The 243,793-nt window shown below is 41.9% G+C and overlaps 1 protein-coding gene across 15 annotated transcripts; it reads right to left on the bottom strand.

Moving 5' to 3' along the window:
• Positions 1-80,445: 80,445 nt before the first annotated feature.
• On the bottom strand, positions 80,446-241,365 carry ATE1 (arginyltransferase 1). Of its 15 annotated transcripts, none has more exons than XM_027960368.2 (12): positions 241,250-241,365; positions 237,960-238,023; positions 235,335-235,397; positions 230,634-230,737; positions 228,544-228,789; positions 225,651-225,880; positions 222,477-222,605; positions 197,502-197,534; positions 170,464-170,645; positions 163,469-163,568; positions 126,548-126,668; positions 80,446-84,569 (listed from the first exon to the last, which is right to left on the bottom strand). In XM_027960368.2, the coding sequence occupies exons 1-12, from the start codon at positions 241,332-241,334 to the stop codon at positions 84,391-84,393; spliced, it is 1,536 nt and encodes a 511-aa protein (XP_027816169.2). In that variant the 5' UTR covers positions 241,335-241,365; the 3' UTR covers positions 80,446-84,390. The 15 variants fall into 15 exon arrangements, 12 of the variants coding, with proteins under 12 accessions (XP_027816169.2, XP_060260509.1, XP_004020290.3 ...); XM_060404526.1 differs by lacking the exon at positions 222,477-222,605 and adding an exon at positions 223,526-223,654; XM_004020241.5 differs by lacking the exon at positions 241,250-241,365 and adding an exon at positions 240,741-240,860.
• Between the last annotated feature and the right edge of the window lie 2,428 nt (positions 241,366-243,793).

Here is a 243,793-nt window from a genome sequence, read left to right on the forward strand (position 1 = left end):
AATCTCATTCTGTTATTGTATATCATCTTACTTTTAAGGTCTTGTCTTACTGCATTTATAGTCTTATTAAGTTCTATTATCCAGAATGTTCGTAAATAGTTCCAGGAATAGGCTTTCACTCAAGACAGGCCCTTCATCTTTTTTTTTTTTTTTTTCCCCAGCTCTGTTCCTTTTCTTTCATTTGCTGTCATTGTTTTCTATAATGAGCTTGCATGATGGCCGCACTGTGTCTTACCTTGTTCAGGTTTAACAAGAGCAACACTATATTTCCTCTGAATAGCAGGGGAATTTTCCTTGACCCCCCTTTTCACATTATCTGAGGCTCGTGATCCTGTAAGCTGTGTTGTGGTTTATTTTACTAAATGCTTCACTCTTCTGTAGTCTGATGACACAAATATGGGGAAGGAGCCGGGTTGTGGGGTAGGGAGCATGGCCAGTAGCCTTCTCTTGGAAACCAGGGCTCTGCTCCCTCTTCTGGGGTGCCACTCCATGTCATAAATCAAGGTCCACTCCAACCAGCCAAGGCTGTATCACACTTCTGTGCTTGTTGGCCTCCTGCATGGCTGCGATCCTTGGCAACTCCTCCTACTCTAAAGGTAACATTTAGGGCCTTCCAAATTCAAAGAATCCTTTCACAGGGCTGCTGCTGCTGCTGCTAAGTCACTTCAGTCGTGACCGACTCTGTGCGACCCCATAGATGGCAGCCCACCAGGCTCCCCCATCCCTGGGATTCTCCAGGCAAGAGTACCGGAGTGGGGTGCCATTGCCTTCTCCATTTCACAGGGTTAGTCAATCCTAAAGGAAATCAACCATGAATATTCATTGAAAGGGATGATGCTGACAAAGTATTGGAGTTTCAGCTTGCTGCAAAGAGCTGACTCATTGGAAAAGACCCTGATGCTGGGAAAGATTGAAGGCAAAAGGAGAAGTGGGTAGCAGAGGATAAGATGGTTTGATAGCATCACCAGCTCAATAGACACGGATTTGAACAAACTCCAGAAGACAGTGGAGGACAGCAGAGCCCCGTGTGCTGAGGTCCACAGGGTCGCAGAGAGTCAGACAGGACTAAGTGACTGAATAACATTCTTGTCTACTCTGCTAGAGATCCCATCTCTCTCCAAATTTAAGAGTATTAGTAAAAAGGCTGAATTTCATCTAATCTCTTTCTTTTCTTGGAGAGACAGTTTGAGAGCCTGGCGACCTACAGTCCATGGGGTTGCAAAGATTTGGACAACTTAGCGACTAAACCACAACCATAAGGGCCAGAAGAACATGCTACATGACACCACCAAGATATAAACAGCAAAATCCAGAATATGCTACCAATAAATGACACGAGAAGGGGAGTGGGCAACGGTTACAGGTTAGAAGGCAAGAAACATCAACCAAATTGCAGTGCTTGGTGGTTGCACCAAGATTCAAACAGACTAACCGCAAAAGGAGGCTTCCCGGGTGGCTCAGTGGTAAAGTATCCACCTGCCAATCCAGGATCCACGGGAGACACAAAGAGTCAGACACGATTGAAGCAACTGAGCACACACACATCTGCAAGGACGTCCTGGGGGGAATCGGGGGAAACTAAAACTGGACTGAGTGTTAGATGGTATCAAGGAGTTATGGGGGCGGGTTATAGTATTATCGTCACATGAAAAATGAGAAGTCCTTACCTGTTACATAAACCCACTAAAGTATTTACAGGTGAAATGAATTTTACCTGTGGGAAGATAAGATGGCAGACAGGGTCTGGAACAGAATCTGATAGTGATGGGGTCCCCAGAGACCTCTACTTTTCTATGTGTTTAAAATCTTCTGAAATAGTTTCAGAAAGCAAACCAACCAATCTGTCTGGGTTCATAAGCTTTGGTCATGCACAAGCAAAATTCAAAGGCTGGCTGTGATGTAGCTATTATGGAGGAAAGAGGACCTTTCCTGCAGCTGGGGCTCTCATGTTATGGCCTCAAATAGTTTCATCTGTCTGGGTTCATAATAGCAAAGTTTCTGAGCCTAATGTCCCTATTCATAAAGTAACGATAAAGACAGTCCCTGCTTTATAGGCTCGTTGTGAGGATTTGGGAGGCAAAACACATAAACCACATTCAAAAAAATCTCTGGCACATAGTAAGCACTCAATGAACAATCCACATTGATCCAATATTTATGTTCTAGCTCAAGTTCTGTACAGCAATACATCCAGATGAGGAATCTCTGAAAGCCTTGAGTCAATAAACTCTTTTGCAGACAACGGTCTTCATGGGAATATTATCCAGTCAGCTTGTCCTGATTCTGCTTGAAAGCAGGGGGACCTTGACACACCAGCCACTGTCAACAAGAAGATAATGGGCACCGTCTCCTCGTGCTAATTCCAAGCAGTTGTAAAACTCTTCCGGTCCCTACTCCGTGCTGAGAAATTGGGCGCCTGCAGAATCCACAGGATGCTTCTAGAAGGTCACCTTGTGCTATTTTTCTCTACCGAACATTCACAGATGCTATGTCACTGCTCTGAAAGCCAATATGGTCCTTTCTAGAGAAAAGGTCACCACCACACAACCCCGGCCACATGGCTCTCACCCAGTGTGCCCCTGAACCAGCTGGATGCCTTGATACACTGTGGCCCACTTACAGATGTATGCCTGGGGAGGCAGGCACGCATCTCCGTCTTCTAGAGGCCCCACCATAGCTTTAAATGTCTGCGTCTGTTAAAGGAGCCTCCGCTTCTGCGTCTGTAACACAAGTATAAAACATCTCCACTGCGTGATCCTTTGAGGACTAACTGAGTCTGCAGGCCTGTGAAGCCCTCACTCCAGAGAGGAGTCTTGGTGACGGCTAGTATCTTCTCAGAGGCGATTCCTCCTACTCCTCACCCTCCTCTCTTGCTCTGAGAAGAAACCCCTCACTTCGTTCCCCATCGGCCTTCCCTTGGGTGCCTCCTTCTCTCTCCCCCAGCAACTAAGGAGGCACCGTGGGGGCCAGCATTTCCCCCAGCATGTCCGCTCGGCCGTGTCCTGGAATCCACACACTGTCCCGACAGCCCGGCAGCCCCTGGCTCTGGCCCGTCTGCCCTGAGTTTGAAGAACAGAAGCTTTGAAAGATGCTTCAAAGCGATTCTCTCCACTGCTGACCACTAGCCACTCCCCCCTCCCACTCACACTTTAAACTTTCCAGTTGTAGCCTGGTCACATCTCGCCCTACGAGGTGTGTCTGAAATCTATGAAACCCACATGGGACACACGTTGATTCCTTTTCCAATAGCATTCCTCTTCCCCTTGAAAGGAAGGGAAAGAACAAAATATATGATTTCTGGCTCTCTACCCCATGTCCTGTAGGAAACTGGTGCCCCATAAATTACGAGACAGCCCTGAGGTCCAAGGCTTGGTGGCTGCCAATGGTGCCGAGGGTGGGGTGACAGGGAACTGAGTGTCACCGCTGCTGGGCCAGGGGCGGTGGGGCGCTCCTGCCCTTCTTCTCTCAGGATTGGGGTGCACATTCTCTTCTGCACTGAGAATATTCCAGATGCCTTAATGCAGCCGTGGTCTCAGCAACACATCTGCCCTCCAGGAGACACTGGAACATCAGCTGGGGAACCAGATGGCATGGGAGCTGGTCCCTGTCCTTGCCCTCTGCAGCACGGTGCAGCCTGTGTGGCTGTCACATGACATCCAAAGTCACACGGACCGCTGACATCTGACTGAGCTGAAACCAAAGGCAGCATAAGAGAGCCCCAAAGTCACACAGTCCTGGTCCACCACTTTGGGGCTCTGGGCTCGACCCCCATGCCAAGGGGCTGAGTACCCCAAGCAGCCTGCCTGTGCCCAGGGTGGGCAAGAGAGGTGGCCTCAGGCTGAGACCAGCAGGCTAAATTGACCACAGAGCATTTTGCGTGCCGAGTCGCTGCCGTTAGCACAGCAAGGCCACGGCCCTTCCTCTTGTCAGCCAGGCTGGTCTCTACTGCCAAGGCGCCCTCTCCTAATGTCATCAAGGAATAAGGCTTTCATACCAAAGGAATGGTGCAGAAACCCTGTTAGGAATTTTCTAGAAGCTCCCGTGAATGCCTAGCCTAGCACACGCACACACACACACACACACACACACACACAGACCAGGCAGGGAATTAAACACATAGGGCCTCACTACCCCAGGGGTGGCCCAACGGCCTGCACCCCAACCTGGGAGATTGTTAGAAACACAGAAGCCCAGGCTCCACCCACATTTACCAAATGGGCCTCTAACAGCTCACAAGGTTGGTTAGCGGGCACATTAAAGTTCAAAAAATGCCAGTTTATGACACTTTTTGGGTTCCAGCCAAACCATCCAAGGTTGCAGTCAGCTCCTGGTGTGATATCGTTTGAGAAGTTGGCTCCATCTTCAAAGCCACTGGGGAACAGGATGTGGGGGGAGGGGTGCAGAGGAAGCGCTGTCTCTGGTATGAATCTTGTTGAATATGGACCCCAAACCGGTGAGCAGAGCCCAACTGCTCTTCGCGTCTGGAGCTGACAAGGAGGTGCAAACGCTGTGATTCGTATCCAAGCAGCTGCATGTCATGATGCTTAACTCCATATAAGACAGGTGCCCAGTTCCCATCTCCAACCCATGCAAGGAAACTGGGACAGTCCACCCAGCAGACAAAACAAGCTGGTCACGTTTCTGTACTGCTTTTTCCAAAGCACTAAATTATAATATAAGTCAGTATCATAGTCTTTATAACTACATCTTCACAGCTATAGTTATTGAAAATTTACCATTAACCAGAAACTTTATGCAATTAACTCACAGAATTGCCCCAGGAACTCTCGTTTGTGAACCCATAACCCCAAGATGGTTCATGCTGAAGTCAGTGCATAGAACATGGGTACTAAGTCACTTCAGTCGTATCCAACTCTTTGTGACCCTATGGACTGTAGTCTGCCAGGCTCCTCTGTCCATGGGATTCTCCAGGCAAGAATACTGGAGTGGATTGCCATTCCCGCCTCCAGGGGATCTTCCCAACCCAGGGATCAAACCCTGGTCTCTTACATCTCCTGCACTGGCAGTTGAGTTCTTTAGCACTAGTTTCACCTGGAAAGCTCATGCATAGAACCTAAGGAAGGTTCTAATGAACACCGAAGAGTTCCCCATGGCAGGTACTGGGAAAAACAACCTGGGACTCAAAGCTGGACACTAACCATGGAGAACAGATTAGAACCTTGAATGAGGGACTTCCAACAAAGGTGGCCCAGCGGCTAAGACTCCACACCTCCAGTGCAGGGAGCTGGGTTCAACCTCTGGTCAGGGAACCAGATCCCACATGCCACAACTAAAAGCTTGCACGCCACAACCAAAGATCCTGCATTTTACAACAAAGATAGACGATCCCAAGTACTATAGCCGAGACTTGGCAGAGCCAAAATAAATAAATAAATATTAACAATAAGAACCTCGGATGTGAAAGGCAGCAGGGACCCAGGCTGCATTTCCTCTGCGAAGGGAGGGGCATGTGAAGCCCTGTGAGAATTCAACCCCCGGTTGAATCTGTACGTGGGCCGAGCAGAAAACTGCCTCTTCCTCCATCCCTGGGGCTGACCCCCCACTGGCCTCTTGGGTCCAGTTTCATTTGGGTTCACTGGGTGTGTGACCAGAGGGGATCTTCACCCACTTCTGACACTCACTTTTTCTCCTCAGGGGCTTCTCAGTGCCCCTGAGGGAAATGACCATTCACTGGGCTCCCTGAGGAGGGAAAGGAGCTTCAACCAGACCAAGGTCAAGAGCCACATCTCAGGGTATCTGCACGGAATGTGATGTCCCAGGAAAGTGAAACTTCTTCACACAACCTTTCCAAAATGCCGCTAGACTGGATAACCGGAATGTGGTGGTCCATACAGAGGAATATTAGTCATAGAAAGGAAGGGAGTCCCAACACCTGCTCTGAGGGTTTGGAAACATTATACTAAGTGAAAGAAGCCAGGCACAAAAGACTGAAAATTAAATGATCCTATTTATACAACAGATCCCCCGCAGAAGGAAATGGCAACCCTCTCCAGTATTCCTGCCTGGGAAATCCCATGGACAGAGGAGCCTAGCGGCTACAGTCCACGGGGTCACAAAAGAGTCAGACACCACTTAGCAACTAAATAATAACAAACAATATACAAACACCCAGATAAATCCATAGAGATGGAACGCCAATTACCAGTTGTCGGGAGCCAGGGGAGGGGAATGGGGACTGACCACTTATGGGGGCAGGGTTTTCTTTTGGGATGATGAAAATATCTTGGAACTTAAATAGCACAACATTGCAAATGTGTTGAATGCTGCTGAAATATACATGGTCAAAAACAGTGATTTTTATGTGACTTTCATCAATAGAAAAAGAAAATGAAATTAAAAAGGGCCAGAGGCCAGCATTGTAATTGAAAAGGGTGTTTGTCTTTCTTGGATGAAAAGGCTTCCTGGCCTTGGCTCCTAAGAGCCTCTCCCTAAGCCCCTTACCAACACCCTCCTTAGTAATTCACGACCTTGTGTTTGGACACCCCTGAGGCAGGGAAGATGGAGGAAAGGCGGCGGGCTTCAGGGTGTACCCTTGAGAAGATATTTTGTGTCCCCAAGCCTCAGTTTCCCCCTCTATAGAGTGAGGGTAATAGCGTTGGTTCCATGTCCTTCACAGGTGTTTATAAGGATCAAATGCAACAGGAACTATGTAAGGCACCCGAACGCTCTGTGTGATGACAATAGTAGGTTTGCCGTAAAGCAGAGAACCAACAGCAATCCTATTTACTGCAGAAGGAAACCTACACAAGTGGACCTCAGCCCTTAGTGGACCCTAAGAAGCCATTTGGTCCACTCCCCCCCCCCAGCCTCCCGTGCCAGGTTCTGGGACTCTGATGCATTCACTAACTCAAAAAGCATCCGGGGTGCCAGTCCTGGGCCACAGACTCTCGCAGAAGACGCAGAACAAAGTGCACAGAAATCTCCCCCCTTGCGGAACTCACCTTCTGATCTCAGGGATGAGCAGCTGATACACACGTGCGAACACGCGGCTTCATCGCTCTGCGCTTCCCCACTCACACCTTCACTGGCGAACAAGCAGGAGAAACCACTCTATGCTAATTAAAGAAGATAGGGCCCTGCTGCGACCAGCCCAGGGTGTTCACACGGAGCCCCTCAACCCACCTGCGCATGCCCCTGAAGTGCCACTCTTTTGAGACTTGCATTGTTCCCTCAGGTGGTGTCACTTAAAATGTAGAGGCTCTGCCAATGGACACTCAGGTTGCTTTCGTGTCCCGGCTGTTGTAAATAGTGCTGCAATGAACCCTGGGGTGTAAGTACACCGCATGTGTACCGAGTCACTTCCGTCAGGTCCTACTCTTTGCAACCCTATTGGCTGTAGCCGGCCAGGCTCCCCTGTCCATGGGATTCTCCAGGGATTGATACTGGAGTGGGTTGCCATGCCCTCCTCCAGCAGATCTTCCTGACCCAGGGATCGAACCCATGTCTCTTATGTCTCCTGCATCAGCAGGCAGGTTCTTTACCACTAGCACCACCCGGGAAGCCCGCATGTGCACTGCTATGTATGAAATTGATAACTAGTGAGAACCTATCGTGTGCCACAGGGGACTCTACTCAGGGCTCTGGGGTGACCTAAACAGGAAGGAAATTAAAAAACGAGAGGGCATGTATATACATCTATGACAAACCTAGACAGTGTATTAAAAAGCAAGGACATCACTTTGCCAATAAAAGTCTGTGTAGGCAAAGCTATGGTTTTTTCAGTAGTCATGTACAGATGTGAGAGTTGAACCATAGGAACCATAAAAAAGGCTGAGTGCCAAAGAACTGATGCTTCTGTATTGTAGTTCTGGAGAAGACTCATGAGAACCCCTTAGACTGCAAGGAGATCAAACCTGTCAATCCTAAAGGAAACCAAACCAGTCAACTCTAAAGGAAATCAACCCTGAGTATTCATTGGAAGGACTGATGCTAAAGCTGAAGCACCAATCCTTTGGCCACCTGATATGAAGAGCTTGCTCTTTGGAAAAGACCCTGAAGCTGGCAAAGATTGAAGGCGGGAGGAGAAGAGAGGGTGGCAGAGGCTGGGATAGTTAGATAGAATCACTGAGTCAATAGACAGGAACTTGAGCAAACTCCAGAATATAGTGGAGGACAGGCAAGCCTTGTGTGCTGCAGTCCATGGGGCTGCAAAGAGCTGGACATGACTTAGCAACTGAACAATGCAATAGGTATCCGTGTGGCTGATTCACTTTGCTGTACAGCAGAAACTGACACAGCAGCGTAAAGCAACTACTCCAATAAAAAGTTTTAAAAAATGAAGAGACTTCGTGAAACAAGGAGCCATAGCCTTGGTGTGAACTTGTTTATCAGACTATTGATTAACCCAGGAAAGTGGAAAGGGGCTGGTAGGTAAGAGACACACACAGGTGTGAGGGAGAGGCAGGGCCCAGAACAAGAGGTCTGGGCCAGAATATAATGTCCATCCCTTCCTGACCAACTGGGCTCAACGATCCAGACTCGCTGGATCTCCACGAAAGCCAGGATGCCCAGCCTAGAGAGGATCAGGGTAGACAGAAACGCACGGGGCATCCTCCTCCAGCAGGAATAAGGGCAAGAAAGACCCCTGATTATGCCAACGTGACATGAGGGAGAAGAAAAGAAGTCACCAGCTCCGGTGGCTGCATCGGCCCAGATGAGCTCAGCTCAGCCAGATAACTGGCTCAGTAAGCAAGTTCTTGGGCCAAGCCCCAAGCCCATCCATCTCCTCAGCAGGATGCTAAGGGTGCTGGGACGCAGAACAGGTACATTTTGATGAGGAGAGGGAGGGAAAGCAGAGGAGGCAGGGATGGATCCGAGGACAAGGAGTGCAGGGTGCTAGGCTATGAGCACCAGCCAGAGAGGAGCTGGTGTGAGGGCTCAGGGCTCTTGAGCCGGGGACACGGGGCAGTAGGCATCTGCTGTACAGGCTGGAAGGTTGCAGATACCAAGAGAAGAAGGCAAGCAGGGGGAGATGGCAGGAGAGAAAGAGAGAAGGGGAAGGGAGGCAGGAAGGACTGGGATGACGACAGGACCAAAGCCCAGAGAAGCAGCCTGTGCCAGCCCGGTGAAGTCCGGCTCTGTCCTAGGCCTCCCCACCCACCCCAAAGCCCATCAATGCCTTGTCTGTTTCAAGAACAAGCTCCGGCCCCTCCTCGGCTGCTACTGGGGCGCTCAGAGGCCTCGCGTCAGCTGGTACCCCACGCGGCGGGATACAGGGCGAGGAGACAGCCTCTCCCACTGGCACCAGTCGCTGCAAAAAAAAAAAAAAAAACCCGACTGGTCACTGCCCCTTTGTGTGGGAACAATAGGGCCCTTCCGGCCAGAGAGAGGAAGTCTCGGGACAATGACCTCCCTTCCCCCACTTCCTAGTCTGCGTGGAAACGTGGGGGTGGAAGTAATCTAGCGTTGTGCATTCTCAGTGGCTTAGTGGCCTGGGCCAGGCCAGGTTCTTGCTGTACATAGTCATCACCTCTGACACCTGCCTGCCCACCCACCTCCTTACCCTGCGTCCACGCCACTCCCCAGCCAGACGTACTCCTTAACAGTCCCCTCATCGCCACGTGAACCATCTCACTGTGCTGGAGGCTGAAGTCCAGGGTCAGGGCATCGACAGGTTTGGTCTCTCCTGGGCTGCAGATGGCACTTTCTCTCTGTGTCCTCTGAGCTCGTCCTTGGTGTCCCTTCCTCTGCTCATAGGGACACCAGTTCCCTCGGATTAGGGCCCCACCCTTACCCATAATTATTATCACCGGTGGCTCAGTGCTAAAGAATCTACCTTCAGTGGGTCAGGAAGATCCCTTGGAGGAGGAAAAGGCAACCCATTCCAGTATTCTCACAGGGAAAATCCTACGGACAGAGGAGCCTGGTGGGCTACAGTCTGTGGGGTCCCGAAGAGTCGGACATGTCTGAGCATGAACACTTAACTGTATTTACATTTTTAAAGGCCCATCTTTAAACACAGTCGCACTGGGAGTAAGGGCCTCAACATAGGGATTTGGGGGAGAAATAGTTCGGTTGTTGCAACATCTGTCTGCAGCACCAGTGTCTCCCATCACCTCCCCAAGCTTCTGAGTGTGGCTTACAGAGTTCCCTACTTACGGGCACCTCAGCCTTACCTCCTGTTCTGTTCTCCTCAGAACTTGGCACTGTTGGACTCTACAGTAAATACTTATTTGTTGTCTGACTCTCTTTAGAATACAACCTCACTGGATATGGAGAATGTATCTCATGGAGCACAGAATTCCTAGTTCCTAGCATAGGCCTTGGGGGCTTAGCAGGTGCTCCATAAATATCTGTGGAAGGAAGAAAGGACTCTCCCCCTTCTTTCTGTATACATTTGGCTCTCGCATGCCCCCCACCTCCTCAGAACTCTGAACTCCACTCATGCTGTTCCCTGGGGCCAGAACACCCTTCCAACCCCTCCTTTGGCTATAGCATGCGGCCCAGGAATTGCTCTCTCCACAGCCCCTGTGTGGACTCAGTACCTTGGTGCAGGATGTTGGATGGGCCATGCGGTATTGAAGCTTTCTGCTTATGCACGATTGTTTGTCCAACTAGACTGGGAACTTCTCACGGGTGGGGCTGTGTCTTCCCTATCTCCATGGATGGAGTTTCCACGCTAGATGTACCCAGTACCTAGCCCAGAGTCTGGCTCCCCAAAGCAATATAAATCTTTTCTGATGTGTATTAAGCGTAGACATCATGCTCACCTGCTCCAAACCTTTATCCTCTTGTCTATTTGTTTCTCCAACAAATTATTCTTTAGTACCTACTACAGAGTGTCTAGTCCTAGGGTCTCTGAATTCAGAAAGTGTGTGAACTTAGATTGGGAAAAACGACATCTTTCATTTCACGAGCCTGGAGGTGATAGCCCTTCCGTCAATGATGAATGACGAAAGCAGAAGTAGTATTAGACATTTGTCACCAGTAGAAATCTGTTTCATAACAGACTATAATTGTTGCAGAAGTTGTAAAATAGCATTTACCCTCATCATTGCCTTGAAATGTATTAATTACAGTAGTTAATACACTCATATTGAATTTCATTATTTAATATATTCATTATTTAATATATAAAGAAGCATGTATGTCATACACAGTTTTACTACTGTGATACGTTTTTGTATACATTTTTACTATCCTATACATTTTTTACTTCCCTCGTGGCTCAGTGGTAAAGAATTTGCCTGCCAATGCAGAAGACGTGGGTTCAGTCCCTGAGTTGGGAAGTTACCCTGCAGAAGGAAATGGCAACCCATTTCAGTAATTTTGCCTGGAGAATCATATGAACGGAGTAGCCTAGCAGGCTATAGTCCATGGGATCACAAAGAGGTACACCCAACTGAGCACTCACACATACATTTTTAACATTGGGATAACTATTTCAATTATATTTTAATATTCTTATTATTGGTTGTGTGTTTGGCCACATAGCTTGTGGGATCTTAGTTCCCTACCAGTGACTGAACCTGAGGTCATGGCAATGAAAGTGCCCAGTCCTAACCACTGGTTTGCCAGGGGACTTCCAATATTCTTGGTTTTCTTTGTAATCTTCTGTGCAGGTTCTTTACGCATTTAAAAACATCATTCTGATAGCCAAAGCAATCTTAAGAAAGAAGAATGGAACTGGAGGAATCAACTTGCCTGACTTCAGGCTCTACTACAAAGCCACAGTCATCAAGACAGTATGGTACTGGCACAACGACAGACATATAGATCAATGGAACAAAATAGAAAGCCCAGAGATAAATCCCCACACATATGGACACCTTATCTTTGACAAAGGAGGCAAGAATATACAATGGAGTAAAGACAATCTCTTTAACAAGTGGTGCTGGGAAAACTGGTCAACCACTTGTAAAAGAATAAACCAGATCACTTTCTAACACCACACACAAAAATAAAATGGATTAAAGATCTAAACGTAAGACCAGAAACTATAAAACTCCTAGAGGAGAACATAGACAAAACACTCTCTGACATAAAATCACAGCAGGATCCTCTATGATCCACCTCTCAGAATTCTGGAAATAAATGCAAAAATAAACAAATGGGATCTAATTAAAATTAAAAGCTTCTGCACAACAAAGGAAAATATAAGCAAGGTGAAAAGACAGCCTTTTGAATGGGAGAAAATAATAGCAAATGAAGCAACTGACAAACAACTAATCTCAAAAATATACAAGCAACTTATGCAGCTCAATTCCAGAAAAATAAACGACCCAATCAAAAAATGGGCCAAAGAACGGATGGCTAACAAACACATGAAAAGATCCTCAATATCACTCATTATTAGAGAAATGCAAATCAAGACCACAATGAGGTACCACTTCACACCAGTCAGAATGGCTGCCATCCAAAAGTCTGCAAGCAATAAATGCTGGAGAGGGTGTGGAGAAAAGGGAACCCTCTTGCACTGTTGATGGGAATGCAAACTAGTACAGCCGTTATGGAGAACAGTGTGGAGATTCCTTAAAAATTGCAAATAGAACTGCCTTATGACCCAGCAATCCCACTGCTGGGCATACACACCGAGGAAACCAGAATAGAAAGAGACACATGTGCCCCAATGTTCATCGCAGCACTGTTTATAATAGCCAGGACATGGAAACAACCTAGATGTCCATCAGCAGATGAATGGATAAGAAAGCTGTGGTACATATACACAATGGAGTATATGTACTCCATTAAAAAGAATACATTTGAATCAGTTCTAAGGAGATGGATGAAACTGGAGCCGATTATACAGAGTGAAGTAAGCCAGAAAGAAAAACACCAATACAGTACACTAACACATATATATGGAATTTAGAAAGATGGTAATGATGACCCTGTATGCGGGACAGCAAAAGAGACACAGATGTGTAGAGCAGACTTTTGGACTCAGAGAGAGAGGGAGAGGGTGGGATGATTTGGGAGAACGGCATTGAAACATGTATACTATCATGTAAGAAATGAATCGCCAGTCTATGTTTGATGCAGGATACAGGATGCTTGGGGCTGGTGCACGGGGATGATCCAGAGGGATGGTGTGGGGTGGGAGGTGGAAGAAGCGTTCACGTTTGGGAACTCATGTACACCCGTGGTGGATTCGTGTCGATGTATGGCAAAACCAATACAGTACTGTAAAGTAAAATAAAGTAAAAATAAAAATTTAAAAAAATAAAAATAAAAACATCATTCTGAGAAGGTCACCAAACAGCCCAAGGAGCCCCTGGGGTTGGCCCACCTCTAGGATGTAGGTGTCCGACAGTGAACAAGACCAAACAAACACCCCACAGAGCTACACTCCTGGGAACAAGACAGAAGAAACGTGTGCACAAATGAATAAATAGTGTGATTTCACATCGTGACAACTACTATGGAGAAAGTGACTGGGGTGGGGGAGGAGGGTTGGTGGTGCGATCAGGAAGGGCTCCTGGAGGTTGGGGGTGGGGCAAGATATTTGAACAGAGACCTCAGTGAAGCTATGGGCAGTACAAAGAGCTGTGGGAAGAATGACCTGGGCAGAGGCCGCTGCCAGTGAAAAGGCCCCGAGGTTAGTCCCGAGCCGGGCCTGTTGAAGTGAGGCTGGAGGAGGCCAGTGTGGGGATAGACGTGGAGAAAGGGGGTTGGCCAGGCCACAGGACTGTGTGAGCTGGGTAAGGAGCTGGGCAGATGGAAGTCAGTGAAGGAGCCATTGTATTCCTGCAGCCAAGAAACAATGGAGGCTGGGAACAGAGGGAGAGCCGGAGAGGGCATGAAAGGTGGTTGGATTTGGAATGGCTTTTGAAAGCAGAGATGACAAGACTTCTGATGGACTGCAGAAGGCAAAGCAGGGCTGGGAAGGCTGAGAGAGAGGAATTCAGGCCACTTCTGGGTTTATAGCAGTACCAAGATGGAAAAAACCAAGGAGAGGAGCAAGTAGGGGCAGGGTGGCCCCTAGAACCCTGCTCCATCTGCACCCTAAACTAAAATCCAAATCCCGTCGCCTGGTTTTAAATCCCCCACAACCGGGACTTGTCTGGTGGTCCAGTGGTTAAAAATCCTGCTGCCAACGCAGAGGGCACAGGTTCAGTCCCTGGTCCAGGAAGGTTCCACGCGCCCCGGGGGCAAGCAAGCCCGCGCGCCATGCGGCTGCTGAGACCACGCTCCACAACTAGAGAGGCCACCGCAATGAGAAGCCCACACACCGCAACCAAAGAGTGACCCTCTCTCGACACAATTAGAGAAAGCCACGCCCACAATTAGAGAAAGCCACGCCCCGCAACGAAGGCCCCGCAACAAAGGCCCAGCCCTGCCAACCTAAAATTAATTAGATACATAAAAATTTTAAAAATCCCGCACTACCTGAGCCCCACTTACACGTCCATCCTCACCCTGATTTGCTCTTCAGGCAAATACGCTGCAGGATCCAAGTCTGTCTGCCCACCGTATGCCTCACAAGGGCCACTGTGATCCCGTCCACTCTCATCCTAGCTCCCCCAGTCCTCTGCCTCCCACGTGAGAGTCCAGATCCCGGCAATCGCTCACTCCTCTGAAACACTGCCCTGCCGAGTTCTCCCCACTGGATACCAGGCAGGCCCTGCCTGCTCTGCTGATCGCGTTTCTTCCGTTCCCCTTCCAAGTGGGGTCAGACCTGAGAGGGGGGCCAGAGCAGCGGACTCCCTGTCCTGGTGCTCCCCACAATGCACTCCAGTCCCAGGGCTAGTCTCCACGTGCCCCCATTTAATCTCTGAGTGTCCTTGGCTCTGCCAACAGCTGGAGCCATTGGTTTTGAAATCTTTGCTTGAGATTGAATAACATGAACAGTTAGTTTAGAACGACTGATTTATTATGAAATGTGACATTTTAAAGTATCTGTGAATTTCTGGAATTCTTTTAAGGACATTCCAGAGCCACTTTCATCAGAAAATTTACCGTTGATGTCTTCTCATAGCACAGGCAGATGCCAAATGAACACAAACTTGGTTAGAGTCTCATAACTAGCTTTCAAGTCAGATTGGTAAGATGGAATAGAGGTGTGTCCTTATAAAGCCACGCTTGCACTTCTACGGCTCCCTTGAGGTAAGGGACAGGATGGATGGTTTCCCGTGTCTCTAAAGCTGGTTTCGTTGGCTCTGCTCCAACCACAGCAAGTCACTCGGCAGTTAGTGCCATGTGCCGTGCTGTGCTAAGTCGCTTCAGTCATGTCTGACTCTTTTCGACCCCATGGACTATAGCCCCCCAGGCTCCTCTCTCTATGGGATTCTCCAGGCAATAATAGCAGTGCATAATCACGAGTGTGTCTCAGTTTCCCATAAACGATGCAACAGGCTTTGCATTCTCTGCGTGGACATTTCCACTTGCCCGCCAGATTAGAAAATGTGCAGATTGGGCTTCCCTGATAGTCCATTGGTTAAGAATCCACCTTGTAAGGCAGGAGGCATGGGTTCAATCCCAGGTCTGGGAAGATCCCAGATGCCAAGGAGCAACTAAGGCCAATCATCACAACTACTGAGCCTGCACGCTGCAAGCACTGAAGCCCATGGGCCTAGGGCCCCAGCCCCACAACTAGAGGAAGCCTTAGTGCAGCAATGAAGACCCAGTACAGGCAAAAGTACATCAATAAATCTCTTTAAAACTGAGAGCAGCTTTACCTGGTGACACGCATTTGTCTTTGATGGGGGTCAGGAGGGGGGGCGCTTCTAATGAGAAACAGTCCCGGGAATATGACAGAGGCCATGTTTCTAACTTAACACAGTGGTTCCGATTGGCTTTCAAACTCTGTAGCCTCTCAGGCTACAGTCCGTGGAATCACAGTCAGACACGAGTTATCGACTAAACACAGCAGCATGAGAAAAGGGGAGAGGAAGAAACGGTTCTGACGTTCAGAGAACCAAGCAGCTGCTTGGTAAATGATGACTATTAACAATGTAAAGCACAGCCCAGACAGTCTTTGGTAGACGGTCAGCACTCCAGGGCCATATCCGAAGAGGTGAAGGCAGGGTCCCCATTAGGGCAGCCATGGGAATAAGAGTGCCAGGAATTTTTCCCACAGAGAGGCACTAGGTCGGTCTTTTTTTGCCACTCACTTCTGGAATATTTCACAGGCCCCTGTGTTTACAGCTGTGACCTGATGTGCCAGCCCCCCAAGGCCTGTCCTGCCTGCCCAGCAGTGCCGGGGTTGGGGGGCGGTGGGGCAGGGGGGGAAAGTGCGTATGTGGAGAGAAGGCGGCACTGATGAGTGTCAAGGAGACCAAGGGAGAGTTTTCAGGCTGGATAGATTCTTGCAGATTATTGATTGTGGAAGCCCGTTTGCAGATTTCATTTGACGGCTGGTCCAGGAGGGCTGTCCACAGCGCGGAGCTTGAAAGAGTGAAGCAGAACACTCGCTAATTCCTTCTGTGGCTCTGGGGCCATCGGGCCGTGCCAGCCCCGGATTCATCGACCACAGGGCTCCTGTGGTTGATTCATCTCCACATCTCTGCTCCCCGAGGCCTCCAGGGGCAGCCGATTCCCTGCCCATGTTACAGGAGTGTGTGAACAGACCACACTGAGGCCAGTTAAGTGTATGATAAGTCTTAATGCTACACGTGTTATCTGCATTTTTCTTGTCTGCATAAAAATGTACTTCTTAGTATCAAGAGGTGGATAGGGCAGTGAGCTGATCACTCTTAGGAACATTTTTGTTGTTGTTCAGTCGCTCAGTCGTGTCCGACTCTTTGCGACCCCATGGACTGCAGCATGCCAGGCTTCCCTGTCCTTCACTCTTTCCCCGTGTTTGCTCAAACTCCTGTCCATTGAGTCGGTGATGCCATCCAACCATGTCATCCTCTGTCATCCCCTTCTCCTCCTGCCTTCAATCTTTCCCAGCATCAGGGTCTTTTCAAATGAGTCAGTTCTTCGCATCAGGTTGGCCAAAGCTTTGGAGTTTCAGCTTTAGTATCAGTCCTTCCAATGAATATTCAGGGTTGATTTCCTTTAGGACTGACTGGTTTGATCTCCTTGCTGTTCACCCCTCCAAAATAGGTGTCAGTCATGGCACGACGCCATCAGCCCCCAGTCAGAAAAATGAACCTCATGGCCAGTCATGCTGTGGTCACTCCAAACCTAGACCGAAATTCCCATGATCTCCTGTGTGTACGAAGCAGATTCAGATGAAAAGCAGCCAGAGTCACTAGATCCATTCCAGGTTTTACCTGTAGACTTCATGTCAGTTATAACATCTGACTTGCCATCATTAAAGAAGTTTTTCTTTTCTTTAGTTAACCAGACCAACCCTGCCACCTACTAGCTGCTTGATCTTGAGCAATGAAACCTCTCCATGGCTTGTTGTCACCATCTGGGAATGTCCCCTACTTCATAGGATTGCTGAAAATCTTATGTAACTGACTCTAAGGTAATGATTACTGAACCATAAGTGAGCTAAGGAAAAATGTCATTCAATGCATGACACAAAGCTTTCTCATTGCTTACAATAGGGGTCGGCAAACTCTCAACCTGCCATCTGTATCTGTACCGTCCATGAACTAAGAATGGCTTTGATGTTTGTAAATAGTTCCCTAAAACACAATAAAACACAATAAAAGTGTCATTTTTCACAACACTGGGAAATTTTTTGAAATTTAGTTTTTAGCATCCACAAATAATAATAGGATATTGACACATATAGGAACACAGTTTGCCCATTGGTTAGCACGTTGTTGGTAATGGCTTTTGTGCTACAACAATTGAATCATTGTAACAGAGACTGGCCCACAAAGCCTGAAATATTTATGATCTTGTCCTTTGTAGAAAAATGTTGCCAATTCCTGGATTAGAATGTTTATTTTATACTTATTGAGAGAATTCTTTTAGACTTACTTGAAAAAACAGTTTTTAAAACCAAATATTGCATTCTTGACAAAATGAGAAATTTAAGTGAGAGAACTGAACAGGCCAAAAACTTCCTAAATCTTCTCATTCAGAGTCTTATTCTTCTCAATTATCTTCTAATCAAGGGTTGTCTGTCTATGTTTTTCCATACCACATTATTCTCTGTGCCTGTTGGAGACACAGTATTTCTCAAAGTCTTCATCCTGGTAAAAGGCAGCTTTTCCTAAAAGACTGCTCCTTGTTATCTCAGGGATTTCTGTCTAAGCCACTGACCCTACAAGGATTGATATTCACGTAGCTTCAGTTGGCTCTGTGATTGATTGACAGGTGAGATCAAATCATGCCAATTTTTTTCATGTTAAACCGTGTTTATGTTGAGGGAATGTGCAGATTTGAATCTACACAATACAAGCTTTGCCACATTTCCGGGCCTGGAGGACTCTTCAGTACACAAAAGCTTTCCTTACCCTATGTCATCCCTTGTCCCTGTCCACGAAGAAAAGTTAATCAGATTCCTTGGTTGCAGGACTTCCCTGGTGATCCAGTGGTTACGAATCTGCCTGCCAATGCAGGGACAAGGGTTCGATCCCTGGCTGGGAAACCAGGAGCCCATATGCTGTGCAGCCACTGAGCCTACGTGCCACAACTGCTGAGCCTGTGTACTCTGGAACACCACATCTGGAGAGAAGCTGGCACACCACCACGAAGACCCAAGGCAGCCAAATAAATAAATTAATTAAATATTTTTAAAAAGGATTCTTTGGCTGCAAGCAACAGAACTCAGCTCCAATTGATTTAAGGGGTTATATGGAAGGATGGAGTTGCTCACAGGACCAAAGCAAAGACTGAAGATTCATATCTTGGGACAGACTAGAAGCAGCTCATATCTAGGGAAGATAGCAAGGTGTTCCTCTGGACTTGGCTTGGAGTTCCTTCCCTGTGAAGCTGGTCCCTGACTCCCAGCTGGGTCAGGGGGTCCTCTGCTCTGAAGGGACTTTGTATTGCCCCTACTTTTCACATTGGGCCATTTCTGCTGATTGACCCAGCTCCTTCATTGTATTAGTCAGGGTTCTCTAGAGAACCAATAAGATGTGTGTGTGTGTGTGTGTGTGTGTGTGTGTGTGTGTGTGTGTAGAAAGAGAGATACCTTAAGAAACTGGCTCACAAAATAATGGAAACTTGCAAGTCTAAAATTTGTATGGTGGGCCCTCAGGCTGGAGACCTAGGATGAGCTAACACTGCAGTTCACATCTGAAAGTTGTCTGCTGGCAGAATCCCTCTTGTACCGGGAGAGTAATCTTTGTTCTCTTTAGGTCTTCAGCTGATTGGATGAGACCCCCCTGCATTGTGGAGGGCAATCTGCTTCACCCAAAAAATGAAGTGAAATCTGTCAGTCGTGTCCAACTCATTGTGACCCCATGGGGATCGACAATCTCCTCTGTCCATGGGATTCTCCAGGCAAGAATACTGGAGTGGGTAGCCAGGCCCTTCCCTAGGGAATCTTCCCGAATCAGAGATCGAACCTGGGTCTCCTGCACTTATGGCAGATTCTTTACCATCTGAGCCACCAGGGAAACCCACTTAACCCATTGTCTACCAATTAAATATAAAGCTCATTAAAAAAAAAAAAACTCTCAGAAACCTCTAGAATAATGTTGGACCACATATCTAGGCACTGTGACCCAACCAAGTTAACACTAAATTAACCATCACTCTATACTCGTGTTGTGGGCACTTCTCTGAAAGCAGGAACCGGGGAAATTTCTCACTTCCTTGCTCTGGTAATTGTGAGCCAACTACGTGTTTGCTAAAAATAATGAATGAGAAGAAGTATGTACTCTATGGCAGATCAAGGGTTCAGACGTCTGTGTCTGGGTGTCAAAACAGGGAACAGTTCCTGGGAGAAGAACTTGGAGAAATCTTCACGTGGGGGGAGGGCTGGATCTGGACTTCGAAGGATCCTTGGGGCTTGGAGGGGCAGGAAGCATCCATCCTAGCTGGAAGGGGCGGATGAATGTACTCAACAGCTACATATCAGCTACATGCCTGCCGTGTGTGTGGGCCGTGCAGGCAGGACCCCTGGGGAGGCTCTTGGGCAGAAGGGAGAGAGATACAGGAACAGTGGAGGTCAGTTTCTGGAAGGCCTTCACGTAGGCTGGGAAAAGTCCCTAGCTTTTATAAACAGAATTCTGTCCAAGGCTCTTGAAGATCTGTTTGGTTACTCTGGCCCCAGCTTTTCACAAACTGGGGGTGGCCAGTTTACAGAGTGGATATCCAGGAGCTGGTGGTCTCAGCCCTCCGGGTGGTTCCCACCCTGGGATGGGACTTCCAGGCCTGGACAAGGAGAGCACGGATGCCCACTCCCACCGCAGCCTCGGAGAAAGCAGAGGCGAAGGAACAGCTCCCGACACGAAGGGCTCCCTGGGCAGGAAGGTGCTGTGCTGGGAGGCCCAGCGGGCAGCCAGCCTGCCTGCTGCTCTGAAGTAGCCGGGAATTTCCATGGGGAGAGCCAAGAGTGGGAGCAGCCCTCCGAGAGTCTCCTCCAATGGTTTGGGCAGCCAGGGCGTGTGGTGCCAGGGCAACACTGATGGCGTGACCCAGAGGAGTCTCGGCATCAACACTTGGCCCAGGTAGGGGTCCTGGCCACAGGTCAGCAACAACATTGGTGGGTGCGATATAGCAGGAAGGCAGAGCTGAGTTCCGGAGCAGAGAGGGGAAACCCACATCCGCTGGGCCCGTGGCTTGTGCGGGCGGAGAGATGGGGGCTCCAGCTCCTTTCTCTGAGAACAGCAACATCTTTGTGCTCCTTCCAGAGTCCTGCTGTTCATCAGGGGGCACAGGGGTCAGGGAGCACAGGTACGGATCCCTAGCTCTCCAGGGAAAAAGTTTATTTTCAAGGGAAATGTGGTTTTATGGTACCAAATGTTACACCTGCTGGTCCAATTCAAACGAGGAGTGACTTTTTTTCAGCAACAGGTAACATTAAAACTCTCCTGCTTAGATGCCCTCACTCTGAAGGCCGCGCTAGCTAAGGTCTTTCTGTGTAAGGTAGAGGCAATCCAAACTCATGGGACACACGGCATCCATGTGTGCAGCATCTTGGCCCTGGGGAGCCCCGCAGAGCCAAGCTCAGCAGAGAAATGGTGGGAGGCTTTATAATCCGCACCAGCTAGGAAGTCACAGAACTCGTCTCTTTGGCCTCGAAATATCACCCCAGCCAACACTGACTAAATCTCTCCTCTGCTCAAGACATCGAGCCATTTTGTTTTCAAAGTTTTGGTTTTGAAATGATTTCAAGCTTGCAGTTGAAAGTTACAAGAATACGGAGGACCTCCACACACCCTTTACCCCTAATTACCCATTTTTAACATTTTGGAAGTCTTTTCTTATCAGCATCTTTTTGTTTTCTCTGAATAACTTGAGAAAGGTCGCAGGCATCCGTTCCTCTATCCTTTATACTTCCCCTTGTATTTTCTAAGAACGAGGCTATTCTCTTAGGCACCACAGCACAGTTCTCAAATTCGGGAATTTAACGTAGATAGAATACTATCATCTAATCTACGGTCCATATTCCAATCTTGACCATTGTTCCAACTGTATCTCTTATAGCGCTTTTTCCTCTAGTTCAGAATCCAGTCCCAAACCATGCACTACCCTTAGTTGTCATGTGTGCTTAGGAACTTACGATTCAACCACAAACAGGGTGCGGGGTCCTGTCCCTAACATTCATAGGACCTAGTCAAGAAACTAGAAAGTGAAAGTGAAAGTCACTCAGTCGTGTCCGACTCTGCGACTCCATGGGCAATATACAGTCCATGGAATTCTCCAGGACAGAATACTGGAGTGGGTAGACTTTCCCTACTCTGGGGGATCTTCCCAATCCAGGGATCAAAAACCAGGTCTCCCACATTGCAGGCAGATTCTTTACCAGCTGAACCACAAGGGTAGACTCACAATCTATAGGCCTAAACATTTAAAGGTTGTTCCTTTTTAAAAGATGTTTTTGATTGAACTTCATGGCATGCGTGATCTTAGTTCCCTGACCAGGGATTGAACTCGTGGCCCGTGCAGTGAAAACATGGAGTCTCAACTGCTGAACCACCAGGGAAGTCCTTAAAGGTTATTCTTGTACAACACTGTTAGTTAAAGTACATTCTCTCCTCCTTCCTTGACTTCTGGAGCAACCTGGAGGTCTGTGTTTCAGTGCAAAATTCTTGGACACCTTAGGGCTCTGTGCTGGAACTGATGACTTGGGAAGAGCAGACTCGTATCTCTACCCTATAGCATGTCTCTGCCCTGTAAGCCTGTCACCTTCTCATACACTCCAACTCTGTCCTACACTATTAGGAGCCTTGTGGGTACATGAGTGTGGTCAGCCCAGCCTGCATGTCCAAGTTCCATCCACACCCCACAAATGCTGCCCTTGGACATGACTTTAGCTCAGGGCAGCACTGACACCACCCCCTCTCGGGAGGGTCCACACAGGGAAGAGGCCTCCTCAGGTCCATCTGGGCCTGGCCACCTGGGGCATGACCCAAAAGGCGGGGGAGGCATAGGCTCCGAATGGGCTTGTCCCCAGACTCCTCGCCCTGTGGAGAGGGGCACAGATAAAGAGCATCAGAGCAGGGCCCTGGAATAGGGACTCCAGGACAGGGCTCCCTCGTCCCTGGGTCTAAGGGTGGTACTGAAAATAATAGAACCTGTGTTCCCGAGCTTTGAGTTGAACAGAAAAGATACACAGACAATTGTAACCCTATGAAGTCAACGCTCGGGCAGAGGTGAGTCTGCACTGTTATCACTCACTCGGGACTCTCTTTTCCCTTTGACCCGGCAGTTTTTACTTACTGCTGTCTTATGGAAGCAACTTTGTCATTTGAGTTTGAATGCTTGTGTATGTATCATTGCCATCTTTGATGGCAAGAATCTTCTTTTTTCCCCTTCGCATTTCTCAGCACTTGGTGACCCAGTGACTGTCACAGAGTAGGTCCTTAGAAACCGAGGAGTGGAGGGATGAATGCATGTACAGCTGATTAACTGGGAGGGCAGACAAATGGATGGTGGATGGGTGGGTGGGTGAATGGATGGACTGATTGGTTTACCCAGAGGTGGAGGACAGCACAAGAGGATGGGTGAGTGGATGGCTAGATGGACAATGAGTGGATGGAGAGGTGCATTATTGGATGCCGTATGTATTTATGGATAGACAGATGTGTGGATAAATGGATGGACAGACAGATGGATGTTTGAATGCGTGGATGATGGATGAAGGGTCAACCTCTGATCTTTCTTGAACGGCAGATCAAGGGAAGGACAGCGACAAGTATTGTCAGTCCTAGGAGGAGTCCTGAGGTGGTTATGGGACTGACCAAAGTCATCAGAGGATGTCTGCAGCAGAGGTGGAAGGAGAACCTAACGGTCCTGACTCAGAATCATCACTTTTGACGTGAGATGGGGCAGCTTCCATCCTGCACGCGTTGTAAAGCCTGACACCCCTCTCTGGACTCGTACGGAACCTCCTGCCAGTTACTGGCTGGTAACTGTAACGAGCCTATTCTTTTTGTTCAGCCCAAGCAGCCTCCTCCTCTGCGATCTTTTCTGATCACCCCCTACTCTCCTGGACACCCACAGTGGCATTGAGGTCTGTTACCTTGCTCTCCTGAACTTCCATTTAACATACACAACCTTGTCATCTTTATTCTCTCTGTTTACCTGTGCCCTGTGTTTTATTTCCTCAATTAAACAGGGGCTGTGATATCTGTCCCTGCAGCGCCTCCCAGGAACCAATCACGTGCCCTGGGCAGAGTGACCCCTCAATAAATCTTTGATGATTGAGCTGTGGAACCAGTCACGCTGAAGCAGTTTATAATGCCATGAAATTGGGTCATCTACAGTTAATCTCTCCAAGTTTTCATGCGAAACCTCTTGCTTACACGCCTAAGAGTTACAGCACTTGAAAAAAAATTTATTTCTCATTAGCCATCCCTGCCGTCTCAGCTTTCAGCAAAAACTTAAGGCGTAAAAGCCAATTTACCACATGCTCCCAAACGATTCACAGATTTGAAAGAGCAACAAAGGCTGGGGCCTGGCCACATGCAAGGGAGGAAAAAAAAAGACGGCAAAGAAGATTAATTGCCTTTGGAAATAAAAGATAATCGCTGAGAGCACAATGATAGTACGTGCCAGTGGGCCAGCATTTGCAGAAATACCATATTAGTGAGAGCTGGGCAGAAGCCGCCACTGTGACATCAAAGGGTTGAGTCATGTGGCTGGTGACTGGGATGGTGGGGGAAGCCTAATAATAGTCCTGTTCTTGCTAGCTCTGCACATTTTGGCATCAAAATGTCCCCACCACAGGTTGCCCCTGGGGAGGGTGGCAAATAGCCAGGTGTCTCTTACCCGGAGATTTGCTCAGTTGATGGGGTTTCTTGAGGGTTGGGGAGGGCCTTTGGGCCTGGCAGGGAGGGGTGGCCAGTGGCTGAGCATTTGACTCTGAAAGAGAGCAAGAGAAATCGAAGGAGAGAGAGGGAGAGAGAACACACTCCACACCCTCCGGATTTCTCCCAGATCTCCGGGCCAGGTGCCCTGGCCCTCCCACGCCTTCCCTCCTGCGGGGACTGGCAGCCAGCTCTCCAAAGAACAACCAGGACAGGAAACGCAGCAGGCCCGCAGCTGGGTGCTGGAAAGCTGGCCCACAGGAGGCTGAGGACTGGAGGAAATTTGTTTTGGATGTGGGACCCAGTTGGGGTAGGGGTGGGAGGGGATGGAGCAGAGAGTGAGGCCAGATAAGAAGATGCTGTGATTTAACTAGAAAGGGAGCGAGGGGCTATTTGGGGCTGAGAGTGTTAGAGATCTCTCGTCGTGGCTGCAGAGGCACCTTTCCTTCTGCCGGGATGGTGTGCACGTGCTCTGCAGACCAGCTCTGCAGGGAACATCAGGATTCCATTGGTCTCTGACTGCCCCATGGCAGTCGCTAGCTGCACGTAGCTATTGAGCCCTTGAAAGGCGGCTCACCCTGACAGAGATGAACCATAAGTAAGTGTAAAATATACATCAGATTTTGAAGAACTAGTATGAAGAAAAGAATGTACAATGTTGGTGGTGTTCAGTCTCCCAGTTGTGTCCGACTCTTTGCAACCCCGCACGGTCTGCAGCATACCAGGCTTCCCTGTCCCTCACCATAGGCCGAAGTTTGCCCAAGTTCATGTCCATTGCATTGGTGATGCCATCCAGCCATCTCATCCTCTGATGCTCTCTTCTCCTTCTGCCCTTAATCTTTCCCAGCATCAGGGTCTTTTCCAATGAGCTGACTGTTCAGATGACCAAAATACTAGAGCTTCAGCTTCAGCATCAGTCCTTCCAATGAATATTCAGGGTTGATTTCCTTTTGGATTGACTGGTTTGATCTCCTTGCTCTCCAATGGACTCTCAGAAGTCTTCTCCAGCAGCACAGTTTGAAGGCATCAATTCTTTGGCACTCTGCCTTCTTTATGGTCCAGCTCTCACAACTGTACCTGACCACTGGGAAAACCATAGCCTTGACTATACAGACCTTCGTTGGTAGAGTGATGTCTCTATTCTTTAACACACCATCTAGGTTTGTCATCCCTTTCCTGCCGAGAAGCAATTATCTTCTGATTTCATGGCTGCAGCCACCATCCACAGCAATAATAATTTTTGTGTTGATTATATATTGAAATGATACTTTTGCATGTGTGTGTCCATGCTAAGTCACTTCAGTCGTGTCCAGCTGTTTGTGACCCCATGGACTGTAGCCCACCAGGTTCCTCTATCCAAGTGATTCTCCAGGCAAAGAATACTGGAATGCGTTGTCATGCCCGCCTCCGGGGATCTTCCCAACCCAGGGACTGAACCCAAGTTTCTTATGTCTCCTACATTGGCAGGTGGGTTCTTTACCACTAGCACCATCTGGGAAGCCGGATGCTTTTACATACATGGATTTAATAAAAGATATATTAATTTCACTGTTTCTTTTGACTTTGTCGCATGTAGTGACAAAAAGTTGGAAATGTACATATATTTCCATTGGGCAGTGCTGGTCTACAGCCTGTTCGCCATCTCTGCCCCCTCTGTTGATTCTGTTGATTCACCTCTGATGATTCTGTTGAATGCAATGAAAACCTGAGGTGCAGGAGACCGCTGAAGATAAAAGCGATGCTCCCAGAATGTGACTGCGTTTAGAATCACTTGTTGAGTTCTTAAAAATCCTACCTCTCAGTGTTACACCGAACGAAATTAGAGACGAACAACTAGTGGAGGCTATCAGTTATATTCAGAGTCTAAAAAGTACAGCAGACTAGTGGATATGAACTGGTGGGGAGAGGGAGGCGGGGCGGGGCAATACAGAGGTAGGGCATAAGAGGTACAAACTAATGTGTGGGAAATAAACGACAAGGACAGATTGTATAACATGGGGGGATGCAGCCAACGTTTTATAATAACTATAAATGGAGTATAACCTTTAAAAAGGGTAAATCACTCTATTGTACATCTATAACATAATATTGTACATCAACTATACTTCAATTAAAAAAATTAAGTTTAAAAATAAAAAAAAACCCTCTTGGCTGCAGCCAGACCAACTCTATCAGAATCTGTAAACCTGATACCGCAGGCATCAGGGTTCTTTTAAAGCCCCTTAGAGGGTTCCAACATGCAGTCAGATTGAGAACCAGGGGCTTACTATAGGGAAACTGCCCTGTAGGGGCTCAACATCAAGGGCGACAAAGGGCTCTGAAATGCTATTGTGGAAATCTGCCTGAGATAATTAGTCAAGGCAGGAGCTGCCAGGGCGGTGGAAGAAAGGGGAAGACCAGCAGCAGGTGTCGTGGGGGCTGAGTGGGACTCAGAGATGGCCTTGGCTTGGGAGTTCAAGGTTTGAGGGGAACGAAGGGTGTGGGCGGGTGTCCAGGCAGAGAAGATGCCTTGGCCAAGTCACAGGACAGGAGAGACCCCGAGAAGAGGGGTTCAGCTGGACAGACAGAGAGAACTTCCAGCTGTCTGAAGCTCCCGGAGGAGGGGAGGATAAAAGCTGCAGAGGCTGGAGGACAAGACCCCGGGAGCCCTGGAGACCCAGGGTTCAGGAGGGGGTGTCCAGGAGAGGCTCTGGGTGAGGGAGTCGTGTGCTCAAATCGTGAGTTTGAAGGCAACAGATTCGGTGACAGGTTTTGTCGGGAAGAGAAGAAGGCTGGGAGGGCCACACCCGGCGTCTGCCCCTCCGTGGTTCCTGCTGAGGCGTGGCTGGCCAGCCTGGCTGTCCAACTAGACGGTCACCGCTTGTGGGTGGCCCTGCCCAGGCCCGATGGTAGACAGGCCCACGGCCAGCATTTGCTTAATGAACCAAATGGTCAGCGCTTCCGAGCCTGCTAGCCGTCTGCTCCCACCTGGCTGCCGGAGGAGCCAGGGAGGTAAGGGCTTCCCTTCAGTTTGCTGAATTCTCCATCTTCTCCCTCCAGGAAGCAGCTCTTGAAGGCACTGGGGTTTCCACGGGGTCATCTGCAGGGGCCAGCAAAGGATCCAGGCAGTTCCAAAAAGCCAGCCTTACGACAGCCTTCTTGCCCTTCCATGCTATGGTCCCCAGCCCGCTGCATTCGGCCCAGCTGGAGAACTTCCATTTCCATTTTCCAAGGCTTCGCCGCTGGTCCCCACAGGTAGCAGGCCTGGGCGTGCTCACCCCACCTCTCTCTCTCTCAAATTCTTGTTACTAATATGTAACAGTAGCTCATCCTGCCACAAAATAGCCCCTTCTGTGCTTGATTTTTAGGTAGTTAAGACATGAAGCTGCTGAAGGCACCTACATCTCTGCTTCGAGTCATGGAAAAATTTGGAATGGCATCGAATGGGTCTCCACTTCGGGATAAGTAAGGACCATTACAAATAGACAGTGGGCTCCTTGGGCTGCCTCAGTGTCCTGCAGCCTGGTGGCTCTGGGCTGGCCCAAGGAAGCAAATGCCAAATACCGGAGTCAACATGATCTTTAATGAAAGCTTGTAGCTGTAATGCATGGGCTGGGTTCAAAGAAACATCTATTAATTGTGGATCTTCTGCTAAAGCAACCACTCCGCCTTGCAACAGGCTTTCTGCCAAGGAGACGTTTATCATTTCTTGAATGGCAGAGTTCCTCCAAGAACACCTGGTTTTCTTTCAGAACGAGCCTCAGCCTTTCCCTCCAAAGCTGGTCCCTCTGCCAAGCTGTCATCTCCTTCCCTGGGCTTCCAGGGGCTGAGCAGATACCAGCCCAGGGAATTAAGTCCTGGGGGATGCTCATAGGATGTGGCTTAAAGACTTGAGTCCTTGCTGACAGTGCTAAAACTGCCTGCCTCTCTTGCTCTCCGCCAGCCAGGCCTCCGGCTTTTCTTTCTTCCTTCTCTGTCCTTTCGACGCAATGACCGCTGTAAGCAACGTAGCAGGCTGCAGGGAAGAACTGAACTTGAACCCACTAAGCTGTGGGAAAGAGGAAGGGCATCAGTGGGAAGGTTGGGATGGTCAGTTATAACAGGGGCAGGGGCGGTCTGCAATTCCACATGTCCGTGGTCTACAGAAACCTAGAGGTGGAAAGAGTCAGTCGTGCTGTCTGAGGGCCAAGACACAGTCTGATAAATAACCAATTGAATGTCAGGTCCCACTTGCCCCAGGGAAGGAATTTAAGTCAGAGAGAATATAGTTAATTTAGTGAATTTCCCTTGACGAGATTTGCATATGTAGCTGATAAGTGAGGAGTTCGCTTGGAGAGCTGTAAGTGGTTAATGGAATTCACGCAACAAATAGCAACCCCCCCATCCAAAGCCACGCATTCATGCAAAATTCTTCCTTTAGTTTCAGTTCCCTCACGTGTCGTGCTTCCTGCTCTGTCAATTCAGAGGTATCTGAGAGAATCAGTTGTGTTCCCTGCTACAGGACACAGTGTCTGGCAGACAGCGAGTGCTTAGTTGCTCAGCGAGTCTGACTCTACGTAATCCACCAGGCTCCTCTGTCCACGGGGATTCTCCAGACAAGAATACTGGAGTGGGTTGCCATGTGGTCCTCCAGGGGTTCTTCCCAACCTAGGGATCGATCCCAAGTTTCCCACATTGCAGGTGGATTCTTTACCAATTGAGTCACTAGGGAAGCCCCTGGCAGACAGTAGTTGCTCAATAAACATTTTTGAATGAATGAGAGAGGCGAGCTGTTATTCTCAAGGGACTCCCAGACCCATGAGGAGGGGCGTATAAATAAAGCACAGCAACGCTGCCTGGGAAGCTCGGGACTAAGGATGTGATAGCGGCAGCCTCTGAGGGACGCTGCGTGCACCATGGCTCTCCAGGTCTGCGTTGTCAGATTGGGCTCCTGTTCCTTTCCCACTGGGATCTGCTCATTCCCTGAGCAATGTGGAAGGCTGCCTGGAGGAGGAGGTAGCTTGTGGCCAGAACCTAAGGCACAGATAACAAAGGAACATCAGAAACAAGAAGAAGGATGTCTAGGGGAGGGAAGGGGATGAGCCAAGGCACAGAGGTGCAAAAGAAAGGGTCAAGGAGGGAACCTGGTGAAGGTTTCAACACGGTTCCAGCACAGGGTAGTGAAATAGAAGGTCAAGGCAAACCAGGACAGCCCCGGCCCTCCCTTGCTGGAGACAGCAACCTGGGCACTTCCAGGGCCAGCTCGACCTGAATTCTGATTCCACTGTTTGCCAAAGAACTACCTTCTGCCACGTGTCTGAGCCTGACAACTTGTTCAGTCTCTTAGCTCTCCCCATGTATCCTGGGGTGGACGGGGTAGGGAGGTGGGGGGGGGGGAACCTGGCCTTGTTCGCTATAAAAGTCCTGAAGATGCATATTTGGGAGAAAGGGAGGGAATATTCTATGGAAATAGTCTCCATTGACTTTATGACCCTCCACTCTTCCCCATCTCTCTCCCGCCACACACACACACACACACACACACACACACTTTTGATGACTTTGCATGCAGAAGGTGACTTTTGCTGGCCTCCATGCAGACCGATTGCCCACTCTTGCCAGCTTTCTTGGAGCTGAGCCCACAGCAGTAATTTATAGCAGGAATTGTGGGAAGTGCAGATGACACCACCCTTATGGCAGAAAGTGAAGAGGAACTAAAAAGCCTCTTGATGAAAGTGAAAGAGGAAAGTGAGAGAGTTGCTTAAAGCTCAATATTCAGAAAACGAAGATCATGGCATCTGGTCCCATCACTTCATGGGAAATAGATGGGAAAACAGTGGAAACAGTGTCAGACTTCATTTTTGGGGGGGCTCCAAAATCACTGCAGATGGTGACTGCAGCCATGAAATTAAAAGACGCTTACTCCTTGGAAGGAAAGTTATGACCAACCTAGATTGCATATTGAAAAGCTGAGATACTACTTTGCCAACAAAGGTCTGTCTAGTCAAGGCTATGGCTTTTCCAGGGGTCATGTATGGATGTGAGAGTTGGACTGTGAAGAAAGCTGAGTGCCAAAGAATTGATGCTTTTGTACTGTGGTGTTGGAGAAGACTCTTGAGAGTCCCTTGGACTGCAAGGAGATCCAACCAGTCCATCCTAAAGGAGATCAGTCCTGGGTGTTCATTGGAAGGACTAATGCTGAAGCTGAAACTCCAATACTTTGGCCACCTGATGCAAAGAGTTGACTCACTGGAAAAGACCCTGATGCTGGGAGGGATTGGGGGCAGGAGGAGAAGGGGACGACAGAGGATGAGATGGCTGGGTGGCATCACCGACTCAATGGACATGAGTTTGAGTGAACTCCAGGAGTTGGTGATGGATAGAGAGGCCTGGCGTGCTGTGATTCATGGGGTCGCAAAGGGTCAGACACGACTGAGCGACTGAACTGAACTGAAGACAGACACATAATGCACAGCTCCCAGGCGGGGGGGGACAGACTCCCCATCCCAGCTCAGGGGTGGGCCAGAGGCAGGTGGGTAACATCGGGAGGGAGTGAGATGACAGCCCCCGGCCATCTCCCTGCAGACCCCAGCCTGAGGGGAGCCGGCCAGGCAGGACGCACATCTGAAAAGGAGAGGATGATGCCAGCCACAGCTCTGAACTAGAGGCGCACACTGAGGCCACCTGCCCTCAGGCTCTGGGCTTGTCCCACCGTGTTGGGAGCCCAGAGTGGAAGCAGACCCCTGGGCCATGCCCTGAACAGGGCTGAGCAGAGACTTAAGTCTTTGTGCAGTTGGGTGGGGTCGGAAAGTTTCCTGGGATGCGGCCAAAGGCACAGGCAGGTGTAGAGGGCTCCCTCCTCCCCTATCCTTCCCCCTCCTCAAATGCTGTGAGTCAGGCTTGTCCAGGGAGGGGCCAGGGGAGCTTCTCTTCCCAGACCTGCTGCTCCGAGCAGCTAGGAGCTCCTACACTGTTTTGGAAGGACACCAGGGCGCCGGAGGGGCAGAAGGGGAAAATAACCCCCCTTCGTGGGTACCGCTTTGACTTTTATAGAACAGCCCAGCTGCCAGGCTGCTCCTGCAAAAACAGGTCTAAGGGAGTGGAAGCAAATCTGAGCCTGGAGCAAAGGGGCTTCTTATCATCCCTAATGTGACAGGCCCTGCAGTCACTGAGAAAGATGAAACCATTCCTTGAAGAACATCAGTGGCAAGGGTGGCATTAACCAGGGAGAAACCAGGATGCTGGTGGGGTTCTTCAAATGGCCCATATTCCAGCATCAAGGCTGCTCACATGCTCGCCGGCCCGAGATGCATTTGCCTACCCATGTGAGAGGATGTCTGGCATGAAAGGTACAGCCTGGGTTCACATCCTGACCATTGCTGTGTGACCCTAGACTACTTACTTGACCTCTCTGTGCCTTTATTTCCTAATGCGTATAACAGGAACCATAGTTCTGGCCTGATAGGGTATTACGTGAGTTAAAGGAAATAAGTATTTAATAGGCTCAGCATACTGTCTGGCACATGCTGGGTCCTCCCAAAAACCGCCTTGGGAGCACACAAGCTTCAGACCAGGGTCTTCCTGCTGCTCCCTAAAGCAGCACTGGGGTCACCTTCCTCCATCAGGGCCAGAGAGTATGTGTCTTAGCTCCTATCAGAAGTGCTGCCCTCCCTGTGCTCAGGGAGCTTAGGGTCCAAGATAGGAGCCCTTCCGGAGGAAGATTGCAGCCTCCACCTTAGGCCCTAACATAGCCACGCTGCTTGAGAACCAGTCAGTCAGACTGGAGGTTAAAATTCAGAAGCACAGCCTGCAAAAGCTGCCCAGCCATCTGTGGGGAAGGAATTGCAAAAAGTAGATTTTTTTTAACATCTGAGCCACCAGGGAAGTGTTGGACTTCCCTGGTGGCTCAGATGGTGTAGAATCTGCCTGCAGTGGAGACCTGGGTTCCATCCCTGGGTCGGGAAGGTCCCATGGAGAAGGGAGTGGCCACCCACTCAAGTATTCTTGCCTGGAGAATTCCACGGACAGAAGAGTCTGGTGGGCTATACAGTCCATGGGGTCGCAAAGAGTCGGACACGACTGAGCGACTAATACGTAACACACAGAGGCTGGGGCTGGGTTGCGGGGAGGACCTCGGTTATCAGCGGATCAAAGGACAGAGAGGAGCCAAAGACCGGGGATCAGGCTCCAATGGAGAAAGTGGGGGCGTTGGGAGGAATCCACAGATTCTTTTGCAGAGAAAGTCATTCTGGCCCCTCAGGACAACAGGGGACGAAGCCACAAGAACTTGGGGTGTCATGCTTCCAGAAGCAACAGCAGACCCTAAACTCTGAAGCCAAATATGAGTGAGACGGAGGGAAAGGGACACCCGAGAGGTGACACGGTGCCTCCTGACCCCCGGCCCCCAGCTTTGGAATTTTTAGATTCATCCTCTTGACCCCTGGGGGTTTAATCCAGAGTGGCCTGTGACAAATCGCCTCTGATTCCAAGGCTTTCTAGCCAGATCTAATCCCCATGGAATCTCCATGCCCCATGTTCAGGGATTTTATGATTGGAGTCACAACGTCCCAGGAAGAAGAGATCTAACTCCAAATGCCCGGCTTTGGGGAGAGAAATCAATTCAGATCCAGAATCTTAGGTAGTTAATGTCTGTAAGCGGAAAGTTATAAATACACCTCCTGCAGCCTGTCCACAGAAATAGGAGAGGCTATTCACAGGCTTCTCAGAACCCCTGGAAGATAACAGCCCCTTGTGCTTGAAGATTTCAGTGTCCCCTGGAAAGAATTTTCTAATACTGGCCTGTAGATGGTCTGTTGTTCACCCCAGCTCCCCCGGTCCCACCTCCTGGGACTCCCCCATACATCCATACTTCCCAGTCAAGCTCCTTTCTTGGGGTTGAGAGAAATGAATGAAATGAATGAAACAGCACATGTCAGATGTCCAACAGGGTATTGTAGGGATGGGAGGTGCAGCAGTCTCTGTGTGGGGGAAGGGAGGGGAGGCGCAGGGTTGACAGCCTGAGATTTATCGGGAAGCGCTGCAAGCTCCTGGTGGCACCCAGAGATGCAGTTAACAATGTCCTGGCCTCCAGAGCGAAAAGGGGATCCCTCATCTAGGGAAATGGGGAACTGGTGCCAAGCAGGGGGTCAGCCTCTGAAAGAGGTGAGCTCTGCCCAGAGACTGACAATAGGTCCATCACAGAGATCAGCTTGTTGTGAGCTCACAGCTCTGGGAAACAGCACAAGCCTGGAGAAGTAGCTACAGTTCCCTGGCTTCTTAAACAATGGTATTTAAAAAAAGACCTTATTTTGAAATAATTATAGATATACAGGAAGCTGCAAGAATAGTACAGAGAGGGCCCAGGTACCCTTCACCCCACTTCCCCCACGATAACATCCTGCATCACTCAAGTGCAACATGCTAACCAGGAAATCCAGCATGGGGACAATCCACAGCCCTGATTCAGATCTAAAACAATGGCACTGTGATCACCTCTTGAAATGGCTCTCAGATACTGGAATTACCGGGAGTTTCAGCACTGCTCTGAAAACCGGTAGGACCCTCAAGTTGATAGTACCAATGCCTGGTTTGTTCTGAAAATTCTCATTTCCCCTCTGCCATCTTTTCCTGACAAAAGCCTGCTAGGGCAGGTGGAGACACTAGCCCTTCCCTCTCGCCCTTCCCTCAATTTCCCTGGAAACCAGGGAAGACAAGAGGAAATCAAAGACAGAGCCAGACAGCAGACCTATTTTTGCCTTGTCCTTTAGTGGACTGTCCTGAGCCTTATATGAACATAATCAACAGGAGGAAATGGGGTGCTAAAACTCCCAAAGAGTAGGTTGTTTGATATCTTACCTGTCACCTTACGAGATGTCCTTGCAGTCTGCGCCATCACTATGAGAGGCCTGGGCCTTGGTTTTCTCATCTGCACAATGGGGGGAAATAACAGAACCTGTCGTCCAGTATTGTTGAGAGAAATCAGTGAAGTGATACTAGTGAAAAATTTTGGAACATTCTTGGCATGTAATAAATCTACATATGTCCTTGATAAACTAATAATAAAAATTAAAACGAAACATCTGTACATGACTTTACAGGAAACCTAAGCTAGCGTTAAGTTTTTTCCAAAGAGCCTGAAGTGAATGCCTGAGGCTTTTTGGAAGCGTGGAGGGTTTGATAGAGCATTTAATTTATATGAGAGATGCCTTTTGCATGTAAAATCGATTTGACATGCAAATAAATGAGAGCTGATTGAAGATTATTAAGCACATGCTCTGAATAGCGGTTGTATTTCAGAACAGCTATTAACCTTACCGCCGGCCTTGTTGCCCGGTAATGACTTTCCCCGGCCCTGGTCCCTGCCCTCCCTGCTTGTGGGATGTGTAAGACTGAGCCACGCCAGGTGTGCAGAGTCATCACAGGTGTGTTCCCAAGGCTGGAGTAGACTTGGATATTTCTTTAATACTTCCTCATTTCATCGTTAAAAATTCCATAGGTCCTGAAAGGACACAGGCTAAATGTTGCTGGGGGAACTTCTAACACTGAAATGAGGATCCATGTTAGTGGTCATCACAGGACAGTCAGCCAGAACTCTGATCCCAGGACAGGAGATGCCCTGGGGTCCTTGTGCAGATGAGACCCTTGGGAAGGTCTGCGGGGGCAGGGGCTGCCCTCTTAGCTGGGCAGCGCTCTCCCTTGGGCCATTCAGAGGAAGCCAGGGGATTTCTTTCTCTCCAGACCACAGCAGCTGGGGCAGGGGAATAGGAGGTTAAACAGATTATGATTTCAACAGCAGGGAGCTCCTAAAAGACCCTACTCAAAGAGGACCTAGACACAAGGATCCTGTAACAAAATCTGTCAAATCCACAGTTCTTTGTTTTATTAGAGTAGCTGGAAAGGAAAGCTGAGGTTTTTTTCAGTTTTTGTGGGGTTTTTTTGGTAAAATAAAAGTAACATAAGGGCTTCTCCAGTGACTCAGCAATAAAGAAATTGCCTGCAATGCAGAAGACGCAGGTTTGATCCCAGGGTCAGGAAGATCCCCTGGAGAAGGAAATGGCAACCCACTCCAGTATTCATGCCTGGGAAATCCCATGGACAATCCCTGGTGGGCCACAGTCCATGGCGTTGCAAAAGAGTCAGATGCAACTGGGCAACTAACCAACAACAAGTAACATAAAGTCTACCATTTTAATCATATGTTAAATGCGCCGTTCAGTGGCATTAACTACATTCACAATGTTAGGCAAACGTCACCATTATTTCTAAAATTTTTTCCATCACCTCAGACAGAAACTCTGTACCCGTTAAGCAATAGCGCTGCGTTCCTCCTTCCCACAGGTAAAGTAGATAAATTTTAATCTACTTTCTCTTTATGAATTTTCCCTCCTCTAGATTTTTCATCTAAGTGAAATCATACAATATTTGTCCTTTTGTGTCTGACTTATTTCATGTAGCATCATGCTTCCAAGATTCAGCCACGTTATAGCAGTGGCGATGTTTTAAGGCTGAGTTACATTCCATTCTCTGGATTCGGCACATTCTGTTTGTCTGTTCATAAAGGACACTCAGGTGGTTACCACCTTTTGACTATTGTGAATGGCACTGTTGCTATGGACACAGATGTACTAGCATCTGTTTGAGTCCCGGTTTCCAGGTCTTTGTGGGACATACCTGGGAGTGGAGGTGCTGGCTCATGTGGGAAGGAAAGCTGCCATTTTTCTTCAAAGCTTTACTTTCTTGGCCCAGGTTAAGCCCTGTGCTAGTCCAAGTGTGTAGGAGCCACATGAGCCACATGTCACATGGGCCATGCTGCTGGAGCTCCGTGGATTAACCTGTGCTTTTTTCATAGTGAATGGCTCATACCTTGGGCTTTGAGCACAGGATGATTGAAGCGTGAATAAGATGAGGCAGGAATGAAGGTGCACACCTTCCATGTAGGAAGCCTCGGGCATAAAGAAAACCACGCGGGCTTGGGGAAGGCACAGAGTGGGGTTGGGGATGGAAAGCTCGGACACATCTTTTCCTTAGATGTTACTTTTGTGTGCTGCGCTGCGATCAGCCTCTTCAGCTGTGGCCAATTCTTTGCAACCCTGTGGAATGCAGCCCACCAGGTTTCTCTGTCCATGGAGCTCTTCAGGCAAGAATACTGGAGTGGGGGGCCATGCTCTCCTCCAGGGGATCTTCCCGACCCAGTGATCGAACCCACGTCTCTTATGTCTCCTGCCCTGGCAGGAGGGTTCTTTACCACTAGTGCCGCCTGGGAAGCCCAGACATTAACTAATTCTTGTTTTCAAATGATTGTCCTACCAGCACCATCTGACAGCTTTTTATTCCCTGTGAGTTTAAGACATGCTTTTTCACCGGCTTCACCCACTGGTGCTCCCCTCCATGATTTAGGCTGAGGGGTTCATCTCTGCCTGCCACTGAGCAGAAACACTCTGGCATTTCCTGGGAATGGTAGTTCTTCAAGGCTGGGGATAATGACACTGCCTTTGCTGGTACCCTGTGAAGAGTAAATTGGGCGATTGTTTAGAGGCACCCAGGATAGCACCATGTGGAAGGACCCATTGAGTGTTCTTCAAGGGATGCCTGTTATTCAAGGGATAGGAAGAGAAGCCTGGGTTCTGTTTCAGGGAGCTCACGGTCTAGGAGAGATGGCTTCAGGTCAAGAGTTGAGGAGAGTTTCCTGAATCACAGGAGGTGTGGCCGTTGAGCTGGATTTCCAGTGGGTGTAGATGGAGATGAAAGCCAGGCACTGCAGTTGACTAAGGGATCCTGGGCTGGGGTCTGGGGGGAGCTGGCCAGCCCTGTGTCACAGCCCTGGCACTCACGTGTACATCAGAGTGACCAGAACTTGTTAGAAATGTAGGTCCTCTATCTCCATTCCCAAAGAGTGTGCTTAGTGGGTGTAGATGGCGCTGGAAGCTACGATTTTGACTGGCCCTTCAGGCGGCCCTGGTATATGCGATCCTCAGGAGTGGTTTTGGGCACTGCCGGACAAGTTGGAGGGAAGTGAGTTGGAAGGAATCCAGTTCAGTTGTGTCAAGACAGCGGAAGTTCTCAAGAAAGAGTAAAGATGGGAGTGGAAATTGGAAATTCAAGGGAGAGAAAATAACTTGAGATCCAAACACAGGGTAAACATTCAGCCACAAAAGGGAATGAAATTCTGACACATGCCACAAGATGGATAAACTTAGGAACATTATTATGCTCAGTGAAAGAAGTCACGCACCGCAAGGTACATCTCTACACGAAGTATCCAGAAGAGGGTCATCCACGGAGACAGGGGCTGACTAGGGGTTGCCAGGAGGTGGGGGTAGGAAGGATGGAGGGATAATGGCTTAACGGGTACCACCCTGCCTCTAGGGGTGATAAAAAGTGTTCTGGAAGTAGATACTGATGACGGTGGCATTAAATGTCATGGAAACATTCAGTGTAAAACAATTAAGACAGTAAATTTTAAGAGTATATGTATTTCACCATAGTAAAATAAAAAGGCAGCCAAGCGTATATTCACATTGATCATTTTCTAACGAGTAAAAGGTGACTTTTCCCCATTCCAACATGGAACATGCAATCAGTGGTCCCAACCCAACAGTGATGCATTGTATTTTTAATATATTATTTTAAAGGTAGTTGCTCAGGTCCTCTGCAGGGGACTTCTGCAAAAAAAAAAAAAAAGTTCAAGAGAACTGAGGCCTAAGCTGAAAAAGATACGCTGAAATGCACGGACACAATCTCTCTCTTTCCCAGCACACACTTGCCTTGAGGGAGGTCCAGCTTCTAAGTCGTTTCACTCTCTTATTTTTACTGGCAGGAGAGAGCAGGAGGTGGGAAGGAATAACAGCAGGCTTCAGGGCCTTCTGAGCCCAGCCAGCTCTCTGGTTCTGGTTTGCACCAAAGAGAACAGAATCCCAGGCGATGGAGACCGGCCCCCATACCTCCTGGATGCGGTTTACAGAACTCAGGCTCGCCAACACCCCCAGAGTCTCAGGGGCTGTGTCCCCTCTTTGAAGTGAGCAGAGCAACTGAATTCACCCCAAACCAAAACGGAAGGCCGAGGAACCAAACCAACAGCCTGGCCGGCTCTCGTGGAAGATGCCCAGGTGCCCACGGACCCAGCCAAGACAAACATGTGGGCTTTCAAGGCAGTCTCTGAAAGCCTTGGGCACCCAGCACTCTGTTCCTGGGCCCACCTGAAGCTGTTTAACCTCAGCCCACCGTCTGCATGGACGCCGCTCACCCCACGTCTCCCCATCCCCTGTTCCCAGAGGTGGTCTTCTTCGGGAAGGACCGTCGTCAGAAACACTAGTGTGGCTGTGGGCACTGACTCTGTCTTCTTTTTCTTTTCTCACCATCAGTTGCAAGCTCTCACGACAGGGTAGACTCTGATCCCGCTCTCTCCCAGCCATCCTTGGGAAAGAAAGAGCCAAGGAGAGCCAGCAAAGCCAGGAAGCGGCCATGGATGGTGCTGACTCAGCAGAAAATGGTCTCCCTGGATGTGGAAAGAAATTGTTGCTTGGGACTTACCGAGCCTTCCAGAAGGTCCATTTTAAGAACCACCACGCCTGAGCATTTTGCTTTGGCTCCAGAAACCAAGAAAAACTCTGGCTCCTATTCATTTCAGAGATTCTCAAGCACTCTGGAAATGGCTCGATTTAACCCTAATGCATTCACTCTTTCACTCTTCACCAAGTATGCTCTCCGCGTGTAGGTCCAGGTGTAGTGGGAGCCCTAGCTCAACACCAGTCTCGGTGACCCACCAAATGAAGACGCACAATACGTGTCTGGGGGAACAAATAAATGAGAGAATGAATGAAGGGACCTTCATCTTCAGGAACTTCACAATCCAGGCTGGATGGCAAAAAATACACATGAAAGGTTAATGATGTGAAATAAGTAAAATTGCAAGACGGAGCTTAGGTTTCAAGTGTTGTGTTGCTATGTTGCTTCAGAAATGTCCAGCTCTGTGCGACCCTGTGGACTGTAGCCCCCAGGTTCCTCTGTCCATGGGGATTCTTCAGGCAAGAATCCTGGAGTGGGTTGCCATGCCCTCCTGCAGGGGATCTTCCCAACTCAGGGATCAAACCCATGTCTCTTATGTCTCCTGCATTGGCAGGCAGGTTCTTACCACTAGTGCCACCTGGGAAGCCCATTCTATGCAATATGGTGGAGCTATTCAGATTCCAAACTTCTCCTGAGAACAATCCAAAGGCCAAACTTCCCAAATGGCCTCCTGAGCAGACGGAATCAAGAGGGCAGCAAGGGCAAGAAAGTATATCATCCTGCAGGTAAGGGAGCCTTGGAAGCTTTGGGTTGGGGCTCAAGACATGCAAAGCAGGTTTTAGATGATGCGCTAATGTAATATACAGGATAGACTGGAAAGAGAATGAAATTGAAGGCGGGAAACCAGCGAGAGTGATGGCCGTGAACTTTTGGCAGGACTCAGACTCCTCTGAGAACCCACTGAGACATATAAGCTCCCAACCCGAGAAGAATCTCTGCACATACAAAAATGTGCAGATCTCACAGGATGATTTGCAACTGTAAAGCCCATTCATGGACGTTTTGGGTCCAGGGACCCCAGGTTAAGTATCCCTCTGTTAGGGGAACTCGCCGTTCCTGAATACCTGTGTGAGCCAAGCTGGGGGTTTTGAGGATGATTTTACATGAGGGTTAAGAGAGGAGGAGCAGAGCCTGATCGCTGAGGATTAAGCAAGGAGAGCTCGGAGAAGAGTCCACAGCAGCAGCACTGGCCCAGACCATCTGTACATGCTGGCCAGTGGGTGGTATAAACCAAAACACCGTGGCTCACAAGTGATGACACTAAGCGACCAGCCGTGGGTGTCACCCATAGCACCAAACTGTGCTAGGCACATTCTGTGGAGCTGAGTCAGAGCATGTTTCTTTAATAAACATGATGAGAGTTTGGCATTTCAAAAAGTAAAACTATTGCACACATTGTCTTTATGTCATTAAATCAGTATCACTCTGGGTAAATGCTTTTCCTCAAATGTGGTACATACATTGCCCAGGGGAACAGTGCTGTTTTGTTTTTCTGAAGAGACAAAAAATACCTACCTGGATCTTCGGTCATCGTTTCATGTGTCCCCGCATGATTGATGGTTTGGGGGGATATGTCTGGTGTGTATTGTGCCCAGACATTAATTAGTGTATAAGAATTCATTCTAAAAGGAAGAATGACTTTAAAGTTAAGTGGTTTATAGGCAAGCCCACAAAAATGTGATAAAAGATGACCAATAAACTAGAATCACACACACAAACACGATCAAACAGACTAGGGACTTACTTTTAAATCTGATTTTCCCATTTTCTCCTGTTTCAGAGGCTTGGAGCATATCGTCTCATAGAGAAAGAAAAACTCCTACAGAGTTTCAATCTACCAGCAAGAATCTATTTCAGTTTCATCTTCCATGAAGACCTACATGGTCTCAGCCCACCTGAAAGGCTAAAGAAGGAGCAAGTTGTAATGAACAGCCCTGGGAACCCCAGGAAAGGGGTAACAAGGGAACCTCAGGGCCTCCAAACTTTGAGAAGAGGAGGCCACCACCAGCTTTGCACCATGTCACTGCGAAGCCGCACAACACTGCAAGGGGAAGATTTAAAGACAGTTCTTAAGAGAAAGTCCCCATTGAGAGAGGAGGCACAAAATGTGTCCTAACAGCCCATTTCATTGAAGACCCAGCTCCTTTTTAAATCCAGCTTATTCAGCCAGCAGAGCATTGTGAAGGAGAAAGCCTAGGAGGCCTTTGAAGTTGGCCATGTTTCTCTAGGTGGCTCAGATTTTTCCGGGCGACCGCTTTTCGCATATCCATCATCTGCTTCTAACTTGGCCTCCAGCAAACCCTTGACTTGGGATCTACCTTGTTGCTCATTAACTAGAAGGAATGCAGAGGGGGCTTTTAGGTGCTTTCAAGAACTTCGCTATTGTATCAGAGCTGATTTATGGTCCTGCTTTTACAGCTCCAACTTGGTTCAGTTTGCCCAAAGAAGCGGAGGTCACTCCCTGCACACCGATCACTCACGGATCCCCAGTGAGGTACAAAGGAAGGGGAAACTCAGTCCCCATGAGGGCCTTGGCTTCTCCTCCCCGCTCAAGAGTCCTTGATAAACCTGGCAAACTGGGGCTCTGCAGAGGCCGTTGCCCCAGAAGAGCCTTTTCCCTTTGTGCATTTCTCTACCTGGGCTGTGGGCAGTCTGTGCAAATGCACAGTCTCCACTTGGGTGCATTGCTAAAAGAGTTTAGGGAGACACCATGCGTGACCACACAGAAACTCACACGCTCAGGCAATTGCATAATACTGAGTGGGCCAAAAAGTTTGTTCGGGTTTATCCGACTGGTACATCCAAGACAACGAACAGGTAAAGGGTACTTTGTGCTGTTGTTCAGTTGCTAAGTTGCGTCTGACTCTTTTCGACTGTAGCATGCCAGGCTTCCCTGTCCTTCACTATCTCCTGAAGTTTGCTCAAACTCATGCCCATTGAGTCCGTGAAGCCATCCAACCATCTCATCCTCTGTCGTCCCTTTCTCCTCCTGCCCTCAATCTTTCCCAGCATCAGGGTCTTTTCCAATCAGTCAGCTCTTCGTAGCAGGTGGCCGAAGTATTGGAGCTTCAGCTTCAGCATCATTTAGCTATTACTAATTCTTCAATAAAAAAATGAAATCACCTCCCCATCAACAGGAGGGAGTCATTTCACACTTACGAATGTTTTCTTTTCAGATGGCCTCATCCCCAGTACCTCATCTGTTAATCTCCTAACCAATATTTGCCTAGGGAGGAGTAAACAGGAGTGGTTTCTGAGAATGGGGGAAAGCAAATCTTCCCATCATCTGTCCAGGTTTCTTCTGGGTAAAATGAAAAGCTCAAGCATAGAAATCAAGTGACAGTCGAGTGGGGAAGACAGCCTGTAACTGCGTGGCAGGGGGAGGCGTTGGCCGGGGGTGCAGAGGCTGAGTCTATGCTAGACCCGTCTTGTTTCCCGCCATGGCTGACGCTATTCATTCCTGGACTGAAAGGTGCTTGGGATCTTCCAAAGGCATTGTAAGGAGTCTCGCTTGCTCTTCTCTTCCATCCAAGGGAGCAGGGGAGACGCGTGCCTTGTGCTTCTACTACTTTCTCTTCAAATCTAGATTTTAAACATTTACATTTGTAAGATATGCACCACCTCTTAGCTTTCTGTATTGGCGTTATTAGAAATGGCTTCCTCCTTTTTTTTTTTTTTTTTTTTGCTTTTTAATGTTTACTTTTAATTTTTAAAATTGGGTTAATTAAAACAATTTTTAAAGCACAGCATCCATCTCAGCCTTGGACCCTGAAGGAAAAGCGATCCCACACACAGGACCAATTCTGCCACAACCAGCCCTCCCCCGCTCCTCCATCCTAAGGTGGCAGACCAGAGCCAGCGCTGCTTATTACAGCCTTTACCTCCAGGTATGAACATCTTGAACAACTGCCCTTGTAGGCAAGTCTGAAAACTGCCTGAGCTTGCCACGTGTTGAAGGGGAAGCCAAGGGGCTGCCAGGGCCCTCCTGGAGGGCATTAAGGCACAGAGGCCAGCACAAAGAGGGCTTTGCTTGGAGAACAGACCCCAGTTCGCTTATGTTATGCCATATGCTGCAGACCCCTAACTATTTTAGATTTTTAAAATAAATAGCCCTGAGGGGAAAGCTGGCTTTACATCAACACACAGAAATTTAATTTTAACTCCCATGAATGCAGCTATTAAGAAGCGGTCCCTTTCGGGTAGGAAGGGCTCCTACCAGGCAGGGACCTTGGCTATGACTTGAGCTCATATGTTTCCAGAATGGTCCACTGTGTGGGTCTGAGAGTGTATGTTTTTAAAGGCAAAAATAGCACCTCACAACATAGTATTTTTCACCTCTCTCTCTCTCTCTCTCATTCAAAAAATTCTTTCCAGACCCTCTCATCTTAAATAAGGGGACCATGAAGGGAAACTTCCAAATGGAAAAGCATATGGCCGCCCACTCTGAGGAGAGGTGGGGCGGCAATCCCAGACCAATTGCACTGAACGCAGGGTTTGATTAAAGAGCCACGGTGCTCATCCAAACGAAACAATCACTCGGAGAGGAGTTTGGGTGGAAAAGCAGTTAAAATCCACTGAGAGGAATGGATTTAGCAACATCAATAGCTCGAGTGTCAGAGAGGGCACGAGGCATTTTTAAAGACATCTGCATGGTGGACAAGACGTTCCTTCTCAGCTTTGTCTTCCTGCAACATTCCCCCGTTTTCGATGTTAGTGCAAGTTCGATGCTTGAAGCAGGGCACCCAAGGCTGGTGCTCTTGGACAACCCAGAGGGACGGGGTGGGGTGGGAGCGGGGGGTTCAGGATGAGGCAACACACATTACCCATGGCTGACTCATGTCGATGTATGGCAAAAACCACCAGAGTGTTGTAATTATTCTCCAATTAAAATAAATTAATTTTTAAAAATTAAAGCAACTAAAAGGAGATTTCCTTGCAGTATCTTTGATTCATTTGCTCTTTGTCGAAAATACTGTTTTTCTATAAGAACCTGATCTCTTATCCCATGTCCCCCATATTGCCATCTTCTCCCACACCATCCTCCAGCTTTTCAGAAATCAACAAGACATGTTTGGCTGGAGGAGCCGTATCTACTCTACTATCAGAAATCCTAGAGTCTAGACCAACCTATGAAATAACATACCCTGAATGGGTTCGGAACTTGGCTCAACCACCAAAGCGTTCGTTGCAGAATACCTGTGATAAACACATTGCCAACAGGCAGAAGGGGCCCCCCTGGTTTATGCAATCTCCATCAACTTCTTCTGTAACATCCACCAGGACAGGCAGAAAAAAACAGTTGGTTAAGCTAAGACTGGGTATAGCATGACTTTCATCCTAATTCACCATCTTTCTTTATGAACTTGGACAAGCTAATTGACATCTTTGGGGCCTGACTTAACTTCTCTGCGACACGGAGGCATTAGATGTTTCAATCACAGACTGAAATAATTATAACGCAAATATAACCCTTCCGTGTACATCAAGATCAAGCTTAGGAACTTGTGAGAATTATTTCCTTGTTCCCAAAACTGCCTGGCTCCAACCTGCCTCCCTTGCCCTCCCTCTTAGCAGAAAACTCCAATCCTGCCTCTGAGGTTCAAAAAGGACCTCCTTTTTTTTCCCTCCCCTCTATTTGCATACTTCAAAACTGGGGATATATCCAAACGCTTTCACTAACTCCTGTACGGACATCTCACTTATGACCACACTAACCCTACCCCTGGCATGGCCATGGTGTGCCTGTAAGAAAAGCTGTCTAAGCTAGATGCCTTCAAAAAATTATGTAAATAAAATCAAAATGGTACTTTCCTAGAAGTCCAGCGGTTAAGAGTCTGTGCTTGCACTGTAGGGGCATGATTTCAATCCCTGGTTGGGTAACTAAGAGCCCACATGCTGTGCGGCCAAAAAATATGAATAAAGAAAAATATTTCTTGGAAGTAATTTTTTAAAAAAGCTTCCCAGGTGGCGCTAGTGGTAAAGAATCTGCCTGCCAATGCAGGAGACGTAAGAGATGTGGGTTCAATACCTGGGTCAGGGGAGACCCTGGAGAAGGAAATGGCAACCCACTCCAGTGTTCTTGCCTGGAAAAGTTGATAGACAGGGGAGTCTGGGGGGCTATAGTGCATGGGGCTGCAAAGAGTTGGACTCCACTGAGCAACTATCGCAAAGATCCTCTGCTCAGTTGGCCCCTCTGTAAGGATGTGTACAGTAACCCATTTGTGTGTGTGCGTCTGTCTGCATGTGGATGCAGTCATTCCTACACTGGCTCTGAATTCCTTGGGAGATTCTAGTCTCTAACATATTTTTAAATTTCGTGTTACAGGTGTCACTGCAGAAGAGGAGTAGGAGTAGGATTAACGAGAACAACAGAAGTTGAGGGTAAGGTTGTAAAGAAAATAATACCAATTACAGCGTCTCCAGATCACAGCTCTGAAAGAGTAGCCGGAATTAAGTTGATGAAGCTTTTTAAGTCTCTTAAGTACAACTCTTTGAAACCCACTATCTTTCAAAAACATCGTAATGATCTTGCCATCTTGACTTCAAACAGTCTTAATGAAACCCACAGAGAAAGGCACGCACAGCTTCTCAGTGACGGGGGGAAGAGATTCTTTTAGAAAATTAACAGAAAAGTAGACAAGTCTTTGCATGTAGCCACCCTATTGCTATAATAAATTATTGCGTTGTTGAAGGCTTTCATAAAATTAGATACCTCGGTAGCAGAGAAAAAAAAATGAAACCCTATCTCATTTATCGGAAGCATCAGTGGCAACTGAAATAACTCTATCCTGGGAGAGGATTAAATCTGAAACTTTCCCCAAAAATGTCACTGAAATTAAAAAAAAAAAAAAAAACCATCTAACCTGGTGCTTCGTGCTGGAGTCCGAGCTTGCCTCGGAGATGAGCGCCCCTGATAGGCACCCCGCTTGCCTGTTCCTGCAGGTCCTAACGAGAATGATGTCTCTCTTATCCACCTGCTTGTCTCACATCCAGGCTGGATGACAGCTAATAGCCAGCAGCTCAGAGCAGGGAGCAGCCTAGCTGGTTTGAACTAGTTCAAAATGACACATGTAACTTCCTTATCGCACATTTTGATAGGGTTGGGGGTCCTCTTACAGAGACCTGGGGAAAAAGATCTTTGCTCTAATGTTAAATGCTCAGCTTTCCCCACCCCTCCTTAAAGAGCAGATCGACCATCCCAATCTAATTAAGTTCTAAAGAAAACTTCTATTCTGATCCCCCCACCCCAGACTAACGAACATCAGGTAATACTAGCTCGCTGGAATTTGGTTTTATTTGCTGGTCTTGTCTGGACTCGAGGAACTGTGCCTTCTGGAATTCTTTGATGACTGGTAGTCCTTCTTTTTTGCTCAAAAGAGCCTTCACTTAAACGTCTGCCTTTCATATCCATTGTGTAAAGTGTTGTGTTTGATGGTGAGGCTCACAAAACAGCTTGAAGAATGGACCGAGGACTCCTTCTTTAACGAGTTTGTGTCTTGTCTCATAAAGCATTCAGGAAGACTTCTGCTTCTCGTTGTTCTACAGGTAAGACAGTGCAGTGGAAAGGCCCAAATCTGGAAACTGCACTGCCGAAGGGCTGGTTCCCTTTTGGGAAAAATTAGCTGAAAGAGACCTTAGAGGTGAAACAGGTAGGCCTCTCCTTTTGTGAATGAAAAGACCGAGGCACAGAGGGGTTTTGCCATTACCCAATCAGGTTGCGTGCCGCGCCTTCCTGGACCTTTTGCTGTTTCCCATCCCTCTTGCTTCTCATCTTAGCTCACTCCCTCACCGACCTCAGCCTCCACACTGTGAAAACGCCATCCCAACACCATGGAGAGGTTGCCTGGAGGAAAACTAAGCCCCTGGCCAACAGCCTCAGCTGAGCCACAAGCCAACAGCCGGCAACAGCTGGCCAGCCAAAGGAGTGAGCCAGCCGCTGCCACGCGGGGCAAAGAGGAGCTGTCCCCACCAGCCCCTGCCCCAGTGGCAGAATCCTGAGCAAACAAATGATGGTTTTAAGCTATTCTGCTTTAGATCATTTGCTGCGCAGCAATGAATAACTAACCACTCTCTGAAATGAACTTGTTCATATACTTGTTTTCTTCCATGACCTGCCTCCCCTTCCCCTGCAATCTTTCCCTTAGGACATAAGCACCAAGAATTTGTCTATGTTCATCATGGCATCCCCAGGACTCTCCACAGTCCCTGACCCCCAGTATGCACTCTCAAGATGTTTGTTGTATAAATGAATAAGTAAGGAATGAATGAGTGAGAGAAGTCATACAGCTTTTGACCAGTTAAGCCTCAAATCTGTGTCCTGCTCCTTTGGTCCTTAGGAATGAAGTCCTAGATTTTGCCTGATTTACTCAATCATCTGTCCTTAATTCCTAAGGAAACATGCTCAAGGCTAAACATATCTCTAGTGAACCAATCAGACCTTGATTTCCTATGGATTCTCAGAATAATCATAATGGATAGTTACTGAGCCAGGCACTGCACTCAGCCCTTTCATATGCATCAACTCGTTTAATCCTGTTGGCAACCCTATTAGATGGGTTTGCCTATTGATTTTACAGGGCGAGACAGAAGAGAGTCATGAACTTGCCCCATGTCACTCAGCTAGTGATTGGCAAAGCTGGGCAGTGGGGTGGGGCAGCGAACTCTGCAGGGAGCAGGAAATGGTTCTCCATCCTGCCTCGGAGACTGAATGGGCCCTTCGCTGGTTTCACCAGCCCTGAGCATGATCATGCATCTTTCCTGGTCTTGCTCATAAAGGGCTTCAGCCTGGACTGGAGATGATGCGATCAGGAACTCCCAGAATAGGGACAAAAGCTGGGAATGTAATGGAGCAACTAGGTCATCTTCGTCTGAAGCCAAACGTTTCCAGCAGAAATCCAGCCCAACTCTTCAGACACACTTGCCTTTGGGCAGAAGCCGGCAACCGGGTGGAGGGGGCAATGTCTAGAATCCCACCCAGAGAAACTCAAGAAATTTGAGGCAGATTCAGCCTGAATGAAGCCACCTGGCTGTCCTCCATGGGGCACAGCCTGCCCTGGACCACTGCCTCCTCAATTCAGGGCTACTGGGCATCCAGCAGAATGGGCGTGCTGTGCTGGGTACAAGCATCACCCCGATTGTCATAAACACAGGATCTAAGAATAGGAGATGACCGAAACTAAGGGGCACTGAGGGGTCCTCAGAGCCTGGATGATTTTATTTCCTAAAGGGCATCTGAAAAGCCCGTGGACTCCCATGCCCAGAAAGCAAAGACAAATTCTTTTCTTTGTCTTGTTTTCCTGCGCACGCATGCACGCTCAGTTGCTTCAGTTGTGTCTGACTCTTTGCGACCCTAAGACCTATAGGCTCCTTTGTCCACAGGATTTTCCAGGCAAGAATACTGGAGTGGGTGGCCATGCCCTCCTCCAGGGGATCTTCTTCATTCAGGAATCTAACCCCTGTCTCCTGCGTCTCCTGCATTGCAAGCGGATTCTTGACCCATCAAGCCACCTGGGAAGCCCCTTGTTTTCCTGTATTCAAGCAGAAAGCCTAGTGAAAGGGCACCAGATAAGACGGTCTTTCCTTGGTATCCCACGGCCTGTGGGGCTCAGCATCTTCGAACAGACGGGAAACGACCATCTGGCCTGGCACAAGCAAGAAGTTTCTGCTTCAGAGACTCATTCATGCCAACTTGGGTGCCTTTTATCTTTCCTCCCGGGCTTTGCCCCAGGGGCCCACGTGCTCTATCTGAAGCCAGCTTTCTGAGATGGGACAGATGGACGTGCCTGGACGGAGAATGGGTTGCTCTGGGGCTTTGGGTTGCAGCAAGATATCAGCGATCAAAGATAAGGTAGATGTCTTGGTATGTCTGAGTCTGAGGAATAGCACCCTGTCGGGAAGGAGTGCCTGCCACGGAGGGTAGAGTGTAGGACAGCAGGCTCTGTAGGCCGGGTTGCTCACAGATAGAGGCCTGGGGACCATGGCCCATTCAGGTGGATTCCTGACGGTCATGAGAAAATCCTGAATTCTCTGATCAATGGAGAATCTTCAGTGGAACTGAAAAAAAAAAAAAAGCATCAGACCTAGGTTCTCTTTAAAACGGCTCCATAGCCTTAATTAGTAGTTTAAAGCACAAACAAAAGGAAGCAGTGATGATCCTTGTCTATCCCCGATGTCACATTTATAAACACACCATCCCGAGCCATTAACAGGTCTTGCCACATGCTCTGGAAGGACGTCAGACTCTCTTCTTTATCTCCTCCAAGCTGAGCTCAGAAAATGGTGAAACTTTTGAAATTTTTTAGAGGTTTGAAAAGTGAAAGAAGGCTTTTAACCTGAGCTTGTTATTCTTATCCCAGCAGAAAACTTCAGCTCTTGGGCTCCAGAAATCATCTGAATTAGGCTGAGGTCCTGGCCGGCACTGCCCAGCTGGGTGGTTCAAGCATCTCCCTTCCTCTCTCACCTGTAATCTTTTCCATCAAAGCGGACCACCATGTGGACTACGGGGCAGGCTTCCTACAGAGCCTGCTCAGAGGGTCTGGGGTTTACTGTTATTATCAGCTCTGCATGCATTAGGTTGAGAGTGACATGCAGGCTCAGAGCACAGAATAACCTCATTCACCACAGTCCCTTGGGTGTGCTTGAAAATTCACCACTGAGGTTGGCATTACTGTGAAATTTCTAGTCAAGAGGAAACTGAGGTTCGAACAGCAAGGAGGGCCGGCCCAAGGCCGCAGTGCAAGCCAGGGGCTGAGGGGAGCTGCGGAGAACAGAGGCCATTGATTTCTAGTCCAGTGTCCCTGTTGGGGCGGATCTGCCAAGGACCGGTGGAAGGCGGGCACAGAAGTCAGCCATTTGTAGGATTATTTGTAGTTCTCAAAGTCATTCCCTCTGCCTAAGTGAAACTGGGTCCATTACTAATAATTGTTATTAACCTCAAATTTTAATTAAATGTACTCTAGTATGGCTATAATTTACAGATAGATTTAATAAATGTACTCATAACCCTAACCCTTGGACTGCAAGGAGATCCAACCAGTCCATCCTAAAGGAGACCAGTCCTGGGTGTTCATTGGAAGGACTGATGCTGAGGCTGAAACTCCAATACCTTGGCCACCTGATGCGAAGAGTTGACTCACTGGAAAAGACCCTGATGCTGGGAGGGATTGGGGGCAGGAGGAGAAGGAGACGACAGAGGATTCAGTGGCTGGATGGCATCACCGACTCAATGGATGTGAGTTTGAGTGAACTCCGGGAGTTGGTGATGGACAGGGAGGCCTGGTATGCTGCGATTCACAGGGTTGCAAAGAGTTGGACACGACTGAGCGGCTGAACTGAATTTACATAAATTAGGTAAATTTCAGGAATTCTCTGTAAGAATACATGTCTAGACTATCTCTTGTCCCCCTTTTTAAAAATAAAACTTCTTCCTGATTTTCACCTGGGCACACGAATACTCAGGATAGAAATTATATCTCCCTAATTCTCTTGCAATCAGGTATAGCTACGAACTTCTGGCAGATAGGACATAAGAAGTAATGTGTTGCTTTCTTCTTCTTCCTGCTTATTGGTAGGTAAATGTGATGGCTGGAGCCTGAGCAGCTATTTTGGACCATGAGGTGCAAGCTAAGGTTGGCAGAGAAGCGTAATAGAAAGAGCCAGGATGATCTTCAAGTCATCATCTTCACCTAGACTGCCTATCCTTGGACCTTAATAGAAAAGAGAAGTAAATATCTATGTCATATTAGTTCACATTACTTTGGGTTTTCTGTCACTCACAGCCAAATCTAATCTTCTCCCAACATTCTATTATTCTTGATAGAACCATCTGCAACCGCCATGACTTCTCTTCCCCTGTGTGATTGTTCATCTCTGTTCATGACTTTGTGTTTGCCTTTCTCTCACACACCTTTATTATAAGATGTCAAATAGCACGTAAATGGCATGTAAACCCATGTGGCAGTACTGTAATCCTTTACCAAGTGCACCAAAGTAATTCTCCTTCAGAAATTTTTGTGGTCTGAAAAGAAAGTAGCACTGGCGGAACCTAAATGAACAGGCAAGAAGAATCCATTTACTTTGATTCTTGGGTTCAAGAGTAGTAGCCCAAAGGTTTCCATAGTACTTTCAGAAGAAATGAGCGGAGCCTGTGAAGAAATGAACAGAGAAGAGCCTGTTAAGAATATTCACTATGTCCCCAGGCAGAACCAAATCATCTTTGCCAAGAAGTTTGGACAGTTTTCGTAGGTTTAATGTTTGTGCTTTAAAGACTTCTGATGAGTTGAGAGAGAAATCTTAGGGCTCATCAAATTTCTTAGAAGAATTTTAATCTAGTTTTTATAAACCCTGTAGAAAATGTCCACTCATACCTTGTACTATGAGCTGAGAGTGAAAGATGGATGTGTCAGGTCATTTTACTGATGGGACTGAAATTCCCAACCTTCTCTCAGTCTTACCGTGCTCCCCCAAGAACCACATATCTGGATGTACCTGCAAAAGGAATAAAACCATCGGTATTCCCCCTTTATTTCTGGATTACTGAAAAAAAAAATGTTGTACTTCTGAAAGTTCATACAAACATCGAGGGTATTTCATGCTGCAATTTTACCCCTCCCCCAGCCCTCGGGCCAGTGGGTGGGGGGAACAGCTCTTACTGACCTCACTGTCTCCTTTATAGGGACAGGCTGCTTGGCCCTCACCCCGATGTATGCCTAGAATTTTCCTCTAAAGTATTGCCAAGAAGGTGTTTGCAATTTTCCAAAATGGAACCCTGACAGGAATTACCAGAAGACACTCACCAAAGTAAACTAAAGGAAAAATAGAATTCAAGAGCTTAAGACATTTCAAGTGTTATGACCATTTATCATGAGCTGACTGTGCCTGGAAGAAGCAAGCACATAAATACATAAATAGCTCCTTGGGCATCACAGTCTTGCCACCATCCTTGAATGTGTGTGTGTGTGTGTGTGTGTGTGTGTGTGTGTGTGTGTGTGTGATAATTTGTCGATAACAATTTAGATGAATGCTTTAAAAGACCCAAAAACTTTCCTGGGAGCTAAGTTCTACCTTGGACTCAAAATTTAATTTTTGAGTTCAGTTTTTAAGCTGACACTTACTCATCTGGTGACTGTGTTTATGTCTCAGAGAGCAGAGTCTTTGGAGCCTCTTGGAGAAAATGACAAGGCTGATAAAAGGGTAAGAAAATATGACCTAAGAAGAAAGGCTCATGGTCTGCTTGATTTATTTAGATCAGAGAAGACAGTGTGAAGGGAACCTTGACCACAACCCACAGGCTTCTGAAGACTTCCCAAAAGACAGCGTTCTCATGCATTCTCTACTTTGGGAAAAGAAGTGAAAGTGTTAGTCCCTCCATCATGTCTGACTCTTTGTGACCCTATGGACTGCAGTCCACCAGGCTCCTCTGTCCATGGAATTTTCCAGGCAAGAAATACTGGATTGGGTGGCCATGCCCTTCTCCGGGGGATCTTCCTGACCCAGGAATCAAACCTGGGTCTCTCACATTGCAGACAGATAAAGGATTTGGAGCAAGAATGAAAAATTAAAGCAACAATGAAGGCATAATGTCCTAACCTGTGGAATCATTAGTCAAGGAACAGGCTACCAAAAAGGCAGCCATTTCTCATTTTCTGCCCACCTTCTAAAGAACGGAGGCACTCCCCCAGGCACAGAGCTCAGGGTCTTGTGAGATCCAAGCTGAGGGTCTTAAACGGTCTTGTGGCAGAAGACCAGTTTACCACCAAGCCTAAGATTTCATGCCCATCTCCTCGGTGGCTTCTTCTTGAGGCAACACTGCAAAGTCTCTGCAGGGGTAGAGGACAGGGGCTGAATGGGCACCTGGCATTGTTACAGTCTGGGCATGTGTCCTAAGTTGCTTCTGTCATGTTCCACTCTGCGACTCTACAAACCATAGCCCACCAGGCTCCTCTGCCCCTGTGATTCTCCAGGCAAGTATATAGAGTGGGTTGCCATGCCCACCTCCACAGGATCTTCCTGATTTGGGATCAGGGATCGAACCTGCATTGGCAGGTGGGTTCTTTACCACTAGCGCCACCTGGGAAGCCCACGGTCTGTACCTCCCCAATTTTTATCCAAGCTCAGAGCTCCCTCCTCCAGCTATGTGGCTGTCATCAACCACCACCAAGATGGTGCAGCCTTTGTCTGAAAGCATTTATTTTAATGGAAAAGAAATACTATTTGGTAAACGCAAGCAAAATGCACTGTTAAGGTGAAAATATTCCATTTACTCCAATATCTTTCTGGAAAATGATCACTTGGATAACTCGCTTTAAGCCCTATGAACCCCAGAGAACAGGGCAGTTTCAGGGCCTTGCAAATGGCAGCTTCTTTCCCTTTTATTCCAAGTATAAATACAGCTTGGGTTTGAAGAGCAAGCCGGGCTGGGAATGCACAGTAACAGCTGATACTATTACGAATACCTAAAAGTGAGGAAATTCAAGGTTATGATTCCCACGGCCACAGTAACTCAGCCACATCGTGCAATCTGTTTGTAACGTGTACTACTGAACGTCGTGTTAACTTTTATGGCCACTAATACATATGCGTAATGCGAAAGGGTTACGGCGGGAGAGGGAGCCATAATTCTGAATTTTCTGATATTTATGACTTTCGAGCGAGTGTAAAACGGCTACTCTTTCTCATTTGGGTTTCTAGTTCTGGTTGTGTCTGTTTCCCACTGGCTCTTGGATTCTCAGAACCACTCTGGCAGAGTCTTCATTTCAACCCAGATATTGATGACTTGACTTCTGTTCAAAGAATAATCGTCCTACTCATCAAGTCCCTATCATGGGAAGAGATGCAGGAGATGCGGAGGTGTGCCCCCTTCCCGTTGGTGATTTCTCCATCGTTTGAGGAGTTAGTCCACATAAAATCATCACAGCAAACAGTAGGGCCCTGATAGATGCACAAAAGGAAGACGGGATGTTCTGAAAGGGCTTTAGACTCCATGTGGGCCGAGAAAGGGGAGGGAATGAAAGTGTATTGACCCCCACAGCACAGCAATATGCTAAGCAGTTTATGGAGAGGCTATTTTATCCCGCACATGTTATAAAAAAAGGCATTATCCCATTTCACAGATGTATATGCTGAGGCTCACACAGCTAATACTAGCTACTAGCTAGTGGAAGCAGGGTCTGAACTTAAGTTGGAATAACTAAAAACTCATGGTCTTTTCTACCATCACAAGCGGAGTTTCCTACAACCCCAAACTAGGTCTTAAAGAATATGTAGGGTTTTTTTTAAAAAAAATCCTTTCTTTCCATTTATTTAAGTGCAATGTATTTGATAGTAAAAATTCAGGAAACACAGAAAATAGAATGCAGAAAAAAAAAAGTGTGCATGACCCAACTACCCAGAAACTGCCACTCTGAATATTTTAGTGTCTTTCCCTCAAAAATTATTTTCTGAACAAGAACTTTTTGTTTGCTTACTGTTTATCAAACAAGTATTGTTTTTTTCTATGAATGTGTGTTCCTTTGTGATTTATCGTAAACTGTTCCAGGTGGGGAAAACACAATAGGTGAGTGAGAGGTGAGAGCTGTGGTAGCATCAACTACAGGTATTGTGTGCGCCTGTAATCACATGTGTGTATGTATGTATGTATGGGTCTGCATGTATACATAGATCTGTATGTATACGTATTTATCTACAGATAAATGTATATTCATGTGCGTATATATTCATCTGTTAAGCTGTACTTGCTTTCCAGTTTGACTGTATTGCCCCCATTCCTAACCAAAAGCAGCTTAAGAAAGCAATCTTCGTACTCATCAGTGTCTTCTCTTACTAAGCAAGCATTCTGAAAGAAATTCCATAGGAATCAGATTTTTCTACATTGAATCCAACTCTGAATGCACCAAGAGAGTCTGTTATTTGATGTCTCTTTCACATAGACTTGAGCAATGTATACTTTGTAGAAATACAAATCATCATCCTTAAATGTCCGTTTTCAAGCCCAAGTTTGCTACATCCGGTCTGCTTGCAGTTGGGGCATGCCTACCCCCTTGCCTTTCAAACTTTGCTCACTCTTCAGAGCAGGTGGGGCTAGGGTTTCCCTTCTTTACACGTGCAGGTGGGAGTGGCTGGGCAGAAGATAGTAAAGGACCCACGGGGGGATATTCCTGAGCCCTCAACCACTGGGACTCCCAGGATGCAGAATGAGAGTGAGTCCATCGATGAAGTGCTACTCAGGAATAACAAAGAACAAAATAATGCCATGCAGCAACACGGCCGACCTTCAGAGTGTCACACTAAGTGAAGTCAGACAGAGAAAGACAAACAGCCACATGCTATCACTACGTGCAGAATCTAAAAGAGGAGACAAATGAGCCTTATCTATGAAACACAGACAGACTCACAGACACAGAGAGCAGACTCGTGATTGCCAAGGGGGAGGGGTGTGGGGAAGGGATGAAGTGGGGGTCTGAGGTTAGCAGATGTAAACTGTTATATATGCTGCTGCTGCTGCTGAGTCGCTTCAGTCGTGTCCGACTCTGTGCGACCCCATAGACGGCAGCCCACCAGGCTCCCCCATCCCTGGGATCCTCCAGGCAAGAACACTGGAGTGGGTTGCCATTGCCTGCTCCAGTGCACGAAAGTGAAAAGTGAAAGGGAAGTCGCTCAGTCATGTCCAACTCTTAGCGATCCCATGGACTGCAGCCTACCAGTCTCCTCCATCCATGGGATTTTCCAGGCAAGAGTACTGGAGTGGAAACCATTATATACAGAAGGGGTAAATAACAGGTCCTACTATATGGCACAGGAAACTATATCCCATACTCTGCAATAAACTATAATGGAAAAGAATGTGAAAAATAATATAGATATGAAAATACATATTTGGAAAAGAACATATGTATATATCTATATATTTGAATCACTTTGCTGTACACCAGAAATTAATGCATTGTCAATCAACTATACTTCAATAAAATAAATTTTAAAAAGAAAACCATGAATGTATCATTTTGATATTTAGCACAGAAGTTTTACAAAATAAGGCGAACAATTCATAATATCTGCTCCATTAAACTTGCCAGTAACATGTAACATTGAAGAAGGATAGTGGGATGGGGGAAAAGGTAGGCCAGTCGCAAGGGAGTTGACAGAGACCCATGCTAAATTTTCTTTAATGGCAGGGTCTTTGGTTAATGAGCGTGACTTTTGTTTCCTGTCCAGAGCGAGAAAGGGAGAGAGATTTTGGCCTGTGATCCAGGTTGGCTTTGCTGGGTCGTCATACCTACTTCTTCTAACACATGAGTCAACAGCTTTAGTAGAACTGGAAAATAGTTTGAGGGGGGATGTAGAGTCGGCTAGCGCTGTTAGAGTGCCACAGATTGGGCAGCTTAAGCAACGTGGTCCTGGAGGCTGAAAGTCCGGGATCAAAGCGCCGGCAGACTTGGTTCCCTTGAGGTCCCTCTCCTGGGCAGATGGCCGAGTCCTCACATGGCCCCGCATTTTCAGCACCCTAATAATCTCATTTTAACTTCATCACTTCTTTGAAAAAGGTCCTATCTTCAAATTCCCGAGCAGCTCAGCTGGTAAAAAACGCTGCCTGCGATGGAGGAGACCCCCATTTGATTTCTGGGTCGGGAAGTTCCCCTGGAGAAAGGATAGGTTACCCACTCCGGTGTTCTTGCCTGGAGAATCCCATGGACAGAGGAGCCTGGCGGGCTACAGTCCATGGGATCGCAAAGAATTGGACACAACTGAGCGACGATGCACAGCACGGCATCTCCAAATGCAGTCGTGTGCTGAGGCGCTAGGGGTTCGGGCTTCAGCGTATGTATATGGAAGGCACACATTTCAGTGCATAACAAGGACGTACTGTTCACAGTCCTGAACACAACATTCTTTGCAACTCAAGTAGTTTGAGGACCAGGAGACAGAAACACCTACCTCCCAGTTCTTTCCTTCTCCCATAATAATCAACTGGCCAGAAAAAAAGGCTTGCCCTTCACATCGTCCTTACCCCAGGAGCAGGGCTGTGAGCCTGAAACCTGTCTCCAAGATACAGTGTCCACCCAGGGAGAAAAGCATCTCCCCTCACCCCATGTAATTAATTCTCCACACTGAAGCTACTCCCGGGTGTGGATTCCCACTGCCTTCTCCCCCCACCCACCGCTGGTCCTGGGCAGACACAGTCAAAAGCAGGTTGATGCTGACGGGTGATTATGCAGACCCATGAATTCATAATTCAAAATAAACCCATCAAAACATTTGCTCTCACTGGTAACCCCATTGTACCCCGAGTGAAAATGTTAAGACACAACAGTAGAAGAGATAAATATGGCAGACAAAAGTTTTCCCACAGCCTTTAGCCCCTTAAACATTCTAATCCCATTGAGGATATTTATGCCTGGCCAAACACGGCCACTGGGGGCTGGACTCCTGCCGTCGCCCCCTCGCAGCGCCCGCCAGGCTTTGTAGAGACCAGCTGCCTGTTGCTATGGCGATCTGGTTGCGGAAGGGCAAAGCAGGGCACCCAACCCAAGTGCTTTTATAACCAAACCACATGCTTATTAAAAGAAAGGAGAAAGTTTCCATTAAAATATCTAGGCTGATTACATTCGGAAACTTAATAACATGTGTTGACTCAAATAACTCCCATTGAACTGAACCCCAGCAGGACTTAAGAGTTCACCAGGGGAACAAATATCACTGATGAAACTTGGCATCTTAACCCTGTTTAACATTTTAATTAAGAAAGGAAAATTCGGTGTCATTTGCTTTTCTGCGGTCTCTAGGAGCGGCAGGGGACACGCTTGAGAATTCCTCCAAGAGTCCTCGTAAAGAAATACATCAGCTAATTAGGGATGATGCAAAACATCTATATACTGAGTCTATATGCCTCGACTGTTTTGTCGGCCAACTGTTCTACCGCCCTTCTTTTCCCCGATGGGTTTCCGAATGCACCTTCTTCTTTCTAATTGAGAGTTAAATTGTCGCTTGAGTCTTTTACTCCATACGGCGAGAGAAAAGTGAATACCTACAGCCCTGCTCTGGGGAAATGTCCAGAATTTAGTGACTTTAGAAAGCTCTCCCCCAAGGGCTCATTTCATAGCCATCAAAACTCATCATTTTTATTAGCATTTCCTTTTTGTTTTAGCCGGGCAGGCACCCCAGGGAAAGTTTCTCATCCAGTTAAGTAGAAAATACTATATTCCCTGTTTGCAAATGAGTTTGTGAAAGGAAGTTTAAAGCAGCAACCAGGCAGAGGGTCAGGCTCAAGGGCAGCGTTCATGGCTACACACACTCAACCACGCTACTGATTTGTCCCGAACTGAAATAAGAAAGAGCAGAGAAACCAGTTTCACCAGAAAATATGGGGAGATTTTCAGTACATTTCCAAAATCAAAAAGTAGCCAGCGGAGACGTTTTCTTCGCTTACTTTGTTTTGTTTGGCTCTGAAACAGAGTCAGTCCTCTTTTTGAGTTTTTTGTTCATTTTAAGCCGGATCCTCCTTTGGACATTCCTTAATCTACAAGCCAGTCCGGAGTGTCCCAAGTTTACTTCCTGGGACCCCTCCCTGCCCTGTTTGGCCTGCTATTTCCTGCAGGGCCCCCAGGGAAAGCAATACCTCAGCACCCCCTCCATCCCGGGGCCCAAAAGGGATGGGGAACAACTGAACTATGTGTTAATTGCGTTAAGGCGCTTTCTCTAATGAAATAGTGGCTTTCTCCATAGCAACCGTGATTAAAAGATGCAGAACGGCGGGTCCTCCAGGGCCTGTCTGTCTGGGAAGTGATTGCCACTTCACAGAAGAATTCAGTCCAGATAGAAGTTTATTGTGCACACTTCACCCAAGCTGACCACTCAGGTCACTCCCCAAAGCTGCTTTCTCTCGCCCTGAGTGCTGATTTGCGGGAGGGAACCAGAGGATATTTGCTGCCTGGTGAGGGGGTGGTGGATAGGAACTGTTCAGAGCTGGGGGTGGGGTGGATAGAGAGATGAGATGGGGGAGGAAATAAACCCAAAGCTTGCAGCCTAAATGCAAGTCTGCTCTAAAGAAGCCCCATGCTTCATTAAGCATCTTTTAAAATGCTCACTGAGATGCCCAGAGGGGGTAAGGTAAATTCCCTTTCCGTTTTTGTGCATCTTTCTAAAGCACACAGCATCCCTATTTAATACACTATAGGGCAAGTGATTTTCAAAGTTAGAGGGAGGAGGGAGAAATAAACATTATCTGGACTGAAACACGGAGAACAGGATGAGATAATAGTCTGGACAGAATTCAGGGCCTCGGACGGCTGGGTGGGGGGCATCTGCTAGTCTGCACTTCTTTACCTTTCTTCTCCCATGCCCTAGTTCCTGGTCTCCTCTCCTCCCCATTGGTGAACCAAAAATATAGATTAAGGCTTAGATCCCCCACCAATAAGGTGCCAAGACACAAAACTTCTACACAGCTGCATGCTTCTGACGCACATAAAAGGAAAGATGATAGAGACGTGAACTAAAAGGAGCCAGGAGGCATGTCCAGGAGGTAAAGGCACACGCTGGAATACGAAAAGAAATGAAATACAGCGGTGATTTAAAAATTCCAGACTCAAGCCTGAACTCACCCCAAAATATGTTCTCGCCTTATAATGGAATCAGATTTAAGTGAATCCACGTTAATGGCATAGGCTCTGGGGATAGCCTGGGTGGGGGTCCTGGCTCTGCCCGTTCAGCTCAGTAACCTCAGCCCAATCACTGCATCCTCAGTTTCTCCATTTGTGAAATGAGATGATAATTAAAGGAGAGAATTATGTATAGCATTTACTTCCTGGCATGCAGTAAATGCTCAGAAATTATAATAATATATCATTATTACCCAGAGTAATGCTCTACTGCGTTTGCGAAACATGCTGTGATTCACAAAGTGCTTCCACTTACCTTCCCTCTTGTAATCTTCCTAACGACCCTGAGCTAGCCTGATAAGCCCTGGTTGTGCTTTGCTGGAGAAAGATCAAAGCCCCTGCACCAGGCACTGCCAGGTCAAGCAGAAAAGGCCAGATGCTGGGGACAAAACAAACTGAGAGATCCAAATTTCTAAATCTAGCCCCGGGGACTGGGAATGTTCTAGGCTAGGGGATCCAGAGGTGAACAGGAGTGAGGCAGGCCTGCCATCCTGGGTCTGACCATTTTCAGGGGCCACGTCGGCAAGCTGGAGGGTGCAGGAGAGGCAGGGCAGAGGGGACTTGGCCAGGTCTAGGGAGGCAAGAAACACTTCCAGGGATGCTCCTATTTTTATTCACGAAATGTAAGAGATAACATAATCCAAGGGCCCTGAAGTGCTTAGATTTCTCTAGGAAATAAAGATGCTATTTATACTGGCATAAAGTGCAATTATTCACACTTTCAAAAGTGTTTGAAGAAAATTGGATAAAGGCCACAAATCTAAATATTTATAATGCCAAGAAATCTGTGCGCTACTGTGATTTGTTTTCTACTTGGAAAATAACTCACTTTAAAAATTACTATGCTAGTAATGCTAATGCCCAAACTTGATAATCCTATGGGAAAATTCAAATTCTAAACAAAAGCTAACACACATTACTTCAGGCAAAGAAATTTCTAATTACATTCTGCACACGGACCGATTACCTGGGTACTTAATGTAAATAACTCAACATCTTCCAAAGATATTTACCCAAATAGCTATGGGGGCAGAAGTGACGGATCAGTCCCTCCTGTGCGGTCATCAACACCCTTGAAGCGTGGTCCTTAAGTGTGATCCAAGAACCCATGGCATTGCTCCATCTGTTGGAAATGCAAAATTCCAACACCCCCACCCACTGAATCAGAGTCTTCATTTTAACAAGATCCCCAGGTGATCAAGTTTAGTTCATATGCAGACTAAACTTGGAGAGTTGATGGCCTGCACAGAGATTGCACGCAGGAAAGTGAACAAACACACGGTCACCCAGTTAAAGGCTACATTTCCCAGCCTCCCTGGTGGCTGGGTGTGGCCTTTCGTAGGTGAGTGGAAGTGATATGTACAATGCTCAGGTGCTGACCTTGGAAGGTAGGAACCTGCCTTTCCCTTCCCTCTCCACTTTTCTTGCTGGCTGGACATGTGCGGTGTGGCAGGAGATGGAGCAGCCATCCTCGATCACAAAATAGAATCTCATGCTGAGGACATCAGAGCAAAGAAGAGGACTGCATGCCTGACAGTTATGCCACAGCTCTACCTCCAACTCTCTGCAACACATCCTTATTTCTGCATCTTTTACAATACCACCTGGAATCAGTCTACATGCTACTTCTCATGCTTTGACTGTAAGCTTTAGCACACAAGAGCCAGATCTTACCTAGTTTTATACTCTTTACATCATCTAGTTCTATGTCTTGCCTATAACAGGGGCATAAAACCCTCAGTTAAATGAGTAAGCAGATGAACTGGTGAATGACGGAATAGTTTATTACCAAGAACTTGCTTCCACTGGCCAAGGAAAAAACCTTCCACTGGCCAAAGATGGTGCTATTGGAGCTTCAAAAAGAGTAACAACTGCAAAGGATTAAAAGTCATCAAATATGTTCAAACATGTTAAATATGTTTTAAATTCATAAGTTCATAATCGATATACAGATGTATGTATGGGTTAGAGGAAATACTGACTGAGCCCACCTGCCCTGGCCAGGCAAGACAGTAGCCACTTGCATGAGTTATCTTAAGAGGAGGTCCTGGAAAGGAATGTAAAACTAACAAGCTACTACCAACTGGAAGAATTCAGGGAAAGTCAAAACGAAAGAGGAGACGCCAGCCCATATGTCTTATTAAACTCCCAGAATCCTTCTCGCTGGAATCTATCTTAGCTGAGCGGTGTGCACACCGTCAAAAAGGGCCCTGAGTCAGAATGATTGGTCAGACAACCTGGAAACTAACCCTGTCATCTTAAAACCCGAGACTGTGAGCCACATGGCAGAGTGGTCCTCCTGGGCTCCCCTACCCTCCTGCTCTCCCCTGGGTGCCCCTTCCCAGTAGAGTCTCTTGCCCCGTCAGCGTGTATCTCCTTGGACAGTTCATTCAGAGTGTTAGACAAGCCCAGTCTTGGGCCCTGGAATGGGTCTCCTTTCCTGCAACATACGTGTGTGTATGTGTGTGTGTGTTTTCATTACCTTCAGAGAAAAAGGAGCAAATTTATTACTCTGAAAACTGTAAATTAAAGATCAAACATTTATCCTTCATTCCCTGCATGACTTGTACCACAAGTACAGGGGAAAGAAGAACATGCTAAACAACACCATGGGGATGCAGCCAACAAAATCTGGACTGTGGAAAATTCTTTAGGACAAATGACCACGTTTCTACAAAAAATAACTTCCAAGGGAAAAAGATATGCAGAGAAGACTTACAGATTAAAATAAACTTAAGAGACATGTGAACTGACTGCAATGTATGGACCTAATTTGTATCCTTAGCAATTTGATTTGATTTTGAACAATTTGTAAAAAAAATTATAAAATAATTGAGGAAACGTGAACACTGAAGAGATATTCAGTGATGTAAAGGAATTATGGATGATTACAGAAATGGAGACATAATGAGGAATGCTAGTGGGTTGTGACTAATTATTTTAAGAGCTTATATCTTTTAAACACACATACTTATTGATGGAGTGATACAATGTCAAGTTTTCCTAAAAATAATTTAGGATAGGGAGGTGATTCAGGACAAAGGGGAGAGAAGAGACACTATGAGATGACAGCTGGTGAGGCCACGTGATAGGTACATGGGGGTTCATTGTATTATTCTAATTTATATGATTGAAATTTTCCATAGTAAAAGTTTTTTTTTCTTTTTTTAACGCAATAACCCATGTTTTCCAAGCTAGCACGTCTCTACTTTTCGATCTGATACTGAGCACCCTGAAGGACCCCTTTCCAACAATATTGTTAAATTAATAACATTTGAATTTTTTAAGCACAATTCTCATAAGGTCAGCATTCCTACAGTGTGATAGATTATTGCCTTTCCTCTTATATGAAAGACTCTTTTACCTAAAGAAGTACCTCGTGACCAGAGATACCCTGGGAAGAATCTCCCTACACACATCCACGCACAAATGCACACACACACGCTCCTGGGACGGGGGCGGCGGGTGGGCGCAGAGAAGGGCAGGACAGTGACAGTTCTCAAAGTCCAGCTCCTGCCTTCCAAACATCAGTTTCTGGAAACTCAACATTTCCTCCACTGAGAAACTTCATTCCTAGAGAAATGAGTGTATGTTTCACAGCAACGCCCCAGGCAATGTTTCCCAGGAGGTTTAATCCAGCCTAGCCTCCACTTGGAGTGTAGACAAGCAATGGTGGTCCTCAGAGCTTCATCAGAGGCCTCCCTCCTGCCTCCAGTCTATGAGCTTCTTATGACCATTTTCTCTATTCCTTGTTTTTCCTGTTCAGTTTCCTGTGAGCTTTTGGTTAGTGCAGTCATTTTAGCCTACGGACAAGACAGTCTTCACGCCTCTAAAGTGGTGCATCTTAATTCCCCTGTTCCCTCAAAGGACCAATTTCTTGGTCACTGTGAAGCTATACGAGTTAAATAGTTTGTAACAGAGGATCAAATGAACATTCTCATTTACCTTAGGGTATTTTCAATTGTACAGCTTCACCGGGGGCTCAGTGGTAAAGAATCCGCCTGCAAGGCAGGAGACACAGGAGACATGGGTTTGATCCCTGGGTCAGGAAGATCCCTTGGAGGAGGGGATGGCAACTCACTCCAGCATTCTTGCCTGAAGAATCATGTGGACAGAGAATCCTGGCAGGCTGCAGTCCATAGGGTCGCAGACAGGTGGACACGATTGAAGCGGCTGATCACACACGCGTTTCTAATTATTGATTGGTTGTTTGGTCTTTAAGTCGTGTCTAACTCTTTTTGCATCCCTATGAACTGTAGTCCGTCAGGCTCCTCTGTCCCTGGGATTTTCCAGGCAGTGTGATAGATTATTGCCATTCCCTCTTATATGAAGGACTCTTTTACCTAAAGAAGTACCTTCTGACCAGAGATACCCTGGGAAGAATCTCGCTACACACACCCACACTGGAGTGGGTTGCCATTTCCTTCTCCAGGAGATCTCCCCAATGATCAAACCTGCATCTCCTGCCTTGGCAGGCAGATTCTTACCACTGAGCCACCAGAGAAGCCCTTCAATTATGACAAGTTCAGTAAAGACTTTTAAATTGTCCACACCAAAAAAAACTTAAAAAAAAATTAACGAGTATTTACCGTCTTTGTTGTGTTCAATCACTAAGTGGTGTCCAACTCCTGCAGTTTAGGAGAATGGATTTGATCCCTGGGTCAGGAAGATCCCCTGTACAAGGGAATGGCTACCCTCTCCAGTTGCCTGGAGAATTCCATGGATAAAGGAGCCTGGCAGGCTACAGTCCATGGGGTCCCAAAGAGTCAGGCACGACTGAGTGACTAACACTTCACTGCCTAAACGGACTTAATGATCAGTCTTAGACTGGGGAAAGAAGACAATAATAGAAGACATTATTGGGAAGACTGGTGAGATTAGAGCTGCTGTAGACGATATTATCGTGCCAGTTTACTTTCCTGATTCTGATCATGCTTCTCTGATTACATGAGACACACACAGAGAGAAACGCAAAATATTAGCATTTGAGGAACATGGGTAAAAGGTTTGCAGGGTTTCTTTGTTCTATTCTTGCAAAATTTCCACAAGCTTGAAATTACTTAGAAAATCTTGAGAAAGGATGAGAAGTGTGAGCCCCAGGCTGGCTGGTACTAGAACCCAGTGCTTCAGCATGGCAGCCTAGCACTGTCCATGAGCTATGCTGAGTATATGATTCCAGGAAAAGAGAATATTATTCAGCCAAGAAAGAAATAATTTCTTTTAAGGGGCAGGAGAGGAGGGTATCAAAAGCTAGAGCCATCTGCACTCTCCTAGGCCAGATGCCGGGGACTTCTATTACCAAAACAAAATACAGCAATCAGAACAAAACAAATGCTCTGCACGGTTTAATCTTTATTTTTACAGGATTTGGCAGGAGCCATGAGGTCTGGAATGGTGGGTCTTTGGGGGAACTTTGTATTTATTAAAATGGTCTGGACACTGGTTCTTATTATTCTTTCTCTCCCTTTGAAATGGGAATGGAAAATCTCCCGATAAATGGTCAAAGGCATGGTCCAGATTTGTGTAACTGCTCTGCTAGCCTTTTGTGCTTCAACATCAGCATGTATGCCTGCAATTTACCCTCCTGAGATTCAAGATTCTCAGCTACCTACGCTTGCTGAAAATGCTGGGCTAAGTAGAAACACGGACCCTCGGTCATGTCCATAGCAAAACAAAGTTTCCATTGGAAAGCTTTGTCTAAAGGAATCTTCTAAATAGTAAACATTTACTGCATGAATCCAATTCACCCTTCTTGGAAGAGAGGATTGGTTGCCCTTAGAATTTAACATTTTGTTACTCTACAAATTCCGCACACTTTTCAGAGTTAACCTTCCTCAATCACTGAAACCCATCTTTGTGAAACAGCACAAAAGACAACCAGGCTGCTACGTCATAATGTAAACAATTAAATTGTTTTACATTGTGGTAAAATACATATAAAATTCAGCATCTTAATCAATTTCAAGTATGCAATTCTGTAGTATTAGGTATATCCACTTTGTGGTACAGCCAATTTTGAGAATTTTTTCATCTTTTGAAATTGAAACTCTGTACCCACAAAGCCACAACTCCCCATTTCTCCTCCCCCCACTTCTTGGAGCTACTATTCTACTCCCTGTCTTCCAGAATTTGATTCACAGATATCCGCATAGAATCAGATAGCATTTTGTCTTTTTGTGATTGGCCTATTTCACGCAATATAACGTCCTTAAGCCTCATTCACGTTGTAGCATGTGTCAGAATTTCCTTCCTTCCTCTTTAAGGTTGAATAATATTCCACTGTATGCATTCACATTTTTAAAAATTCATTCATCTGTGATGGACACCTGGGCTGCCCTCACTTTCTGGCTGTTGTGAATAATGTCGTAAACATGAGTGTACAAACATCTCTTTGAGCTTCGGCTTTTAATTCTCTTGGCTATATACCCAGGAGTGGTCACTTTATCCACAAAGGTCCATATAGTCAAAGCTATGGTTTTTCCAGTAGTCATGTACGGATGTGAGAGCTGGATCATAAAAAAAGGCTGAGCACCGAAGAACTGAGGCTTTTGAATTGTGGTGCTAGAGAAGACTCTTGAGAGTCCTTTGGACAGCAAGATCAAACCAGTCAATCTTAAAGGGAATCAACCATGAATATTCATTGGAAGGACTGATGCTGAGGCTCCAATACTTTGGCCACTTGATGTGAAGAGCCCACTCATTGGAAAAGACCTAGGAAGATAGAGGGAAAAAGAAGAGAGTGGTAGAGGATGAGACGGTTAGATAGCATCCCTGACTTAGTGGACATGTACTGTGAGCTTAGTCTCCAGTCTTGTCTGATTCTTGCGACCCCATAGACTGCAGCCTGCCAGGCTCCTCTGTCCATGGGATTCTCCAGGCAAGAATACTGGAGTGGGCTGCCATTTCCTTCTCCAAGGGATCTTCCCAACCCAGGGATCAAATCCAGGTATCCTGCATTGCAGGCAGACTCTTTACTGACTGAGCTACAAGGGAAGTCCTAGCAGACATGAGTTGGAGCAAACTCCGGCAGATAGTGAAGGAGAGGGACGCCTGGCATGCTGAAGTTCAGTGCTGAAGTTCACGGGGTCACAAAGAGTCAGACTCGACTTAGTGACTGGACAACAGCAGCAACAACGTGGTTTTATTTTAAATTTTTTGAGGAACCACCATACTGTTTTCCACAGTGGCTTCACCATTCCCACCAACAGTGCACAAGAGTTCCAATTTTCTCCACGTTCTCACCAAACACTATTTTTCTGGTTTTTTTTGTTGTTTTTTTTTATAGTAGCCATCCTAACAGGTGTGATGTTAGAAGGTTAGCATTTAATTGAACAATAAAAGGTTGACTCAGGCGAGGAAATAACAGGAATCAATGAAAAGGCATGGAAGGCATTATCTTATCCTATTTTAGGAAGAAATGTCCCTTGCCTGTTATTCAGCAAGGCAGCAGCTAGACTGGGAGACTGAAGCCAGCCAGCCCAGTAAGGGGCTACTACTGCGCTAGAAGAGCTGGGAGCAACTGAACCCAGCATCAAGGATAAAGATGCTAGAACTGCATCAGAGCTGGAGTTGACAAGGCTTTCAAGTGATTCTATGTTGGACACATGGGTGATCAGTCATGGAGGCTGCAAGATGGACCACGGGGGAATTGATGCCATTTGGGGACCACGAGTGAAGGAGCAGGAGCTGGTGGAGGACCAAGTGACATGAAGGTACGGAGGTGTTAGCAAGCAGAACTGGGGCTAGAGGAGAGGATGACAGGCGACCCCATGAGCATGGATGAGGCTGCTGGAGGAGGTAAACCAGAAAGCAGGGGCTGCTGCTGGCATAAAAGAACATTCATTAAGCTGCCCCACATGGAGGGTACTACCAACTACTTTACCCTGAATGGGGCCAAAAAGCCTCCCCAGCTGGCTGAAATGTTCCAGTGAAGGCATGTACACTGAGAGACTGGAGTCCTGGCTGAAGAGCAGGTGTCACCACCTGGCCACAGCAGGGATGGGGACGCTCAGGTCTTCGTTGTACAAGGTGAAACCTGCTTGTCACAGCAGGGCTGGGGACCAGGGCCCATCTTAGAACAGCAATACCAGTCCCCTGCCTCTGCTGGGGAGTCAGTGACACCTCCTGATCGTGGAGGACACGCAAAGCCTTGCACCTACTCCAACAGCAGAATGAAGATGCCAAGTCCTACAGGTGAGATATAGGAAAATGGGAGGAATATTTACAGAGTTGAAAATACACACAACCTGAGACGCAGACAGCATTTTGTCAGCCGCATACAGAGGCAGCTGTTCTCCTTCAGAGTACGCTTTGGTGACATAGGCAGTGTTTCTCAGCTGTAACAGGAGGAAAGAACACGGTAAACAGAATGACCCTAATCCTGAGATTCTGCCTTTTACAGACCCATCGACAGTTCACACTTCAGCTGCAGAAACTACCCTCGACCTGCACACGTAATAAGTATTTGCAATGCGTGTGTGTTTGAATATGTCTGTGTAGGCTTGCATGCAAAGCAGACACATTTGGTTTTCATTGTCCCTGGCTGACTCGAGGAGTTGTAAAAGATCCCCTTTCCCCAGAGACGGTATGCGGGCAGCTCAGACTTTTTCCGAGCAAGGCATGTGGTTTTGGTCGCTTGTCCCTTATTAAAGTCCATAGGAGCTGTGTGGGGGTCTGGAACACGTGGCCCCATGTCTCCCGAGGAAATGGGGCACTAGTGCTCGATTTCGTGGCCAGGACAACACATAGCAAGGTGTCTTATTTCAGATTGGGCCCCGGGAGTCCTGATGTTGGCGACTTCCTAGATTACTCACTCCCCTGAGACCTTGCTGTCGAGGATTATGTAATGGGAGCACACGAAAGAGCTGAGTGGGGAGTGGGCAGAGCACTTCTCTGGGGTCTTAGAGCTGCTGGGCCCTTCTTGGGAGGGAGACAGAGGCCCCATCCAAACAGATTCAGGGACAGTCAAGACTGGCAGGAGCCAGGTCATCTTACACATAAGAAACGTGTAGGTGGGGATTTTCCAGCTTCACTCTTACAAAGGGGAAGAAAAACCCAGTGACACAATTCAAATAAAACAAGTATTTGCTTTATCATCTGAGACACGAATCAGTCACCTTGAATAGCATGTTTCCATACTTTGAGAGGAAGAAAGAAACGATCCAAAACGGATATTCACATATATTCTCAAAGAAAAGTACTATGAAGCGACCTTAGCTGAGAATACCTATATTATAAATGCCAGGTATATGTAGAATTTCAGATTTCTTCTTTCCCATCTTTGTTTTTCTTTCCCTCTGGCAAATCCTATGTGTTGGCCTCACCATCAGCCAGTTACGCCCCCGCAGGGCTTGTTCTTGTGTGTGTGGGAGGGGTCCTCTGGCTTTCTGCCCTGCCGCCCCCTCACACAGGGTGCTCCCTTTAGGAGAGGTATGCATGCCCGCTCAGTCGTGCCTGACTCTTTGCGACCCCATGGACTGTAGCCCTCCAAGTTCCTCTGTCCGTGGGATTTCCTCGGCAAGAATACTGGAGTGGGTTGCCATTTCCTCCTCCAGGGGATATTCCTGACCCCGGGATCGAACTCCCATCTGCTGCATTCGCAGGTGGATTCATTACCACTGAGCCACCTGGGAAGCCCGCAGGAGAGATTTAAGAGTCCCAAATAGTCCAGCCTCCTGGTGGAAACAGCAAGCCAGTTTAGCGGATGGTAAGAGAGCATCCAGGCGTGCGGGTTCTGTGCAGGCGCGCTCCATTTCTATCCTGGGAGACGAGGATGTGGCTTCCTCTCCTCTGCTGGGGAGACTCCTCACAGGCCATCCGCCCACCCAGCGATGGCCACTCTCACCTCGTTGAAAGCGAGTCCCGGGCTTGCACACAACAGCCCGTCCGAGCCCGCCCACCGTGAGATGCCCCCTAGGCCTGTGCGGCTGTATCGCCATGACTTTCTTTCAAGTTATCTAGACTTCAGCGGAATTAAACCACGTGCTGCTCCCGAGTATTTCCGCCTCCGCTTGCGGTCTCAAACCATTCCTTCTGCGGGGACCTCCTTTCCCAAAACCAACTGTAGGGCAAACAAATATCAAGTCTCTCAAGAAACCACTTTGCTAGCCTTTGCTTTTCTTCCTAAGCATGTCTGCTGGGTTTCATCTGTGCTCTTAGCCCAACTTGCTTTCCGTCTCCTCTCTTTGAGTTTATCCCCCAAGACTCTTTCCCTGGTGGCTCAGAAGGTAAAGAATTCGCCTGCAATGCAGTAGACCCAGGTTCAATCCCTGGGTCGAGAAGATCCAATGGAGAAGGAAATGGCTACTCATTCCAGTATTCTTGCCTGCAGAATCCCAATTCTCCCTGGACAGAAAAACCTGGCTGGCTACAGTCCATGGAGTCACAAAGGGTCGGATATGACTGAGCAACTAACACTTTAGCTTTTTTTTTTTCCCCCAAAGACTGAACTGTGACTGTCCATGAACTCCAGGTGTGCACATAGTCATAGCTTTAAACACTCAACACACTGTTGACCGGGGGGGGGGGGGGGGGGGGGGGGGGGGGGGGGGGGGGGGGGGGGGGGGGGAGGTCGCGGAATGCAATGTGAGAGTCATGGGTTGAGTTTTATTTGGGGCAAAATGAAGACTACAGCCCAGGAGACAGCCTCTCAGAGAGCTCAGAGGTGGGGGGAGGTCTGTATCTGTGTGCTTTTGGTGGAGGGGTTATGTGCCGTCGAGCACACGTTTCTGTAGAAGGTTGCTGCTAGTTGCTGGGAGCAGTTGTCTCCATCATTGATTTTAGTTCTTTTTTAGACATGAGGAGATACAAGAATTGGGCTCATAAAACCTTCTCCTGAAAAATCTGCTCTTCCAGTTTCCCCCAGGGCACAGAGTGCCTCAATCCTGACCGCTGCCCTGAGCTCCTTCGGGCTGTGTTGAAGGTCAGCGACTGCTGGGGTTTGTGACATTGTAGAGGCAGACGCCAAGTGACAATTTTTCGTCTATGACACATTTATTGCCACCTCTTCAAAAGGCCTTCCCTTTCACCCCATTTCAAGGGGCCTTTTGTACAATGGGGCCAGCTGTCTGTCTGTCTGTCTCTCCCTAGCCCGTGATTCCAAGAAGACGGAGGCTCCCTCTCTTGTGTTCACTCAGTGGCCAGCACAACGCCCGGCCCAGGACAGGTGCGCCCTAGTTGTTGGATGGATATGTCCACTGAGCAGTCAATGAATGAAGGCACTGTATGCGTGTGGTGTTGGGTTTGCACTGGGCTTTTCAAGAGCAAGCTGGTGGAGGGCCCTGGGCTTCCAGGAGAGACACGTGTCTGCAGTCCCAGGACGTGCTGGGTTAGTACTGGGGCTGCTTGCCCTGGAAGCGCCCCTCCTGGCCACCCAGGGGTAAGGGGCATGTTCTGCTACCGGGAGACATGGTGATTTTCGGCAAATGGCACCGTGAGCGGCTCATGGTTCAAATGTCTTGAGCGACACTGCTCACACAATCAGGAGGCCTGTCCTTGAGGGCCTCAGGAGCTTCAAGGAAAAGCAGTGCCTCATCCAACGCAGGAAGACTCCATGTGTTTAGGGCAAAGTAAAGTGAACAGCAGTGACATCTTCACAGGTTATGTTTCACTGCACCTCAGCCCCCCACCCACACGCCATGGAGGAATACATGGGTGCGTGGGATCTAAAGAGAAGGAGACGCTGCATTCCAAAGGCCACTTGGCCGATGGCGGGAGCTCCTTTCTGTACTTGCAGAGCTGTGTTCGCAAGGTTTGCCTCCCGTCAGGATCTCAGTTAGGGGCAAGGACTTCTCCCAGGGCCAAGAGTGTTCAGCATGTGTAAAAATACCCTTGTGTCCATTGCACGAATGTCTTCCCATATGCGAAATGAATTTAAGAGGAAAAGACCAAATTAAAGAGGGATTACACTGATCTCCTTTAAGAATTTTCAAGTCATATTGTGCATTCTGTAATTTTTTCTTTTTCTTTTTGGTGTGTGAGCTCTAAACCAAAAACAGGCCTGCCCTGAGTACTGGGATCCATGTGCCCATTAGGCTAGGAATTCATTACACACAGCAAGCCCTCTACCAACAGCCAATGTGCCCCCATATGCCCTTCCCTACTGAGACGCCACAACTCCCAGTTGTTCATGGGGCCCTTTGTGTGTTCCTTTCTCTCACTGTTCACACGTGTTAAGACCCCGCAAAGTTCAATACGTTCCATCTTGGACTCTCTTCTGAGAGTGCTTCCTACATGTCTGCAAGCCATGCTAGGAAACTAACTGAGGAGCCGATCCCACCTGGGGTCGTGGAGGCTGATCTCAGGTCCCCATGACACCTGCACGCGTTCTCCAGGGTTAAGACTAGTGTTAAGACTAATAGTAAGATGCCTAGCATGTCTTTAATGGTGTAGTAGGGTTGGAGAAGGCAATGGCAACCCACTCCAGTACTCTTGCCTGGAAAATTCCATGGGTGGAGGAGCCTGGTAGGCTGCAGTCCATGGGGTCGCTAAGAGTCGGACGAGACTGCGCGACTTCACTTTCACTTTTCACTTTCATGCACTGGAGAAGGAAATGGCAACCCACTCCAGTGTTCTTGCCTGGAGAATCCCAGGGATGGGGGAGCCTGGTGGGTTGCCGTCTATGGGGTCACACAGAGTCGGACACGACTGACGCGACTTAGCAGCAGCAGCAGCAGGGGTGGAATGGGATTTTGTCCGCGTCTGATGGGAGGTTTCTCCAACGAGGCCAGTCCTTGGCTGCCTCTACTGAAAACACAGGCATCTTTCCTAGGACCCCGGTTGTCTGGGTTTTCTCCAGTCTTAAGAAAGAATTGCTGGACTTCCCTGGTCGTCCAGTGGTTAAGAATCCACCTACGGGAGGTTTAAGGGGGAGGGGACATGTGTATACCTACAGCTGATTCATGGCGTTGTGTGGCAGAAACCAGCACTACACTGCAAGGCAATTATCCTCCAATTAAAAAAAATTAAATATATATAACATTAAAAAAAAAAAAGAAAAGAATCTGCCTGCCAATGCAGGGGACATGGGTTCGATGTCCTGGTCCAGGTTGATCAATGGATCTGGTTCAGGTTCGATGTCCTTCCCTGGTCCAGGAAGATCCCACGTGCCGGGGGCCACAACTACTGAAGCCCACGTGCCCAGAGTCCGTGCTCCACAGCAAGAGAAGCGCCGCAATGAGAAGCCCGTGCATTGAAGAGTAGCCCCTGCTCTCCAGGACTAGAGAAAGCCCGCGTGCCACAACGAAGACCCAGCTCAGCCCAAAACTAAATTTAATAAAAAAAGATAAACTGCTAATCGACTATACGCCAATACAAATTTAAGAAAGAGAAGAATTGCTATTACGAAGACGGAATTCAGACACTGTAGGCGAGGTGCTGGTGAGGAGGCAGTACCAGGTCTGTACCCCGGAGATCTGACCGTGTGTTGCTGGAAGGGATTGGCTGTGATTGACGAGGGAGCAGACCCAGGAATCGAGACACAGGAAAGAAAGAGCTGGGGTTGGAGTTGATGGAAGGGAGATGCAGGAGGAAAGTTGGAGAAGCTGGGGCAGGTGGGGTAGCTTAGGCTTCACGCAGAAAGGAATGCGGCGCTGTCTGATGTGGGACCAGGAGGGTGGGATCAAATGGGTGGTACATGGGGCTCTTAAACTGGCTGGAGGAAGCCAGATGGACACTGACTATTGCAATAATCCCAATAAGAAGTAGTAAGGGCCTGCACTAGCCCCATGAGGCTGGAAACGTGGAGGGTAACACAGGAGACTGGGATGCTGGTTAGGCCTGAGGGTTGTGTAACGAAACCTTCAGTTCAGTTCAGTCCCTCAGTCGTGTCCAACTCTTTGAGACTCCGCATCAGGTGGCCAGAGTACTGGAGTTTCAGCTAACAGGTATAAAATGCTGTGCATACGCAGTTTTCCCTCTCACAATCTGCCTTAGTTGCAGAAGTGCAGGGCAGTGCTTAGTAGTTCAATTGGGTTTGACCCTTTGCAAACTTTTGGATTGTAGTATGCCAGGCTTCTCTGTCCATGGGATTTTTTTTTCAGGCAAGAATACTGGAGTGGGTTGCCATTTCCTGCTCCAGGGGATCTTCCTGACCCCGGGATCAAAACTGAGCCTTTGTGTCTTCTTCATTGCAGGCCGATTCTTTACCAAAGACAACCCAGATCTGAAAAAAATTAAAGACATGAGAAGCATAGTTTATATAAAAAACATTGGCCTTCATGGACCATAAAAAGAAAAAAACTCACCTTTCCCCGTATAATCAAAAAGCGGGGGGTGGGGTGGGGGCTGAGGAAGGCAAGGAAGTTTCTTTCTGCCCCCTGGTGGCTTTTGGAAAACTTAACGGCAAGGGCAGAAAGAGGAAAGACTGTTCCACTTTAGGTTCAGCATCAACTGTGCAAACAGTACTCTAAACAAGAACAAAGACGTTCCAGACATTCAGACATTTCAGACCTTCCCCAGCACCGCTCACTTTCTGCCTGAGTCTGGCGAGTCGAGGTGGGGCCTCGGCCAGCATCAACTCTGCTAAGTGCGAGCAGGTGCTTCTCTCACCTCCTCACGGGATGGGAGATTCGGCCACTGAGATGCTGACCCGCTTCCACTGGGGCGCTCGCAGCAGTTGCTGGAACGTGACTTGTGAGCAGAGGGCTTCTGACAAAGCCCAGGAAACAGCTCGGCTGGCCTCCGTGTCAAATTGTGCTGGCCCAGGGGTTGGGTTCACAGCCCCACACACAACAGAAGCCGCTTTTAATTAGGCTGGAGAAAACGGCCATTAACATAGAGACACTTTTTGCGGGGGGAGTCGTGGTAAAAGCTAACAAATCTATTTCTGGGTCTCATCTCACTTTCCCCCACCCAGGCAGCACGCTGCAGTCCTATGCAACATCACCATTTTCCACTCTCAAAAAAAATGTGCTTTTGCTTTCCCGACCTCGTTGATGATGCTTGTCGGCTCACTGTGGCTCCTTGATAAGCCGATCGGAAGAGGGAATGCCTCCTCCCAAATTTGCCTTCATGCAGAGGGATAATGCAGAGGAGGGGGGAAAAAGCAGGAGCCCGTGGGGGTGAGATGAAAACAACCCCGGTCATTATCAGTTAGGCTGTAACTGGATATGGCAGCCCGCTGTGCAGAGGGGATCGGCGGAGACCACGCAACGCTGCTGGCCTTCCAGATATCCTGTTGTTTAGTTTTGTCTCCACCAGAACAAACAAAAGTGCACATAATTGTCCCAGGCCTCAAAACCCACTTTATTCTCCCATTATACCAAGGAAGTCCTGAATAGCGGCCCCACTGGAGTGAGGTTCTCTTCGTGGGTTCCTGTGAATAACTGTTTACAATTATTTCTCCACATTCTATTGGAGAAAGGCAGCCATTAGGAAGCCTTTATCCTCTGAACATTAAGAGTATCTTTTGAGCAGACGTTGCAAGTGCATTCTAATTCCACCATCCTGAAGACGTGTTCTCAATATCATGAATTTGGCAGATGACTGTAATTTGTCCGGCAATAGAGTCTTTTCATTGCTTTAAAACAGTTTTGAATGGAAATGCTTAAAATGTATTTTACATTTTCCTGTATTAGAGTATGCTGTTGTTGTTGTTTTAGGCGTGAAGTTGTGTCTGACTCTTTCGCAACCCCATGGGCTGTAGCCTGCCAGGCTCCTCTGTCCGTGGGCCTTCCCAGGCAGGAATACTGGAGTGGGTTGCCATTTCCTTCTCCAGGAGGATCTTTCTGACCCAGGGTTCAAACCTGTGTCTCCTGCATTGGCAGGTGGATTCTGAGCCACCAGGAAGCCCAAATTACAGTATAATGAATGACTTTTAACTGTTTCCTTGATAACTCAGCACTGCCATCACCAAAGTCAACAATGACTGGCCTGAAACTGTGTGTGCTCAGGGACTGTTGAGATGCTTAGGGTTCTCTGCCTTGGATTAGTAGGATTTACTCTTTTAATTTTTTTAAATTTGTTTAAATCTTATTTCTATGACCTTTCTTTTTGGTGACATCTGCCTTGGCAAGGTGCGATGGGCAGGACAGCAGAGCAGCACACTCAGTCTTCTCCGTGGCCCCAGCGCTCCCGCCTGATGATGAAGGTGAGCACTGCTGACCTCAGGGCTTTGCCCAAGGCCACGCAATGAGTTAAAGTGATCCCGGAACCTGAAACTGCTTGCCTGTAGAGTCCAGGTTCCCTTGCATGTTTTTTTTTTTTTTTTTAACCTATTAAGGCTTCTAAAATGACCCAGTTGCTAGTGGAATAGGATCAGAAGGTTGCTCTAGGCCTGACATCAGCACTTCCCCACCCTGGTCCATCTTCCTTCCCTGTGTCTGGACGCCCTGTCCATGGGCCCAGTGCTGGATATCTGCTACACCTTCAGCACCATCGAGTGCCCCTTCCACCCACTTGTCATTTCCAGACAGCGCTATCCTTTCACTGTGACACCCCAAATTTCTTCTCCTTATGCCACATGGTCCGAGCGGCTTTCCCCATTAGTAAAGCATGAGCCCATTTTAGCTGCTAACAGGCAAGCCTGTTTTTTTTTCTCCTTACTCTTTGATTCTTCACATATGATCCAGATGTGGAAGTGGCTAGATAAGCAACCAGCAGATAAGCAAGTCCCACGACCATCACTCACTGATGAGGCTGACATGTAACAGTTTCTGTACCTTAATGAAGGCAGTAAAGGCTAATAGAGACTTGGTACAATAAGTTCAAACTGTTCTCCAGATTTCTTCCCTAGACTTGGTTTCTTTATTTCTAGCCTTTCCTATCAGAATCTTTGGTGACATTAGCAGAAATATTAACCACCTTGAGCATGAGTCACCAGCTGTTGTAGGTGCAGATTGGCCATGCCTGGATGTTTCTTTGGCCTCTTAATAAATTAGGGGATGGAATAGTATTCAGTGAGTCACAAGATGGATCTCAAGAATAGGCAGAAAACCAGGGAGACTAGAGACAGTATTTCCTCATTTCTGTAGAAATCGCCACTCACACTGTGCGGAGCTTCCAGGGGCCACTGACCAATCTCGAAGGCTCCTCTGACCTCCCTCCCCACCAGCTCTGCTCACAGTTTTGGTGAAGTGAGTCCAAATTAACTTATCTGTATCTAAGTAACATGCCTCGAGTGAAATTCTGTAAGGTCTCCAGGTTGAGAACATTTACACACAGTTTTGGCTAGAAGTAGGCTGTACTAGGGGGAAAAACTGATAATTAAATTATCCTTAAAAATACAATAATAAAGGAGTAAAAAATTCTTTAAAAAGCAGAGCTATAAATCAATCTAATCTGCCTTCTGAGTCCACTTACTCATGTGAGGTAACCACCAGCTCTAGATTAAACAGTATGAGAGATGAAAAGAGCATTTATTTTTCCCTCTTTTGTCAGTCACTGCATTTCTTTTTTTTTTTTGGTAGACTGCTTTTGGGAGATGCACTTAGATCATTTTATTACTATAGATTCTGATAAGTTTATGTTTCTTCTATTTGATCAAAATTAACATGCAACCAAAACTAGAAAGATGCAAAAATGGAAATAAAAAATAGCAGAAATTCTGTATATTTCTAAATTAATCTCCCATTCAAATTGTTCTTTAAAGAGACACTCTCTATGTATATTATTGTTGTTCAGTGGTGTCTGGCTCTTTGGGACCCCCAAGGACTGTAGCGTGCCAGGCTTCCCGGTCTCTCAACATTTCCCAGAGTCTGCTCAAACTCATGTCCATTGAGTCAATGATGCCATCCAACCATGCCATCCTCTATTGTCCCCTTCTCCTCCCGCCTTCAATCTTTCTCAGCATCAGGGTCTTTTCCAATGAGTTGACTTTTCACATCAGGTAGCCAAAGTATTGAGGCTTCAGCTTCAGCATCAGTCCTTCCAGTGAACATTCAGGGTTGATTTCCTTTAGGAAATCCCTGTACATAGTTTACCTTTAAATCATAATGACATGGTAGTTACCTTAGGAAACTGACACAGCCCCAGGGTAATGAGATACCACAAATTCATACATATGTACAAATGTGCTTTAGTCAAAGATGGAATAGATTGCACAGTGGAAATAAGTGAAACTAGGAAGTGTCAAAATAAGTTGCCCCAAACGGTTTATTGTAGTCATTTCATGGTGTTTTGCCATACAGACACTTTAAACAACTATCAAATCATAACAGTTTAAAAAAATCACCTTACAGCAGTACCATTCAATGGAACTTGCTTCATTGAAGAAGTAGGCTGTAATTTTACTACCCAACAGGGCAGCTCCTGTGGGCTGAACTGTGACTCTCCCTCACCCAAAAAGTGTCCTCCAGTCCTCATTCCAGGTGCCTGTGAAAGTGACCCGAACTTATTTGGAATTAGGATCTTTGCAGATATATTAAGGGCTTCCCTGGTGGCTCAGAGAGTAAAGAATCCGCCTGCAGTGCAGGAGACCCAGGTTCAACCCCTGGGTTGGGAAGATGCCCTGGAGAAGGGAGTGGCTACCCACTCCAGTATTCTTGCCTGGAGAATCCCATGGACAGAGGAGCCTGGGGGGCTACAGCCCACAGGGTTGCAAAGAGTTGGACACGACTGAGCAACTAACACACACACACAAGATGGGGTCCTACTGGATTGAGGTGGACCCTAAATCTGACTGGCGTTCTAAGAAATGAGAAGACCCAGAGTAGAGAAGACATAAAATAACATCAGAAAACACACATGCAGGGAAGATGGCCACGTGAACCCAAAGGCAGAAACTGGGACGCGACTGCCAGCCGAGCACACACAGGACTGCCGGAATGGGCACAGGAAGGTTCACCTGGATCCATCAGAGGGAGCACGGTCCTGCTGATACCTTGATTCAGGACTTCTATGCTCCAAATTGTGAGAAAATAAATTCTTGTTGTTTTAAGATAGCCAGGTTGTGGTGACCTGTTACAGCCGCCCCAGGAAACTAATAGGAGAGCCAGGGCCACGTGTGGCTACTGGGCATTTGAGATGTGGTTGGTGAGGCTAAGGAACGAAATTTTTATTAATTAAATAGACACCATGTGACTAGACTATTATTGGACAGAGCAGCTTTATCACTCGAATGACTTTTACAAATCTTAAGTATCCAAATCCTTTATCAAATTGATTCTTTGAAAACTGAGAATCATACTATTACCAGCAAGCCTTAGTTAAGCAGATACTCTGTGTATATACATACATACACACACACACACACACACACACACACACACACACATAATCTTTGCATTAGTCAATAAAATAACATCAGACAATGAATGGTCAATAAAATACCATTAATAAAGGTCAGCTTCCAAATTACAAACTGATCATTTCTCTGTATTTTAAAATCAGCTGGAAAACTGCATAGAACTGTCCACATACAACTGAGCTGAGTCTTAAGCTCTGAATCCCCCAACCTAAAATGCTGTTTTTCTTGTTTCACGATCAAAAAGCTCCATTAGTTGAGAGATGCTATTCAGACTCACTGAATACTGAATTAACAAAGTGATGAATTGGACTTCATGAAGTATTCATGAGTTCTAATTTAATGCTAATTAAAAAAAAAAAGACCTGTGTTCAATGATTTTAAGACCCTGGCACAGACTGACAAAAGCATGAAAAATTAAGGTTCAGGGGAAAGCATGATCCCAAACCCCAGTGTTGAATTACGGAAGTTGGCAGTCCAACATTTATACTTTTCTGGAATAACTGCTCTAGCATGCAACATATAAATAATTAATAAATGTTTAAAAATAATTTTTTGCATACTGAGTATGCAAAAAAATAAAATCTAACAATGAAAGAAACAAGATATCTGTGCTAGTCGCAAACAGTCTGCTTTATGCATGCTAGATGAGTGATGAATCTCTCTTCCCCCAACGTGGCTGAAATATTGAGTGCCATATTGACAGGTAATTAACTATTAAAAATCACAAATGCCATGTAACATTAAGATTTGCTCTGCCAGGTTTTTTTTAAAGAGAAACATTTCTATTTGGAATCGTTTCTTCATATTGCAGGTGAAAAGATGTAATGAAGAAACCAAGCTATACAAACCTGCAAGCTATTTTGAAGGTCTAAAACAATAAAAGTTTGGCATGCAAATAATACTCAACAACTTTAATTCCTGGTTTAATTGCATCAGTTAGGACTGGATTGAAGACATGAATTTAACCACCAACTAGACATTCTCTGATGGTAAAGAATCTGCCTGCAATGAGGAAGAACTAGGTTCGATCCCCGGGTTGGGAAGATCTCCTGGAGAAGGGCATGGCAACCCACTCCAGTATCTTGTCTGGAGAATCCCCCTGGACAGAGAAGCCTGGCGGGCTACACACGGGGTCACAAAGAGTTGGACATGACTGAGCGATGACCAAGCACAACACAGGAATGAAAAATGCAATTTTATCTCCCTTAGAATTAAATCTTAACCAATGCACTTTTAAAAAGTAAAATACTTAGCTAAATTAAAATAGTATGGTTTCCACTCTTTCTAGGTACCCATTTTAAAGATCTCTGCTCTACAAAGAATCAATGAATTAGAACCTTAACTGGCTTTAAATAACTTTAAGCTTTTAAACAAGCCATTTTATAACTGGAAATTTTTAGAGGCATGCAGACTGTAAGAATAATAGTGTAGATCTTCCAGAAGATATTTAGTTGAGGGACAATCAGAGGAGGGGGACTAAGCTTTAAAAGCTACACATTTTCTGAACCTGCCAGTAAAGAGAAAATTCCTATCCTCCAGGGGAAGGTCAAGGCAATCAGGCAATGAGGAGTAAGAACCATGCTGCCAAGTGTTACAAAGAACTGAGAAAAGTAATTCATGTCATTCAATTACAACTCCCATCATCCATGAGGAGCTGAAGTGTTAAAACTTCCTTTCTCAAAGCAGTACAGACACAGTGGAATATTATGCAGTCATTTAAATGATTATTCTTCCTATTTTCATTTTCACAGTAAATTAGGATGTTCAAAAATATAGATGAAAAAATTATGAAACAATATACATGCCATAATTCCACTTTTATTTCAAAATAAAACAAAATACATACATACATGTAGGTAGAAAAAAGTATGAAAGGACATACACCAAAATGTGAACGATGGAGCCAACAGTGATAGGCTTATGAGTGATTTTTATTTTCTTTGGTATATTTTTCTATATTGTCTACATGTTTTCTGGTGAACACTGTCCATTTCAAATAAGAAAACAATAAAGCGATTTTCATTCCAGAGAAAACATTAGTGGGAATTTAATAGTTAAATTGCCTGGGAAACAGGATTCATTTTATCATAAACCTACCAGGATCCCCTTTACTGTAAAAAGACTTAAAATGTATTCTATAAATATACTGGGGACTCTTATGAACAATGAAAGCACACCTCGCTTTATGACATATTTGTGAAAATTCCTCTGAAAACTGAAGTTTTTAAGAGAAATTAATACTTGAATTGGCTACTTAAATCTTATTTCAAATTCTTTTGGATAAAAGAACGTCTACTCACTAATTTATCTTGTGAAAATCCAGACTTTTTGCTTAAAGCAAGATTCACTCTACTTTCATTTATTCCTGAGAGAGAAATCCATCATGATTTGATTTAGGAAACCAAGTGGTCTGGAATTCTAATTACTGAAAATTAAACACAATCATTCATATACAGTCAATGTCTTACCTCTGTTTTCGACATATTCGCTATAGGTAAAATGTATCTAAGAATCTGAATGAAGAAAACACAGGCCTTTTAAGTAATGACCAGCAAGAGCCATTGCAGATAGAAGTTTTATTCAAGCTTTATCAAATGGACTGTTCAAAACACATATGCAAGTGCAAAAAATGTCACATGCAATCAAACTTGTTTTGCCTTTTATAGTCACTGGTTCTCTTTTGGAAAATAACACACATTTGAGTGACTTCTAATTCAAACATTTCCCAATTGTTTCTATTTATTTCCTTCTTTAAAGTAAGCAACAATAGATACATTTTAAGTAACTGATCATCTTTCTCATCTTTATCCTACTAAAAAAAAAAAAACCCTATAAAATCAAACCATAGACTGTCCAGAAATCTGAAAAGGTTCATTTACATAATAAATTCCCATACATAAGAAGTCATATACAAACGATATTTGAAAAATGGATAAAAATTAGAATAAGCAGTTTGAAAGTAAACATAAACAGTAATAATTTCTTATCTAAATAATTTTAATCAAATGAATAATATATTCATCTGATAATACCCTCTATCTTTCACAATATAAAAGAAAAGTGCTCAGAATACATTTAAAAAAATAAGACAAAAGTCTCACAAAAATTTAAATAAAGATGGTATCATGGAGAATCTTTGCTACATTTTTGTTCCCAAGACAGGGAGGCGGGTGTTAAGTTTAATCTGAAACCAGAAACGGATTACAACATGAAGCTTGCAGCTGCAAAGCTTCCAGCCTCGGGAGGATATAAACTGTCTCGGAAATGTCCTCACATGTCCTTCTTTAGATATAAGCCATTAACATAAAATCTGATTCCTCAGCTAGACTGTCAACTGACCGAGTCAAGTCACTTTCCTTGACTGTACTTTCCTAGCCCACTATCAACATTCACTCAGTGTGGGCTCCAAGGAACAAATAATTGTCCTTTGAAGATAATTTGTTCATTAGGATTGATACGGTACCTACTCAAAAAACCAACACAAGAATAGAAGATAGCAACTGAGTAGTAGCATAGTCACTCTCTCTGGAGCTTCACTGGGGCCAACCTAGAAGGCCACCCCGGCAGCACCCTGTTCCTAGGGAGTAGGCTGAATTCTGCAGGAAGAAGTCTGAGTCATGGTAAAAAGGAAGATTCAAGCTCTCTCCTCATTTGGTACTTGAGTTGTGATCTTAATGAATTCCATCCTACAGGCTAATCACTATGATAAGAGTAGTTTAACACAGCTGATGACATCACCCTGGGCATTCCAACGCCTGGGGCACCAGGTGTGCACTTAACTATGTACTTTAATACTGAAATTACTTAAAATACTTCTAAAGTCCTATTTCCAAGTTTCTTTCAACTCGATAAGATTTCAGATCACTCTTACTTTCTTATGTATGCTTTTCTTCAAGTTTATTTGCTTAACTATGCTTTTCATAAATGAAAAAATTAAGCTAACTTCACTTTAGAGGGAAATTTTTTTTGAATGTTCTATAGATTCTGAAGGCAGTTCTAAATAAGAGCCTATCAAATGCTCTTGGGAGACTATTTTGAAGGACAAAATTCCTTCAAAAGTATGCAAAATCCATGTCCTCACTACTCTGTCCCCCGTTAGCTAAGCACCTGCCCTCGGTAGGTGTTACCCACACACACACTCTCTACGTGAATGAACAAATACAATTTATTTGGATCTTGAACTTCTAGACATTTGATTTTAAAAATCATTCTCTTGGGATCCTTCTTTTTAGTCTAGCTAGCTGGAATTATTTTCTAATATTTTATATCTCAATTCAGTGCATTTAGGAGAGAAGTTTAAAATCAAGCCACTAAGTTTAATAAAATGTTTTTTTTTAAAAAAGATCAGTAGAAAATGGGAAAATGGACAAAACAGGAAATGAAAAGGACTCAGTGGCCAGGCAGGTGGCAGCAGATGGTGGCCAGCTGCAACGATGCACAGGAGAGTAAGCGCCTCCATCCATCCGTCCATCACTGTCTCCAGCACGGCTCAACTATGAGGGGACGTGCCTGCTCCCTCTGCTCCCTCTGCTCCCTCCCCTGCCTCCCGGCACAGTGCCTACCACCTTTAAGGTGGGGGACAGAGACTGGTGAATGAGAGAAGGACCAGAGAGACAAGACAGAGGGACACAGGGCCCACCTCTGCTGAGATTACTACGTGTGGCATCTCCTCTCTGGCTGCCAAATGAGCAGGAAATGGATGCTTCTGCCTCCTGCCCTGGAACAGAGTTCACAATGCATCCGATGTCACTAACTGCGATGTGCAGCACAGCTATAAAAGCAGTCAGAGAGAAACGAATTTTTAACCAATAACCAAAGACCTGTGTCCTGCGTTCTAAGAAAATAAAAACTAGTGTATATGTATCCTTCAAGGGGCTTAGGTCAAGGCAGGAGGCACTAATTTTCTAAAAAAAAAAAAAAACTCTTACTTGTTAGATTTTGAGAAATAAAGCAGACTGCCCCAGTTTGGACAATATATAACTAGGGTAATCACATATTTTATTGTCTAAAATGGAGTATTCTGCAGAGTAAAAAGGAACACGAGAAATAATTATTCTAGGAAAAACAATCGCGCCAAGACAATAGACATGAATGAGACTGTCCTGGGTAAACAGACGCTCGACGCTAACACATCCTTTTTTGTAAGTTTGTACTGTTTCCTTTTCTCAAGTCTTCTGTGAAGCTACGTAACGTAGCATTCAGCAGTAAAGTGATACTGAACACTGAACAGCATCCCAGTTCTGATCCCTTGAGAAGACGTTTTCTAAGCGACCAAACAGAATTCCAACCTTCTTCCCCACACTTGAGGTGTTTCCAGCAGAAACTGATGTTTTAAGTGGATCTGAAGAAAAAGTCTGTTTTAATTTCTCTAACAGAACAACAAAAAAGTACAACTGTGATTTAAATTACTTAAGGTTCACTTATACATTTTACCTCCCAAAATATTAACAAGAGAAGTTAATCATCTCTTGTTCATGAAGCAGACTTCTGAAATGAGAAAACCCAATTATGAGTCGATGTCATAACATAGTTTTAAAATCTTTATCATTAACCATGAGATTTTCACAAACACATATGCCACAAAATATTTTAGAAAAGCTACACAGCCATCAAAATTAGAAAGTCTAATCTGTGGAGGGGTAGAGAGTTTCCCCCAGGTGATGAACTCGCACCGTGGCACACGTCGGCAGGGCAGCGCAGGAGCGCCCAGGGGCTCAGGGGGCAGGAGAGGCGAACAGGCTCATCAGTTTCGGAACAGCAGCATCCGCTCAGAGCACGCCTGCCCCACCAGCCTCGCGTACTGCAGCACGGCCGCCTCCTCGCTCGGGTCTCTCTGCTGCTTCTTGTAAACACCGTAAGGCATTATGGCTTTCTTGTAGAACACCTGCAGGCGGTCAGGTTCCTTGCTGCGACCTTCGTCCACTGCAAGAACAAAAACTACTGATTAAATACAGTCACCTACCAGACCACTTTTCACGTCCTAATTTAAGAATACTGAAGCATATATAAATCACGTATTAAGAAGTCCTCTCTGAGCGGCACGTTCAAACGAGGGTGTGCACTATTCAGATCAACGTGCGTATGTTAATAAATAACAAATGCCTTGCTTTTGTTGTTGCTGTTGTTCAGTCATGGAGTTGTGTCCGACTCTTTGCGACCCCACGGACTGCAGCATGCCAGGCTTCCTCATCCTCCACCATCTCCTGGAGTTTGCTGAAACTCATGTTCATTGAGTCTGTGATGCCATCCAAACATTAGGGAGAGAGAAGGAATCGTATGTAATTTAAAAAGTGGCCTTCAATCTCTTATTAGTTTATTATACATAATGAAGTTTGCAGCTTTCCAGCACCTTTCCTGAATCTGATTTAAACTTATTTTGCTTCTCAAGTCAACATGTAACTGCAGTGCGGCCTTCTGCTGACTCAGCAGTTTGGGCTGACTTGAGCTGGTCAGGTTGGAGCCATGGCCACTCATCTTGTGGGCAAGTGGGCAGATGCTTACAGCTTTCACAGAGATGGCCACTATCAGTTTTCCTCTTCTTCCATAGAGAAGAACTCCTGGTTTTCAGCAGAGTGGACTGTGTCCCAGCCTCCCTTGCAGCTGGGTGTGGTTTTGTGACTAAGTTCTGGCCCATAAAACACAAGCAGACAGGTCTGGTAGGACAGCTGGTCCAGGCCTTTGCCTCTTGAATTTTTCAGCCCTTCCTTCATTCTGCCTCTTGGAGTAAGAATGGCACGGTAGGAGCTCTAACCTCTATCTCGAGCTTGAGGTTAAGAGCTTTCCCTCAGTCTGGCAAAAACAGAAGCTAGAAGGAACCTAGGTACCTGAGAACTTTGAGGAATAAAACAGCCATTCCAGCCCTGGACTGCCTCTGTCTAGAAGTTTACATTAAAACAGAACTAAACTATCTTATTTAAGACAAATTATTTTGAGTTCTATTACTGGCAGTTGCTCTTAAGCCTAATACAGAAAACAGTGTTACAGTTGTCTTTAAAATATATGTTTTTTTTTTTTAAATAAAATCACTGACTCAGCAACACCAGTTCTCAGAATCATTCCATGGCTGACTAAAGAACCATCTAAAGAGTTTTTTTTTTTTTAAATGAATCCTATCCTCAGAGATCTTGATCTGAAAACTGACTGGAATGAACCTGCACATCAGTGTTTTCTTAAGCCTGAAAGGTACACTGAGAACCACTCTCCTAGAAAACACACACACACCAGGCTTTATGTATGTGTTTTGGTCAACTCAATATAAGGATATTTACAGCAATGCTCCATCACACTGAAAAACTGGAAGCAACACGGATGTCCACCAGTGGAGAACTGGGCAAACATGTCAGCACACATCCACAGTGCAAAATACTATATGGCTACTGAAAAGACAGAAGATAGCTAGCTATGTAAAAAAAAAAAAAAAAAAAAAGATAAGTTCAATATAAACAACTCTTTTTATGAAAAGCCTAGTATATGCATAGAAAAAAATTTGGACAAACATAGGTCAACCTGTTAACAGTCAAAGTGAAGTCGCTCAGTCATGTCTGACTCTTTGCAACCCCATGAATTGTAGCCGATGGAATTTTCTAGGCAAAAGTACTGGAGTGGGTTGCCATTTCCTTCTCCAGGGGATCTTCCTAACCCAGGGATCAAACCCCGGTCTCCTGCATCACAGGCAGAGGCTTTTAACTCTAAGCCACCAGGGAAGTATAGAAAAAATCTGGACAAACATAGGTCAACCTGTAATAGTACTTATCTCTAACTATTCCCTTTGCCTAGAACCACCCCAGTTTCTACTATCACCCTCCCTGAGTCCTGGGCCCCTTTTCTCTTCAGCCGAGGGGTGGCAGTGGTTTCCTGCTACTGCTATTCTCTGGATCAACTCTCTGTGCCTTGCTTGGCTCTCAGCAATACCACTGTCTGTTATCACCAGTCTCCTGAATTAAATGTTCAGTTCAGATCAGTTGCTCAGTTGTGTCCGACTCTTTGCGACTCCATGAACCGCAACACACCAGGCCTCCCTGTCCATCACCAACTCCCAGAGTCTTCCCAAACCCATGTCCATCGAGTCGGTGATGCCATTCAACCATCTTATCCTCTGTCATCCCCTTCTCCTCCTGCCCTCAATCTTTCCCAACATCAGGGTCTTTTCAAATGAGTCAGCTCTTCGCATCAGGTGACCAAATTACTGGAGTTTCAGCTTCAACATCAGTGGCTGTGGTATACCTTGGTTGGACACACTACGGTCAAAGTATGTGCTTTTTCTTACAAATATCCAACTGAAGCAGAAAACCCACAAACGTTAAACCAACTAAATATTTAACATTTACTAGGTTGCCACATCCTTTAGCAGGGTAAATGATAAGCAAAGGAAAAGGTGGGAACCTGGTTCCTGCTGTCAATTTCAGAGAGTTTAAAGTACATGGATTGCAATACAGGAATCTCCATCACGCAGCAATAGATGCTACTTGCAAGGAAAGATCAGATTCAAACATGCTTAATGTGCTCAGTTGTGACTTTTTGTGGCCCCATGGACTGAAGCCTGCCAGGCTCCTTTGCCCAGGGAATTTTCTGGGCAAGAACACTGGAGTGGGTTGCCATTCCCTCCTCCTGGGGATCTTCCCGACCCCAGGGATCGAACCTTAAGTCTCTTGACTCTCAAGCACTGGCAGGCAGACTCTTTACCACCAGTGCCACCAGGGAAGCCCCCAAGTATGCTTAGAACTAATACAGATGGAAAACTAATAGAGATAAGCAAGAACAACAAAGGCGAGAAGAACACTGACAAAACTGCACAGAATCTTCTAAATCTAAAACCTTGAATTTTTAAAATGGAATTTTAAAGCATGTTTATATTTAACTATGTAGAATGATGTTTAACAGTTTAAACCCTTATCCTAAAATATCTTAAGACAGACATCTTTTAAGATTCAAATGAATGGAACACACTAACAAATAAGAACTTAAAAGTTTGACATGCCATTATCTTATTTTATATAAAATGAAATGCTATGCTCTAATTTTTATCCTTTTCCAGTCTGACATATAAACATGAAAACAGAAGATTAGGAAAAACCCACCATTATGTATAATTTACATCAACTATTTTAAAGTGCATACTCCTAGAGAACAGGAAATTTTGTGTTGTTTTATTTGTCAAAAATATATTTCATTTCTATTTACTAAGATTACAGGAAAAGCTTTAAAATTATATGAGTATAAAATTTTGGGGAAAACACTATGATATACAAGTTTTAACCACTGAATTCCAAACAGTTCTGTGATGCTGCTGAATCTATTTTTAACATATATCTAATTTAACTTTATTGCTGGTGTTCAGTCACTCAGTTGTATCTGACTCTTTGCAACCCCATGGACAACAAGCATGCTAGGCTTCTCTGTCCTTCACCATCTCCTGGAGCTTGCCCAAACTCATGTCCATTGAGTCGGTGATGCCATCCAACCATCTCATCCTCTGTGGTCTCCTCCTCTCGCCTTCAATCTTTCCCAGCATCAGGGTCTTTTCCAGTGAGTCAGCTTTTTGCATCAGTTGGCCAAAGTACTGGAGCTTCAGCTTCATGATGCCCATCCAATGAATATTCAGGGTTGATTTTTCTTTAGGATTGACTCATCTCCTTACAGTCCAAGGACCTCTCAAGAGGCTTCTCCAACACCAGAGTTCAAAAGCATCAATTCTTCAGTGCTCAGCCTTCTTACAGTCCAGCTCTCACACCCATACATGACTACTGGAAAACCCACAGCTTTGATGAGACACACCTTTGTCAGCAAAGTAATATCTCTGCTTTGTAATATGCTGTCTAGGTTGGTCATAGCTTTTTTTTCCAAGGAGCAAGCGTCTTTTAATTTCATGGCTATAGTCACCATCTGCAGTGATTTTGGATCCCAAGAAAATTAAGTCTGTCACTGTTTCCATTGCTTCCCCATCTATATGAAATGAAGTGATGGGACTGGATACCATGATCTTAGTTTTCTGAATGCTGAGTTTTAAGCTAGCTTTTCACTCTCCTCTTTCACCTCCATTGGGACTTCTAAATTAATTTATAGCATTTTGGAGAGCCCTACAGCATAGAAATCAAATTCAATAGTTCTTTTTATTCCAAATACTTTCAAGGCCTTTGTTCTGGATTAAAGCAGTCAAATGCTCAAGATACTTAAAAAGTAGGTATTAACTAGATGTTGGCTTTTTAACATCCTATATAATTACCACAAAAGGTGGTAATCATGAATTTTGAAATCCTAATTCCCTTCAATGTTAATATATCCAAGTCATTGGAGATGCAAATATATTTGACCTCAGTGTTCAAATACTTCGGAAGTTCATGGCATTGTGGTTACTGTTATTGTTGCTTAATATTCCAAATGCTATATTCCTGGTGATCTATCAATGATTCACCAGAAATAATGAGATTTAATTGAAACTTTTAATAAATTTATTGAAATACAAATTAGTTTTAATTGTCCCAAATTCTTTAATTTTCTCATCACACTTTGTAAAAAAGGGCACTAAAACTTACACATAAAAAGTAGCACTAAAGTGTATCTTTCTCCATGTAAAAAACAACTTAGACTGCAACTCAAATCTAGAATGTAAACTTGGAATTCTATCTACCCAGCGGTGCCAAAATATCAACCTAAGACTGCCAGTAGTTTTGAAACAGAGATCAACAAGACACACAGTAAGAGAAACAAAGAAATGATACATTATGAACATTTTAAAGCCTGATACTTAGGTAACTTGAGCAAGCTCCAGGAGCTGGTGAAGGACAGGGAAGCCTGGTGTGCTGCAGTCGACAGGGTCGCAAAGAGTTGGACACGACTGAGTGACTGAACTGACTGATTTCAGTAACTTGAACTAATTTGACATTTTCTAGGAATTAGCCATCAATGAAATTACAGAATATTCAATATATGCACATTAATTTCTTATTTTGTATCTTTTTAATTCATGAAAACAATGCTTTTTTAGGAACTCAAATAATACAGAAACAGAGAGAGTGATGTCAGCTCTCATATATAATCCTTTCTCCTACCACTCTCCGCTTTACCTCAGTAAGTTATCAATGTGTAACAATTCCAAGAGCTGTATTTAAATACTTAAATATAGATGGGGGGCGGGGGGGAGAGGGAGGGTCACATTGTAGCCACATCTTGTATTAAGGCCAGGAAATCAGATCAAATACCCTCTTAATTGGTACTCTTTTATCTCCAGAAACCACGGACGATTATTATACAAAACAGTGCTTTCTGGATTTAATGGTCTGCAGTTTTATAATCATTAGTTACATCTGCAACAAAGGCAGAAAACATACTGTGATTCTCAGTACATTGTGTATAACTGTATTAAAATCTAAATTTAATACCTAAATAAGAAAAATTCTACCAGATACTTAAAACACTGAATATTAGTTGGTCTATTTACTAAAGTTAAAAAAAAAAATGCATCCCAAGTCCTTAGGAAACCCTCTTGTGAATCATATTTGTTGCCTGCCTGACAGATGTTATCAGTGTTTGTAGACAAAGGACTATATAACTAAACCCACACAGTACAACAGGTCTCTTCTTAAGAGGACCTTGAAGATACAGAAAACAAAACCACCCTGAGATTAAAGGCCATTTGCCATGATCTAGTCGCTCAGTTGTGTCCGACTCTTTGCAACCCCGTGGACTGCAGCCCACCAGGCTCCTCTGTCCATGGGATTTTCCAGGCAATAGTACTGGAGTGGACTGCCATTTCCTTCTCCAAGGGATCTTCCCGACCCAGGGATCGAACCCAGGTCTCCCGCATCGTAGACAGACGCTTTACTGTCTGAGCCACCAGAGAAGTCCAAGATAAACTGCCATCTTGTTTTGAGATGTCTTAAAAAATGTTTGCCAACAAGAACTTCTTCCATCTTTTCTTTCTCTAACGCATCACTATTTAATTCCATAAAATAAAAACCAAAAGCAATTTTGCAAACCCTTTTCTGAAATGAGTGTTTGATCGCGAGTGATACAAACATGCTGTCAACTCTGTGATGTTTTAATCTTCAAGGAAAACTCTGGTGGGAACTGCTTCAATTCCTCCCAACTTTTTATTCACAGGAGATGAATTGTGCATCTCAGGTGCTTTCAAAGGAAAAGAATCTAGAGATCAAAGCTCTACTTTTACTTCTTATGGGAATATACCTCATTCATTATTCTTAAAGAGACTTTATAACTTCTAGGCTTTCCAGAAACTGATAAGACAGTCTATTTTCTGAACTTCAGTATTTATTGTTACAGCATTGCATGAACGTGACAACATAAACATGAAAACAAGTTACATACTTTACAGATTTTCATACAGATAGCGGTCTAAATGGCAGACTAGGCAACATTAACAAAACTGAATACAGATGGGCAAAACTTTGACATGATGGAACTTGAAAATCTGAACAAATAAATACGTGACAGAATTCAATTGCGAAACCAAATTCAACTCTGTGAAGTTTGAAGTCAAATATGATTTAGAACTTTTTAAAGTGACAAGAGGTTTAAATTGCTATGGTTGAGTATGTGGGGAATGGTTGAGTATGGTTGAGTGTGTGGGAAGAGAAATTTGAGGAAGCTTTTTAGTATGGGACAGCAAAGGGCCAGGCAAAGGAATGCACAGCAGTTAAGACAAATCAATTGAGCTCAGTCAGCCAAGTCTTCAAGCCCATTTGGTGGGAGGCTCAAAAATCGATTTGGGAATCCATCAGGGAGAATTACACATTTTCAAATTTTATAAGAAACATTGTTGCCAGTCATTTCACTCATAATTTTTTATAAAAATGAAAACTGAGAAAACAAATCTAAACTTAGTTTATTTGTTAAAGATTATGTAATGACAGTTTCAAATATGGGAGACCTGGGTTCAATCCCTGGGTTGGGAAGCTCCCCTGGAGAAGGGCATGACAACCCACTCCAGTATTCTTGCCTGGAGAGTTCCATGGACAGAGGAGCCTGGCGGGCTACAGTCTACGGAGTTGCAAAGAATCGGACTCAACTGAGCAACGAACACTTTGACTTTATGGAGACAGTTCTCATATCAGACAATTCACCCATTCAGGGTGTATGGATTGATGGTTTTCCCTAGTGGCTCACATGGTAAAGAATTTGCCTGCAGTGTGGGATACCTGGGTTCGATCAGTGGGTCAGGAAGATCCCTTGGAGAAGGGAATGGCTGCCCACTCCAGTATTCTTGCCTGGAGAATCCCATGGGCAGAGGAGTCTGCAGGGCTATAGTTCACAGGGTCGCAGAGTTGGACATGACTGAGTGACTAACACTTTCACGGAGACAACTTTCACACCATACAATTCACCCATTTAGAATGTATGCAATGGTTTTTAGTGTAGTCACGGAGAGGTGCAATCATCAGAACAGTCAATTTTAGAGCATTTTTAGCATCCTACAAAGAAACCCCATACCTATTAGTGACCACTCCTCATTTCCCCCAATTTCCTTGGCCCTAAGCAATACCAATCTGCTTTCTTTCTCTATGGAATCAGACAATATGTGACCTTTTGTGACTGGTTTCTTTCATTTAGCATGGTGTTTTCAAGGTTTGCCCACATTACAGCAGTATAGGCACGTCATTCCTTTTCACTGTGAAATAATACAGTATTGAGGGGATATACAGTGGTCCCCCTCGACTGCGGTTTTGCTTTCCTCGGTTTCAGTTACCCACAGTCAAACCATAGTGCAAAAATACTAAACGGAAAATTCCAGAAATAAATCATTCATAAATTTTCAGTTGGGCACTCTTTTAGGTTGTGTGTTGAGACCTCGCACCATCCACCCACCCCTCCAAGTCATCCATTTGTCAGGTGTATTCCACCAGTTAGTCACTTAGTAGCTATCTTGGTGATCAGTAACCAGTCAATCCTAAAGGAAGTCAACCCTGAACATTCATTGGAAGGACTGAGGCTGAAGCTGAAGCTCCAATGCTTTGGCCACCTGATGACTCACTGACTCACTGGAAAAGACCCTGATGCTGGGAAAGATTGAAGGCAGCAGGAGAAGAGGACAGCAGAGGATAAGATGGTTGGATGGCATCACCGACTCAATGGATGTGAGTCTGAGCAAACTCTGGGAGACAATGAAGGACAGGGAAGCCTGGCATGCTGCAGTCAATGGGGTCACAAAGAGCTGGACACGACTAGCAACTGAACTGAACTCTTACTTAATAATGGCTCCAACATTCAAGAGTAGTGATAGTGGCAATTTGGAGATTCTCTTACCATGGCTATTTTATAAATTAAACATCATAGGCGTGTACACATAGGAAAAAAACATGTACGCAGGGCTCAGTATACCCATGGTTTCAGGCATCCACTGCAGGTTTAGAACACCCCCCTGAGGGTTAAGGGGGAATGACTATATCCACTTTTATTTATCTGTTCAGCAGTTGATGGACATATGGTGTTATGTACACTTTTAAACTAGCAATATTATAAGTACTGTTGTATGGACATTTGTATAATAATTTTTGTGTGTTTTCATTTCTCTTGAATATATACCTAGAAGTGAAATCGCTGGATCATGTAACAGCGCTCAGTCTTCTGAAGAACTGCCAGATGTTTTCCAAAGTGGCTGAACTATTTTTCATCCCTACCTGCAGGGTATGGAAGTTCCAATTTCTTTACATCCTCATCAACACTACTTTTTTTCAATTGCAGCCATTCTAGTGGGTATGAAGTGCCATCTTGTTGTGATTTCCATTTGCACCGGGTCAAGCAAAGCAAATGACATTTTCTTTTCATGTGTTTATTGGTCTTTCATATATTCTCTTTGTATTCAAATTACTTGCTTCTAAACTGGGTTTTTTATTTAGCTCTTAGAGTTTATATTGTGGATATTAGATCTCTGTCAGATAATATGATTTGCAAATATATCTTCCCATTCTACGAACTGCCTTTTTACTTTGCTGATGATGTCTTTGGAAGTAGAAAAGTTTTTAATTTTTATGAAATCTAGTTTTTTTTTGGTTGCTTGTGCTTTTGACGCCATATATAAGAACCATCACTGAATCCATGGTCATGAAAATTTACTCCTATTTTTGTTCCCTAAGAGTTTTATGATTTTAGCTCTTACATTTAGGTCCATTTTGAGTTAATTTTTGTATATAGTGTGAAATGGAGAAGGCAATGGCAACCCACTGCAGTACTCTTGCCTGGAAAACCCCATGGGCAGGGGAGCCTGGTAGGCTGCAGTCCGTGGGGTCGCGGAGTCGGACACGACTGAGCGACTTCACTTTCACTTTTCATTTTCATGCACTGGAGAAGGAAATGGCAACCCAGTCCAGTGTTCTTGCCTGGAGAATCCCAAGGACAGCGGAGCCTGGTGGGCTGCCGTCGATGGGGTCACACAGAGTCGGACACGACTGAAGCGACTTAGCAGCAGTAGCAGCAGCAGCAGTGTGAAATAGGGAATCAATCCCATTCTTTTGCATGTGGATATCCAGTTGACCCAGGACCATCTGTTAAAAGATTACTATCTTTTGCCCACTGAACTGTTTTGGTATCATTTTTAAAAATCAATTATCATAAATATGAGTTTCTTTTCAGACTCACAATTCTAGTCCATTAATATATATGTCTATCGATATGCTAGAACCACACAGTGTTTAATTTTATTCTTTGTCAAGATTGCTTTGGCTATTTTGAGTTCCTTTAACTTTGGGGTGACTTTTAGGATTACAATAAATTTCTGGAAAAAAGCCAGCTGTTACTTTAACAGGGACTGCATTTATTCTGTAGACCAATTTGAGGGGTATTTCCATCTTAATATTAACTCTTCTAATCTATGAACATGGAGTTCCCACCCCCCCATTTAAGTAATTTTATCAAAATTTTGTATTTTTCAGAATATAAATTTTTTTTACTCCTGTTAAAAATCTATTCCTAACAATTCTATTCTTTTTGATGTTGTCATAAATAAAATTGTCTACCTAATTTCATTTTGAGATTGCTCACTGCAAGTATACAGAAATGAAACTGAGTTTCTGTATGTTGATCTCTTATCCAGCAACTTTGATGAACTCATTTATTGGTTCTGAGAGTTGTTTTTATTACATTCTTTAGGATTTTCTATACACAAGATCAAGTCATCTGCAAATAAAGATGGTTTTATGTTGTCTTCCTTTCCAAACTGGATGCCTTTTATTTCATTTTCTTGCCTAACTGTCTTGGGGAAAGTATCATTTTTTAAGGGGAAAGAACCTGCATAATCAAACTCATGATATTATCAGTTCAGTTCAGTTGCTCAGTTGTGTCCAACTCTTAGCGACCCCATGAATCTCAGCACACCAGGCCTCCCTGTCCATCACCATCTCCCGGAGTTCACTCAGACTCATGTCCATCAAGTCAGTGATGCCATCCACCCATCTCATCCTCTGTCGTCCCCTTCTCCTCCTGCCCCCAATCCCTCCCAGCATCAAAGTCTTTTCCAGTGAGTCAACTCTTCACGTGAGGTGGCCAACGTACTGGAGTTTCAGCTTTAGTATCATTCCTTCCAAAGAAACCCCAGGGCTGATCTCCTTCAGAATGGACTGGTTGGATCTCCTTGCAGTCCAAAGGACTCTCAAGAGTCTTCTCCAACACCACAGTTCAAAAGCATCAATTCTTCGGCGCTCAGCTTTCTTCACAGTCCAACTCTCACATCCATACATGACTCCCGGAAAAACCATAGCCTTGACTAGATGGTTTCAATATGCTATCTAGGTTGGTCATAACTTTTCTTCCAAGGAGTAAGCGTCTTTTAATTTCATGGCTGCAGTCACCATCTGCAGTGATTTTGGAGCCCCCCAAAATAAAGTCTGACACTGTTTCCCATCTATTTCCCATGAAGTGATGGGACCGGATGCCATGATCTTCGTTTTCTGAATGTTGAGCTTTAAGCCAAGTCTTTCACCCTCCTCTTTCACTTTCATCAATTATAATGACTAGAAAAACCTCTTGACTCCCAGAAACAATATAAAACTTAATTCATCAAAATGATTCTAATGAGAATGAACTCCAGATTAGTTCTGATATTATAGCATCAAAGCCCCGTAGAAGGTCACCAGAGGAAAACAGGACAGTGCTGGATCCACAGTCAACAGTATATGAAAATCACACCAATTTTACCTCCTGCTCGTTGCCACGAGGACTTTAGTTATATACTGGTTACTGGTTACCTAAGTAAAATGCCAATAAAAACCTCTTCTGATGCTGAATAAAGGTTGTATTCTTTCAAATTTCTATTTATGTATTTTGATCCTTAAATATATTCTTTAATACTTCCTTTTCCACCAATGTTTACCCTTATAAAGGCTAGACTTAAGAACTGACAAAATAATAAATGTCAATCGAAACATGTAAAATGTGCCATTACAGAATTTCTCAAAGACAAAGGGGAAGTTGGTTTGTGCAGCTGCTGATGGGTACTGAGTCAGGGTCAAAGAGGCTGAGAGTTCAGGGCTGACAGGCCCAAGCCGTTTCTGGCTTGTGTGGTCAAGAGATTAGTTATATAAAAGGAATTATATAATATTATATAATAAACATATCAAGAAAAATGAGAGTTGGATTTCTCTGTCCAGAGCGGGGCTAGTACAGAAGAAGACTAGAACAAATTCTGCTGGGTTGGATTAGAATTGGAGCAATAGGTGAAAACTCGTGGCATTTATACACTGTACCGACATACAGACATGAAAGCGGATAGAAGTGTGTGTGTACATGTGTGTATTTCCTGGATCCGTCTGCTGAGAGGGCTTGGAAGCAACGAAACCCCAGTAGCAATGAGCATACATATTGCCCACATCTTATCTCCCTACTTGTACTCTCTACAAAAGGTAACTAGAATTCCTTGGAGAGGTGCCTGAATGCAGAGCTGGGTCAGAGAAAGTACAAGATGAGCCTGGAATACTTTGTGCCAGAAAGTAAATGCTCAAAAAATATTGGAGATATGTCAGAAGAATACAGGAGTCGCCTTGAAAAAGGCGCCTGCTGGCCAAGTCTGAGACAATCTGAGCATTCAAAGTAAACAATGAGAGTAGTGGGTTATATAATGGTGGTGGTGGTTTAGTCGCTAAGTCGCATCTGACTCTTTGCGACCCCATGGACTGCCAGGCTCCTCTGTCCATGGGATTCTCCAGGCAAGAATACTGGAGCGGGTTGCCATTTCCTTCTCCAGGGGATCTTCCCAACCCAGGAATCAAACCCAGGTCTCCTGCACTGCAGGCATATTCTTTACCAACTGAGCTAAGAGGGTTATATAATACATTGACCAAAATGTTAGGATTCCTTGAGTCCACATTGATATAAACAAGCAAATAAGGAGAAGGGACAGCTCTTTCTTATAGCAGAATAGCAACTAAGAAAAGTAGAAGTGATGATTGAAGGAGAAATATCATATGGCAGCTATTTCAGATAAGAATCATCAATGAATGCAAAATTTGATAAAGTAAAATATTTACATTGTCCCAAAGCATCTCCCTATAAATAGTTAATTATTTACTAAAATATACAAAATAACTTATCAAGTTTACAGAGATGGCACCTACATACTTCACAAAGTGATACAGATTCAAGCTGTTGGCTGCCAGGTGAACCAACAGTAGGTGAATCCACAGCAGGTGTCCCTCCTCAGATGACACAACAGAAACACAATATCACTGCTAGGGTATTCTTGCCAAAACCAGGGAACCTGAATCCAGTTATAAACATTTGATGAACACAAATTAAGGGATAGTCAGCAAAGTAACTGGGCTGAATTCTTCAAAAATGTCAAGGTAATAAAAAAACAAGAGTACACACTAAGGAACTGTTCCAGAGAAAAGGAGACTAACGAGACATGACGATAAACACTGCACGTGATCTCAACCTGCACTCTGGGTCAGAAAGAAAAAGCAAAGCAGGTTTGTGAGTGTGTGTTTTGTGTTATAGAGGACATCATCGGAAAGACCGGTGACATCTGAATAGGGTCGGTAGATTGGATGGTAGGAACATATCAATGCTGTTTTCCTGGCTCCGATGGTTGTACTCTATGTACGGAAGTGTACCTGTTTTCAGGCAATACACACTGCAGTATTTAAGGATAATAGCTTAATAGACTATAACTTACCCTCAAATAATTCAGAAAAAAATACAGACTATAAGGAAGGAAATGATAAGAAAAATGTGGAAACACATTAACAACTGGGGAATCTGGGTGAAGCATATGCAGAAATTCTTCATATTAGTCTTACAATTTTTCCATAAATTTGCAATTATTTCAAATTAAAAAATTAACAAATACTAAGCTATATTATATTCCTTATCCTCCCATCATAATCCCTCATATCTGTGTCTTTTTGAAATCTAAGCACTAAATTTATACTTCTTTCATTGTTAAGTTTTGTTCTAATATATTCTCATCACTCCAGCTTACTGAGGCATTTTCATATTGTCTCTTTTCTGGCAAGTTAGAGACCCTTACCAGCCTCATAGTATCTGGAAATTTAGCTATCAAGAATAACAATCTTAAGCAGAGTTCGGAAACAGGGCAGAGCAAAAGTTAATACTATTTTTAATATGTCAATATATGAATAATAGCTAATAATTTTTTTTTTTAGTTTTCAAATACACAGAATTAGTTCATTAAGGATCCATGCAGCTCACTTGGTCGGACAAATTAAGTTTTTTCTAAATCAATACCTTTAAATTCCACCATATTTGATAGCCCATGAAAGCTATTACCATGATGGTAATGACCTCACTGGTTACAAAGTCAAATTCTCAATTACTAGCTATAATAAAGTTAGCTATAATATTAATTTCAAGTGAATCTGGCATTGGGCTGATTTCGATTCCTTGCCAGGGAATTACGTTAGAGACTTCTTAAAGCAGCTTCAAGCAGCAAAAACTTTTAAGAATTTCCTGGGGCATAAAATCAAATATGAAATTACAATATTCACCACGAGGGCAAACACAAATTCACTTCTCTTTGCCGAAGGTCTCAATCCAGAAATCCGCCCTCACCCTCCTTCTTGATCTCAGCTCCATCTCTGAGTCGTCCCTCAGCCTCCATGGAGGTCTGGTTCCAAGACCCTCAGTAGACACGCAACTGCAAGGGTGCACGTGTTCCTTATAGAAGACATGGCAGCACCTGCACATAAGCCACGCAACCCTCCCGTATACTTCAGATCATCTCTAGATTATTTATAAATCCCACTGAGTATAGATGCTATATAAATAGCTGCCGGCGAGTAGCAAATTCAAGTGTTACTTTTTGGAACTTTCTGGAACTTTTCTACTGATTCCTTTATACTAACTTTCACAAAAGCTAAAGACTCTGCCATCTGGCAAAAACAAAACTCTCTGTGACTCCTGCCTTTTCTTACAGTTAGTCTACCTTTTTTCAAAGAACGTTTACACTACTGGCCATTTCCTCACCTCTCGCTCACTCCACGGGTTATTTCAACGTGTACCTTAAGTTTAGTCACCTTGCCTCTATTCACTAAGGTCAAAGGGTCTCCCCTGAACTTGAACACAAATAACACAAGCAGTCTTCATCATCCTCAGAAAAATGTAAACTCAGAGGACCGCTTCCTCCTCCTTGAAACCCACTCTGCCTTCTGCTTTCCTGACACCACTGGCCCTGGTTATTCTCTTACCTCCAAGGCAATTCTTCACTTGATTGCTAAATGTGGGCAGTTACACAGTGCTCTGTTCTAGATCGCTCTTTCTTCTTGCTCTATATTTTCTCCCTAGGAAATTTCATCCATGTTCATGGATTCAACTACCCCTTCCAAGTCTGACCTCCAAATCCTCAGGTCCAGCCAAAACTTCCTGTGAGCCTTGGGAGACTTGATAATATTATGTGCGGTTGAGGGCAAATTCACATTGTTTGGTCAGAGCAATCCTACTTCTAGGAGTCTATTCTACATAAATATCAGTATGTGTGCAAAAAAGATGTATAAACTCTGTTGTAGTATTATTTGTTACTTAAATTTAAAAAATAAACAAATGTTCATCAGTGGGGGAGGGGAGTTATTATCAATAATACATATCACAGTATGCAGCCATTAAAAAAGAATGGGTAAATATACTTACACCATATAATCCAGCAGTTGTACTTGGTATATGCCCAAAGGAGCTGAAAACTTATATCCACACAAAACTTGCACATAAATGTTTACAGTAGCTTTATTCATTAACCGCAAAGTGGAAGTGAAAGTCGCTCAGCCTTGTCTGAATCTTTGTGACCCCATGGACTGTACAGTCCATGGAAATCTCCAGGCCAGAATCCTGGAGTGGGTAGCCTTTTCCTTCTCCAGGGGATCTTCCCCAACCTAGGGATCGAACCCAGGTCTCCCGCATTGCAGGCAGATCCTTTATCAGCTAAGCCACAGGGAAGCCCATTAACTGCAAAATGTGGAAGCAAATGTGTGCCAAGATTTCCTTCAACAGGTGAATGGATAAACAAACTGCGGTCCATTCATACAATGGATTATCATTCAGTGAGGAGAAGAGATGCATTATCAAGTTATGAAAAGGCATGAAGGACACTTACATGCATATTACTAAGTCGAAGAAGCCAAACTACATACCGTATATGATGCCATTATTACATGATATTCTGGAAAAGGCAAAACTATGGAGATAGGAAAGTGATCACTGACTCTCAAGGGACTGGGAGGGGAGGGAGAGACAAATGAGGAAGCACAGGGGCTCTTCAGGGCAATGAAACTGCTCTGCACAGTAACACAATGATAGATACATGTCATTATGCATTCTTCAGAATCCAGAAAATGTACACCACCAAGACTGAACCCCAATGTAAACTCTGCACTTCAGTTAATAATAATGTTATAATTGATAAGCCAATATTGATCCAATGTATCATATAATGCAAGATGTTAATAACAGGGGAAACGGGGAGTGGGGGGCTGGAGAGCATACAGAGTCTGTGTACTTCACACTCAGTTTTTCTGTAGACCTAAAACAGACTTTTTAAAAGTCTATTAATTAAAAAACATTTTTTTAAATGTTATGATTTAACGACAGAGGGCATTTCAGACTCTCAACAGAACACATTAAATACAGTAAGCTAAATTCTAGCACAGTGGTTCTCAACCTTGTCTCCATGTTAGAATCACACAGGAAGCTTTAAGAAAAGCTGATGCCCAAAGATCATCAGTACCCAGAAGCGAGGCCTACAGATAATGGTGGAGAATGACCCCTCCCTAAGTAGTCAGATATACATGACCCCTAAAAAATATCACTGCATGGATATAAGGGTATAGTGACAATTTCTTGCTACTTGGTTTTAAAAATATTGTTGAGCACAGAGAATTACTTGAAAAAACAAAAAAGAATTCACAAGGATGTAGCAGTGAAAATCCTACATGGCCACATTCATAAGGCCATTTTTCATCTCTGCTTCCATTAAAATTTCAGAATGGAGAGACTAACACTCAGGTGCGCCTTAACAAAAGCGCAAATAAGCACAGAGAAAACAACCTCAGTGGTCATTTTATATCACAGTATAATAATTGTAAGTAAGTACTACAGAAAGCCCTGGACATCATACATAACATAAACACAGAAGACACTGAAAGTGAGAGACGGTGACAGGCAAGCAGGGACTCTGACACAAGGAAGGACATGGTTGTGAACTTCCTGAGTGTTCTTTTTTTGCCCTTTTATTCCAGATGACACACTGGAAAAGCTGGTAAACTTGAAACAGCAACATACAGACAAAAAGGAAAAAAAAAAAAAAAAAACACAAAGTAAGAAGGAAAGCCTTCTCCATCGAACCAGATGACCAGGAAAGAGACAAGCCCAGCAAGAAAGGAAACTTTTAGACAACAACCTCAAAAATCACAAACTGTGACAACCTATTGCATAATTATTTCTATAATTAGTGAAGAAACTGAACCTGCAATTAGTTCCTGAAAAAGAAATATCTAGACCCAGATGGTTTCACTGGAGAACTCTACCAAACAAAAAAGAATTAATATTAATTTTATCAACCTCTTTCAGAAAGCGAAAGAGAGTGGATCCCAATCAAAGACAGTACAAAAAAGAAAGCTACAAATTAGTATCCTATATGAATACAGATGCAAAAATCCTCTCCAAAACATCAGTAAACAGAATTTGGCAGTTTGGTTTATTCCAGGGATGCCAGGCTGTTGCATCCTGGATTTGAAAACCAATCAATACAATCTACTACAGAGAAGAAAAATCACATGACAACATCAACTGATGATGTAACAGAAAATCCAGCAAGTCCCATACAAGTATGGCCAATCAATTTTTAACTAAAAAAAAAAAAGGCAATTAAATGGAAGAACTACTTTTCAACAGTGTTGGAATATCTGAATATCCATAAACAAAAAATTAAATCTTGACCTATACCTCACACCTTATACAAAAATTATTTGAAATTCTAGTCTCTAGTGTATGCTCAGTCACATCCGACTCTGTGTGACCCCACCGACTGTAGTCCACCAGGCTTCTCTGTCCATGGGATTTCCCAGGCAAGAATACTGGAATGGGTTGCCATTTCCACCTCCAGGGGACCTTCCTGTTATTCAAGGATCGAACCCCCGTCTCCTGCATTGGCAGGCAGATTCTTTACCACCAAGCCACCTAGGAATCCTGAACTCAAATGGATCATAGATTTAAATGCTATATGTAAACATATAAAAGTTTTAGAAGATATCTGAGACCTAGGACTTAGTGAAGAGTTCTCAGACATAACACCAAAAGCATGACACACAAAAGAAAAAACTGGACTGCATCAGAATTAAGACTTTTGCTCTGTGAAACCTTTCAAAGGGATGAAAAGACAAGTCGGTAAGGACTTGTATCTAGAGCATATAAAGAACTCTTGTAACTCAACAATATAAAAGCAAACAATCCATTTAGAAAATGCACAAAAGACAGAAGGATACATTTCACCTAAGAGGATGTTTGGATGGTAAATAAGTACATGAAAAAGCATTCAAGGTCAACACTCATAAGGAAACACAAAGACCACGGTAAGATACCATGACCCAACTATTAGACCAGCTAAATTTAAAAACATTCAGAAAAGGAAGATCATGGCATCCGGTCCCATCACTTCATGGGAAATAGACGGGGAAACAGTGGAAACAGAGTCAGACTTTATTTTTGGGGGCTCTAAAATCACTGCAGATGGTGACTGCAGCCATGAAATTAAAAGACGCTTAGTCCTTGGAAGAAAAGTTATGACTAACCTAGATAGCATATTCAAAAGCAGGGACATTACTTTGCCGACTAAGGTCCATCTAGTCAAGGCTATGCTTTTTCCTGTGGTCATGTATGGATGTGAGAGTTGGACTGTGAAGAAGGCTGAGCACCGAAGAATTGATGCTTTTGAACTGTGGTGGTGCAGAAGACTCTTGAGAATCCCTTGGACTGCAAGGAGATCCAACCAGTCCATTCTGAAGGAGATTAACCCTGGGATTTCTTTGGAAGGAATGATGCTAAAGCTGAAACTCCAGTACTTTGGCCACCTCATGCGAAGAGTTGACTCATTGGAAAAGACTCTGATGCTGGGAGGGATTGGGGGCAGGAGGAGAAGGGGACAACCGAGGATGGGATGGCTGGATGGCATCACGGACCCGATGGACATGAGTCTGAGTGAACTCCGGGAGTTGGCGATGGACAGGGAGGCCTGGCGTGCTGCGATTCATGGGGTCGCAAAGAGTCGGACACGACTGAGCGACTGAACTGAACTGAACTGAAATTTAAAAACAGTAACAAAACCAAATGCTGGCAAGGATGTGAACAACCTATATCTCTGATATTTTGTTAGTGGTAATATAAAATGGTACAGCCACTTTAGAAATATCTGTCATTTAGTTTGGCAATAACTAAATGGAAAATAGTTTGGCAGCTTCTTAAAAACATACAACTTACCATACAACACTGCAATTGTACTCCCAGGCATTTTGCCCAGAGAAACAAAAACTAAAGTCTAAGACAAAAACCTGAATAACAAATGTTTATAGCAATTTTGGGGGTGGGGTGGGGAGGAGGGTAACAGTCCTAAATTGGAGACAATCTTGCTGTTGCTGCTGTTTAGTCACTAAGTCGTGTTCAACTCTTTGCAACCCCATGGACTATAATCCACCAGGCTCCTCTGTCCATGGGATTTCCCAGGCAATACTAGAGTGGGCTGCCATTTCCTTCTCCAGGGGATCTTTTCGACCCAGGAATGGAACCAGCATCTCCTGCACTGCAGGTGGATTCTTTATCTTTGAGCCACCAAGGAAGACCTATTTTAGCATAAAAGTTCCTAATAACCACTGAGATTAGCTGTCAAAACTTACTGATTTTCATCAGTTCAGTTCAGTTGCTCAGTCACGTCCGACTCCTTGCGACCCCATGGACTACTGATTTTCATAAACAAAAGCAAAGCTGTAGTGCCTTATATGCTAATTTATTTCAAGTTTCACTATGTATCATGCTGTTTAAGACTGCTTGCTTTTGAACCTAAAGAGCAATTAATTCTTTGTGGTTTAAAATTCAAACAATGCTATAATGGACAGCAGGGAGATGAATCCAATCAATCCTAAAGGAAATCGACACTGTGTATTCACTAGAAGGACTGATGCTGAAGCTGAAGCTCTAATACTCTGGCCACTTGATGCGAAGAGCCAACTCACTGGAAAAGACCCTGATGCTGGGAAAGATTGAGGACAGGAAGAGAAGGGGGGAGACAGAGGATGAGATAGCATCACCAACTCTATCGACAGGAGTTTGAGCAGACTGCAGGAGATAGTGAAGGACACAGAAGCCTGGAGTGTTGCAGGGGTCGCAAAGAAGCAGACAGAACTTAGCAACTGAACAACAACAACAATGCTATAAGATAAATACTTTAATCAATAAAGCCAATTTTTAACAAGTCTGATCTGATTTAATAACTTATTGTTTTGATTTTCTTAAGTAATTTATTATTCAAGATGAGTAGGGGAATAAGATACTTTCTTGACTAAGTCTTATCAGTACCAGGACTCTCCATTTATCTACTGCAGTTAAGAGCTATCTCAAAATGAAATTTGAGTATTTTTTCAGTAAATGAATGAATGTATGTCTAAAATTTCTTATACATACAAACACTCAAATCATTAAAGCAAACCTGGATATCTACAAGAATGGCACTTAAGTAGATTAAGTGTACAAAAAAATTTTAAAAATAAAGTAATATTTAACACGAGCAAATGATACCAAGGCTGTCGGGGGGGGGGGGGGGAAGCCAATAGACAAAACAAAACATCAAATTAGATCCCTCAAAAACCTTAACAAAAGGTTGAGCTAAGTGAAGCCAAGTTACACACAACCATCTCTCCCCACTGTGAATTCTGTGATCCTCTGAATGCCAAAGTAATAATGACCTGCTGGGTTAAGTTACGAACCATGCTTAACACAAACACAGGTATGCTTATCTAGGAAGAAAGACTGCAGGGAGCTCCTCTTTTAGGCCCAGAGTCACCAGCCACAATCCAGCTTATCCCAGGATTCTATAGCTTTTCCTTCTCAAGACATGCAACTGTACTTCAGGGTTTTATCTCAAACAACAGTAGGAGTGCAAAGGTCAATGAACAGAGGTAATGGCTACAGCAACAGTTTCCAAAATCTTTTATGCAAACAAATTAGAGAAAGCACAACTCACGTCCTTTGTAAAAGACGCAGAGATTTTACGTATCTATCCATCCATTTCTAACTGTTCTCACAATTTAGAAGCCAAAATGGAATGGGCAATAAGCTCAATATGTGAAAACAATTAGCAGGGAAAACACAAGCAGTACTCATTTATTCTTCTGTCACCTTTGCTTGGGAAAACAGTTAAGATTTTCAGCAATTTGTTCCTGTAAACCATCTTAATGTCACCTTACATCTTCTCTTTAATTATGACCAGTTAAAAGTGGTGCATCTCCTCCCAGTTTTATTTAGTTGTATTTGAGAAATAAAAATTAAAATTGTATATACAGTTGCCCTAAAAGAAAGCAGGATTAGGGGTACCAACCCTCTGCACAGTCAAAAGTACAAGTATTGATTATAACTGTCCCTTTGTATACATGGTTCCCTTGTACCCAAGGTTCTGTACCTTGTTAGTTCTGTATTTATTTGTGTTCTGTTCGTTCTGATTCAACTAACCTTGGACAGTGCAGTACTGCACTATTAACTGCTGAAAAAAACCCATATATAAGCAGATACTCCCAGTTCAAATTTGAGTTAAGGGTCAACTGCACTTAATGTGTACAACACAAAGTTTTGATATATGCATACATCGTGTAAGGATTACCATAACCAGCCACTTGACACATCCATCAAAAACAGTGTTTTTAATACAGAAAAAAAAAACAAAACAAAACACCCTTTCACTTATAGGAACAATCATCTAGCTGCTCCTTAGTGCTATGTTTGCGGATGGTCTTTCCAACCTGACAGTGAACTCCTCAAGGGTAGGAACTGAATCAGAGCCCAGACACCACATGCCCTGGGCTTTGAGGATACACAGACATATGATTTGCAGCACTGGGTAGGCTTCGAGTAAATGTCTGTCATTCATGGTGCTGATCCTAATCTCATACTCTTCAGAGACAAGCAACAGAGACCTATCTTCAGAGCAGCTACCCGACTTTCATCAGCTCTCTCGGTAATTTGTACCACATGTTGATTACTCAATGTCTGAATTCTCAAATCACTTTTGGATTGTTTTCCTTCATTTCTGAATGTGTAATAAATGTTAAAATTAATCAGGTCACAACAGCTTTAAACTGGGCTTTGGGTTGATCCATTTTTAGAACGAGAGTGGTATACAAAATCTTCATCAAACTCTCGTTGATTAACCACTATAAAATGGAGGGAAATGATGCTAATGCAAGCAAGCTATCAAAAATGCCTCTGGCTCATTGGGAATGAAAGGCTCTGTCTCCTGCCTCACATTCTGAACGCATCTATGTCTGCATCTCCAGAGAGGCTGAGAATTCCAGAGACAAGTAGAGAACACCCCTGGCTCCAGATTTTTCAGAACCTGCAAAGCTAAAGCGATGATGTGGCTAAAGAGAGGAATTTGGGCCCAAACCCAACAGTGACTCACAGCCAAAGTCAGCTGCTTGACCAGAATTTAGATTCTTTGGGCAAGCCACAGGCTGTTCTGTTGCTGCTCAAAAGCTTGGTTATGGAGTCCCATCATCACCTGTCTCTTTTAATTCTATTACCTCTGGATACTAGACTAGAACATGCAACCACTTCCACAAAGCAAGCTCCCCTCTCCGAAGTGACAAACAAAAAGTATGGAACGGAATAAGCTTTGCCACGTCTTCCGGTATACTACCCTCTTGCTCAAAGGAAAAATATTTTCTTTTAACCTCTTATAGCTACCCAGGTTCTGTGTTTTTGCTTTAACCGTTATGAGGCTCTTTCAGCCCTTTTTTGTGCCACCCATCCAGTTCCATGCACTTCAGACCTTCTGATAGGTTTGCACTAGTTCACATTTGCTCAGGATGGAATCCATTTGTGACCTGCTAACTTAAATCTCCCCAAATGATCTAATGCCCCAGGTTTTTGTTTTCATTTCATTGCACTGAAAATGTCTACTTTGAAGCAAAATGTTTTAACAGTGAAAAGGTGGAGGGGGTACTGTAATAAAAACATTAAAACTCCTTTCTTGTCATTACATAAGCAAGCTAACCAGCAGCCAGTTACCGCAAAATATTACCATCAAGACATAAAACCTATGGACAACAAGAGCATAAGAAGAGACTCTGCTTTGTTCTGGGACATTCCTGGGTCTCTTTCCTGTGTGCCCCACACCCCTAGCTTCTGACATGGACTCTAAGTTTTGTCTTCATGTTGCTCAGCTACAGTCACATGTTCCTAAAAGTTGAGACTTTCTAAAGTTAATTCCAGCTTCTTAAAAGTTTAAAACAAATCTTTAAGAGCTCTTCCTATAACTCAAGTATTTCTTCATAAGTCTTGAATCAGTTATACATTTAAATAGTTATGAAAGAAACGGCTACAGCTTGCCATTTAAGGCCAGGACTATCTCCCAAAGCAAATTCTAGCACCGGTTCCAAATTCAGAAAGTACAAATAAACTAAATGGTCGGCCCTCTTCTGCTTTTACTTGCCTTCAAGAATGCACTTTTAAGTGCTTCAAGAAAACATGCTCAAAAATTCTAATTTTTAAACTGACAACATAACAGGGTGACTAACTGCATGCAAACAGCCTTTGTTTTATCAAAGGATTCACAAAATGAATTTAACATTCGGGTGTCTTTTAAAAGAGACATTTTCTTTAAAAATTCAATTTATAATCACTAGGCTCCATGAGACTTTTTCTGAAAACATTATTCATTATTTTAAAGGACAAGGATATCACAAATTAAGGAAAATATACTTACTAACATTTAGTCAGTATATCATAGCATCGGATCTAATTCTCTCCCTCCTCATACCCTCTAACTTTACTGACCTGGAAAATTTTCCTTTGGTTTTACTCAGAGATTGGAGGAACTGCCTGGTATTACATTATCCTCAATGGTGAAAAATTGAAAGCATTTCCCCTAAAGTCAGGAACAAGACAAGGGTGCCCACTTCCACCACTACTATTCAACATAGTTTTGGAAGTTTGGGCCACAGCAATCAGAGCAGAAAAAGAAATAAAAGGAATCCAAGTTGGAAAAGAAGAAGTAAAACTCACTGTTTGCAGATGACATGATCCTCTACATAGAAAACCCTAAAGACTCCACCAGAAAATTACTACAGCTAATCAATGAATATAGTAAAGTGGCAGGACATAAAATCAACACACAGAAATCCCTTGCATTCCTATACGGTAATAATGAGAAAATAGGAAGATAAATTAAGGAAACAATTCCATTCACCATTGCAATGAAAAGAATAAAATACTTAGGAATATATCTACGTAGAGAAACAAAAGACCTACATATAGAAAACTATAAAACACTGGTGAAAGAAATAAAAGAGGACACTAATAGATCGAGGAATGTACCATGTGCATGGACTGGAAGAATCAATATAGTGAAAATGAGTATACTACCCAAAGCAATGTATAGATTCAATGCAATCCCTATCAAGCTACCAATGGTATTTTTCACAGAGCTAGAACAAATAATTTCAAGATTTGTATGGAAATACAAAAAAACCTCAAATAGCCAAAGCAATCTTGAGAAAGAAGAATGGAACTGGAGGAATCAACCTGCATGACTTCAGGCTCTACTACAAAGCCACAGTCATCAAGACAGTATGGTACTGGCACAAAGACAGAAATATAGATCAATGGAACAAAGTAGAAAGCCCAGAGATAAACCCACACACCTATGGACACGTTCTCTTTGACAAAGGAGGCAAGAATATACAATGGAGAAAAGACAATCTCTTTAACAAGTGGTGCTGGGAAAACTGGTCAACCACTTGTAAAAGAATGAAACTAGGACACTTTCTAACACCATACATAAAAATAGACTCAAAATGGATTAAAGATCTAAACGCAAGATCATAAACTATAAAACTCCTAGAGGAGAACATAGGCAAAACACTCTTTAACATAGATCACAGCAGGATCCTCTAAGACCCACCTCCCGGAATACTGGAAATAACAGCAAAAATAAACAAATGGGACCTAATTAAAATTAAAAGCTTCTGCACAACAAAGGAAACTATAAGGTGAAAAGACAGCCTTGAGAATGGGAGAAAATAATAGCAAATGAAGCAACTGACAAAGAATTAATCTCAAAAATACACAAGCAACTCCTGCAGCTCAATTCCAGAAAAATAAACGACCCAATCAAAAAATGGGCCAAAGAACTAAAGAGACATTTCTCCAAAGAAGACACAGATGGCTAACAAACGCATAAAAAGATGTTCAACATCACTATCAAAGAATGCAAATCAAACCACAATGAGGTACCATTTCATGCCAGTCAAAATGGCTGCTATCCAAAAGTCTACAAGCAATAAATGCTGGAGAGGGTGTGGAGAAAAGGGAACCCTCTTACACGGTTGGTGGGAATGCAAACTAGTATAGCCACTATGGAAAACAGTGTGGAGATTCCTTAAAAAACTGGAAATAGAACTGCCATACGACCCAGCAATTCCACTGGTGGGCATACACACCGAGGAAACCAGAATTGAAAGAGACACGTGTAACCCAATGTTCATCGCAGCACTGTTTATAATAGCCAGGACATGGAAGCAACCTAGATGCCCATCAGCAGACAAATGGATAAGAAAGCTATGGTACACATACACAATGGAGCATTCACTTCAGTTCGGTTCAGTCGCTCAGTCGTGTCCGACTCTTTGTGACCCCATGAATTGCAGCACGCCAGGCCTCCTGTCCATCACCAACTCCCAGAGTTCACTCAAACTCACGTCCTTCGAGTCAGTGATGCCATCCACCCATCTCATCCTCTGTCGTCCCCTTCTTCTCCTGCCCCCAATCCCTCCCAGCATCAGAGTCTTTTCCAATGAGTCAACTCTTCACATGAGGTGGCCAAAGTACTGGAGTTTCAGCTTTAGCATCATTCCTTCCAAAGAAATCCCAGGGTTGATCTCCTTCAGAATGAACTGGTTGGATCTCCTTGCTGTCCAAGGGATTCTCAAGAGTCTTCTCCGACACCACAGTTCAAAAGCATCAACTCTTCGGCACTCAGTTTTCTTCACAGTCCAACTCTCACATCCATACATGACCACAGGAAAAATCATAGCCTTGACGAGACAGACCTTAGTCGGCAAAGTCATGTCTCTGCTTTTAAATATGCTACCTAGGTTGGTCATAACTTTACTTCAAAGGAGTAAGCGTCTTTTCATTTCATGGCTGCAATCACCCTCTGCAGTGATTTTGGAGTCCAAAAAGATAAAGTCTGACACTGTTCCACTGTTTCCCCATCTATTTCCCATGAAGTGATGGGAACAGACGCCATGGTCTTTGTTTTCTGAATGTTGAGCTTTAAGCCAACTTTTCCACTCTCCTCTTTCACTTTCATCAAGAGGCTTTTTAGTTCTTCTTCACTTTCTGCCATAAAGGTGGTGTCATCTGCATATCTGGGGTTATTGATATTTCTCCCGGCAATCTTGATTCCAGCTTGTGCTTCTTCCAGTCCAGCATTTCTCATGATGTACTCTGCATATAATTAAATAAGCAGGGTGACAATATACAGCCTTGACGTACTCCTTTTCCTATTTGGAACCAGTCTGTTGTTCCATGTCCAGTTCTAACTGTTGTTTCCTGACCTGCATATAGCTTTCTCAAGAGGCAGGTTAGGTGGTCTGGTATTCCCATCTCTTTCAGAATTTCACACAGTTTATTGTGATCCATACAGTCAAAGGCTTTGGCATAGTCAATAAAGCACAAATCGATGTTTTTCTGGAACTCTCTTGCTTTTCCATGATCCAGCGGATGTTGGTATTTGATCTCTAGTTCCTCTGCCTTTTCTAAAACCAGCATGAACATCTGGAAGTTCACGGTTCAGATATTGCTGAAGCCTGGCTTGGAGAATTTTAAGCATTACTTTACTAGCGTTTGAGATGAGTGCAATTGTGTGGTAGTTTGAGCATTCTTTGGCATTGACTTTGAGACTGGAATGAAAACTGACCTTTTCCAGTCCTGTGGCCACTGCTGAATTTTCCAAATTTGCTGGCATATTGAGTGCAGCACTTTCACAGCATCATCTTTCAGGATTTGAAGTAGCTCAACTGGAATTCCATCACCTCCACTAGCTTTGTTCGTAGTGATGCTTTCTAAGGCCCACTTGACTTCGCATTCCATGATGTCTGGCTCTAGGTGAGTGATCACACCATTGTGATTAGTCTTGAAGATCTTTTTTGTACAGTTCTTCTGTGTATTCTTGCCACCTCTTAATATCTTCTGCTTCTGTTAGGTCCGAACCATTTCTGTCCTTTATCGAGCCCATCTTTGCATGAAGTGTTCCCTTGGTATCTCTAATTTTCTTGAAGAGATCTCTAGGCTTTCCCATTCTGTTGTTTTCCTCTATTTCTTTGCATTGATAGCTGAGGAAGGCTTTCTTATCTCTTCTTGCTATTCTTTGGAACTCTGCATTCAAATGGGTATATCTTTCCTTTTCTCCTTTTCTTTTTGCTTCTCTTCTTTTCACAGCTATTTGTAAGGCCTCCCCAGACAGCCATTTTGCTTTTTTGCATTTCTTTTCCATGGGGATGGTCTTGATCCCTGTCTCCTGTACAATGTCAGGAACCTCAGTCCATAGTTCATCAGGCACTCTATCTATCAGATCTAGTCCCTTAAATCTATTTCTCACTTCCACTGTATAATCATAAGGGATTTGATTTAGGTCATACCTGAATGGTCTAGCGGTTTTCCCCACTTTTTTCTATTTAAATCTGAATTTGGCAATAAGGAGTTCATGATCTGAGCCACAGTCAGCTCCTGGTCTTGTTTTTGTTGACTGTATAGAGCTTCTCCATCTGTGGCTGCAAAGAATATAATCAATCTGATTTCAGTGTTGACCATCTGGTGATGTCCATGAGTAGTAGAGTCTTTTCCTGTGTTGTTAGAAGAGGGTGTTTGCTATGACCAGTGCATTTTCTTGGCAAAACTCTATTAGCCTTTGCCCTGCTTCATTCTGTATTCCAGGGCCAAATCTGCCTGTTACTCCAAGTGTTTCTTGACTTCCTACTTTTGCATTCCAGTCCCCTATAATGAAAAGGACATCTTTTTTGGGTGTTAGTTCTAAAAAGTCTTGTAGGTCTTCACAGAACCATTCAACTTCAGCTTCTTCAGCATTACTGGTTGGGGCATAGACTTGGATTACTGTGATACTGAATGGTTTGCCTTGGAAACAAACAGAGATCATTCTGTCATTTTTGAGACTGCATCCAAGTACTGCATTTCAGACTCTTTTGTTGACCATGATGGCTATTCCATTTCTTCTAAGGGATTCCTGCCCACAGTAGTAGATATAATGGTCATCTGAGTTAAATTCACCCATTCCAGTCCATTTTAGTTCACTGATCCCTAGAATGTCGTAGTTCACTCTTACCATCTCCTGTTTGACCACTTCCAATTTGCATTGATTCATGGACCTAACATCCCAGTTTCCTATGCAATATTGCTCTTTACAGCATCGGACCTTGCTTCTATCACCAGTCACATCCACAACTGGGTATTGTTTTTCCTCTGGCTCCATCCCTTCATTCTTTCTGGAATTATTTCTCCACTGATCTTCAGTAGCATATTGGGTACCTACTGACCTGGGGAGTTCCTCTTTCAGTATCCTATCATTTTGCCTTTTCATATTGTTCATGAGGTTCTCAAGGCAAGAATACTGAAGTGGTTTGCCATTCCCTTCTCCAGTGGACCACATTCTGTCATCAGAATGGAGTATTACTCAGTCATTAAAAAGAATACACTTGAATCAGTTCTAATGAGGTGGATCAAACTGGAGCCTATTATGGAGAGTGAACTAAGCCAGAAAAAAAAAACACCAATACAGTATACTAATGCATATAAATGGAATTTAGAAAGATCATAATGATAACCCTGTATGCGAAATAGCAAAAGAGAAACAGATGTATAGAACAGTCTTTTGGACTCTGTGGGAGAGGGCGAGGATGGGATGATTTGGGAGAATGGCATTGAAACATGTATAATATCATATGTGAAACGAATTGCCAGTCCAGATTCGATGCATGATACAGGATGCTCAGGGCTGGTGCACTGGGATGACCCAGAGGGATGGTACGGGGAGGGAGGTGGGAGGGGGGTTCAGGATGGGGAACACGCGTACACCCGTGGTGGATTCATGTTGATGTATGGCAAAACCAATATAACATTGTAAAGTAATTAGCCTCCAATTAAATAAATTTTAAAAATAAATAATAAATAAAACGAAGATCAAAGTTCCCATAAGAGCAATAATCTGCTTTGCATTGTTAAGGCTGGTATAGATGGCAGGTGAGCAAAATGCAAATAACAAAGTTTAAACTGCATAAGCCATTTGGAGTACTTTCATTACGTTCTTTCATCATAAGCATTGTCACACTTCACCACCTACTCTTCGGAGGAGAGAGAGATTTTAAGAAGAGAACTTAACTTAGATCTGTGAAATCAGAACTCGGAGTTCTTGACACTAAGGCTCAGACTGCATTAAATGACTGCTGTGGTCTGCAAAGAAATTATCTATGCAACTTGAGACTGAGTGAGCTAGAAAGGAATTAAGAGAAGAAAACACAAATTGTCCTTATTTAATTTTCTCTAGCATATTCTAATAATAGCTATTTAGAGTAAAATATTTTTTAACAAGCATCTTTGTGTAGCAGAGTCATCATGCATTTCAGTCCAGAGTCTGTCCAAGGAGACACATCTGCAGAAACCAGCGATTTGGAAGACAAAGACAGTTACACTGCAAATAGAAGTGGAGAGTTGTTTTAAAAATAAGGCATATGACTGTGTGGTTTGCTAGATCATACATGATAAAACAATGATATTATTGTGGGATATCATAGAATAGAATTTTGTTTAGCTCCAGCCAGTTTTCAGTTAAGTAGCTAGCTAGTTAGCGACAGAATATTTGGAGTACTGGATCAATAAAATTACAAAATTAGACCCCAGAAAAACATAAAAATATTAAAATCTTGACCATGATTGACAGAAGATTCCTAAAGGAACATAAATCTGTGCTGCAGTCCTCAGTCTAAATGTATTGCTACAGAGGTGATGGGGAAAGAACCAATCAGACACTTATCAATTAAAAAAGCTACATTTCCTACCCAAAGCCCAGGTATGTGCACAAACCTAAGAGTAAAAGATGAAATGAAAACATGAGAAAAATTGGTATTTTAGTTATTATCACTAGAATTAAGAAACAGAGAAGAGGCCTGTTAGCAACAGATAAGCCAAGCCCAGAGAGGTACCGTGAAATAAAGTGGCTCTAAACGTGTACCTTTTTCCCCCTTGCCTATGTAGTCCTTGGCTAGAGCCAAAACTTTCCTCAGGCTTTTAATGAGTGAGTACATTATTTCCAATACCTGAATTTCATCAGCCAGACCCCAAATATCCGATCCGGAAGCCCTCCACTGAAGCTATCCAGGGTAGTAACTGGTCACTCAACTATGGCATCTCAAGAGAGTAACTGGGTTGTGTGAGTACATTCCTTGGTCTGACCCCAGCTCTTAGGGCCACGGGCTGGGTGTACCCACCAGGGACAATCTCCAGGACTTTGTAGAGGCATGAACTACAGCAGTGAGGTGTGAAGTCAGTCATCTGTATAGATCTTTTCTGCGCCAGGAATATTCTAATATGTGCTCTTCATCCCGACCCCTTTCTACCTCTAACCAGCTGTCTGCCTCATGAATGCAGGTTTAAAAAAAAGAACAAGACAGGCATTGTGAGGATGAAGGAAGATGATACGTGTTAGGGGTTTAGCACAGTGCTTGGACTTAGAAATATGAGTTACACAAGTCTCAGCTACCATTACTACATATACCAAAATAGAACTGGTGGCAGAGATGGAGCGAGACCCTAGGCCCCCTCATCTTTTGGTTCTCCCAGACTAGTGTTTTTCAAATTGTGAGTGGCATTTACGGTTACGGAATCAATGTAATGGACTGTGAATGGCATTTCCTAGAGCATGAAAAAAAACTACAACAAATTAAAAATGTGGGACTTCCCTGGCTATCCAATGGTTAAGACTTTGCCTTCAAATGCAGGGGGTATGGGTCTGATCCCTGGTCAGGGAGCTGGGATCCCACATGCCTTGTGGCTAAAGGACCAAAACATAGAACAGAAGCAGTATTATAACAAAGTCAATAAAGACTGAAAATAATTAAAAAACAAAAACAAAATGCTACGGAGCATCGAATGAGAAAGGATGCATATTGTTCAGCATATTTTTGTTTCAGCCGTGTGTGTGTGCGTGTGTGTAAGAGAGACAGAGATATAGAAGGCAAGCAGGTATTCAAGGAAATGTGTACTATGTCACAGTGTAAAGGGACATTTCTAACAGTGGCCTAGAGTGCATGCACGTGTGCGTGCTCAGCTGCATCTGATTCTTTGCGATCTCAGGACTGCAGCCCATCAGGCTCCTCTGTCCATGGGATTCTCCAGGCAAGAATACTGGAGTGGATTTGCCATTTCCTTCTCCAAGGGATCTTCCCAACCCAGGGATCAAACCTGCGTCTACTGTGTTGGCAGGCAAATTCTTTACTGATGAGCTACCTGAGTAAGTTCACTATCTGAAATTGCTTGGCTGGACCTAAAACTACGGTGGAATTTCAATCTTCTGATCACAACAGTGAGGAAGATTTAGGCTGGCACCTCCCGACACCTCTACCGGATGTCTACAAATACCTTTAATTCATCAGGTCCAAAGTAAAACCCATTATTCTTTTCCTTCTGTGAAAAATCTGCTCATCTTCATGGTTCTCACTTCAGAGATGAAGTCAACATGAACCCAGTTCCTGTCAGAACCCATAACTCTCTTGACAACTTTCTCCCCTTCCCATTATCAACAATGAACCAGCCAGTCCTGTACATCCCACTTTTGAAGAGCTTTGCTAGTCTCCCTCTCTATTACCAACCATTCCCACCCTCTCTCAGCCACCAACATCTTCTGCTTAAAGTGCTATACGCAAAACCATTCTAGTTGATCTTCCTACCTCCACTCTTCACCAAGTCCCATTCATTCTCCACTTGTGAAGTAGAAATAACACTGTTGACGTCACTCAGTGCTGAAAACCCTTCCATGGCCTTCCAGTGTTTTCAGGAGAAAAAGCTAAGCTCCAGATAATGATTCACAGAGTCCTGCACTGGCAGCTTCCTCTCCTTGCTCCAAGCCCACGGCCACTCTCAACTCTGCAGTGCCCTCTGCTCCTCAGATCTTCTAAATATGTTCGTCTTTGCCTAGAGCTCTTGGATTCTGTTCCTTTTAAAATTCTAACTTAACTCACTTCATCAATTAGTGTTCCATCTCCCACCCCCTGTCCAAATCGGAGCTGAGGACCCTGCTATGTGAACTCACTGCATCATCCATTACCCCCAATATACTATTTTTTTCATTTTACGGAAACAGCTGCAGTCTCCTTTGCTAAATTCCTAAGGGCCAGGATGAGTCATTTACACCCAGTCATGAAGCACAACACCGGACTCAATACTTGTTTGTGGTCCTTACTCTCTCTGCTCCAATGCACCTGGCATGTTCAGCTGACATCAGAGACCTGTCACCTCCTTCTGCATCTTTCGGTGCCCCACACTAGATCTCTCTTGGGATTGCCTCTTACAGCCCTTGGCCTCACCTGACTCACACTACAACTGTGGCATGTAGTTCCATGAAGAAGAAAAGGTCTGTCTCTCTCGCTTTCTGCCTTTCAGAGACAGCAGCCTGTTGGGCCACAGAAGCCTGCTCTGTATTTGTACAAGTACAAACTGAAAGTGCAGATGCGTTAACACCCAATGAGACAACCATCGGCCAGGCGACAGGCCTCGATCCCTCAGGTGGCCAGCTCTGAGACACACACCAGAAGGGCGCTCAGAAGGACCAACCTCCACCCTTAAAGTGGTAGCTCACACAGTGACAGAGCCTCCTAGCCTTTCCCTCCCTCCCTAGTTCAGTCCCTCTAGTCCTCTACTCCCGTTCTCTAAGACAACTTCTCAAATGAATCACGAGTGCAAACCCTTGTGTCGGACCTGCTTCTGGAAAGAAATCAGACTAAGACAGTCTCTCTCTTCAGCATCAGAGGCGCTCCGACTTCTATTCCTGTTTTCTTATTGTGCTAGGAGGCAGGTAACTTTATTCTTTCCCTATGTGTCAAAACTGTCTTTCCTATTTTCAGCAAATTTTATTACTGGTGAACACGCCACAGAAGCATGAACAAGCCAAGTCTGCTCTAAATGAGGTCTATTTCAAATGAATGGCAGCTAGGAAAATACATTTCTTACAAGAACAGGAATTCTACCCCAGTTTCCATGTTTACATTAAAAACATTTTGCCAGCATCACATGAAAGAACATTCATAAAATAAACAGACCTCCTCATACCTTCATGTTACAGCTTATTTTTCTGCAGAGAGAATGTATATTAAACATCCACAAAACAGAATCTAAACAGTTTAAAAGTACCTTGCAGGCAAATGCAGAGACTCCTTCTCACACTGAGGTTGGTATGAATGATTTCAGAAATTCAGGCTGCTACATTTGCCATTTGGGTCAGTTTCTCCACTAGCCAACAGGCACTGGATTGACTATCACATGATGCAGGCTCCATAATGCAGAGTATTCACCGATAATGCGCAAGGCAGGAAGGTGTTCAGTCAACTGCAAATGATTTTAGGGCGGATGACATTCTGGGATATCATCATTTGCCCTTTCTTTACTTATTTAATCTTAAAGCATTCCATTAACTGTCAGAGATCACTAAATTTCCTGGCTAAGCAAAGTTTTTAAATTCTCTCCTTTCATTGCTGCTTTCCAACATCAAACAAAGTTTAAAAATATGTTTCTAAATTTGTTTACAACCAGAATGTATGGAGATGTACAGTGCTTACAGCATTTCAATGATTTAGGGTAGTAAAAAGTTTTCACTTTTATTACAATAAAATATCCTTGTAGTTAAATGTCTTCTCCAAATTTTCTGAAGTACCTAGATGAGAGTATTAAAAGAACTCTATTATCACCAATGACAATAAACTTATTTTTATATAAAAGCACCTGATATCATCTTCCAACTCTGATATATGTGTATACTCATGTATAACATATCTAATGCCTAGAATTAAGATGCCACAAAGCTCCCTAACAGCTAGAAACAAACCTCCTTGACACTCCACGGCTTTGTCAGCTACTAGAGGGCACAGACTGAATCCCATCTCCTCTGTTAAGATCCACATTTTTACACATTCTAATGTTTCTGAAACCTAAATGTATCTTATAATTCATGGAGTCACAGTCTGATTGGCAACACTGTTTCTTAAAAGTGGTATCTAAAATAAAGGACTAAAACTTGAAGATGTCTCATAGTCAACAGAATATCAATTCATCCAGCATTTAAACAGCAGGTATGGGCTTTATTTTTATTCTTTAACTGACATATTGGACAATCCCTTCATGATACAAAAAATGTCAGTTTTCATTCAAACAATAAACAAAATAGCATAGCAAGGTGTCACCATTAGAACCACTAGCATTTATATTCTGAAGTATCATGATATTTTAAAGCCCTTTTAGAATTATACTGAAATAATTTTTATTATTATAGAATTATATATTGAAAACTGGGTGACTGTCAAAAGGATTATTTTAAAAAGTATTTCTATTACATAAGCAAAAAGAAAGAAATCAGAGAAATACTTCCTTAATAGCTAAATTGAAATCTTAAGTCTGCTTTTCAAACCTTTTCAGACATATTTCAGTTTCCCTCTGGCCAAGGCTCTAACAATTTTCAGTCACTGACTTACTGCTCACACTTACATGCCTTATTGAGTACAGACTGGCTGCTAAAAATCTGTAAACCAGTATTTTAAAAATTTCTCTGTAAGACTGGCTTTTAAAAAAAGCTCTTAAAGATGAGAACAGTCGTTTACAACTGTTGAATTTTACCTTAATGAGTCTTAGCTTCACATTTTAATAGAAAATGCAAATATTAAAACACTATAATACTTTACTTTTATGCATAAATATTGTAAGAAAGACTTGTTTTGCTCCTTAGTGTCCTCATTAAAAGATCATGCAAACTAGGGAAATGTAGCTTCTAATTTTTAAATCAGGAATCATGTTAGTGCTATACTAACATTTGAATAAAGAAGGCATATCTTTGAAAAGGAGTTAAGTGGGAAAATACACTAATAATAAAGTGATATCTTTAAGCGGAAGGGGATAAACTGAAAAAAATTAGGAGACTGTAACTTTCTACATTTTCCACATCAAAACACATTCCGCAGATTCACCAAATGTAAGAGCCAAATTTCCAAAGATATTTTCTTGGTTTGATGCCTGATTTCCTTATGGGGCTTCCCTGGTGGCTCAGACAATTATCTGCTGGCAATGCAGGAGAGCCGGGTTTGATCCCCGGGTCGGGAAGAATCCCTGGAGAAGGGAATGGCTACCCGTTCCAGTATTCTTGCCTAGAGAATTCCATGGACAGAGAAGCCTGACAGGCTACAGTCCATGGGGTCACAAAGAATCGGACACAACTGAGTGACTAACACATGGCTGCTCACATGGTTCTTTATGACATGCAGTAGGCAACAATAAATTCTGTCTCCAGCTGGCTACATCTAACAGCACCATCTTTACTGGCAACAAAGAATTTATGCTTATTAAGTACCCAACAGGGATTCCCTTGTGGCTCAGCTGGTAAAGAATCCGCCTGCAATGCAGGAGACTTGGGTTTAATCCCTGGGCTGGGAAGATCCCCTGGAGAAGGGAAAGGCTACTCACTCCAGTATTCTGACATGGAGAATTTTATGGACTCTATAGTCCATGAGGTCACAAAGAGTCAGACATGACTGAGCGACTTTCATTTTCACTTTTTCAAGTATCCAACAATCAACATTATTCATTTTGAACTTCAAATGGGTAGTTCAATTCAGTTCAGTTGCTCAGTAGTATCCAACTCTTTGCACGCCAGGCCTCCCTGTCCATCACCAACTCCTGGAGTTCACTCAAACTCAAGTCCATCAAGTCAGTGATGCCATCCACCCATCTCATCCTCTGTCGTCCACTTCTCCTCCTGCCCCCAATCCCTCCCAGCATCAGAGTCTTTTCCAATGAGTCAACTCTTCGCATGAGGTGGCCAAAGTACTGGAGTTTCAGCTTTAGCATCATTTCTTCCAAAGAACACCCAGGACTGATCTCCTTTAGAATGGACTGGTTGGATCTCCCTGCAGTCCAAGGGACTCTCAAGAGTCTTCTCCAACACCACAGTACAAAAGCATCAATTCTTCGGCGCTCAGCTTTCTTCACAGTCCAACTCTTGCATCCACACACGACCACTGGAAAAACCATAGCCTTGACTAGATGGACCTTTGCTGGCAAAGTAACGTCTCTGCTTTTGAATATGCTATCTAGGTTGGTCATAACTTTTCTTCCAAGGAGTAAGTGTCTTTTAATTTCATGGCTGCAATCACCATCTGCAGTGATTTTGGAGTCCAAAAAGATAAAATTTGACACTGTTTCCACTGTTTCCCCATCTATTTCCCATGAAGTGATGGGACCGGATGCCATGATCTTCGTTTTCTGAATGTTGAGCTTTAAGCCAACTTTTTCACTCTCCTCTGTCACTTTCATCAAGAGGCTTTTTAGTTCCTCTTCACTTTCTGCGCCATAAGGGTGGTATCATCTGCATATCTGAGGTTATTGATATTTCTCCTGGCAATCTTGATTCCAGCTTGTGCTTCTTCCAGCCCAGCATTTCTCATGATGTACTCTGCATATAAGTTAAATAAGCAGGGTGACAATATACAGCCTTGACGCACTCCTTTTCCTATTTGGAACCAGTCTGATGTTCCATGTCCAGTTCTAATTGCTGCTTCCTGACCTGCATACAGGTTTCTCAGGAGGCAGGTCAGGTGGTCTGGTATTCCCATCTCTTTCAGAATTTTCCACAGTTTATTGTGAAATTTGGACTTGAAAAAATTTTACCCAGAGGAGAATTAAAAGAATAACAACTTAATTCCAAATCTAAAATGATTTAGAAAGCCACTGTCTACTTAACTATAAGTTATCACTGTGGTACATTTTTAGGGACCCTAGGAAGTTTCAGTACATTTGCTTTCTCACAGGCATTGTTTCCCAGTGATTAGGATGACATTATGGCTGAGGTACATCCTCTCTTGAGGGACCATAAGCACAACATTCAGGACGTGATATCAGGCTTGGAGGAAACAAGCAAGCTGCTTTGAGCCAGAGCTGTTTCTGAACCTGGCTACTTCACACACAAAGACAGTCAGAGTGGGACTTGCTTTTTCCTATGGGCATACATGACAGAAACTGCAGAGCTATAGAAAAAGTGCCAGGGGAAAAGGGGGATGGAGTAAAGACAGAAAAGAGACAAATGAAACAACATAAAATAAAATTTGGAGGCTCTGAGTTTCAGGGGATGGGGATCAAATTAGGAAAAAGCTTCTTGTACTAGTTTAGATTTCTGGCAGCTGCTGGGAAGACTTCAGGTGTCCTAGAAATTCTCTAACCTGGCTAACTGCATAAAAGCACTAAGTCAGAATTATGTGCTATTATTTTTTATGGTAAATTTAAATTCGATATCCTAATAATTTACTAGTTACCTTATAGAAAAATTAAAAAATTTCTTGCAAATATTTCAAAACATGTACAAAAAAAGAGTGAAAGCTAATCTGTGATAAAATATATGCTTCTGTAACTATAAGCGGAAATAGAAATAAAGCTGATTCTAATCAGCACCTCTGAAATACAGAAAGTACTTATACAAATATTACACTGTAACATTTGACTTCAAGTTATATTTTTCTGATTAAAAGACATCATTTTTGTAATAAATAATATCCGAGGGGTCAGTGGTGAAGCATTCAATTATGTTCTGAGCATAAAATAAGGTAACAGGGAAACACAGAGTAGAATAGTGCTTGGGGAAAAAGCATATGCTCAATAAAGTTTTAATTTCTTTTAATAAATGTGGAACCAAAAGGATTTTACTACCAACAAAAATAGTACTCTCAACTGAGGGGAAAAAAAGCACAACGTCAGAGCTGTGAGTTAAGTTTTATTTGGGGCAAAACAAGGAATATAGCCCAAGAGACAGTATCTCAGAGAGGCTGGGGAGCGGTCAGTAGTAGGTGTGATTCTAGCCAAGGCAGTATGCAGTCAAGCACGCATCTTGTAGAGGTCTGCTGCTAGTCGTAACGAGAAGATGTCTCTGTTACTGATTTTAGTGCTTTTCTAGATTTGAGGAGATGCAAAAATTGGGCTCCATTGGGATCATAAAAATATTCTCCTAAAAATATCTAACTATCTGAAAGGCCTGTTCTGCCCATTTTTCATAGAGCACAGAGTGCCTCATTCCTGATCCTGAACTCCTTTTAGGAGTGTTGAAAGTCAGTGGCTACAGAATTTTGTAACTTGATCCTTGTAGAGGCAGTTGGCAAATGCCAATTTTCAGTTGGCAGTACAATACTCTGCAACATTAAGAATCAAATCAAATCATAGCTTATCATGGTTCTCAAACTGACTCCAAACCACTTGGTTTACTCTTTCAGTGATGCTTGTGAAGTATCTGTATTAGATACTGTCTATCACGAAAGTAGTGGCATCTATTTGGTGAATCATCAACCATATTAGTGGTCAAGTGGTTTTTACTAAAAGTAAGAAGCAACACAAAGTATTAAGAATAACTATAAAAGTGTGAAGCATGATTTGTTTTTTTAAAAAATACAAATAGCTAAGTACACAGAAAAAAAAAAGATCAGAAGATCATAAAAAAATTAACAATGATTGTTGCTATACTATGGATCATTTTATTTTCCTTCTTAGTAGTGGTTTTATGCATTTGAACAACTTTTCTACTAGTGTTTCCAGTAAACATTTTTAAAAGTAAGTTAATCCAAAAAAGTAACAGGTAACTATGATGCAAAAATTTTGAAGTCTATACATATCCAACTATTAATTTAAAACAATCTACCATGTTTACTTAAAAATCATTTGAGGAACTCTGGAAATCCCTTGTTTAGAGCTGACAGAGATCTATTTATGAACAAAAGAACCTCTTTAAAATTTTCCAAGTTACTTTACTTTGCCAGCCCCTCCCCCCACGGTACTATAACGCAGTGAATACAATAGGTTTTTATCAATGTGCAGGCTTCTTAGCTGAGCAGATAACCATAGAACCCAAATCCCCAAAACGTGTGGGGCTGGAGGAGGGTGGGTTGAGGGCAGGGAAGAACAGGATTTCCAGACATTCTCAGCAATTCAGAGTTGAGGAAATGCAATTTTTCTTGCAAGTAGCCACTGATGCACTTGTAGCCAAAGACTGTCTCCCAGACACCCATGGTGATCAGCTGTGCCTTTTGCAGAGAACTTTACTGAAACAGCTCAAAGGAAGAACAAGATTTTAGTGAAAAAAGCACCACGCCGACTAACATTATTGCCCATGTTAAGCTCTGTATTTTCTGAGTCAAGGTTTGGGTCATGTAAAAGTAAAGCTGGCCCCAGAGAAGAGAGCAATTTTTCACAGATTGCCATTTAAATCTCAAATGACCATGTTTCACAGCATGCTCAATACATTCCAGCATGTAACTGTATTTTAATTTCCTAAAACCACAGGTTATAAGTCTGATTTCAAATAGTGTCTGGTCTGTGATATTCAATACTGATAAAACTATACGGTGTTCTTCAGAAAGTCCCAAAGATTCGGCATATGGAAAAGGATCTTCATTTTCTTTCAAGCACTATTATCAAAGAAATTAACTCTTCCAACTTTTGTGAATGAATCCTAAAGAGTGAATATTAAGAGCTGAAGCAACTACCATAGAAATGGAACTCAGATTACGGGAAAGGAACACGCTGTACATTCCTCACTCACCAGGGTGTAGCACACATCACGTGACAAACCCGCATACGTGAGACTTTGCATTTTCTTTGCCATGAAATGCTCATCGGTGCTTACTTTGGAAAATGAATTCAAAATATACTGACATGAATGAATCATTATATTTGATTGTCCATTCGGTACACAGAAATCATTCAGTCACCTTTTCAGTTTTATAAAACAGGGAGAGCCTGTTGACTGCTTTAACCTCCCAAGCACAGGTAAGAAGAGAAACAGTCTTTAGAATAGATCAAGAGAGAGAAAGGGAGGGTGAAGTTGTGTCATGAGTTTGGGAGTCAGAACCAATTTAAGATGATATTATTGCTCAGTTGGAAGGAATTTATAAAGACAAATTTTTACATGTAAACATGAAACAACGCATTAAGATGGTCAGCAATTTTCACCACAGAGACTGGCTCTGACCTGACCTTGAGAAAAGATAGGGAAAATTTTTTATAAGAGGATAGAGTGGTTAAGTACAGTTGACTTTGAACAACATGGGTTTGAACTTCTTGAGTCCACGTACACTCAGAATTTTTCCAGTACTGAAGTACAACACAATTCAAGGTTGGTTAAATCCAAGAATGCAGATAGAAAGGACCAAGCCTAAGTTACATGTGGATTTTCAACTGGGTGGAGGGCTGGTGCCTGCCCCTGGGTTGTTCAAGGGTCAACTGTATATGCTCTCCTCTAAAATACTATTGGCTTTTATTTTGAGCCTGATTCCAAAACTAATTGACAAATTCAGTACATTTGTTTTTAAGCAACAAATTTATTTCATCAATGAGGTTGAACTTAGAATGAAATTCTGATCAGTAATTTAAGCTGAAGGAACTACAAAGCTTTGGGTGCTCCACAAAACTAAACATCTAGAAAACATGGAGCTAACCATACGGTGCCTAGCAAACGGGTCCCTCTAGCTGTTCTTGTGTAAGAAGCGGCCACTCTTGAATTCATAACAGCTTTTTCCACAAGTTAACAAAATACACAGGTACATAAATCAATTTAATGAAATTTTTTTAATGAAACCTAGTATGTGAATAAAAAAAAAAAGACTGCATTTGTCTCCTTGTCCTCTGTCTTTATATTTAATTCATCCAATTACTTTCTTCTTTTCCCGACCTCTCTCTCCATTTCTCTTTCCTTCTTTTTCCCTAAACTTAGACTAGACCACAGGTGGCTAGTGGGAACATGTTTGTATTTTTAAGAAGTAAGCATAGGGCATCTCCTCTGGTGGGCTATATTGACAGAAAGGTCAATGAAGCGCACACTGAAATATCTGGGAACTTCAGTCTGGGGGAAGACACAGACAGCTACTGAATGGATCCATCACAGAGCAAGAGAGCATCACGACCACAGCGAACACACAGTGAGGGTAGGGAGGGCTGTGGGGAGGGGAACTGCTGTGAACGGGAGGTGGTACTCAGATGCTGGAAGTGAACAGACCTCCGTATCTTTTCTCTGAGAGAGGCTTCAGGGCAAAAAAAGGCAAACGCAGAAGCAGTTTGTGGCATACACAGGATGAGGCATGTTAGTTGGCCTAACAATCACCAACACAACAAGAGGGGGGCTTTGTTCTCAATGTGACTGTTTTAATCTTTATTACAGTCCAATATGAAAGGTCTTATTATCTTGATTGTGAAGGCCAGGAATCTGGGGCCAGAGAGATGATGAAATTGCTGAAGGATACCCAGTTTCCCAGCTGATGATGGAGTTAGGTGAGAAAACAGGAAGTTTGGCCCCCGGGCTGTACTCTCAGTGACTTTACCTGCAACCAGGGCACAGTATCCAAAGGAAAACATTAAGAGAGAAAATACGGCTGGGGTTATTCTGGGCAGGAGTAAGAAGAAAGGACAGAAAAGAAGACGCACCAGAGAAGGCAAGAAGTCAAGAAAGTGTCATCACAAAACCCATCGCAGCTGCCTGGGCCCCTGTGAAACCGTTTCACAACTATATTCAGTCCAACTGGCTAAATAATCCAGTGAACAATTCATACGCACTGTGATAGTGGTCAAAGTAATGGATAATGGTGTCAGGCCTCAACGCACGTGAAAACTAACCAAAATGGAAGCTGGGCCAGTACGCAGCACAAGCACAGGAGGCTCCTGCATTTCTTTGCAAAACCCATGACTGTGAACGTTTGGCCGCTTTGTCTATGTACGCACATGTAGTGTCTCTTATTTTAGAAACACACACACGTCTGTGCACAGGCACTCACACACTCTCTGTAATGTTTATATCAAAAGTTATTGGACCCCGTCAAGGGCCACAGTCACACATGAGGACTGAAACAGAGCCAGTGATTTCTGGCTGAGCTCCATTTCAAACATACCTGCTTCCGGGTCCTGGTTGAAACGGCAGTACTTGGATTTCTCAAGTGAAGGCAGGCATTGCTCAATGGGAACCCAAACATACGTCTCAGGACACAGCAAATCTGATGGTCTGTACTGACCCTAAAGAGAAGTGAAGAAAAAAAGGCACTGACATCACTAACACAGTGACCTCCTAGTTGCAAGGCTCCAGAATTCCAGGGAAAGTATTACTCACAAGTTTAAATGAAGTCAACCAGGAACAGCTTTACTGTAAACACTAAACAACCCTATTAGTAATTGTTTTCCTAGCTCAAGAATGCACATTTGAAGGCTCTCAAACTCATGTATCACCCTTTGGGATGCCTGTGTTGAGTCAGAAGATCTGAATTTCTATTTTCTTTTGGGATAAATATATGATTCCTGCTGAGTTGACTGCTAAGAAAACCCACTTCCAAATTCAAGTGGACACAAGTGCTAGTTGATAAGTGACATTTTGTATTTGAGAGCATCTGGTTTATACATGAAATAAATTTATTTTCCAAAGTGGAATTTCACTACCCTTAGTCAAAATTCTTAAATTCATAAGCTCAGCTGATAATACTGATTCCATTCTAATGCACTGAAAAGTACTGTCTGGTCAACATGGTTCCATGAGCAATCTAGACTCATAAATAGACTATATAACAGATACTAAAGAAAAAAAAATCATTCCTTTAAGGGTAGTTTGGTAGCCAATTAACAGAGGATAGTACAAATTATGTGAAATCATTCAGTCAAAATTTTCAGAAATATTAAAGTTAATTAAAATTCCAAACATCTCTTCTCTAAATTTTAACATTCAAAATTCATCATAGAGGTTAAATCTAAACACTGGTTTTCCTTTTTTTTTAACTACAGCCCATAGTAAGAAATACATTTTACATTATAACCTAGTAAACCAATATGAAAATATAAAACCATTAATAGGAACAAATCTTTTACTATATAATGCTTACCCACGTTATATAATCCTCTATTTTCTATTCTATTTGATTCTTTTGAAAAATGATGCTCTTGGACCACTTAACCACCAAAACTGCTTTCATAAACAGCAAATGGCTCACAAGCTCAGAGTCTAAAAAACACTACCTAGTGCAAACCTCATGACAAAGACTACTGCTGCGAAGGGCACACACTGTTACACAGCTTTGAGTCAGAAAGGTGCTCTATAACATAGATATAAAAGGAACACCACACCCTCCCAGCATTCAAAACACTCAGCAGTCTGTAAGATAATGGAGAGATTATACATAAAATGTACACAAACAGATTAATTACTGCTTTTGAGATGTTGGAAGAGAATTCAAGGAGGATATGGAGTTTTAATGGGGACTTAGATTGACTGGCTAAGTCTGGGACAGGCTGAAAAGGAATGAGAACAATCTAGATGAAGATTACAGCATGAACAAATATAATGCTGGGAAACAGAGCGCTGCAGAAATAGAAAGGTAGGTCGTGGATCAGCTTCAGAAATCATGCTCTAGACTTTATTCTAGATGAAATGGGAATGCTTGCTGGCTAGGACAGAAGGCAGACAGTATGAAGACCAGACTCAGGTCTCTGATTCTGATCTTCCCGCAGTGTTCATGGCATTGCTGATGCCTTACTGCCTCAGAGCAGTAAAGGTCACCCAGACAGGGCAGGTCCAGGTGGACACACTCACCTGATATTAAAATTCATAACACGGGATTATTTAGAAATGAATTAATGATATACTTAGGAAGTATAGTAAAGCCAGTTATTCAATTGATAACTACCTTATCAAAAGTAATGTCATTCTCTCCACCAGTTCACAAACAATTTTATTGTGGAGGGACAGTATGACACAGCGCTGTCCAAGTGAACAAATGTGAACACCAGGCAGCAGTCTACAGCAGTGGTTCTAGAGCTGCCCCTCTCCCCTTTTTGGTTATGGACTATTTCGAGAATCTATTGGCGCTAGGGGGGAGCCAAACATATAAGCTAAAGAAGTTTTTTTAAAAGGATGAACTTTTCTTGACTTTGGAGTACACAAAGATTCCTTAGAACACAAAAAGCTTATAATAAGTATAAAAGAAAAAACTGATGAATTGGATTGCATCAAAATTATACCACCTTCAAAAACTTATTAATAAACAGGCAAGCCAAAGATTGGGGAAAATATTAACAAAACCTGTATAGACAACATATTTGTATCCACACATATAAAGAATTTAACAAGTCATTAATAAGAACAATCCAAGCTTTTTAAAAGGCAAAAAGACTTAAACATTTTGCCAAAGATATATGAATGTCTAAGAAACCTAACATCAGTTACCAGAAATGCAACTCAAAACTACAGTAAGATTCCACTGAATTCCCACTGCAATGGCTCACCACAATTCCCACTACAGTATTTAGAAGACCAAGTTCTGGCAAGGTTCTGGATCATCTAGAACTTGAACATTGTTGGTTCAAAGTGGCATAACCATTTGGGATAAAATAAATATTCTTGTAAACACATTATCTCTGCATATGTCCAGGATAAATTCCTTGAACTGGAATTGCTGGGTATAAGGGTTTTAAGTTTTATAGCACAAAACGATTTCCCACAGAAGTTGTGTTGATTTATACTTCCATCAGCAATGGTATGCATGCAAGTGCTAATTTCCCCATATCCTTATCAACAGTGCACTATTGAAACTTTCCATATCTGCCAATATGAGAAGTGCCATTTCACTGCAGTTTTAATTTGCATTATGAATCATTCCACATGTTTAAAGGAATTAGTATTTCCTTCTCTATAAAGCTGGCTCATTTTGTTGTTAGATTTACGGTCCTAGTAATCAAAAAACTCTTTATATATTAAGGAAATTAACCCTTAATTTGTAAACTATGTTGTATTTTCCACGTTTGTCTTTTGACTGTGTGTGCTATGCTTTTCTGTCATGCAGAAATCTAGTAAATGGTCAAATGTATCATTTTCTTTTAAATGGCATCTGGGTTTTGTAATATAAATAAAAAGGCCTCTATCATTCCAAGACTATAAAAACATTTTCATGGTTTTTCTCTAGTACTTTTATGGTTTCACAATTTTATATTTACATTTATGCTCCACCTGGAATTTATTCTGGTGTAAGGTAGAAGACGGTTCAACCTAATTTCTTTCAGGTGTTTACCAAGTGGCCTCAAGAGCATTTTTTAAATAATTATCATTTTCCCTGATGATTTAGAATTTAAAATGTCTTTGATAACTTACTAAATTTCCAATTATATTTAAATCTCTTTCTGGACTTTCTACTTATTGTTATACTTCTGTCTGTGTACTCATATACCAGTGCCATATAGTTTTAAATATTAAAGTTCTATATTATACTTTAATATAATATCTGGTAGAGATAATCCCCTCTTATTGTTCTTCATTTGCACAATTTCCTAGTTCTTCTTGCTTAATTATTCTAGGATTGCTTAGTACAAAAGACCACCAATATGAATAAGGAAACAGTAATAAAAATGGATGGTACATCTTGCCTATTGTGATAGCACAATATAAAAGAGAATCCCAAGAGAATTCCTAGTAAGAGGAAAATATATCATTCTAAGTTTAAAAAGAAACCCAAAATACACAAATGACACCATTTTCTAATTTAAGGCAGAACTAAATGCTGACTGACTAAGATGCACAGATCAAATTCTAGGGGGATATCAGCCATCAACTGTGAGTCTTTAAGACAAAAACAGACATATTCCATGCAGATATGCTGATTCAATAGCAGCCACCTGAACCCAGTGCCTGGATTTAACAATGATGCTGACAATAAAAAATATTCAGTCAATGAACACTAAATGACTCTTGACTTTGTGACAGGCACCAGATGCTGGGAACAAAAAGATGAACAAATTGGCACATCTCTAGATAATTCACAGTCTACTGGGAGTTACTGACCTGGAGAAAGATAAAGCACACCTAAGAACGTATTAAGTGTGATCAGGCACAACTGTCCAAAGTTCCTAAATTTTTACAATGTTCTTTTAAGGCAACACTTGCTTATAATAGATATTTTATTTTTAACTCTTTAAATACTCAGGTTATCTCACTGAAAAGGCATAAATGCATACATTGTAACTTCTGATTATTTAAAATCAAAATTTTAGATTAGGTAAAAACATTATTTTTCTCCTAAGTACAGGCTTATTTCAGTGTTTCAAATATTGTCTCAAGCCATCAAAGAATGTCAAGAATTTTATGAAATAAACCACTTTGAAATGTTATGCTTTCGAAACTTAGATGCTAGAGAGTTCCGTGACCGAACTGCTTGAAGTTCAATCTAAAGCTGCCATCACACAAATGGAAAATGCAGAGGCTTGAAAGCTGCCCTGACTTTCCAGCTAGCGTAAGAAAACGAGAAAGGTCTGTATTAAGAATGCAATTACTTAAGGATTTGGACATACTTCCCCATGGTCAGAAGGGAAAATATTTAATCAGCCTCTAAGTACATTCATTCATATTGGAACAATGAGGCAAAAGCAGATTAATCTTCTCCTAGGGTGCTGACTTTCTGTAAATAAGAAATCTGAGTTACCACGGATTTTCTAAAGTACTCAAAATTTTGAAAATGTAATTGGTCTGACAGGGCTTATCTTACAATTTTTTAGAACACCCTTTCAGTTTGATCTCCATGTAAGAAGAGGAATTCAAGATTTCTCCTTACTCCTACTTCTCCCCCAACCCCCGCCACCCCAAAATAACCCCAGTCAACAAGGACAGCACCACATGAAATCTTACCCAGCAAGGGTCCCTAATAGCAAAGGTTACAGGAGAGGATGATGCAGTTCAAGACAAGAAGCCTGGAAAAGGCAAAAGCTGTCTGCTAAAAAGCCTCAACACAGATGAGGAAATGCATGGTTTTCTTTATTAAACACTTCTGGTGAGGGGTAATTACCCAATCCAAAGTCCTCAAAGAGAAATAAGTTCAGCAAACTGTGATTTATAACTTCTGGAGCAGTTCACAAACTGGCACTGTGTCAGCACTAGAAAGCAACCAAACAAGATGGCCCTGCAGTGTGAGCCGCCAGAGAAGAGGGGATTCTACTCGGAGCACAACTGGGATTCAATGATTTTATTTTATTGAAAGAAAACTACGTAGACTATTTGTTAAAACACAAATTATACTGCACCACCCCCCTGGGAAAAAGAAAAAAGTAAGATACAGTCATAGTATTTCAATCAACTTTACTAGGTGGCACAGATTAAAATTAGAGGAAATGCCAAAGTTAAATCTAAAACACAAGGGGGGAAAACATTTCTTGATCCATTTCTATTAAAAATAATTGCTTCTTCTGGAAGAGGACAGCACACAATTTGGGGTTTTGGTTAATGGAATGAATGGACATTCTTTTTACTTCCATGCTCTAGACTATAATTTGAAGAACATTTTATCATGCTGATCTAATTTGCTACACTATTGAAGAATCACAAAATAAATTATATGTCAAATATCTTAGTTTACAAAAATATAATAGTCAGAATTTTGGCCTAAAATTTACATTCACTTGATAGCCAGAGGTTAAAAACATCTATCATATCTTACTGAATAATAGTGAATACGGGTAGCTAAAGAGCACATAAAAGGTATATTTAGAAAATTTTGATTTCACAATCATTAACAATTTCAGCAAAGATGTTTTACAACAGATTAAAATACTTTAACTTCTAATGAAAATGCAGTCAATAACATGAGATTTTTCCCTCAATTAAGCTATAGTTAGAAATCTGAATTTTCAAAGGCAACAGTTACATTAATTAGTTGAAAGAGAAGCAAAAAAAAAAACAAAAACATGGTTCCAGTAAGCCCTGACAACTTTTTGCAGCATTTTACTGATATGTAATTCACTAGCCATAAAAAACTACCCTTTTAAAGTGCAGTTTTTAGAGTATCCATAGGATTGCACTATGTGCTTAGTCGCTCAGTCGTGTCTGACTCTTTGCAACCCCATGGACTGTAGCCCGCCAGGCTTCTCTGTTCATAGGGATTCTCCAGGCAAGAATATTGAAGTGGGTTGCCATGCCCTCCTCCAGGGGATCTTCCCAACCCAGGGATCAAACCCATGTCTCCCACATTGCAAGCGGATTCTTTACCATCTGAGCCACCAGGGTAAGCCCCCACCACTATCTAATTCCATATTTTCATCATTCCAAAAAGAAACCCTGTACCCATTGGCAGTTGCTCCCCACAAGTCCCAGCAACCACAAAATCTACTGACAATATTTTACTATTTTATTTTTAAAGTTTTATTTTATACTGGAATATGGCTGATGAGGATGAAAAGAGCCTTTTGATGAGGGTGAAGGAGGAGAATGAAAGAGCTGGCTTAAGATTAAATATTAAAAAAGCTAAGATCATGGCATCCAACCCCATTACTGCATGGCAAATAGAAAGGGAAAAGGTGGAAGTGGTGACAAATGTTCTCTTCTTGGCTCCAAAATCACTGTGGATGGTGACTGCAGCCATGAGATCAGGAGACGACTGACTGCTTCTTGGCAGGAAAGTGATGACAAACCTAGAGAGTGTGTTAACAAGCAGAGACATCACTCTGCCGACAAAGGTCCATATAGTCAAGGCAATGGTCTTCCCAGCAGTCATGTATGGCTGTGAAAGCTGGACTATAGAGGCAGAACGCCAAAGAATTGATGCCTTCGAACTGTGGTGTTGGAGAAGATTCCTCCAAGTCCTTTGGACAGCAAGGAGATCCAACCAGTTCATCCTAAAGGAAATCAATCATGAATATTCATTGGAAGGACTGATGCTAAAGCCGAAACTCTAATACTTCGGCCATCTGATGCAAAGAACTGACTCATTTGAAAAGGCCCTGATGCTGGGAAAGATTGAAGGCAGGAGGAGAAGGGGACAGAGGATGAGATGGTTGCATGGCATCACAGACTCAACAGACACGAGTTTGAGTAAACTCTGGGAGTTGGTGATGGACAGGGAAGTCTGGTGTGCTGCAGTCCATGGGGTCGCAGAGAGTCAGACACAACTGAGTGACTGAAGTGAATTGAACTGGAAAAGTCCCTGAAGCTGGGAAAGATCAAATGCAGAAAGAGAAAAGGGCATCAGAGGATAAGATGGCTGGACGGCATCACCAATGCAATGAACATGAACTTGGCCAAACTCTGGGAGATGGTGGACACAGAGGCCTGGCGTGCTGCAGTCCATGGGCATGCAAGGAGTTGGATACAACTAAGCGACTGAACCACACGGCCGATGAACAATGCCGTGACGGTTTCAGGTGGACAGCAAAGGGACTCAGCCATACATATCCATGTATCCATTCTCCCCCAAGCTCCCCTCCCATAAAGGCTGCCACATAACATTAAGCAGAGTTCCCTGCGCTGTACAGAAGGTCCTGGCTGACTATCCATTTTAAATACAGCAGTTTAAAATGGAGTATTTGTTTGCATTCCCATCCTCCCTATTGGAGGCAGAGTACAGACTAAACCCAGGACACAGCTGAGGCAGCCCTACGTGACGCGGCCCTCATTACCTTCCTGGCCTGTCTTCTACCTCCTCCTCCATCACTCTGACCTGGCCGCACAGGGTTCCCTGCTGGTCCTGGAACACTTCAGGCCTGCTCCCACCTCAGGGTGTCTCACTGACTGTCCTCTCTTCCGGTCCTACGGCTATTCCTGTGGCTAATTCTGTCACCCACTGTAAGGTTTTGCTCAGCTGTCATCTCAGTGAAGCTCAACTATCCCCTTCTCCTGTTTTTCTTCCCTAGGACTCCCACCATTCTTGTTCACTTTCTTTACTGTATCTACAGGAAACTCCTGGCTAGAATGACGCACCAGGGCTCTCAGTCTGATTTGTTCACAGACGTATCCCCAAACCTACTGCAAGTGACAGCGGGATGAACAACGAACCGAGGATGTATTGCCTGGCCCTTCCCTCTCTCTAAACACAGCAAGTGCTTTTTTAACACACTTTTGTACCTTCAATGTGGCACACACAAATCAATCGGTATTTGCTGAATTTGTATTTATGAGGCACCTCCACCACACTGCCACTGTTTATGACTAGTTCTCAACCTTTGGGAAAATACTAAAAGTGTAAACACATAAAAAAGAAAAAAGTATGAGAACATTGCCATGACAGGGTATGTAAGAACTGCGTGCGTGCTAAGTCACTGCAGTTCTGTCTGACTCTGCAATCCCATGGACTGTAGCCCGCCAGGCTCCTCTGTCCATGGGGATTCTCCAGGCAAGAATACTGGAGTGGGTTGCCATGCCCTCCTCCAGGGGATCTTCCTGACCCAGGAATCAAACTTGTGTCTCTTATGTCTCCTGCACCAGCAGGCAGGTTCTTTATCACTTGCGCCACCTGGGAAGCCCTTTCCTTACTCAAGAAGGTTAGGAACTACTAGTTCAAGTTAATTTGTTTTTTTTTTTTTTTACCCCCTCAAAATATTTTTCCTTATTTCACTGGCATACACTGTCCTTTAAAGAAATGTACAGCTTTTCATATTAAGCATTATATTAAGAAAAGGAGGGGGAAACGTGACTTGCTTGGGGAGAGGCCTCTTCCTCTGCTCAGAGCTGAGCTGCGTCACTGTGGTTGGTAAGGACAATAACAGTAATAATGAGTCCTTCCTGCGTTTGTTAGGAACACAGCCCTCATCATGATACTGCATACCATGAGCTAAATCTTATAATGACTTAAAAAGTAATGGACATAATTTCTATTACACAGAGAAAACCTAAGATCATTAAATGGGCATAATGAACTCAGAGCCAAACCCTTGATTCTCATTCTCTTCATATACCTAATTTTAAAATATTCAACACATCTTTAAAGTATTTTCAAAATAACTTCCAAAAAATCTTTAAAATCTCAAGAGTCCAATACGCATGGGGACTCTGCTCAGCATGGCGGATGGTGAGATGAAATGAGCCCGGTGAGGCACCACCGTCTGCCGGGGAAAAGGAGGCAGCTGTGCCCCAATGCCTTTCACAACAAGTGGTAAACGTAGGGTGGAGGGCACGAGACGCTATGGAAGCACCAAGATGCAGCCAGAGAAGCGCAGCACAGGCCACACCTCCGAGAAGAGCACCAAGTACTCCAAGCAACACGTGCTTGGAGCACAAAGGTAAAACCAGCAGCTTTCTCCCGAGACTCCTCAGAAGGGGTCTCCTCTGCAGTGTCTTAAGATCTGAGTAGCACCACGTTTGGAAAGAAAAATCAAGACACCACAGCAAGTGCGGGCAGACCTAAGACCTACACAGACCATGTCTGCCCTCGAGTTCCCAAACACATGTCTGCTGAAACTTCACCAAATGGAAAATGAAATTAGAAAGAACTATTTCAGCTCTACAGACACTACGTGGTCCTGTGTCTATGGGTTGGGAAGCTTCAAAAATAAATGCACATTTTGCTTTACATTCAGAATGTTAACATCAGGTTAGTCATAAAGAATAACTCCATCTTCTCTCTGAACAAATGCCAATTTCCATAAATTCACATTTATTACCAGTAGGTATCTTTCTTTTTAATATAGAATGTGTTCAAAGCAACTTTCAAGTTCATGAATGGATCTTACTGTAACCTGGCATTATGCTGAGAAATATTATGAAACACATGGTTTTCAAATTACATTCTGGTTTCTTTTGTCTCATCCTATCTAGATTCGTATAGAAGTACTTCTTACAAATGAATGCACAACTGATCACACAACTGATCAAAAATAAAAGATAAACATTATTTACATGATAAGTGGAAATTTCCCTGTAACAATCCTGAAAAAAAGCAATGAAATTACTAAATACGCCTTTTAAAACAAATTCACAATGTTAGCAGGTCCACTTCTTGATTACAATGAATCCAGAAGTACATGATTTTAATTTCTGAAGGGCTTTAATCTCTTTCAAAAATCTTTTTTTTGGAGGGGTATTTTTAAAGGATATATGTGAACCCCAATGCATTCAGGACTACATATGACATATAAAAATTCTCTTTGAATATTACATGTGTCTTTGTATGAGTTTAAAAAACATGCAAATGAGAAGTTATTTATTTCATTAAAGTTAAAGGATTTGAGACTGTTATTTTTCGCAGAAAAAAATCAGAATAGTAAAGAAATGCTTTCATATGACATTCACCCAAGTTAGCATTCTTGCCTTTTAACTGGAAACATCTGGGGATGGGCCTGGCCGATTGCAATAAAATTGAAGTTACCAATTCACACCCTGCCATTTTGAGGGTATTTTGTTTTTACAGTTTTCAAATTAAAACCAAACCAACTTTCCTTTGAACTCTGGTCCTGAAGCAAAGATCTTTATGAGATTTCACTCTCAAGAATACTTATAAATATTTTGAAAAATAGGGAGGATTTTGAGTACTTGAGGATAAACCAGCAGAGTTTGTTTTAAAAGTTCAAGTTAAATTAAAATGTAAGAACACTAGAAAGACAATATTATTTAAATACACACATACACATACACTCACAGTGACCACCAGTAGCACTGGAAAAAAACCAGACAGTTTAACTAGACATTTAGGTCTTTTATCAGGTAACACTGTTATCAGTATCCCATTTTCCTGCAACAAACCTATTGATTTTACTAAAACCAATTGCTTAAAGAGAGGCTCTAATACTACATAAACAAAAATAGTTCAAAATAATCCATCAGAGTGGGCTGTACCTCCAAAGAAAGCGGGTAAGAACAGGGCTTATTAAATCCAGTCTTTTCCCTGAAAGACAACACCAATGGAATCCCATCCACAAAGTACTACAGCAGACCCCTTGCTCCCTGATTTCATTACATAAACAGAGATTGACTTTATCAGTCCCCAAGAGAGTGCTTGAGAAGTAACTCGAGCTGCTCTGTTTTCAGAAACTGTGTTTGGACTGTGCCACGCTCAGCTGGCGAGGTGAACTGAGCCAGTGAAGACAAAGGGCCTAAACATCTGAATCCATTTGTGCTCCCCAAATTCTCCAAGCCAACAGATGTGCTCCATGTGCTGCTGGGCTCAGCTCTGAAAACTTAAAAATACATATTTTTTCCACTGACAAACAGAAAGTGATGGTATTCTGTGTTTCTTTAATTAAAATCCAAGGGTTCGCAAAGGCTCCAAGACTTACTTTAAATCTTCCTTAAGACTGGGCTATTTATTTTACTATTAGCAAATAATAGGGCATAAAGAGTCTAATTCAGTTTTAATCACAATCTTTGCTTTTATTTTGGAAACCCTGGGTTAATCTTTTTTCTTCTAGAAAATACAAAGAAAGCTTGTGAAGAAAAGATTCAGGGAGTCAACTTACAGCCCAAATTTAATTTCAACCCGAAGGGTCATAAGTTGAAAAGCATGAAGGGAAAAAAAAGAAATATAATGAAAGATGAAGACAAAGACAATAATGTATGAAAAAAAGAAAAAGTAAAATCCAAAACTTCTTTAATATGTTATAGAATGAAATATTCATATAAATGTTCATATATGTATACGTACGTGTAAACTAAATTTGGCCTTCACCATATTGGTCAGAACAATCAGTTCAGGGGTTTGCCTTTTTAGGCTACTGCTTGCAAAACAGCCCTTGGAATCAATGGTTCTGCACCTTCAGAGGTAAAGTAATCCTCACCTGCATGACGGTGAGAAAGGTTGATTTCCAGCTCTGCCTCCTGAAACTGTCCTCCTAATGACACCAGGGAGAAATGATTGTGTACATTCTCTATTTTGGAAACCCTTTACTGGCTCTCCAAATCTACAGGAAGTTAGGATGACCCTTTTAAAGCAAGTGAACAAACAAAAAATTCATAGACCTTTATAACATAACATAATTTTAGTTTCACTTGATGAGAAATTACACAAGATAAAAATCTATTACAAATTCATTCATGCTTTTAAATGAGTTTGGATTTTACTAATCACAACAGAACCTACATACGTTTGCAGAAAATTGGCAGCATACTCACGTTTATTAATCTGTATCCACACTATGCATACGGATTCACAGACTTCTTGTGAAAGCTCCCTGGTTTACAGACATCAGGTATCTTGCGTGTACAGTACAAAGCCTGCCGTCAGCCTACTCTCTTGCCCTGCATACTCATACTGGGGGACTCCCATCTAGGCACAGGCTGTTTTGCCTGGTGTGACTTCCCATCTGGTCTACATGCCTACTGCACGTTTGAGGCCAAACCTAAATGCTGCCTACTCCTTCCTTACCAAGCTTTCCTTGGACTCTGCTTGACTTCACCACCACCTGAGCTCTCATTCCTACAGTCAGCAGGTAATTATGAAATGCCATCTACACCAGGCTGCATGTTTAGGTCGTGGGCATGCCACAGCACACAGTAACATTGCCAGTTCAACAGTAACATTTTAGCTCTCAAGGACCATTGAGTCTAGAAGGGGAGATGACTTTAAGGAAATAATCATAGGGAAACATTTTTATTAAAGAGTATGGCAAATACTGTGAAGAAAAAGCAACCTGAAATAGCACAATAGGAAATCTTATTTGGATTAGGAGGGTCAGGGTTGGGGTCTTTTGGGTTTCTAGAGAAATCTACCCTGCAACTCCATACAATCTCCTTGAGCTGTCTGCTCACATGCTGTGCTTCTCACACTTGGGACCACCACTCCTCTACCTCTCACAATCTCAACTTGGGAGTTTCCCAACAGCTGGAAGTACATCATTTCTTTGCATGCCTTGTGCCTTGGCAGAATTCCCTCAATGGACTGAGTTCTCAAAGAATACTTATTGAGTATTTACTGAATTAAACTGTCAAATTATATTTCTTAAAAATAGAGAATCAGACCATTTGAAAGCCAGAAGAGCCTTAGTCAATATACTCCTTAGTCAACATCCAGTTTCATTATCATATTTAAAAGGTGTGGTAGTTCTAGCAACTTAAGGTTAATTACTGGTAAAGCCAAGATTAGAAACTCAAGGTCTTTGCTGTTAAAATTCCCAAGCTAAAACCAGACATAAGTATGAATACCTCAAATGTTGCAGCAACAGCCTATGTACCCCTTTATGAAAATTTGCCTAATTAAAATTATTTTGGATCTAGACCTTTTAAAACACCTTTTATTGGCTTTTATCCCCCGATATTCTTTTTTAAATTGATATACCCTGAGTCAACCAAATGCTCAAAAACACTTCACAGCAAATCCACAGCTTTAATAAACTCAGTAAGCTGTGTCTGATTGATCATGTCTCTAACTGGCGCTATTATTTTTTGCCAGTAAACATTTTTCAATGCCTAAAACCCTTAATCGTAAAAGTCTGTTTAATTACACCCCTGAGGGAAATAAGAAGTTAGCTATAACCTCATATTTATCCCAGGGGTGTGATCTTTGGTAATCATTTCTTTTTTTCTGCCTGATGGAAAATTCATCACAAATGACTTAAATGCTTCAAGTTAAGGATAACCTTTTCCCTCTCAACTGTGTAGCAGTAGGAGTCCTGGTAGAATTTACATCCTACCCCTTGAATGTCATCAGTATTCTGTGTGTCTCTGCAAGAAAGGGCTTGGTAGAAGGTTAGTGGAACAGCTTTGTGCAGGGCCTACACTTCAGCAAGCGAAAAAGATATCTAACACATTACTTCCTTTCTAAATGATCAGTTATGCAATTATGAAGGACACATCACTTTAAATTTAAACACAGTTATTTACAGGGTGAGCAAATCAAGTCTGCTCACAGAATTTTAGATAAATTATTGAGAAAAATTTGTCTTACAAACACCAAATCATCCTGTATGATGACTTGAGAAACCTCACTTCATTCCGTCTAAGACATCCACCTTAAAATACCATTATTGATCCAAGCCCAATTAATGTTGTTAGAATAGAATTTTGAATTACAAAGATCCTTGGGAGCATAGTGACATCAATGTCTTTGTAAATGTCATAGTTTTATCTATTTTCAGCCCATTACAAAACCACACATGCACCAAACACAAAAAATCTTTATGACATGAAGATTTTTAAAATATTTATGCACGGTTTTGAAGTGTTATTTTGGACGTAATTTTTAAATGTTGTTGTTCAGTTGCTCAGTCATGTCCCACCCTTTGCAACCACATGCACTGTAGCATGCCAGGCTTCCCTATTCATCACCAACTCCCTGAGCTTGCTCAAACTCTTGTCCATTGAATTGGTGATGCCATCCAACCATCTCATCCTCTGTCATTCCCTTTTCCTCCTGCCTTCAATCTTTCCCAGCATTAGGGTCTTTTCCAATGAGTCAGCTCTTCGCAAAATATTGGAGTTTCAGCATCAGCCCTTCCAGTGAATATTCAGAGTTGATTTCCTTTAGAGTTGACTAGTTTGATCTCCTTGCAGTCCAAGGGACTCTCAAAAGTCTTCTCCAACACCACAGCTTGAATGCATCAATTTTTCGGCCTCAGCCTTTTTTTAAACATATATATTTTAAAAATTTAAATATACAAAAGGAAATTTTCAGTAGCTACACTATTAAAATAAAGTTCTTCTATAACAGTACTGTCTTTGACGTACACAAAAAGTATATTATCTTAAAATTTTAAGCAAGCAATTACTACCTCTCCACCCAGTAAGAGTTTGGATAAGTCAAAACATCATAATTACCTTGTTAGCTTACTATATCACAACTCTCTAGAAATATAAATAAGATTGAAGTTGAAATCTACAACTTTCTGGTGTAGGAAAGTATAATTTTGAGAAGTTACTATTATGCAGAGCCTGAAACTATGGTGTCTCTATGGTTTTGAGCCTAAAAGTGTGGAGCACTGAGTATGTGTGGAAGCTACTGGTCGACAAGCTATCTACAGGCTTCAGGTGATATAGCAGCTAAGTGCTACAATGTGGTACATAGCACAAACTCCAGCAACTTGACTTCAGTATCATTACTAGCTCATAGGTCTAAAGATATTTAATGGGTTTCAGTTCACTACAGTTATCCTTTTTGATGCTCAAATTGTTCATATTTTGGCCAGTGGGAGTCAATTTAACTTGGTTCCAGAATTTCCAACACAACTCTAATAGTTTATGACAGTTTCCATGCTTGCTAACTTCATTTTATCTTCATGTAGACTGTTTATTAGAGGAATTTTAACTATCCTCAATCTTCACTGTGTGTTTCTGAGCAATGGATTTGGAAATCTATCATTACATAAATTAAGCCTTCATCTAGTTACCTAACTTTAGTCTTGGGAAATAGTACAATCTATGAGAATCTGAGTCTCCTTCTTGTAACAGCATGAAGAATTTACCAGATGACTGCAAAGAATCACACAAGACAGAATGAAATGTAAGCTTTCCAAAGCACTTTAAGCAAATATCTAGTCTTAACTGAAGGGTGTATAAAAAAATATCAAAAAACCAGAATTAATCAAATGTATTGGGAGCAATAAAGAAAATTCATATTTTCAGATAGAATTCAAATAAAGAACTAAATAAATGTTCAATTTTTTTTCTTTCAATAAGCCGAAGTCACCTATTTTTAGTAAAAATTATGCCTCTATGTAATAAAATAAACAACTTTAATATTATTAAGGAGTGGTGATTATCCCCATTTTGCAGATAAAAGACACTGAGGCTTAGAAAGTGTGTACATATAATAAGGCATGAAACCAAGATTTGAACTCAGCTTTTTCATCTTCGGAAGTCTGATCTTAACTCTGCTTTCTTCTGATGAAATGGTAATTAATGTTTAAGTTCAATAAGAAAATGTATTTGTAGTCCAACTTTCAACATTTCATTAAAGGAATGCATACATAATTAAATTTTAAATATCTGCAAACAACTGGGGTTATGAAATATGTTTTTACAGTCCTAATGTTCAGATGAAATTGTGAAAAAGAAAAAATTCTACCACTGGGTAAAAGGTTGGGGGAACAATTATTCACAGTTTCAAAGGATGACCCCACAGATTACTTACTAATTACAAAGGGAAAAACACCAGTTCTACAGTGGAGCAACCTGGGAGAGTCCACCTGAGCCATCACCCATAACGGAACAAACTGACTTCAACGGACTCTGGACGTGATATCCTGAGATTGCCCAGCATCACCTGGGTACTATTCTGACCAAAAATGTTCTACCTGAATACAATTATGAAAAAAACAATGGATAAAATCAAATCATGAGTCATTAAACTCCTCAAAAGTAATGTTGTAAAGGCAAATAAAGCAAAGTTAATAGTTCTAGACTAAATGATACTTTTACAACCCATAAATTAAATGGAATATATAATCTTTGAAAAGATCTCAGATTGAGGGGGAAAAAAATGAAAGACATGACTGAGATAACTGGGAACTCTGAATACTGACTATATATTTGACTGTATTATTTTAGAAATATTAACTTTCTTGAGCATGATAATGGTATTATATCACAGTTAAGTATGAGAATATCCTTGTTCTTAGGAGATCTATGCTGAAGAACTTTAGCGTGAAATGTCAATCTCTGAAACTTACTTTCAAATGGTTTAGGAAGAAAAAACACAAACATACACAAAACTATACATGCATGCATACGGAGTTAAAACGTGCTAAAAGGTTGATAGCTGGTGACTAGTTGAAGGTATGTGTGTGTTTATTGTACTATTCTTTCAACTTTTGTGTAGGTTTAGAATTTTTAAAATTCGGGAGAAAAATCGTATTTAATAAAATACATACTTCTCACTACCATGCATCTGTGCTCCCACATTTCCTTTCTTCTGGAAGTTATCACATTCCATCTTACAGGATAGTTCTGTAATGTTTATCCTGTTCAAGGGCCCCTTGCAGACAGGACCTATGTCTCATTCAGCAGCAGCAGCAGAGTAGGTTCTCAAAGTGCCTCATTCACTAGCAGATCTAGTGAGTGACGGCTTCGTAGGTGGTTCAATGGTAAAGAATCTACCTGCCAATGCAGGAGACACAAGAGATGTGAGTTCAATCCCTAGGTCAGGAAGATCCCTTGGAGGAGGAAATGGCAACCCACTCCAGTATTCTTGCCTGGAAGAGTCCATGGATAGAGGAGCCTGGCAGGCTACAGTCCAGGGAGTCACAAAGAGTCGGACAGATGAGCAGACAGGAACACCACGAGCCCTGGTGGACGCTGGCTGAATTAAATATTTGCTTCTTCCAAGACACCACCATGTGGGTGACAATCAGTTTCAGTGAAAGTTGCTCAGTTGTGTCCAACTCTTTGCAACCCCATGGACTATACAGTCCATGGAATTCTCCAAGCCAGAATACTGGAGTAGGTAGCTTTTCCCTTCTCCAGGGGATCTTCCCAACCTAGGAATCAAACCTAGGTCTCCTGCATTGCAGGTGGACTCTTTACCAGCTGAGCCACAGTGAGAACAAATGGTTTTTAACAATACTATAAAGCACTCAGAGTTATTTCATGCCTGACAAACTATACTATATAATCCTTTAAACTTTAAACAATTTTTAAATTGTCCTAAATTTTAAAAAAAAGAAAGGAAAAGTAAAGGTAATCAAACCACCACCATTAGTCTATAAACCACTATGAAATAAGTCATGGTTTATTACCTCATAGAGTTATATATGTTTCAATTTATGTAGACAAAAATTCATTTTAAAATTTGTATCCCAAGTCAGTAGGTGTATTCTAGAGACACAGGCAATTTAATCACTGAATTTCACCCAGCAAATTGTTCTGACAGTGGGTTTCCTCACTGGAGAAGAACGGCTCTAATGTGCTGTATGATGAAGACGATGGTGGTGATGCCACCTTAGAGGAACACAGACTGTTTCCGCAGGGAGGGAACTGAAGCTTAATGGCATCTGCAGAGTAGAAGTCAGCAAACCACGGCAATGGGCCGGATCTGGTCTGCTGCTTTTCCACAACCAGCCCACTACCTAAGAATGGTTTTTACATTTTTTAATGGTTGCAAATAAATCAAAAGAAGAGTAATAGCTTATGACATGTGAAAATTATATGACATTTAAATCTCAGAGTCCATAAATAAGGTTTTACTGGAGCCCAGCCACGCCCATCTGTTGACATATCTTCAATGGCTGCTTTCACTACGACGGCAGACCATATGGCCTGGAAACCTACAAGATTTACAGCCTAGTCCTTCACAGAATGACTGCCAGGCAGAGAAATTTCAATTTCCAGTAGACAATAAGGATCATGGGTGTGTTTATCTTGTGATTTTCATAGGGGCCCCACACTTTGGTTCATTTTTCACTATGCATAATATGCCTCAATAAAAACGTTTCTTTCAAAAAAAAAGAAAGTCCTATTATTGCGAATTGAAGGATGTTAAGAAAGATGTAAGACATTCATATTTCAAAAACTGAACATGTAGAACACTGGTTTTTGAAAAGCCATCATCAGAACCAGGGTTTGATTTGTGACAAAGAGTCCAGATTATGGCTGGCCAGAGATGGAACCTACAGAGATGAACCTGAGCAAGTCATTCAGAGGAGGTTCCAGAGAACTAAAAAGAGCAAGGGGGCAGGTAACTGTAGAGCCTGCCTTCAGTAACAGACACCAACAGTGATTAAGGTTCAAGAGCAAAATTCCAGGATCTAGGAGAACTGAAAGAGTGAGGCAAATTTAATAAGGCTTTGATGTTAACACTTGAGTGGCAAGTATGGAGGGGTAAGCACAAAGCCACACTCAGTGACTCTCAAATTCTACTAATACACCAAGACTGAAGGCTTGTACGTAGCAATATGGCAATATTTACTTGTTAGATCTACTTAGTCACAATTTGAGTATCTTCCAGCAAAGATATATTTATACAGATAAAAAAGTCTATAAATATTATAGAATACTTTATAGCAAAAGGCATCTTATCCAAAGTGAGCAGGATCAGCAGTGGTGCATCAATTAAAATGCCCATTACACTACATATGTGTACAAACATACATACCTTTAGCAGCTAAAATACCTAACTGTACATTCATTACCCATTCTCAGATTTAGGACCAAGCCTCTTCTCTGAGGATGCATCACTGGGACTTTTGGTTACTGGTTCTTTAAACTGCACTGAGCACTTATTCTTAGGAAAGTGTAGAGTCTTTCCAGATTATTATGGGCTTTTTTTTTTTTTAACCCTAAATGCTTTTATTTATCTCATCCACAACAAATGCAGCAGGAATTTTTTATGACTCAGCTTTGAGTCTGTACATCATTCAAACTAAGCTTAATGCAAATAACTAAAGCATCTTTCACCAGTTTACTTTGAAATAAACTGTATCATTACCATAACTAGTAAAATAGGCATAAAAAACTGACAGAAACAGATATGCATGCATATATTAAATTGAGGTTTACCAGCCATGAGCATTCAGACTGCCATGGCACTGGATGAGTCTTATGGAAGGAATGGAAGGGCACCAACAGATAAACTGAACACAAATGGAACAGATTCAAGGCACTGCACAGAGAGGAACCAAACACAGTCCCAGCAATTATACCCGGACACAACGCTGACCCACCACAGCCCAGTTCCAGGATTCTCCTGCTTTGGGAGCTGAGGGTGAAAGTTGAAAAGGTGCATCTACAAGAAGATTAGGTGACCCTACTCAGGTGTTAAAAGAAAAAAGTGGAATAAAGTCAGGACAGAGCCACTGTTGCACTGTATATGGTCTAAAAAAGTAAAGCTAAAGAAGGGGGAAAAACAAAAAAGAACAAAAATGGCAAAAGACAACTATCTATTTTTATGTTGTTTGAAGTATCCCTCACTTTTTCCTGTTAAACTGTCGTCTGAAGAGAAATAAAATTAAAAAGAGAACTTTTATTTCCCCTATTACAAAGGGGACTGACATCACTGAGTTATTCCATTTTCCTTATAATCCTCTTGAGAACTTACAAACTAAGGCTGGGAAGTACTAAAAGAACAGAAGTAACCTTTTAGTACTTCAACTTAAAATTAAAACAGCCACAAGAGAACAGTACTATTGACTCCTAAAAAGCAGGATAAATCTATCAGTACCTAAATAAATCCAAAACACAGTACAAACAGAAATAAACTTATATTTCATCAGTTTATAAGAACTAAAGGCAGTCATAAGACTTGTTAAGTCTAACATTTTAGGTGATAAAGAAAAAAGGAAAATCAACTGGGTTGTTTCTCCTAAAACAAGATGTTTCCTGTTATATTCCTGCATGTGTTTCCTGGCCTGATTTCCAGCAGCTTCTAGTATATGATGTCCCTCTACTCACCCTTCCCTCGGGGCTCAGACAGTAAGGAGTCTGCCTGCAATGCAAGAGCCCTGGGTTCAACCCCCGGGCTGGGAAGGGGAAGATCCCCTGGAGAAGGGAATGGCTACCCACTCCAGTATTCTTGCCTGGAGAATTCCATGGACAGAGGATTCTGGCGGGATATAGTCCATGGGGTCGCAAAGAGTCGGACACAACTGAGCAACTTTCACTTCATTTTACATCACTTCACTATTCTTTCTGGAAGAAAATGTACCAAATGAACACACACACGAAATGGGTGAATTTCTTATGTACAGCATGAATGCTCAAAAGAACAAATTTTGTGACAATGTCTCAAAAAGAAATATACAAAAAGATGTTAAGTTATTTACCACAAAGAATTAGAAGAACTTAAACAGACAGTAAGAGCCTGAAAAATCATGGCGCACTATTAGAACGTTTACAGCCACTTAAAATCCAAGGGATATGGAAGGCTTAAGAACAACAGGAAAATACTCATGAACAAGTATAAAAAGGTAGAAAAGAGTACTGCATACATCATAACAACTGTGAGGAAAAAAGAAATGCATGTATATTTACGAAATACAGCAAAATGTCAACAGTGATTAGTCCTGGGTGACAGAGTTGTAGGCAATTTTCATTTTTAATATTCCCTTAATTTATTTCCTCTTCCACAAGAGGTATGATTTTAAAAATGAAAAAAAAAATAGGGAAAGGGCAGAACAGAAAGAAGAAAATAGTCATCTCAAAGTAAGGTAATTCTGCAACTGCACAAATTATTCCACCCAATCAATGCTAATAATTCTCACACCATAAGTGATACAAATCAAAACAGCTCTGGAGGTTTCAGGTGCCTTTCAGAAATATTTATACATTTTACTTGTAAAGATTCAGCATGTTTGATCTTTCAGTAAGTCTACAATATTAAATAAAATGCAATAGCTCCTCCACGCCTTGGAGCTGGTAACCTAGAATATCATTTTCCCTTTCAAGCGGGAAACAGAAAACACATATACCCACACACCCAGAAGCTACCTCTGACTCAGTGTCAAGAAGCATACCACCAAAATTAACATAGTGTGCACACACACATTTATAATGTCAACAACATCATTATCCATTGTAAGATACACATCCACGTTTTTCTAATGTGAAAAAGAGAAAAGAAAATGTATATTTTAAAACAGATGAAATCTGGACTTAAACGGCCTATGAGATCAACAGTGCTTTTAAAACCTACATGAAAGTCTTCACACTGCAAACATCCTCCAAGAGAAGCAATACAACACAGCTTTAGCCTAGATCTAGGTGAAGGCAAATCCTCTAACAGTAACTAGTTGTAGGTTAGTTACAGACTTATCCATAAATGAGGAAAAAAATAACACCTATGTCTAAAATTGTATTATCTGAGCTAATAATTACAGAACACTTGTTTATAAAATGTACCTGGCATACAATAAGGTAAAGAATCATACAGCATAACCAATTTACTTTCAAACAGCTTTAAAAAATGTGAGCGTACATGTATAAACACACACACGTATCTATGTATGTACAAGGGTGTAGGGGAGACAAGGATGTAAATCTGAGGGAAGGGTATATACTTTTTCTTTGCATCATTCTTATCCTTACAACTTTTCTGAAAGCTCGAAAATATTTCCCCAAAATGGTTAAATAAATAAAAAGAAAGTCTACCACTGGACCAATAACTATAATACAATAACAGAACTGAGCCCTCTGCTTTTAACATCTCACTTAGAATACTAATTGAGGGCCTCAGGCCATGTCTGGAAATGGCAGGGTTTCCAAGGCAGAGCCCTGGGTTAACAAAACCATCACTCCCCATGCTCAGAACACAAGTAAAACTGTTTGCCAGACCTCATCTAAGATTCACTCAACAATCCTACTAAGCTGACTCCAACAAAGAATTTGGCAAAGCCTCCAGGAATTAGTTTATTAGGTTTAATCTGAATTAAAGCAATAAGAATACTTATCTCTCTAGATTCTTCTTCTAAGATTCAGTATCCAAAAGTAAGAGAATATTTTTACCATTCTCATGATGTTTTCCTTAAGAGCCAGGAGCAACGCAACTACAAGGTGCTCGACTGGAATATGAGACCTTAAACATGGACAGGACAGAAATTTCCCCTCTAGTGAGTCTCAGTGAACTCCAGGAGTTGGTGATGGACAGGGAGGCCTGGCATGCTACGATTCCTGGGGTCGCAAAGAGTCAGACACGACTGAGCGACTGAACTGAACTGAACTGAACTGAGGAGCCTTACTCTAAATCCTTACTAAGGTGACTACAGACTCTGTGACTCCATGATAAAACCAGAGGCATATAAACAAACAGTCCTAAGACACTCTGATTTTTCCTCAGTTCATCTAAAACTGATGGAAAGAGAATTTAAAAGTAAACAAACAAACAAAAAAATCCCCCCCAAAAAACAATGAATGATGATAACAAGAGGGAAGAAACAAACTTTTTAACGTTGCCTTTTTTCTAAACAGGGACCATTTTTAAAGTCTTTATTGAACTTGTTATAAGATTGCCTCTGTTGTTTATGCTCTACTTTTTTAGCCACGAGGCATGTGGGATCTTAGCTCCCACCAGGGATTGAAACCACATCCCCTACTTTTGAAGGCGAAGTCTTACCCACTGAACTGCCAGGGAAGTTCCAGAAATGGATCTTATTTTTTAAAAAATTTCCTATTTTCCTAAGTCTGCTTCTGAGTATTTATGATTTCTGACCCATCAAGGTGACCGAGTAGCACTCAAAACTTTTCTCACCTTGAAATTCAAAGAAATGCAGCTAGTCAGTTTAAATGAGTTATACATTTCTGATTTTTACTGCTTGAACTATTTGTCCTGTAATAGAATTATTAATGAAAAGAATTAAAAGCTTTATTGGGGAATTAGTGAAAAAAGAAAACACACATTTTCTGTCTCATACCCTTCCCTTCAATCCTTTATCATAATTTGGTTTGAAAAACAAGTTCAAAACTTTGTCTAGCCAAATATGCAATAAAAACAGCAAAACTCTGTAAAAAATATACGTTAAACTTGGGTAGTTCCAAGTTACAAAAGCAACTATTACATTTCCTAGGAAAAACTATAAACTCATTATCACCACCATCTTGGTCTCAGTTTTCATAGATTTAGGCCTGAGACGACCCTCTGTGTCTCTAAGGTATGAAAGCCATGTGTCTCTTTAAAGACGACAAAGATGTCTGCCATCACTGTTTCTCAGAATTCTCAAGGAAGAAAATTCTCAACCCCAGCAATCTGTTTCAATATGTTAAAACTTCAGATAGCATAATATTCTCTTCCATCTGTTCACATTAATTTTTGAGTCAATGTTTTCTGTGTAGCATTTACCTCACTAAATAACAACATCAAGCCCAAACACAAACACAGTTAGTCAACCACTCTTTAAACCCTCCATCACATCCCTAAGAACAACGTCTTGGAAACAGAAAATAAAATGTTTCACTGGCTGGAAAGAGTAAAAACTCCTTATGGAATTTTACTGAGTGTTGTTTATACAGAATACTTAGCCAGTTCTTGCTCTCCTTATTCTCCATCTCAGCCCTGGATAGGTGAGTGCTTCACTTATGTGGGCACGCCTACAATGATACTGCTCATTATTAATGACAACGGGGACACCTAGGGAACTAGCACAACTGCTGCCTTTTCTAACACATCCATGCTGTTGACTGACAAGCTTATTCGTTTGGTTCTCTAGGTTAAAGAAACAAAGGAATTCACTCAGGTGATCCACTAAGCGGCTAGTACTAATGGTGGAGGGGAACAGAGCATTTTAGGGAGGACCGTACAAGAATGAGGGCAGAAATATTACCCACCTAGGGTCAGGCTCCGGAGAAGGCAATGGCACCCCACTCCAGTACTCTTCCCTGGAAAATCCCATGGACAAGGAGCCTGGAAGGCTGCAGCCCATGGGGTCGCTAAGAGTCGGACACAACTGAGCGACTTCACTTTCACTTTTCACTTTCACGCATTGGAGAAGGAAATGGCAACCCACTCCAGTGTTCTTGCCTGGAGAATCCCAGGGACGGGGGAGCCTGGTGGGCTGCCGTCGATGGGGTCGCACAGAGTCGGACACGACTGAAGTGACTTAGCAGCAGCTTAGCAGGGTCAGGCTCCAGAGGATTCCTGGCTATCCGGGGACAGAAGGAAACCTAGGCTACATGAAGGCCTTGTGGATAAAAGATTGTAATTCAAGATCTGGCAAGTAGGTCTAGCAAGAGGCCAGCCACGTGCCTTCAGCAGCAGGAGACCCCAATCCGTGTTTTCATCTGCTATTTGCTGTCTCAGCTTCTATTCCCCCCACCACCTCTCTGTTCTCTCATCTTGCTATCTTCTGATTCACAGGCCCCTTTGAAAACCAGATGAAAGAAATCCATGAACTCTATCCTCAAGATAAATGTGCATGCGTACAAAGGTCTGCCTATAATTCAAACTTTACAGACCTGTGCTTACAAAGCCCTAATCTAACTCTGAGCCTTTGTTACTGTTCTCTACGTTATTATTCTCTATGCCTACTCCAACTAACTACTGATCCTTCCTACTGTCTTAATTCAAACTTCCTTAAAAGAGCAGATCTGAATGGTTTGGTCATCCACTATTCAGTAGGCAAAGCTTTAATATTACAAAATACGTATCTTACATAATATTAATACTACTCTACCCTAGATTGACCAACCACCTTTGGGTTAGGCACTCATGCTTAATCCACTGGAGTGGAAATGGCAATCCACTCCAGTATTCTTGCCTGGAACATCCCCACGGAAAGGAGCCTGGTGGGCTACAGACCATGGGGTCACAAAGAGTCAGACACGACTGAATGACTAAGCATCCATGCTTAGTCCAATTAACAGAGTTACATGGAGCTAAGCATGGTAACCTAAACTCAAAGACTGCATTTCCTTGGGCAGACACTGTAGGAATAGGAATTTCCATCAGAAGAGAGTTATGGGCATGGCAGACATCTGAGTGCAGTGGATTTCTCTGCACAGGACAAACATAAGAGAAAAATGGGGGCAAAGGTATGTCTACAGGCAGACTGTGAAGAAACAGGAAGAAAGGGGAACCCCCGAAGACCAAGCAAAGAAAGGTGGATCTAAGAGAACCGTGTGAGAGACCATGGATTTCCTAACAAAACAGTTCTCACACAACATAAACCACCCTCAAACAATTGCATGGTTGAGGCTGAGCATGAGATGGAAGACAGTGGGGTGACTGCTCGGAAGGCCCTCCAGCAGGGGCCCCTGGGCTTCCTCTGCCTCTCACCGTTGTCACTGTCGCCCCACTGCTGTCTGTCTAAGATAATTACACTCCTCGAGGCTGCTTCCCTTTAGCTACTGCCACTTATTTAGACAAGAAGGCTTCTGAAAGAAAAGGGTCAAGCGTGAAAATCTTACAGTTGCCTTATTTTCTTCAGAAGGAAGATATGAGACCCAGGAGAAGATGTATAAATCTAAGAAGGAAAAAAGACCTGAGCTGTGCTAGGGAGTCCTGGAGCCATGGGGGAAGGAAGGGTGAGAACTGGCTTTATTCTCCCATCAATACCAAGGGAGAATACTAGGCAAAAAAAACAACAAACACTTCTGTGCGTGTGCGTCTCTGTAACAGCTTAGCTCCAACCACACCAGGGTGCAGTCCAGGAGAAAGGAATGTGCCAACAGCCCTGTGCCACTAAGGCTGCAAAGGACTCTAACTGCCCATCCGAAAATGTATAAGCCAACGCTGCGCTCTTTGTACTAAAAAAGATGAACTGAATTTAGCTGCCAGGGACAGCAATTCACTTGGCTATTATGAAGATGCCAAGTTCCTCTCTTTTTCTACAAAGCAAGAAAAACAAAACAATTTATAAATACTTAAGACAGACCTTACCATGCACATCAGAACTAAAACAACAAAGTGACGCATTTTGGAAATTTTACCCTTACTTGTTTCTGTTGCTCCTTGTAAGAGACCTCAAGATTTGCTAGATAAATCGCATTGTACAGAAACATTAAATTACCTTTAAGCTGACATAAAGGCCACACATAAGCCCCCAAAGAAAATTTAAGACAGTCCTGGGGTCATCAATAAGCTTATGGCTGCACAGGGTCATGAATTAGACACAAGAAACTTCTCTCTGGTGTGTCATACAGGATAGTTTATTTCAAGACTGTTATGGTGAACCCAAAATTAATCTTTCTGGCAGTTCCTTTTTGACAGCAGTAGTCAAATTACCTGCGGTAACTCAGTAACTGTAAAGCCCTACAGACTTCAATGGCAAGTAGGTAACCCCCGAAAACAGGGTTTCTCAAGCCTTAGCACTACTAATATTTTGAGCAGAGAATTCTTTTTTGCTGGGGACTGTGTATTGCAGAATGTTTAGAGGCATCCCTAGCCTTACAATACACAGTCCACATCAAAAAAGAATTCTCTGGCTCAAAATACCAGTAGCATATATACCCCTCCCCCACTGGCTCAACTGTCAGAAATGAGATGAGGTGGGGACAGGGGCACAAATCCCCCCTGATAAAAGAACCACTATTTTAGGATAAGCGGAAATAAGAACTCAGTCAACGCTAGGTCATGAAACAAATTAATGTTAATTAAAACAGTATTTAGGTTATACACTTATATAACCATCAAAATCTATAATTCAACTTCCTAGAAAAAATTCTTTATACTGTATTCTGTTATTTGAAGGATTTTACAAATTATTAACTTTATTCAAGTAGATAAATTTCTAAATCAATTTAAAAATAAACTTTTAATTCAAATATAAACCACATAGTATACAGCACTATCACTGCAGCATCACAGATGTTTTAAATTATTTGCAATGCTTTGTCAATTTAAAGAAAAAAGCAAATTCAAGAGTACCTTCACTGATCACCTGACAATTCAAACAAAGCAACCTTCTCATTATTCTAAAAGTAAACATTTTAATAAACTTACATTTCACTAACCTTGCCAAAGTTATAAAAAGTTCTATCCTGTAGAAATCCCAAATGGGGCCACTTTATTTGGCGTAGATATGTACTTTCCCTCTAACCCATAATCAAATTATTCAATATTCTTTTATCTCCATCCAGCCATTTAAAGATATACTGAACATTTGCTATAAATCAGGGGTTGCTGCTACAATAAGTAATAAATGAGCTCAAACTCCATCTTTCAAGAAGCTTGGAGTCAAAAGAGACAAGAAAACAAGCAGTTACAGCACAGAAAGTTAGATGGCACCATTCACTCAATGGACATGAGTTTGAGCAAACTCCAGATAGAGCGAGGGACAAGGAAGCCTGGAGCGCTGCAGGCCGTGGGGTCGCAGAGTTGGACACAACCGAGGGACTGAACAGCAACAACAGCGTGACACAGCGCAGTGCATGTCAGGCATCAACATGTAAGCTGCAATGAAAACACAAACTTGCATGCAGGAGAGTCGGGCAGCATTTCAGAGTGGAAACAAACCTAAGAGAAGGAGGATATAACCATTTTAATACATGGGGGAGGAAAAGGTTTTTTTAAAGCATGATACTGAAGCCAGAAGCCATAGAGGAAAAGGATTAGTAAATCAGGCTATATAAAAATTTAAAACTTTTGTATGACCACACATACACACACACACATATATATACATATACATACCATAAACAACAATAAAGGCAAATGATAAAATGGGATGTGACTACCAAATGATGTTTGATATTACAACTATTAATAAAGAGCTTTTCATTGTGTTTTAATCATTCAAACTGAATTTCCATACAATGTATCATCCTGTTTAAATTAAAGAGATTCTCCACAGCTTTTATTTTTAAGTGTTATTTGGAAGAAACGTACAAGTGGAAGTGATTTACCTGCACATCATTCGTACTTAAGTCAGGTATTCCCTGTAGGACTGACCAATATAATTCTTAAGTGAGGAATTTGGTTATTCAATGTAATCAATGCTAAGTCTGAAAAGATAATGCTGGGATACTTTGCTGTAAACACAAATATAATGATGGAAATAACTGACATGTTTATTAAATTAGTATGTGCTGGACAGTACCCTTAAGAAACTAAAAGTAATTATACAGTTGGAAAAAAAATTCAGTCTTGACCTCTGACCTAACCATACACAAAAATCAATTTCAGATAGATTACTGAATTGTGAAAGGTAAAGAAGAAAATACCAAAAAAAAAAAAAAAAAAAAACCATTTCCATGACCACAGGGTGGGCAGATTTTCATTGAACAAGACAAAAAAGCAATAAAGAAAAACCAGTCTACATGAAAATTAGAAATTTCTGCTCATCAGAAAAAGAAAAGTTAAGCATTGAGTGGAAGAAGATATTTGTAAAATATTTATGCAACAAAGGATTATACCCAGAATATATAAAGAATGTCTACAAGTACAAGAGATCAACATCCTGGGAGATAAATGGGCAAAAGGCACAAACAGATGCTTTACACGTGGCCAACAGAAAAATGACAAGATGCTCAGCATCGCCAGTCAACAGCAATGCAAATTAAACCCACAACGCACCATCCTTGCTACACAGCTATCAGAAGGTCTGCTGCTGGTGAGAGTATAAATTAGTATAATCGGTTAAAAACATGCTAGGCAATATGAACTAAACCTGAAATATTCCCTCAGTCTTCAACCTGGTAATTCCACACTTAGGTCTATACATGTGAGAAATGCAGACATATGTTAATGAAGGGACATGTAAGAAATGTTCAAAGTTGCACTTATATATTAGCCAAAACCTGGAAACAGTCCAACCACAATAGAATGAGCATAAAGGCATGAAAAGCAACCACACTGCACACACAAGAATGTGGGTAAATCTCACAAACAAACTGCTGAGTGAAACAAGCCAATCACAAACTAAAATACACCAAGTGATTCCACTCCTGTCAAGCGTTAAAAACAGGCATGACTAGTCTTTTGCAATTGCCTTTGGGGGTGAGGTAACAATCAAGGGGGACATGAAAGAGGTCTGTGGGGGAATGGAATGTTCTGTCGATCTCGGTGCTGGCTGCACAAGTGTGGTCACCATGTGAACATCTGTCAAGTTGTACACTTAAGAACGGTACACTTTTCCGTATAAACATCACACTTAGATGACAAGCTGACTTAGAAAAGAAACAACTACAGACAGGAAATTCATGGAAAGTATAAACTGTACTCTGAGATGGGACTCAGATTTTCCCAAAGCTCAGTGTCTCTGTGAGAATGGCCTGCAGAGAAAGCCAGCCCTCACTGTAGTTCCTCCACTTCTTGGTTTTAACCGTGCAGGTGGGTGCCTGCCTTCCACATGTCATGCATGTCAGCAAACTCACTGAGCACCTCCTCTTTGCCAATGGATTTGGTAGGCCCTGGGGACACTGACAGGTAAAATACACTTTGCTCAAGGAACTGACAAGCAGGGACCACATGTGATCACCTTCCTCTTGCCCTGGCATCTAGCGTGATGTTTTATACAGAGCAGGCCTTCCATGAAGGCTGGCTGAGAGCACACCCGCAACAGCAGAGCACAAGGGGAGCCACAGATGAAGCACTGAGCAAAGAGCACCGAGGTGGTTCTCCACAGGTGGGATGGGCGGGGCCAGCTGGGAGACAGAGAAGGCTTCCCTGAAGAGTAGGTGCCCATGCTGGGTCTGGAAAGGGAGGAGGGATGAGTGAGATCCCTTTAGATGCAAGAAACTCAGCGTCAAGTGGGAAGGAAGGGCAGTTCAAAGGTACCTAAAACAGCACAGGGAGTCAGAGAACATGGCTCTGTCAAAGAAGATGGCAAACAAGTAGGTTAGGGCAGAACTTGAGCTTGAGGATGTTTTAAAAGCTCCAAAGATGACTCAGCTTTTTCGATGGTTAGGAATCAGGTCCTGTACCAAGCTCTCCATTTCACTGTGGAAACGGCCGTGAGGAGAAGGATGGGGAAGATCAGGTATTGGTCAACAGTGTTCTTGTTCCCCAGTTAATGTTTGTCACTGCTTCCACTGTGTAGCGGCTGAGTCACTAAGTTGTGTCTGACTCCTTCGACCCCCAAGAGGACCCCGCCAGGCTCCTCTGTCCATAGGATTTTCCAGGCAAGAATACTGGAGAGGGTTGCCAATTCCTTCTCCAGAGGATCTTTCCAACCCAAGGATTGAACCCAGGCCTCCTGCACTGCAGGCAGATTCTTCACCAACTGTGCTACCAGGGAAGCACCAGTTAAAGTTTACTTTTACTTAATATGCAAGCATTTTAGGTTTCCCCAAAATAAAAAGTTATATATACCTCATTGTAAGTCTGATAAACAATGCCATTTATACGAATTTCAATTCTTACAACTCTCCTTCAAGTTGCTGAAATGTGAATTAAAGCAAACTCTGGGCAGGAATCACACTGAGCGTTAATTTTCTCATCTGCAATAAGCAGCTTAGAACACATGACCATGCTTTTGAGTCTAATGTGGCAAAATTCCACGTGTGACAACTTCAAAAACAAGAATACATGATAAGCTTGTCATTCTTTTACCTCCTACTGCCTGGAGGAGCCATCAGAAATCCCTTAGTACAGTTACTCTGTGGTCATTTTTTCTGACCACATCTAGTTCACTGGACACTTATTTCAACATCAAGAAAAATAGATGCTGAATCAAAAATGAGTGGTTTGTTCTGTGCTGTGGGTAACTGATGAGATCATCTGTATTTCTTTCAAACCTGCAGTAGCAAAGTCACTACCACAACCACTCAAATACATTGGCCTGGGTTACAAAATTGCAGTAAAAGAACATTTGCTAATTTGTCTGGTCAGGAAACTTTGAAAAGCTTGGGAGCTTGGGGATCTCAGCAGTAGAGGATTCTGCAGATGCAGCTCTGTAAATGCCAATTTTTTTCAATTTTAGGTGCTTGTATAACAATAATAACCTTCTTTTAGGCAAACTCCTACAGAATTCCAGAGGTGCTGTTTGACCGCAGTCAAGCCAAGGCACTGAGTTTAGGAATGATTAATCACTGATCAAGTAGCCTTTTGTTTCTTTTCTGACACTTCTGAACCCCTTCTGATGTTTCAACTATCTGATGTCTGGCCATGTCATGATACCAAAGCGGACTGCCTGAATCACTGTTTACGTTGGCCTGCACGCAAATCTGGATAAAGAGCTCAGTCAAACCACCTCCTTCAGATCACAGAATGGCCTTACGTTTGCGGTCTGAGGAACAACATAGGGAAAAAATTTTGAATAGATATTTGTACATCCACGTTCACAGAAGCATTAGTCACAACATCCAAAGGGTGGAAGCACACCGAGTGTGCATCAATGGATGCATATACAAAATGCGGCATATACATACAATGGAATATCATCCAGCCTTAAAAAGGAATGAAATCCCGACACCTGCTACAACATGGATGAACCTTAAGCACACGCTAAGTGAAATTAGCCAGTCACGAAAAGACAGACAATGTTAAGTGATTCCACTTACATGAAGGATCTAGAGGAGTCAAATTCAGAAATACAATGGTGGTTACAGGGTCTGGGGGAGAGAGGCGTGCGGAGCTATCAGTAATAAATAATACAGCTAGGGGAATGGGGAGCTATTGCTTAATGAGATCAGTCTCAGTTCTGCAAGGTAAAAGGAGTTCTAGAGATGGATGGGGTGATGGCTGTACAAACAGCACGAATATACTTAATACTTCTGAACTGTGCACTTAAAAATACTTAAATTTTGTTATGTACATTTTATCAATTAAAAGTCACATTAAAACAAAAAAAGACACAGGAAACTACATCATCTCTTCTGATTCTAAACACCACTGATGGCTTATGACGTCGGAAGGCCAGCAACCAGCCTGGGACTGTGAGAGGAACCGACGAAGAAGACCAGCGTTCTCTGCGGACAGAGGCCAGAGAACCGTCCCATCCACCCCCACTCCGCAGGGCAGTTCCTCCCAGGCGAGACTCTCCTAAGCTGGAGATATAACTTCCATTCATTTCAGCCAGGTCCTGAGTCTCCAGATCAGGACTGACTTATGCTAAACAGTACCAACTCCCATTAAAACAGTCTCAATTATGGTCACAGTTCAAGTGAGCAATGGCAACACAACAAATCAAGACAATTTTCTTTTCTAACTATTTTCCAGCCCTCATTAAATTCCTCTGTGACTATTCTGCGCCTTCTTCTAAGACTATGGCCATAGACAAAATCTCTATGACCAGGTACTGTTTACATAAATCAACCTTTGTTTAAAATATACACACAGAGAGAACAATAAAACCAAAATAATTTAGTAACAATGCATTTCAGAGAATCTTACGCACAAGAATAGAACTGCTATCACCTAGCAAACCATGAGTGCTCTGAGAGGAGGCTCTACAGCCACACATGTCATCTACGTAACTACAAAAATGACCACGTGGTGATTTTCATCTTGCAGTGCTCAACAGTAGCAAGACAAGCAAACTCAAAATGTGTCATCATGTTAACAAATGCCTTGTAAGCCCAAGTCTGGGTATTAAATGAAATGCTGTATGAAGATGAGTTCTCGTAAGCCAAGTGGGGGGCACATCTGAAGGTATGACCACACATGAATTTAGTAACTTTGCCAAAACTCTCTCACACTGAGCTGTCAGCAACTTCACAGATCAGTTCAGCTCAACTCAGGACACGAGTCTGCACAGCTCAACATAGAATGACTTTCATCTACGTGGAAATCTACAACTCTATCTCCTCATTTCCACCCTACATCACATGTTTCAGCCATCTGCTGCTGAACAAGAAAACCACCCCAAACTTAGGAGGCTTAAAACAACAGTTAATTATACCTCATGATTCTGTGAGTTGGCTACAGCTCAGCTAGGTGGTTCTTCTGCCCCTGTCTGTTCAGCTCAATCAGGCAGCAGCATTCAGCTAGTTGCCTGGCTGGAGCTGAAACATTCAAGATGGCTTGAGGCTTCCCAAGTGGCCTCTCACGCCAGTAGGGTATTTGGACCTTATACATGATGACTGGCTTCAAAGACCAAGGAAGCAAAAGCTGTCTGTCTTCCCCTTCTTAAGGCTTGGGCCTTAAATCCCGGACAGTTACTTCTGTGCTATCCCATTCGTTAGCGCAGGTCACAAGGCTGGATCAATCCATGGTGAGGAAAACAGAATGTACCTCTGATGGATGGAGTGACACACACAAACAGGGTGCAGGGTAAGAGGAGCCAGGACAGAAAGCTCTGGAAACCATCCATCAAACGATGGTCGTTCCTACACATAAAGATAGGCTCTCCATTTCAACATGTCTTCAGGACAGCACATTATTCAATAAAAGAGAACAGGTAAAACCAGCTCTTGGTGTATTTCAAGCCTGTTAAATACTTTAATTTGCCCTACATTATAAATGCATTATATGGTGAAGATTATAACTTAATATGTCTAAATCTATACCAGAAAACCCAAATGAAACATTGTCCTAGTTTCAGGTACAGTCGCTCGGTGCCACTTTATGTCCTGGATTACAAGTATGTGCCCCTCGAACGTCACCTCTGTCAGATTAGAGCCCACATCTATACTGTATTAACAACTGTATTCCCAGCATCTAGTGTATACCAGGTACCTAAGAGACTACTCTTTCTTAGTTATTAAAAATACTCCTATTTTAAAATATATTCCTTCTTTCTTTAGTATCAGGCAAAAATCACTTCTGTATATTTTCCACCATATATTTTACAATGTGGCTAAAAACATGTCACTACTAATCCCTGAACACTTAGTTATGCTCTAAGAAAGAAGATAATTTTAGCTATTATAGTAATATGCTAAATTTACCCTCAATTCAATCTTATAAGTGAGAAAAATTTTAATAGTCATTTAGTCATTTAACAGTCATTTAACTAGTCATTTTCTGTGAGTTATCTTTTATTGGTCTTTAGTTTTACACATTCAACTTGAAATGAGAAATATTCATGCTTAGACCGATACCCATCTTACAATTTCAAAGAGTACATTTTCTGGTTGAAAATTCCCATCTGTGTTATTCTCTCAAAATGGAGGGTTCTAATATGCTCAAAATATAATAAAATATTAACTGAAATGAAAATATCTTTACTCTTCAGTTACTTAAAATTACTTATTTTCAATCATGATGTAATGAAAACAATTTTCTTAAAACAATAAAAAAATTTAAAATACCATGTTTTTAATGTTGAAGACCAAAAAGTGCTCAAACCACCTTGCCAAGAAAATACTGGCTTTACAAAATTAACTTAATATTCAATATTTTATCATTATATTATCTCACAAACATTTACAAAGTCACTAAATATAGTACAAATTTTCAGAACTGTCTTTCCCAAGATACAATGTGAATATGATATAATATATTGGGAAAATTTAGTTTTGCTTTGAATGGTTACAGTGAGTGTTCCCATTACCTGCCTTTTCCACTCAGAGATGCACTCTGGTTTTACAGGTTTTAATACTGTTCTCAAATTTCCAACAGATATTAATATTGGGGCTGTGGAAAAGCAAAGGTGAGATTCCTAAAAAGTTATTCTTAAAATACTCTCAATATCTTCGTATTTTTTACTCACTAGGATGAGTAATTAAAAATGGTTTAATAATTAAGAAATATCAAGTTTAGCAATACAAGCATACTCCATTCTATTGCACTTTGCTTTACTGCTTTTTGCAGATATTGCGCTTTTTTAATAATTGAAGTTTGAGGAAACCCTGAGTCAAGAAGCAAGTCCATCAGCACTGTTTTTCCAACAGCATTTGCTCACTTCGTGTCTCTGTGTCACATTTTGCTATTTCAAACCTTCTACTAGTGAAAAGGTCACGACTTGACGAAGACTCAGAGGATGGCTAGCATTTTCAGCAATAAATATTTTTTAATTAAGGTATATACATTATATTTTTAGATATACTGCTACTGCACACTTAACAGGATGGTGTGACTTTTACGTGTACTGGGAAATCAGAAAATTCATGTTACTTGATTTACTGCAATACTCACTTTATTGTGGTGGTCTGGAACTAAACCTGCAGTATCACTGAGGTATGCCTGTATTTACAAAGAACTTTAGCCTGGAGGAGAATATTAAAACACTGGGAACTGCTAGCAAACATTACTAGGTACTATTTCTAATCACCTAACATTTGCATCTCTTACCATGTTAAAAGCATTATACAGAACCACAAACTAAAATTACCAATTCATTAATTTATTTTGCTTCTGAGTTATTCCTTGAAACACTGTTAACATACTCTATATATAAACCAATTAACATTTATTATATTGTTATGTACTGTTTTGTACATTGTTAACAGCAGATAGAGCCCCAAAACACTCATAACAGCTACAGCTACAAAAGACACTGACTGACTGGGTGGTGACTGCCCTCCCCCTCCTTTTTTATATGAATATATATGGCACTGTCACCTATTAATTCTTACTTAAATGCTCCTTCTCCATGAAATGTGCTTCCCCGTCATACCTACTCTCTTTGCTGGGGGCGGGGGCAAGTCTCTCTTCCCTTTTAGTTAAACCCTTCCCTATTCCATACCTTATGCAGTAAACCCTACAGGCTCCTAGGCCACTTACCAGAGCACTGTACTGACCTGATTTTACATAAAATACCTGCCATCTTCATCTATATTACAAGTTGTAAGAGGAAGGTTCACATTCAAATCTTTTCGTATCTTCAGAGCGTAAAGCAGTGCTCTGAGTAGAGCAGAGATATCTGGTTACTGTTATTATGGTGGGCAAGATGGCTGGTCCTTTACACTGTTCTATACTTTCCAGAGCTTTTACAGTGGGCTATTAATACTTAAAAAACATCAAAGAGTTTCATTAAAGAAAGTCATAAAACTTAACATCAAAAAACAAACAGCTCAATTAAAAAATGGGCAGAGGACCTGAACAGACACTTTTCTAAAGAAGACATACAAATGGTCAACAGGCACATGAAAAGATGCTCAACATCACTGATGAGTGGAGACATGTGAATCAAACTCACAATGACATATCACTTCACACCTGTCAGAATGGCTGTTATCAAAAAGACAACAAATTAAGTGTTGAGCAGGATGTAAAGAAAAGGGAACCCTCCTCATACACTACAGGTGGAAATGCAAACTGTTACAGTCACTATGGAAAACAGTATGGAACTTCCTCAAAAAATTAAAAATATAGCCATCATACAAATCTGGCCATTTCACTTCTGAGTATTTTTCCAAATAAAAGTACTAATTCAAATAGATACATGCACCCCTACATTGACTGCAATATTATTGGCTAATAGCCAAGATACAGAAGCAACCTCAGTGCCCATCAAGAGAAGAATGGATAAAGACAGGTACACACACACACGTACACACACACACACACACACACACCTTGAGGATGTACCTTAAGAAGGTCACACACACACACACACACACACACACACACCTTGAGGATGTACCTTAAGAAGGTAGATTTCTTAATGGATATTACTGTGCTATCCCAAGTAAGCAGGGTCTTACTGAAGTTCTAGAATAGCTGGGATTGTTATATCTTCAGTGAACTTCTACAGATTAACCTATATTAAACAAATACTAAGTGCCTATTTGTCAGGCACAGCTATATGCAATGAAGAAGCTAGATTCTATGAAAAGTTTAAGACACAGTTAAAAATAATTCATGATTTACATTAAAATAGATAATCATGTTAAACTAACATGATGAAAAATTACAAAGCACTAATTTTCATAACTTGAATCTACAGAAGACACATATGAACATCCACTTTACCTTATATTTCATCTTGGGACACGAATGAATGTAGAAACCCATGTGGTAATAGCTGAGTTGAGGTGTTTTCTCATGAAGTTGCCTAGTAAAAGCAATTTCTCTGACAAAAGAAGATGAAAGTACAGTTAAATCTAGTCCAATTTCAAAGTACTATTTAATTTGGTAATATATTTGACCAAATCTGACATTAAGCTATCAAAAACACCCAAGCGTTCCAAGAAAAACAATTTTAAAAACACTTTAAGATGATTTTTACTAAAGAGACACCAAAGAAACTGTATTATTTTGAGCAAATGCACCAAAGTTCTGGTTTGCACTTTACTGGACACAGCAGTGTATAAAAACTCAAATGGCTGAAAAGTACAAAGATCTATTTAATACAATTTCATGTCATTATTCATTATCACTTGGAGTTCTCAAAGACTGGGTGTATCAGGTTAAAAACAGTACAATAAATTTTAGAAAACTCAAAACCCAACAAATTTCAGTAAGAATGTCATTATAACCCTTTACATGCAAACACTTTCAACTACATATAACATGTTACTCTCTCCTGTGTCCAGATGCTACTCTTTTATTTTCTCTAAAACTAAAGAGCGCGAAAACATGTTGTCTCACTGCTTTTCCTCTACTTGTTGGCACAGGCAAGGATTAATTAAACAAATAAGTTGTCAGCAATGCCTACACTTGATGTGGTTTTAATTTGTATCTGGATAAATCTGGGCACAGAATTCCATCCTATTTGCCCAACTGAATGACTGCTTGCATTAGAGAAGTTTAAGCAAAATTTCAATACATTTCTGAAGTATGAGAACAGCTGTTTGTTTTGTTTTTATGTTTGTTTCCCAAAGGTTTTAATTTCTTTTTCTTTGCTTTTAGTAGCAATGGATGCTTGAAATCCAAGGAGAGGTTTATTTTTTAAGGGAATAGTCTGCGCATTTGCAAGCTCTAATTTAAATCACTGAAGGGCTGATACTCTAGAAGTTCATCTTTACAACAAAAGTATTTCTAAATCCAAACAGATTTAACATTATGAGGCTAAATCAGAAGAGATCCTATTATTCCTAAAAGAATTCTCTCTCAAAGTTCAAACCAGGGAAGAATGCACTGATACTGAAATGCAGGACCACCCAGCTCAGAAAAGGACTGCCCAGCCCTCCTTCACTCAGCCCTGTTCATCTCAGTGAACTGCATCACCACTCTACCCCTAAGCTGTTCAGGCCCTAAGCCTATGAGCCATTCTTAAAGATTCACCTCCTGCATCCACCCATCAGCAAGTCCAGCTGGCTCTATCTCCAAATACCCTGAATTGGACCACTTCTCACCACCCCCACCTCAGATACTTTGGTCCAAGCCACCATTATGGCTCCCTTGGACAATTCTAACAGCCTCCAAACAGATTTCCAGTTTCCACTATTGCCCTCCATAATCCCAGAGAGCAATCTAAGCAGTCTTTTATTAATTATTAATCAGGTGAGGTAACTTCACACTAGGCTGGTGTCATAGTCACATAAAATTGTGGAGAGTTCTGACAAAACGTGGTCCACTGGAGAAGGGAATGGCAAACCACTTCAGTATTGTTGCCTTGACAACCCCATGAATAGTATGAAAAAGCAAAAAATAGGACAATGAAAGATGAACTCCCCAGGTCGGTAGGTTGTCTGAAGCAGCCTTACAAATAGCTGTTAAAAGAAAAGAAGCGAAAGGCAAAGGACAAAAGGAAAGACATACTTGTTTGAATGTAGAGTTCCAAAGAATAGCAAGGAGAGATAAGAAAGCCTTCCTCAGTGATCAGTGCAAAGAAATAGAGGAAAACAATAGAATGGGAAAGACTAGAGATCTCTTCAAGAAAATGAGAGATACCAAGGGATGGGCTCAATAAAGGGCAGAAATGGTATGGACCTACCAGAAGCAGAAGATATTAAGAAGAGGTGGCAAGAATACACGGAAGAACTATGCAAAAAACATCTTCACGACCAAGATAGTCACAATGGTGTGATCACTCACCTAGAGCCAGACATTCCGGAATGTGAAGTCAAGTGGGCCTTAGAAAGCATCACTACGAACAAAGCTAGTGGAGGTGATGGAATTCCAGTTGAGCTATTTCAAATCCTGAAAGACAATGCTGTGAAAGTGCTGCACTCAATATGCCAGCAAAATTGGAAAATTCAGCAGTGGCCACAGGACTGGAAAAGGTGAGTTTTCATTCCAGTCCCAAAGAAAAGAAATGCCAAAGAATGCTCAAACTACCACACAATTGCACTCATCTCAAACGCTAGTAAAGTAATGCTTAAAATTCTCCAAGCCAGGCTTCAACAATACATGAACCGTGAACTTCCAGATGTTCATGCTAGATTTAGAAAAGGCAGAGGAACCAGAGATCAAATTGCCAACATCTGTCGGATCACCAAAAAACAAGAGAGTTCCAGAAAAAAACACCTAATTCTGCTTTATCGACTATGCCAAAGCCTTTGACTGTGTGGATCACAATAAACTGTGGAAAATTCTGAAAGAGATGGGAATACAGACCACCTGACCTGCCTCCTGAGAAGTCTGTATGCAGATCAAGAAGCAACAGTTAGAACTGGACATGAAACAACAGACTGGTTCCAAACTGGGAAAGGAATACGTCAAGGCTGTATATTGTCACCTGGCTTATTTAAGTTATATGCAGTGTACATCATGAGAAATGCTGGACTGTATGAAGCACAAGCTAAAATCAAGACTGGCGGGAGAAATATCAGTAACCTCAGATACGCAGATGACACCACCCTTGTGGCAGAAAGCGAAGAACTAAAGAGTTTCTTGATAAAAGTAAAAGAGGAAACTGAAAAAGCTGACTTAAAACTCAACATTCAGAAAACTTAAGATCATGGCATCTGGTCCCACCATTTCATGGCAAACAGATGGGGAAGCAGTGACAGACTTTATTTTTTGGGGCCCCAAAATCACTGCAGATGGTTAACTGCAACCATGAAATTAAAAGACGCTTACTCCTTGGAAGAAAAGCTATGACCAACCTAGACAGCTTATTAAAAAGAAGAGACATTACTTTACCAACAAAGGTCCATCTAGTCAAAGCTATGTTTTTCCCAGTGGTCATGTATGGATGTGAGAGTTGGACTGTAAAGAAAACTTAGCACCAAAGAACTGATGCTTTTGAATGGTGGTGTTGGAGAAGACTCTTGAGAGTCCCTTGGACTGCGAGGAGATCCAACCAGTCCATCCTAAAGGAAATCAGTCCTAATATTCAGTGGAAGGACTGATGCTGAAGCTGAAACTCCAATACTTTGGCCACCTGATGCTAAGAACTGACTCATTCGAAAAGACCCTGATGCTGGGAAAGATTGAGGGTGGGAGAAGGGGACAACAGAGGATGAGATGGTTGGATGGCATCACCAACTCAATGGACATGAGTCTGAGTAAACTCCAGAAGTTGGTGATGGACAGAGAGGCCTGGCGTGCTGAAGTCCATAAGGTCACAAAGAGTCGGACACAACTGTGCAGCTGAACTGAACTGAACCTTCTTACTGTCGCCTGTAAGCCCGTCTCCATCTGTCCCTCATCAACACCACTGCCTGGCTGCCCTCCTTACACAGCACTGTCTAGATCCTATCCTGCATCCCAGCCCTTAAGCCCTGCCTTCTCTTCATTCCAACGCCTCAGGACACTTGGACTTGGTACCTTTGACCTGGACTTCTATCCTCAGATTTTCACATAGCTGGCTCCTTTTTGTTTTTTCTTGGCTAGAGAGGTCTTTCCTGACCACCCTATATAAAAAGGGCCTAGTGCCCACTACCACAACTTTATTTTTGTTATAATACAAAGGCAAAGTGAAAGTGAAGTTGCTCAGTCGTGTCCGACTCTGTGCGGCCCCACGGACTGTAGCCTACCAGGCTCCTCTGTCCATGGAATTCTCCAAGGCTCCTCTGTCCATGGAATTCTCCAGGCAAGAATACTGGAATGGGTTGCCATTCCCTTCTCCATGGGATCTTCCCAACCCAGGGATCAAAGCCTGGTCTCCAGCATTGCAGGCATACACTTTACCATCTGAGCTACCAGGGAAGCCAAACATGAACTCCTTTGAGGAGGACAGACAAAGGAGTCTAAAATTTTGCTATCCGTTTTTAAATTTACTGTCTGCTTTAACAAAGCTGGAAGTGTCTGATTCACATCTACGTACTTCCAGGACACAGACTGTGCTCAAACATCTGTTAAGCAAATTAATTACACTTCTAAAATTCATCTTGCCAAAAAAGAAAAATAAATTCCATCCTCACGAACCCCAATTCAAACAGTTTTAAAATCTGCAGACCAGTTTACATACAAACCTATACTTGATTGCAAATCAAAATATAGAAACTCTATAGTGACTATACGATTGCTTAAGAAACTAAAGAAATGGAGGAAAAATTAAACAGGTTTCACTGAAATACATTGAAATCAAAAATGGAATTGGTAACTTGTAACCTACTCTCCCCAACTTTGCTTCATAAGGTCAATCTGCTGGCTGCCTCTCCTCTTCTATAAACTCAGCAACTGAGATTCTCCAGAGCACTGAAAGGCCGCAATGCAGTGGCAGTCTCCTCACCCTCCACTGGCCCCAATTTTCATGCTCCACAGCCTCCTCTGCTACTTCCTCAAAGCTCTACAGCTCCAGAATTTTCAACAGCTTAATCAGCAGCAAATAGACTGCCGGAAACAGTTTTTTTCTGGGAACTGATTATTTGCTATCTCAAATGCAACAGGATTTCTATATCTCTTTGTTCATTGAGAAATAAAATATTTCATACAGAGGCTCCTAAATATTTCATACATAAATATGTATGAAATAAAATATTTCATACATATTTATTGATCTGAGAAGTCTAGACAAATCCACAGCTACACATTGTGAAGTTAGAGATACAAAAAATAAAGGAAGAAGAAAATGGCAATAATTTGGAAGTACTGAATAATTCTGGTACAAAGAAAAAGTAACTTTTCTGAAATATGCACTTTCAAAGCTACAAAATATGAATGCTTTTAAACAATCAGTTCTAATTTCACAGAATCACAAAGATACCAGAGTCCTGAATAGTTTTTAATTAGTTTTATACAAAATGCAATTAAATAAATAAGACAAATAAAAGATTATAATAGGGATCAGTTGTAAACACTGTACTTTTAAAATTTCCTATATAACATGGTATTGAGAGACAGGTCAGGTCATGTTGAAAATATCAGTATGTAGGCCACCGAAAAACATTAAAAAATCAGCTATGGACCATATTTCTTTTTAAATCAATCAGTGAATTAAAAAAAAATCAACCCTGATACTTTTATAATTCAGAGAAAAGCACATATACAATAAATAAAATAATCTCAAAGCATGTATTACCTTGATGTGAAAATCATGACCATCAGACAAAACAATGGGAAAAACAAAGAGAAAAAAGTGATTCAGTGACAAACAAGGAGAAAAAAGAGACAAGCACCAGACAAACTCTCAATCCTCCTGCTTCCTCTACCGCATATACACACAGACAGGCAAGAATAAAAATAAAAGTAAATTATTTTCATGAGACAAGACCCCACTCTTTTTATCATCAGGATAATGCACCTAAAAACACGTATGCTATGTTGCATACATTTGCAGCAATGGACATAAAAACGAAACCATCTTTGGATGAGGTCATAGAGTCAATGGACAGTCAGGGACTCCCTGGTCCTGTTCTATATACTTTATATAATTGTACATTTCTTCCAACAGACTCAGAGGGCTTTAGTTCATTTATGTCAGATTCATGTAACATTTAATTAATTATAATATGTATATATACACATCTGGTCCTATCACTTCATGGGAAATAGACGGGGAAACAGTATCAGACTTTATTTTGGGGGGCTCCAAAATCACTGCAGATGGTGACTGCAGCCTTGAAATTAAAAGACACTTACTCCTTGGAAGGAAAGTTATGACCAACCTAGACAGCATATTAAAAAACAGAGACATTACTTTGCCAAGAAAGGTCTATCTAGTCAAGGCTATGATTTTTCCAGTGGTCATGTATGGATGTGAGAGTTGGACTGTGAAGAAAGCTGAGCGCCGAAGAATTGATGCTTTTGAACTGTGGTGTTGGAGAAGACTCTTGAGAGTCCACTGGACTACAAGGAAATTCAACCAGTCCATCCTAAAGGAGATCAGTCTTGGGTGTTCACTGGAAGGACTGATGCTGAAGCTGAAACTCCAATACTTTGGCCACCTCATGTGAAGAGCTGACTCATTGGAAAAGACCCTGATGCTGGGAAGGATTGGGGACAGGAGGAGAAGGGGACAATAGAGGATGAGGTGTCTGGATGGCATCACCGACTCAATGGGCATGAGTTTGGGTAAACTCCGGGAGTTGGTGATGGACAGAGAGACCTGGTGTGCTGCAATTCATGGCGTTGCAAAGAGTTGGACACAACTGAGCGAATGAACTGAACTGATATATACACACAAAACAGGGGTGACAAAAAATATATATAAATAATGTAACATTTAAAAACCACTGAGCGGCTCTGACAGGGGAGCTTAAATAAACGCATAAACTAAACAGCAAAAGCATCACAATGACTTCTCAAACACTAGATAAGACGGATACCTTAAAAAGGGAATTACCATCAGACAAAAGCCAATGTAGGAGCTGTGGGTTTGATCCCTGGGTTAGACAGATCCCCTGGTGGAGGAAAAAGGAGAATCCCATGGACAGAGGAACCTAATGGGCTAAAGTCCATGGGGTCACAAAGAGTCAGACACTACTGAAGCACCACACACACACACACACGCACATGCACACACATTGTGGCCTCAGTTCTAAAAGTGTTATATCTAAATAAGAATACACAAGAGACTACAAGAGCAACAAATTATGTACTATCTAACAGAATTTCTACTGTTATATAATAAAATATAATCGAAGAAATATTTGAAGTTCTATATGACCCATTACAAATGTCAAAAGCAATCTTACCGGAGTGCAGAGTAGACACCCAAAGACAGAAATGAATAATCGGGATCGTAGTACAAATATACAGACGATACACAGAATGGAAGAATGTCAATCACCCCCACAGCAATGATCTTCCCATCAAGCCAGTACTGCTGGTGAAAGGAGCCATAACCACAATCTGGTCCATTAGGGGAATTCTCTGTCTGTGAAAAAGTAGACATAGAAACAGCTTGTCACTTTTATCTTTATATTAGAAAATATTAATAATTAACTTTTTCTATTTGTATTTTACTCAGCTGAGTAACTCCTAAAATTTCTTCTTTTTTGCCACTATCTTCTGACTCTCAGAGGAGTCATATCCTGCAAAACTTTTTAGTTGTAGAAAACTGATGTAACAACAGAGAACAATCAAGTTAACGTTTTTTTCAACTTATTTTTTTCTGTTCCATGCAAAAGCTGGGAAAGAAATGATGAATGAGAGAAAGATGGATAACATAAAAGTGAGGGCTAAGTGCGAACAGGAGAACTATCCTCAGCTGCCAGCCAGGCCTGGTCTATGACAACTCTTGTGTTCATAAGGCACATGAGCTCATAATTTTTTCTAGGTACAAGTTCCTGCGTAAACACAAAGAGCTATGACATTTCTCCCTATTAGCCAAAGGACAGTGAAAGTTATCCCCTTACCATCATTTTAATGTACCTATAATCCCACAGAAGAAAACGCCACAAATTTTTCTAGAGATTGCAAAATATAACTATTTTCTATAAATAATTTATGATATTTCTCATTTTAAAATTCAATATGAATTTAAATGTAACTGTTATTAAATGAAAACCATACAGTGAAAATTATGGAGCACCGTAAGAAAATGCTTTGTCAGAAACTGAATAATGTTAGAGATGAACAATTTAACTGAACAAATATATTAATAAGAAAACTTGTGTAACATATTCACACACTCAAAGTCACAGAGAACGTATATGGAAAAAGGCTAGAAGGGAATGAAGGAGAATGAAAAAAGCAGGTTTGTTAACAATAAAACCAGAAAAAGACATTACAAGACAGGAAAACTACGTAACAGTATCTCATAAACACAGAAGGAAAAATCTTCACAAAATATTAGCAAATCAAACCCAACAATGTATATAAAGAATTACACACTATGACAGAATAGGATTAACCCCAGATATGCAAGGTTGGTTCAAATATTAGAGAATTTAAAAAAGAAAAGCAATTAATGTAATCCAACCATCAAAATAGGCTAAAAGTATGATTATATTGATTGATAAAGAAAACACATCTGACAAAATCCCACACCCATTCCTGACTAAAAGTTCTCAGCAAACTATGAATAGAGAAACTTCATCAACTTTGTAAAGAACATATACAAAAAAATCCACAGCTAACATCATACTCAACTGTAAGAAACTGGACCATCTCCCCCTAAAACGGGGAACAAGACAATGATATCCGCCTTCATTACTTCTGTTCAACATCATACTGAAAATCTTAGTCAGTGTAATAATATGAGAAAAGGAAATAAAAGATATTCATACGCACTGAAACGGAGAAAAAAAAAAAGCTGTTTCACAAATGGCATGACATACTATGTAGAGAATTTCAAAGAATCAACAACAAAAACTGAAATTAATACGCAATTACAAGCAGATTATAGGACACAAGGTTGATATGCAAGGCAACTGCTCCCCTATATACAAGCAGTGACTGGAATTTGAAATTAAAAAACACAACACCATTTACAAAACGACCAAAAAAAACTTACACACCTAAGTATAAATCTAACAATATATTCAGAATCCATATGCAAAACACTACAAAACTATGACAAAAGGAATCAAAAAAGACATAAACAAATGGAAAATATTATATGTTCATTTTGACTGAGATGTCCATCCTTCCCAAGTCAAGTCTCCAGACTGAATGCAATCTCAATCAAAACCCCAGCAACTTATTTCGTGAATACTGGCAAATTAATTCTAATGCTTATCTGGAAAGGAAAAAGAGTCAGAATACCAACACAATACTGAAGAACAACAAAGTCGGAAGACTGAAACCACTTGACATCAAGACTTACTATAAAGCCACAATAATCAAGCTTGTGTGATACTGGTGAGAACAAATGAAACAACAGAACAGAACACAAAATCCACATAAATATAGTCAACTGCCCCTTGGCAAAGACGCAAAGATAATTCAAGAGAGAAAGATCCGTCTGTACAACAAAAGGTACTGCACCAACTGGACATCCAGATGCAAAAAAAAAAAAAAGCAGTATCTAGTCACATACCTCACACCTTTCAAAAAAAATAACTCACAATGGATCACAGACTATGTAAAATGTGAAACTTCTAGAAGATGATAACATAGGTGAAAATCTAGGAGACCCGGGGTATGGCGTTGAGTTTTTAGATAAAACACCAAAAAGCACAATCCACGAAGGAAATAAATGTCAAGCTGGAAATCACTAAAATTAAAAACCTCGAGTCTGTGAAATACACTGTTATGAGAATAAAAAGGCAAGCCACTGACTGGAGAAAATCTTGCAAAATATCTCCGGGTCTCCCGCATTCCAGGCAGATGCTTTAACCTCTGAGCCACCAGGAAGCCCCAAAAAGAACTAGCATTCAAAAAAAAAAAAAAAAAAAAAAAGCACTCTTAATATTTAAAAAAAAAAAAAAAAAAAGCACTCTTAAAATTCACCAATGAGAAAACAACTCAATTAAAACCAGGCAAAATATCTAGTGAGACACTTCACCAATGATGTACAGATGCCAAACATGAATACAAAGATATTCAAAAAATAAAAAGACGCTCAATATCATTTGTTGTTAGGAAACTGAAACTTTTTTAAAAAAACAAGAGTGTTACATAGCTATTAGAATAGCTGAAACCCAATAACCTGAGTATCAAATGCCGGTGAGAATGCAGAGTGACAGGAATTCTCATTCACTAAAGGTGGGAATGCAAAATGGTGCAGACACTTTGATACAGACACTGGACATCCAGATGCAAAAAAAAAGCAATATCTAGTCACAGGCCTTACATCTTTCAAAAAAAATTAACTCACAATGGATCACAGACTATGCAAAATGCAAAACTTCTAGATGATAACATGTTTGGTGGCCAAACGCACAAAATGGAGAAATGTTAAGTATTTATTGCTAAGTGAATGAAATCAGTGCGAAAATGCGACCAATTATACGATTTCAATTACATTCTATAAAAGGCAAAACTGTTGAGAAAGTAAAAGATCAGTGGTTGCCAAGAAATTGGGGGGTGGGGAAGGATGAACAGATGTACTACAGGGGGCTTACAGGATGAAACTGTTCTATATAATAAGTGTAGTAGTGCAAACATGACATTATGCACTTGTCAAAACTCACAGAATTTTACAACACGAAGGGTGAGCTTTAATATAAGCAAATTAAATGGCTGATTCACTTTGCTATACAGCAGAAACTGTCCATGAGTCCATACTGATATAAATGATTGAATACACTAATACATGAGGAGGAAGACACCAATCTCCCATGCAGAATTGCAAAGAGCTTATGTAGATACTCTGCCTAAAGTAAGGGAAGCATAATTCACTACTATGTCAGTGGGGGCTGCACACAGTGACTTCTTTTCCAAAAGCACAGTTTGGGAAAGGGGTGGGAGAGTAACTGTGCAAGTAAGAGAACATCCACCATGGTGCTAGCACCATCAGTGATTTCTAAAACTTCCAATGCTGTACTTAAAATGGTGCTTGGACAGTAAACACATCTTTAACCTTTGAAGAGCTTCTACCAACTATAATAATAAATGTCAAACCCTGGTTTTAGCATTCACTGTCACATATGGCATCGCTCTTTTAAAAAATCATTACTATTTCTCTAGAAACAGATATAGCTTGAAGAGCAGAAGATATAAGCATACAGAAGTATTATACAAAAGGAAAACAAAGGATATTAACCTATTTTATCTGCAACATCTGAATTAATGCCAATCCTCTAAATTGTTAATAGACTTGAGGCCTAATCACCTGTCTTAGAAAATATTGTTCCAACTATGTAATAAAAAATAAACTCCTACATATCATAGCATTTTATGAAAACCATCTTTTAAATATAAGCCCCGAGGCTCACAGGAATGAACTCTCTGTCGTTAGAAATGCTCGGGCAGGAGAGCAACCAGTGCAGCGACACAGAGACAGAAACGAACTGTCAGCTCGTGATGGGGAAGGTGGGGAGCCTGCCACACGCGCGAAAGCCTTCAAGGGAAAGCTAACTGGATGACTCTGAGATGAGTCTAAATCCTTCCATGAGTTCAGTTTAGTGTGCCATTCCAGGGCTCATTAAATCAAATGACTGTGTTCATTCATTCATTTAAAAACGTATTTATTAAGGACATAGTAAGTAGGGACTCAATAAGCACATTCTCAATAAATAAATAATCGATATATTCTGATAGCCCTAAACATGAATAAGCCCCGCTATATGTTGTACTAGCCTGAAAATTTTTTTTCAAACTGCAATTACCTTCTCAGTTTCCAAAGTTCATCACTTCTCTCATCTCCTGGATCTCCCACTGGTTCATTCTCCTATGAGTCCAGTCGTGACCAATTTGTCCTACCACCAGCATTATTCCCACCTCTTAGTTCCACGCTGAGAGTTAGGTTTCTTCCCTATCTGCAAAGCACTGCATATAGATAGGGGTTGTTTTATAATTATTTAGCAAAAAACTACCTACTCTGACTCCCATCACATCACCTGAGGAAACCGGAAATCCAGGAGTCAACTAACAAATAAACTGGTCATAAAACCACAGTTATTAAATGACATACAAACTGGCCTCTGAGCCCCTAAGTCAATGCTAAACAAGAAAACCAGCTACTTTTAAATGCTTTTAAATAAGCTCACTTCTCAAATATCCTTCATCTATCCAAGCTGGCATCCGGTCCCATCACTTCATGGGAAATAGATGGGGAAACAGTGGAAACAGTGTCAAACTTTATTTTTGGGGGGCTCCAAAATCACTGCAGATGGTGACTGCAGCCATGAAATTAAAAGACGCTTACTCCTTGGAAGAAAAGTTATGACCAACCTAGAAAGCATATTCAAAAGCAGAGACATTACTTTGCCGACTAAGGTCCGTCTAGTCAAGGCTATGGTTTTTCCTGTGGTCATGTATGGATGTGAGAGTTGGACTGTGAAGAAGGCTGAGCGCCAAAGAATTGATGCTTTGGAAATGTGGTGTTGGAGAAGACTCTTGAGAGTCCCTTGGACTGCAAGGAGATCCAACCAGTCCATTCTGAAGATCAACCCTGGGAATTCTTTGGAAGGAATGATGCTAAAGCTGAAGCTCCAGTATTTTGGCCACCTCATGCCAAGAGTCGACTCATTGGAAAAGACTCTGATGCTGGGAGGGATTGGGGGCAGGAGGAGAAGTGGACGACCGAGGATGAGATGGCTGGATGGCATCATGGAGTCGATGGACGTGAGTCTGAGTGAACTCCGGGAGTTGGTGATGGACAGGGAGGCCTGGTGTGCTGCGATTCATGGGGTCGCAGAGTCGGACACGACTGAGCGACTGAACTGAACTGATCCAAGCTGGTAAACAACGCAGCATGAAATACAAAGTGCTTCAATGCAGGGTTAAAAAATTTTTTTTTCTTAAAATCTGCTTTGCTGTACTCCTTTTCTTTCCATAATGCTTTCTGACTATTAAAACATGAGTGATTTCCTTTTCCCCTCGTGGGGTCTTCACTGACCTAATTTTAAAAAACTGATTTCAAAAACGGAACACACTCCAAGTAAAGACAGATACGAAGCTATTTTTCTAAAACTGTATCTGAGACCTCAGCACTACTGTTAACAATGATCTACTAGTCTCAACTTGCTAAGTTAATCAATACTTTCAAGCTTTTCAACAAGTAATTGGCCGCTGAAAAAATGGATTGGAAGTGAACCTGAAATATTGATTCCCTCAGCCCTCGTTGCAGCTGGAACAGCCATAGACCCCAGATCACTCACTTCTGGCTGGGGAAGTCTGAAAAATAGCAGTGTCCAACACCATATACTGAGCTGATCTAACATACTTGATTTCTGTCTGTGCACATACGTGTGCTGAATCAGCTACTTTTAAACACTTTTAAATTAACTTGCTTCTCAAATAGGCCTCATTTATCCAGGTCAGTAAACAAAGCAGCATGAAAAACAAAATGTTCCAATGCATGGTTAAAGAAAAAATTTTTTAATCTGCTTTGCTATACTCCTTCTATTATTCCACTTGACATAAAACTGCTGTAACAGAATTTCTTCCCCTCAAACACAACCCCTTAATTCAAATTAAGTAATACTTTAAAACATGGAAAGCGCACAAAGAGTTTGAGGGACAGAGTGAAGGAGATAAGAACAGAAAGAACAATACTTAGATCTGTGAAATCAGAAATCGGCAGAACGCTTGGACTTGATCTCCAATCTTTCAACAATATCCTTAAAACCCAGACTCACTGAACTTGATCAAGCCACAGGCTTCACCATGCTGTGACTTGGACACTTATTGATTACAAGTTTGTTAATAAGCTGAGTTCAGTGCAGTTGCTCAGTCATGTTCGACTCTTTGCGACCCCATGGACTGCAGCACATCAGGCCACCCTGTCCATCACCAATTCACGGAGTTCACTCAAACTCATGTCCATTGAGTCCGTGATGCCATCCAGCCATCTCATCCTCTGTCATCCCCTTCTCCTGCCCTCAATCTTTCCCAGCATCATGGTCTTTTCAAATGAATCAGCCCTTCACATCAGGTGGCCAAAGTATTGGCGTTTCAGGTTCAGCATCAGTCCTTCCAATGAACACTCAGGACTGATCTCCTTTAGGATGGACTGGTTGGATCTCCTTGCAGTCCAAGGGACTCTCAAGAGTCTTCTCCAACACCACAGTTCAAAAGCATCAATTCTTCGGTGCTCAGCTTTCTTCACAGTCCAACTCTCACATCCATATATAACCACAGGAAAAACCATAGCCTTGACTAGATGGACCTTTGTTGGCAAAGTAATGTCTCTTCTTTTGAATATGCTGTCTACGCTGGTCATAACTTTCCCTCCAAGAAGCAAGTGTCTTTTAATTTCAAGGCTGCAATCACCATCTGCAGTGATTTTGGAGCCCAAAAAATAAAGTAAGTCTGACACTGTTTCCCCATCTATTTCCCATGAAGTGATGGGACCGGATGCCATGATCTTCATTTTCTGAATGTTGAGCTTTAAGCCAACTTTTTCACTTTCCTCTTTCACTTTCATCAAGAGGCTCTTTAGTTCCTCTTCACTTTCTGCCATAAGGGTGGTGTCATCTGCATATCTGAGGTTACTGATATTTCTCTCGGCAATCTTGATTTCAGCTTGCGTTTCTTCCAGTCCAGCGTTTCTCATGATGTACTCTGTATATAAATTAAATAAGCAGGGTGACAATATACAGCCTTGACGTACTCCTTTTCCTATTTGGAACCAGTCTATTGTTCCATGTCCAGTTCTAAACTGTTGTTTCCTGACCTGCATATAGGTTTCTCAGGGGGCAGATCAGGTGGTCTGGTATTTCTGTCTCTTTCAGAGTTTTCCACAGTTTGTTATGATCCACACAGTCAAAGGTTTTGGCACAGTCAATAAAGCAGAAATAGATGTTCTGGAACTCTCTTGCTTTTTTGATGATCCAATGGATGTTGGAAATTTAATCTCTGGTTGCTCTGCCTCTTCTAAAACCAGCTTGAACATCAGGAAGTTCACAGTTCATATATTGCTGAAGTCTGGCTTGGAGAATTTTAAGCATTACTTTGCCAGCGTGTGAGATGGGTGCAATTGTGCACTCCTGACCTTGGACATGGGATATCTCCTCTTGGCCGCTCCTGCGCCACGCTGTGCAGCCGTGTTAACGAGTAGCAACTAGAAACCATCTTTACTGTAAATTTAAATCATCAGCTAAAATAAATTTGTCACCTTTACCTTCACTAGGTTATGAAGAGCCAAATCATTCTGTCCCTTCCATTAACTCCCCAAGGGGTTCAGTCCCCCAGTATAAGATAGGCCTCCCAAGTCACTGACTGGTCTCTACTGAGTGTCTTGAAAATTCTACTTCAATTCTTGGGATCGCTGCATTTCTTTAACCCCTTACTTAGTTAAGGCCTTTCAATGGTTAATACTCTTAAAAACACAGCAGATGAGATAATGGCAGATTGTGCAGGAAAACACACTATTTGGGAAAGGGAAAGTTAACAGCAGTCCTGCCTCAATGAAACAGCATCAGGAACTCAGCAACGCTCCAACTTCTCAGCCTCAAAACCCCTTTACACTGACAAAACTGAGGATCCCAGAGAACTTTTACTTATTGAACTGTGTCTGTATACACTTACTGTATTAAATACAAAGACCAAAATATGTTCCAAAAATATGTTCCTATTAATTCACTTAAAACAACAATAAATCCAATACATGTTAATTAGACATACTTTAAGAATTACTGTATTTTCCAAAACCAAGATAAATCTAGTTAGGGGAATGGCACTGTTCAAAACTCTGCACATCCTGGGCAGCTGCCTGTGTGCTCAGTCATGTCCAGCTCTTCCCAACCCCGTGGACTGTAGCCCAGCAGGCTCCTCTGTTCATGGGATTCTCCAAGAGTACTGGAGTGGGTTGCCATTTCCTCCTCCAGGAGATCTTCCTGACCCAGGGATCAAACCCACATCTCCTGCATTGGCAGGTAGATTCTTTGCCACTGAGCCACCAGGGAAGCCCCCATTCATACTTTTCAAATGTAGATGGAGAAGGAGTCTATAAACTGTAAACAGAAAGGAAGCAGGCCATAGTGACGGACTCCAGGATTCATAATCAAGATTCCTGAATTTGAGCCCTAACTCCCCGCACTGTACAATTTCTGGCTATTTTATCTTAGCAAGACAATAACTTCTTTTAAAGTATCCATTTCTGCATTATAAAACAGGAATACTACTAGGCACCTTCAAAGGTCGCTGTGAGAAATAAATGACAAGGCACAAACACTCTGCAGACTGAGCAAATTTAGGTACGTTTTGGTTTCAGCGTTAAGGGGTCTGAATGACACATCCTAAAAGATTGTGTCTAAGAAATCACATCAGTAGCTCATTGAATAGCAAACTTATACAAGCTAACAGAACCTATCTTCAATTTCCTTACAAAGAGCTCAGTAATGTGATTAGCAATATGCAATAGTTTATCTTTCTCATGCTCCCAGTTTATCACAGTTTCAGATAAGTGAAAGAATAAGCAAAGTTATTTTTAGCAGTTCCTCAATTTCAAGAATTTAGCTGATAACAGGAAAAATACAACAATAAAGCTCACGGCTAGCTATACAAAAGAAAAAACACAACTTAAATGTTGGGGAGAATGGTATGGCTTCAGTGATTAATGAGCTATGCAGTACAATACCAAAGATGCTCTATAGAAACGACATCAATATTAATGGGTGAATTCAGGCTTTTGGCTAAATGGTTCACAAAATGCACATATATTTACGCTGATAAAGTATACCTGTCTCCTTACCCACCTGCTTCGATGTACCTCAGTTATGTTTAAAACAGACACTGTTACAACTTAAAGAAACAGGGAAATGAGAAGTCTCACTCATATGCACTAGAAACAGTACTGGAAGGACCGACTCAGGGGTTCAGAGACTGGAAGAGCAGAAGTCTTCAGGGGCTACGCAAGGGCAGGACCTGTGTTCTCCTCCCTGCCAAAGCATCCAAAAGTAACACTGCAATCACACCTGTTCACATACAGATCTGTGATTTGCCAACTGATGTCCTGAACTTTTTAAACAACAGTTTACTGAGGCTTCCCAAGGTAAGCATTTTAAGCACCTGATTAAAAGCGCACTGCTTGAAAATAACAGTAACGCTGAAGAAGCTAAAGTTGAATGGTTCTATGAAGACCTACAAGACCTTTTAGAACTAACACCCAAAAAAGATGTCCTTTTCATTATAGGGGATTGGAATGCAAAAGTAGGGAGTCAAGAAATACCTGGAGTAACTGGCAAGCTTGGCCTTGGAGTACAGAATAAAGCAGGGCAAAGGCTAACAGAGTTTTGCCAAGAGAACGTACTGGTCATAGCAAACACCCTCTTCCAACAACACAAGAGAAGACTCTACACGTAGACATCACCAGATGGTCAACATTGAAATCATACTGATTATATTCTTTGCAGCCAAAGATGGAGAAGCTCTATACAGTCAACAAAAACAAGACCAGGAGCTGACTGTGGCTCAGATCATGAACTCCTATTGCCAAATTCAGATTTAAATTAAAGAAAGTAGGGAAACCCACTAGACCATGCAGGTATGGCCTAAATCCCTAAATCAAATCCCTTATGATTATACAGTAGAAGTGAGAAATAGATTTAAGGGACTAGATCTGTAAGAGTGCCTGATGAACTATGGACTGAGGTTTATTACATTATACAGGAGACAGGGATCAAGACTATGCCCATGGAAAAGAAATGCAAAAAAGCAAAATGGCTGTCTGGGGAAGCCTTACAAATAGCTGTGAAAAGAAGAGAAGCAAAAAGCAAAGAAGAAAAGGAAAGACATTCCCATTTGAATGCAGAGTTCCAAAGAACAGCAAGGAGAGATAAGAGAACCTTCCTCAGCGATCAATGCAAAGAAATAGAGGAAAACAACAGAATGAGAAAGACTAGAGATCTCCTCAAGAAAATTAGAGATACCAAGGGAACATTCATGCAAAGATGGGCTCGAAAAAGGACAGAAATGGTATGGACCTAACAGAAGCAGAAGATATTAAGAAGAGGTGGCAAGAATACACGGAAGAACTGTACAAAAAGATCTTCATGACCCAGATAATCACAATGGTGTGATCACTCACCTAGAGTCAGACATCCTGGAATGCGAAGTCAAGTGGGCCTTAGAAAAGCATCACTACAAACAAAGCTAGCGGAGGTGATGGAATTCCAGTTGAGTTATTTCAAATCCTAAAAGATCATGCTGTGAAAGTCCTGCACTCAATATGTCAGCAAATTTGGAAACCTCAGCAGTGACCACAGGACTGGAAAAGGTCAGTCTTCATTCCAATCCCAAAGAAAAGAAATGCCACAGAATGCTCAAACTATTGCACAACTGCACTCATTTCACATGCTAGTAAACTAATGCTCAAAATTCTCCAAGCCAGGCTTCAGCAATACGTGAACCATGAACTTCCAGATGTTCAAGCTGGTTTTAGAAAATGGCAAAGGAACCAGAGATCAAACTGCCAATATCCGCTGGATCATGGAAAAGCAAGAGAGTTCCAGAAAACATCTATTTCTGCTTTATTGACTATGCCAAAGCCTTTGACTGTGTGGATCACAATAAACTGTGGAAAATTCTGAAAGAGATGGGAATACCAGACCACCTGACCTGCCCCCTGAGAAACCTATATGCAGGTCAGGAAGCAACAGTTAGAACTGGACATGGAACAATAGACTGGTTCCAAATAGGAAAAGGAGTACGTCAAGGCTGTATACTGTCACTCTGCTTATTTAACTTATACGCAGAGTACATCATGAGAAATGCTGGGCTGAAAGAAGCACAAGCTGGAATCAAGATTGCCGAGAGAAATATCAGTAACCTCAGATATGCAGATGACACCACCCTTATGGCAGAAAGAGAAGAGGAACTAAAAGCCTCTTGATGAAAGTGAAAGAGGAGAGTGAAAAAGTTGGCTTAGAGCTCAACATTCAGAAAACGAAGATCATGGCATCCAGTCCCATCACTTCATGGGAAATAGATGGGGAAACAGTGTCAGACTTTATTTTTGGGGGCTCCAAAATCACTGCAGATGGTGATTGCAGCCATGAAATTAAAAGACACTTACTCCTTGGAAGGAAAGTTATGACCAACCTAGATGGCATATTCAAAAGCAGAGACATTACTTTGCTAACAAAGGTCCATCTAGTCAAGGCTATGGTTTTTCCAGTGCTCATGTATGGATTCCAGAGTTGGACTGTGAAGAAAGCTGAGCACCGAAGAATTGATGCTTTTAAACTGTGGTGTTGGAGAAGACTCTTGAGAGTCCCTTGGACTGCAAGGAGATCCAACCAGTTCATCCTAAAGGAGATCAGTCCTGGGTGTTCATTGGAAGGACTGATACTAAAGCTGAAATTCCAATACTCTGGCCACCTCATGTGAAGAGTTGACTCACTGGAAAAGACCCTGATGCTGGGAGGGATTGAGGGCAGGAGGAGAAGGGGATGACAGAGGATGAATGGCTGGATGGCATCACCGACTCGATGGACATGAGTTTGAGTAGACTCTGGGTGCTGGTGATGGACAAGGAGGCCTGCTGCGTTGCGATTCATGGGGTCACAAAGAGTCGGACACGAATAAGCCACTGAACTGAACTGCTTGAAAACAACTTATTCCTACAACTGTTTTGTTTTTTGTTAACAGTTCAGGAAACACTACAAATAATCCTCAGATTCATTTTAAGAACAGAAACTCATGAAGATATTCAAATGGCCAAAAAACACATGAAAAGATGCTCAATATCATTAATTATTAGAGAAATACAAATCAAAACTACAATGAGGTATCACCTCACATTGGTCAGAATGATCATTGTCAAAAAAGTCTACCAAAAATGGAAAAATCTACAAACAATAAATGCTGGAGAGGATGTGAAGAAAAGGTAACTCTCCTATACTGTTGGCAGGAATGTAAACTAGTACAACCATTTACAGAGAACAGTACAGAGGTTCCTTAAGAAAACTAAAAATAGAGCTACCATATGATCCTGCAATCCCACTTCTGGGTATATACTCAGAGAAAACCAGTAATTTAAAGAGATATATGCACCCCAAAGTTCACTGCTACACTATTTACAACAGCCAGGACATGGAAGCAACTTTAATGTCCTTCAACAGAGGAATGGATTTTTTTTAAAAAAATGCAGTACATATACACAATGGAATATTACTCAGCCATAAAAAAAGAATGAAATAATTTCATTTTCAGCAACCTGGATGGCTCTAGAGACTGTCATACTGAGTGAAGTCAGAGAAAAATAAGCATTATGATATCACTTGTATGTGGAGTATTAAAAAAAATGTTTCAAATGAACTTATTTACAGAACAGAAATAGAGTCACAGATGTAGAAAAACTTACGGTTACCTGGGAGAGGGATAAACTAGGAAACTGAGATATTTCAATAAAATTAAAAAAAAAAAAAAAAGAAACTTAAAGGTGTGCTAAACCAGTATGACATCAAAATTTACATACTTTCTTAAAAAGACCCAAAAATGAAATTTAAAAACTGGAAATAATATAGTCTATAAATAAGAAATTAAAAATAATAAATTTAACTTGGAAAATGCAAACAGCAGTACCCATGGTTAATACATCACACAGCTTTGCATACGCAATTTCAAACTGAATGCAACCAATTCTTAATTTTCTGGAGACAATCAGTACACTATAGATGGCTACCAAAACTAACACACTTCCCACTTCATAGCTGTACTGTAAGTAGATATAATGACAGTCTACCTGGGAAAAAGACTCCAACCTTATTTCCAGTTAATGTCCAAACTATTTGAAATTAAGATATTTTAAGGGACAGTTCTGAGAAAATATGTGGTGGCTGGACATGCAGTTCCCACCAAGGAACATTCCATTAGAACAGATCTGCTTTCAAAGAGTTTCTGTTCCCTGGGCAAAATCTCCCCTGCTGAAAAGAAAACTATAGCCTTGAAATAGTTGGGAATATTATCAGTAGTTAACCAATATTCCTTGTAACCTCCACCAGCAAAAAAAAAAAACTGTTTGCATTTTGAAGTTACCTTACCTTTCTCTTAGCTGATTCTGACAGTTAACACAAATTAAAACTACTCTGATCGGATATTACATTAGACATCAATGTTTCACGTTCATGTGTGTGTGCTGTCATATCCAACTCTTTGTGACCCCATGGACTGTAGCTCACCAGGCTCTCTGTCCATGGGATTCCAGCCAAGAATATTGGACTGGGTGGCCATTTCCCCATTTCTTTCTCCAGGTGATCTTCCTGACCCAGGGATGGAACCCACATGTCCTGCTTGGCAGGCGGGTTCTTTACAACTGAGCCACCAAGGAAGCCATCAGTGTTTTATAGCCCATTTGATATTCTAGGAGCCAAATTTTTTAATATTAACCTTTAAAGTATGAAATTATCTTACATACATTTAACAAATAATGCTAACTCTATACAACTTAGCAACTGAAGAACAACTCTGTAACAGGGCTGCACCAAAAACTTTAGTCCATGCAAGCTTATTCTAAGCTGATTATTTCCAAGTATCACCTATATTTCAAGCCAAAGACAACCAAGTTTAAATGATCCTTAAAAAAGAAATAGTTCATGTAACAGTATTTGTTATTCTACTTTAAGAAACATTTTCTCTATTCACAAAGGAAATATATAAAAGTAAATTTTACTAATATAAATGACATCATTTTTATAGCCTGCAGATTAGAAAGAACTCATTCAGTCTTCCTATTCACACAACTCTCTTAGGATATACTACATTACTTTATGATAGGTGAGCATCTAAAGGCCTTAATTTCACCAGAATCCCTGAGTCAGTGAAGATTATCCATTCTTTAGTGAGAAATGTACTCTTTATATCATCTACCTCAATTTCTGGTGGTAATCTCAATAAAAAATACTCAGTAGCATCTAACCTAAAAACTTTATTCAGCACATATTAAATAAGACCATGACATTGATAGCATAACAACTTCTATTCACTTCTAAACTGGGGAGAATGAGCCAGATTAAAATAAAATCATAAAATAAAATAATCATGATAATTCATATAAAGAACTATTATGCAATAATTTAAAAATATGTTTAGTGAGATTTTTAATAACATTATAAACATTTCTCCAAATTAAGTAAAAAAAAAAACAAACGTAAAATGAGATATGATCCCAAGCATATGAAAAATTTCTGTAGGACACACACACAAACTTTTAAAGATGGGAAAAAAATCTGAGATTGTCAGTAGAGAGTTTAAGTGATTTTTTTTCTTATTCTTTTATCATCTATATTTTTAAAGTCTTATTTTTAATAACATATATTAATATAGAATCAAAAAAGTTTTAAAAACCCAAGGTTGAAGAATTACCAGCAAGTGTTAAATAGGTGGTTAACAGGGGATTATTGAGATTACCACCAGAAATTGAGGTAGATGATATAAAGGTGAAATTTGACAAAGGTCAAAGAAATTACTGGGTGTTCTTTCACTGCAGTTCTGGGCTTGACTGTCTATTAATTAAATTATTTTTCAATTTGGTTGGAGTAGAGGTTAACTTACAGACTTCTGTCTAGTGGAACAAATAATCCAAAAGTTTACCGTTTAATGCCTTGTAAGACAATAACCAGTTGTATTTATCTAACTCAGCAATCTCATCTCAATCTTTTACTAAACTGTTTGCAGATATGTATCAGATATATATACATATATATATCAGTATTTTCATAAATGCTCCTGGCATCAGTTCTAATGTCTTAAATGGTTCCTGCATTAATTAATGAGTCAAATTAAAATCTGATATGTGTTCATGCCCTACTGCATGAAGATCATGAGTTCAGCTTTTGGAAAATTATAGTTTAACAGTTTTGGAGGCCATCCACCAAGAAGCTCAAGTGAACTAATTCACCCAATGGAACTAAGTAAATTTTTAAGTGCCCTCACAGTGCCTTACACCTAACATGCCTTTTCTTGACTCTCAAAGAGATTCCTGTGCAGCGAAAGAGTTCGATCTAACTTTACTCTCTTTTTCTCTCTACTAAGCCTGTGCTTCTGTTTGTCTTATGACTAGTAAGTTATCCCCATTACTGGCAGCAATGGCTGACTTTGGTTCATAGTTCCTGTTGGATGGATGATGGAGATCTATTCTCTACTGGATGAGGGAAGACAGAGAATCTGGTTTGTTAGTTTTTGTGTATTTATAAGTTCAATCAGTTAAAGAGAACAACTCTTTGAGTACTCAACCAATGAGTTTCTGTATTTTTAACCTGAAGCTGAAGTTGCAGAACTGAAGCTAAAAGCTCTCTATATGTTTTGAATCTATAAATCAGAAAAGCTGTTTCTTCTTGTTATACATAGAACATTTTCCTATATCCAGAGAGTATTAATAAACCATACAGTTGCATCTCTTAGACAGAGGAGCTCTATAAATTTGACTGGATTATTTTACTTGGCATCATGTCCTCCAGATCTGTCCACACTGCAGTATGTGCCAGAATTTCCTCCCTTTTTAGGGATAAATAATATTTTACTCCTGTGTACTTATCATGTTTTGTTTATACGTTCATCTGTCCATAGACACATGGGCTGTTTATACTTTTTGGCTGTTATGAATAATGCTTCTATGAACATTGATATACAATAACTGTTTGAGTCCCTACTTTCAATTCTTTTGTGTATATACCCAGAAGAGGACTACCTAGATGACACAGTAATTCTATTTTTAATTCTTTGAGGAACCGCCATACTGGTTGCCATAGAGGCTGTACCGTTTTACATGCCCACCGGCAATGCACAAGGGTTCCAACTTCTCCATATCCATGCCAGTATTTATTATTGTCTGGTTTTTTGATAGCGGCCATCCTAATAGGTATGAAGGTGATATGTCTTTGTGGTTTTGATTTGTTTTTCCCTAATGACTGTTAATGTTGAACAACCAATATTATTTTTATGTTTCGTGCTGGCTTAATTTCTAAGATACTTTTATAATTTTAAAATGTGGATTAATGTAAATCAACAAATTTAATGAATAACCTTTGGATGCCTCAGCAGTTTCTAAGTAAGAACAAACACTAAATCAATGAGCATAATTTTAAGTTTATATACTTTTATTTCGTAGGTCCGTCTAGTCAAAGCTATGGTTTTTCCAATAGTCGTGTAAGAATGTAAGGGTTGAACCATAAAGAAGGCTGAGCGTCAAAGAATTGATGCTTTTGAACTGTGGTGTTGGAGACAACTCTTGAGAGTCCCTTCAACTACAAGGAAATCAAACCAGTCAATCCTAAAGGAAATCAATCCTGAATATTCACTGGAAGGACTGATGCTGAAGATGAAGCTCCAATACTTCAGTCAACTGATGCCACGAGCCAACTCATTAGAAAACACCCTGATGCTGGGAAAGATTGAGGGCAGGAGGAGAAGGCAATGACAGAGGATGAGATGGTTGGATGGCATCACCGACTCAATGGACATGAGTCTGAGCAAGCTCCAGGATGGTGAAGGACAGTCCATGGGGTCCCAAAGAGTAGGACACGACTGAGTGACTGAACAATAACAATTGCTCCAGAATGGTCCTATCTTTGGGTCACGTCAATAAACATCTTCATCTTTGCACAAAAGGGATGTGAAAGAAAACTGTGATATTTGTATTTCTGCACTGTCTCAGTCTTCTATAATGCTCACCTAGAATAGGTAATTCTCAATTTCCTACCTCCCAAGTCCTCTCTACAAAATGGAAGTTATCACTTTATTAAAAATATAATGAACATGTATAGTTCAGACCATATTAGGGACAAAAATAAGAGAAATAACATCTGTGTATGCAAGGTAAGAAGAATTTTTTTACAGAAAAAAAAAAACAAACAGGTGGAATTAAGTAAAATGTCAACTTGCTTCAGAGCACAAAAAAGCATAGTGACAGTGAAAGCCCAAACCTGAAGGACTAGAGCAAGCTGTCGTTTGTGGAAAGTTTCTCTTATTTTCCCAGTTTAAAATACCCAAGCCTGAAAGGAAGCTATAGAACATGTTAAAATGTTAGCTAAGTTCACTCAGTTTTGAAGGATGTCATCATCTGGGATACTCTTCCTAAGTTTGCAAGCGAAAAAGTGAGGGTCAAGGCGCTTATGAGATTTGCCCAAAGTCACACAGCCAACTTAGGAGAACACTAAGAAGGACCTGGAATTTCCAACTTTCAGTTCAGTGTTTTTTTCAGTGGACAAGGCTTATATGGTACATCACATTAAAACACAATCAAAATATATTAACATGTTCTGTTCAAAATAATGAATGGAGATACTTCAGCAATTTACTAAACCAAAGTATGAGTCAAGAAATATATTTCTTGATGACAGAAATCTTAGGAACTAAAAAGCTTCAAAGAAAACAAAAAAGTTTCCCCTAACATTTACAATTTCAAACTAGGAACACTATAATTATCAAAATTTGAACTTTAAACATAGGAAACTGAGAAAAGATTTACAGCAAATGTTTTTAATAAATATGACAGAAGTAAAAAAGGAACTTATTTCTTTATTTTTACTGTAGAGCAAATAGATAAAAATTAAGATGTGAATATATTGTTTAGTTTGACATTTCCTTATATTTATATTTTCCTTTACATGTTCATGGACAGAGGAGCCTGGTAGGCTACAGTCCATGGGGTTGCAAAGAGTCGGACACGACTGAGAGACTTCACTTTTACATTTTCAGCCCTCGTCATCAAACAGAAAGACATTTATGAGGCACTATCTAAATGCTCAAAAGGAAAAGTAACAGGATCCCAACTTCTCGTTTTACATATCTGTCAGTATTTATGGAGCACCACAACACACACACTAGAAACAAGAGTGACTGTCCTAGTGTGAGCACTTACTTAATGTCAGCTCAATTTGAGACTCCTGCTTTTCCAATCTTTCTTACAGAAGAGAAAAACATCCCATGGTGACAACCCAAATGGGTATTTTTATTTAGAACTCAATGACTGCCAACATCAAACAAGACTGACATCCCCATGGAAACTAATCCACGCCAGGATTTACCATTCAAACATTTTCTGAAGCATTCATGCACACCTAATAGGTAATGAAAATCGTCAAGGCAGATCACCTTAAGTCCGAGCACAACTGAAGATGCTCAGAGCAATGATGAATACCACTAATAAAGGAACTTAGATGCCTAAACTAATTGACGTCCCAAACAGAAAAATCTGCAACAAGGAAACTTAACAGCATTTTTCTATTTGATGTTTGGTTTTCCATTCTAGTGTGCTTTCTTTTATTCTCTGAATCAATTGTTATTTTTTTTCACATGAGATCAGTTTCTGGGCAAAGACTTTCAGTGGATATAATTTCACTGAGAAATATAGTTTCAGCTTCCACTGATTCAATGATGCGACATTCAGAGACTAGCTAGGAATAAGTTCATTTCTGAACTCAACCCAAATCTGCTGAGTACCACTGTAAGCCCGGGGAGTACTGTTCTGACTACCACACGGATGTTCAAGCATTACTGCAGAGAACTGAGAGCAAAGAATGATGTCTTCAGTTCAATCGGATCTTTATCAGCAGCCCTACCCCAAACAGAACTGCCCAACAGTCCTCAGATTCAACTGAAAGGGAGAGCAATCAATTACAATCCAAATGCTTTGGAGGATTTGGCTTCAGAATTCTAACTGTTGCCTCAGCCAACACGCCCTTGCCTATTCAACCTCTGATTCTAAGCATAGCGTTCAGCCCCTGGAAACTCCAAGACTGTTTCCCAACCCAGGTAACTAGAAAAGCAGCTGTCTTCACTCTTACTTCCACTTTTGACTGGAGGCTCAAACCACTGCCCAGCGTTTCATTTCTGATTAGTCAGTAACAAACAGCAGACTGACAACCACTCTCTTGAGAAGGTCCAGCCCCTCTTTAGTTACCTGTCTGCCCTGGCCTCAGCTCTTTCAAAGCAGCTGGTCCTCCCAAGCACTGTATCAACTCACCAGTTCAAGCCTTATCTCCACAGCGCTCCAGTCAGGCCAGCTCTCTGGCTATCACACTAGATATGTCCTCTTCATATGGTAAAGCTGTTTGAACTCCCTTCTCATGATAAGCAACTCAACCTTCTGCCCACCTCGCCCTCCCCGCTACTACCTCTGCAAGCTCCCTTCACTTCTACAGGACTGAGTCTAGGTAAGAGCCAGTCCCTCTTTCAAATTCTGATTACTGGCGACATCATGATACCTGCCACAGCCAACCCAAGGTCAATGCTACTTCATATGCTGAGTGAAGAGATGGTTAGGTTCTCACGGTCCTTCATTTTCCTGACAGCAAAATGAATGTCACCACAGGCTACAAAGCCAGATCCCGACCCACGCTACCTGCAGTCTGCAATCAGCACACAAATGTGCACATACACACACCCTAATATACACATATGACCCCAGTGTACAAGAGTTTCAAGTAAGAAACAAAGTAATTCCCAACTTCAAAAAAATTTGTAAAGTTGTTTCTGCAAACTACAAAAAAATGCTAACGTCTAACATTACTTAATACTGGGTGTCCGACTCTTTGCAACCCCGTGGACTGTAGCCCACCAGGCTTCTCCATCCCTAGGATTCTCCAGGCAAGAATACTGGAGTGGGTTGCTATTTCCTTCTCCAGGGGATCTTCCCGACCCAGGGATCGAACCCAGGTCTCCCACATTGCAAGCAGATGCTTTAACCTCTGAGCCACCAGGGAAGCCCATAATATTGGGTACAACTAGTTAATATTTAAATGTTAAGGAAAACATCCATCTATTTCAATACACAATACTATCCTGGCAAATGTTTACACCATATTAACAGTTTACATTCCCATCAGCAATGTTTGAGGGTTCCAATTTCTCCACATCTCACCAATACCTGGTGTTGTCTTCTGATTATAGGCATCCCAGTGAGTTTATGTTGGTATCTCATTGTGGTATTAATCTGCATTTCCCTAATGGATTGTGAGCATCTTTTCATGTGCTTATTAGTGATTTACATGTCTTCATGGCGAAATATATAATCAGGTCTCTTATCTATTTTTTAACCAGGCTGCTTGTCCTTATTACTGCTAAGCTATAACAGTTCTTTCTGTTACTGATTCTAATTTAATTTCACTTAAAACAGAGATTATTTCAATCCCTTTAAATTTACTGAGATTTGTATAATGTTATAGCATATAATCTGTTCTGGAGAATATTCCCTATATATACTTGAAAAAATGTGTTTTTTCATTGTTGGGTACAGCTTTCAATAGCTGTCAATTAAGTAGAAGTGTATTAATAATTTTGTCCAAATCTTCTATCTTGCTTGTAATTTTCTATTTGTTTTATCAGTTACTGAGAAAGTTGTTCTAAAGTCTCCAATTATAAGCAATGAATGTGACTACCTCTCTTTTCAGTTCCATTAGTTTTTGCTTCATGTATTCTGAGGTTCTGTTTTCAAGTGTATCCCATTTTGGATTACTGTCCTCATTTGATGAACTGACCATTTTATCATTATGAAATGTCCATTTTCCTTCTGCTAAGAGCCATTGCCCTGAAGTCTATTTTGTCAGGTATGAAGACAGCCACTCCTAACATAACATAATCATAATTTACTATGATAAGTATTTACATGGTATAGTTTACTCTGGTCTTTTAACCTACTCATGCTTTCATATTTAAGTTGGATTTTCCTTTTGTTCTTTTATCTAGTCTGATTTTCTGCCTTTCAAACGGAATGTTTAGACCTGTATTGCCCAACAGGATAGCCAATGGCCACATGTGGCTACATAAGTTAAATAAAATCTAAAAAATTTTTAAATCAGTGCCTAAAGAGCACAGCGGCCATGTATGACCACTGGCTGCATACATGTTTTCAACTGTACAGATATAAGGCATTTCCACAGAGCAGACTTTTGGTTTAGATCACTAACATTTAGTGTGATGACCGCTATGGTCGGGTACAAGTGCACCTGTTTGCTATTTGTTTTCTATTCAACTCACTTGTCCTTTTTTTCACCTGTGTTTTTTCTCACCTTTTGGGAGACTGAAAATGTGTTACCACTGCTACTATCACTACTCGATTATTAACTCTCTTTGCTCTTTTTTTGTTAAGACTATTCTAGGGCAATAGTTTTTAACAAGGAGTCATTTTACTCCCTAGGGACACTTAGCAAAGTCTGGAGACATTTTGTTTCAACTCAGGGGACGGTGCTACTGGCATCTCTAGGGTAGAGGCCAGAGACGTTGCTGAGCATCACACAATGCACAAGGCAGGGCCCAGAAAAAAGATTTACCTAACCCAAAATGTCAACAGTGCCACGCTGGCATATCTCAAGTTTTTCACTGTTTTCCTTCAAATAATATTATCATCACTTCATATAATATAAGACTCTTAAGACATGTTGCTGCTGGTCACTAGTAGATCTTGAACTCAACTAAACCACCTCTCCAGGTTCAATTTTCTTCATAAGGAAACTGGAAATAACTGCTGCATAGATATTCTGTGAGAATAATGTAACCCAAGGGTACCCCCATATACTACAGGTGCTAACTTCTGGAAAAATTATTATGATAACTGCTAACGAAGAAGATCTTAAGCTATCTGGAATGAAGGAATAGGACATTCCTGAAGAGAATCCTAATGACCCACATTCCCACGTGGCTTAACTTTCCTTACAAGTGTCTCTTCCGGTAGTTCTCTACCTTCAGGATGATGGCAAGACTGCACCCTACTGGACTGGCTGGCAAAGTCTGACTTAGAATTTCAAGAATCTCTCAGCCTCTGATACATAATCCCTTTTATTTACCTACATTTAATTGAAGACATCTGTAGGTGGTGCCACACAAATGTAATTCAGGCTTAGGAAATGTCAATAAAAATGTCTGTAAGGGAGAGATGCCATGTAAACCTAGCAGGGGAACGCACATCAGCAGCTACAGAGCCACATGAAATTAGGAATATAATGGAAATATGCTGCCTGACTTGACGAGGTGATAAAAGCTCTTTTCCCATAAAGCTTAATGAGCTCTATTAGTCTTCAGCTTACAGGAATGTAAAAGGGTCAGCCCCACAGAGGGAAGTAACTGACTCTCCACACATGGCTCCATTCAAATGACAGCAGATCAAATTACTGATGTGATTACTATAACCTGACAATTTCGTTAGATTCACGTGGCAGTTAACTGTTTAGGACTTCCAACAAAGGAACATGGTTCATTCATAGTAGTTTTTTCGGACAGAATGAAATTTAAAGTCTCCTTCATTTTCAACTGCAAATCTCGTGTATTTTACTGCCTCTACTGAACTATTTTTCCTTTATTCAAAATAAGGTATTTGGGGATTAACCATATTTGCAATTTTCCTTCTCCGGCTAAAGCATAAGCTTAATGGCAAAATTAAACATTTAGAGATTCTCAGCATTCTTCTGCCTTGGCTTTGTTTTGGCTCCCGGGTTCTGTGCTGCAGCAAAGGAACAGAATCCTAAACTCAGCACTGCTGGAGACTTGGGGGGAGCAGGCACTAACTATGCCATCAGGTGGCCCCTGGGAAATTCCAAGCTAGAAAATACCAAGAGAATGCTCTCAAAAAAATAAAAGGTAAAGTATTTCCCAAATGCTTCAAGAAAAGAAAGCGCATTGGTCATCTTCAATTTTGCTTCTTTTGCCTTTTCCATGTCCATAAGCCCAGTAAGAAAAAAAGATCAATTTAGTCAAGGTAAAATACAACTCCAGATCATTAAATGGAGAAAGCAGATTAGACAGAAAAGAACAGAAACTATCACTAAACTTCGATCACGACACTCTCCTTTCTACTTTTCACCAAAGACTGAAGCTTCTACATAAAGATTCCCCAGCATTTAACCAGAATGATAGTAATTTTTATAATATTTGTTTGGTACAAATCTAGGTGTATGGTTGGTACCATTCCAAGACCTATGTATACTTGAGATCATCCAAAGGTGAAAAAAACAAAGATCTTGATCTTAAGCAGCTACAGTCTAGCTGGGAAGAAAGACTGTTAACCATATTGAGACATAAATATTGACACGTGTGTGCTCTGGCAGGCCTGAGATCTGCCAGATTATGCGGAAAAGCTTGCTACTCTCAGCCTTCACGGTGCCTACTTACCTCTTCCTTCATTCATTCATTCATTCAACAAATATGTTAGGGGAAGCACACTGATTGAAACCGTCCACCCTGGCCAGGCACCATAGTAACCATCTGCATAACTTGTTTTACAACAGGAGGTCCCGGTAAGGAATAAGGAACTAATAAGCCTCCACCAACTGGAAGAGTTCGGAAAAGGTCAAAAGGAAACACCCCATGTCCGACCACCTCCCAGAATCCTTCTCTCTGGCATCCATTTGGCTGAACAAGGCGTACACCACCAGGAAGGACTCTGAGTCAGAATGATTGGCTAAAGACAACCCAGCAACTAATGCCATCACCATAAAACTGGAGACTGCAAGCCATGTGGCAGAGCAGTTCTCCTGGGTTCCCTTACCCTACTGCTCTCCACCCAGGTGCCCTTTCCCAACAAAACCTCTTGCTTTGTCAGCATATGTGTCTCCTCGGACAATTCATTTTCGAGTGTTAGACAAAAGCCCAGTTTCAAGCCCCGGAAGGGGTCCCCCTTCCTACAACAAATACATATTCAGTGCTTCCTGTGTATCAATGTGTGTACATCCTCAGTCGTGTCCAGCTCTTTGTGACCCCATGGACCGGAGCCCCCTAGGCTCCTCTGTCCAAGGAATTCTCCAGGCAAGAATACTGGAGTGGGTTGCCATTTCCTCCTCCAGGGCACCTTCCCAACCCAGGGATCAAATCCGCACCTCTTGCATTGGCAGGTGGATTCTTTACCACGGCACCACCTGGGAAGCCCGTGTATCGATAGTACTTAACTATATACGTAAACGCAAGGAAGCAAGAGAAGCAGGGTCCTCTCTTACCGAGCTTACATTTGAGAGAAATCTACTAGTGAGGACTACTTAAAGTATCTCTGCTATTGTTCAGTAACACCTTCAAACTGGTAGTTTGTCCCAGCGAGGCAGACATCAAGCTCCAGCCTCCTCATTCACTCCCTGTGTAGGTAAATTCATCCAGCGCAAATGCCTTCTGCTCAAAACTTCTATTCCTGGCAACTCCTCTGAGCTCTTGCTTAAATGAGAGTCCAGCCTTAAGCATTATCAACATTATCTCTTCTTCTAAGCTCCTGTCAGGCCCTTTTTTTCCCCAAGACTAGACCCTGTTTTGACATTAAAGATTTCCCTGATGTACATCTCAGTCAAAAGACAACATTATACTTAAAAACTGATTCTGAGAGATTATATTAAGTACAATAATCATTTTATGATACTTTCCCAAACTGCCTTTTAACTATGCATGTTTTCATGAACCAAATCATGGATTTTTTTTTTACAAAATCAAATTTAATTTTTCCATCTTTTCCTTTGTGATATTTCTCATTCTGTGTTTAGAAAGCACTTTATCAGCTAAAGAGTAGACTATATAATTTATATTGTTTTCAAGTTTCTTATGATATAGTTTTAACTTTTATTGCTTTTACACCAAAATTCATTTAAAACTCTATGTGGCAGGTATTACACTTAGCGTTTATCACACATTATCTCATTTCATTTTAATAACCCTGTAAGTATTATTATCTCCATTTTTTAGATTAATTGAAACATGAAATGACTTGCTCATGGGTCACCCAAGGATCTCTCATTTCAAAGCCCAGAATCTTTCCAAGCTTTTTTCTCCCTGGTTGCTGGACGTAGAGAATGGAACCAAACCTGGATGGTCCTACCCTTCTAGTCTGCGCCACTTCCCCTGAAACTCACTCAAGCTGGCCACCAGGAGGGCCACACCACGTAACAACAGGAGCTTCAAGAATCAGAGAACATGATATGGAAACAGAGACGGGAACAACTGCCTCTATGTGGAGCAGTCACAGGGCCTCGCAGACAACACAGCGTCTAGGCTCGGCCTGAGGCAGGGTGTGACATGAAGAGGCTGTGACATGGAGAGGCTGGGGGCAGGGAAGGGAACATAGAGTGAGGTAAACAGAGGCAAAAGGAAGGACAAGTGAAAGGCAGGGGCAGTCTTACCTCATGAGGCTGAAGGCACAGCCTGAGAGGAGAACACAAGTTTCAGTAATACTTGAATAGCACTTTGTAAACTGCTCCCATGTCCACTGGTTCTGCGGCTAGTAAGTGAAGACCTGGCCTGAACCTCGGTTTGGTACTGAGCCCAGCGTCCCTCCACGTGCCCCGCTGCTTCCCCTCTCCGACTCCTTTCCCAAAGTCTCACCATCTTCTCCAATTAATTCCTTTTCAACCACAGCTCACACCCATATCTAGCTCTCTGATTATCTAAGAGTTTTTGTTATCTCACAATTTTATCACTGGATTTTCAGTTTTAAATTGCAGAACCATTATGAGAATTAGAGGAGAAAGTGAGTCGGGCACCTAGAAGTCTACCTGGGCTATAATGAAGCTCAATACAAGTAAGTCCTTTGCTCTTCCCTAATCAATTTACGGATTTTCAAAAGTTCTCTCAAACTAACTGAAACCTCCTTGCTGACAGCTTCTGCCCAGACTTCTCCAGCTCCCCTTTAACACCAGGGCAGTTTACAGAGGATAAAGTCAATGTGAGACCGTTATGGGAGGAAGGAGACAAAACAAGGCTCTATAATAGATTGGTAAAGACTCTGTCTGCCAGTGCAGGAGACACAGGTTCCATCCCTGATCTGGGAAGATCCCACATACTGCAGAGCAACTAAGCCCATGCACCATAACCACTGGGCTGTGCTCTAGAGCCTAGGGGTGGCAACTGCTGAGTCCATGTGCCGCAACCACTGAAACCTGTGTGACCTAGAGCATGTGCCCAGCAACAAAAAGAGCCACTGCAATGAGAAGCCCGAGCACCGCAATTAGAGAGCAGTCCCTACTCACCACAATCAGAGAAAACCCGCACAGCGCTAAAGACTCAGCACAGAGAAAAATAAATAGATAAAAAAAATAAAAAATAAATAAGTAAAATGGACTGATTTCGCTCTACCTGATAAAATGAGGGCAGTGATCTGCTGTGAAGGTGAACAGCTCTGTAGCTACTGGAAGTCTTATAAAACAGAGTGTGCATTCATCTCATTTATGGTATTGAAGAATACACATCCTGACAAAATGATCACTCCTAAACTATCAAATAAATGCCTCACAAAAGATACCAATAGCAATATTAAGGTCAATGAGTAACCTCTTACCTCCAAAGGTGAGCTGCAAAGGAATCTTGTGAACTGTAGAATCACATTCGAATAGAATCAGTTCCATCCAATGAAGGAGCAGCAAAAGAGAACACACAAAAAAGGGAAAATTATTACAAAATTTTCCAAAAAGAGCATATCAGGCGAACCTAAATGTCCATATGTAATGCTTCATACACTATATAATTCATTCACAGAGCACAGAAAAGCTCAATCTAGACCACAGCATGAGTTTAAATGTTCGTCAAAATCTGTATAAAACAAATAAAACACAACAAATATTTTATTTTTTAAAGTTTTATGTCACAACCCTTATGCAATAAAACAATCCATGTAATAAAGGAGGAATCAACAATATAAATGCCACAGGCAAAGTTAGGTAAATGCCTAACTTCAGAGAAGAAAAAGATATAAACCAAAATGGAAAGCAAGAACAGAGGGAAATTAAAAAGTCAAAACCAAGAGGGCAGGTTGGTTAAGTGGTAGTGAACTAAAGGGGAAGTTATTTCTCTAGAACCCAGGCTGTTCTGCCCTTCCTCTTTTTTCAACCTCATACACATATTTTTACTCTCTTCTCTTTGACTTATAAATTTCATAAATTATAAATTTATGGCTTATAAATTTCATCTGAAACTAAGTGCTACATGCTGTTTCTCAGCATTTAAGTAAAGAAACAAATTCTGGAACTGGGGAGGAGCTTGAAAACTGACAAAGCAAACTGCGGGTTAGCTCTGAGATGAGGACTGTTACATACCTTTATACATATTCATGATGGTAATCATGTTTTCTTAGATGTTATTTACAAAATCAACACTCCAAATCCTTTGAGACTTATTGTAATAATAAAAAAGCCAAATAATATAAACTCTGGATCTTACTAAATGCAAATTAACTACACAATGTGATGGCAGGCCAGTTAGCAAGCACTCTTGAACTTCCTCTCCACAACAGAGCTAGCTAGTACTCACTGGGAATATAGATGTTTTGATTCTCTTTTAGAGATACATACTGAAATATTTCTCTATGAAATTACGTGATGTCTGAGATTTCCTTCAAAAGCACGGGGGGCTGGAAGGCAAGTTATGGTGGGCAATGTGCATATAAAACAAGAAGCGACATTATATGAAACTAGTGAGGACAGGAGATGAGTATATGAGGATTCATTATACAAGTCTCTCTACTTTGTGAATGCTTATAATTTTCATAACAAAGTTTAAAAAACATACCAGACATTTCCTACCTCCAAATCTAAAGCAAGTAAATTCCTAAAAGATTACTGCTGCCAGTGTACTCCAAAGCCACATAATTAACTAGTAAGTATCATCTAGGCCTTAGATGATAAGGTATAATAAAATGTAGGCACTATTACCATTATTCTCTTAATTTAAATGATAGTAATATGCAACTCAATTATGTTAACTGCTAAAAGAGAACTTTCTGAAAGTGCAAGATATACCAAAAGTTTTTAATTTCATAATGCTGATATGAAGGACACAATTCTAATGAAATTTAAATTGCAACCTTTATAGTCTTGGATTCTTTTTACATTAGCCCAGCATAAAATAATCTCTACCCTTCCTCCCAAGAGTAAAAAGTGATAGCTGAAAGACTACCCAGTTTTCACAGCAGAGGAAAATGAGGCACGGTGTGCTTTTATATTAAAGTTGAGGAAGTTGCTACTATAGGGTTTCCACACTTTTCTCCAGTGTGTGCCTATTAACTGTACTATACATACTAAGTTAGAATTTAGAAGTATTTCTGGTTCAGTTGTAATTAATGAATTAATTATGATGGAAGTGTAAAATAAAATTCATATTTTATGGGAAGACAAGAAAAACTTAAACATAAAAAGCAGTGCCATGCCCTTCGGCTTCTCTCCCCTCTAAGACGCACGGTTCATCTGCATCACGCATCCGTCACACCTCCCCCATGAGCAGAAATACCTGCTCAGCCATGAAGAGCAACATCCTCCCAGCACCAGCAAGACAAGTGCTTCACAGATAACATTCCTTCTTGATCCTGTAAGGGGTCACACGACCCATCACTTTGTACCTGCAGATCTGGATTGTGTATCATTTAATGCACAGGCCCCTCTATCATAAAAGTTCTATAACTGTTTTGACTTCTAATAGGCAGAATAGTTCTTGGAGCTTTCTGAATGGCTTCCAGGTTATAATCCTCATTTTAGCTCACAAACAAAAGGTTCTATTTCTTTCTTAGATCAACTGGACTGATTAATTTTTTGTCTAACAGAAGTCACTTTAAATAACGAAAGAATAGCATATACTCTCCAAGAAAACTACTGTCTCCTTGAAACTCAAATAATTTACATCTTTGTCATGTATATATGTTAACATTCCTGTCAGTTTTTTTCAAAACAGATCTAAAAATTCTTTTCCTGTTTGATGCTGCCAAAACATGAAATATATAAATTTCTCAATCAGCAAGTCTGTATAAACAGAAAAACAAATCACAAGGCACACATTCACCATCCTATTCACAGGACGTGAGAAAGGATGAAAATGCTTCACCTCCTTTAGTGCACCAGAAAAACCCATTGCTATTTTCCCTCCAGTTAATTACTAATATTTAGTAAATTCATTCGTAATGAATGACACATAATATATTTAGCAGAAAAGAAGGTAATACTTTGAAAAAACAACAATCATAAAAAGGCAGATATAATTTGTAAAGTACATTTTGTATATACACTAAAATTGATAACGAAAATAGACACCTTTTTAACAAATACCATGAAGTTAGATCAGTATCAAAAATGGTTCAATTCTGCTTGAATGTAAACGTCTCTGAAAACAGAGCCAGTTATAATGTAAGGGGAGCAGAATCTGCCACCCCAAAATGTGTCTGTTTGGAATATTATTTAAGCTTGTTATTTTTAAGATATAGCAGACTGGGGAAAACTCTGAAAACCAAACAGGAGTCGCCTCTTTGCAAGAAAACATTTATTATACATTGGTAATGGAAATCTCCATTTGTAAGGGTGTCTCCCTTGCTATACCTGAGAGAGGAAGAAAATGTAGCCACCCTACCAAATACAGAGAAATAAAGACAGCGAATTAGGTGACAGAGGAATATGTTTCAAACAAAGGAATAAGATAAAACCCTAGAAGAAGAACGAAGTGGAGAGGAGATATGCCATCTATCTGATAAAGAGGTCAAGGTAATGATCCTAAATATGCTCAAAGAACCTGGGACAGAACAGATGAACAGAGAAGTCAGATGTTTAACAAGGAGAAAATGTCAAATACAGAGAAGAACTAAACAGAGATGAAGAATACAATAACTAAAATAAACAATAACACTACCAGGCATCAACAGTAGATTAGATGACAGAGAGGAAGAGATCGGCAAGCTGGAAGGTAAACAATGGAAATCACGGAAGCTAAACAGAAAAAAAGAGTAAGGACTTCCCTGGTGGCCCAGTGGTTAAGAATCTGTCTGCCAATGCAGGGGACACAGGTTCGCCATCCCTGCTCCGGGAAGATCCCACATGCCATGGAGCAACTAAGCCCGTGCGCCTCAACTACTGAGCCCACATTATAGAGTGTGAGGCGCCAACTACTGAGCCCAGGAAACCAGAGAAAGCTGCACGCAGCAACAAAGACCCAGTGCAGCCAAAACTCAATCAGTCAATCAATTTTTTAAAAAAGAAAGAAAAAAGAAATGAGGACAGCTTAAGAGACCTCATGCAGCATTCCAAGAACTAACATTCTCATGTGCAGGGGTCCCACAAGGAGGAGAGAGAGACAAAGGGTAGAGAACATACACATACAATCGACAGCTGAAAGCTTCCCTAACCTGTAAGAGGAACCAGACATCTAAGTGCAGGAAGCACAGAGAGCCCAAACAGGATCAACTGAAAGATCACACACAAGACACACCATACTTAAAATGGCAAAAATTAAAGATAAAGCTAAAACAAAGGAGGCAAGAATACACAATGGGGGAAAGACAGTCTCCTCAATAAATGGTGTTGGGAAAACTGGACAGCTAAATGGAAAAGAATCAAACTGGACTACTCTCTCACATCAAGCACAAAAGTAAATTTTAAATGCATTAAAGACTTAAATTTATTTTAAAAAATATTTTATTGAAGTATAGTTGATTTACACTGTTCTATTAATTTCTGTTGTACAGCCAAGTGACTTAGTCATACATATATATAAATTCTGTTCTTTCCCATAATGGTTTATCACAGGATATTGAGCACAGTTCTCTGTGCAACACAGTAGGACCCTATTGTTAACCCATTCATATAAAATAGTTTGCACCTGCTAATTCCAAACTCCCAATCTTTTTCCCCAACCCTTCTTCCTCCTTGGCAACCACAAGTCTCTTCTCCATGTAAAGATTTCAATTTAAATGTAAGATGTGAAATCACAAAATTCTGGAAGAAAACAGAGGCAGTAACTCTTCAACATCAGTCTTAGTAATATTTGGGGGGGATGTCTTCTTAGGCAAGGGACATAAAAGCGAAAATAAACAAATAAGACTACTTCAAACTAAAAAACCTTTGTGCACAGAGAAGGAAATTATCAACATAATGAAAAGGTTATCTGCTGAATAGGAGAAGATATCTGCAAACGATGTATCTGGTACAGGGTTACTATCCAAAATATACAACTCAACATCAAGAAAACAAACACCCGGATTAAGAAATGGGCAGAGGAACTGACTAGACATTTTCCAAAGAAGATATACAGATGGCCAACAGGCACAAGAAAAGATGCTCAACATTACTTATCATCAGAGAAATGCAAATCAAAACCACAACGAGGCAGCAACCTCACACCTGTTAAAATGGTTATCACCAAAAAGACAACAAACAACAAGTACTGGCAAGAATGCGGAAAAAAGGGAACCCAGGTGCACTGTTGGTAGGAATGTAAACTGGCACAGCCACTATGGAAAGCAGTATAGATTCCTCAAACAATTAAAAATAGATGTCCCATATGATCAAACAATTCCATTCCCATGTATCTAACCAAAGAATATGAAAGCACTAATTCAAAAAGATATATGCACCCATATGCTCACGGCAGCACACACACACACACACACTCACTCTCTCTCTCTCTCTCTCTCCCCCCCCCCCGCTTCCCCCACTCCCTCCCTCTCCCCCACCTCCCTCCCTCTCCCCCCCTCCCTCTCACCCCCCCTAAATGGAACTTTCTTTTTCAGCTGTGCCACGCAGCATCTGGGGTATCTTAATTCTCTGATCAGGGACTGAACCTGCGCCCCCTACAGTGGAAGCGTGGAGTCTTAACTACTGCACCACCAGGGAAGTCCTCACACAATGGAATATCACTCAGCCATAAAAAATGGAATCTTCTGATCCCTTTCAATCTTTCAATCTGAGATCCTACAAGCCATGTGGCCTTAAACAATTACTTAATTAATTAAAATGAAATCTTGCCATTTGCAACAAATGGATAGACCTAGAGGATATTATGATAAATGAAAGAAGTCAGAGAAAGAAAAATACAGTAGGATTTCACTCATATTTGGAACCTAAAGAACAAAACAAATGAATAAACAGGAAAAGTTATAGACACAGAGAACAAACAGGTGGTTGCCAGAGGGGAAGAGGGTGAGGGGGGAGAGAAGTAGCTGGGGGAAATTAAGAGGTACAAACTTCCAGTTGCAAAATAAATGAGTCACAGGTATGAGGTGTACAGTATGTGGAATACAGTCAGGAACGGTGCAACACTTTTGCACGGTGACAGATCATAATGACAATTATCACAGTGATCATTCTAAAACGCACAGAAGTATCAAATCACATGTTGTGTAACAGGAACTAACGTAGCCTTGTAGAAGAGTTATACTTCAAAAACAAAAACTCATAGAAAAAGAAATCAGATTTCCACAGGCAGCGGTAGGGGGAAGGAAAACTGGATAAAGGCAGTCAAAAAGTACAAACTTCTAGTTATAATTAAGTACAAGAGTTATGCACACAACATGATAAACATAATTAACACTGCTCTATGCTAAATATGAAAGTTTTTAACAGTAAATCCTAAGAGTTCTCATTGTAAGGAAAAAAATTTTTTTGATTTCTTAAATGAGATGATGGATGCTTACTAAACTTATTAAGATCATCAGTTCATGGTGTCAGTCAAATCGTTATACTGTATATCTTAAACTTATACAGCTCTATATGTCAATTATTTTTATTTTTCAATAAAACTGGAAAAAAAATAAAAAGAGGAAAGGGATACATACAGATCAACACTATCACTACAAAGTCACTCACTCACCTTGCTTCTCTTGCAACATTCCCACTCACCACTCCTAGTACCATTATTCTATTAACCATCAGCAGCCTATCTCATAACACCTCATCATTCCTTTCAGAGAAGCACTTAATGCTTACCAAAATTTTCTAAACAGTTTTCCAAGGACACAAAATTGCAGTTAAACCTCCTGTCACTTACAATGAGTAAATTCTTTCTTTTTCCAAGACTTGTTATTAACAATGACAGTTTCGGGGGGCAGAGAGGAGTGGAGGAATAAAAAGAAGAATACACACTATTAATTTTGCCAGAATAGCCCAGGAAAACTATTAATATAATCAACTATTTATCTTTATAACATTAAATATCCAACATATAAGTAATTTAAGCTAATATCTTCCTGAAATGCCTTTTTCTGTGTAGTAAGGATCATGTTAAGTTCCTATATAAAGAAGAAGCACCAAACAGCATATTTTATAAGGTAAGCCACAGCTTTTCCCCTAAACCAATGAATATCAGTGAGGTGTACCTATTTGTCAAAGAGGAATTCTTAATCTTAAAACTGCTCACACGAATTATCCAGAATTTTCTTGCATTAACAAAATACTTCTGCTGCTCCTGTTTCTTGGCCTGTCACCCCAATACATGGTATGCTGTGCTATGCTCAGTCACGGCTAATTCTTAAAAAAGAAGTCTGACCATATTAGGCTATGATCTAATAAGATATTTCTTTAAAATTTTATAACAAGCAAGCTAAATCATACAAAATGTAAAATATTAAAGTTTTTCTATCAGGAATATGGAAGCTTTAATTAAGAGTCAATTATAATAAGCTAAACTCTCTCCTCATCCCATTTAAGAAGTCATCAACAGAATGAAAATTAAACCTGTACATAATAGGAAGTTAAAACTAAGGCTTGAGAACTAAGACCCTGTTTATCCTAATTTTAGCGGGGAGTAAAAAGAGCTGCTGCTGCTGCTGCTAAGTCGCTTCAGTCGTGTCCGACTCTGTGCGACCCCAAAGACGGCAGTCCACCAGGCTCCCCCGTCCCTGGGATTCTCCAGGCAAGAACACTGGAGTGGATTGCCACTTCCTTCTCCAATGAATGAAAGTGAAAAGTGAAAGTGACATCGCTCAGTTGTGTCCAACTCTTAGCGACCCCATGGACTGCAGCCCACCAGGCTCCTCCATCCATGGGATTTTCCAGGCAAGAGTACTGGAGTGGGGTGCCATTGCCTTCTCCAGTAAAAAGAGCAGATTTAGGTAATTCTGCAAATTGTGAGCAGTGCAGCTGAAAGACATGACCACCTGTACTGCCGTTTCTGGTTAGACCTAGAACCTTGGACAGGACATGAAGCTTCAGTAAATCTTTAAAGATGACAATGAAAGCTTTATTTACAGTCTAACATATTTAAACGTATGTCTTCTGAGCCATTACATTTTCTTTTTCTCTCTGACGGAAAGAACAGTGATCTAAGAATTAGTCTGGAATCTTACTAGCTCTAGCTACTTGAGTACTTAAATTATGTCTTAGTTTTCTATCCACAAAACAATTTCAGCCTAATCACCTTCACCCATGGTGTCCTCTGGCATGCCAAGTTCCCAAGACACTCTAAAAAATGACTCCGTGGCCAAATAAGTTTGAGAAATGCTGCATACTATTGCTGTCTCACCTCCCCTTCTTCATCTTACAGAAAGAAGTACAAGATATACAGACAAATTACAGGCCCTGAGAATCCCTGCCGTCAAATGAAAAACTATACTGTATCCCAATATAGCTGGAAAAACAAAAAACCCTCCAGCTTCATTCAATCTAGTGCTTTGCAAAATTACATACCCAGAGTTCTGTTTGTTGGTTGGTTTTTAATTTCATGTAACATTTATTACCATTTCACAGAACCAATATTCCACAAAACTTATTCTAAGAAACACTGGTCACTGCCAGCTCTGAACCGTTTTTCCCCATCTATACTTAGTAGAAATGCTTACTGAAAATATTCAGCATGGCTGTTTAGTGTCTGAAAAATCTAATATAAACTATCAATGAGTCAACGGCTCTTTCCCCCCACTTTAATTAAGAGTTGTGGTCCCCAGCCAATAATATCTCTTAAGGGGATCCTTGTAATATTTAGCACTTTGGAATGGTGAAGGGACTAACGCTCAAGTACACACCATGAAAAGAACTGTAATAAATGACTCTTAAAAGATTAATACCTGCCCAGAATTACAGAAGTCCATTAACACTAACACACAGTGTGAGCTGTGAATGTTTTGCTCATAGGGTTGATTCCAGTTTGCCGATGCACATCCTAATTAGTGAGCTACTTCGGTGCATGTTCTTTTACTACTTGCAACTCGTCCCCCAATTTCTAAGAGCAACAGGGATTTGAGCTATAAGTAAGTCATTCACTAACACCTACCTCATGTGTTCACTCTAATAATTGAATATTTTATAAATAGTGGCTCTGTATCCATTAACACAAATAGTGTACATCTGAACTTATTAAAACTTCATTATTTACTACCTCCAATTTTGGTGTTTGTTTCTAAAATTAAAAGGTTACATTCGAAACATGAGTCTATAAATCCAGGGAAGAAAGTCGTAATTCTATTGAAGAGGTGCATTCAAAGAGAATGGAATCTAAAAGAATTTTGTTGCTTTTCAACACTACCAGCAGTGAAAAAAGCACCACAGAGTTCACATCAAAATGCAAAGAAAAGGAGTTCTTGGTAAAGTCACCAAAAGGAATACCCACTAGAGACAGACACAAGTGCTGGCAATGTCGTGTGCTGAGCAGCTCGCTTCTCTAGTGAGAGGATCATTCTAACCCAGGACCCTATCACCTGCTTGTTTGTAATATTAAGTAAGTTAAGAACCAGCACAAAATATTTAAAAAAACTCTCACAAGAAGTGTGGAAGTAAGTTTAGAAGTGTGTTTAAGAGAAAAGGTACCTTAGCATTTCTTTAAAGTCAATGTCGGGACCAAATTTTTATGTTTAAGAGAAACCTTTAAATCTGTTGCTTTCTTAATCTATAAATTAAGTGTACAAAAATGCAATAAAATGGGAAAGTTTTAAAATTCCATTCTTCTAAAAATACTTGCCTAGGTATTGAATATAGGCATTTCCAGATTGGGAAAAGATATTTAGAATATACATGTACAGGCAGCCCTCCATACTTTTCCATCCACAGACTCAATCAACCACAGATGGAAAATATATATATATATATATATATATATATTTTTTTTTAATTTCAGGGAGGTCCAAAAAGAGCACATAATATGTAAAAACCTGATAAGTTGTACATCTAAGATTTATGTACCTCAATATATATAAACTTAAAAATTAACTTTAGGGTTTCCCTGGCAGTCCAATGGTTAAGAATCTGCCTTGCAATGCATGGGACAGTGGTTTGATTTCTGCTCCGGGAAGATCCCAAGTGCTGCAGGGCAACTAAGCCCATGCACCACAACTACAGAGCCTGTGCTCTGGAGCCCACGGGCCACAGTTACTGAAGCCCACAGGCCCCGGAGCTTGCGCTCCACACTGAGAAGCCACCGCAGTGAGAAGCCCGCACACTGCAGCTAGAGAGTAGTCCCCACTCACGGCAAAGAAAGAAGCCCGTGAGCAGCAACTGAGACCCAGTGCAGCCAAATCAATCAATCAATATTTTAAAAAACTATTTTTTTAAAAGGAAACAGAAAGTATTCAATTTCTCCTGGGGAATTTTTGTCAAAATCATTGAAATCAGAATTTTACAACTAAGAGGAATCTTGGCAGTTATCTAATCCAACTCCTTTAGTTTATACCTAAACTGTAGTCCAGAAATGTTACATTATTTTGCAGTCAGCAACAAAACTAGGGTTAGAACCTAGATGCTTTTTCCAATCCATGATTCCCTTTGTTATACCCACGACTAAACAGCACTATTCATTAGAATCGACAAAGGAAGCAACAAAGTCCAAGTCTGAGTGCTATAAAACAACAGCGACATGTGGTGATATGCAGGTATTCAGGTAACAAGTCTACAACAAAACATGAACATTTTTATGATAATGAATACCAGTCAATGAACAGCAAAAATGGGAGATCAGAAAACAAAGCCTTCAGAAGCGACATAGACGAGACGGGAGACACCCTACTCCGTTTTCCAGCCTCAGCAGTGCCCTGCTGTCCTGTGACCACGTCAGGCCTGAGGTGCACCACCCAGAGATGCACACAGGGGCACGCTCTTCATCCAGGGGCCTGCCAAGGAGCCCCTCTCCTCAGAGCCGCTCCTGACATCCTCATATAATTATCACCACCACCATTCCCCGTCTCTCACCTCCTCTTCCCTTTTCTTGTTAGCGCACATTCTCCTGACACTGTGCAGCATACTTGTTTATTCATTCTCCTCAGCTCAGTTCAGCTGCTCAGTCGTGTCCGACTCTTTGCAACCTATGAACCGCAGCACGCCAGGCCTCCCTGTCCATCACCAACTCCCAGAGTCCACCCAAACCCATGTCCATTGAGTCAGTGATGCCATCCAACCATCTCATCCTCTGTCGTCCTCTCCTCCTCCTGCCTTCAATCTTTCCCAGCATCAGGGTCTTTTCAAATGAGTCAGCTCTTCCCTAAGTATTGGGAATTTCAGCTTCAACATCAGTCCTTCCAATGAACAACCAGGACTGATCTCCTTTAGGACGGACTGGTTGGATCTCTTTGACCATAGCCTTGACTAGACGGACCTTTGTTGGCAAAGTAATGTCTCTGCTTTTTAATATGCTGTCTAGGTTGGTCATAACTTTCCTTCCAACCATCCTCCTCACTATCACATAATCTCCTCTAGGGAAAGAGCGTTTCTCTCCCCTTCCCTGTGCTACATCCTCGGAGCCTAAAGTGACACCCGGCACACAGCAGGGACTCAGCAAATACGTGCGGCTTAACTGCCTAGATGCACTCATTCATTTGTAAATTGGATTAATCAATTCATAAACAAGTAAATGAATTTTCAACTCTTTTTGCCTATTATGTCTTCATGGCCACTGGTTACTTTGCAAAACTGGGTCATCTGCCCAAGGTGAGATGCCACAGAGATGCAGTCATCGGTAACATAAAGCTGGTATCAAGTGAAGAAACACCAGTGTCCTTTTCATCAGATCTCCCCAGGACCACCTATGTCCTCAATACACTCCTTTAATTTCCTGCAGAGAAACTTCCAATATTATTTCTGATGAGCAACTACTCAACAGATTACTGAGGACAAAACTAGGTATCACTTAAATGGCAATAAGTTGATAAAAGAATTCAAACTGACCTTGAAAAATGGGTATCTTTCAAATATGTGAATGACATGAATTAGGGATAGCAGAAAATACCACAAAACCTAGAAATAAAAATTAGCAAAAAAGCACAGCCAAATTAAAATTTACTTTAAAAGCTCTCTGGCCACACACTAAGAAACTGAATATATTATCAGCAACTGAATTATTAAAAATACTTGACTATATTAACAACCATACTAATAATGGTTATAGGCACTACTTTCCATACGTATCAGACCAACCAATTCCAAGCAAGACCAAATATCTCCACATCATGCCAGGTACATATACTGGATTGACCAAAAAGCTCTGAACTTTTGAGGCAACCCCGTATTTCCAATACTCTTTAAATATTATTGCTATTTTAATATTTTAAACATTAATGCAAACTTCTGAAAAGAAATCTTTAAAATACTGGTTAGCTAAAATGTGCAGAGGACCATGTCTTATTCATCTACGCATCCCCAAGACCTACCATGGTGACTGGAACATGCTGGGAATCACACCTTTATATGACTGGTTGAACAGAACAATCACACTCCTCCACAGACCAGGAGCCACTCTAAGTGTGAAACTTTGAGCTATTTCTAGAATGACTGTCATGGAAAAGCCAGTGTGTATGTTACTTTACAGACAACATTTATAGACCTAGACATATTCTGGATTTTAAAAATCACATATATAACGTATATATTTTACTTTTATAATTAACTACTGACTGGAAGGAAATCAACTGCTTTTTAATCATGCAAGCAGTTAGCTAAGCTATTTGGCATATCAAATGAATTTCCACAGCAAAAACACAAACTTTCCTTGTTTAGGCCAGCCAGACCTCAATAGGTGGCATTGTTCACTTGTCAAGTCATTACCAGGAGGTTGTAAAACCAGAGGCTCCTCAGACTTAATGGAAAAAGCAGACCTGAAATACAAAAACTACAGACAAACGGCAATGGTGCTCCCAACAAGATGATCCCTTTCACGTGAGCTCTGCACACACTAAAATGTACTTAACTTTCTCAACACTCTCCCTCAGCTTTTACTTTGTACAAGACAACTGTCAAGAGCTTTGACATCATATGAATTTCCCTTTGGTTTCACATCACAGGTTTCAAGAACACATGTTCTTTCTTGTAGTTTTCCATTTGGCAACAGTGAGTTCTCTCTACAGCTGTTTCTGAAAAATGGTCAACGCAGCCGCCCATTCATTCAATGAACGCTCCACGGGGCATCTACTCCATTCCTGGCGCTCTGCACTGTGCATTTCTTTTGACTCTGGCAGAGAATTTTTATAAGTCAGTGTATGAACACAAATTATACCACAGATTATGGCGGTCTAATAAAACATAGCTTATTTTCAAAAGGAGGGATCTATTCGCAGAGTAAGCAAGAAGCTCCACCACCAGAGGCAAGGCACAGAAACATCCACAGTTCCTTTATTTCCAGTTCTAAGTAAAGCAATTAAGAAATATACACATGAATCTTCACCAAATGATATATTTTAGAAGTTGCAGGTGGTATAATAGGATTTTAAAGAGTAAAATTACACGTTGATGAACCAAACTGAATGGTTTGAGTATTACTACTTCTTTCTTTTGAAAGAACTAATTCTAATATTAAAATTTAAAACATATGACATCTTTTAATTCAAACAAATATAAGAATTAAAATGGAAGAACAAAACGAGGAAAACTATAATTTGCAAATGCTGGCTGGACGAACCAGAAGTATCACTTGTTTGCCCTTGAGCTCAGTGTCTCTGATGCTTCCGAATGCCTTGTCATCGTCCACAGCCCAGCAACTCGTTTAGCTGATGATTATCTAGCCAAGCACCTTTGCCCTGACTTAGTTCTCACGAGCCCCATGTGCTGTTCTCCCCATGCTCACAAACGAGGAACCTGAAGAGCGGAAGCAGAGGAAGCAGAAACCTGCTCCAGGTAGTAAGTGGGGAAGACGAGACTTAAGCCAAGTGTCTGATCGGAGTCCACACTGTTACCCGTGATGCTCCTCAGACTATCTGATATCAATATTCTCATCCAAAATGTCCAGAACGATAAACACACCAAGGCTATCTACTAGTACTGGTATCATCTTCACACTATTCAAGCCAGATCATTTATCACAGGGCACGTCTCTCCTCCTGTAGGTGGTTAATCAAGAATCAGCATCCACTCAGTGCCACGCGTTAAATTTGACACCAAACATCCTGCTCAAACTCTCATTCTTTAGCTTCCAGAAGACAGTATAAGTAGCTACATATTAACTATAAACTATTAATATTAAAGTATACCTCAAGAGATCAGTTAGCAAACTACTCTAGAATTTCAGACATTCAAACCCCAGAAGAAAGCAAAACAGGTTAAAATGAGGACTCAAAAAGGCAGGTCCTAGTGCTTCTGTCCCCAGCGTGCAGAGGAAACCCTCCAGCTCCCTTTCCCATTTTCCCCTTGACTGTTAGTTAACTTCACTAACAATTAACTTGGTGATCCACTCTTCTCTTACACCTGTTCTGCCTTCCTTTAGTTACCCGCTGCTGACCTACTGTGTAATTTGCTCATTTAGTACAGCTACTCTCAAATGACTACCTCTGACCACTCCCTCCCACCCTAGGATGTGAGCGCCACAGGAGCAAGGGAACACTGATCTGACTTACTCACTCATTTGCTGACCAGAGCAAACGCCTCTCAGACACCACAAGGCACACAGCATGTGCTCAATAAATATTTTTACAAACACATCAAGAAACCACAAATTAGGAAGGGCAAGAATGCCAAACTAGACAAACACCGCAAAAACCAAGCACAGAAAGAGAAGGGAAACAGGATGAAATAGAGTCACTTTAGGGGAAAAAAAAGCAGTTAGTGTGAGGGCATGTGGTACACAGCAATGCTGTGAGGGCAGAGCATGCCTGTGGACAGGAGGACCACTGTCACAAGTCTTGCTCAGCGTTCTGGGACAGAAGGCAGGGAAGAACACGACACATTTGGAAAAGACTCATTTCAAATGGTCAGAATACATAAAATCTTAACAATGAAAATGTTTCAATTGTCTGGAAATTTTGCTTTATGTTGAACAGTTCATTCACTGGTGTCAGTTATTTGAGGTTAATTATTTCGGCCCACTTTTATGCTTTCACATGGCAACACCATGGTCTAGTGCAAAAAGCTCTTAAATTTGGAGACACTGCTCTGCCACTCACCACCTGTGTTACCCTAGACAAATTAATTCTCTAAGTAAGAGGAGTGAATCCATACCCTACCCATACCCTCTACACAATCATGAAGGTCCTATCTCTAATGCTTTATGATGCTACGATTTTATGATCTGAGACAAGTTTTGGAAATTCTTGACCTAAAGAAAGAACTTTTAGGAAAAAATGTTCCCACTGCTGGTTTAACTCTACCCCTATGCATCTTCCTCAGAATTAACAGTATGACATGGGGATAGAACCATGGCCTCTGCTCTAATTTAAGTAAATGATTTTACAACCTTGATGATTTAACTATTATTAATAAAAAATGTCATGCAGCACACCTCGAGAGAGATTATGACACAAAACTGTCCTGACTTAGGGGCTGCTCACAGGGGCCGCCTTCTGTCCCAGAACGCCGAGCAAGACTTGTGACAGTGGCCCTCCTGGCCGCAGGCGTGCTCTGCCCTCACAGCACTGCTGCGTACCACATGCCCTCACGCTGCCTTTTCTTCCCCTAAAGTTACTCTCTGTGGCTTTTTTGACTAAATTGTACAAATGTTGCCCTCTACTTCAAGCCCTCTACTTTACTCAAAAAGTAGCCTGAAAAAATATCTTAAGATTTCAAAATGCTCACCCTTTGCCATCACTCAAATTCTATTGATTATGACAGTTAGGTATTTATAAAATAGTATATACCTATCCTATACAAAATTGTCTGGTTCCTCTGCATAATTGAAGGAAAATGTCAGTACAATACACTGAATAAGTTTCTAAACATAGGCTGTTATTATTTTCATATACATAGAGTAAGGCTATTAAGAAGGGAAAACAAATCTGAAAGCTCCTCTCTAGGTTAAGTGCTGGAAAATACTTACATCTTTAACAAGCAAAGAATCATTTGTAATTATCATGTTCAATGCCTCAATGCAAAGTCAGTCTTATAAATGGCAGAAGAAAAACATCCATACTTCTTAGGCTGTAAAGACACACCCCATAGGGACCGAGCCTGATGTTCAGAGCAAACCTGTTCTGTATCTAGAGCACCACCTGGCGGCTGGAGTGAGACAACAGTCTGGTGCTCTCAACACACTACTGCTTCCTCTTAGTTCTCCAGGGGTCAGAAGAGACCCATGGCAACCTTCTATTTACCACGCTTACCGTCTTATCCTTCAGGCCTGACTCTAACACAACTTTCCCCAAAATAAATATCCCTCAGAAGCAGAGGTCTCCTGATGTGTGAGTCTCTCACAGTAAGTTCTCTGAACTAATTTTAGAAAACAGTGCTTTCTGAGAAAGCAGGATAGCATGAAATTACCTCAATCACTGTAACTTTTAAAGTTATGTAAGACTGCCTGATGGAATAAGCAGGAAAAAAAAGTATTTATAGATAAAAGAGCATAATTTCAGGGACAACAAACAAAAGGTGGCAAGCGGAAACAAGGCTAAGTGCTGACAGTGTTGAAGCTGGGCAATGGGCATACGGAGTTCACTGCACTATTATCTCTACAAACGCCTGAAATTTTCCATTTTAAGGTTCTTTATAATATTAAGGTAAAAATACATAATTCAGATTTATTAATCCTAGTGATGTCTCTCAAATAATATGTGAACTTCTTTCCAAAACGGCTTCTTAATCTAAAACTACTGTAAAAAACAAAGTTTGTTCATCTTTTTCTTTTTAAAAAGCCTGTTTAAAGATTTTACAATAAATGGTAAGTGACACCGTTGATGTCATGACTACCTACAAACAAACAGAGAGTAACTGTCTGGTGTTATTCAATTGTGTGCTTGTGGCCTAGGAAAACATTTCCACTATCTTCATCCATAGATTCAAAGAGCGCTGTGTTTCAAACAATCTAAAGAGAAACAAAGATGATGGGCTCTGTGACCTATGCCAGAAAAGTGACTTTACTGTTGACAAAGACATCGAGCAGGGGATAAACCACTTTCATCTCCCACCATCGTATTCTCTTGTTGCCAGCTTGTGAATGTGTGACACAAAAAAAGGGAAAATGAAAACATGGAACAGAGTGACCACGAAGCCTGATAACCTCCTCTGTTTAATTAGATAGAGAACAGCGTGCTTATAGGAGGGAGTTCTCTGTAGTACAGACCTGTGAAAGTGAAAAGCTAAGTCGCTCAGTCCTGTCTGACTCTGCGACCCCGTGGACTTATACAGTCCACGGAATTCTCCAAGCCAGAATACTGGAGTGGGTAGCCATTCCCTTCTCCAGGGGATCTTCCCAACCCAGGGATCGAACCCAGGTCTCCCGCATTGCAGGTGGATTCTTTACCAGCTGAGCCACAAGGGAAGCCCAGTATAGACCTGTAACAGGGACTTATTAAAAGGAGGCAGGTGTCCACTGCAGATAACAAAGCCACAGAACAAGCAGTTCAAGAAAGATCCTTGTGAACAATCCTTGTGAAGAATAAAGTCAGAGAAGTCACAACCCAAAGGCAGCATCTGCCCAGCCCCTCACCCCAACCAAGGAGTGGTCGGCAATGAAGAGGGGGCAGATAGCAACGGTGCCACCAGAGGGCCCTCCCCACATGACACCAGACGCGCCCAATACACTGCCACACAGCGACCTGACGAGCAAATCACTCAAGCCAGGCTTACTTTCCATACTAACCCCAACTGTATCTCAGGCAGTATACAAAGCTGGTTCGTGTCACATGAGCAGAGAATCGCAAGCTTGGTTTTGACTCCTTTTGTTCCGCTTTGTGTTCAGTTGTATACACAGTACCTCCAAATTCAAAAAGAGAGGAAGAGCTGTTCCGTATCAAACTATCTAAGCACTAAATGATACATATTTTTAAAAAAAAGGAGAGATAGGAATATATACTGCTCTTAAAATTTAAATTAAATTCCCTTTAATTCTATAATAATTCAACTATGATATGATATACACACATATAAACACAAAATCACATCACACGATTATCCTACAATGAGGACAGAAAGGGACACAGTGTAAGCCAACCTCTTGAGGACAGACTTCTTATAGACCAGACAAGGTCTAACCTATTGCTGCTTAAGAGTTTTATTAAGGAAATAAGCTGGACTCACTCATTAAATTTAATACAGCAGATCCCTATTCTAATTGAGAAAAATGTTGAGTCATTAAAGACACTCTTAGAAACATTATTTTTAAACCTCATCGTTATAAATATTCCTGGTCAGGACAACAGTCCTGTCGACTTCATGATCCCTTAGATGCTTCGGCTTACTTCTTTCCACTTTTCTGTTCCCATCAGCATCAGTCTCTCACCTGTTTCATTAAATTATATAAAGTATAAATACAAAATTCTTTATATACATTTCAGCTTATGATCACAGAGGTCACCCAAAATAAGACACTTCTTCCTAACATCCTTTCCATACTCTAAAAACTAAGGATACAAAAAAAAAAAAAAAAAATCCACAAAGTCTGAGACCAGCTCGTTTGGGAGTGCTATGGAGAAAGACATTCTCATACTCTGGAGTAAAGACAGTACAACCATGGAGGGAATTTGGCAATAACCAGCAAAATTCTATGAGCTCTTGTCCTTTGATGCACAGGTCAGATCAAGCAAAAAATACACTTCCACCCAAAGGCACAATGACAAAAGTATACTATCTAAAACAGCAGAAGATTAGAAACAAGTTCCAGTCCATTAACTAGGGATTGCGTGAATAAACTACAATACATCCAATCAAGGAAAAATAAAAACAACAAAGAATGATTCAACACACAAAAAGAGATAGAGCAAACAGAGAAAACTAACCCGTGTTGAATCTAGATGATGGAAACAAGGCAGTCAGTACAGCATTCTCTCAATTTCCCTTTGTCTGAAAGTCCATAATAAAATCTAGAAAACCATTCAGCCAATGCCTCAGAATTGTAATGCGACTACTGGAGCTATGGCTACAGCCTGTTCTTCACACAGTTTAGAAGAGCTGAGATCTACTGGCAGTGAATACTATTAGATAATGGTATTATCTATAACATAGTAAAATTTTAGCTAAAAATCCCATATTTGTATCCTATGGAATTACTTGTATTTTGAAAAATAAATATTCTTAAATGCTGGCTTTATATTGCATTATACAAAAGACAGGTCACAAATTACTCCTGCTTTATTTTATCTAGATAGTATTCTGTTTTGAAAATCTGGTATCTACCTGAATGACTGAACACAGTAATGGAAGCAAACGCACAGAATCACTTATGAAGTCTCATACAATCTCACCCCCTGCAATTATGTGCTGCTTTTCTAAAGATGTTACTGAAAAGAACTGACTTGCTGTTCTGGATGTCAAAGCAATCTATATTTATTTATAGCCTCATCAAATCTCTCAAAAAATAACCTACTTCTTGGGGTGCCTAAGTGATTTTATTTTACAGTTACCAACAGAGTTAAAAATGGATTTTCTGCATTGATATGGTTGCTTAAAGTTCCCAAGTTAGTATGCTGACTGTTATTTACTTCAAATGTTTTACAACAACAAAAGCAAAAATGTATTTTCTTGAACATAATTAAATTAGTTTGGCCCATTATATGGACAAAACCACAAAACAGAGCTGCTGCCTGGAGCCAGGAAAGCAGGTCAGATCATTTGAACTTTCCAGAGAACTTTTCTGGCTTTTCTTTGTCTCTGAGCACTGGAATACTAGCTGGTTACTCACGTAGAAAACTGTAGCCAAGTACAAGGAAAACTCCTGCTCCACGAGAGGAATGCCACACCTGGAGACTGAGAAGCCGAGCAGCATGTCCACATCAGTCTCTCTAGGCAGCCAGCGCCACAGAGAGCTGACTCTTATCTGAGAGCAAGAATTTGCCAAGTGAAGGAAGAATTTCTAGGATAAAAAGCCAGCAAGTAAAGGAGTCACCTACAGCAGTGACCATCTCCCTACACAGAACTACCATTAGGGCAGCTCACAGGTCTTAAAATTCCCTCTTAATGAGCCCCAAGTTTAATAATCTACCTAAAAAAGATCAGAACTAGGACCAAGCTCCTGACCAGTGCCTTGTTCATAAAGCGGAAAGGAACGGTCCCCGCTCGCAGCTCCAAAGCATGGACACAAGGGGGCGCAGGAGGGCTGTAAGAACAGGGACGAACACAATCTCTCTCTCTCTCCACTCTTCTCTCTCTCTCTCTCTCTCTCTCAAGCTACTGTAGGCCAGCTGGCTTACCAGAAGGAAAGTGGAAAGAAAAGAGAAAGTGAAGAAGAGCCCTGATGGCTCAGCAGGTAAAGAATCCAGCTGCAACACAGGAGACACAGGTTCAGTCTCTGGGTTGGAAGATGCCCTGGAGAAGGAAACAGCGACCCACTCCAGTATTCTTGCCTGAAAAACCCCATGCACAGAGATGTCTGGTGGGCTATAGTCCAAAGGGCTGCAAAGAGCTGGACACGGCTTGAGCAACTAAGCAGGGGGTCAGGAAAAAACCTCAAAGACTGGCCTCAAGAACTGAAGCTGCAAAGGCAACTAAATTTAATAAATCAAACTACAGAGCAATTTATGCTCCAGGGCACTGTTGAAAATACAGCAACCAGTCAGCAAATGGTGGAGCCTAAGACCTAGATGTGAAACAACAAACACTTTAACTGAGAGATCAGGGAAAGAGACAAAGAGAACACTACTAAAACCACTGTCGTTGTGGGGTGACTGTGCAATGCCCAAGGCTGAGACTCCAGGGAGTATCATCAGAGGCTTCTCGAATACAAATGCATATTCTCCTTTCTTCTCTGATTTTAAAACCAAATGCATCAAACGATACGTATATAATTGCATTGTTGGGACAGTAACATATAGAAAAGTAATATATTTGACAACATTGTAAAGAAGGTGGATGGAAACAAAGGTGAACTGCAGTAAGAAAAGTGTATTAGATGGTAACTCAAATACACAGGAACAGATGAACAGAACCAGAAATGGAAGTTAAGGTTAATTTTAACCAATCATAAATAAATACTTGTTCCTATTTCTCCTCTCAGCTTTATAAAAGACATAAAGTCATATAAGGTAATAACTAAACAACATATATTGAGATCACAACATATATAAATTATAAATAGCACACAAAGTGAGAGGAGGGACTGGAGCTCAACAGCAATAGCATTTTATTCCTCACTGGACTCAAGCTGGCATAAATCTGAAGTCACTCCTGTAAGTCAATAGGTATATGGTAAGCCTAGAGCAGCTGCTAAGAGAACATCTCAAAAAATACATAGTGAAAAAATTAGAGGAATTGAAATCCTACACTAGAAAATATTCGTTTAGCGCAAAAGAAAACAGTAAAGAAATAAAAGAAAGACATGAAACATAAAACAAACGTGAAATGAAGACGTAAATCCAACTCCATCATTAACAACATTAAATATGGATTGATTAAACTTCAGCTAAGTGGAAGAGACTGCTCTCCCTCCAAATTAAAACAAACAAAAAAACAAGACCCAAATACACAGTGACTAAAAGAGACATACCTGAAACTCAAAGACTACAGACTGACAATAAAATAGTATAGATATATCATGCAAACAGGAACCACAAGAAGATGGAATGGCTATACCAACATCAAACAAAATGGATTTTAAAATAAAAAATCCTACTAGAGATACAGATAATCCACAGAATGGGAGATATTTTCTAATCTTTTAAGAATATTCTTATTACTTTAAAATATCTAATATTTTTCTAGTATTTTTTAAATGGGCAAAAAATTTTAAATGGGCTAAATATGTAAACAGACATTTACTCAAAGAAAATATATAAACTGCCCTGAAAAGCATGTGAAAAAATGCTCAGTATCATTAGCTATTGGTGGTGGTGGTTTAGTCACTAAGTCGTGCCCAACTCTTGTGATCCCACGGCCTGTAGCCTGCCAGGCTCCTCTGTCCATGGGATTCTCCAGGCAAGAATACTGGAGTGGGATGCCATTTTCTTTGCAAATCAAAACTTCAATGAAGGCACTTCCCTAGTGGTCCAGTGCTTAAGACCCTGCGCTTCCAACACAGGGGGTTAGGTTCAGTTCCTAGTTGGGGAACGTGCTGAGGTACAGCCAAAAAAATAAACACACCCTCAATGAGATACCACTTCACATCAACTCGGATGACAAAGAATTTAAAAAGGGTAGCACTTTGAAAAACAGTATGGCAGTTCCTCAAAAGGTAAACACAGAGTTTTTATTTACTTATATTTATTTGTTCCTATGACCTAGCAACTGCACTCCTAGGTATATACCCAAGAGAAATGAAAACATATGCCTATTAATACATAAAAACCTGTCCATGAATATCCATAGCAATGCTTTCTATATAAGCCCCAAATGAAAACAACCCAAATGGCCATCAATGGATGAACAGAGAAACAGAATCTGGCATATCCATACAACGAAATATTATTCTGCCACAAAATGGAATGAAGTACTGACACACGCTGCAACATGGATGAAGCCTGCAAACATGCTAAGCGAAAGAAGCCAGTCAACAAGAGACCAGTATGACACAATTTCATCCACCTGAATTGTCCACATTAAAGAAATCCAGGAACAGAAAGTGGAATACGGTCGCCTAGAGCTGTGCTGTCTGAAGGATAATGAGGACTGACCGCTCTGGGGATGAGGTTTCTTTTCTGGATGATGATAACCTTCTGGCGTTAGTGATAATGGCTGCATGACTCTGAATATACTAAAAACCATTCAGTCATATACTTTAAATGGGTAAATTATATAGTATGTGAATTATACTACCAAGGTCCATATAGTCAAAGCACAATTTTTCCAGTAGTCATGTACAGATATGAGAGCTGGACCATAAAGAATGCTGAGTGCTGAAAAAGGGATGCTTTCGAACTGTGGTGCTGGAGAAGACATTTGACAGTCCCCTGGACAGCAAGGAGATCAAACCAATCAATCCTAAACGAGATCAACCCTGACTATCCATTGAAAGGACTGAGGCTGAAACTGAAGCTCCAATAACTGAGCCACCTGATGCAAAGAACCAGCTCACTGGAAAAGATCCCAATACTGAGAAAGATTGAGGACAGGAGGAGAAGGGGATGACAGAGGATGACAAAATTAGATGGCATCATCGACTCCACGGACATGAGTTTGAGCAAACCCCAATGAGACAATGAAGGACAGGAAAGTCCGGTGTGCTGCAGTCCATGGGGTCACAGAGAATCAGACACGACTTAAGTGACTAAACAACAAAACTCTTATAAAGAAATAAAAGCACAGCACAGTCTCGACTTACAAACTACTATCTCATGCTGCTTCTTAGAAACTACATTCAGAGACGTGACAAACTGACCCATACGAAAAACAGTATCACTTCAAACATCTCTGAAAACTCCATATGAATTCAGTTAGATGCAAGATAAATAAAACACTACGAATGAAGTTAAAAAACTTATCAAAGCCAAATATACTCACTTGTATGAAATCAAAGCACTAAACAATCACAAACTTTCCCACCAGTATGAATTTTCTCCAAGTGTGTGATGCTATAAAAGGAATCAATAAGGCAAACCTACGAAAGACTGAAGGCAGGAGGAGAAGGGGACGACAGAGGATGAGACGGTTGGATGGCATCACCAATTCGATTGACATGAGTTTCAGCGAGCTCCGGAGCTGGTGATGGACAGGGAATGCTGGCGTGCTGCGGTCCATGGGGTCACAAAGAGCCGGACACGGCTGAGCGACTAAACTGAACTGATTTGGTTACAATAAAGAAATACACTATGTATTTCAACGTAAACACAAGATCAAATCACGTATTCAGAGTTCCCTACTGCTGATGGTAGTGAATGTAAATGTAAGCTATTTTAAAAAACCTCAAATAAACCTTGAGCCTAAATACAACACTGCCCTAGAGCCTGCCTGGATGTTAAGTGGCCCTTATCTTTTTGGACTTGGCTCAGATGTCACTTCCTTCAGAAAACCCTAAGGTGGCTTTCCTTACTAATCCACCAACTAACTCGAATGGCACTGGAACTGCTTACCCATCTGTCTCCCCAATGGAATGGACTCCATAGAGGCCTGAAGCCCAAAAATGGAGTCGGGGCAGGGGGGAGCAGTCGAAGTTTAGCGGAAACACATCAGATGTGTTCTGGCCCAACTATCTATACCTGGGAAGCAGGCAGGCACAAGGCCAGAATCTCAAGGGTAGTAGGAAAGAGTAATGTGCAGAAAGGAATTAAGACCTCCTGAGAATATCAAAGGAGACCTTCTTGCACCTGGCAGAATCCATTACCTATAAATGCTACCATGCACTGCTACAGGTCTCAAAAGGGAATTTGTGGGAGCACTTCTCAAATCAGAACGTGCATGTGAAATCACCTGGAGACCTAGTTCATAATGTGGACTTTGACTCAGTAGGTCTGAAGGGAAACCTGAGATTCTGTGTTCCCAGTGACACCGATGCTGCTGGTCTGCAGATTACACTTTAACTAGAAAGGCTCTGGGAGACCAGAGTCAGCCTTCTCACAGGGAACATGCAGCATTACCTCCTGCCCTATCAACCATCTTTTTTAAGCTAACATATTCTGTGTTATTAAAAAGACACAAAAATCAAAACTTCAATCCTTCTGCATCTGTTGGCATCTTTCTTCCAAGACATCACCATCCAGCTTTGAAAAGTAAGCAACCTCTTACTCATCTACATATCTGCAGCTGGAACACACAAGCCCTCAATAAAGGCTTGTCAAATGATGCTCTATACGAACAACCTCAACCCTGGGTGATGGACAGGGAAGCCTGGCACGCTGCAGTCCATGAGGTCACAAAGAGTCGGACACGACTGACTGACTGAACTGAACTGATACAAGCTCAAAGTACTCAGTTTCTTCCACGTGCTTCTTGTTAAGCTCTATTTGTTCACTGGTTCATCTTCCCCGTGTGAACATCAATCCCTCGAGGACAGAGACGCCTCCCTGTGGGCTGTGGCACACAGTGCATCTGGTGACGTCGGCTGACAGCCCAACGACTGGTCTAGAAACACGCGACCCTCGGGCTCCTGGAGAGAACACTAAGTAAGAACACATCCTTTTTTTCTGAGGGATTTAAAATGATCACATGTATGGCTCGTTTTCACAAAAGTTCAGGAATACACCCTGCAAGGACCATCAGCTCCACTTAACAGATGGCTCCACTTAAGAAAATGGCATAAGAAGGTTATACAGTATGCTCCTTCACAGACAACCTCAGCATAGGAAAAAATGTTTAGTGAACGGTACCTCGGTCTTCCCACATTCATCGGGCGGATCCTGGTGTATGGCCATTTGATACTTGACATACAAAGAAAATGACTGGCTGAAGGACGACTTGAACTCTGGGTCCTCAAAGGAGACAGGTACTAACCTCACCTTCAGAGCAAGGAAAATACAAGCAAATGCTATTGAAACATCTCTAACTGATGATGTGCTTCTGAAGGTGAGGCTAGAGTAAGATCTCCGCAAATCCACTGCCAAAGCTCAGCACCGGCATTGTTTATAAAATGAGTAAACCTTGGAACAGGCTGACGACCACACAGCCTGAAGCATGAACTTTACACCGATATTTATGAAAAATTTAAACTCACAAGGGCCGGGACAGTTTATTTGGTTTAATTTTTCCCTTTACCCATGTTAATTCTCTTCATATAGCAGAGTCAATATTGTTGCTCACGTAACTGACACTAGCTCTGTCACTTCTACTTATATTAAGGGCTTTTTCCCCTTCCATATTTTTCTTGGGCAATTTGATTTATAAATTATAAATCAAGGACTTCATATGAGAACTTCAATTAAAACATGCTACTATCCATTCTAGTCCTACTCAGTTGTATATGGCCTGTACATCAACAAAGAGTAATTTAGCTATTAGGAACTCTCTCACGGCTTCTACATGGAGATAAAGCATGTTAACTGTGCTGGGCCAAGTGTGGCTACCATAAAAACCGGGATTTTTTAAAAAACTTTTTTTTCCCCCATAAATATTTTAATTTAGAGATCTGTTTTCACTGAGTCTTAAGTAAATGCATCTAAACACGGTGATTTTTAAAATAGAGATACTTCATTTCACGTGCTACCTTCCATGTGGAAATTATACATAAAAGGCCTTAACATGGCCTGTGGTAAAATCTGCACTTTCAGAATGTCCATTATTCCATAGTCCTATCTCTTTGCAGATATACTGCAAATTTAACATAAATAAAATGCACCACAAATAAACCAAGAATTCACACAATGATATCAAATAGAGGGGAAGTTTCATTGTTCAGAAACATTACACTTGCCCTGCTGACCTGGCTCACAGTTGGTTTATCAGGCGGGTCCCTGTGAACAACCATCTGGTAACGTTTATAGACCTGGTAAGACTCCTGAAATGTGGCTTTGAACTGTGAACTTGGTGGAGATGATCTCACCACCCTCACCTTCAGAAGGAGGTAAAAAACAATGTTCATTAATTCATTTATTTATTCCATGGAATATGCATTAACAGTTACTCCCACCCTCAAAGACCCAAATGTTTCAATACAAATATTAAAGCAGAAACATGTAACAGCAATATTTTAACTCTAAAGATCAACTGTTAATAAATAGAGAAAAACGCTATTTCTCCAAATTATAGACTCATTAACAGAGTCTATATAGAACTCATTAAAGGCAGAGGCTCCTGCCCAAATTCTAAGATTAAGCTCTTTGACTGAATTATGTAAGACTGCCTCAGCTATAAAACAACAGATTAGTTCTGGCATTCAAAGCACAGACACAAACAAATACTCTTTAATATTAGCTGTACACAACTCCCCTTTAGTAAAACAATTCAAAAGACTGAAAATGTGAATATATTTTTTGGACACTCATTCATACATCATTAACTCTGAACTTACAACTTTTTAATGTAAGTATAAAAGACAACTTTCAAAAACTGTTCCTATTCCATAGCATACTTTAAAAAGACTCTAAAGTCAGGTTGCTTGTCCGTAAAACTCAAGTTATCATTTTAGTCAAGTAAATAAATTAACCTCTCAGTGCCTTCGTTTCCTCATATGTAAAATGAGGATGCATTACAAGTGGTAACTACATAGTAACAGATGACATTTCTTTAATCTTATTTACTAACCAGTTAAAATATGTTAGCAAAACAGAATAGTAAAATACAAAATCAAATGTAATGTAATAGAAAGGCTTAACTGGAAACTTCTTGTTTGTGCCATGAATTTTTCTCATGAAAGAGTGACACCTAGTGGATTAAAAAAATCCATCCGTTCTGGGTATTATATTAAAAAAAAAGAAACTTGTAACACAAGGAATTTAACCCAGTGCTTTATGATAACCTACAGGGGTGGGAGGGAGGCTCAAGAGGTTGGGGACACAGGTGTCCTTTTGGCTGATTCACACTGTCATATGGCAGAAACCAATACAACTCTGTAAAGCAATTATCCTCCAATTAATTAAGAAACTAAATGCTGCCCACTGAAGACGTGTTCTATTAGGCGAAACCTGCTGCCCTGAACACATTACTAATAAAGCTAAAAAACTCTTCATAAAGTATTTTAAGTGGTAAGTTCCATTCTTTTTACAATTTGGGAAGGAGAAAGTTAATACCAAAACAGAGCAGCCAAGGAATTATAATAATCAAAATTGTCAAAACTTGTGTCTAAGAATATATACTGTCCTAAGGTTTAAACTGCACCAAAGTAAATTTTTAACATCAGGTTTTCAGTGATAACTGATATTATTAGATGATATTAAGCTATAAATTCAAAGGCTGACCAGTTCCTAATCAAGTAGGAGAATATAATGAAGTCATTATAGCAAGTGTTAAAGAAAAAAATTTTATAAATATACCAAACTAATACTGAAAAACCTAGACTTAACCTAGAATGTAAATCGACTTGGGAAAAATAAGAGGAATACTGTAAAACTATCCATATTATGTCTAAACTGTCTAAATTCAGACATATTTATATTTATAATATGTCTAAACTGCTGGCTTGCATAGGTAATAACCATTTTGTTCCCTTGATCAACACCAGAATATCAAAATCAATGAGACAGTGATTTGCCTACTGTAATCTATTTCTTTCACTACCTAAACCAAAACTGCCAAAAATGAAATTTTAAAAAAGTCATTTAAAAATTTTTCACTCTAATGAATAAATTTCAATTAAGGTGTACGAAAAGCCAGAGTACCTCGAATAATAATAACACTAAAACTGGAATTTTCACAACTTTAGTAGCCACCTTTTTAAACCTTACGAAAAAAAGTTTTCCTCAAGAGGCAATTAACTTAGTAAATATTAAGTGCCACTCCATCCCAGTTCACTTTAATTTCCCATTATATAAACAGCAAAACATCAACTGTATAATCCTCAAGTGAAAAGAAACAAGGTAATCGACAAAAAAAAATGTCCTCCAAGGTACCTCTAACTTGTGTGATGCATTCTCTGGTAAAGATTCAAAAATTAAATCTTCAAGCGACTTGGGTTGGTTGGATTTAGTCTTTGGTGGGAGCAAAGATGAGGGCTGACACTGAGCCTGGAAGCCCTCGCGTTCTCCAGCTGGGTCCTGCTGCATGAGTTTCAACCTTTTCCTTTCTTTCCTGATCTCCTTTGCTTTTCGACATGGAGGCTTACTCAAATCTGCCCCTCTCCCTAAAAAGGAATTTTAAAACAGTAGATCAATCACATCTGGCTCCAGAAATATTTTTTAAAAATCTCAAAGGTTCTACAGAATCAGTCCAAAGAGTTCCAATTGTTAGGTTAGCTTTGACTGGAGGTTTCAGAGGTTTCATGGTGTAGACCTCTAAGTCGATCTTTAAATTTATCTTAGAAGAACTGCCAGAGAAAGGAAATAGTAACAGAAACTTCTCAAGCAGCTCTTTGAGACCCCATGGACTATAGCCCACCAGGCTCCTCTGTCCATGAGATTATCCTGGCAGGAATACTGGAGTTGGTTGCCATCTCCTTTTCCAGGGTATCTTCCAGACTCAAGGATCGACCTCGTGTCTCCTGAATTGGCTGGCAGATTCCGAACCACGGAGCCACCGGGGAAGCCCCTTATTTTAATGAAAAAGAGCAAATATCAAGCTGACAACCCTTTAAAATATAAAAAAAGTTTATTATTAAAAACTACAAAATTGAGTCAATACCATTTAACCTAGGAAGCTATTTTCAAGGAATCTATTCCAAGAAAATCACAAGAGATAAAGGCTAACAATGAATACAAATGAAAACTTCAAAATAATCAAGATGCCCAGTTACAGAACTGCATAATTTTTAAAATAAGCAACAGAATATCCCATTTTAATTAAAATTAAAGCCATTTTAATTGCTTTAGAAATTTTAGGGGTTCTCTCATTATTCACTGTTAAAACACTATATATTATACAATTAAATACTTAGGAAAAAATCTGAAATATACCACCACATTAACAGCCAATTTAACGGTTAAAAATGTTTAACAGTTTAAAAATAAAGAAAGGATTTCCCTCTTTTTTTTGTAGTGTTCTCTTTTCTCCCAATTTTCTAACATTACACATAATTTTTTATTTTTTTTTAAACTATTAATAAAGAAAAATGGTTTTATAAAAATTTAGGTTCCTGAAATTCAGTATTCACGAATCATATAAAAATCAATTTTATACAGAAGAAAATTAAGACCAAGAGTGTTAAGAGACAGTCAGAGACCAAGACCTGGTCAAAAGAAAACTAGTTTAATGAGAAAATAGTGATAATGAGATGAAAGTACAACTTCATTAACTCAACTAAAAACAAAATGTACCTTTAAAAAAATGACTTTTAATAAAGCAGGAACAAAAAACTAACTATAATTAGCCATCACTCTATTGCCTTAGAAAATTCATTTTCTTTGGCCAGAGAAATGTGTCATTTCTCAAATTTATATGTCAACCATATCCCAAAAAAACTAGAAGAAAAAAAAAAAAAGACTGCCATTATGAGTCAATAATGTTTCAAATGAGGGTAGGCTCCATGGAGATCTATTATAATATTCAGTCTATATTTGCCTCCTAAATTCTCCAAAATGAAGATTTTTCAAATTATGTAAGCAATTATTGTAATAAATAATAAAAATAGTAAACAAACTGACCCTAATGACCAAGAGAGTAAGAGTTGAAAGAAATTATCTAGATCATTCAAAACATTTTACTGGACCGTTCTAATTAGGACAAAATCTCAGACCAGCAATTTAAATGCCATGAAACCTTAAAAAAAAAAAAAATCAATAAAAATGCAGCGTTTACTGTGTTTTAACACATATAACTTATAATTTAAACAAAAAACTAAAATAATACTAAAAAATCTCTCCCTTGGATTATTTTGTACAAGGATGAACTCAAGAACTGAAGTATAATAACTATGCAAATTGACATTTAATGAAATTTTTTGAGTCATATATACATGCAAACATATATATAATAAACCCATTTAATGTTGGATATATTTTCCAAGCCTAATTCTTTTATAAGTGATAATACAGAAAGAAGTCTCACCTTATTAAAGGTGAAATTAAATATCAAAATGTAGAATTACTTTTCTCGGCTGCACAGCTTGCACCATCTCAGTTCCCTGAGCAGGGACTGGACCCAGGCCACGGCAGTGAGAGCCTGGAATCCTAACCACTAGGCCACCAAGGAACTACCTGGGAATTTTTTGTTAATTTGGAAAATCTTAAACTAAAATTAATTATGATTACATAAAGAAATCTAGTGGGCTTCCCTGATGGCTCAGACGATAAAGAATCTGCCTGCAGGGAGACCCGTGTTCCATCCCTCAGTCAGGAAGATCCTGTGGAGAAGGAAATGGCAACCCCCTCTAGTATTCTTGCCTGGAGAATCCCATGAACAGAGGCTACAGTCCACGGGGTCACAATATTGGGCACAACTGAGCAACTAACACACACAAAGAAATCTAATGGCAAATTGAAGAATTTCACAATGTCTGTTATTTCAGACATAGTATCTACTGTGTCTCAGGTAACACTAAAAATAAAAATGTTTAATACCCTACCTTCTCACAGACGAAAGTTCGATTCTCAAACCTCAAGGGCCTTAAGATAATAAAAAGAAATGGAACTCTTAAAATGTCTGTTAGGGGATGGTAAGACTATTATTTTAGGTTTTTTAAACAATCTGTTCATCTAAATTCAGGTAATAAGGTGTACAAAACAGGGATCCATGTTACAGATTTCCTGAGTGTTCCACTTTTTTAGCTCATGAGAGGGCTCAGGGATTATGATGTCTCAAGCACAAAGGCAATCTAGACTTTAATATGGCCTGATGGCAAACTTCCACTACCTGGCTGAGGAGCTGTATGCACTTTAACTGAACACGACGGTTCACCAGAGCCCAACTTCTCTTCCACATCTTGTGAACGGGTTATCTCATTAGATTCTTCCCTCTTTGCTTTCTTCCTCTCTTCACTCTCTAAGCTCTTCTTGAGGTCATCATTGAATGTTTTAAGGTCACAGTGTATATCCAATTTATTTATTAACCCAAAGTCACTGGAAACGGCATCCTCCACGCTGGGCTCCATGGGCTCATCTACAAATCAAAGAGAAATCACAGTCCCTCAGCCAGGCCATGTGACACAACCGAGAGACATATACGGAAAACACGCCCTCTTCTACCCAAGGCGGCAGAGACTAGTGAGCGTCCACCAAGTCCACTCTCCCATCTTGCGGAGTCAGGGCTGTGGTGGAGACAGTGGGCCCTGGAAAGGGAACGTGCCAGACCCTTCACGAGTTATAACCAAGCTCCCACCAGTTGGACAGAACCAAAGCGACAGGTTCAATTTTGCTCACTTGTTTTAAAGGAAATCTGTGACCCTGAACTTACACCCTTACCCCTCCCCACTGGCTAGGTTAGTAAAAACCAGAGGGACCTCAGAAATCACATGAAGAGAGACCCAGAATGGCGGGGGGTGGGTAGGGGAGGCTGGGGGTTGCAGGGGGGGTTGGGGAGGAAAGTAAAGGGCAGTACATGAGGGCAAAGAATGTACCTGTTTTGGTGGCCACTGTATCTCCAGTGCTTAAAAGAGGGACCGAGACATTATAAGCATTCAAAACATACTTGAGGGATGAATTAACAAGCTAACACTGGGGTGGGAGGCTCCCAGGGTAGGCCATTTCTTATAGCAGAAATGAGAAAGAGCTATAAGGATGGGCAGCATTCCCAATTCTTATGGTCATGTGTTAGGGAGTGCCTATGGGGAAATGCTAAGACAAAAAAGAAAGAACAGCAAAACATTGAAGAAACTGAAAAAGCAAAGAAACCCAAGTTAATTAAATGTTACTAGGAAATTTACCCAAATTCAAAATTCATTAAGAAAAAAAAATAAAGCTTCAGGCAATGTAACAATTCTTATTATCAGGGCTTCCCTAATAGCTCAGTTGATAAAGAATCCGCCTGCAACGCAGGAGACCCTGGTTTGATTCCTGGGTTGGGAACATCCTCTGGAGAAGGGATAGGCTACCTACTCCAGTATTCTTGGGCTTCCCCTGTGGCTCAGCTGGTAAAGAATCCACCTCCAATGCGGGAGACCTGGGTTCAATCCCTGGGTTGGGAAGATCCCCTGGAGAAGAGAAAGGCTACCCACTCCAGTATTCTGGCCTGGAGAATGCCATGGCTATATAGCCCACTGGGTCACAAAGAGTTGGACACGATTGAGTGACTTTCACTTTTCACTTTCAGGCAATATAATTTACTGAAGACCTTACTCAAACATGGAAAATCTGAGCTTTACTCTGCATTATAAATAATTGTGTAACCTTATGTAAGTTGTACACAAGCATTTATTTCTCCAGAGACAGTGCTGTTGCTGCTGTTTAGTCGCCTCAGTCGTGTCTGACTCTGCGCTACCCTATGGAATGTAGCATGCCAGGCTCCTCTGTCCATGGGATTCTCCGGGCAAGAGTACTGGAGTGGTTGCCATGCCCTCCTCCAAGGGATCTTTCCAACCCAGAGATCGAACCTGGGTCTCCTGCACTGTAGGCAGACTATTTACCACTGAGCTACCAGGGAAGCCCAGAGACAGAATCACTTTCTATTTACGTGATAAGGTATCATTAGGATCAAAGAAAATGAAGAATTCTCAAACAATCAGGAAAACTAAAATTTCAATAAATTCCAGGAAATGAATCTTTAAAATGGTCCTGTCTTCCTCCCAAGCTAGACTCCCCCTGGCATATATTCCCCATCTCCCTGATTTGGGGGCCAGTGGGAGCAGTGCAGCCGCAGAGCTCAGAGTGGCCTTCACCATCACAGTAACAGTGGTTCCTGATTGCAGTGGGACCTCCTTCCACCACCTAAGGAACGAGTGAAAGTGAGAACCTTGGAAAGAAACATCTATTTAAAATAAATAGTTTTTAGCCGCCATCTCATCTTACCCTCACAATTTCCTTTTGAAATTTCCCCTTTAGCCAGAAATTTCAACATTTTTTTCAAAACCTTCTTGTGAGATTTTGATGGCTGAAACTGTAAAGGTCGGCACCTAGGAAAGCAAAATAAGTATTTAAAAAGTGAACTAAAACTGTGAAGAAATAAAATCAGTTCTAGATAACAGTACAATAAAGAAAAGCTCATGACTGGGATTTCTGGATAAAGACAGGGCTTAAAGTAGTCTCTAATCCCATCTCAAAACTCACTAAAATACAGTTAAGGGATTATTAAAAAAAAAAAAAAGCAAAAGACATAAACCACTACGAAAAAAAATAATGGGAGAAACGCTGGAAGCTAGAAAGCAGATATACAAGTGCTAACTGACTTAGCAGACCAGAGAAACTGAATCCTAAGCCAACAGTGGGAAAAGCCAAAAAGATGCCCAATTTTCTCCACATTACCCCTAAAAGTCTTAGGGATTGGCGATACCTGCTATCTGGGGAGAAAAGAGTGAAAGTAGGTGTAGAACTAGGAAGATCCCTTGAAAGTCTGTTTTGCAAGAAGTTATTATCTCATATTCTCCCCCACTCAGCACAGATGAGTCTCTAAACCCAGCAGAAAATTGCAAACTTTTCAGAAAGGGTAAAAAAAAAAGAAAGGCCTCTTCTGTGAGGAATACAGACACAGCTGAAAACAGTAAGTTCACAGCCAACAACAATAAGCTTAAATGAAAGCCTTCATGCTAACTGCTGAGACCTCTGTCACCCACATCCCCAACCCAGTCCCAGAACATCAGCAGATAATACTTTCTCTCCAGAATGTGATCAGAACGAAAAATACTGACCCAGAGATTCCCCCAAAGAAGAGGTTAGCCAGACCATCCTACTTAACGCCCATAGTAAACAAGACCCACCAAGGTACATAAAATTTCCAATGGGACACTGGAAGGTTGGAATCACCAGATACTTGAGGAGGGCCTCTAAAGCAAAGATAGGTGCCAAAAGGTTGAAGAAAGTAACTTGCAGGATATCAAGTGTAAGGGAAGAAGGAAACCTTAAAAAACTTAAGAACAAAAATCTCTCTTAGAAGTAAAAATAGAGTAGAAGAAATTAAAAGTTAAATAGAAAACTGAAGACTTGGAAAATAAAGTTGAGAACATCTCCCAAAAGACATAGAAAATCAAAGAGAAAAATAAAGAAGAGAACCAGTCTAAAAGGTCCAATGTCTAAATAAAGACATGAGAAAAGAGAAAGAAGAAAATGGTAAGGAGAGGATCAACAAAATAACACAAGAAAACTTCCCTGGGACATGATGGGAGGAGCCCCTAGACAAGAGGGGTGTCTCAAGCACATATGCAAGGAATGAAAACAGATGCACTGCCAAACATACTGTGAAACATCAAAACACTGAAGACAAAAAAAAAACTCCCAAAGAGAAAGAAAACACTTTGGACAAAGGAACAAGAACCAGAATGCCACTGAGCTGCTCCACAGCAGTAAGACAACAATGCGGCAAAGCTTTCAAAATTCTAAAGGAAGATTATTTTCAACCTACACTGCTGCACCCAGCCAAACTGTAAGCTAAGTTTGAGCAGTCAATGAAAACATTTCCAAAGCCTAAAAAAATTTACCTCTTATGAACTTTTTCTCAAGAAACTGTTAGAAAAGGTGCTTCACTAAAATAAAGGAAGAATACAAGAAAAGAGAGTAGAAAAGACAAGATGCAAACCAAGACCCAAAAGGAATCCTCAAGATGAGAGTCAAAAAGAGACTCCAGTGACCTATCAGGCACAGAGGCAATCTGTTCAGATCAGAGCAGATCAAAAGAGTCCCGTTAAGATTTTCATCAAGAAGATAAGAATGATACAGTACCTAAAGCATCTAAACACGGCAAGAGTAAATTTACACCTCTGGGGGAGCACTTCTAGATAAATTGGTAACAGGGGCCTCAAAGACTAGGTAAACAAAAATGACAATGAACAACGCCAGGCAAAGTAAAAACTTGTGCAGGAAAGATCAAGTAATACTTTGGCCACCTGATGTTAAAAGGGCTGATTCACTGAAAAGACCTTGATACTGGGAAAGATTGAGGGAAGGAGGAGAAGGGGATGGCAGAGGATGAGATGGTTGGATAGCATGTCTCAATGAACACGAGTTTGGGCAAACTCCAGGAGATAGTGAAGAACAGGGAAGCCTGGCGTGCTGCAGTCCACAGGCTTGCAAAGAGTTGGACACGACTTAAAGACTGAACAACAACTACATGGCTGAGCTCTGCAGTCTATTTACACAGCCATAATGAGATGACTACATCCATCTAAAATTTTGGGAAGTTGGGGATGAAGACAAATAGGAGTTTGAATGTGACAAAGGAAAGTGGGGTAAAATAAAGTTAAACCCTTATCTTTCAGTGAGAGAAGCCCAGAGATAATGGAGAACACCAACCTTTTAGTAATGAAGTATTACTATATAAAAATGAAAGTGAAAGTTGTTCAGTCATGTCCAACTCTTTGCAACCTCATCGACTGTAACCTGCCAGGCTCCTCTGTCCATGGAATTTTCCAGGCAAGAATACTGGAGTGGGGAACCATTCCCTGAAACCTGGTCTCCTGCATTGCGGGCAGATTCTTTACCACCTGAGCTACCACTGAAGCCCTATAATTATATAAGCATGTTACTTAAAGACACAGAGGTGAAAAAAACAAAAGAATCAGTTAAAAGATTTGAAAGTGACTGCAATGAGAAACAGAAAATAGGAACTGGAGGGGAGAGGGGTGGTTCAGAGGACAGCCATTTTGCAAGATAAGCTTTACGGGAACTATTTGATTCTTTAAAGTGCTAGCAAATATGCTATTAATAAAAATTGAAATTGAAAAAAAAATTCATAGACAGGGGAGTTCATCCTCATTTTTACTCACACACTGGACAGGCCCCAGCATCTGCCTAACGAAAAGCAAAGTTGTAGGCTAGACCACATTGCCTTTGCCTAAGGCCTCACTGCACAACCACTGTAGTAAACAGCAAAACAACCCAAAGAATATGCAAAACGACTCCCCAAAAGATCAACGTGTAAAAGTGAAGTTGTATAAAGAATAACAATTCGGGAAATTTCTTTTTTTAATTTGGCTGCACTAGGTATTAGTCATGACATTCAGGATCTTTTGTTGCGGGATATGGGATTAGGTCCCCGGACCACAGATCAAACTGGGGCCACCTGCATTGGGAGCTTGGAGTCTTAGGCACTGGATCACCAGGGAGGTCCCTTCAGGAAATGTTTGATCCCATGTAAAATTATAAAATGCCAAAAAAAAAAAAAAAAAGGCACATTTTGCAAATACTTTGTCTTGCAATGTTCATTGAGCCCTTTTTCATAAAAGCAACACACCTGGAACAGTGCTTTATATGAGACAGGAACCCAATAAATTATAGATGCTTCTATCTTTTTCTTAACCCACTGAAAGGGGCCTTTTCTGAATAGAGATTCTCAGGGTTCAGGCCAATCAACTTCAGACTTATTTGAACAGAATCCTAGCCATAATCCAATGAGAAATTGTTATCGGAGGGAAAAACAATTTCTGTCTTTGAAGACGTTACCACTTCATAATGGCTAAAGCTGAAAGAGGTATTCTGTCATTTTATACTAAATGAGATGTTCTCAGCAAACGAGATAGTCATATTTTTTCTTTGTTGCACCAGCCCCTTGACCAGTTAGGAAAGAGAAAGGATTAACCAGGAATCAGTGAATTTTGAAAGTCAGTGATCACCCTAAAATTAGTATGTTCAATGTTACATTATTTTTGTCTATATGTTCCCTGTCTTGTTTTGTTATCAAATTCTCAAATCGGTCTACAACCTCAAAACAAGTTAAGAGTAACTAAGGGAAACAGATGTGAGGACCCATCGAGCATGATGGACACAGCCTTGTTTGCTTTATCTAGAGTATACATACACGTTCAAACTGTAGACATATTCTTCACAATGTTAACAAACGTTCCCTATTTTTGCTACCAGAAGAAGGGGAAGAGGGAGGGGAAAGGGAAGAGGCAGGGGGAGGGGAAGACGATGATGAGGGAGAAGAGGAGGGACCTTCCTAATCAGAGAAGAAGGGAAAAATCCTTCCATGTTAGGGTGGAGTAAGCGAGGGCACAAGAGAAACACAAAGTATTAAGAAAAACCAAGCAAACACTCTGTAGGAAACCAGACTTTTTAGTTTGAGTTTTCTGGTGAAGACTAGATTCTAAACAGATGCAGATTAAGTGCCAGCCTCCTCTTCCTTATTCCTTATACAGGATTCTGCAGCATTGTCTGAATGAAACCACTGTGTCAAATAATATGCAAGGGAATTGGAATTGCTGCTGTTGTTTTCAGTCACTAAATCGTGTGCAACTCTTTGCGACTCCAAGCTAACGTGCTAAAAATTTGATACCTAAAAGTAATTTAAGTATTTGCCAATATTCTCCCAATATTTCATGTATTATTGACTAGATTGCTAAATGTATATTTTTATATCACATTAATAGTTATATCTAATCAAACCATATTATTAAAACCTATTGATTAGCATATGAATACAGTATCAGTATACAGAAAAAACTTGTCTGCTTTTTTTATAAAGAATGTGTCCCTAGAACAGAAATACCCTTAAAAAAGCAGGATTCTACTAAAAAATTTTATATAATCTTCATATTAATAGAAAATAATCAAAATTCTTACCTTATGGTATACTGAGGACAACATGTTTGATTCATGACAGGTTTGTACACATATTTCCCGCTTCTAAAATTATAGAATAGCTTTGTTAATTTCATACATATTTCTCACAGGCAGCAAAGTAGATTAGCACAGGAATATGAAATTAATTAAGGTTAAAATCTAATCAGTAGGGTAAAAACTGAGGTTGAGTTACTCTTCACAAGCTAAACGATCTTACATGGTGGGTAATCCAAGGACCAGGGTCCAAGTTTTCCTTTCCTAAACCCTGGCATATGTACTCCACAGCTGATAACCGAGGCAACCTCAGTTACCCTCTCATCAAGCATCTGCAATCCCTTCCATGCCTCCATCCACCGCCCACTTGATACTGAAAAGGCTGCCCAGGATGCTGTGGGGCTGGTGCGTGTTGCTGCCTACGACATCCACATGCGGGGGTTCCACGGGCACCAGCATGATGTACTCCCAAGCCAACCTGATTCTTTCCATGCTTTCCGGATCTCAGCTCATACGGAGCCATGACACCACAAGCTCAATTTTGTCCAGATTTGGAAATGCCCTAATCCAACTGGACTGCTGTTCTTATCACAAAAGGAAATTGGACATAAAAAGAAACACCAGGGCTTCCCTAGGGGCTCAGTGATAAAGAATCCTCCTGCCAGTGCAGGAGACAGGGATTCGATCCCTGATCCGGGAAGACCCCACATGCCCGGAGCAACTAAGCCCATGCGCCACAACTACTGAGTCTCTGCTCTAGAGCCTAGGAGCCCCAACTACTGAAGGCTGAGGGCCTCAGGGCCTGAGCTCCACAAGAGAAGCCACCGCAGTGAGAAGCCATGCACTGCAGCAAGAGGTGCCCCTGGTGACCGCAACTAGAGAAAAGCCTGTGCAGCAATGAAGACCCAGCACAGCCAAAAATAGATAAATAATTTTTTAAAAAAGACACATTAAACAGTAGATACGCACACACAGAGAAAGGACCACGTGAGGACACAGCAAAAAGGCAACCAGGTATAAGGGAAGGAGAGAAGCTGCAGGAAAAACCAAAGCTGTGGACACCTGGATTCTGGACTTCCAGCCTACAGAAGCATGAGAAAATACATTTCTCTCACTCCAGCGGCCCAAACTGTGGCGCTCTGTCATGGCAGTCCTAGCAATCACACAGGAGTTCAGCTCCCGAGCTGAAAATCTGGGAGTCCTCCTAGGCTCTCCCCTCCCTTGCACCTCCATATGCTGCGAGCAAGCGTTCTACTTCCGAAACGTCTCGAGAGTCTGCCCCCTGCCCGATCCAGCTCCTAATCTAGTCACCGCTCCTGGCTAGGACAGCAGCTCCTCACCACCTCACACCTGTAGTAATCGCTGGGACTCATTTTCCTGCCTTCAGAACCACTCCCTCAGACACCTCTCTGCTATCTGAATCATCATTTCCTGCTCTCAAATTCCATCACTTTTCTCTCTGACATAAAAACCTTCAATAGCTCCCCCGTACCATTTAAAAAATAAAAAAAATTTCCTTATTATGGCACACAAAGTCCTGCCACATCTGACCTACATCTATCCACATTTTGGGCCTCATTATTATGTTTAAGGAAAGCTGTGACGTTTCATTTGCTGTGCTCAATCCGTGTCTTCTGGGCAGTACTGGTACAGGGCACTTAATACTGCTCATACTTATGTAAGGAACGTTACTTAACAGTTATTCTAAAATCATCTACATAAAAATAGCTGCCAAAAAACATGGCCATCAAAGGTAATGTGTGGACCTTAAGGAAATCCGATTCAAATAAACCAACTGTAAAACAAAATTTTTGAGACAGGCAGAAAATCTCAAAACTAGGTAACAGGTGACATCAAATTATCGTTAAATTGGAAAGCATGGTAATGATATTGTGGATATGTTAAGAAAGAGAAAAAAATCCTTCTCTCTTAGAAACACATATTTAGTACAAGTATAATGACATGATATCTGAAATTTGCTTTAAATAATCTGTGGGAGGAGGGGAGGGGGGAATATCTCATCCCATTGAAGCTGCTATAACAAAATATCATAGACTGAGTGACTTATTAACAACAGAAATATATTCCTGGTAGTTCTGGGGCTGGGAAGTCCAAGATCAAGGTGCCAACAGAAATGATGTCCAGTGAAGCTTTCTGGTTCATCTTTTCTACATATCCTCACATGGCAGAAGGGGCAAGGGATCTCTCTGTGGTCTCTTCTATAAAGGCACTAGAATCCCATTCACGATCCCATCCATCTTCATGACCTAACCACCTCCCAAAAGCCCTCCCTCCATATAGGACTTAACATATGAACTCTGGGGGGGAGACACATTCAGTCCACTGAAGGGAGCAAGGAAAACTAATGAAACAAGATTGACAAAATGTTAACAACTTTTGAAGTCTGGTGATTAGTATATGAAGCTCATTATAATGTTCTCTCTATATCTGTGAAATCTTCCTAATAAACATCCTTAAAAGGAGAAAACAATCTCTACACACAAAATATAATAAAATTTTTATTAAACCTATTTCCAACCACAGGAAAACATTTTACAGGCAAATAATATGTTTCAATTATAAGAAGAACCTGAGTACCATCAGAAGGATCTTTATGTTAAGGGCACTTACCTTCGCCATCCTCGGTCTATGAGATCCTGATAATCCTGCACAGTCATTGAATGTGCCCACATGCCTGAAAAATAAGTGCCATGTTCATAACAACGGGTGGAACTTTTTACTTTTCTAAATTCAAAGCATTATTTTTAAAGTGTGAATACTGAAGCAAAAAAAATCCAGCTCACACTGAAGAAATCAAAGTCTGCACATACTTCGTACTTTTTAGTTTAACACAATACACAACACAAACGAAACACATGATGTATTTTACCTCAATTTTAAAAATAAAACACAGAAAGTGACCACATGCACTTAAGAATGAGTCAATAGTCTCTGTGACATCATAAATTTAAGACCACACTGCAAATTACATCACACCTTTATGCCATAATAATGACCCCAATAGTTTAATAAGCTGGTCTCTTCAGAAGAACTAGAAAGCAGATGTTTTCTTGTGCATATAAATTCTCCTTATTTTAATTGGCTTACAGCATAGTCTCACACACTGAAAATAAGACAAAAGTATACATACAGCAATATTCCTTTTAAGCATAAAAAAATGAAAGTAATCCAAATGCCTTTGAACAGAAAAGTGATTACAGACACTAATTTGTTATCAACATGATGAAAAAAATTATGCAACCATAAAAAAATGAAGCATATGAGAAAACACTGAATTAATGGTAAAGAAAAATGAATTTTACTCTTGGAAACAGTAAACCCATCAAAAGTATGGAAAGACAGAGATAGGCTTGACAGAACAGGATGTAGTGAGAAAAGCAAGGGCATAAATACAACAGAAATGTCAGAAGCCTGGGTGGTGTTCATCAACACCAACAAGTTACTCTATGAGGCTCAATTTCCTCATCTGTAAAATGGAAATAATAAAACCTTCCTACCTAATAGGTGGAGTGCCCTATAGTAAAGATTATTATTAAAATTAAAAACAAGATGATAGATGTGATAAGAAATTTACAGGCATCTCTTTAGGTGAAATGGAAACCCACTCCAGTACTCCTGCCTGAAGAATCCCATGGAGGGAGGAGCCTGGTAGGCTCCACAGCCTAGCAAAGAGTCAGACTGAGCAACTTCACTTCACTTTAGGTGAAAAGGATGAAAGTAGGTTTTTTTCCATAAAACTAAACAAAGGACATCTATATTAATCGATTTTCTCTTACTAAAATTACCAGGAAAATAGTTAAAGACCTAATATTAATTTTAGACATGTATAACATAAATTATCATTACATACGGGATTCCCTGGTAGCTCAGCTGGTAAAGAATCCGCCTGCAATTCAGGAGACCCGGGTCCGATTCCTGGGTCGGCAAGATCAGCTGGAAAAAGGATAGGCTACCCACTCCAGTATTCTTGGGTTTCCCTGGCAGCTGGTAAAGACCCCGCCTGCAATGCGGGAGACCCGGGTTTGATTCCTGGACTGGGAAAATCCCCTGGATTAGGGAACGGCTACCGACTCCAGTACTCTGGCCAGGAGAATTGCATAGACTGTATTGTTATAATATATAATAAATCTATATTATAATCTATACTATAAATTTCTTATATATTATAATCATAATACTAAAATTTGAAACAGAGAAGAAATCTCTAATACCCTAAGGCAGTCACTGTCACCGTATGGGTTTTTCCCTCCCTGGGCTGTAATCATCTCACCTGTTATTTGCATCCTCCTTATTTCCTCCGTTTAACCCAAGACTATTTTCACTTTAACTCATCTTTATAACTCATCTTTATAACTGTCGCTAATAACTGCGTTACACTGCATTCTACCGCCTCTCACCCACAAGAAGTTAATCGACATTTAATTTTTAAAAGTTATTACACATTTTTAATTAATGAGTACACGGACACACCATCATCACCCAAATCACTGCCCCAGGGCAGGACAAAACATTATTTATTTTTTTTTAATACGGAAACCACCCAAATTTAAGTCTCCATGGATATCCCATTTCCCACAATGCTAGATTATTCTTTAAAATAAGTGTATATACTTTTGCCAAAGCATGACACTGCAGGAAATAAACACGACGTTCCGTTTACAAACGAACAAAAATCCTTCCAAAAGAAACTTGAATCACGGGAGGGAGCACTGTAGGCTGGCTCTGTCGTGGTCACCGAGGTGGGTGGAGAAATGAAAAGCACCTGGTACCATTTCCAAGCACAACAGTACTAACAGGGGCCCCTCGAGAGCAGCGACTACCGTCAGTTTCTTGTATATTTTTCCAGAGACATTTTATGCACGGATATCCACGCACGTGTGTTTTCCACACACACAGCTGTCTACAGACAGCAGCCGACGCTCACTGTCCCGCAACCCCGCGTCCTGCGCTGACCACCGGGGACACCCCGACAGCAGCATCTGAAATCACAGGTCAGCCCTGTAACTGACCACGCCACAGCGCTCCTCGACAGGCGGGTACTTAACGGTCTCCCACTGACGAGGCACACCTGTTTCCACACTTGGCTCCTGCGAGACACACATTATCTCTCAAGTCCGACCGCCCGTGTGAAAAATGAGCCTCTAGAAGCTTCCCTGCTCCACTAGGGGTGAGATCCGTTTTCAAATTCTGACAGCCACGGCACTCGGGGCGAACCGCATTCCGTGTTCCGCATTCGCTCCACAAGGGCCGGAGGGCGCAGGGGCTACGCCTGGGCCGGAGCCTGGACACGACCCTCCAGCCACTCGGCCCGAGACGCCGCGACCCCCCGAGGACACCCGCCCGCCGCCGAGCCACGGCGCCCTTCCCTGCCCACCAGCCCGGCCCGCTCACCATTGGAGCGACTGCCCGACTCGTTCTTGCAGTAGCCGCAGCGGTAGAAGTCCTCGCCCTCGAAATATTCCACGATGCTGGGCGAAAGCGCGGCCCAGGACGCCATGGCCCCAGCCCCTCAAACGCGAGGCGCGGCCCAGCCCAACCAAACCCAACCCCAACGCCGCCGCCGCCACCCCACAATGCACCGCGCCGCCCGGGCGCCAGCAGGCCGAGCCTTGCCGGGAGCGCCCTCGGCGCTGAAGCCGCCTGCGCCATCTTGACCGAGGGCAGCCTTCCACTATTTCCGCTCTTTCTCCGAAAGAGACCGCCATCTCGGTAAGGGTGAAACCGAGAGACAGAATGTGAAGGGCAACGGTCTGGGAAGAAACGCGTGGGGAAGGGAAGCGGGAGCTGGGAAGTGCGGCCTGGGTGCTGCCCCCCGCGAGGGCCCGGCCTGGAGCGCGGCGGGCGGTGTCGGGGTTTGGACGCCAGGCGGCCGCGCCGACCTCGCTGGCCCGACCACTCACCGCAGGACGCCTTGCCCTCCTCCGAGTCGCAGTAGCCGCAGCGGTAGCCGGCCTTGAGTCCCTTGTACTCCACCATCGAGGCCATGGCTGCCTCCAGGTTCGCGCGGGCCGGCCACGCCTCTCGGCGCCCCGGGGCCGACCTCGGCGGAACGCGGGGGCCCGCGGCGCGGAGGAGTGGAGAGCGAGGCTGGTGCGGCGGGCCCCAGCGCCTAGGGGCCCCCCGTCGGTGTTGGGTCCGGGGGCTTCCCGGGTGAGCGTGGGTTGTAGCGGTGCCCCCCCCCCCGGGACCCCGAGTTCGAGCCAGCCCTTTGCAGTTTACTCCATCGCCGATTCTTCCCACGACTGCAGGTTGTCAGCCGCAGTTGACACATAAGGAAACTGAGGCACAGAGGTTGTGATCATTGTTTCTAGATCCTGCAGATCTCGGTTTAAAAGTTAACATCTCAGACTGTCCTCGCCAGACTGTCCTCGCCAATTCTAGCGTCTTCTAAACTAGCTGCTGCTGCTAAGTCGCTTCAGTCGTGTCCGACTCTGTGCGACCCCATAGACGGCAGCCCACCAGGCTCCGCCGTCCCTGGGATTCTCCAGGCAAGAACACTGGAGTGGGTTGCCATTTCCTTCTCCAGTGCATGAAAGTGAAAGTGAAGTCGCTCAGTCGTGTCCAACTCTTCGCAACCCCATGGACTGCAGCCTACCAAGCTCCTGTGCCCATGAGATTTTCCAGGCAAGAGTACTGGAGTGGATTGCCATAGCTGGTACTTATTAAATATCCCCTAGGTTGGAGTACACATGTAGGTGTTCTGTGGATTGGCGGGGTAGGCGAATTGAACACTTCCCTCTTTTAAAGAAGACAAATGTCAGAGCCAGTTCCTGTCTTGTGCCCAGTGCCACCGTATCTTGCAACTTTCAAACAGAAGCTGAAAGTCAGATTTTTTTTTCCTTAGTACAGCTTTTTTTTTTTTTATACTTAGTACAGCTTTTAAATGTTATTTTAAAAGAACTTTTTAACTATACAGGCCAAACACAGCATGTATATAGGCTGAATTCAGGGCACCCTTCTCCAGTTTGCAGCCACTATTTTAAAGGGGATTTTTCAAAGAGTAACGATCCAGGAGTAAAGTATAGAAATGAGTGACTGCTTCCAATGAAGTAGTATTCCTTAGTCTTTAACTCTGTATAGGCAAATAATTTAAACCAGTCTGTCCTTATGTTTTCCCCCTGTTGGTAATAAAGTTGATCATCTTTTTACAATGTTTAAAAAGGTGAAATCATGAAACTTGAAGAAACAGGTAAACTTTTGAAGTCAGTTTCAACATTCTCGACCCCAAGGCCCACTGTGCTGGCTATGTGCCTGTAAAGACGTCACATTGCTAAGCATCACCTGTGCCTCACACAATGAGAAAATAAAAGCCTAAGGATAGCTATGTAGCATGCAGGAAGACCCTAGCTTTATCCAGCTCCTCCCAACTTCTTAGATTTAAAGGCTCCTTACTAGATCTCAGTACCCATGTTCTTAAACACAGACCTTGTCCATCTTATAACAGCAGATGTGATTATTTCTTGTCCTTTCCTGGACTACACAGGAAACAAAGGCCAGAGAGGCCATATAACTTGCCCAAGATCATACAACTAGTAAAATACAAATAGGAGGAAAAGGTGATTTTTAAAAAATTAATTGAAGAAGAAAAGAGATCGACAAATACTAGGTTTGGACTTGTGTCACACAAGAGACCCAGGTTCAATCCCTGGGTCCGGAAGATCCCTGGAGGATGAAATGGCAACCCACTCCAGTATTCTTGCCTGGAAAATCCCACGGATGGAGGAGCCTGGTAGGCTACAGTCCCTGAGGTTGCAGAGTCAGACACAACTGAGCGACTTCACTAGACACAAAGTTTTCATCTTTCAGGCCCCAATGAGAAAAACAATGCAAAGTTTCATTTAGTTTCCATCTTGGGGCAGAGGTTTGGGGAATTGGAAGAGGGCACTATTAGAATGTCCTTTTATTTATGAAACTGCCAATTACAGATAGCTGTCTTTGTTTATAACTTTCATACTTGACAATAAAATGCTGACAACACTAGCATGTTTGGTTCCATTAACAGTTTACATAAACTTGAATGTGAAATTGAGTTTACAAAACTTCAGTGTGAGGTTCGATCCGATCCTAGGCACTAATGATGTAAAGGACTCTGCATGGTGATAGACCCATGATTCTTGCATTAAAGTGAAATGTGGGACTTCACTGGTGGTGCAGTGGTTAAGAATCCACCTGCCTGTGCAGGGCACACAGGTTCAATCCTTCATCCACATGCCATGGGGCAATGAAGCCCATGTGCCACAACTGCTGAGGCTCTCTAGAGCCTGAGAGCCACCTGCGTGCCCTGGAGTCCGTGCTCTGCAACAAGAGAAGTCGCTGCAATGAGAAGCCCGTGCATCACAACTAGAGTAGCCACTGCTCTCCAGAACTAGAGAAAACCCTGAACAGCAGCAAAGACCCAGCACAGCCAAAATAAAAGTTAACTGATTTAACTAAAATTTTTTTTA

The sequence above is a fragment of the Ovis aries genome, chromosome 22 (assembly GCF_016772045.2).
Source record: "Ovis aries strain OAR_USU_Benz2616 breed Rambouillet chromosome 22, ARS-UI_Ramb_v3.0, whole genome shotgun sequence".
Lineage (NCBI taxonomy): Eukaryota > Metazoa > Chordata > Mammalia > Artiodactyla > Bovidae > Ovis > Ovis aries.

Excerpts from the sequence above, each read along its gene's own strand:
- ATE1 (XM_004020241.5), bottom strand. The coding sequence starts at position 240,846 with ATGGCGTCCTGGGCCGCGCTTTCGCCCAGCATCGTGGAATATTTCGAG. Across the intron at positions 238,024-240,740 it reads GTCGGGCAGTCGCTCCAATG|GCATGTGGGCACATTCAATG; the intron begins GTGAGCGGGCCG and ends CTTATTTTTCAG. Across the intron at positions 197,535-222,476 it reads ATGAATGTGGGAAGACCGAG|TTCACAAGATTCCTTTGCAG; the intron begins GTACCGTTCACT and ends GTGATTCTACAG.